The sequence below is a fragment of the Bos indicus genome, chromosome X (genome assembly GCF_029378745.1).
Source record: "Bos indicus isolate NIAB-ARS_2022 breed Sahiwal x Tharparkar chromosome X, NIAB-ARS_B.indTharparkar_mat_pri_1.0, whole genome shotgun sequence".
Lineage (NCBI taxonomy): Eukaryota > Metazoa > Chordata > Mammalia > Artiodactyla > Bovidae > Bos > Bos indicus.
This window is the reverse complement of record NC_091789.1, coordinates 12506570-12794927: the sequence shown is the minus strand read 5'-3', so window position 1 is coordinate 12794927 and position 288358 is coordinate 12506570. Positions and strand designations below refer to the sequence as shown.

The 288358-nt window shown below is 38.6% G+C and overlaps 1 long non-coding RNA gene across 1 annotated transcript; it reads left to right on the top strand.

The window, feature by feature from the left end:
* The first annotated feature begins 45149 nt into the window (after window positions 1–45149).
* Window positions 45150–287036, top strand: LOC139180899 (uncharacterized). The gene is made up of 5 exons (XR_011565099.1): window positions 45150–45257; window positions 61577–61644; window positions 61762–61873; window positions 200999–201097; window positions 284202–287036. It is a non-coding gene; the product is annotated as an uncharacterized lncRNA (long non-coding RNA).
* The last annotated feature ends 1322 nt before the right edge of the window (window positions 287037–288358 follow it).

Here is a 288358-nt window from a genome sequence, read left to right as displayed (position 1 = left end):
AGAAGTCTGTCCAACTCTCAAACCTTAGAGTTGTCCTGAGAAGTCTTGTGAGGGTAACCCCTCAGGGCTCTGCTTGATTATTTTAAAAAAATTAATTAATTTTATTATTAATTAATTAAAAAATAATGTATAGAACAGTCTTTTGGACTCTGTGGGAGAGGGAGAGGGTGAGATGATTTGGGAGAATGGCATTGAAATATGTATAATATCATATATGAAATGAGTCGCCAGTCCAGGTTCGATGCACGATACTGGATGCTTGGGGCTGGTGCACTGGGATGACCCAGAGGGATGGTATGGGGAGGGAGGAGGGAGGAGGGTTCAGGATGGGGAACACGTGTATGCCTGTGGCGGATTCATTTCTATATATGGCAGAACCAATCAATATTGTAAAGTTTAAAAATAAAATAAAATTTTATACATGAAAAACAAAACAAAACAAAAAAATTAATTAATTTTAATTGGAGGCTAATTACTTTACAATATTGTAATGTTTTTTTGCCAAACATTGACATGATAAGAGAGTGTGACAGCACCTTAAGACAGGACTCCTGAGTGCTCCAATCTCCCATTGCTTTGGATGAGTTCTAATTTGGCCTTAGGAGTTGTAGTATTCCTTTGGTTACCTCCTTCTAGTGGTTTATCTTAAATTTTATATAGAGGATGTAACAAGATTACCATCTACAAGTTTCTAGTAAATCCTAGGATTCTTTTATAAATTGACCTGAAAGTGAAAGTGAGAGTTGCTCAGTCGTGTCTGACTCTTTGTGGTCCCATGGACTATACAGTCCATGGAACTCTCCAGGCCAGAATACTGGAATGGGTAGCCTTTCCATTCTCCAGGGGATCTTCCCAACCCAGGGATCGAACCCAGGTCTCTGGCATTGCAGGCATATTCTTTACCAGCTGAGCCACAAGGGAAGCCCAAGAATACTGGAGTGAGTAGCCTATTCCTTCTCCAGGGGATCTTCCCAACCCAGGGATCGAACCCAGGTCTTCTGCATTGCAGGCAGATTCTTTACCAGTTGAGCCACAAGGGAAGCCTGGACATTGACTTAGGATTTCACAATTCTAGGAAAATATACAAATTCGACCATAACAAGGATCCAGGCTTAAACTGATATACATATTAATGACAGAGAGCCTTGCTACTGCAAAGTGCCTTATAAGTGAACTTTCAGGGTTAGCTCCTTGCCTTTGAATTATAGCTTTAAAATGGCTGAAAGAGGGGACATTATATAGAAGAGAGTAGCACTGAGAGGTCTTAGGAAGCCTTCAAAGTTCCTTGAACTGCTTTAAGTAGGTAGCTACCTGAACCTAGACAAAAAGGGATGAAAAGTACAAGAAGGTGTATCAGCACATTGGGTGCACCAAGAAAGGAGCCAGGGTCCTTTCTTAAAGGGATCAAGGTCAAGTGGGTGTCTGAGTTCAAGACAGATTATAGGTGAACAGTGAGTGAAAACAACCAGGGTTGGGGAAGAGATGAGCTGGACAGTTCCTGAGTAGGAGGCCAATGACATGGGAACCAGCTTAATGGAAGCTCTGAGAGAGATAAATCAAGGGGGCAGGGTCATAGCTTGGGAAAATACTTGGATATTAGGTGACCTTCAGGAGTTAGAACAGAGGAAAGCAGATGGTGGATGTTAGCCTAGCAGTTAGGAGCCAAGAATCAGAGAGTTTCAAACAAGTGAGTCAAGTAGAAGACATAGTTCACATCACCAGTGACATGAGACCAAGCCTTGAGTCAGCCTATGACCTTTGATATGTTTTCTACAAAGGGAGAACCTATTTTCTAAGTCTGAAAGTGAAAGTTGCTCAGTCGTGTCCAACTCTTTGCAACCCCATGGACTTAGTCCATGGAATTCTCCAGGCCAGAATACTGGAGTGGGTAGCCTTTCCCTTCTCCAGGGAATCTTCCCAACCTAGGAATCGAACCCAGGTCTCCCACATTGCAGGCATATTCTTTACCAGCTAAGCCACAAGGGAAGCCCAAGAATACTGGAGTGGGTAGCCTATCCCTTCTCCAGTGGATCTTCCTGACCCAGGAATTTAACTGGGGTCTCCTGCATTGCAGGTGGATTCTTTACCAACTGAGCTATGAGGGAAGCCAATAAGTCTAGGTGTTGACACAGGATAATTGAAAGCTGCTAACTGGAGTGAGGAATGAACAACTGGAATGACAGGTAGTTCTTTAGAGCTTGAGTTATCTATTTTGTCTCCCTCCCCAAAAGAAAAATGTCCCTTTGTCTAGTGTTTGGTACATAGTGGGTGTTTGTTTGCTATGCTAAGTCACTTCAGTCGTGTCCAACTCTGTGCGACCCCATAGACGGCAGCCCACCAGGCTCCCCTGTCCCTGGGATTCTCCAGGCAAGAACATTGGAGTGGGTTGCCATTTCCTTCTCCAATGCATGCAAGTGAAAAGTGAAAGTGAAGTCGCTCAGTCGGGTCCGACTCTTAGCGACCCCATGGATTGCAGCCTAACAGGCTCCTCCGTCCATGGGATTTTCCAAGCAAGAGTACTGGAGTGGGGTGCCATTGCCTTCTCCGAGGGTGTTTGTTTAATGTGGACTAAATAAATGGTCATTTTATGAATAACATAAAGATGTAAAAATAAATGCATCTGCTTTAATTACAAGAGTTATTTTATTTACAGGTGATTAAATTCATGAGGCCAGGTCCGTGTGTGCCCATTGTGTCCCTACTGACTTGCAGAGGGTCAGGCTCATTGTATGTCCTAGATGAATATTTGTTACATGGATAAATGTACATATGTATGAAGGTTCCAGTTGGATCTCATGGGCTGAGGTGAAACTTGGCAACTGTTTAAAAATATTGGACCATATCCTTGATCTTTTCTTGATGTTCTGCTAGTGTCATAGAGGGCAGGAAAACATAGGGTTCTCTAAGTTGGAAGTTTGGATATGGGAAGAGTGCCTATTTTATCTGGGCAGAGAAATAAGACTTTTCTCTGGGGCACAGTGCAGAGTTGTACTGTCTCTAAATCCAATTGCATATAGTAGCTTTGATGATGGCAGACAGGGTGCTGTGGTAGTGGCAGGTAGAGTCAAAGTATGATCCAGTTTATGAAAGTTTGATTTGCACAGAGTACTTTAAGAACATGACTATGGCGACCTCCATGGTGATCCAGTGACTGAGACTCTGTATTCCCAATGCAGGTGGCTCAGGTTCGATCCCTAGTCAGAGGACTACCTCCCACATGCCGCAAATAAGAAAGAGTTCCTGTGCTGCAATTAAAGATCTGATGCAACCAAATAGATAAATATTTTTAGAAAAGAATATGGCTATATTGTAAAACATTTCATACATTTGGATACAACATTATGGATAATGTTTCTAAGGAACTGAAGTCACTTTGTAATTTTGATTGGACCTTCATAATGTACCCTGCTGCTTAGAAGCTAAACTATGATGTGGGAGAACCTGGGGATAAGATTTCAACTTGGGCCTAAACTATTTTAAGATATGCATGTGCTTGCTTGTTCAAGATAGCAGGCAAACGTGGTATACTCATTTTTTTTTCCCTCAGCCCTTTGCAAGATAAGGGGAGCTGGGACAGGGGGAAAATCTCTGCAGTCAGCCAAGTTTTTCTTGGAAGCTTCAGCCTTCCTATTTTGCTCTCTTTGCCCCTTGGAGTACTCTTCTCCTTCAAGTTCTCAGTGCCCTGCTGCTTTCTACCTTCCTCCCTTAATTAAGCAGGAAATAATTTGATCATGTTACTTTCACTGCATTCCTGTGATGCTGATTTTCTTATGCCAGGTGCTCTTTGCAGTTCAGTTCAAATCAATGGCTACTGAGCATCTACTGCATTTGAGGTACCAACTGGGCTAGATGTGGCGGATATAAAGGCTAATGGGTCATGGCTCCATCCTCAAGAAATTAACAACTTGATATTGAAATAGAAGAGATGAAAAGCAGCTAACAGACAAGACTATAAAATGTGCTATAAACAAAAATCAAAGTATAACAAGCATATGTGAAAAGGGGGTTATTCTTAGCAGGTTTTTAATTGGAATTTGGAAGTTTATTGCTGAGCAAATAGGGATATTGGAGACAGGCATTATGAGCAAAAGGACTCGCAAGGGAAAAGTCCACTGAAAGCAAAGTGCAGGGCATGTTCCAAGAACAGTAAAGAGTTTTTTGAGGGTAGAATATAGAATACACAAAAGAGTGTTATTTGATATGATACCAAGACATTTGAGAATAGTTTCATAGATTTCTTTCTTTATGGAACAGTGAACCATCCGTTGTTTTTTAAGAGAGGAGCACTAATTTAGGAAGGTCAGTCTCATGGGAATATGAATTTCAGATTGAAGTCAGGGAGACTGTAGGATGAGAAACAGTTAAGCTACTGTAATTGTTTAGATGATATGTGATGATGCCCTGGACCAGTCTACTGGCAGAGACATGGAAAGATGGGAAGATGGAACAGATAAAAAGACAGAAGCAGGAAGATATACAAAATTTTAGTGACTAACTAGAATTGATACATAAGGGGGAGGGAGGATTTAAAGATGAGACCATTTTGTGAGTCCTGATCATCTGGGAGAAGAGTAATTTTATTAATCAAATTTGGAATCATTGGCACAGTTAGAGGAAGTAGGTAATGAAATCAGATTGTGAATGCTGAGATTAGTTGTTCCTTGTATTTTCAGATGGAGGTATTCAGGAGAGGGCTAAAAATGTATGTAGTGTGATTCTCAGGAGACAGTTCAGAGTGAAAAAAATTGGGGAGATATTGTCTGATATGAATAATTACTCTATAGGACTGGTGGCATCACACAAAAAAATGAAGGCTAGTGTGAGAAGAGAAGACTGAGGACATCTCCTTGAACTCCTGTATTCAGGAAATAGGATGAAGGAGAAGAGCTCCTGATGGATGTTAGAGCAACAGACTTTTGGACTCAGTGGGAAAAGGCAAGGGTGGGATGATCTGAGAGAACAGCACTGAAACGTGTATAGTACCATATGTTAAATAGATGACCAGAACAAGTTTGATGCATGAAGCAGGGCACCCAAAGCTGGTGCTCTGGGACAACCCAGAGGGATGGGGTGGGGAGGGAGGAGGGAGGGGGGTTCAGGATGGGGGACACATGTATACCTGTGGTTGATTCATGCTGATGTATGGCAAAAACCATCACAAAGTTTGAAAGTAATTATCCTCCAATTAAAATAAATAAATTAATTGAAAAATAAAAGCAATGGAAAAAAAGAGAATAATCAAACATAGGTAATAGTGAGATAAATATGTACTGACTGGCCCAGCTGTCCTTTGAGAAGAAGAGTTTTGTTGTATTTATTATTCTTTTGTATTCATAATAATTGCTGAGGAAATTCTTGCCAAATGAATGAATATTACAGAAGCCAATGTGGAAGACCACTTTTCATTGAGGATAAAAACTGACAAATGTGATCTGAAGTTGAATAGAATTGAACCCTGGGGATGGCACTGGTCATAGTGATAAAGAGATCATTTATTGGTAATTTGGTCAGAGCAGTATCTGGAGAGGTGAGGGTAGAAATCGGATTAGAGCAATTTGAGTAGTGAATTGGAATTGGATATAAAGAAGCAGGACTGAGTATAAACTATTTTTTTAACTAAGTTTTGGAGTGCAGAAAATGAGAGTTATGGGATACTTTTTTTTTTCCTGGAAAGGATTTTTCACAAGAGGTTTGATGCCTTTAATAAATATGCATTGATTGTCTATTTTCTAGACACTTTGGTGGATGCTGGAATGTTCCAATTAAAGGAAGATTTGAATAGGTTTGCAGGTCAAAGAGAAGGAATCGATGCAAAGAAAAAAGACTGAAAATGAAAGAGGCAGAAAGGCTGAACTCGCAGACCAAGGTATTAAAGGAAGTCAGAGAACTGAAAGGGACAGATTCATAGATTAGTCTCCAAAGAGGTGGACCCTTTTTCCTTTGAGACAAGAAGTAGGAATGAAAAGAAATAAAGGTAAAAGTATAAGGAACTTTTGTGATTGGATCACTGAGAGCTGAAAGAACTCATATGAAAATTTTTTTCCCTCACAAAAGTGGATAGAAGAGGTCATCTGTTCAAGTTTCAGGCTTGGGGGACTTGAGAAAAGTGGAATATCTTTGTATGCTTGTGTGCATGCTAAGTCGCTTCATTCATGTCCAACTCTTTGTGACCCCTATCGACTGTAGCATGTCAGGCTCCTTTGTCTGTGAGATTCTCCAGGCAAGAATACTGGAGTGGATTGTCTTGCCCTCCTCCAGGGGATCTTCCTGGTGCAGGGATTGAACCCATGTCTCCTGTGTCTCCTACATTGGCAGATGGGTTCTTTACCATTAGCATGACCTGGGAAGCCCCATCTTTGGTGTAGGTACCTTGAAAAATTCTCCAAGTAGGCTGAAGTGGTGAAAAGAAAAGCACTGTTCATAGGCCCTGAAAGTCCAGTGTTTGTTGGACAGCAAGTGTTCATGTGAAATACCCCATCAGGGTATTCATATAACTTTCCCCAGCAATGCTTAGCCCCTAGAAGTAGGAAGAGTAAATGAGTATTTGAATCAATTTTATAAACAATTTAATTTTGGGGTTTTGTTGAAACACAGGTGTGAAATACTAAGGAGTGAGCATTTTGAGGGTAAGAGAGAAACTGAATGAGTATATATTTGCAATTTATTGAGGATCTTCCAACTCGAATTCACTGTAATAGATGCTTTTCTTGCATGCTCTGGTTTGAATCCCATCATATATCTGGAAGATGAAGTGGTTATTATAGCATCCAGTTTACAGGTAATGAAATCATGGCTCAGAAAGTTTTTCTACAGTTTCACAGCTAGTTTGAAGGGGAGCTGAGATTCAAACCCTTTGTCTCCAAATTCCATAAATTCTAAGTCTTTAGCAGTAGAGTAAATATAATGTCTTCCTCACAGTTAAAGGGTGAGAGGGAGGTAAGGGATTAAGAATATTTGGGAGCCAGGGAAGCCTTCTTTCTCCTTTGTCCATGGATGAGTTAAACACCTCTCTCTTGTTCTCCCTGAAGGTAGTTTCTTTACGCATAGGTGCCCTGGTTAAAGAATGAACCAGTTCTTATAGTTGTCCTTTAGTTTCCATTTGCTATACTGATATGTTTTAGAATGCTTCAATTTTGAAGTTAGGGTGACCTAGATTTGAATCTTGCCACCGCATTCTATGACAAAACTAGACAGCATATTAAAGCAGAAACATCACTTTGCTGACAAAGGTCTGTGTAGTCAAAGCTATGGTTTTTCCAGTAGTCATGTATGGATGTGAGAGTTGGACCATAAAGAAGGCTGAGCACCAAAGAATTGATGATTTTGAACTGTGGTGCTGGGGAAGACTCCTGAGAATCTCTTAGACTGCAAGGAGATCAAACCAGTCAATCCTAAAGGAAATCAACCCTGAATATTCATTGGAAGGACTGATGTTGAAGCTGAAGCTCCAATACTTTGGCCACCTGATGCAAAAAGCCGACTCATTGGAAAAGACCTTGATGCTGGCAAAGGTTGAGGGAAGGAGGAGAAGGGAATGACAGAGGATGAGATGGTTGGATGGCATCACTGATTCAATGGACATGAGTTTGAGCAAACTCTAGGAGATAGTGAATGATAGGGAAGCCTAATGTGCTGCAGTCCATGGGGTCACAAAGAGTTGGACACAACTTAGCGACTGAACAACGATCACATACTAACTGTGAAACCCTGAGTGAGTTATATAACCTTTTGGGGCCTTAGTTTCCTCTTCCATGTAATGTATTCAAAAACTGCATCATTGAATTAAGCCAGATGGTATCTATCAATCCCCTAGCAGAGTGTTACATGAGCTCAGTCCACCTATCATCATACTGAACCATAATCAGTAATGTTATGTATTTTACAACTTTATTCACACTGGCCTTATCCTCTCCAATAGCTCTGCCCTATGAAATTAAAAGACACTTACTCCTTGGAAGAAAAGTAATGACCAACCTAGATAGCATATTGAAAAGCAGACACATTACTTTGCCAACAAAGGTCTGTCTAGTCAAGGCTATGGTTTTTCCAGTAGTCATGTATGGATGTGAGAGTTGGACTGTGAAGAAGGCTGAGCGCCGAAGAATTGATGCTTTTGAACTGTGGTGTTGGAGAAGACTCTTGAGAGTCCCTTGGACTGCAAGGAGATCCAACCAGTCCATTCTGAAGGAGATCAGCTCTGGGATTTCTTTGGAAAGAATGATGCTAAAGCTGAAACTCCAGTACTTTGGCCACCTTATGCGAAGAGTTGACTCATTGGAAAAGACTCTGATGCTGGGAGGGATTGGGGGCAGGAGGAGAAGGGGACGACAGAGGATGAGATGGCTGGATGGCATCACTGACTTGATGGACGTGAGTCTGAGTGAACTCCGGGAGTTGGTGATGGACAGGGAGACCTGGCGTGCTGTGATTCATGAGGTTGCAAAGAGTCGGACATGACTGAGCAACTGAACTGAACTGAACTGATGATTCTCAGATGTTGGGGAAAATTCCTCCCAGAACTGTGATCATCTTCATTTCCAATACCTGAGGCCTAGAAAACCATTCAAAATCTTGTGGTTCAGAGTATCAGGTGCCTAGGACATCCTGCATCCAGGTTATTTGACTGAGTCCCCTAAGGTTTGGGTCCAGGGCATGAGAGAAGCCAGGCACTTTGGCTGTTAGTGGGTGAAGGACAGAGAGAATTGGTTCTGAAGCAAAGTAGGGAGGACCAGTTGGCTTTAGGGTAAGCTCAGAAGATAAGGGCTCAAATCTGAGACCTGAGTTTCCATTAGTTTGTAAGTTTCCATTGAGTTTCCATTAGTAAGATGATGATTAAGTGTGGTCTGTATCAAATGTCCACAATGAGGCAAAAGAACTAAAATTACAAAGAAAATTGATGAAGGCATCACTCAATTCGTTCTCTCTTGATCTGGCTCTTCTGAATTTTCAGGTGTTATTCCTACTTCCCAGTTAATACTCCCACAATGATGAGCTGCTTGCCTCTTCCTCATATACATTCCACAAAGCTTTGCTGTCACTGTCTTTGCTTCTTAAGTCTGTTGACTCCCTTTCTCATCCTTTCATTTCTGCACTCCTACTTCTACATTAAGAATCGAGTATCACCTCCTCCAGAGACAATTGACCCGTCACCCCCAACACCAGGTTGGGCTTTCAAAGCACACTGTGCATATTTGTACAGCAGTACTTCTAAATCATCCCATCACTTTGTCTCCACCCTGTGGACTTTGAGCTCCTGGAGGGCCGGGATGGCATCTTATTTATCTTTGTTCTCATAACATTTAGTGTGGCATATAGCATAGAGTTAATATTCAGTGAATATATGTTTATAAAAAACGTATGTGTTTGCATGTAGCATAGTAACAATTATGTAGGTCATTTACTGTGCATTTAATGACATCTTTGTTGCAAGTTTTATTGGATTACAGCAGTGATCTCTCTATATGTTTGCTCAGTCTTCATAGTTTATTGCTGATGTAGCATGACTGTCTGTTCACAACTTAAACAAATTACTGGGAACACTGCTTACAAGGCACACATTTTTCTTTATAGTCCTTTGTTCTTTAACCTCTGGGGATTTCTGAATTGCTGTATACTATCACATTTGAAACAAAATCCCAAAGAATGCAGCATCCTGCAAAATAAGTTAAAAATACACACAATATTTCAATGGCCGTATTTAACTGTATAGGTAAGAGCCGATTTACCTGGCCTCCTATCACCAGGAATTTTCCATTTACTGTTCCCTTTCCCCTCTCACTATTCAGAGAGAACTCTGATGCTCATAACATGAACCCTGAGACCCTGTGGCTTCGTGAAGTGACTTCTGAACCATCAAAAGAAAGTTGAAGCCCTCTTCAGTGTTGTTTCCATAAAGAATATATTTTCTCTTCTCATGCTTTGAAAGTTGTCTCAGGCAGAATGGTAATTATCAAGTAGAATCTTAGATTAGCTATGTCCCTTGACCATACCAGAAAACAGAGTTCTGTAAACAGGTCTGATGATAGTAATTGGATTCTTGTATAGAATTTCAATAGCACTCCAGGTGTGATTTCTATGTTAAAAGTTAGGCAAGCGGATGCTGTTTCTTTTCTTTCAGGGAGAGTTATTCTAAGGATTAATTAACTGATACCTGAATCACACCTCTGGCCTTTCCGAGAAGGGTGCTAGATAAGTGTAATACCACCAAATGAAGCAGGCATTGCTTCTCCTAGTCTATAGAAAAAATCTTACAGTTTTCATCTAAGTGATGCAGATGCTTTTCCTCTTACAGTTAAGGTCAACCATCTCTTGTTTCAGTAGAATATAGAATTTTGAATTAGTGTCTTGCCAAGTTTGCTTTTTCTCAGCTCTGTGACTGACATTCTATTTTGTTGTATCCTAGAATGAAATGAGTGCTTCCTAATTAAATGATCATGCCTCCAGATTAACAGGTTAATGTCGTTTTTTGAAAGATTGATGATTTCCTTGTAGGCAGTATGCTTATAAATGGTAGCTATAACTTTAAATGTTATAGTATGTCCTTTGGCTCAGATGTCCAGATTCTTTTCCAGCCAGCTGAGTGCAAGGGATAACAGACACAAAGCTGCAGGTGCCCACCTCCAGGAGAACAGTTTTTAAAGATTCGTATATGGCCTAGCTGACACCCCACATGATACCTACTAAAATCTGTACAGCACAGATTAAGTCAAATACATTTTTCTTTCTTGGGAAATTGGGATCAGGACCAAAGATTCTAACTCATGTCTTTTGGACACTTGAACTGGGACATCATACATGGTTGAGGCTGGGGGTAGACTTCTTTTGGTTATGTCCACATGGAACAGAGAAAGTCAGGAAGAAGAGAATGAGAGAGTTTGTGTTCCCCTCTTAATTTATATGTTGATACCCTAACCTCCAATATTATGCAATTTATAAATAAAACCTTTGACAGCTAATTAGTTTTGGGTGGTTACAAGGGTGGATCCCTTTGATGGGATTAGTATCCTTACAAGATAACACCACCAGAGCTCTGTTTCTGTCTCCACTGTGTGTGGACACAATAAGGAAGACGTCTGGAGGTGAGAAAGAGAATCCTCTCTAGGAGCCATTTATGCCAGTTACTTAATCTTGGACCTCACCACCTTCAGAACTGTGAGACATAAGTGGTGCTTAAGCTGCCCAGTCTAATAGTAACCTGAGCTGACTGAGAGACGGAGAGAGAGATGGAGAGAGATGGAGAGAGATTGGGAGATTAAAAAGTGACAAGATACCATTTGTTTCTGAAGAATAAGAGGTAAAAGAAATCTTTGTTCTGATCAGCTATGTAGTTCCTGGTTCCAAACCTTCATGAAACCTACCTATGCTCCCTAACCTAGGGTTTTTGACATACTCCTGTATTCTTGCAATAAATTCCAACACCTTTTTTGGACTTGATAAGTTTGTCTTTTTGCTCTGGCTCCCATATGAACCCTAAATAAGATATCTACTTGTTATCATCCTATTTACATGGTAGAAACAAACAAACAAAAAAACAAGAGCAGAATCACTGAATATATATTTTTAAAATTTGATGGATATTTTATATTAGAAATCTACCCAGCTTTTATGAGGATAATATAAATAACTGACCTTTATGCATAGACCATTTTCTAGAAAATCTTAAAATACATGTTCAATTTCATTTTTTACCTTAACAATATTGAGAACCATACTGATTTTTTCACATTTCGGGGGATCAGTGCATCTTTAATGGGATAGTACATTATATGTATGTACACACACACACAAAGTTTTCCCATTTACATCCTTAGTGGCGATATTTAAAGGTCATGTTGCCTTTATGATTTTTAGCACACTATTGCTAGAGACTGCTGATCTTTAATTAAAAGGTCAGATATCTCATCTTCCTCCAGTGACTTATGATTATTTTCATTACCAATGAGCTGAATTTGTATTATTTAATAAATCTGGATTCAAATAATTATTTAATCTCTGGAGCTGTGGAAAGATTTATTAATTCTAAAGGCTAAATTGAATTCAAAATATCCCATTTTGTTCAAATACCCCTCCATTAAAGAGCGTTGTTAGAAATCTGCAAAGAATATTTTGATCAGCACCTTTTCTCTATCCCATTTGGACTCTTGAAAGCCATACCATCTTGTATTTCTTGGTTCTTTGAACCAAGGCCAAAGCATATTTGGCTTTGGTACCCAATTCATTCCCTTGAAGCAGAATTTCACTTCCCATTTCAAGAACCTAATACCTTCTGAATCCTCCTGGCTACTGTAGTTGTTGTCTCTCTCAAGCTTTTTCCTCCTTCCACGTGTCAATATTTAGTACTTGCTACCGCATATCTTCATGTAGAATTGTAGTGACTCAAGTTTAATTGTACAAGAGCTCTGTTGTATCTGCTATGATCCTGGGGGCAGATCAATAGTCATGATGGTGTCCATGACTACAAATGATTTGATAGACTCTCTACCATGGTGCAATTAAAATTAGAATTGGAACTCCTGTCCCAACATGTAATGACTTAATGAAAATTTTTGGATTTGTGGTATGAAGTGTTCCAAGGTAGGTTCCTATAGGATTTCCCACTTGACATGGTAGGAGGCTCTGAATCTCTTGAATCCTAGTGTGGACTCTGGGAGTTGTTGTCTTTATCAGTCACCAAGTCATGCCCGACTCTGTGATCCCATGGACTGCAGCACACCAGGCCTCCCTATCCCTCACCATCCCCTGGAGTTTGCTCAAGTTCATGTCCATTGAATTGGTGATGCCATCCAAGTATCTCATCCTGTCATCCTCTTCTCCTTCTGCCTTCAGACTTTCCTAGCATCAGGGTCTTTTTCAATGAATCAGCTGTTAAATAGCCTTTTTGTCTCTCTCTGGAGACAAAGATAGAAATGAACTCATCGATGTGCAGGAAGAAAAATAGAGATGGGTCAGCTGGAGATTCTCTTTTTCTCTGACATTCTAGTGAGGTCTTTGTTCTGCATTAATTAATTCATTCATTTGACAAATCTTTATTGAGCATCTACCCTACTTTATGAGGCCTAGGGCTAGCTGTTGTGTATAAAACAATAGGTAAAATGCTCACTTTGCTCTCAAGAATCATGCAACTAGGGAAGGAGCGAGAATGTACACACATTTTCATGTTAAACATGTCATGTTCTTATTGATGTAAATAGGGAAAACATAGAAGAGGGATACCTAAACCTATACCTGGGTATTCAAGGAAGGCTTCTAAACAAAGTTACCCCTAGGAGAAGCTCTAAAGCAGTGGTCCTCAACCTTTTTCAAACCAAGAACTGGTTTTGTGGAAGACAATTTTCCCATGGACCATGGTTGGGGGGATGGTTTCAGGATGATTCAAATGCATTACATTTAAGGTGCGCTGTATTTCTACTATTATTACATCAGCTCCACTTCAGATCATCAGGCATTAGATCCTGGAGGTTGGGACCCCTGCTCTAAAGGACAAGGAGGAGTTAGCCAGGTGTGTCTGAGAGAGAAAGAGGCAGAGAAGAAAGGTATATTGGAGTTAGTGGGAAGTGTGTGTTGGGGGAAGAAAATGTGCAAAGGCTTTGAACTCTTTCAGAGAATAGAAATTAATTTGGCAAGGTTGGAGCATAGGTAGGGAAAGGCGATACAATAAGCTGAAAAGAATTGCAGGGCCCAGAATGTGCAAGTCTTTTTTCCTCATACTGAAGGGTCTGAAATTATCCTGAGGACAATGGGAAACCTCTAAAAATTTTAAAGGAGGAATGTTGTATCATCATTTCATTTTCAAAAAGTCACTTTGGGTGTAGTAGACAGGATGCACTTGATTGGGGCCGACAGAAGAATGTTTTCATTGGCCAAGTGATGGCAGTGGGGGTGGAGAGAAGTGAATTGATTCATAATACATCAGAGCTGAAGTGAACTCTTGAAGACTATCTCTATCCAATGTCAACAAAAGTAAGTAGCACAGGGTAGGTATTCAGTTAATATTGTCTTAGTATGCAGGTCAGGAAGCAACAGTTAGAACTGGACATGGAACAACAGACTGGTTCCAAATAGGAAAAGGAGTACGTCAAGGCTGTATATTGTCACCCTGTTTATTTAACTTCTATGCAGTGTACATCATGAGAAACGCTGGGCTGGAAGAAACACAAGCTGGAATCAAGATTGCCGGGAGACATATCAATAACCTCAGATATGCAGATGACACCACCCTTATGGCAGAAAGTGAAGAGGAATTAAAAAGCCTCTTGATGAAAGTGAAAGTGGAGAGTGAAAAAGTTGGCTTAAGGCTCAACATTCAGAAAACGAAGATCATGGCATCCGGTCCCACCACTTCATGGGAAATAGGTGGGGAAACAGTGGAAACAGTGTCAGACTTTATTTTTCTGGGCTCCAAAATCACTGCAGATGGTGACTGCAGCCATGAAATTAAAAGACGCTTACTCCTTGGAAGGAAAGTTATGACCAACCTAGATAGCATATTGAAAAGCAGAGACATTACTTTGCCAACAAAGGTCCATCTAGTCAAGGCTATGGTTTTTCCTGTGGTCATGTATGGATGTGAGAGTTGGACTGTGAAGAAGGCTGAGCGCCGAAGAATTGATGCTTTTGAACTGTGGTGTTGGAGAAGAGTCTTGAGAGTCCCTTGGCCTGCAAGGAGATCCAACCAGTCCATTCTGAAGGAGATCAGCCCTGGGATTTCTTTGGAAGGAATGATGCTAAAGCTGAAACTCCAGTACTTTGGTCACCTCATGCGAAGAGTTGACTTATTGGAAAAGACTCTGATGCTGGGAGGGATTAGGGGCAGGAGGTAAAGGGAACAACAGAGGATGAGATGGCTGGATGGCATCACTGACTTGATGGACGTGAGTCTGAGTGAACTCCAGGAGTTGGTGATGGACAGGGAGGCCTGGCGTGCTGCGATTCATGGGGTCACAAAAAGAGTCGGACATGACTGAGCGACTGATCTGATCTGATCTGAGTGAATCAAGGTGACTAGGTGAGGCCTCTTGGTATATATAGTAGCTTATCTGGGAATAAGTATATAAAAAGAAGAGGAGAGGGTCTAGTCTCAGCCTGGGGTTCTGCTCATGCTCATAGGTGATAAAAACCAATGAAAAGCTGAAGAAGAACTGAAAAAGGAGTAGGATGAGCAATAAGGAGAAGAGAAAAGGGAGTTCAGGTTGAGGAATTAGAAATAGCAAGTATAGCTTTTTCTTCCAAGATGATTGGTAATTTGAAATATATGAGAAATCGGACCAAGGGATAGAATGGCCCAAGGAAGGGTTATTTTTAGTGAGTGAAGATATGCACACTTTTAAAATTCAAATATCAAAGGTAAGAAACAAGATGTCCATGTCCTAGTTTCTGGAACCTGTGAATGTGTTACCTTACTTGGTGAAAAGTACTGTCCATAGATGATTAAGTTGAGGAACTTGAGATGAAAATTATCCTGGATTATCTGGGTGTGCCCCATATAGTCATGTTGTTGTTCTATCGTTCAGTTGTGTCTGACTCTGTGACCCCATGGACTGCAGCACACCAGGCTTCACCGTCCTTCACTATCTCCTGGAGTTTGCTCAAATTCATGTCCATTGAATTGATTATGCCATCCAATCATCTCATCTTCTGTTGCCCCTTTCTCCTCCTGCCCTCAATATTTCCCAGCATCAGGGTCTTTTCCAGTAAATCAGTTCTTTGCATCAGGTGGCCAAAGTATTAGAGCTTCAGCAATACAGTCATAAGGTGCCTTAAAAGAGTGAGAGGAAGGAGATGTGATGAGGAAGGCAACATGTTAGGATCAGAAAAAGATGTGAAGATGCTACACTGTTGGCTTTGAAGATGGAAGAAGGGGTTTGGGAGAATGGAGGAATGAACTAAGGAAGGATTGTATTCTATGTACCATGCAAGTGGTCTCCAGAGCTGGAAAGGACAAGGAAATGGATTGTTTGTGCCCTGAGCCTTTAGATTGGAATACATCTCTGCCAGTGCTTTGATTTTCACCAAATGAGACCAGTGTTAGACTTCTGACCTCTAGAACAATAAGATAATAATTTTGTATTGTTTAAGCCACTAATTTTCTAGCAATTTGATGCAGCAGCAATAGGAAACTACTACAGGCCACGGTGGACATGTGTGCATTGAATCTAGGACTTCATGTCTTCATGAGACTGGAGAAAACACAGAGAGTGAATAATGCAGCAGCGAGATTCTCAGGTATAAAGGGCCATTGAGAGTTTATATGTGTCCAGACAGGCCCTTTCCAACATACTCAAGGTTGGACTGAATGAATCAGGTTAACTAATCAATTAACTCAGATCTAAATGTTAAAGGCAAGTATTATCCATCATTGGTTGTGATCATTTTAATGTGGATTGGCTTTCTGTAAAGTAAACGTAATATACAATGGTTAAAATATTACAAATCATTATATGACTCAGGATTATGTTTTAAAGTGTATGTAGATTTTCCACTACATTTTAAATTCCATGAGGGCAAGAAATACACATCTTTTTTCACTATTAACTTCCTTTGCCTAGTACAGTACTTGGCATGTCACAGGTGCTCAGTCAATATTTGGTATATGAGTGAATAAAAGAAAAGGCTTTACCATAGGGAGTTTCCAACATATTAAAGAACTTTTAATACATATTTGATTTTACACGGAGGTTTTCATGAAGATACATTTTGTGTAAAGAGGGCTTATGCCAGCCATGAGATTTATAATTGACTCAACATATTGGGTATTTTTGGACTTTCACTCTCCACTCTAGGAATAGGGTACACAGAAGTGAAGAAAACCAAATACCTGCTCTCATGTAACGTATAGAATTTTAGTAGACACAGTAACCAGATACACTATGGATTCACAAGTATTTCTGTACTTTCTACAAGGAGATGTCATTCTTTATCCAATATTAATGGGATGTAAGCTTTGACTAACCACCCCACCAAAAAAAATGAAAGGTTTAGAGCCACCCATATTCTTATTTTGTCCCCTTTTTGTTAGGTTATTTGATACAGCAGAGGAGGAAAACTAGCATCTGTTGAATGCATTCTGTATACCGAGCACTGTGCTCAGTTCTTGGTCTCATCTACCTACCTATGATGAATGTTCCATTTACCCTGTCAAGATAAATTTAAAAGCAGTTTACATAAGGTGTTTTCTAATATCTTCATTTTGCACATGAAGGAACAGTCTCAGAGATGTAGGAAAATTGTTAAAGAGCCCACAGCTAGTAAACGGTGGAGACGGCATTTGAACACTCATTTACTGGCAGAACCCATCATGCACAAACCATCACATCACTGTGTTGAACATGACCTCAACTTCTTTACCTCTGTATTGCAGTAAGCCACGGTAAAAGGCTCCTGAGTTGTCAATTTGTATTGGAGTTATAACGAGCTGCTGTAGAACATAATACTGTTGTGGAGGAAGGCCTTGATTCACTAAACCAAGTGATTTGAGGGAGTGGCCGATGGTGGAGATGTGAAGAAGGACCAGCACAATTGAGGGCAAGTCTTCCAATGTGCTAACTCGCGTGCAGCTCTGGACAGTGTTTCTTGAGGGTGTCTGAGGCATCCCGGTCTCTGAGCTCCCCTTCTGCTGTCTCAAAATTTACCTTTGCTTGTACTTGTGGACTCTCTGGTCTTCGCGATCTCATTAACTGTCTGGTCCAGGCTCCTGATGTGCTGCTGTGATTGTGGAAGTATTCCAGTCTTTGCCGGTCATGAGGAGGGGCTGGAACTCCAGTGTGGGAGGCAGCGCACTGCTTTTAATTAGCTGCAGCTGAATTCCCATCACCTGGATGCAGTTTTAGTGTACTGCCGCTCACATCATTTGAATAACGGGCTGCATTGACTGAGAGCTCCCATCCCCTTATGGGAGTCTGTCTAGTTTGAGCTCAGGAAGCTGATGTGATTAAGTGCGGGGGTTTTGATTAGGTGGACTTTGACAAGGCTTATTTGATTGTGTCAGGCTGGGGTTTCTTGAGGAATTGCCTCTGTCTCAAAATTGAACCACAATTTGACATGTCTGGGAACTTGGGATTTCTGGGCTGTGAGGCCAAAGGAATTAATTTTAATTGGCTAAAAGTAAAGACTGAGGAATTCAGAATACCTTGCACACCCCCATTATCTCACTCAACCATTTGTTTTCCTATCATGGACACTAATTTATATGACATCAGCAGGCTCTGCAGATCATTTTTATCTATGCACTAGACCTGAGAGTTACAAATGGACCAGCCAGAGGAGATTCTTATCCTTGCCCTACAGGATTCATACCTAGATGGTGTCTTACTCAAGCACACTTAATAGAGCCTCTAGGCAGGACATCTGGAACAAGGCAACGGAGCAGTAATGGAGGTCATGAGTGGGCTTTATATTTATACCATGTACAGCTAATTATTCATTTCACTAAATGCCATAACATGATGTCCTTTCCGGCTAGTGAAGGCCTGGGGGATTTGCCCTAAAGATCGAGTTCAGTAGTTCCTTAATTACTGCAAGGCTGTATCTTGTTGGCAATTTCAAAGGAATTCCCAGGCTACCTCCTCTATGAAAGCCGAGAGTGAGTCAACATTGTGGGGAATTGAGCTTCAGTATGTACGTATTTCTTGTGTTTGAGGGTTGCTGACCATGTAACCTATATTAGTATAGGAAATGCTGCATCACAGTTTGCCTGGGCAGGCCATCTCAGTATTTAACCTCTGGCATGGCACTTAGGATAGTCTGGAACAGAATGGGGCTCTCTGAGACTAGGGAAGTCGATCTCATGCTGTAAGCACCTCTCTGTTGAGCAACAGGTTGTTAACACCCACCTCAAAGTTCTTAGATGAACCCAACGTTTCATCGAACTCATTCCACAATGATCTCCCATTACTAGTAGTATCTTACTAATGACATAGAGCCCTGAAGCTGCTTTTAAAAAAGGACATGAAATCTGTTGAATGAGAGCTGTTTCTAAAGAGGAACAGATGTGCTAGCCAAACTCAATTCCTTGGATGCTTCTGTAGTAATTGTGTGCCAAATCCATATGCTTCCCCCCTCCTCTACTCCCAGCTTCTAAAAGGCAAATGCCTAAAGTAATACAAAAGCTTCAATAACCCACTCAACCTAGGAACCAGGTCAGCAAAGGACAGATTGTGAGGAAACGTGGTTCCTTGTGTGATGCGCTCCTAGTATTTCTAACTTCCTGAATGTTGGGAGAAATGGACAAGCAGACACACACGCTCTTCCATGCTTCCCTGGCTGCAGCATCTTCCTTATGAATTAAAATTAAGAAAGATTAATTAGCGTGTTGCTGTAGAGCATGTGGAAGATGGCTGCTCCCCCGATGCATGTAGAGAGGGTGCTACAGGCCTGTGATTCATTGCTCTGTCAGCAGCGTGAGATATACTCTATGAAAATGCCATATAAATGCAAATACAAATACAAACACCACCTTCCCCTGTTGGCTAGTGATAAGGTGCTCATCCAGATGAGACATTAAGATTTAAAAGCAGAAAAGTAATAGCTGGGAGGGGAGAGAAACACAATTACTCTTCAAACAAAGTTTCCTTTTTAAGAAAGTCATTAAAGTGTTTTGTTGCCCCACCCCCCCACCCCCAACCAGTGACCGTTGTTCTACAGCCTTAATGAGGAGACCATATTCAGAAATGATGCATTTGTGATTCAATTAGTAAGGGGACAAATTTGGAAATAGGACTGGGAGATGGGGGATTTATTGTGCCAAGGAGGGGTGTGTTTTTCCCAGGGGTGAGTGAGGAGCTCATTACCCAGAGGCTGAGTTATCTCTGATATGGGCCCTAGTCACTGACTTAATAATACCTTTGGATCTTTATATAATCCCTTATATTTTTTCAAGTGCTTATGTGAAAGTGTAAAAAAAAAAAAAAAAAAAAAAGGCAACCCAGTGAAGACCTAGCCATGTGCCTGGCACTTTCTTCTTAAGGAAAAAAAGGGTTTGCAGAGAGCCATTTTCTCAGTTGTGTTTCCCAATTGTATTGCAGCTTGATGGCTTACTGTTGATATATGGAGAGGTCCCTTAAGATAGATGTGAAAGGAGAGTGAATAATGGAATCATAGAATTTTAGGGCTGGAATGAGCCTTCGAGGATTCTATCATTGTTTCAGAACTGAAAATTTAGCCAGACCCTGTCAGTAGCAAAGCTTTTCAATCCCATTAGAATCCTTGTATAAGAGCCTGAAAAGAAGTCCCACTTGGGTTTCATCCAGTCTAGAATTACAGAAACTGGGATCCCAAAGCAAATGATATCTTGGGGGTAGACCTGCTTGTCCTTCCTGACATCATCCTCAAAAGTTGAGGGACCTCCAAACCAACCCACATTTCCCTTTATAACCCATTGGAGAGATGGCACTCACTGAATTATTGAAACTCTTCTTGAACTAGTTTATATTATCTGCCTGCCTCCTGTCTTGGAACTGAGTGTTCACTACAACTGTTGTTTATTGATCTCAAAGGTATTTTCCTAGAGTTTCACATTTGGACTGTGGCCAGGAAGCTTAGTTCTAAACTTCTGGATATATGTGAGTCTTTCAGACTCATGAACAAGAAAAAATACCAGCAATGTCATTCCAACTGTCTTTGTGCTGTCATTTTCCTCTGCCCAATACTTCCAGTGAATTCTAATTGTCTTTTGTATCTTAGCAGCCTTGGGCAATTTGGCATGCAGGACCTGCCACTAATTTAATTATCTTGTATCTATTGGAGGGCTCAGCAAACATACTATGGCCCATGGGTTGGGCACCTGTTTTTGTAAATAAAGTTTTATTGGAATGCAGTCATGCTCTTATTTATGTATTGGCTTTGGCTGCTTTCCCACTACAACAGTGTAATTGAAAATTGCAACGGTGATTGTGGCTCACAAAGCCAAAATATTTACTGTCTCATCCTTTCTAAATACTTCCCAGGTGGCTCAGTGGTAAATAACCTGCCCACCAATACAGGAGATGCAGGAGACCTGGGTTCGATCCTTGGGTCACAAAGATTCCCTGGAGAAAGTTATGGCAACCCACTCCAGCATTCTTGCCTGGGAAATCTCATAGACAGAGGAGCCTGGCCAGCTACAGTCCATAGGGTCGCAAAGAGTAGGACATTACTGAGCAACTAAACATGAATGCATGCACACAGTTCTTTCCAAAAAAATGGTTGATAACATCTGCTCTGTATCACTGGTTTTTATTTACAGACATTGAACACGATAATAGAAGCTTTCTCAAAATACAGATTGCTAGAACATACTTGTTAAATAAGAATATCTGTGGGTGGTTCTTGGGCTTGATATTTAGAAAAAATGCAGTCCAGATGATATTGATACATCTTGGTTAGTAAGCACTGTTCTCTGTGAATACCTTAGTCATGTAAACATTTTATTTATTTATTTGTTAGTTTGTTTTTGGCTGTGCTGGGCCTTCTTTGCTGTGCATGGACTCTCTAGTTGCGGCAAACAGGGGCTTTCTCTAATTGTGGTGCATGGGCTTCTGATTGTAGTGACTTTTCTTCTTGCAGCTCTTGGGCTCAGTAGTTGTGGCGCATAGGCTTAGTTGCTCAGCGACATGTGGGATCTTCCTATACCAGAGATCCAACCCATGTACCCTACATTGGTAGGTGGAGTCTTAACCACTGAACCACCAGGTAAGTCTCCACTTTGATCATTTTATTCATTTTTATTTCTAAGAAACGATGGACTGGAAGAAACACAAGCTGGAATCAAGATTGCTGGGAGAAATATCAATAACCTCAGATATGCAGATGACACCACCCTTATGACAGAAAGTGAAGAGGAACTCAAAAGCCTCTTGATGAAAGTGAAAGTGGAGAGTGAAAAAGTTGGCTTAAAGCTCAACATTCAGAAAACAAAGATCATGGCATCCGGTCCCATCACTTCATGGGAAATAGATGGGGAAACAGTGGAAACAGTGTCAGACTTTATTTTTTGGGGCTCCAAAATCACTGCAGATGGTGACTGCAGCCATGAAATTAAAAGACGCTTACTCCTTGGAAGGAAAGTTATGACCAACCTAGATAGCATATTGAAAAGCAGAGACATTACTTTGCCAACAAAGGTCCGTCTAGTCAAGGCTATGGTTTTTCCAGTGGTCATGTATGGATGTGAGAGTTGGACTGTGAAGAAAGCTGAGCGGTGAAGAATTGATGCTTTTGAACTGTGGTGTTGGAGAAGACTCTTGAGAGTCCCTTGGCCTGCAAGGAGATCCAACCAGTCCATTCTGAAGGAGATCAGCCCTGGGATTTCTTTGGAATGAATGATGCTAAAGCTGAAACTCCAGTCCTTTGGCCACCTCATGCGAAGAGTTGACTCATTGGAAAAGACTCTGATGCTGGGAGGGATTGGGGGCAGGAGGAGAAGGGGACGACAGAGGATGAGATGGCTGGATGGCATCACTGACTCGATGGACGTGAGTCTGAGTGAACTCCAGGAGTTGGTGATGGACAGGGAGACCTGGCGTGCTGCGATTCATGGGGTCACAAAGAGTTGGACATGACTGAGTGACTGATCTGATCTGATCTGGTGGGTACAATTTGAGTCACAGCAAAAATAGCAGCTCAGATTTAACTAATTCTTGCCAAATTGATGACACAGAGTTTCCATATCCCCTCCAGGGTCATGCCTAAGATATTGTTGGGAGTCGGAGGGTTTTTATCTATAGTCATGAGTGAATAAGTTTTCCATTCCTCATTGCCACCTATCACGTTATCACTAAATATGGATGCTGTATGTTTCTGTCTATAAAGCACTGCCCCCTCTGCCAGGTGTTGCCATGGCTGCCAAGTGGCACAGTCTTCTTTTACAACTGGTATACCAGAATACCCAAGGTATTAATGATGGTTTGTGTTTCATTGCCAAGTACAGACTGATCCTCCCTCACTCCTCTGTGCTCCATTATGTACAGACTTACCCTAGTCCTGATACCACAACATCTTACAGAGATCTTGTCAAAGCATTTCAGTTTTTACTTATTCTCCATAAGTCTCAAAAATGAACAAAATATGGACTTGGTCAAGAAACACACCTGATGTATTCAGATTAAGCTACTCTTTGCTTCTCTCTTAAGTTGGTTGTGTCTGGCTACTTCTTCACTTAGGACAAATTCTTTCCTAGAAGGTCACTCATGATGGGAAGCCATTTACTCCTCTAGCCTCTAACTTTTACTGTACAATCCCCAAAACACTTAGAAAAACTTTCAATTCTGTAATTAGCATGACATTGAAATCCGTAGAATGCTTACGTGTACATCTGTTCTTATTAGGAAGTAAGTCACATAGTCCTGAAGGAAAGTATTAGCTGGGTAGATACTCTCTTTGAATGAACAAATAAAAAATTGTATATTGAGAGATATTGCAAACGTTGAAAGTGTCTAGAGAATGCCATTTACGGTGTTTAAAGTGTTTAGGAAGTGTTTTAACTGAGGGTATGGGGATATTTAACCTCTAGAAGAGGAGGCAAAAAGGAGATACAATAGATATTTTCAGATATTTGAAAGGATGCTGTACAGAAGGATTTAGCTGCTTCTTTGCAACTGAATTGGGCAGAACTAGGACTGTTGAATGAAAACTAGAATTAGACAGAGTTAAATTAAATCTAAAAAAAGGACTGTGAGATTAGAACAGACTGTTATGAGAAGTAGGAAATTTACTTGTGCTGTATAAATCCTAGTTAAGCCTGGGTGGCCAACTGCCTGGGCTTTTGAATAGAGGACTCCACCAGATGGGAGGATTAGCTAGGTCAGTAGATTTCAAAGTGCTCTGAGAGCCCCTAAACTGTTCCAAATCAGTGCATCAGAAGTAGCTACCTAGGTGAGGGATGGGGAAGGTAGGACAAAAGATGGAAGTAAGACGATAAAACTGAGAAGGCAGAGTAATATTATACAGTTTTTCTTTACCACCATTGCAACCCCTGTGGGACCACTTGGCATATAATAGGCTCTAAGTAAATAGTCAATGAATAAATGAGCAAATAAATGAATATGAGGAAATAACTTGTTTCTAATAACAGTGACAAAGTGACCAAATACAAGAATACAGCATTGCCAGTAGTACATGTTTGTGTGTGTGTCTTTGTTGGAGGAGCAGTAAATCTATTATTGAAGATTCCTGGGGTAGAGGAAAGTGAATTTTTAGGTGAAATTGAGTTTAGAAGGAGATGAAAAACATAGGATGGCAGAGGGTAATATAAGAGGATGCAGAATAACAATGCAAGTTTCCTAAGGCAGGGTAATTTATCTGTCTTGTTTAGTCCTAAATTCTCAGTGCAGAGTAGAGTTCCTGGCATGCAGTCAGTGAAAACATCATTTGTTAAATGAGTCCATATATATATATATATGATGATGGAAATGAGTCATATACACAACAAATTTGGTTTATCTTAGAATAAACTTGAAAGGTATCAGTAGCTTTGAAAGTCATTGGTGCCAAACTTCCATCTTTGATTAATATTCTAGAATTTTCTTTTTCTGGATAAACATTCCTAGTGTCTCCAAACATTCTTCATGTTAGACTTTGCTTATACCACTTAGTAGCTGTGTGTCCTTGGGTAAGTTCATAACCACTCTGCGCTTCTGTTCCTTTTATCTGTGAAACAGAGATAGTGACAGTTATACCTCATCAAGTTGTTGTGAGGGTTCAATGAGATAATAATAGAGCCCCCACTTTTTTTTTCACAGAAGTCCAGCATAGTATAGTGGAAGCATTCAGACATTGGTTCAAGTATTGGCACCAGATCTTATTAGCTGTTTGAACTTGGATATGTTATTTAACATCTCTGAGCCTCAGAGAGTATTCTTGCTCAAAGGACTGTTGAGGAGACTAAATGAGATAAAATATATAAAGCATTAAGCACGTAGCATGCAAGCATAGTACATGATAAGTAGTTAATAAATGGTAGCTATTATGATTATGATTATATGGCTGTATCTCAAGGGCTTCTATTCTGATCTCCCTCTTCGGAACACATTCCTAGTTGGTGCCCAGCCTTCTGAAGGTCAGAAGTCAATAAAATACTACAAATGTCCTCTGATCAGAGGATAATTGGCCAGTCTCCCTATTCTTAGTTTATATATCACACGTTTAATACTGCAGGTTAGACAGCATTAGCTTTTTGGTAGCCCCTGATGAATGCTGGTTCATATTGAGCATACTTGAAGGAGCATCGAACATGATTCTAAACCATCTTCTCCCTACCTTCTCTTGTTTGTGCATCTGGTTTCTTGGACCACATTTATGACTTCTTTGGGTCATGGGTCCCATCTGTTTCTTTCTTAGCCATGGACTAGCTGTTTCTCTTTAGAGCACTCAGCTTCTCATTAGTATGGGTACAGTAGCTTGCATCTACCCCAGTAAGATGCCCAAAGGGTTGATAAATTTGAAAAGTCCTTGGAGATTTCTTACAGAATATGAAAAAAGAAAAACTTGTTACATGAAATAGTAATGTTTCTTCCAGAATGGTTAGCTCTATTTCATTGCTTTCTCTAAATAGACGCTGCTGCTGCTGCTGCTGCTAAGTCGCTTTAGTCATGTCCGACTCTGTGCGATCCCATAGACAGCAGCCCACCAGGCTCCCCCATCCCTGGGATTCTCCAGGCAAGAACACTGGAGTGGGTTGCCATTTCCTTCTCCAATGCATGAAAGTGAAAAGTGAAAGTGAAGTCGCTCAGGTGTGTCTGACCCTCAGCGACCCCATGGACTGCAGCCTTCCAGGCTCCTCTGTCCATGGGATTTTCCATGCAAGAGTACTGGAGTGGGTTGCCACTGCCTTCTCCGAAATAGACGCTGGAACAATTCAAATGTTTCTGAAGGACACTGTTTATTCAATGCTCCATTAGGCTTGCCTTGGGTGGTTGTATTGATGACACTTGATTTTGTGCCCTAAAAAAGTACATAAGAGGCCACAGAAGTTCATGACAAGGACAATGAAAAGTTGAGTTAATTGAAAATATTCTTTTTAAATAGTGTATTTTCAATTAAGAACTCAAGTTTTCATTGTCCTTGTCATGAACTTCTGTGGCCTCTTATTCTTTTTAAATAGTAGGCAATGAGAAATTTCTATCCTTATGTGTACATGTATTTGTGCAGTATTGTGAACAATAATAAACAATGTATCATAGCATTTAAGAGCATGGGCTCTGAAATCAAACTGCTTGGATTTGAAATCTATCTGTACCATATACTAGCTGTGTGACCTTATGAAGATTATTTAACCTCAATTTCCTTATCTATAAATTGGGGTGAAAGTAGTACTTTTCTCATGTGGCTGTGATGAGGAGTAAATGAATTTATGCACATATAGCACTCAGAATAGTGCCTGCTAGGTAGTAAATGCTATGTGTAAGCTATGATTCTTATTCTAGTATGGTTCTTCTCCTGGGTTTTCTATATCTGTTAATTGACAGAAGACCTCCAATCAACATCTCAAACCATTAGAAAATCCTCTTGGCTCTGCCTTCAAAATACACCCAGAATTTGAATAGGTCTCATTACCTCCACCTCTACTGAACTGGTCCAAATCACTATTATTGCTTTTCTTAGTTACTGCAGTAGCCTTCAAATAATTCTCTACTTTCACCCTTGCTCCCAGTTCCCACCAGTTCTTCTCAACCCAGCAAGCAGAGTGACTACTTAAACCTCAGTTGGTTATGACTTGCCAATGTTGAATACCCTCTAATAACCGTCATTTCAGAGCAAACCCTAAAAAATCCTTACATGGTCTTATGAGGTTCTTGATGCTCTAATCCCAGTGACCTTTCTGACCTGCTCTCTCAATCTCTCCTGTTAATCACTCCAGTCCTGTCATCCTGTCTTGTCATTAGCTACTTCTCAAGTATGTCAGGCATAATCCTCAGGGACTTTGCATTTGCTTTCTTCTCTGCCCGGAGACACTTTTCCCAGATATCCACTTGACTCTTGCCTCTTTCAGGTCTTAGCTCAAACTTCATTTTCCCACTGAAGCCTTTCATGAACCTATGTTTAAAATTGTGTCCTCTCGTAATCAGCATTCCATGCTTCCTGAATTTTCCTACCTCACACTGCATACCATCAGGCAAAATGTATGGTCTAATTTATTTGAATATAATTGTCTCTACTCTTTCCTGTTAACATATATGTTCGTTGAGGTCAGGTACCAAGTTCCATCCAGTGCTATGTAGATCTGAACTTGACCATGAATGTATACAATAAATGTTTAAGCTATCCTCTGGATGTTGTATGAAAACATTTCATAATGCTTAGAATAATTATATACTAAGTGCCTTAGGCCTCACTATACTTCCTAATGATCTTGACGTTTCCTTTTTATTTTCAGAAAGTGTTACCAGTCCCAGGAGATCTGTGTATCTCATCAGAATCTAGAGTGTGAGTGAATCTCTGCTAGGGAAGAAACAATAGTGTGGGTACCTTGGTGGGAAGAGCATCACAGAGCAGTAAGAAAACCTTATAGAAATCTTAAACTGTAAGAGGCCTTGAAGACCTTAGAGAACATATAATGCTTTATTTAACAGATGGGCAAATTAAGGTCTAAAAGCTTCCATGGTTTGTTAGCAGCCCATTGAGCTTTCAAATTGTCATCTAGATATCAAGTTCAGTGCCATTTTTGTTATGTGTGATCCTTATCTCTAGGTGGGAGCCACTGCACCATCTAGTGAAGGTACACTCAACAGGTAGAAACAAAAGAACGTGAGAACAACTCTAAAACTAAGTGTAGTGAGAGCAAAATAACTATAAAACTTTGATCCTGAAGGAAGAGCAAGAATGGTCAGAATTCATGTGGGTTTATCAGACACTTCTGGAAAGATGCATTTTTATGTTCTTTTGAGGCAGATAAAGGCTTGAACTGAAAGAAAAGCTTAAATTCTAGATGAAAAGAGGAATAAACTGCTTGGAATTATAAAGCAGAAATTAGCAAGTTATTTTTGTTTTATCTGTTTCTTTGTGGAGATCAAGGTTATGGCAAAAGATAACCTCAGCTGGAGGAAAATGGTCAGTTCTTCACAAAGTGTGGCTTGTTTCACTGAAAATAACTTACTCTTCATGCTCATCATTGACTGCTGTCCCATTGATGCTAAGAGATGTTGTCTGTTATGCAATCTTAAATGGCTGTGTAAAAATGAGGTTAGTGGTTTGTGGTTACAGAGAGAAGGAATGAATTGGATGGATTGTTTTATATTTGGGGTAGGTAAAGGCTGACCAAGTAGATGTTAGAAGGGGAATGGGCTTAGAAGTTTGGGAAGCAGGACCTAATTTTTGGAAGAGAAAGGAAAGAAAAGAATTTTGAGCACCGTTGTCTACCTCATCCACAGGTTTTTTTTTGTTTGTTTTTTTTTTTTTTAACACAGTTGTGACAAATCTATATGCCAGAGTTCTGCCACTTAGTAGATGTTTGACATTGAGCAAGCTGCTTATCCTCTCTAAACCTCTCTGAACCTTTGTCTTTAATACAAATCATAACTATGGCCATCTCTCAGGGAGACTGTGATGACTAAGTGAAGTTACATTAAAGCATTTAAAACACTACCTGGTTCATGCTGCTACTGCTACTGCTAAGTCGCTTCAGTCGTGTCCGACTCTGTGCGACGGCACTAAATGATATGTAGATATTATTCTGTATAACAAAGCTCCCTACTTGTATTATATTTCACCAAATAAATCATATGATTATATACATTCTTATTTGTTCCTCACATAAACCCGGTGATGCAGATGGCATTTTGGTGGTGGTTGTTATTGTCAATTTTATTTTTTGAAGGATTATTGCTTGCCATTTTCATCACTTAAAAGCTATTGCTAGCTTATATGTAGAAAGCATACTTTTTTTTCCTGTTGCTTTTTCTATGTTGAATCATTCTCTTTACTACACTGTTTCAAAATCCAGGGCCAATGTCTATTTCTATGGCCAGTTATTCCTTCTTCGTAGCAAACAGATGCAGGACATTTATTGAGAGGAGCTCTTTAAAGGGCACTATTATATTTCTGCTTTTAGAGATGGACTTTTCTGACCTTTTAAAGATAAGGCCTTTTATCCAGAGGGAAGATGATGTCTGTTTACATTGATGATTTCTCATCTGTGAGTGTCCAGTTGAATAATATAGAGGGCTGTTGAAGTGCCACACACACTGTCCAGGCTGGGCTTACAGCTCATGTAAGGGTGCCAGAGGTTTACATGTTGGCAAAGAGCCAATGACATATGTTCCCTGTGTCATATCCATCAGGACACCATGATTCCCACTCTGTGCAAACAGGATTCTGGGCAAGAGAAACGAAAGACACAGTGAGCACTGAGGTGAAGAAATACATCTCTGAACACTCTTAGAGCTCAATTACTCAGAGACTTGACTCCCCAAAATACTTTCTGTGTCATCTGAGACAGTTTAAGACAGTGTGCTTGAGAGAATCAAAGTGAAAAACCACACTCACACAGTCACAGACCAAAGGAAAAAAAAAAGTGAAAAACTAAGACAGATTGAGTTAGAGACAGATTGAGGAAAATATAGGCAGAGACGGGCCATGGAGGACTCCATTATTCTCTGCATTAATGTAGAAGTCTGCTTCGGCTGAAGTCCAGAGTGAGACAAACAGCCTGCCATGGGGACTGCTTATAAAACCAGGCCCACAATGTGTCCTGGACAATATCAGTGTCTGCTGAGAGTTACTGGGGCTACTTGGGACATATGAGGGAATCCATAACCTGGAAAGTCCATGATGAGAAATGGGAATAGAGGTTCCTAAATAGCTATGGAGTGTGCAACACCTCTGGAGTCACCAAAATGATCAGACTCCAGCAGCCAAGAGTCTTACTCTGCATCTCAAAAGCCAGAGGCCAAAGCCTGTCAGGTGAAATCATATCCATACCCTGAAAGAAACTGGCTTTCCTATGCAACAAAATGGAGTGATGGGGAGATAATTGAATGATTATGGTCAAAAGTTTCAGATGCACGTGTGTGTAGTCAAATGGGGTGAGGGGAAATGAGGCGTACAGAAAACATGGATAGAACTAATCTAAAAATATGAGAAACCTATAAGTAAGTTTATATCCTAGCAATAATTCAGAAAAATGACAAAATAGTAGACAGTCTAACATTGAGACCAACAAAACCAAAAAGATCTCAACCTACATATCTTTGTGGGCAGTTGTTCTTCTAACAGATGAGCAGTTTACTAGATCTGATAAATGCTTTAATTGTCTTGAAAGTGACTACCTTCAGTTAAGAGTGGGCCTAATATTCCCATGATGAAGGTGAAAGATGAGAATGAAAAAGCTGGCTTGAAACTCAGCATTCAGAAATGAAGGTCACGGCATCTGGTCCCATCATTTCATGGCAAATAGAAGGGAGAAAAGTATAAGCAGTGACAAATTTTATTTTCTTGGGCGCCAAAATCACCACGATGGTGATGGCAGCCATGAAATTTAAAGACGCTTGCTCTTTTGAAGGAAAGCTATAATAAACCTAGACAGCATATTAAAAAGCAGAGACATCACTTTTCTGACAAAGGTCCATATAGTCAAAGCTATGGTTTTTCCGGTAGTCATGTACAGATGTGAGAATTGGACCATAAGGAAGACTGAGTGCTGAAGAATTGATGCTTTTGAACTGTGGAGCTGGAGAAGACTCTTGAGAGTCCCTTGGACGGCAAGGAGTTCAAACCAGTCAATCCTAAAGGAAATCAACCCTGAACATTCATTGGAAGGACTGATGCTAAAGCTGAAGCTGGAGCCCCAACACTTTGACAACTTGATGTGAAGAGCTGACTCATTGGAAAAGACCCTGATGTTGGTAGAGACTGAAGGCACACCCATTTTGTGTCACATGTTAATCTGAACATGTATATATCTATTCTTTTAGATTCTTTTCTCATATGCCCCATTCCAGAGTATTGAGTAGAGTTCCCCGCCCTACACAGTAAGTCCTTATTAGTTATGTATTTTATATATGGTAATGTGTATATGTCAAATGGGCTTCCCAGGTGGCTCAGTGGTAAAGAATCTGCCTGCAATGCAGGAGATGTGGGTTCGATCCCTGGGTCGGGAAGGTCCCATGGAGAAGGAAATGGCAGCCTATACCAGTGTTCTTGCCTGGGAAAGCCCATGGACAGAGGAGCGTAGCGGGCTACAGTTCACGGGATTGCAAAAGAGTTGGACATGACCTAGCGACTAAACAACAACAAGTATGTCAATCCCAATCTTCCAATTGATCCCTCCTCCCTTACCTCCTGATAAGCAAAAGTTTGTTTTCTACATCTGTTAATTCTATTTCTATTTTGTTGATAAGTCCCTTTTGACCCTTGGTGAAGGTTTTGGTTTACCTTGTTTTCTAAATTCCACCTGAAGTTCTTGTCTAATTTGTTAGGAGTAAGAACAATTTGCCTTAGTCAACATATTTGATTTAGATTGGAGCATCTCTTAGAAATGAATGCCAGAGCAATTGCCCAGCTGGCTTTTCAGGCTCTATGGCTGACATGGAAAAGTTTTTTTAAGTTATACATCCCAGCAAGCCCCTTGCCTTTGAACAGTTTCTTTGTCAACATTTTCCCAGTTCTGCCTTAGGTTGCAGGGTGACAAGAGGTGAATGACAGTGGGAGATGGGATAGAGGATCCTACAAGCAGACAGAACTAGTTTCCTTGGTGGTATTTATCTCCCCAAGTGTGAAATTTGCATCCATTCAGATCACCAGTGACCTTCTCACAAACCCCACTCAAGTGAACTCAAAAATTACACAGATACAAGGAGATGGCCCAAACCTTTGTCCTGTCCTTGATAAGCTCTTGTTCCTCTTTCTTTTCCATGCTCTGTCTGTTATGCTTCCTTTTATCACATCCTGCATCCCTTCCCACTGTCTGTGTGTGCCTAGATCACACCATAAGACCTAAAGTCCACTTAACATTCTCCCAGTATCAAAGTACACTATTCTCACAGCATATATCCAAAGAATAATTGGTATGTCTGGGCAAGTATGCAAGCCCATGGCCTATTGTCCTATTTGTCTTTGATAATGGGATTAAGCCAGGCTATCTAGTTAATAAGTCAATTTATTTTAGGACAAGTCAGTTGCTCTGGACACATAGCCCTATAGCTTTGGGATTTTATTTTATTAAGACTTCTTTTCTTCGGGGCTTGCCTTTTCCATGGGGAAGCTCTTCATGAGAGTCAGAGGCTAGCACTGCAGGTACTTAACTTGAAGCAATGTGACATATGAATGTTTTGAGTCCTCCAAAAGATAAAACAGGAAACTCTAAGGAGGAGATTGCTTCTGTCTCTTTCTCTCATACTCTCTCTTTATACACACACACACACACACACACACACACACACACACACACACGCAAGGACATGTACCTATATGTGAAAGTGATAGTTGCTCAGTTGTGTCCAACTCTGTGTGACCCCATGAACAACTGCCAGGCTCTTCTCTGTCCATGAGATTCTCCAAGCAAGAATACTAGAGTGGGTTGCCATGCCCTTCTCCAGGGGATCTTCCTGACCCAGGGATCGAACTTGTGTCTGCTGCCTTGCAGGTGGATTCTTTACCATCTAAGCCACCTGAGAAGCCATATACGTACCTATATATACACACATGCATAAACAGATGTGTGTGTGTGTGTGTATGCACACATACATACACACATATGTGTACATATAGATACACACTTTTCCTTCATAATTTGCTTTAATATAATATAAAACTGAAAATGTACATATCCTTAGCCCATGTCATTCTACTTTGAGGAACTTATGCTAATGAAATTAAGCATGGGTATGTGGACAAAGATTCAAGTTGAAAGAATATTCATGTAAGCATTATTTAATTTTATTTAATTGAAAAATCCTAAATGTTCAGTAATATGGGGCACCATGTACAAATACATTGACATCATTAAAATGTTAAAATTTATTCCTGCATATTGTTTGGTGAAAAATACAGGTTACAGGTTATACACAGTATGTAGTATGAGTGTGTGTGTGTGTGTGTGTGTGTGTGTGTGTGTGTGTGTGTGTATGTATAATGATCCGACAGATATGCAGCATAATATTTGGGGTGATTTTATCTGGGCGTTGGGGCTCTTGGAGACTGAGTGATAAAAAGTAGGTCAATTGTTCTTATATAAGTTCCTTAGAATTTTCTATTATTAACATTCTGTTGCTTTATTTCATCTTTTTATAAATAATAGAAATAAAACCTTACTAATATCAATTCCTTATATTCTTCCCTCACCCCAGATCCTGAATGTTACAAAATAATAAATTCTTTACATATCTTTCTAATCACTGTGAATAGTGTTTTTCTTTTTTCTTCATTTTCTCATTTGTTACAATAAAAGAATATTGCTTTGGTTATGAGGGAAAGTTATTAAATTTTCTTCACTGATGCATTTACATTTTGATATAATTTGCAAGAGCATTGTATATAAATGATGTCTTCCTGGCATGAAATTACATGAAGTATAAACTGTATACATTAATCTATGTATATGTAAATATATCTTGCTAATTGACATTGTCACTTATAAACTCTGAGATCTTGGACAAGTTGCTTATTCTCTTTATCCTTCAGTTTCCTCATCTGAAATGGGGATAGCAGCAGTTTTTACCTCATTGGGTTATAGTATGGATTGAATGAGAAAATACATGGATTTAGGCTAGTGTCCAGAATATGAGGAATTTTCAATACAGTGTATACATTATTATTACCATCTTTACTAGTCTAAAAGGAATCTAATGGATTATATATATATGGCAGTTTTAAAGCATGGCCACAAATTCTTGGACCTTCTTCATATCACAGAAAACTGAGCTTCTCTCTCTTAATCTGGGTAGACTTCAGATTGCTTTAAACAACAGAATATGGTGAATATTATCCTACATGGGCTCTGAGGCTGGGTTTTAAAAGTCATCTAGTTCCACTAGTTTTTCTTGGAACACTGTGAGGCAAGTCTTAAGAACTTTGTAGAAAATTCAACTGTTGGAACACTCCTATGCTAGAGATACCACATAGGTGCAATATCAATGAGACATAATAAAATGGTCGTTGTTTTAAGTAACTTAATTTTAAACAGTGTGTTAGGCAGCAGTAGTAACTCGTAGAGATTTTACTATTAGTACTATGGTAACACTATAGCACTGAAAACCCCTTGTGTGTCTTTGCAGTCAGGCAGCAAATGGAAACCAGGAGGACATTGAGGAGACTGTTAGTGTGAACTGTGTTGTAGCTCCAGGAAGCTGTTAGTGATGGCTTAAAAGAAGCAAGGAAAATGCTCTTGGAAGCTAGAGGAAAGAAGATATTTTGTATGCTGTAGCAGAAAGTTTAATAAAACAGAAAATGTACCTGAACTGATGCTTCTGGATAAAGAGGTTTCCATACAGAATATCAAAGATATCAACTGGTTCCTTTTAGTTGCATCTCATACAGTATAAACAGAGGTGAACTAAAGAAAGAGCTCTTCAGTTCTCAAGAAAAATTTACAGGATATAGAGCCAGGACTTAGTAGATTCAACAATAAAACTATATCTCATCCCCCATCAATATGAGGAGAAGATCCTCAAACTAAGAAAGGACCTGAAGACGAAGATCAAATCTAAGGAATATGGGCTCCAGGGGGGAAAAATGAAGCTAAGGATGTGATCAGAAAACTATTTGTTAAGTCTTGAAAAAACTTGAGATGTGGCCTCATAAACTCTTTAAGACAGACAAGAGGCTTTCTAAGGATCCAGTTTCACAAAGAGTAAAACATATGAAGGCTTACTTTGAAGTAATATAGGACTTCCCTAGTAGCTCAGAAGGTAAAGAATCTTCCTGCAATGCAGGAGACCTAGGTTGGATCCTCAGGTCGGGAAGATCCCCTGGATGAAAGGCTACCCACCACAGTATTCTTGCCTGGAGAATTCCATGGACAAAGGAGCCTGGTGGGCTACAGTCCATGGGGTTGCAAAGAGTTGGACATGACTGAGTAGCTAACACTTTCACTTTCACTGAAATAATATGGGGATATGTCTTTAATGGAATGGGTCATAAATTAATGCATATAAAGTTTTTCAGTTTTTTAAAAAATAATTATGCCAGCTTGGACTGAAAGGGGCTGAGAAAATATAATATTAAAAGAGAGCCTTGGATACAAAACATTTATAAGGAAGGCTGAGGAAACTACTTAGTTGCCAACATAGATGACTTTAAAAAAAATTAATTTATTTATTTTAATTGGAGGCTAATTACTTTACAATATTGTAGTGGTTTTTGAATACATTGACATGAATCAGCCAGGAAGACCCAAGAGACTAGAGAATAGAGTCAAGATCCAGAGAGTAAAACTGGACCCTAATAAAGATACCGTATGGGAATTCTGGATTTCAGGATTGCCCTGAACTTAGACGTGCTGCTATGTGCTTCCTGTCTCTCTTTTAAATGGAAGTATCTATTCTAATTATGTTGTACCCATCTGTTGTATGTTGGATGGAATATAACTTGTTTCATTTTATAGGTTTTCACATTGAAAACCTGTCTAAGGAACTGAATCCAGGAAGCCTCATCTTCACCTGGACTTGATTAAGATCCTGGACAAAGTCCTGGACTTTAAACCTGAGCTTGATGCTCAGATTATATATTTGATATAATATATATTATATATTTGCAAATATATATATTATATATATTTGCATGTGTGAGAAATATAATTTTTAGTGAAAGAGTGCATTGTGGCTATTTTAAATAAATGGTTCCAACTTCTGTGACATTTCTTATATGGAGAGGAATAATGTGTACCTCTTCTCTTGAATCAGGTTGGCTTACAACTTTAAATATGTGCCTGTGATGCTAGACCTTAAGGGGCAATGTAGCTTTCTTCCTTTCTTTTTTTTTTTGAAGCAGGATACTCAGTCTGGGGGAAGGTTGCTGCCATGTAAGGAGTTCCACCACCCCTAGACCACATTGCTGAAGCTGCCATGTGTCAGTTGCTCTGGTTGTCAGTCTCAGCTAGGCTTAGCCTCTAGACTTTGACAAAATGCAAGATGAGTAAGTGAAGTCATCTTGGTTCTTCAAGACTACATAGTTCCAGCTGACTACCACTAAGTGATCCCAGTTGATCCACATGGAGCTACAAATAACTCAGCTTTGTCCTGATAGAATTTTTGACCTAAAGAATTCATGATGTATAATAAAATTCACACTATTTCATGCCAATAAGTTTTGGGATACTTGGTTATGCAGAAATAGTAACTTAAACATGTAGTTTTAGTGTTATCTGTAAAATAGAAAATATCTTCATATATAAGAGAAAGAAAAAGTGATATCCAGGATACCTCCATTGTTCACTTTAAAATGATTCCTCCTGTGGCTAACAGTCATTGACATTCTTGATGTCAACAATAGATATTCTTTGATATCTGTAGTGTTACATGGGAGCCAGAAGTCTTTACAGGAATAGACTGCCCATGACATACTTTTGGGCTGTAATATGGAATACCAAGAAATGTTTCTAACTTCAAGATATCTTCTAGCCACCCTCTGTTAGTGACTGAAACTCCTTTTATCTAAGTCATTGCTTCATATATAATATCCCCTGTCTAGGTGGACTGGAACAATGAGGAAACTGCTGCAGATGGGATGCGCTGTGCTGTACTTAGTTGCTCAGTCATGTCCGACTCTTTGCGACGCCATGGACTGTGGTCCGACAGTCTTCTCTGTCCATGGGGATTCTCCAGGCAAGAATACTGGAGTGGGTGGCCATGCCCTCCTCCAGGGGATCTTCCCAACCCAGGGATCAAACCCAGATTTCCCTCCTTGCAGGCGGATACTTTATTGTCTGAGCCACCAGGGAAGACCGCAGATGGGATGGGGACCTATTCTTAACTACTGGTAACCCATAGCAGATACCTTTTAGATACTTTCCTATTGGAAAGCAGAGAGAAAGGCTATGGAGAAGGAGGTGTAAAATAGGAAGGTTTATGAATGAGAGGAGAGAGAGGTCCCATACCTGTGATCTGTCCTTAGTCGCTCAGTTGTGTCCAACTCTTTGCAACCCTGTAGACTGTAGCCCGCGAGGCTCCTCTGTCTATGGGGATTCTCCAGGCAAGAATACTGGAGTGGGTTGCCATACCCTCCTCCAGGGGATCTTCCCAACCTTGGCATTGAACCCAGGTCTCTTGCATTGCAGGCAGATGCTTTACCACCTGAGTCACCAGGGAAGCCCCTATACTTGGGATGGAGAGAGAGTAATTGATAAAGACAGCTCTAGGTGGATTTCTACAGAGGTGAGTCATAACAGTTGGGAACAACCTGAGAATACTAGGTATCTGTGGATGAGTTTGCAAAAAGCAAGGTTAAGTTATTCATCCTTACATCTCAAGGACTAACCCTACACAGACTTCTTTTGTGGAAACTCTCAGTTGGTAAATGGAGTCTTTGTGTACGTGTGTGTGTATGTATGTATGTGCGTGTGCCTGTAAATAGATATTTATATAGAGAGGGGGGAGGTGAGGGAGAAAACATTTGAGTTTGGGTGCTTATTACCCTAATAATAGTATTTACTTACATCTGTATACTGCTTCCCAGTTTATGAAACATATTTACATGCTGGGAAAGAGCAAAATAATAATACAGTCCCTGACCCAGATAATCACGATGGTGTGATCACTCACCTAGAGCCAGACATCCTGGAATGTGAAGTCAAGTGGGCCTTAGAAAGCATTACTATGAACAAAGCTAATGGAGGTGATGGAATTCCAGTTAAGCTATTTCAAATCGTAAAAGATGATGTTGTGAAAGTGCTGCACTCAATATGTCAGCAAATTTGGAAAACTCAGCAGTGGCCACAGGACTGGAAAAGGTCAGTTTTCATTCCAATCCCAAAGAAAGGCAATGCCAAAGAATGCTCAAACTACCACACAATTGCACTCATCTCACACGCTAGTAAAGTAATGCTCAAAATTCTCCAAGCCAGGCTTCAGCAATATGTGAACCATGAACTTACAGGTGTTCAAGCTGGTTTTAGAAAAGGCAGAGGAACCAGAGATCAAATTGCCAACATCCGCTGGATCATCAAAAGAGCAAGAGAGTTCCAGAAAAACATCTTTTTCTGCTTTATTGACTATGCCAAAGCCTTTGACTGGGTGGATCACAATAAACTGTGGAAAATTCTGAAAGAGATGGGAATACCAGACCATCTGACCTGCCTCTTGAGAAACCTATATGCATGTCAGAAAGCAACAGTTAGAACTGGACATGGGACAACAGACTGGTTCCAAATAGGAAAAGGAGTACGTCAAGGCTGTATATTGTCACCCTGCTTATTTAACTTATATGCAGAGTACATTATGAGAAACGCTGGGCTGGAAGAAGCACAAGCTGGAATCAAGATTGCCGGGAGAAATATCAATAACCTCAGATATGCAGATGACACCACCCTTATGGTAGAAAGTGAAGAGGATCTGAAGAGCCTCTTGATGAAAGTGAAAGAGGAGAGTGAAAAAGTTGGCTTAAAGCTCAACATTCAGAAAACGAAGATCATGGCATCTGGTCCCATCACTTCATGGGAAATAGGTGGGGAAACAGTGGAAACAGTGTCAGACTTTATTTTTCTGGGCTCCAAAATCACTGCAGATGGTGACTGCAGCCATGAAATTAAAAGACACTTACTCCTTGTAAGGAAGGTTATGACCAACCTAGATAGCATATTCAAAAGCAGACACATTACTTTGCCAACAAAAGTCCATCTACTCAAGGCTATGGTTTTTCCAGTGGTCATGTATGGATGTGAGATTTGGACTATAAAGAAAGCTGAGTGCCGAAAAATTGATGCTTTTTAACTGTGATGTTGGAGAAGACTCTTGAGAGTCCTTGGACTGCAAGGAGATCCAACCAGTCCATCCTAAAGGAGATCAGTCCTGGGTGTTCATTGGGAGGACTGATGCTGAAGCTGAAACTCCAATACTTTGGCCACCTTATGAGAAGAGCTGACTCATTGGAAAAGACCCTGATGTTGGGAAAGATTGAGGGCAGGAGGAGAAGGGGAAAACAGAGGATCAGATGGTTGGGTGGCATCACTGACTCAATGGACATGGCTTTGGGTGGACTCTGGGAGTTGGTGATGGACTGGGAGGCCCAGTGTACTGTGGTTCATGGGGTCTCAAGGAGTCAGACACGAATGAGTGACTGAACTGAACTTACATTTTTACATGGGTGAACACACTTTTAAAAAGATGAAATAACTTGCCCCAAATCACCAACTTGGTTACAGTGGAAAAATTATTCTCAAATTCCATGACTCTTGACTACTTCTATGACACTGCTGTTAGGACTCAAAGTTGCATCTTCTTTGTATATGTCAATTTACATTGATATAGAGTGCATACACAGTGAAATACTCTGTGTGCAGGTACTGCTAATGCATTTTTTTTCTCCTTACTAATTGAAACTGAAATGCTCACAATACATCATCATAACAACCTGAAAACAATTGTCCAGATTGAATTTGGAGCCTGGAATGCACATCTTTAAGTATTGTATGGATCTTGGAAGACTTTCAATTATACCAGGAATTCAGTTTTAATTTTTGATGGAATTACATATGTCAGAAGACATAAGATTTAGGGTATAGATCAAATGCAGTTAAAATAAGGTAATTATGAAAAATAGAACTCCTCTGGTTTTAAGGCTGCCATGGTACATGCATACAGATAACATTGGTAAAGGCTTCAAAGCAAAATGAATTTCCAGGGATGAAACCATTGGATGACTCAGTCCAGCATCAGAACCCAGTTTTGGATCACATGGAGGGAGAAGCAATATGGAAGGGCAGCAGAATATATTGTTGTTTAGTCCCTCATTTGTGTCCAACTCTTTGTGATCCCATGGACTATATCCCACCAGACTCCTCTGTCCAGGGGACTTTCCAGGCAAGAATACTGGAGTGGGTAACAATTTCCTTCTCCAGGGGATCTTCCCAACCCAGGGATTGAACCTGCATCCCCTGCATTGGCAGGCAGATACTTTGCCACTGAGCTACCAGGGAAGCCCAGTGGGATATCTGCTGCCCTGTAATTCAAGAATCCTGATTTTTAAGTCCTTTATATTTTGACTGGCTATGTGGTTTGGACAAGAGATTCATTGAGTTTCAGTTGCCAGCAAAGTGGAGATTATTTTTTTACATGTCTGAAGGCAGGCAGCTAGAGCAGATGATCTCCTGAGATCTGTTCCCATTTTAAGGTCTTGCATTGTAATCTTTCCTCTTTGGTTTCCCTTTCCCTTCTATGGATCTTTCATTCATGAATTTATCTAAGCCCTTTGTAACTGACATATACTTTGAAGCTTCATGGCAATGGGTTCCCCTGAAGCTGTGATTCCACTTTCTGTAAAACCCACACTTTCAAGTACCATAAGAATGTGGAGTCAGATTAGTACTCCAGTTCTTGGTCCAATCTGCTAAGTTTTTTTGGTGACACAAAGTCTCAGGCTGATTTGAAACACCAGAAATACAAAAGAAGAGCTGTGGGTAAAGGGGGAAATAATTTAAGCCCCGTCTTCATTTCTTTCCTAAATCACTTGCATTTACAATCGATGAAGCATTTTCTTCATAAATTTAAAATTGACTCCTCCAATCCTTTGCTTAATAAAAATTCATTTCATTTCATTATTGTCAGACAGCTTACATTTCTTAGGGCTGTATATTTGCTTTAATTTTTAGTTACATTATAAATTTTTGCAATCATCAGAAAATAACCAGTAGTGGTATTATATAACATGAAAGTGTTAACCTAAGTCACAGTGGAGAAAGGTACTGTTTGAGTAAAGTATAGTCATAATCCAAGAAAATGGAAGTTGTTTGCAGCAAACATTAATTATAAGAACAATCATCTGAGCAACATCACCTATTTGAGGGACAGTCAATAACTCTGAATCTCATGCCAGTATTGTTTTACAACCCAAATTATATTTGTTTTGATTCAGAAGACAATGTGGGTTTTTTTTTTGCCACTTTGTTTATTTTTTAATTGAAGGATAATTGCTTTACAGAATTTTGTTGTTTTCTGTCAAACATCACAAGAATCAGCCATAGGTATAAACGAGTTATTACTTTTAATTACATTTTCTTTCATATTTTAGTAAGTCAGGACAATGAATAACTCTAATGGATCTTCCAGTATATTCCTATAGCTAGCATCAAGTCACCTCAAATCTTAGGTGGGGTTTTCAAACTGGAATTGTACTTCATAATTTATTTTATATGAAGCAACCATCAACCCATATTTATTCTTTCATTTATTCAGCAAATATTTTTAAACAATTTGCTTTGGAGCAGACACTGTGCCAAACACTGGGGATATCATGGTGATCAAGACAGATACTGTTCCTGTCCTCATGGGATTTAATGTCTATCAAGAAGACAGTCACAGAACAAGTAATTACAAGTGTTTGTAGTATTGCTAAGGGCAATTCAAGATGAGCTTTAAACCCATGCTCTGGCTACACATTACCAGTTGTGTGCTGAGTTGAGATTCCTTCTCACGACCTCACTTTCATGTTTCTAATTTCACTGTTCTAAAACACTGTCTCACACAATTGTTGTGATAATAGAATGAGATATTTGATAGAAAAGTATAATGTGAAGTGGCCCATACATGTTAGTGCTGCCAGTATTATTCTTTACATGCATCAGTCAGTAGGCATACTTAGGCCATTTAGATTCAGAATCCTCTCACTTGTTCCTTCATTCCTATCCCTGATCACCAATTGCCACCTTCCTTTATTCCTAATGCCTTCTACTCACTGCCCACACTGACCTTGGCCCCTCCTCAAAGGTCTCTTTGGCTAGATTAGATATGTGAGTTTCCAAGCATTAATAGTTCTATTCTTGTTAGGATACTCCATGAGTGGCTACCCCTAACACATTACTCATGTCTTTTCTTAATTCATTTATTCTGTTAGCATAGTAGGTAATGATAATTTTTCAAGGATATGGCATTGCCATTTTTTCCAGTAGTATACTTGACCCCAAGCCTAGTTTCTCTCAGCCTCTTAATGCTGGTTAAAGTTCTTTTAATACAGACTCTAAACTTAAAGAGCATTCATATTACCTTCATGGAAAATAGCAACTTACAGAAGACTGAACATTCTAATGGAAGTGGACCTGAAATAAGGTCAGGGTTATTTGAAAGCACAGTGAAAGGACTATTATGAGAATTTGCTTCTGTCTAAACGTATCACTGGGGCTTCCCTCTTGGCTCATATGGTAAAGAATCTGCCTACAATGCAGGAGAACCACGATTGATCCCTTGGTTTGATAGATACGCTGGAGAAGGGAATGGCTACTCACTCCAGTATTCTTGCCTGGAGAATCCCATGGTCAGAGGAGCCTGGTGGGCTACAATCCATGGGATTACAAAGAATTTGACATGACTGAAGTGACTTACACTTACACTTTCACTCTTCACTTTCAAACATATCACCATCATTTATTTTGCCAGTGTGTGATTCCCTGTTAGAACTAAAGCATTGAAATTACAAATTCATAAAAAAAAATATTTTTTAGAGGTGTGTTTGAGATAGGGTTTCATAGATAAGCAAAATAGATTGGTTTAATGAGAAAATGTTTTTCAAGGTGGAGTGATTTAGTGAAAATGGAAATCTAAGAAAGGTTAAGTAGGCAGTGTCATGTGGGATATTCTGAGGTTGGAGCAGTGCCAGAGAAGCACAATGTAATAATAATAATAATAATAATAATAATAATAAAAGCTTGACTGAGAGTTGGGAAATCTGACTTCTACCCCTGTCACTGATTGTGATTAGCTTTGACACCTTGTGCAATTATCCTCTTTGGTTTTCAGATTTCTAATTTGAAAAAAAAAAAAACAAACATATGGGGAAGTTGGGGTTGGATTAAAGAATCCCTTCTGAAATAAGTAAAACAAATATAAGGTATTAACATAATCTAATAACACTACAAAGACTAGATGCATAATGGTGGCAGTGGAAATGAGGCAGAAAGGACAAATTGGAGAAAGAACTATATTTTCGGTCTTATTGTTTAGATTCAATGACTATGTATAATACATGGGTTAGAGGGAGGACTCAAAGCTGTCTTCAAAGTGTCAGTTTCGAATGACTGGGTGAATTAGACTGACAATAACAGAGATGATGGAAGAGAGAAAGAATTATGTGAGTGTAGAGGATCAGCTGCCAATGAAATGGGAGGAGATTCAAGATTATATGATACTCTGTTGGGATGTTAACGTTTACAGAAGAAGGGAGAGGGCAACCATGCCCATATTATTGCAATCTGAAAAGAGGTTTGAAAAAAGTATTTGGTGTTTAGAAGATGAGTTCACCTAAGCGAAGATGAATGAGATAAAAAATAGGCAAATGTGTACATGTACATGTACCAAACACATTTCCTTCTCCATGATATGCCATATTATCTCTGAAGAAATGGAAAAAACTCAAAACACATGTCGGAGGCCTTTCATTGTGTACATACACTGGTTGGGAAAGAGTAGACTGTAAACTAAATATTCAGGAGTTGTTAACACATTTAAGGTTAAAAATTGTGAAGCAAAGTGGAGGGCCCTGTGATCCCCCAGTCTTATTTCTAGACACTTTTTAGTTCAAATGAGATCGTATTTCATGGTCAGTGAGAAAGTCTACTTTTTACTTCTCTTGATTTCTTGGTTTTTCTATACACACAGGCATCTAAGAATCTGTTTAGTAATTATCTACCTTTTCTCTCTTCCTTTCTCCCTGTCATGCTTAATTTCACAATCATTTTCCTGCAAATGAGGTTGGATAGAGCAGAGATGTGTTGTACATCATCTGTCATAACATATCGAAAGGAACTCACAATTGTGTACAGATTGTATAACACCTTTAGATGAATCTTATTTCCTTCCCTTGGATGGTGCTAATAGAATATGAAAGCAAAACATGATTCTATAAGATGATTATTATGGTATTGTATAAAGGCTTGGAGACACTCAAATGATTTGGAATTAAAAACAAATGTGTTCTCTGAGAAGTCCATATTATTGTCACAGAGATGAAAACCTATTTATTTTATCAGCTAGGGTCCCATGATATTTACCTTCTTGTCTCTTCTTCTTTATCCAGAGACTTCTCAAAATCTCTCCAAAAATAATTGCAGTGCAAGTGAATAAAGATATCTTATCTAGTGCAAATATTAGAAAAGGTTGGTTTTCCTCTCAGATAAAAATAGTCTTGTTATCTATTTACACTGTGTCTTGAGTGTTGGTAACATGTGTGAGAAGTGTAGCATACCCAGACTAGGAAACCATTGTTAAAGTCTTTTTGTGGAAGGGATGTCAGTTAATTTGTCTCTCACTCTGGGTACCAGAACCTTGACTGCAATTGTCAGGTGGGTGTGACCATCCCAGGTAACAAAATGTCACAGGTTTAACACATAACTTGAAGAGACAACTAAAAGTCTAGCTGAGCTAAACAAACACAATATGATGACAATTTTCAAAATGGTTAGGTATCTGTGATATAGTATTCTGTAAATGATAAGTTGTGCTCAGATATGAATATCTAATTTCCATGTACAAGGAATTTTTAAGGCTTTAGCCAATTGAAGGTACAGACATTTCTGTCTTCTTATCAGATCCACATTTCTTTAATTTTGGAGTTGTCCAAGTCCTTCTGATGCTTGTCAGAGTGCCTGGAGCTGTTTTTGCCCTGTGCTGCTCTGCCCTGGGGGCGTTCTATATCAAGGCTCTTTATTTTAGCCTCTGATGAAGCACTTGCTCCAAAATCATTTTCATTTCAGAGTACTTATCAGTTTTATTCCTAAAGAACCATGGAATCTCTCTGAAATGTCTCCCATGTATTGTATATTACATTGGGGATGATTTCTTATATGTTTATTTGGCCCTTTGGCTTTCTATTTCTCTACTATGAATATTTTGTGTTTTCTGGGAAGATGTCTCTGTCCATATTGTGAAGATGGAAAGTTCTAGATTCTTCACTTACTGTGTTGGAGAAACTAACTTCCAGACTGCATCTAAGTTGTAATGGTCGAAGCTTGGATGCCATAGCATTTTCTATTTAACACTATTAAACATTTCTCCCTCATTATGGCAATTTAGGATTTTATTGTTTTATATCCATTGTTAGGTACACTATGCTTGGTCTCAGTGAAACTTAAAATCAGGCACGACTTCTGCTTTCATGATCCAAAACTCCAAATGGACAAATTTTGAGCTGAAGGAAATAAGATACTGTAAGAGGTAAGAATTTTTCTATTTACATTTTTTTCAGTGTGGTGGCACTTGTAATTGAAAACGGAACCCTCTTGCACTGATGGTGGGAATGCAAACTGATACAGCCACTGTGTAGGACAGTATGGAGATTCCTTTCAAAACTAGGACTAAAACTACCATGCTGCTGCTGCTAAGTCGCTTCAGTCGTGTCTGACTCTGTGCGACCCTAGAGACTGAAGCCCACCAGGCTCCCCGGTCCTTGGGATTCTCCAGGCAAGAACACTGGAGTGGGTTGCCATTTTCTTCTCCAATGAATGAAAGTGAAAAGTGAAAGGGAAGTCGCTCAGTCATGTCCGACTCTTAGCGACCCCATGGACTACAGCCTACCAGGCTCCTCTGTCCATGGGATTTTCCAGGCAAGAGTACTGGAGTAGGGTGCCATTGCCTTCTCCGAAAACTACCATATTACCCAGCAATTCCACTACTGGGCATATACCCTGAGGAAACCATAATTGAAAAAGACATGTGTACCCCAATTACAACACAATTTACAATAGCTAGGACATGGAAGCAACCTAGATATCCATCAACAAATGAATGGATAAAATATTTGTAGTACATATACACAATGGAATATTAGTCAGCTATAAAAAGGAATGCATTTAAGTCGGTTCTAATGAGGTGGACAGACGTAGAGGTGGACAAACATAAAGCCTATTATACACAGTAAAGTAAGTCAGAAAGAGGAAGACACATATCATATTAATGCATATATATATACACACACACACACAAATATATATGGAAGCTAGAAATATGGTACTGATGAATCTATTTACAGAGCAGTAATGGAGGGAAGGTGACTTCCCTGATGGCTCAGATAGTAAAGTGTCTGCCTGCAATGCGGGAGACCCGGGTTTAATTCCTGGGCCAGAAGATCTCCTGGAGAAGGAAATGGCAACCCACTCTGGTATTCTTGCCTGGAAAATCCCATGGACGTAAGAGCCTGGTAGGTTACAGTCCATGGGGTTGCAAAGAGTCAGACATGACTGAGTGAATTCACTTTCACTTTCAATGGAGATTCAGACATAAGACAACAAGACTTTTGGACACAATGAGGGAGAGAGAAGGTGGGATGGTTTGAGAGAGTAGCACTGAAACATATATATCACCATATGTAAAGTAGATAGCCAGCAGGAATTTGCTGTATGACAGAGGGAGCCCAAAGCCAGTGCTCTGTGACAACCTAGAGGGGTAGGATGCAGAGGGAGGTAGGAGGGAGGTCTGAGAAGGAGGGGAGATATGTATGCCTATGACTAATTCATGTAGATGTATGGCAGAAGCCATCACAATAGTGCAAAGTAATTATCTTCCAGTTAAAAAGTAAAATTAAATTTAAAAATTTTTGCAAATTTCTTGTTTTAGTGCTATACTGCTGCTGCTGCTGCTGCTAAGTCACTTGTCAAAGGGTGAAGTCTAGCTTAAAGAATGGCTCCATCACTAGATGAAGATATTTGCATGGAAAATCACATGAAAACTTTAAACAACTAAAGTCCAATTAAGTACACTCCTTAATTAACTGGGATAAGTGATGCTTCAGGTTTAGGAGAAAATGATAGATAATTAGAAATAACTCCATGTCAAGCAACCAGTGAATGAATTATTTATTCATTCATTAACTTAGCAGTTAGTCAGTTCAGTTCAGTTGCTCAGTCGTGTTCAACTCTTTGTGACCCCATGGACTGCAGCATGCCAGGCTTCCCTGTCCATCACCAACTCCTGGACCTTGTTCAAACTCATGTCCATCGAGTAAGTGATGCCATCCAACCATCTCATCTTCTGTCGTCCCCTTCTCCTCCTGCCCTCAATCTTTCTCAGCATCAGGGTCTTTTCCAATGAGTTAGCTCTTTGCATCAGGTGGCCAAAGTATTGGAGTTTCAGCATCAGCATCAGTCCTTCCAATTAATATTCAGGACTGATTTCCTTTAGGATAGGCTGGTTTGATCTTGCAATCTAAGGGACTCTCAACATAGCAGTAGGCACTGGTTATACTGACAAAGGACATAGTCTTCCCATTCAAATTAGAAATAGGGAAAGGAATGATTGCAATGAAATGTTCTAAAATTCTCAGCACAGAATAGTATGGGATACATAGGACAGACAACTAAGGGGCTCTTGGGGAAGAAGTCCTGAGGTGGTGGGGTATGAAGTTCATTTTGAAGAATTAAGAGAAGTAGCTTCCCTGGTAGCTCAGCTGGTAAAGAATCCACCTGCAGTGCAGGAGACCTAGGTTTGATTCCTGGGTAGAGAAGTTCCCCTGGAGAAGGGATAGGCTACCCACTCTAGTATTCTTGGGCTTCCCTTGTGGCTCAGATGGTAAAGAATCTGCCTGCAGTGTGGGAGACCTGGGTTTGATCCCTGGATTGGGAAGATCCCCTGGAGGAGGGCATGGCACTCCAGTATTCTTGCTTGGAGAATCCTCGTGGACAGAGGAGCCTGGTGGGCTATAGTTCATGGGATCGCAAAGAGTCAGACATGACTCAGTGACAAAGCACAACAAAGGTAGGCCAAATGAAGTGGTAGAAAAAGGGCACAGGGCACTCTTGGGCAAAGGATAAAAATGAGAGAAGAAAGCATATATTAAAAACTTCCAGAAGTTCAGTATGACTGCAGCACACAGGAAGACACAGGCTGTGACAGAAGTGGAAGTTGGACCAGTAGGCAGAAGCAGATCATTAAGAATGATCTTAATCATCAGGTTAACACGTTTAAAATGTCTCCTGAAGACATGGGGAAGTTACTGAAGACTTTTCAGATACAAGGAGTCATGGCTGTATTTGCAGTTTAGAGATACTTCTGGTGCAATGTGGAGGCTGAATTTAAGACAAGAAGAAAGAAGAATAGTTGGGTATTGTATTAGACCAGGTGAGAAATGAGGAAGTAGTAATAGAATGAATGGGGGCAGATATCCAAAAAAAAAAAAAAAAAAAAACAAGAAAGATTTACAAGGTTGAGTGGGCAAGATTTGATGTACCAACTGAGATGTAGAAAATAAGATATCTAGAAGAGTAGGACATAATGATGCTGATAAAACCACTTTTGTACATGAAAAAAAATACCTGGAGATCAAAATTCTGTTTTCCAGGTGCTTGGACTTCTTTGGCCAATGGTGTAAAGTATGCCAATCCAAAGATCCTGTACCAGTCTCATTTAGTAAAGAGAGACACAAGTATCCTCACTAGACAAGATTGATTGAAGAAAAGCTCACATTAAGCTTCAGTTACACAGGAATTTAATTAGCTGGAACCCACCATTCCTTTCAAATCTCTCTTATTGAAGCTTTATTGTGTTTCTTAGATGATAAATCTATTCTGGAGTTGTCTGTTATATGATATCACTGTAACTTTGGCCCTTTCATTATTTTGAAAATGCATCATGTTTCCCTAATCACTGCCAAGGAGACTAGGGAGCAGTCCTCCACTCTACAGTTGATCAAGTTCTCTTTAGTCTGATATTTGCATTCTCTGATACCCTCAGAGTGGATCTGTTATTTTTTTCCTTGACTCTTCACTCATATTCATTATTGATTTTTCTTGAAGGATACCAAAGCAATTACTGCTTACCTCTTTCTTCATCCTCTATGAAAGGATCTCAAATGCCTTCTTAGGGCCCTCCAAAATCAAGAGTTATTTATGCCAATCACACAACTCAACATTTTTTTCTCAGCTTTTCATGAGAAAAGTTTAAAGTGCCTCCTGATTAAGGTACTTGAGAGAGTGATTGTTGCTCTGAATCAAGTTCTATACTTTGCTCTTCTTTCCTTAGAGCTTCCTTCACCTTCCATGAAGCAACATGGGGCACAGCCTCAAGTCAACAAAATGCTGAGGAATGGAGGTGTTCAGATTGCTGGTATTTCCTAGTTATTGTCTAAAAACTAGTGGAAACACCTTTGATTCTTTTGTTTTTACTGACAGTCTGTTTTAAAGTATCTAAATCTACATTGTTTTCCATTGTACCTGTGCTAGTGAATCAAACTGAATTGACTTTTGATGTTTCCTCTGATAAATGGTCTTTTTAGGACTGCTGCCATTATTCTGAACTTTATCGATCATTGTCAGTTAAAGATTAAAAGAACATGGCAGCATGGTCAAACAGAGGTGGATTTGACTTGTGATTCAGTCATTTACTAGCTGTGTGACCTTAGCTACATCATTTATTTTTTCTGAGTTCCTTCTTTTCCTCATCTGTAAAAGTCATACACATTCTGCTTTCTTCTTGGTCTTGGTGTGGGTTTCAAATCAGAAAAGTATATTTTTTTCCAGTTTCCACAAACTAACACAGGTAACTTGGTTGCCTGTATTATGAAATATGGGCATATAGCTTAGAAAATATGGGAGAAAAAAGTGGAAGATTGTTACTGTTATTCTCTCAAAGATCCAGTGAATATTGTCTGATGATTTGGCAGAATTTATATGTTAAAGAAAGATATCTACAGAAAGTTCATTTTTAACAATATAAATTTATTTATTTTAATTGGAGGCTAATTACTTTACAATATTGTATTGGTTTTGCCATACATCAGCATGAATCCATCATGGGTGTACACGGGTTCCCCATCCTGAACCCCCCTCCCACATTCCTCTCCGTACCATCCCTCTGGGTCATCCCAGTGCACCAGCCCCATGATACCATCCTGTATCCTGCATTGAACCTGGACTGGCGATTCGTTTCATATACGATATTATACATGTTTCAATGCCATTCTCCCAAATCATCCCACCTTCTCCCTCTCCCACAGAGTCCAAAAGACTATTCTATACACCTTTGTCTCTTTTGCTGTCTCGCATACAGGGTTATCGTTACCATCTTTCTAAATTCCATATATATGCGTTAGTATACTGTATTGGTGTTTTTCTTTCTGACTTACTTCACTCTGTATAAAAGCAGTTTCATCCACCTCATTAGAACTGATTCAAATGTATTCATTTTAATGGCTGAGTAATACTCCATTGTGTATATGTACCACAGCTTTCTTATCCATTCATCTGCTGATGGACATCTAGGTTGCTTCCATGTCCTGGCTATTATAAACAGTGCTGCGATGAACATTGGGGTACACGTGTCTCTTTCCCTTCTGGTTTCCTCAGTGTGTATGCCCAGCAGTGGGATTGCTGGGTCATAAGGCAGTTCTATTTCCAGTTTTTTAAGGAATCTCCACACTGTTCTCCATAGTGGCTGTACCATTTTGGATTCCCACCAACAGTGTAAGAGGGTTCCCTTTTCTCCACACCTTCTCCAGCATTTATTGCTTGTAGACTTTTGGATAGCAGCTATTCTGACTGGTGTGAAGTGGTACCTCATTGTGGTTTTGATTTGCATTTCTTTGATAATGAGTGATGTTGAGCATCTTTTTCATGTGTTTGTTAGCCATCTGTATGTCTTCTTTGGAGAAATGTCTGTTTAGTTCTTTGGCCCATTTTTTGATTGGGTCGTTTATTTTTCTGGCATTGAGCTGCAGGTGTTTCTTGTATATTTTTGAGATTAATTATTTGTCAGTTGCTTCATTTGCTATTATTTTCTCCCATTCTGAAGGCTGTCTTTTCACCTTGCTTAGAGTTTCCTTTGTTGTGCAGAAGCTTTTAATTTTAATTAGGACCCATTTGTTTATTTTTGCTTTTATTTCCACTATTCTGGGAGGTGGGTCATAGAGGATCCTGCTGTGATTTATGTCGGAGAGTGTTTTGCCTATGTTCTCCTCTAGAAGTTTTATAGTTTCCAGTCTTATGTTTAGATCTTTAATCTATTTTGAGTTTATTTTTGTGTATGGTGTTAGAAAGTGTTCTGGTTTCATTCTTTTACAAGTGGTTGACCATTCTTTCCAGCACCACTTGTTAAAGACATTGTCTTTTCTCCATTGTATATTCTTCCTTCCTTTGTCAAAGATAAGGTGTCCATATGTGTGTGGGTTTATCTCTGGCCTTTCTATTTTGTTCCATTGATCTATATTTCTGTCTTTGTGCCAGTACCATACTGTCTTGATGACTGTAGCTTTGTAGTAGAGCCTGAAGTCAGGCAGGGTGATTCCTGCAGTTCCATTCTTCTTTCTCAAGATTGCTTTGGCTATTCAAGGTTTTTTGTATTTCCATACAAATTGTGAAATTATTTGTTCTAGCTCTGTGAAAAATACCATTGGTAGCTTGATAGGGATTGCATTGAATCTATAGATTGCTTTGGGTAGTATACTCATTTTCACTATATTGATTCTTCCAATCCATGAACATAGTATATTTCTCCATCTATTAGTGTCCTCTTTGATTTCTTTCACCAGTGTTTTATAGTTTTCTATATATAGGTCTTTTGTTTCTTTAGGTAAATATATTCCTAAGTATTTTATTATTTTAGTTGCAATGGTGAATGGAATTGTTTCCTTAATTTCTCTTTCTATTTTTTTATTATTAGTGTATAGAAATGCAAGGGATTTATGTGTGTTGATTTTATATCCTGCAACTTTACTATATTCATTGATTAGCTCTAGTAATTTCCTGGTGGAGTCTTTAGGGTTTTCTATGTAGAGGATCATGTCATCTGCAAACAGTGAGAATTTTACTTCTTCTTTTCCAATTTGGATTCCTTTTATTTCTTTTTCTGCTCTAATTACTGTGGCCAAAACTTCCAAAACTATGTTGAATAGTAGTGGTAAAAGTGGCCACCCTTGTCTTGTTCCTGACTTTAGGGGAAATGCTGTCAATTTTTCACCATTGAGGATAATGTTTGCTGTGGGTTTGTCATATATAGCTTTTATTATGTTGAGGTATGTTCCTTCTGTTCCTGCTTTCTGGAAATGTTTTTATCATAAATGGATGTTGAATTTTGTCAAAGGCTTTCTCTGCATCTATTGAAATAATCATATGACTTTTATTTTTCCATTTGTTAATGTGGTGTATTACATTGATTGATTTGTGGATATTGAAGAATCCTTGCATCCATGAGATAAAGCCCACTTGGTCATGATATATGATCTTTTTAATGTGTTGTTGGATTCTGATTGCTAGAATTTTGTTAAGGATTTTTGCATCTATGTTCATCAATGATATTGGCCTGTAGTTTTCTTTTTTGGTGGCATCTTTGCCTGGTTTTGGTATTAGGGTGATGGTGGCCTCATAGAATGAGTTTGGAAGTTTACCTTCCTCTGCGATTGTCTGGAAAAGTTTGAGTAGGATAGGTGTTAGCTCTTCTCTAAATTTTTGGTAGAATGCAGCTGTCAAGCCATCTCGACCTGGGTTTTTGTTTGCTGGAAGATTTCTGATTAGTTTCAATTTCCGTGCTTGTGATGGGTCTGTTAAGATTTTCAATTTCTTTCTGGTCCAGTTTTGGAAAGTTGTACTTTTCTAAGAATTTGTCCATTTCTTCCAATTTGTCTATTTTATTGGCATATAGTTGCTGATAGTAGTCTCTTATGATCCTTTGCATTTCTGTGTTGTCTGTTGTGATCTCTCCATTTTCATTTCTAATTTTATTGATTTTATTTTTCTCCCTTTGTTTCTTGATGAGTCTGCCTAATGGTTTATCAATTTTATTTATCCTGTCAAAGAACCAGCTTTTGGCTTGTTGATTTTTTCTATGGTCTCTTTTTGTTTCTTTTGCGTTTATTTCTGCCCTTCTACTAACCCTGGGGTTCTTCATTTCTTCCTTCTAGTTGCTTTAGGTGTAGAGTTAGGTTATTTATTTGACTTTTTTCTTGTTTCTTGAGATATGCCTGTAGTGTTATGAACCTCCCCTTAGCACTGCTTTTAGAGTGTCCCATAGGTTTTGGGTTGTTGTGTTTTCATTTTCATTCATTTCTATGCATATTTTGATTTCTTTTTTGATTTCTTCTTTGATTTGTTGGTTATTCATCAGTGTGTTGTTCAGCCTCCATATGTTGGAATGTTTAATAGTTTTTCTCCTGTAATTGAGATCTAATCTTACTGCATTGTGGTCAGAAAAGATGCTTGGAATGATTTCAATTTTTTGAATTCACCAAGGCTATATTTATGGCCTAGGATGTGATCTATCCTGGAGAAGGTTCTGTGTGCACTTGAGAAAAAGGTGAAATTCATTGTTTTGGGGTGAAATGTCCTATAGATATCAATTAGGTCTAACTGGTCTATTGTATCATTTAAAGTTTGTGTTTCCTTGTTAATTTTCTGTTTAGTTCATCTATCCATAGGTGTGAGTGGGGTATTAAAGTCTCCCACTATTATTGTGTTAATGTTAATTTCCCCTTTCATACTTGTTAGTATTTGTCTTACATATTGTGGTGCTCCTATGTTGGGTGCATATATATTTATAATTGTTAATCTTCTTCTTGGATTGATCCTTTCATCATTATGTAGTGTCCTTCTTTGTCTCTTTTCACAGCCTTTGTTTTAAAGTCTATTTAATCTGATATGAGTATTGCTCCTCCTGCTTTCTTTTGGACTCTATTTCATGGAATATCTTTTTCCAGCCCTTCACTTTCAGTCTGTATGTGTCCCTTGTTTTGAGGTGGGTCTCTTGTAGACAACATATATAGGGGTCTTGTTTTTGTATCCATTCAGACAGTCTTTGTCTTTTGGTTGGGGCATTCAACCCATTTATGTTTAAGGTAATTATTGATAGGTATGATCCTGTTGTCATTTATTTTATTGTTTTGGGTTCAAGTTTATACACCCTTTTTGTTTTTCCTGTCTAGAGAAGATCCTTTAGCATTTGTTGGAGAGCTGGTTTGGTGGTGCTGAATTCTCTCAACTTTTGCTTGTCTGTAAAGCTTTTGATTACTCCTTTATATTTGAAGGAGATCCTTGCTGGGTACAGTAATCTGGGCTGTAGGTTATTTTCTTTCATCACTTTAAGTATGTCCTGCCATTCCCGCCTGGCCTGAAGAGTTTCTATTGAAAGATCAGCTGTTATCCTTATGGGAATCCCCTTGTGTGTTATTTGTTGCTTTTCCCTTGCTACTTTTAATATTTGTTCTTTGTGTTTGACCTTGTTAATTTGATTAATATGTGTCTTGGGATAGAGTGCCTGATGAACTATGGAATTAGGTTCGTGACATTGTACAGGAGACAGGGATCAAGACCATCCCCATGGAAAAGAAATGCAAAAAAGCAAAATGGCTGTTTGGGGAGGCCTTACAAATAGCTGTGAAAAGAAGAGAAGCAAAAAGCAAAGGAGACAAGGAAAGATATAAACATCTGAATGCAGAGTTCCAAAGAATAGCAAGAAGAGATAAGAAAGCCTTCTTAAGCGATCAATGCAAAGAAATAGAGGAAAACAACAGAATGGGAAAGACTAGAGATCTCTTCAAGAAAATTAGAGATACCAAAGGAATATTTCATGCAAAGATGGACTCGATAAAGGACAGAAATGGTATGGACCTAACAGAAGCAGAAGATATTAAGAAGAGGTGGCAAGAATACACAGAAGAACTGTACAAAAAAGATCTTCATGACCCAGATAATCATGATGGTGTGATCACTGACCTGGAGCCAGACATCCTGGAATGTGAAGTCAAGTGGGCCTTAGAAAGCATCACTATGAACAAAGCTAGTGCAGGTGATGGAATTCTAGTTGAGCTATTTCAAATCCTGAAAGATGATGCTGTGAAAGTGTTGCACTCAATATGCCAGAAAATTTAGAAAACTCAGCAGTGGCCACAGGGCTGGAAAAGGTCAGTTTTCATTCTAATCCCAAAGAAAGGCAATGCCAAAGAATGTTCAAACTACCACACAATTGCACTTATCTCACACGCTAGTAAAGTAATGGTCAAAATTCTCCAAGCCAGGCTTCAGCAATACGTGAACCGTGAACTTCCTGATGTTCAAGCTGGTTTTAGAAAAGGCAGAGGAAGCAGAGATCAAATTGCCAACATCTGCTGGATCATGGAAAAAGCAAGAGAGTTCCAGAAAAACATCTATTTCTGCTTTATTGACTATGCCAAAGCCTTTGACTGTGTGGATCACAATAAACTGTGGAAAATTCTGAAAGAGATGGGAATACCAGACCACCTGACCTGCCTTTTGAGAAATCTGTATGCAGGTTAGAACTGGACATGGAACAACAGACTGGTTCCAAATACGAAAAGGAGTACGTCAAGGCTGTATATTGTCACCCTACTTATTTAATTTCTATGCAGAGTATATTATGAGAAATGCTGGGCTGGAAGAAGCACAAGCTGGAATCAAGATTGCCGGGAGAAATATCAATAACCTCAGATATGCAGATGACACCACCCTTATGGCAGAAAGTGAAGAAGAACTAAGAAGCCTCTTGATGAAAGTGAAAGTGGAGAGTGAAAAAGTTGGCTAAAGGCTCAACATTCAGAAAATGAAGATCATGGCATCCGGTCCCATCACTTCATGGGAAATAGATGGGGAAACAGTGGAAACAGTCTCAGACTTCATTTTTTTGGGCTCCAAAACCACTGCAGATGGTGACTGCAGCCATGAAATTAAAAGACGCTTACTCCTTGGAAGGAAAGTTATAACCAACCTAGATAGCATATTGAAAAGCAGAGACGTTACTTTGCCAACAAAGGTCCGTCTAGTCAAGGCTATGGTTTTTCCTGTGGTCGTGTATGGATGTGAGAGTTGGACTGTGAAGAAAGCTGAGTGCCGAAGAATTGATGCCTTAGAACTGTGGTGTTGGAGAAGACTCTTGAGAGTCCCTTGGACTGCAAGGAGATCCAACCAGTCCATTCTGAAGGAGATCAGCCCTGGATTTTCTTTGGAAGGAATGGTGCTAAAGCTGAAACTCCAGTACTTTGGCTACCTCATGCGAAGAGTTGACTCATTGGAAAAGACTCTGATGCTGGGAGCGATTGGGGGCAGGAGGTAAAGGGGACGACAGAGGATGAGATGGCTGGATGGCATCACTGACTTGATTGACATGAGTCTGGGTGAACTCTGGGAGTTAGTGATGGACAGGGAGGCCTGGCGTGCTGTGATTCATGGGTTCGCAAAGAGTCGGACACAACTGAGTGACTGAATTGACTGACTGACTGATTGGGGTGTTTTGCCTTGGGTTTATCCTGTTTGGGACTCTCTGGGTTTCTTGGACTTGGGTGATTATTTCCTTTCCCGTTTTAGGGATGTTTTCAACTATTATCTCCTCAAGTATTTTCTCATGGTCTTTCTTTTTGTCTTCTTCTTCTGGGACTCCTATGATTCGAATGTTGGGGCGTTTAGCATTGTCTCAGAGGTCTCTGAGATTGTCCTCATTTCTTTTAATTCGTTTTTCTTTTTTCCTCTCTGATTCATTTATTTCTACCATTCCATTTTCTACTTCACTAATCCTATCTTCTGTCTCCGTTATTCTACTATTTGTTCCCTCCAAAGTGTTTTTGATATCGTTTATTGCATTATTTCTTAAATATTGAATCTTTTTTATTTCTTCTAGGTCCTTGTTAAACCTTTCTTGCATCTTCTCAATCCTTGTCTCCAGGCTATTTATCTGTGATTCCATTTTGTTTTCAATATTTTGGATCATTTTCACTATCATTTTTTGGATTTCTTTATCTATTATTTTATTGTTTTGGGAACAAAACAATAAACAAAATTCTTTATCTAATATTTTATTGTTTTGTATCTATCTCTTCCTATCTCTTCCTCTTTTGTTTGGTTTGGTGGGCATTTATCCTGTTCCTTTACTTGCTGGGTATTCCTCTGTCTCTTCATCTTGTTTATTTTGCTGTGTTTGGGGTGGGCTTTCTGTATTCTGGCAGTTTGTGGAGTTCTCTTTATTGTGGAGTTTCCTTGCTGTGGGTGGGGTTGTACCAGTGGCTTGTCAAGGTTTCCTGGTTAGGGAAGCTTGTGTTGGTGTTCTGGTGTGTGGAGCTGGATTTCTTCTCTCTGGAGTGCAGTGAAGTATCCCGTAATAAGTTATGAGATGTCAGTGGGTTTGGAGTGACTTTGGGCAGCCCGTATATTGAAGTTCAGGGCTATGTTCCTGTGTTGCTGGAGAATTTGCATGGTATGTCTTGTTCTGGAACTTGTTGACCCTTCGGTGGTGCTTGGTTTCAGTATAAGTATGGAGACGTTTGATGAGCTCCTGTCAATTAATGTTCCCTGGAGTCAGGAGTTCTCTTGTGTTCTCAGGATTTGGACTTAAGCCTCCTGCTTCTGGGTTTCAGTCTTATATTTACAGTAGCCTCAAGACTTCTCCATCTATACAGCACCGTTGATAAAACATCTCCTTTCAAAGACAATGGGCTGCTTTTCTGGGTGCCTGATGTCCTCTGCCGGCATTCAGAAGTTGTTTTGTGGAATTTACTCAGCGTTCAAATGTTTTTTTTGATGAATTTGTCGGGGAGAAAGTGGTCTCCCCGTCCTATTCCTCCGCCGTCTTAGCTAAAGTTTGTTTTTTGAAAACAGAAACATGAGTGCTAACATTTATTGGGCACTTAGTAAATGCCAAACACTGCTTGCTTTTGATCAAATGCTTTAGATGAATATATCATTTGCTGGTCACAAGAGTGATCTAGGTATTTTTATTAGGGCAGTTTTTACAGAAGAGTAGACTTGTGTCAGTTCACCCAGACACAAAACAGAAGAGAGAATTTAAATTTCAACCTGATCAAAGAAAGTATGAGTTTAGCCACAATGTGGTTGGACTTCATAATCTTGATATAGGTTTGTTTTATTTCAACTGTCAATTTATCCTACACCTACATTGCAGCATAACAGTCTAAGTTAATTGGGATACCAGTTTTTACTGTGTGGAGGGGAAGAGATAGACAAGTTCCAGCAGCTGTGCAATGTACTGTGAGTGATGGTTCCTAAATTTTAGAAATTACTTTTCCCCTGATTTCTGTGTCCACTGTAGGAGTAGATTTAACAAAGTCCAGAACAGATACTTGGAGAGAGAATACTTGAAACCACTTTTTCTCCTTGGACTTTAAAATCCTAGAAGGAAAGGCAAACATGCCTAGCAAATAGGCTGGCACATAGTTTGTATCCAGTGAATATTTGCTTTTTGTCTCTTATTTCTCAGCTGAGATTTCATCTACCCTGAACCTCCATTGACTGTGGATAGCTGTATAATTAAGCCACTGAGCAGAAACAAGCATAAAATGAGATTCAAATATAGTTTGTGTCTACCAAGCACTTCTTAAAGTTTCTGTATACAAGAGGATTTATATTTAATCCATTGTCAAGCATGACCGAGATACAAAAAAATATCTGGTTGCTGAATGTTTAGGAAATATAAGGTGTATTACATTGAAACTGAATATAGCTTAACTTATTTTACATAAAGTGACTTAGATTAAGATAACTGGATGGAATCTTGAGTGTTTAGGAAGATTCCCCCTACTCTTTGAGGCAACATGTGCCTAAACTGTACAAAATCTCTTTCTAATTACATGACAGTTAAAACAAATTGGAAAGGGATTATACCAGTCTTCTTATTAAAATAATTCCATATATTCCTGCCTTTACCATTAGGGTGCATGTGGGCTGAGTTATTTCAGTTGTTTCCAACTTTTTGTGACCCTGTGGACTGTAGCCCACCAGTCTCTGTCCATGGGATTCTTAAGGCAAGAATGCTGGAGTGGGTGGCCATGCCCTCCTCCAGGTGGTCTTCCTGACTTAGGGACCGAACTCACATCTCCTACATTGGCAGGCATGTTCTTTATTGCTAGCACCACTTGGGAAGCCCTTTTGATTTTTAAATGTAGTCACAAATCAGAATCACCTAGAACAGCACTTTTCAAACTTTTTGCATCTATGATCCCCTCAAATTATGAAAACTCCTAATTTTTTACCCATTACATAATTACCTAAATAACACAGTTTCATGAAAATTTCTTTTCTAAGTTCATCTCAGTTCAGTCACTCAGTAGTGTCCGACTCTTTGAGACCCCATGGAGTATAGCACACCAGGCCTCCCTGTCCATCACCAACTCTATCTCCTGGAATTTACTCAAGGTCATGTCCATTGAGTTGGTGATACCATCCAACCATCTCATCCTCTATTGTCCCCTTCTCCTCCTGCCTTCAATCTTTCTCAGCATCAGGGTCTTTGCAGATGAGTCAGTTCTTCACATCAGGTGGCTACAGTATTGGAGCTTCAGCTTCAGCATCAGACCTTCCAATGAATATTCAGGACTGATTTCCTCTAGGATGGACTGGTTGGATCTCCTTGCAGTCCAAGGGAGTCTCAACAGTCTTCTTCAACACCACAGCTCAAAAGCATCAGTTCTTTGGCACTCAGCTTTCTTTATAGTCCAACTCTCACATCCATACATGACTATTGGACAAACCATAGCTTTGACTAGATGGACCTTGGTTAGCAAAGTAATGTCTGCTTTTTAATATGCTGTCTAGGTTCTTTTCTAAAAAATAGTAAAATAATAGATTTCTTTTATATTTTTTGTAATTCTCTTTAATGTCTGATATAACAGAAGGCAATTGTGCAATCATATCTTTTTCTGCATTCTATCTGTTGCAATATGTTGTAGATGATTGTGGACATTTTTTCTTGATACTATCCCAAAATTCAATGCGTGGTAGTTTTTTTAAAGGTTTGTTACAACATTCCATTGTAAACCGTATTAATGAACTTTTCTTACTATGTTTTATCAACATCCATTAGTTCATTTTGCACTCTGAATAGGTACTCATCATGATTTTATAATATCATTTATTGGTTATTTATAAATTTTTAATTCAGGTTTATTTATTCTGTCCAAAAGGTCGCATTGATAGTTCTTTGTGTGTATTAATTTTCCATCTTCCATCTCCCATATCCATCCACTTCTTAAACTTTTGTTTTCTTTATTTTGAACCCACTTGGACTCTGTCTTTCTTTGCTAGGTTGTGAAAGTTAAAATTGGACAGACATACTGTCCTTTTCAGAGAAGGCAATGGCACCCCACTCCAGTACTCTAGCCTGGAAAATCCCATGGACGGAGGAGCCTGGTGGGCTGCAGTCCATGGGTTCGCTAAGAGTCGGATATGACTGAGCGACTGCACTTTCATTTTTTTTTTTTTTTCTTTTTTTTTTGCCCAAGGGAGCAGAAAAGTTTGACCCTTTCTCCCCGTTCTCAAATTCTGGTCTTCTGCACATGGAGACTGAGGGGTGGGGACGGAGAGGGAGAAAAGCTGGTACAACATCCCTCCAAAAGTCCCACAGGCTGTGTCTGGTGGTTTCCGGAATATGGGGGTGTTCAGAACCCTGTGTCCCAGCATTGGGGCTTTAACTGGAAATACAGGACAGCAGGGAAAGTCCCATTTGCCAGCCTGTGAGGACTCCCTCTGGTGGTCCAGGGGTTAAGAATCCACCTGCCAATGTGAGGGACAGAGGTTTGATCCCTGGTCCAGGAAGATTTCACATGCTGCTGGGCAACAAACCTCGTGTGCCACAACTACTGAGCCCTGGAGCTCTGCAACAGGAGAATCCACCGCGGTGAGAAGCCCATCACCACACCTAGAGAGCAGCCCACCCCGCCTCCACCACCGGAGAAAGCCCACACGCAGCAACAAAGCCCCAGCACAGTTGAAGAGAAACACGTGAACAAACAAAAACAAATTTTTATTTTTTATTTTTATTTTTTTTTTTTAAAGATTATTTTATTTATTTATTTTTTTTAATTTCAAATTTCAGGTATACACATGCTCCCTTTCCTGAACCCTCCTCCCTCCCCCCTCCCCATACCATCCCCCTGGGCTGTCCCAGCGCACCAGCCCCAAGCATCCAGCATCGTGCACTGAACCTGGCCTGGCATCTCGTTTCATACATGACATTTCACATGTTTCAATGTCATTCTCCCAAATCTTCCCACCCTCTCCCTCTCCCACAGAGTCCATAAGACTGTTCTATACATCAGTGTCTCTTTTGCTGTCTCGTATACAGGGTTATCGTTACCATCTTTCTAAAGTCCATATATATGCGTTAGTATACTGTATTTATATTTTTCCTTCTGGCTTACTTCACTCTGTGCACTTTCATTTTTAACTTTCATGCATTGGAGAAGGAAATGGCAACCCACTCCAGTGTTCCTGCCTGGAGAATCCCAGGGATAGGGGGGCCTGGTGGGCTGCCGTCTATGGGGTTGCACAGAGTCAGACACGACTGAAGTGACTTAGCAGCAGCAGCAGCTATCCTTTTAGGCTCTGGCCATGTTAAGAAGTCCCTGCTGTGTTTTCATATCTTAAAACAATCAAACTGTTCTTCCCCTTAGCTATTCCTTCTCACCTATAGCTTTCTAGATGTCTGTCTGCCTTTGGAATTCTGACCATGGCTGAGTTGCCTGGGGAAAGTCAAAGAATATAAATGAGTCTTGCCCTAGACTTTTGTAGTTGAACAGCCTGTGCTCTTTTCCTTAGGGATGAAACACTGAGGTATTCTGTCAAAGAGGAAAAGAGTAAGCATGAGTTGGAGAGAAAGGTTGAAAGTGAGTATGAGCATCCCTTATGTAACTGGCCTACTTCTGTTCCCTTTCCTAACAATGAAATATATAAAACTGGAATTCAGCCACTCCTTTGATCTGTCTTCATCTTTCTCTCTTCAGATATTATGAAATTGGCAGCCTGGCTTCAGAGCTTCTTTTGAACTTGAGAGATTTCAAGCCCCGGCTGAGTAATCCTTGATGCCCCATTGTCTTGTCTTGCTAAAATGTACAAGTAAGTTGCAGAGTGCAACCCTTTAGGCTTAAAATCTTCCCAGGTGAGATTAGACTGCATTGGTCTTGTTTGCGTTTTTGGTTTGGCCTATTCACCTCAACCTTTAAGCCATTTTTTTTTTTTTTATTTTGTGGGGCTAGGTTTTAGGACTGCTAATACAATTATGGATCACTATTAGTTTCCAAAACATTTGGGTCATGCTAAGCAAAATTTTCTATTCTAAATGCTCAAGCTGACAGTATGACACATCAGCCAAACAAGCTTTCAATTGTAAAGTTGCTTTGGTTTAAATCTTGCCTCAGGGTCATAATTTGTATGATGGTGGTGTTGGCATAATTTCACTGAAAATAACTTGGTGTATGATAAAATTCATTTTTAGAAAAAGCTGGCTTCATCATAGTTGAAAACATTACAGGGAATATAATTTTCATGTTCAAAGATTTTTAGGTAATGGGTGTGTGATGCTGAAACATTTAGTACTTTATTTTTGAAGTCTCACTTTTAAATCTAAATATTCTTGTCATATTTACTGACCCAAATCCATGCAGAGCTATTAATATATGTAGAGAGTTGTTTAAATTTTAAAGATCAAGCCATGGTGCATGCAAGAAATTTACAGCAAATAAAAGCTCCTGATTATACTTCTATTCCTAAAACTAATTATATATTTGTGCAACTAATACTTTCAGACTTTATCAGGCATTAGCAAATACATATGTTTGTGGAGTTTACCCTCTCTGATATGAAATTCATATCCATTTGTGACAGCAAACACTTTTTAAAATTAATTACTCCTATCAAGTCAGGATCTTTCTTACTTAAACTTAGCAGCAACAACAATAAAACAACATTTAGCAACAGAAGAATCAACCATAATACATGCATTTGCAATTTTTTATTCTATGCAGTAGAGTTTAAACTGAGTTGTATTTTTGTCCATGACATCCACTGATTTATATGTGACAGGATAATTAATTATGATATTAATTTCTATATTATTCTCACTGAGGGGGATATTTTTTTCTTCCCCATCCTTAAAAATAGTCAGAACTCTTTGGTTTTTGCCATGGTAGAAGTGACAGTAGAGGATGGTTAAATTTTAATTCACTGAAGCGGGTAGTTTTCAGAAATGCAGCAGGTGATTTCCTTCCAGACCCTTTAATTTTCAAAAACATAGTTTCCTGGAAAGATTGTTTATGAGGACAAGTTCCAAGATATGGAAGGAGGGGAACAAGGCCATCTGGAGAGTGGAGAGTTTGTGTACAGTTTTCCTAATTCTGATAGAGATCTTTAAGTTTTCCAGGAACTGAGGAAAAATAATTTACTGGCTCACAGGTCTCTAGATGAGTAATTACTACATAATGACTCTAGAAGCTTGACCATATGTATCATGGACTTGAGACCAATGGTGAGGCTACTTGTGAGTGAATCTTTGGTCAGTTAAGCAGACTATTTATTATAGGAGGCAATCTCAATCCATCACAGCCGAATGACTAAATTAACTTAGATGGTCTCCTTGACAGCAGAATTATGTTGCCTAAAATACAACTTAAATGATGATAACTATGATATAGTTATATAACTCTGAATTTCGAGTTACTGATTAAGCCTGGGATTCTGTTAGAATCCTATGAGGGTTGAGGGGCATACCCCCAAAATGACTAACATTAAGTTTAGTAGACCAATTTGACAGATTATATAATTTGGAAACATAATGAATTCCTTAAATCCAAATATTGTCGAATAAAGTCATATGTGTAACAAATACATTTATACAACCAGTAATCAATGAGTAGTATTTTTCTTATTAGTCTTCTGATTTTCCCAATTCACATTTAGCTCACTTTTTATTAAAGTATAACACTAGTTATAGTTACATGAAATCCTGCTACTGAAGAAAAAGTACTCCTGGCCCATTTGAAATAATTTGATTGAATTTTCACTTGTTTTTATTTTCTGACCACCTATTAGAATGACATAACTAAACAGGTTAAAGTACTTGTAAAAGATTGGTCAGTGTTGGGAGGATTGAATCTTGTACATAAAATACTGATTTTGATTCAGGTTATTTGGAGAATTGAATGACAGAAATCTGGACTTGAAAAAAAACAGAGGTATACATTATATCTCAGTGTTGTCTAAAGGTACACTTATTCAGAAATTCCCTGAGAGCATAAAGTGTGTTTTATGCTTGTCCTTTCCTCAGTGACTTACAGGATTTGTTACTATATATTATAAAAATTGTAGTGTGTGTAGATCGCAAACTGACCACCTGAAAAACCTATTTAAAATTAGTGGAAAATTGCCCAGTTTATGACATGGATATAGGAAACTTCAAGGAAAAGATCTCGCAGCTAATCTAGTTTATTATCATTTTTTGGCTGCTACTTGCCTTCCTTATAATAAACCCCAAATTGAAGGCTTTAAGCATCTGTATTTCTATCTCTATACCATGTAGTAAGTGGTAAACCAGGGACTATACATAAATACATGCATACACATATACAAACGCATCTCCAAATCAGAGAAAAGGTGGAGGAGGACCATGAGCCGTCATACTTCTTTGCCCATATTCGGTAACAAAAGACTCATTCAGGAAAACATCAAATACATTTTTTACCCTTTTCTGTCTCTCTTCTTCTGGGATGCTTATAACGTGAATGTAAGTGCCCTGGATGTTGTTTCAGTGGTCCTTGAACTCTCCTCGTTCATTCATTTTTTTGCTATTTTGATTGGGTGATTTTCATTATTCTATCTTTCATGTCATTTACACATTCTTTTATATCACCTAATCTTCTGTTCCTTCTAGTGTGCTTTTTATTTCAGTTATTGTGCTATTAAGTTCTGTTTTTTTTTTTTAATCTTTCTCTAGTTCTTGTTAAAATTCTCAGTGTGTCCACCTATTATTTCCCCAAGTTCTGTTAGCATTCTTATTACTAATGCTTTGAACACTTTATTTGGTCACTTATTTGTCTGTTTCATCAGTTATTTTATTCCTTTTGTTTTTGTCATTTCATTTGAAACAAATTCCTCTCTCTTATTTTGTTTTACATTCTATATCTCTTTGAAATTAGATGAAGCAGTTACCTATCTTTCTTGAAGGTTGTCCTTGTGAGAGAGTGCTCCTGTGCAGTTTGCTTGTCCCAGATCACTTTCGTCCATGAACTAGATGTGAAGTGAGCATTGATCATGTTTTCCCTGGGGTGTGTTAAGAGATATCACCTTGATCAGAAACGGGACTGGAGATGGAGAAACTAGGGGCCAGCAAGGTGTGAGCTAGGGCTTTGCCTCTGCTCAGTGACTGACATTGCCCTAGTAGAGACTGGGGTGAGTCTATGGTGCTGAAGCAGAACCTGTGAGGTACAAACTAGTTCCATTCTGTCCAAGGGTGTGCTGCCCCTCTCCAAGCACTTCTATCTTTGCCCATTGCTGAGTAAGAAGTGCCAGATTGGCACCCATTGCAGGCTAGGGCATATAATGGGGTGGTCCCTGCATGCCAGTCAGGCTTCCAGACTTCTCCTGATCTGCTAATTCAACAGGAACCAGTAATGGCAGTCCCTGCTGCTTTCAGATGCAGTGCCGTGTCTGAGCTTGTTCCATCCCCCACAATGCACACTTCCCTCATCACCAATGGCACCCAGCCTGGTATGGAGGTACACCAGAGCCAGAGTTACTAGAGTAGGTTTGCGTATTGTGATGGAGCTGCAGTGGTTGCTGTAAACAAGCCAGTGTTCCAGACTGTTTCAGTCAGCTTCCTCTGCCTTGTTTTGGATACAAGAAATAGGTGCATGCTCTTCACAAGTGGTTTCTCCCAGCACGCGTACTAGTTCCACTGTCTTTAAACCAGTCAAAGGAACTCATCTGCTCGTTGTCAGATCCCACAGCTGGGGTACCCAGTATGTGACTCCCCATGGTGGGTAGGTCTCTGAGACCATATAATCCCTCTCTTCTTTTTGTCTCCTCCCAAGGGTACACATCCCAACCCAATTACTTTTCTTCCCTTCTCTGTGTGGATCTTTCTTTATAGCTTTGGTTTTACAAAAATCCTTTTCCAACCTCCAATAGCTCAGCATTCTCCTACTTTGCCATCTTGTTCTCCTCCCTTATGGGGAGGTTGTATTTAGTCTTTTTAGGCATTGGAAAACCACCAGAGTTTCTTGAGGTGGAGAGATCGAAGCGGCACTTTAGGGAATAATCTTGTAATGGTTTACATAATAGATTGGAACATAAAAGTGATAGAAACATGGGGAGACTATTGAAAAGGTACTATTAAATTTAGTTTAAAAAATTTTTGACACTATCATTTACAATTTATAATACTGGATAGAAGTGCATGCCCATGTTACGCTGCTCAAATGTTTATCCCTCTTGATTTCAAGTTTTAAATATTTTTTTTCTCATACAACTACTTGAATTTGTGACTTGTGTGTCAAAACACTGTAACTGTTGAGAAACAAAGGAAAACATGCTATAATAATATAATTACTCATTTTTAAAGAGTACGTAATCTCAAATGTGCCTCATTAATAATAGAACAGAGAAAAAAATTCCCTTGTGGTCTAATCTAAATTTTAAAAAGCAACAATTTATTTCATAGAATAAATTAATTTAGTGCTATAGATAGACTGACTAAAGTTGATTTCAGATTGAAAAATGGATTTGATAGAATGACACTGCCAGATAGTAGGAATGAAATTTTGCATTTGGATTTAGGTTGTGTCAGATATGCTTAGAATTTGGCATTAGAAGGTCAGTGTTCTAAACCCAGTTTCATTGTTAATGTATTGTGTTGTTACTACATAGTAATCACAAGAGTAAGTTAAGATCTCAAAGGCATTGATTTTACCATTTAGAAAAAAATATTAAGGAGTAAACTGTAATATCCCAGATGACAGGGGTGATGATTCATTTGGCTTTTGCATGTTGTTTATTTGGGCCACTTGTATCCCCAATGCATACCTAGAAGGGGTACATAAATACTTTCTTGATGAATAAATAAAAATGAAAAATTAGCATAATTCAGTGCTGTACCCTCAAAACTTAGTATAGTGTATGGTACCTGACAGAAGAATGAATCAACTACAAATTTCTTTGAATAAAATCAGCAACTTAGTACATTTTAAACAAATGTGTATAAGATTATATCTCATTTATGGGAAATGGAACTTTATAATGAGGTTAATATATATAATACAAATGTATCATTTTTGGATATTTAGTAGCAATAGGATGCCATGCTAACTGGTCACCATACTTTAGGGGACACATATAAGAGCTCCTGAAATTTCGCTGGCTACCCAGCTGTTATAATTGTCCTCTGTGGCATGGTTTCTGAAGCCCTGTTGAGATCTATGTATTTGAACTTGTTGACAAGGGGCTTTTTAAATTCAGAGCTATGCAACTACAATGATTTCCAAGATCACTTGTATGAGTAAGAAATGGAGTGATAGTTGTCTCTAAGTACAAATCCCCTGAATTTTAGGTGCATTCTGGGGCATCATGTGTTTTATAGCAAATCAAAACCAAGGTATACTACATGAAAAAGGTCTATTAGGCAAAGTACCCACAACAGTCTATGCTAAGACACAAATATTCCAGGAAATTTATATCAATGATGATGATGATGATGGATTGAGGTAGGACTAAGAGGAGGAGCTACCATTTATAGAATGCCTGTGATGTGTTCAGTGCTCTTATATGTCTTGCATTTAATAGCTATAATGCCCTGTGAGGTGGTGGTAATTATTAAAATCAGTATTTTATAAATGAGGACACTTAAGTGCAAATATGTTTCACAAGTTGACCAAGGTCTTATAGATAGTAAGTGGACGTGCTGGGATGTAAAACCAGGCAGTCTGGCTTTACACTCTTAACCCTCTTCCAAACTGCTTCCCAAACAAGTGTTTTTCAGACATAATTTCCTTGAAATAATAAATGATTACCATTTTACATAGAATGCCAAAGTTTCTGGTTTTTCAAATTCTCTACCTCAGGGATCCAAAATCTACCTGAAATCTTTCTTTTATGTGTTTCTAAAGTAGCTATGCAATTATTTCATTTACCACCATTGCTTCCTTGAGGCCATTCCTGGAATCATTGCTTCTTATTTTGCTGTAAATGTTGTTAGGAAAGTATTCTCAAAGCTGAGGAAATTTTCAGTCTACTTGATCTGTTTAATCATTGTAGTTTTTACTTTAAGCCAGTGAAATAAAACCTTAAACAACCTGTTGTGTATCTGTTTGTATTAGACATTTTGTATGAAATTCATCATTAGTAGTTCATTAGAAATATTTTTACTTTCTAATATTATATAATAAAAAATGTGTTGCTTTTTAAAAGACTACTTTGATTATGTCTGGATGCAAATTATCTTCCAAAGAAGCACTTAATTAATTTTTGCAATGAAAAAATTAAAATACTTGATATATATTTGTGCCTTGCAGGCATATTTTGGCACATATATCTCCTTAAAAGAGGGAGAAATTTTCAAATTCTCTATAGTCCCCCACTTGGCAAAGTATAGTACATATAAACTTTTGCTTGTTTTTGCTTCTTAGGGAGCAGTGTTTTGCTTTGGATGAGAGCTTTAGTCAATGATGTTGCAGTGAGCTAGAAAGCAGGTAGACAGAGAGCTGGGATACTTCACAACACTATGGTGGTGTGTGCTAGCTCAGTCGTGTCCGACTTTTTGTGTCCCCATGGACTGTAGCCTGCCAGACTCCTCTGTCCATGAGATTCTCCGGGCAAGAATACTGGAGTGGTTTGCCATTTCCTCCTCCAGGGGAATCTTCCCAACCCGTGGATCAAACCCACATCTCCTGTATTAGTATTAGGTTTTGTGAGCCATATGACCTCTACTACAACTACTCAACTGTGACATTATAGCATGAAAGCAGTGATGGATCAGTTCAGATAAGTTCAGTTTAGTCCCTCAGTCGTGTCCGACTTTTTGCGGTGCCATGAATCACAGCACGCCAGGCCTCCCTGTCCATCACCAACTCCCGGAGTTCACTCAAACTCACATCCGTTGAGTCAGTGATGCCATCCAGCCATCTCATCCTCTGTCGTCCCCTTTACCCCTTGCCCCCAATCCCTCCCAGCATCAGGGTCTTCTCCAATGAGTCAACTCTTCGCATGAGGTAGCCAAAGTACTGGAGTTTCAACTTTAGCATCATTCCTTCCAAAGAACATCCAAGGCTGATCTCCTTTAGAATGGACTGATTGGATCTCTGTGCAGTCCAAGGGACTCTCAAGAGTCTTCTCCAACACCACAGTTCAAAAGCATCAATTCTTTGGCGCTCAGCTTTCTTCACAGTCCAACTCTCACATCTATACATGACCACTGGAAAAACCATAGCCTTGACTAGACAGACCTTTGTTGGCAAAGTAATGTCTCTGCTTTTCAATATGCTATCTAGGTTGGTCATAACTTTTCTTCCAAGGAGTAAGCATCTTTTAATTTCATGGCTGAAGTCACCATCTTCAGTGATTTTGGAGCCCAGAAAAATAAAGTCTGACACTGTTTCCACTGTTTCCCCATCTGTTTCCCATGAAGTGATGGGACCAGATGCCATGATCTTCGTTTTCTGAATGTTGAGCTTTAAGCCAACTTTTTCACTCTCCACTTTCACTTTCATCAAGAGGCTTTTGAGTTCCTCTTCACTTTCTGCCATAAGGGTGGTGTCATCTGCATACCTGAGGTTATTGATATTTCTCCTGGCAATCTTGATTCCAGCTTGTGCTTCTTCCAGCCCAGTGTTTCTCATGATGTACTCTGCATAGAAGTTAAATAAGCAGGGTGACAATATACAGCCTTGACGTACTCCTTTTCCTATTTGGAACCAGTCTGTTGTTCCATGTTCAGTTCTAACTGTTGCTTCCTGACCTGCATATAGGTTTCTCAAGAGGCAGGTCAGGTGGTCTGGTATTCCCATCTCTTTCAGAATTTTCCACAGTTTATTGTGATCCACACAGTCAAAGGCTTTGGCATAGTCAATAAAGCAGAAATAGATGTTTTTTTTTTTTTTTTTTTAACTCTCTTGCTTTTTCGATGATCCAGCAGATGTTGGCAATTTCATCTCTGGTTCCTCTGCAGTGATGGATAGTACATGTAATTTTTGCTTGTCGTGAAGTATCCAGTGTTTATTTTTACAAACATTTGATAATATAAAAAACATTCTTAGAGGGCAGACCATATGTAGATTGCAGGCCAAATTTGGCCCATGGGTTACAGTTTGGCATCCCCTGGGATATATTAGATGTACTTTTACTATAAGCTTTTCATCTCATCTCATCTCTGGTGCTTGTTATCCCTTCCCATAAAATGGCACCAAATCTTGTCTCAAAACTGAAGGTACAAATCATTGGATGACCAATATGTACTTTCTAAATAATCTAATCAAACCCTAATTTCAAGAGATGGCACTGGTAATAGACTTTTCATAATAGAAGCTGGTAAAATAAGGAGTGTGAGTTAGATAATTGGAGACTACACGGTTCTGGGTATCTTTTCCAGCACATACGTCCATCACAAGCCCAGCGACTGGAGTTCATGGATTACCCTATGAAGGATATTCTTTTGGAAAATACACTTTAGACAGCTAAAACTGTATTATTGCAGATCTTGGGTAAGCTTGCTCAGTCCATCCCCTTCTAAATTGTGATCTTGTGTGTGTGTGTGTGCAATCATGCACACTTGTGCACAAACACATGTGTGATGTGAAGAGATAAGTTTTGTCTGAATGGTGCATCAATTCTTTTTTTTAATTTATTTTTAATTTTAATTGAAAGATAATTGATTTACAATATTGTATTGGTTTCTGCCATACATAAGCATGAATCACCCTTAAGTATACATATATCCACTCCCTCTTGAACCTCCCTCCCACCTCCCACTCGATTGCACCCCTCTAGGTTGTCACAGAGCAGTGGTTTGAGCTCCCTGCATCATACAGCAAATTGCCACAGGATATCTATTTTACATATGGTAATCTGTAAGTGTTTCCATGATGCTACTCTCTCCATTTACCCCACCTTCTCCTTCCCTGCCCTGTATCCATAAGTCTGTTCTCTGTGTCTGTGTATCCATTGCTGTCCTGCAAATAGGTTCATCAGTGCCATCTTTCTAGATTCCATAGATATGCATTAAAATACAATATTTGTTTTTCTCTTTCTGACTTACTTCACTTTGTATAATCAGCTCTAGTTTTGCCCACCTCATTAGAACTGACTCAAATGTTTTCCTTTTTATAGCTGAGTAATATTACATCGTTTAATATATCACAAATTCTTTATTCATTCATCTGTTGATGGGCATCTATATCGCTTCCATGTCCTAGGTATTATATATAACACTGCAATGAACATTGGGTTACATGTGTCTTTTTCAATTATGATTTCCTCAGCTACAGAGGATGGGATGGTTGGATGTCATCACCGACTCAATGGACATGATTTGAACAAACTCTGGAAGATAGTAAAAGACAGGGAAACTTGGTATGTTGCAGCCCATGGGGTTGCAAAGAGTTGGACATGACTTAGTGACTGAACGACAACAGAATGTATGTCCAGTAGTGGGATCGCTGGGTCATATAGTAGTTTTGGGCTTCCCAGGTGGCACTAGTGGTACAGAACCCATCTGCCAATGCAGAAGACATAAGAGAACCAAGTTTGCTCCCTGGGTCAGGAAGATCCCCTGGAGGAGGGAATGGCAACCCACTCCAGTATTCTTGCCTGGAGAATTCCATGGACAGAGGAGCCTGGTGGGCTACAGTCCATGGGGTTGCAAAGAATCAGACAAGACTGAAGCGACTTAGCATGCATGGTAGTTTTATTCCTAGTTTGTTAAGGAATCTCTATACTGTTCTCCACAGTGGCTCTATCAATTTGCATTCCCACCAGTAGTGTAAGAGAGTTCCTCTTTCTCCACACCCTTTCCAGCATTTATTGTTTGTAGACTTTTTGATGATGGCCATTCTGAATGGAATGAAATGATACCTCATCGTAGTTTTGATTTGCATTTCGGGATTGGGGGCAGGAGGTAAAGGGGATGACAGAGAATGAGATGGCTGGATGGCATCACTGACTCGATGGATGTGAGTCTGAGTGAACTCTGGGAGTTGGTGATGGACAGGGAGGCCTGGCGTGCGGCGATTCATGGGATCGCAAAGAGTCGGACACGACTGAGTGACTGAACTGAACTGAATAATGAGTGATGTTAAGCATCTTTTCATGTGTTTACTAGCCATTTGTATGTCTTCTTTGGAGAAATATCTATTTAGGCCTTCTGCCCACTTTTTGATTGGATTATTTGTTTTTCTGGTATTGAGTTCCATGAGCTGATTGTATATTTTGGAGATTAATCCTTTGTCAGTTGTTTCATTTGCTATTATTTTCTCCCATTCTGAGGGTTGTCCTTTCACCTTGTTTATAGTTTTCTTTGCTGTGCAAAAGCTTTTAAGTTTAATTAGGTCCCATTTGTTCCTTTTTGTTTTTTACTTCCATTACTCTAGGAGGTGGGTCATAGAGGATCTTGCTGTGATTTATGTCATAAGAGTGTTCTGCCTATGTTTTCCTCTAAGAGTGTTATAATTTCTGGTCTTACATTTAGGTCTTAATCCATTTTGAGTTTCTCTTTGTATATGGTGTTAGGAAGTGTTCTAACTTCATTCTTTTACATGTAGCTGTCCAGTTTTCCCAGCACCACTTATTGAAGAGACTATTTTCTCCACTGTATATTATTGCCTCTTTTGTCAAAGGTAAGGTGCCCTTAGGTGCTTGGGCTTATGTCTGGGCTTTCTATCATGTTCTATTGGTCTGTATTTCTGTTTTTGTGCCAGTACCATACTGTCTTGATGACTGTAGCTTTGTAGAATAGTCTGAAGTCAGGACAGTTGATTCTTCCAGCTCCATTCTTCTTTCTCAAGATTGTTTTGTGTATTTGGGGTCTTTTGTGTTTCCATATAAATTATGAAATTTTTTCTTCTTGTTCTGTGGAAAATGCCATTGATAATTTGATAGGGATTGCACTGGATCTTTAGACTACTTCTGGCAATATAGTCATTTTCACAATATTGATTCTTCCAACCCAGGAACATAGAATATCTCTTCATCTGTTTGAGTCATCTTTTATTTCTTTCATCAGTGTCCTATAGTTTTCTATATACAGCTCTTTGCTCTCCTTAGGTAGTTTTATTCCTAGGTATTTTTTTCTTTTTGTTGCAATGGTAAATGGCACTGATTCCTTAATTTCTCTTTCTGATTTTTCATTTTTAGTGTATAGGAGTGCAAGTGATTTCTGTGTATTGATTTTGTATCCTGTGACTTTGCTAAATTCATTGATTAGCTCTATTAATTTTCTGATGGTATCTTTCTGGTTTTCTACATATAGTATCATGTCATCTGCAGTGAGAGTTTTACTTCTTCTTTTCAATCTAGATTGCTTTTATTTCTTTTTCTTCTCTGATTGCCATGCGTAGGACTTCCAAAACTACCTTAAATTATAGTGGCAAGAGTGGGCCAATAATTCTTATATTCAATCTTAATCTCTCTCTCATTTGATCCCTCTCTTCATCTTCTTTCATCCCTAATCCAACTGCCTTGTGAAGACTTGAAGACATCTCTTTAGGGCATGCAGATTCATGGAAGTGCTGAGTTCCCTAGTGGAAGATTGGTCTATATTTGTCAGCATGAGCTCTAAGGATTGGAACTATTCCCAGGGCACAGTAATAGTCAATTTTGTGATTATGTGGCACAGCTTCTGAGCATCTTATAGTTGGAAGAGGTCCTTTGGGAAAGAAATATCAAGCTGCATGGTAGAGTCAGAGTTCGGGGGAGCCTTTCTTCACTTTATATAGAGGAGTCACTGATTTTAATTGTTTCTCATTTTGTCCAGTACAGAACCTGAACCCTCTGGATTTGCTGATCATTATGTAGGATATTTCTCCTGGGTGACCCTGTATAGTCCCATGATGCTGAGCTATGTAATATAGCTATACATGTCATAAGATAGAAATTTGATATTTGATTTTTGGGGTAATTCATTATCAGAGAACAGTGGAACTAGAATTCTATAGTTCAGATCTTAAGTATGAGGTGTGTATTTATTTAACCTATGTATGCCCTTTTTCCACATCAATAAAATTGGTATAACAATACTGTTAATAAGATCATAATAACAGCACCTACCTTATAAGATTTTCATGAACTTTAAGTGAGTTAATATTTGTAAAGGTGTTAGAATAGTGCCAAACTTAAACTAAGACCTCTGTAAGTGTTGCCTTTTATTCTTTCTCTGACTATATAAGTTATGTCATGGCCTGATCAAAACGAAGCTCTGAGGTTTTTACCTGCTCAGAAGATAAAGTTGACAGACTAAATAGCACTGGCCTAGGAGCCACGATACCCTGGTTTGAGGCCTGGCTCTGTCATTTGTAACACGTATGGCTTTGGAAAAAGGAGCCCTGATATGATGGTTAGGAAAATGAGTTGACACCAGACCATACATAATGATGAATCTGATAAGCAAGTTTAGTAGAAGAGAAGGTCTAGAAGAAGAAGGAGGGGAGAGTATGAAAGCACCATTCTTAGCCCAAGATAAAGCAAAAGCATCGTCTTGGCATATAACACCAGTATCCTTTGGCATTAGAGACATCTGTCTTTACATATCAACTCCAGTAATTTTTGGCTGAGTGATATTTTGGATAAATCACTTATCCTTTCATCTTGGTAGAACAGATCATAAATAGTGTGTGGTCATAGAATTGTTGACAGAATAAGAGGAACTAATGCTTATAAAACAAATAGAACAAACAGTGCTTTCACATAATAAGGTTTCAATAAATCCTAACTATTATCATTATCATTATTATCACCTTTGGGGCTTAAATATAAGATTCCTGAGGCCCAAGTGAATTGACTTTCCCAAGGTCACAGAGGTAATTAATAACTAGAATACAGATCTGACATCTAAGTCACTGTTCTTTCTGTGACCGCAAACTTCCTTTTAACTTCCTGTATAAATGAAACTTGGTGATTTTTGTGTTATATGCAGAATATCCGGGAGAATCAGGGCCTGTTCTTTTCTCTTCTAAAAGAAAGTGAAAAAAAGTAAAGTCATTCAGTCATGTCCGACTCTTTACAACCCCATGGACTGTAGCCTACTAGGCTCCTTCATCCATGGATTTTCCAGGCAAGAGTACTGGAGTGGGTCACCATTTCTTTCTGTTTTGAAAGGGTGTTCTTCTTTTTTTTTTTTCTGGAGTGAGAAGTTCAGTCCTACTCTTTCATGCCTGTGGGACAGGGTGGGGGACTCCTCTGTTCCTCTGCCTCTGCTGCCTAATGACTTATCCATATATGTGAATTACCATTGGATCCATGCTCAGTAATCCTCATGAGACTTGATGCTACCTGAACCATCACTGAAGAACCCCTGGAAGATTGTTGCTCAATGGTTACATCCTTCCTCATGTACTTCTTCCTCTACCAATCTCCCCCAGACCAAATGTTTTAAGCTACAAAGAATAAAGTCAAAGTTTCTAAATAGACGTTTCTTGTGCCAAACAAGGGTAGATCTATCTAGGTTTTGGTCTCCGAAGAAGAGGATCTCTCTAGTCATCTTCCTTTCCATACCACATAGTCCCTTCTTTCTTGTCACTTAGATTTTTATTCTGCTCTTCTCCCTCACAAAACCCTGCCTTCTTCACAGGAGGACAGAATTTTATCTTATAGTTCTTTACTGTATTTTGCAAAAGTGAAACTTCCACATTTTGGCCAAATGATCAATGTGTTTCTCTTCTGCTTTAGAGTGTAGGAGGCACTGCTTCTAGTATAGTCGTATCTCTTAGATTCCAGTTCAGTTTTCTTAACATGGAGAACTGGGACTTATTTCCTCACTAGAGGCCCTGGGGATTAAGCATCAGAGATCATTTAATCTGTTGTACCTAAAAGTGATCTTTTTCTTAGCACAGGTTTTCCCTGGCTCTTAACAACAACAGTCTGCCATTATTAGGTCAAGAAGCATTTGCCTCTTTTCCAAGTCTGTCTTGAATTACAAGACCCACCTTCTCATCCTAAGTATTTGTTAAGATTAAGGTCACTCAAACTATAAGAATAAAATTTCCTCTCCCAATAAAAGATTTTGTTGTTCAGTCACTCAGTCATGTCTGACTCTTTGCAACCCCATGGACTGCAGAACGCCAGGCTTCCCTGTCCTTTACTGTCTCCCGCAGTTTGCTCAAACTCATGTCCATTGAGTTGGTGATGCCATCCAAGCATCTCATCCTCTGTCATCCCTCTCTCCTCCTGCCTTCAGTCTTTCCCAGGATCAGGGTCTTTCCCAATGAGTTGGCTCTTCACATCAGGTGGTCAAAGTATTGGAATTTCAGCTTCAGCATCAGTCCTTCCAATGAATATTCAGGGTTGATTTCCTTTAGGATTGACTGGTTTGATCTCCTTGTTGTCCAAGGGACTCTTTAGGTAGGCATTTCTGGAATATTTACAGATTGATGTCAAGAATATGTCCACTTAAATCATCCCAGACCATGTACTATGAGGCATTTTGATACAGTACTATATAAGTTTATTGAAAGATTATAGACTTAATCTGAATAATTTGTCTTTTTATGGCTAGTGGATTAATCAGACCAGGTCTACACTAGGAAAATGAAAATGATGAACTGAGTTAACCATCTGGACCATCCAAGTAAATACATTTCAATTACTTCCATTTCATGAACCTTTCAGGTGAAAACCTACTTGGGGTTGAAGTATTTGGATATATCTTCAGTTTAACATTTCTTTCTGACAATGGAGCCCTTAAGGCTTTGACCAGTGAGCATTGCTTCTCTCACAGGCATAATGGATAAAGTACTTATGGGGCTAGACACCAGTTTGCTTTATCAAGCTTCCTTGGAATGCCATGTTTGAATTTCTCATTGGTGAAATGCATTATTCTTTGGAAAATAAAAAAAAGAATTTCATAATGATGATGGATTCACAGAAAATGATATGGGGAAGTAAAACCATTCTGTTCTTTGGGTAGGACTGGAGGACACTGTTAGAGCCTTACTATCACTAGGCATGGATTGATTTGCTTCTTCTCTATTTTATTAGTTGCAATGAACTGACTAATGTATTAGAGGCAGAGCCTTTTGCAGGGCATATGATTAAACTGATCGGGTGTGCTTTGAGCTCTGTGTTCCTCTTTCCATTGCTTTACACTTCCTAGTCCCTTCCTTGACATCCAGCAGTATTTCACTTGGTTGCATTGTGACCCTTTTCACATCTGCCTCTGCAACTCCTCCTTGTAGCGCTTGCTTGTTCCTGAATGTACTTGAAGTAAGACTGTTGATGACCTGTAATCACCAATGTAACAAGTTTTCTGAAAACTACATTTACACTATCCGTCATTTCATGGGAGTGAGTCAAGTAGGCTTTCTAGTCATGATAGAGCTAGTAGGAGCAAAACTTGAGGTCTGGAGATCTTTCCAGTACCCAGTGAACTCATCGCACAGAGGTGACTGCCTAGCCTACCGATGAGTAAGAAGGAATGTAGACATAGGCTATGTTTACTGTATAGCGAAACAGAAGAAACCTAAAGCATCTGGTGAGATGTCTGGATATATATTTTACCTTTATATTTTACTATCCTTGGTTTTTTGAGTTTGACCTTATATTTGTACAACCACGTTTAAATCTGAACTAGAAGGAAGACCTTTGCCATTATAGTCTAGGCAGCAGCTCTTCTGAAACTTAAATGCACTTTGAATCACCAGAAGGAATCTTGTTAAAATGCAGATTTTGACTCATTATGGGATGGGGCCTGAAATTATACATTTCTAATGAGCTCCCAAGTGATGCAGATGCTGCTTGTTCTGTGGGCCAAACTGAACATCTTGGTGGTGGTTTAGTCACTCAATGGTGTCTGACTCTTTGCAGCCCATGGACTGTAGCCTGTCAGGCTTCTCTGTCCATGGAATTCTCCTGGCTAGAGTACTGAAGTGGGCTGCCATTTCATTCTCTATGGAATCTTCCCTACCCAGGGATTGAACTCAGGTCTCCTGCATTGCAGGAGGATTCTTTACTGACTGAGTCACTAGGGAAGCCTGTTGAACAGCTTAAGTTTTCTTTTTATAGGAGGTGTTCTCAACCTGCATTACCACGGAGTCTAAGAGTCTATGTAGATGCCTCAGGGACTAACTCAGAGGGCTGAATGGATAACCAAAGAGGTGAAAACTCTAGATAATACTTCTTTCATTAAAAAAAATATATATACTATCTTTTTATATGTTTAGTATAATGGAATCCTGCATAAAATTTGATTAGAAAGATAATAGAGTTTGGTTTCTAAGAATACAAACAAAGAGAAATAACATTAAAACACTGATCTCAAGTATTTCACAAGGTAAAGACCTTCATTGGGCCAATGTATAAGAATAAAATTTCCTCCTAAGATGAAACATCTAGGTAGGTATATTCCGGATATTTGAATACCAGAGTTAGTATTCCCTGATTAAGCTCCAAATTTCCATGTGGGCCTATGCAAATGAAAAAGTACATTTTGCAAAATGCAATGGCTAGTGGCTCAGTCGGTACAGAATCTGCCTGCAATGCAGGAGACCCGGGTTCAGTCCCTGGGTAGGGAAGATCCCCTGGAGAAGGAAATGGGAACACACGCCAGTATTCTTGCCTGGAGAACTCCATGGACAGAGAAGCCTGGCAGGCTACAGTCCGGGGAGTCACAAAGAGCGACTACCATTTCACTTGCATGGCTTTACTAGCCAATTTGATGTTGGAAGGAAAAGAAGATAGAATTAGCTGTCAGGAGATCTTCCTTTCAGCTATTGCTCTATACTAAATGTAGGTGGTCTAGAACTCAGTATCACCTCTGTATGTATGTCTTCTCTTTGGTAAAGGAAAGAAATGGGACTTCCCCAGTGGTCTAGGGGTTAAAACTCTGCCTTTCAATCCAGGGGGCACAGGTTCCATCCCTGTTTGGGAAAATAAGGTCCCACATGCCATGGAGTGCAGCCAATTTTTTTCTTTAAAAAATAGGAAGGAAATGATCTCTAGCCTAACAAAATTGTTGGAATATGGAATAATATGATAGGTAGACGGTTACAGGACAAGGTCAGGAGCAGGGAGAGCTGCTAGGATACTACTGCTCTAATCCAGGGGAGAAAGGATGATGACTTGGCTAGTGTGGTAGAGGAAGAGGTGATATGAGGTGATATTTTGTTATTTCCAAGACAAAGCTGGGAGGATTTGTCAGTGAACTAGATGTGGGGTGTCAGAAGTAGAGGTCATTTAATTGGTCAGGGTATTTTGACACCAAAAAGTAAAAAAAAAAAAAAAAAAAAAAAATCCCTATCAGGAAATTATGCACACAAAATTGAAGACTTTTGCTCACATCGATATAAAAAGCTGGATTTGTTTCTCAGGAAACAGGAAATATTCATTGTGGGCAGAGGCATAGAGATACTCCTTGGCTTACATGGTCTATTGCCAGACCCACATTGCTTTCTTTTTTTTTTTTTTCCCACATTGCTTTCTATTTTCCTGTTTCTCTTCCCGACCTGAAGCTGGCTTTCTAGAAAAAGAGCAAAACCTTTAATGAGGGAACCACTAGACCTCATGGAAATTTGATAAGTTATTACTCCAGAAAGATTTACTTCTTTGGTACATTTGGGGAAATAGTTAAAATAAACTAGACTGAGTTTTCTGAGAAATGCAATTGTGTCTTTCCTTCTCAGCTTTGTCAGTACTCTGCATCCAATTACCTACTCAGTGTATCTTTGAGGCTTTTGAATTCTGGTGACCAAAGTCCGTGAAGGCTGTTTCTCCTTTCAGGTGTACTTCATTTTGTGTAGCTATTTTGTTGCTAAGTGCTGGGTTATGGGGAAAGACTGTCTTTATCTTATTTATAAGTCAATTCTTATTTTCACCATCTTCCTGTATTTCAAAAAACATTTACTGAACTCCTGCTAAGTGATGAGTACTTTGCTAAAAGCTGAAGATTCAAAGAGAGGTAAGACACATGTTTGCCTGTAGGAAATATACAATCTAGTCTAGTGTATGACATAATAAATGGGCACCTATAATATGGTGGTAGATCCTTTTTAAAAGATATACATAGGGTAGTATGGTAACATAGAGGGATACCTAATCCAGACTGGAGGTTCAGAGATGGCTCCACTGAGGTAGGAACTTATAAACTAGGTTTTAATCGAGCAGTGGGAATTAGCCGGGTAAAGAAGGCATGGGAAGAGAAGATTATTGTTCCAGGCAAACAGTGCTCCATGTGCAATAGCATGATGGCATAAGAAATTGGCATGCTCACAGAACAATAAATAGTTGAGTGTGGCTGGGTAGGGTTAAGAATGCCTGTGTAGTGTAACAGAGTATGAGGCTTGAGAGGAAAGCAAAAGCTAGATAGTGAATGGCTTTATCTGTCAATTTTGGAATTTATCATTAATAGCTAGTATTTATTTCAGCTTACTATGAGTAGTGAGTTATTTGTATACTTATTTTATATGTATTTAATCCTCACAACCACACAACACAATAGTATTATAGCTATTTTACAGATGTAGAAACTGAAGCTCAGAGAAATTACATAACTGCCCAAGATCATTAAGTGACAGATCTGGGATTTAAATATAATTTATTCTAGAGCTCTTGCTTTTTACCTATACACTTCATTGTGTCCATTTAACCTGAAAGCCATGAAGAACCTATGATGGGTTAAAGATATTCATCAATTGTTTGATGCTTCCTCCCACTGAGAGGTCAAGTTTATGCCTTCTTCTCTTGAATCTCAACTAACTCTGTGACTGCCTTAAATATGATGGTGTGTCAGTTACCAAGCTTAGACCAGGAGAGTGGCAGCTTCCACTTGTGTCTTGGAACACTGTCTCTGGAAACCTTGAGCCACTATCCTTAAGGTCTGACTACTTTGAATTTGCTATGCCAAAGAGTCCACATATAGGTGCTTTGGTGAATGAATAGTGAAAGTGTTAGTTGCTCAGTCATTTCCGAATCTTCGTGACCCCATGGACTGTAGCCCATCAGGCTCCTCTGTCCATGGAATTTTCCAGGCAAGAATACTGAAGTGGGTAGCCATTCCCTTCTCCAGGGTCTCTTCCGGATCCCAGGGGATCAAACCCAGGTCTCCTGCATTGCAGGCAGATTCTTTACCATTTGAGCCACCAGGGAAGCTCCCCCAGGTGATTTCAACCTTCTAATTATTATACCAAGGCACCAAATGTATTAATGAAGCTACTTTATGATGTACAAAGTCTATCTGATGACCACCACTGAATGACCTTAGTTGACAACACTTATTTGGAGCAGAGGAATCCCCCAGCCTAGCCACATCTGAGTTTCTGATTCACACTATCATGAGATATGACATACTTGTTGTTGCTTTAAAGCCAGAAAATTTTGACATAATTTTGACATGGTTTTTCATGAAGCAATACATAGAGCTAAGCCATTGAAGGGTTTTAAGCAGGTCAGATAGAAGTTAAATTCACAAGGAAAGTCCTCTACTTGATGAAACACTGAAATAACTGTCCTATCTAAAATGCCTGGCATATAGTAGTCACTCAATGAATGAATGAACAAACCCAATATGTGTAGTGACAATTTATATATTTATACTTTGTGTGTGTGTGTGTTTATGATAAATGGAGTACCCTGTATAGGTTGCTGGGCTGACAAACTAATAATCATTGGCTTGAAAAGACCTAACTCTCCATCATTAGTTGGGGCTGGTCCCTTTTCTACTGATCTCATTGGCAGGAAATTTGACAAGAAGGATTCTTTTTTAAGCTGTTTTAGTCCCTGACCATCTCACTCTTTGGAGTTCAAATTACCCTCCCCCTTCCCTCCGGTCCTTGATGCATGTTTTTGTTGGACTGTTCTCGCTATTTGTTTCCAACTGCCCGTTAGAGCAGAGAGAATCACAGAATGGAGAAAAATGAAGTACTTCCCTGAGTGCACAAGTTATTTTCAACCAAGTGTCAGTTTTAGCAGGTGGAGTAAACTATAAAATGCAACTTCTGAGTATTTGGTGAATATTTAAGTCTCTGAAAGCCCATTGCAACTTACAAGAGCCATGAGGGCGTACCTGGTTGGATCACCCTCTCAATATTCCCCCCCCCCAAAAATCTCCTAATACAGATTTATAACCACTATCGGAATATACATTTTAAAATACCCTCATGTATATTTTTTTAAATTTTATTTTACTTTAAACTTTACATAATTGTATTAGTTTATTAATGAACCATTTAAATATAGTTTAAAATGTTAAGAGTCTGGTTTTACAATACAGAAAATTTTATTTAGAGTAGAATTCTAGAACTTCTACATTTTAGAGGGAACACAAAGGTTTGAGTGGTGTATTTAATGTCTGCTTGTATTGAAATCTTTCATGTTGAATTGTCTTTATACAATAACTTTCATTTCAGAAAGAGACTTCACCACTTTTTGCCCAAAGGACAGCTTTTTTCTCTCTATTCTGCCCCACTCCCTCCCTTCTTCCTTCCCTTTTCCCCTTTCTTCTTCTCCTCTCTGTCTCCATCAAGACAGATCAGTCTCAGAAGAACGAAGATTTATACCCTATATCAATCATTCACTTTTCACTAGCTCAAAGGCCCATCTTTGCTGGGAGAGCTTTCATCCTTTCCAGCAGCTGAAACAAAGCGAGTAATGTCACTCTACCTTCTGAGATGAAAGTAAAGCAATTTTATCTAAAGTGCCAAGAAGAAATGGGTACAAATGAACAGAAGCTTGACTTTTGCTTATAGTTATAGCCCAGGCAGTGAGGCAGATCCACATGCCCTCTGCCATAGAAAAGGAAGAGAATTTGTAGAGGGAAGAGCAGAGACATTTGAAAAGTTTATTGAAAATAAATTGCAGGATTAACCACATCTGAATCATTAGAGCAGCAGCTAGAATATTTCTGTCAAACCTGCTCTTTCGGTTACCTGATCCCTAACTGATTCAGTGGGATCCTTTGTGGAGAACAGAATAGACACTGGTTTAAGAGTAAGAGATTTTGGAGTAAGTCTGGCCTGGCTGTGCACTTGACTCAGAGGCACTAGACGGCATGTGACCCTGGACAACTCACTTTAGTATTCTGGGCTCCAGTTTCTAATCTATAAAATGAGGATAATAGTATAACTCACCTCATAATATTATCATGAGGAGTCACAGAAATGTTATCACTTGGTGGACTTCTATCTATCATCACAAAGTCATGACAGCTTAATTAATTCAAAATAGGTTCACTTTCACTCTTGGTGGCCTGGCGGTTGAGGTCTGCTACCCAGATGATCCATATTGGATTGCACCGTCATTTTTTCTTTTTAGCGACAGGGATGAGCTTTGCCTTGAGTTGATTGACCTGCAAATATTGAGGCACTCCAACATGAGAGGCACAATGCAGAGCTACATCAGGCTGATAAACAACTACAAATATTTTCACATTTATTTAGCAATCCTAGGTTTTGCCAAAGTTGAATTATACCCTATTTTCCCCACTGAAGTCCAAAATAGGAACATTGTTATAGCAGATCAACTGACCTCATTCATTTTTGTTTTAGTTTGTTTTTTCCTCTCACAGAGGCAATCCAATTTAGCTGCTTCAGAATACACTTATAAACATAATTGTCTAATTTAGTCACACTCAAAATTTTGCATTCCGTTGTACAGATGGAATTGAACAATTTTAGCAATTTTATATATAGTACAGGTTTCTGTATCTCTCATATATGCACATTTGTGTCTATATATGTGTGTTTTTGTTTATGGCGAAGTCGTGTACAACTCTTTTGTGACCCCATGGACTATAGCCGACCAGGCTCCTCTGTGCATGGGATTTCCCAGCAAGAATATTGAAGTGGGTTGCCATTTCTAGTCCAGGGAATCTTCCTGACTCAGGGATCGAACCCACATTTCCTGCATTGGCAGGTGGATTCTTTACCTCTGAGCCACCAGAGAAGCCCCCTATATATGAGTGTATATAATTTTTCCAAGCCATAATTACAAGGTTTTCACAGTCTTACCTTTGGAAGAAAACAAGAATTTCTAAGCAGTGTTAAGGTACTCTTATATGGCAATTGAAAAATATGATTTTAGAAACAAGATGTACAAATACATCTTCTAAGAGTCTCTATTACAGAAGTAGAAAATAAACTTATATATGCTACTTAAAAGAGAAAATTATTGCCCTAGAAATTTTTTAATCTTTCAGTGTATACATCTAATATTTACACCCGAGGCTAGTTTTCATTGTATCAGTCAATTTTGACCTTCAGTTCAGGCCTGAACTTTTCCATTCTTTTGATCTCACTTGAAAAATACCAAGAGAAAAGCAAGTCCTCAGGGAAGAGGAAGACAATGTATGTGCAAAGAGCTATCTCTTTGTAGAGCTAGTGCAAGGAGAAGTGTCTGTGTAACATATCACTACTGTTCAAGCCCATCAATTCAAAACAAGCATTTTGAAAACTTGCCAAGATGACTCAAATGATTCATATGACTGGATACATGGAGAAAGAAAAAAATTAGGTAACTTCAGACACCTGAGTGCTACAGCCTGCTTGTATTGATATAGCCTCAGTCCTTTGCTAACAGTTGGAATTAAGCTACATCTTTTTTTTAAAAAATTGCTTCTTTACTCACAGTTTTGCTGCTCCATCCAGAGGGCTTCTGAAGAGGGAAGAAAACAAGTCAGAATATTGTTGGGAAATTCACAAAATATTCCATTTGCTTAGGAATTAGATTTTATGACCCGTTTAATCTTTACAAAAATACGATCCTGAATTCCGAGATTATTCTGCTTTCCTTAAGATTTTCCAATATTCTTGCCTGGAAAATCCCATGGACAGAGGAGCCTGGCGGGCTACACCCCATGGGGTCACAAAGAGTTGAACATGACTGAGTGACTAACACATACTAGGATCTTTAATTTGACAAAAAACAAAGTATGAACTTTTGGCTTGACTAGTGTTGCCTTGACCAGTTGGGTTGCTTAATAGATTTAGGCTCTGGAAAATGATGTTATGCAGTCACGAGTTTGTAAAGGATTAATTGCTCTGAATTCCATAATGACAAACCGTTCAATTTTTCACTGGGTGAGTAAAGAGTATGAAACTAGGGTAGCTATGTAGGGTATCCCACTTTTCTTTGGAGATAGTGCATTTCAAGTCAGGATAAAATAAAATCATAAATAGACTGGGAAAAACTGGTCATGGCTCTCTGAGATGTCACAGACAAGTAAAGAGGGCCGTGTACATCAGTAAATGTTGATGGATATGTTTAAGCAGAACAATAATGAGCCACTGCTGGTGAAGCTGAAGTTGCCCAGGAGACATCTTGCATAGACTTGGTTGGTAATTTCCTACAAAGAAATGTATGCATGTGTGTGTGTGTGTTTTTGTGTGTGTGTGTGTATCTTGCTCCCATCTATATTTGAAGCTGTTTGGAATGTTATATCAAGCAATAAACCCTTATGTTTTCTTAGAATATCTTTATTTTCTCTTGCATTACATTGCCACCTACGAGGCCAAACAGGAAAACTATGTTTTTCAGAATAAACTCCACCAAAATTAATTAACTTAGTCTTACCTCTCCGTAACTGTGTTTCCAATTTTATATAGGTACTAACAAAAAGAAGTCTTAGTTCGTATTCCAGAATATCTTAGAGAATAATTAAAATATTGCCAGACTATAATCTCCTTAAGAGCATAAACCAAGTCTTACTCATATCTTTGTCTTCAGTGCCTAAACAGTGGACTGAAGCAAAATAGGTGCTTACTAAATGGATGTTGCATAAATGAATAAATTGAGAGAGAAGACGTAGGTATGTCCTAATATGAACACACAAGAAAAAAAGATAAGGAATGTGAACCTATTTATTAAGTTTAAAGATCATTGTAGCAACATATGACTCTAAATTTCATTATTGATACATTCCTAGAATTTATCAGACTGAGTTACTGAATTCATCTGGTATTCTCATTGAACAATAACAGAAAAAATCAGCTTCTGCTGATTTTTGTTTTCTTAGTAAAGCAGTATGAAGTGATCAGATGTGCCTGGAAAAAAATCATTTCCTTTCTCTTCTCTCATTTTCTTCTCTTCTTTCAGCGTATGATCAAGAAGGGACACAGGAACATGAAAAGAGCTCACAGACCCTGATTTATTGAGAGAGCATGCCTGGAGTTCATTTGGTTTCCTCCGATCTCATAAAACCAACTCTGTTTCCATTGTACTTCTGGCAAAGAATAGTATTTGGGGACTTGGCTTTTTGTTCTTTCCTGGCCTCTTCCCAACACCTTTCTAAAAAACTCAACCTCACAGCAAGACATAGGCTTAGCCAGCACCGAGTACCTGATCCCTCATGACAACTTCAAAAGTCATTGGCTGGGCCAGCGTGTTTAGCTTACCCACTTACTGGTAATCTGTACTATCTTCTGGGATCACTCATTTTGAATTTAAGGCATCCAAGAAGAAACTGAACAAATTCATACAAAATCAAGTGTAGGAGAAAAATCCTTCCTGGGTGCTCCTTTCCTCTCTACCATGGCTTCAACAGCTCTCTCTCAAGGTTTCTACCCAGACCAAAGATGCAGCTCCTTTGTTTCCAGGCAGGCTTAAAAGATTCTGACCCTAGACAAGAGCTTGGCTACCACTATAAACAAACAGGCTTAATATTTCCCATCATCATTGTGATCACCCAAAGCACTAGTTTACTGCCTTTTCATCCACAGCAATAAAAAAGGTGAGGAAAAAGCCACGGTCATAGGGTTTGGTCTTCTATGGGCCAAATTGCTTTTTCTTTTAATTCTTAGCTGCAATCTAAGCTCTTTCCAAATTCCTTACGTTTGGAGACATATGTCACATTGTGAGACATAATATGTCTCACAATTATATGATGCTAAGATCAAGAGTCTTAGGCTTATCCTCACTATGTAGCCTATCCTCACTAAGACAGAAAGAACACATCTCTATAAATGAAGAATGGCACACCTTTACCTCCAAAAGAGCTTCCAAAGAAAGGAGATAGACAGTACCTGCCTATCTCCTTTGTACCTGCTTTGTACCAAGCTCTGTCCTAGATTCTTTTGCCTCTTACTTCCTCCCCCCAAACCTATATTTTACATATTATCTCTATTTTACAAGAAAACTGGGGGTTAGAGAGATTATAAGGAGTTATAAGCAAGTAAGGTCATTCTACAAGTTACTGAGGAAGTCAGAAGAAAGTTACAAAATTTGAGTAAGAGTGGATCCTTATCATTTTTAACTAAAGAATTATAAATAGTCAAGAAAAATAGTAGCTATGCTTGGTGCGTGATACAAAAGAGAGGACACTTCTCATCCTGTGTCTTTATTTTACAGATACACACATAAACCTATTTTAATGGAAACTAGGAGGTTCAATTCAGACAAACTGATTACCATCACTCAAAAAATATACCAGCACCTACTATGCACACCACAGATAAGAGAAAGGTATGGTTCCTGCCCTGGCAGGAATAATCTATTTCCTGATGATGCGGGAGGATGAATTAAAATACAAATAACTGTGGGAGGCCAAATGAGTGGTCCCCTTCATGGATGACAACCTTGTCATGGCAAAGGGGCTTGCATAATTTAGTGACGCTATGAGCCATGCTATGCAGGGCCACCTAAGACAGACAAGTCATATTGGAGAGTTCTGATAAGACATGGTCCACTGGAGGAGGGAATGGCAAACTACCCCAGTATTCTTGCCTCAAGAACCCCATGTACAATATGATAAGGCAGATAGCTATAACACTGGAAGATGAGCACCCCAGGTCAGAAGGTGTCAAATATTGTACTGGGGAAGAGCAGAGAAATAGCTTAGAGAATAATGAAGAGGCTGGGCCAAAGTGAAAACCATGACACTAAGTTGTGGATGTGTCTGGTGGTGAAAGTGAAGTCCAGTGCTGTAAAGAACAATATTACATAGGAACCTGGAATGTTAAGTCCATGAATCAAGGTAAATTGGATGTGGTCAAGCAGGAGATGGCAAGAGTGAACATTAATATCTTAGGAATCAGTGAACTAAAATGGAAGGGAATAAGCAGATTTAATTCAAGTGACCATTATCTCTACTATTGTGGGCAAGAATCCCTTAGAAGAAATAGAGTAGCTGTCATAGTCCATAAAAGAGTCTGAAATGCAGTCCTTGGGTACAATGTCAAAAATGACTGAATGGCTTGGTTCATTTCCAAGGCAAACCATTCAACATCACAGTAATCCAAGTCTATGCCCCAGCAACTAATGCTGAAGAAACTAAAGCTGAACGGTTCTATGAAGACCTTCTAGAACTAACATAAAAAAAGATGTCCTTTTTATCATAGGGGACTGGAATGCAAAAGTAGGATGTCAAGAGATACCTGAAATAACAGGCAAGTTTAGCCTTAGAGTACAAAATGAAACAAGGCAAAAGCTAACAGAGTTTTGTCAAGAGAACACACTGGTCATAGCAAACACCTTCCAACTCTACACATGGACATCACCAGATGGTCAATACCAAAATCAGATTGATTGCATTCTTTGCATGTATTCAAACCATGTCCTTTAGTATGATAAGATGTTCAACAGCTGTCTCTGATCATTCCTTTTTATGTTAATGCTTATGTACACATGTACATATGTATGGCGGGCTTCCCTGGTGGCTCAGTGGTAAAGAATCTGCCTGCAATGGGGGAGACCAGGTTCAGTCCCTGGGTTGGGAAGAGCCTCTGGAGAAGGGAATGGCTACCCACTCCAGTACTGTGGCCTGGAGAATTCCATGGCCTGAAGAATTCCATACAGTCCACTATATATAGTCCAATGGGGTGGCAAAGAGCCAGACATGACTGAGTGACTTTCACTATGTACATTTATTGTTCAAAGTGATGTGTGTGTTTCTTGGTGTTCTTTTACTGGTTTTATTTGACCATGCTTTTTCATTTCATTGAGATTTTAAAGTACTTGGGTTTAAAGGGAACATTTTCTACTTTTCCTGAGTGCCTTGGTAAAATTAAAGGAGGAAGAGAGAGGGAGGGAGGAATTGCTAAATCACAATGTGCCAACCAAAGCAGGAGTGGGCATGGGGGAGAGGCGGTGTTAAAAGGCACATTTACTTGAAGCTGTGAGGTAATTTTAACACATCTGCCTCGCTTTTTATCTGGGACTGAGTTCAACTAAACTGATTTGCCTTCTTTCTGGAGATGATTACCAGGTATGGGCTCAAGGCTCTTAATATCCATTAGGAAGTATAAAATAGAGCAGAGAGCAAATCATCTCTGTCTAGGGTTAAAGTTCAAATCTGCTTATTAATGTTGATGTTTTGACCCCTTTAACTTTCTGGACTCTGCATTTTGTCTGGTTACCTAGCCATTTATGACCTGCTTGCTCCTCTCCATCTTAGCCAAACCCCCTGAAGATAACACATTCCTTGCCTCCCTAGATCTATGGGTCTCCCACTTGCTTGATGGAAAATACAGTGCTGGTATCTCCTGACCAGCTACATCTTTTTATCACCTGTACCTCAAATATCAGAAACTGATATGGTCTATTGCACATGTGGAGTTTTATCCATGTAAAGGCAGATTAAATACCAGTTTGGGAATTACCAATGTAGATTGGGGGTGGTAACCTGATAATAATATTTACTTGATAAAATTGATAAGACTATTAAAAGAGTAGGGCTTCCATGGTGATGATACCTTTAGCTTAGGCACCAAGATAATAGCTATACTTTGTCTTTGAGATCCTGGAATAGTCCCCAAGATGACAGGGATAGGTTACACGTATGGTGAATGGTGCTGCCGGATTCATTGTCTCTGAAGGAGATTTAATTCTGGAACCAATGACAGTGTCAGTCACTCAGAGCTTTGTGTAGTAGAAATTTTATTAAAGTGATAGTGACTGAAAAAGCTTCTGACATAGACGTCAGAAGGGGGTAGAAAGATCACCCACCTTACTAGTTTAAGCAGAGCATTATATATGTTTCTGCTAGCTGCTGAGAATAGAATGCCTCAAGGCTATGAAAATTTTGCCCAGACCCTTTCCCATAGGATACATCCTGGGATGACATCAGCATGAGATAAGCAAGAAGGAATGAGTTAACCCAGAGCTCAAGGCTGTGGAAGTTTTACCCAAACCTTCTCCCATAGCATACATTCTGGAGTCAAATAAGGCATGTCCTTGAACAAGATATACTGCTGCCTACAAGGCCTATGTGTCTAAGAAATGTGAAAACAAAAGAATGTTCACCTCCTCCTTAAAGGGGCCTTAGGCTTGGACTCTGTATCAACCTGCCTAAGTTAACTCTCTCTTTGCTCAGTGGTAAAGAATCTGCCTGCCAATGCAAGAGACCTGGCTTTGATCTCTGATCCAAGGAGATCCCATATGCCACAGAGCAACTTGGCCTGTGTCCCACAAGTATTGAAACTGTGCTCTAGACTCTAGAAGCCCCAACTAGTGAGCCCACGTGTCACAGGCCGTATAGCCCATGCTCTGCAACAAGAGAAGCCACCACAATGAGAAGCCCGCCCACAGCAACTTAGAGTAGCCCCTACTTGCAGTAACTAGAGTAAAGCCTGTGTAGCAATGAAGACCCAGCAGAGCCAAACGTAAATAAATAAAATTAATATTTTAAAAAAGAGTAACTCTATACACGGGGTTTGTGACATGACAATAAACAGGATAAATTTTATTTTATTTTATTTTTTGTATTTTTTCCAATTCCTTTATCTGTTCTTGCCTAAGATTAGAAACATTGTAAAGTAGGCTGATAGTGACACACACACACACACACACACACACACACACACTTACTTACTACTTTGAAAATCCATTCCCTTCCCCACATTTGTATAACTAAAAGCTGCTGTAATGATCAGAGATGAAAGGTCAGTACACTGATCTTTAAACATCAGTGGAGATATAGACAGACCGTTTGATAAATTGCCTCTTATATCATTTAGGTTGTGTGCTTATTGGCTAATACTGTAGTTAGTTTTCACAAAGGTAGCATCAAAAGCATAATGACTGACTGTATGGTAGTTCATAGTTTTCTCTTTTCATCAATTATTCAGTGAAATCTCATCTTAGTAATATGGGACAAATGAATGGAGTGCTTTTGAAACAGATGAGCCTACAACATGACAAATCCTGTAGATCAGAGCTGATGTTCCAAGAAGCCGTTTTAGAAATTCAGTGGTGATTTTTCATATTGAAAATTGGGCAAAGAGGTAGCACAATGGCTGGCCAAAATAGAGCTTTCCATCTGTAACTTATGACTATTGTCATTTAAATGGTCTATATATTACACTAACCTGTTACAGGCCCATGGCATCTAATGCAAAGAAGATGTCATGCAAATAATTTACAGCCTATTGTATGGGTGATGAAGTGTCTTGTGTGTACACTCTTTCCAACTTGTAGATTGAATCAGAGGCTCTCAGAGCCAAGGCTTCCATTCACACAGTTACTGATACGGGCCAAGATTTTTCAGTTAGTTGGGTGAATTTCATATTCCCATCAGAACAGTGATTAAGATGATATTTAGGTCCATTTGATCCATTTGGAATAGTCTTAGCTTTGTGACTGTATTTATTAATCTTGCTAACCCCCTTTTCCCCTGTCTTAAATGTTCAAAGAAAAAATTCTTTTGGTTGATGTGATTTTAGCAAAATATTAAGGCAGAAATCCTTTCAAGATTCTGTCTATGCAAAACAAACAAACAAACAAGATGTGACTTGCCCAAGTGCCCTCCTTCCTGTCAAGTTCAGGGTATATTTCTGATCGAAATATGCAGGGACAGCTTTACAGTAGAGCAGAATGGTCATTCCCCTGGGTCATCCCTCACACCATCTCAACTTCCTTTTACACCCCAGAGTTCTACTGTTCACAAATTTTTCAAAACCACCTTTAATTTTTTATAATTCTAATGGGCACCGTATGTTCATTCCCTTTTATATAAACTTGGAAAAAACATCTAGATATTTTGGGGCCTTAACAAGTAGTTTTATTTTACAAGGAAGACCTATAGGCAGCTCCTTCTGGAACTTTTGGATTCAATTCATGTAGAAATCTGCCAATTAGCTGTGATTTTGATCAGTGTGGACAGCTTAACCAGATAGTTCATCAAAATCCAGGTTACCCTTTGCAGTTACTGAGTAAAAGTGTATTGAGGAATGATTGTGAAGCATATAGCCTAGGGCTTAGTGCATCCTAGGGACAGAAATAAAAGAGATGGAGAGAAAAAGAATGCATGTGGGGTGCTCATTTTTATTGGGGCAGATATTTGTGCACTCAGGCAATATCACCAGAGAGTTAAGGGTAATCAAGTGTAACAGTCAGACAGAGCAACAATGAATACAACTTATGAAGCTACGGTGGAGAATCAGATAGGTGGAAAATAATTCTCATAAGCTATTAACATGGAGATTCCTATAGAAGGCCCTGCCTGGAATCTGTGCTCTGGCATCTGCTGCCCTTATTTACATACATGACTAGGTGTTTATTTTAGAACCCAACTGAATTGTGACCATGGCAGGAAAAAGCCTCTGTTCAAATATATTTCTAAATTCTCATATTAATGTTCTTTCCTATACTGCATCTCAGTGTATCTATAAAAGATATACCTGTTTCCCCACAGTGAGATAGTATAATCCTCATAGCTAATATCAAACTAAGTATCTTTTTATGAAAATGCATTTTTAAGAGTAAATTCCACTTTAGAGTCTACTGTCTCTTTCAGCAGTGACATGGCTTCTGTTGAGATATAGAAATACTATCTCTTCTTTGACTACATATGATGATTTTCTGGTTATATATGTCAAAATGAGATGAAGCAGGTTCTATAGACTTAATTTGGGTTACAACAATCGAATGAGAGAGAAAGGTAAATGTGCAAAAGATAGGCTTTCTCTTGACCAGTGGTGCATGTTGGACTTAGGAAACTATATGAAGGGACTTTTCTTCAGTCCAGGGTGTGATTAGCAAATTGGAGGTTTGGGGCAATGATAATAATATATTTAAATAAGATCATTCTTTACATTTATTCTTTTTTTAAAATTTTATTTTATTTTTAAACTTTACATAATTGTATTAGTTTTGCCAAATATCAAAATGAATCCGCCACAGGTATACACGTGTTCCCCATCCTGAACCCTCCTCCCTAAAGTCTAGTTGATTTATAATATTATGGTAGTTTCAGGTGTCCAGGTTAGTGATTCAGTACTTTTGCAGATTACACTCCATTATAGGTTATTATAAGATCATGGCTCTAATTCCCTGTGCTATACAATATATCCTTGTTGTTTACCTATTTTATACATAGTAGATTGTATCTGTTAATCCTATAAACTTAATTTGTCCCTGTATCCTTTTCATTCTCCTTTGGTAACCACAACTTTGTATTTTGTATCTTTGAGTCTATTTCTCTTTTGCTTGTATATTCATTTGTATTATGTTTTAAGATTCCATATATAAGTGACATCATGCAGTATTCAACTTTCTTTTACTAAGCATAATAATCTCTAGGTTCATCCATACTGCTGCAAACAACAGGATTTCATTCTTTTCTATGGCTGAGAAATATTCCATTGTGTATGTCTGTGTTTGTGTCTATTACAATGTGTGTATGTATGTACAGATACCACACCATAATCCAGTCATCTGTTGATGGACGCTTGGTTTGCTTCCATGTTTTGGCTCTTGTAAATAGTGCTGCTGTGAACATTGTTCTGAACATATCTTTTTGTAGTTGTGTTTTCATTTCTTTCAGATATATATAGTTCAGTTCAGTTCAGATGCTTAGTCATGTCCGACTCTCTGTGACCCCATGAACTGCAGCACGCCAGGCCTCCCTGTCCATCACCAACTCCCGGAGTCCACCCAAACCCATTGAGTCGGTAATGCCATCCATCCATCTCATCCTCTGTCGTCCCCTTCTCCTCCTGCCCTCAATCTTTCCCAGCATCACAGTCTTTTCAAATGAGTCAGCTCTTTGCATCAGGTGGCCAAAGTATTGGAGTTTCAGCTTCAACATCAGACCTACCAATGAACACCCAGGACTGATCTCCTTTAGGATGGACTGGTTGGATCTCCTTGCAGTCTAAGGGACTCTCAAGAGTCTTCTCCAATGCCACAGTTTAAAAGCATCAATTCTTCGGCGCTCAGCTTTCTTCACAGTCCAACTCTCACATCCATACATGACCACTGGAAAAACCATAGCCTTGACTAGACGGACCTTTGTTGGCAAAGTAATGCCTCTGCTTTTTAATATGCTGTCTAGGTTGGTCATAACTTTCCTTCCAAGGAGTAAGCATCTTTTAATTTCATGGCTGCAGTCACCATCTGCAGTGATTTTCTGTATTGCAAAGGCTGAATCTTGCAGTACTCATATTTTTAGTTTTCTAAGGAAGCTTTATACTGTTTTCCATAGTGGCTGCACCAAATAATATGTCTATTGACAGTATACAAGTTTTCTTTTTTTTTTCCATTTTTTAAAATTTTATTTTATTTAACTTTACAATATTGTATTGGTTTTGCCATATATCAAAATGAATCCGCCACAGGTATACCTGTGTTCCCCATCCTAAACCCTCCTCCCTCCTCCCTCCCCATACCCTCCTTCTGGGTCGTCCCAGTGCACCAGCCCCAAGCATTCAGTATCGTGCATTGAACCTGGACTGGCAACTCATTTCATATATGATATTATACTTGTTTCAGTGCTATTCTCCCAAATCATCCCACCCTCTCCCTCTCCCACAGAGTCCAAAAGACTGTTCTATACATCTGTGTCTCTTTTGCTGTCTCGCATACAAGGTTATGGTTACCACCTTTCTAAATTCCATATATATGTGTTAGTATACTGTATTGGTGTTTTTCTTTCTGGCTTACTTCACTCTGTATATCCTCTCCAACTTTTTGTTATTTGTAGACTTTTTGATGATTACCATTCTGATAGGTGTGAGGTAATACCTTATTATGATTTTGATTTGTATTTCTCTAATAATTAGTGCTATAAACATCTTTTCATGTGCCCTTTGGCCACCTATGTGTCTGTTTTGGAAATATATCTATTTAGGTCTTCTGCCCATTTTTTGATTGAGTTTTTTTTTTTTTATTGAGATGTATGAAGTGGATGTGTGTATTAGATATTAATCCCTTGTTGGTTTCATTATTTGAAACATTTTCTGCCTATCCATAGGTTATCTTTTAATTTTTCTGATGGTCTCCTTTGCTGTGCTAAAGCTTTTTAGTTTAATTCAGTCCCATATGTTTATTTTTCCATTTATCTATTTTGCCTAATTCTTTTAGATGGTAAGTTAAATTGTTTGAGGCTTTTTCTATTTTTTGAAGAAGACCTGTATTGCTACAAACTACCCTCTTAGAATTGTTTTTGCTGCATTCCATAGATTTTGGAAAGTTATGTTTCCATTTTTATTTGTCTCAAAGTATATTCTGATTTCCTCTTTGGTTTCTTCATTGACTCCTTTGTTTTTTAGTAGCATGTTGTTTAATCCCTATGTCTTCGTTCCACTGTTGTGGTGGGAAACATACTTGATATAATTTCTACCCTCTTAATATTTGTTTAGGCCTATTTTGTGAATTAGTATGTGGTCCATTCTAGAGGATGTTACATGGGTCCTTGAAAATAATGTGTCATTTGTTGTTTTGATATGAAATTTCATGTAAAAATCTATGAAGTCCAGTTGTTCTATTGTGCAATTTAAAATTACAGGTGCATTATTGAGTTCATATCAATATGATTTGTTCAGTGATATCTGCAGATTGTCAAAGTCTCCTAGTGTTAAGGTATTACTGTCAATTTTTCCTTTTATGTTGTAGTATTTGCTTTATGCATTTAGGTGCTCCTGTATTGGGTTTGTATATATTAAGTGTAATATTCTCTTCTTTTATTGAACCCTTTATCATTATATAATGCCCTTCTTTGTCTTTTGTTGCGGTTTTTCTTTTAAAGTCTATTTGCCAGACATGAGTATTGCTACCCTGCTTTCTTGTCACATTCATTTGTACAGAATATCTTTTTCCTTATCCTCATATTCAGTCTGTTTGTATCTTTAGTTTTGTTGTGAGTCTCTTGCAAGTAGTATAGTAAAGAAACGTGTTTTCTGATCTAATCAGCTACCCTATTTCTTTTGACTGGAGCATTTATTCCATTGATATTTAAAGCAATTATTGATAGATATGTATTTATTGTCATTTATTACCTGTTTTCCAATTGTTTTGTTTTAGTTTTCTGTTCATTTCTTCCTTTTGTTTCTCCCACAGTGTTTGATGATTTTTTTTTTTTTTTTAGTAGTATGCTTGGTTTTCTTTCTTTCTTTTTTTTTTTTTGTATCTTTAGCTTTTGATTTGTGGTTACTATGGATTTCATATATCTTGACCTGTAAGTACATTAAATTGATTTTAACTGGTAGTCATTTAATTTCAAAGACATTCTAATAAACTTAGATTGTTTATTCCTCTCCCACAGGGTTTTTTTTGTTGTTGTTGTTATATTTTATATCTTTGTGCCTATCCCTTTACTTTTTTAATAGTTATAATTGCTTTTATATATATGTATTTTTGTCTTTTAATCTTCATACTAGCCTGGTTAAGTGACCTTTAATCTTTACTATATATCTGTCTTTTCTATTGGGATTTTTCCTTCCCTACAGATTTTTACTTATTTTCCATTTAGATAAGACCCTTCAACATTACTTTTAGAATAGGTTTAATATTGCTGAATTTTTTGGTTTTTACTTGTCTGAGAAGTTCTTATTTCTCCTTCTATTCTAAGTGATAATCATGCTGGGTAGAGTATCCTAGGTAGAAGGATTGTTGCTCTTAGCCCTTTGAATAGATCATGCCAATTCATTCTGACCCACAGAGTTTCTGCTGAGAAATCAGCTGATAGCCTTATTGGGGTTCCCTTGCATATGACTTTTTGTTTTAACTTTCTGCTTTTAGAATTCTTTCTTTGCATTTAACTCTTGATAGTCTAATTATGATGGAGAAGGCAATGGCAACCCACTCCAGTACTCTTGCCTGGAAAATCCTGTGGATGGAGGAGCCTGGTAGGCTGCAGTCCATGGGGTCGCTAACAGTCGGACACGACTGAGCGACTTCCCTTTCACTTTTCACTTTCATGCATTGGAGAAGGAAATGGCAACCCACTCCGGTGTTCTTGCCTGGAGAATCCCAGGGATGGGGGAGCCTGGTGGGCTTCCATCTATGGGGTCACACAGAGTCGGACACGACTGAAGCGACTTAGCAGCAGCAGCAGCAGCAGTCTAATTATGATATATCTTGGTGTGGGTCTTTTCTGGTTCATAGTTTTTGGGACCCTCTGTAATTCTTAAAGCTGGATATGTTTCCCTGTTTAGATTTGGGAAGTTTTCAGCCATAATTAAATACATTTTTTATACTCTTCGCTTTTTTTTTCTCCTTCTGGAACTGTATAGTGCAAATGTTGGCATGTTTGATGTTATCTCTGAAATTTCTTTATGTTGCACTTTTTAATTTACATTTGTCTTTCTATCTGCTTTTCTGATTAGATGATTTTCATTATTCTAACTTCCAGTTCACTTATGTAATCTTCTGTGTCATTTAGTCTGCTGTTCATTGCTTCTAGAGTGTGTTTTACCTCAGATAGTAAAATATCTTTTTTGATTGGGTCTTCTTTATATTTTCTAGTTCCTTATTAAAATGATTTGTGTTTATGTTGTTTATCTTCCCTAATTCTATTAATTAAGGAACTTAAAGTGCTGCACTCAATATGTCAGCAAATATGGAAAACTAAGCAGTGGCCACAGGACTGGAGAAAGTCAATTTTCATTCGAATCCCAAAGAAGGGCAATGCCAACGAATGTTAAAACTACTGCACAATTGCACTCATTTGACATGTTACCAAAGTAATGCTCAAAATTCTCCAAGCCAGGCTTTAACAGTACGTGAGCTGAGAACTTCCAGATGTTCAAGCTGGATTTAGAAAAGGCAGAGGAACCAGAGATCAAATTGCCAACATCTGTTGGGTCATCAAAAAAGCAAAAGAATTTCAGAAAAACATCTACTTCTGTTTCATTGACTACACCAAACACTTTGACTGTGTGGATCACAACAATGTGGAAAATTCTTCAAGAGATGGGAATACCAGACCACCTTACCTGCCTCCTGCAAAACCTGTATGCAGGTCAAGAAGCAACAGTTAGAACCAGACATGGAACACTGGACTAGTTCCAAATTGGGAAAGGAGTACATCAAGGCTGCATGTCATCAGCCTGCTTATTTAACTTATGTGCAGAGTACATCTTGAGAAATGCTGGTCTGGATAAAGCACAAGCTGGAATTAAGATTGCTGGGAGAAATATCAATAACCTCAGATATGCAGATGACACCACCCTTATGGCAGAAAATGAAGAGGAACTGAAAAGCCTCTTGATGAAAGTGAAAGAGAAAAGTGGAAATTCTGGCTTAAAACTCAACATTCAAAAAATGAAGATCATGCATTCAGTCCCATTACTTCATGGCAAATAGATAGTGAAACAATGGAAGCAGTGACAGACTTTATTTTCTTGGTCTCCAAAATCACTGCAGATGGTGGCTGCAGCCACGAAAATTCAAAGACACTTACTCCTTGGAAGAAAAACAATGACAAACCTAGACAGCATATTAAAAAGGAGAGACATTACTTTGCCTACAAAAGTCTGTATAGTCAAAGCTGTGGTTTTTCCATTATTTATTTATGGACGTGAGAGTTGGACCATAAAGAAGGCTGAACATGAAATAATAGATGCTTTTGAGCTGTGAAGTTGGAGAAGACTCCTGAGTGTCCCTTGGATAGCAAGGAAATCAAACCAGTCAATCCTAAAGGAAATCAACTCTGAGTATTTCATTGGAAAGACTGATGCTGAAGTGAAAGCAACAATAATTTGGCTACCTGATGCAAAGAGCCAGCTCTTTAGAAAAGACCCTGATGCTGGGAAAGATTGAATGCAGGAGAAGAAGGGAACAGAGGATCAGATAGTTGGATGGCATCATTGACTCAATGGACATGAATTTGAGCAAGCTCTGGGAGATGGTGAAAGACAGGGAAGCCTGGCATGCTGCAGTCCATGGGGTCACAAAGAGTCAGACAGGACTGCGCGACTGAACATCACAACAATTCTGTTAACTTTTATTAATAATGTTTTGAATTGTTTGTCTGGTATAATATTTATTTCTGTTTCAGTATTTATTTTTTAGGGCTTTCTCTGTTTCTTTCAGTTGAGAGCAGTTCTTATGCCTTTCCATTTTGCTTAACTTTCTCTGTCTCTGTCAATTTAGGTGAAATAGTTACCTATTTTTGTCTTGAAGGTATAATTTTATGTGTGAGTATCTCTATGTTGACTGCATGTACCCAGTATCTTTGGTGGGAGGGCTGGATTTGATGTGAACACTGTGACATCTATCCTCAGGATATGCTGTTAGGTATCACCTTGGTAGGGATTGTGTTTGCAATGGAAGAATAGAGCCTAGGCAGGATATGAGGTGGGACTTCCTCTCTACTCAGCGGCCATTTCTGCTCTGTCAGAGGGTGGAGTCTGTTACCATGTTGCTTGAGTGGAAACCCTGAGGGTTAGGCTTCAGCTAGGTCTGTTCCCTTTAAGTGTATGTTTTTCCTTCTCCCCTCACTGGGTCCTTTTCACCAGAGAAGTGGAGGGATGAGAAAAGTGGGACTTGGGCACTTAGAGTTCTAATGCTTTACTTGTATAAACATGGTGGCTCTGCTGAGATGCATCCTGTCATCGCATCTTTTCCTCTGTCATGTCTGCTCTAGATCTCGTCCTAGCCTGGGATATTGAGAGAGCATGGCTGGAGTGTTCACAGGACTTCAGCTGGGGCATGCAGCTAGGTGACTGCAAGAATTCCAGCCACTTCGCTGCCCTCAGAAATGTTGACTATTTTTGCACAGCTGCTTGAGTAGGCACCAACAGTGGTTTGTACCACACTACCTGGGCTTTGCCTTGGACCCAAGGTCACCCCTGAGTACCTAAATCAAGTCTTTCCAAAGTCCTGGCCACCCTAGATCTAGTGCCAGTCTGGAATATGGAGTGAGTTGGGTCAGGGTTTTCATTGCTTCAGATTGGGGAGAACGCTGAGCTGGCAGCTTCTAAGGCCAACCTCTTTCTGCCCTGCCTAGGGGCAAGCCAGTACCTGTATACTCCTCATGAGTAGATTCTAGGCTTTTGCAGCTTTTCATTCACTGCAATTCTCCAAGCCACCAAGGGGGCTTATCTGGGATGCCTGGTCTGTGGCTCAACCTGTACATTCCCCAAAGTTAGTGTCTACCTTGGTGATCTCTCTTTTCCTCTGACTCCCCTCACAGGGGTACAGGTCCCAGCCTGATCCTTTTCTCCCATCCTGCCCAATCACATGTGGATTTTTCTCACAGTCTGGTTGTAGAGGAGTCCTTTTCCCAGTTACCACTTAGTTTCCTGTGAACATTGTTCCATATGTAGATGTATTTTTTATGAGTTCACTGGAGGAGGTGAGCTCCATGTCCTCTTACTCAACCATACTCCCTCCAAAATTCTTTCAGCAATGTCATGATTTCCTGAAAATTATAATCTGAAAGTTTTTTTCTTGTTATTAGCCTGTAGCCTGCTCTTTACTCAGGGAAAAGAAAAACAAAATGTGTTTGCACTAGCTAAATATATTGTCTGAAACTGTTATGTCTAATATAGTTTATGTCACATATGGTACTCAGCCCAGTTCCAACACTATTTATATCATAAATAATATTAATTATAGGTATATAATTCATTGTTGTCTCATAGGATGAATAATAGACTGGAATTTAGGGGAACTACCTGTGCTGGTCTCAGTTGTGCCTCCAAGTGGCTGTGTGAATGTATATTTATCACTTAACCTTCCTAGAGATATGTTTTCTCACCTCTCAAATGGAAATATTTATCCAGATGAGTCATTTTCTAGGTACTTTGTTTATATATTTTTGTTTGTGTGTACATTTTCTCAGCGTAAATGTTGCCTCAAATAAAATCTTGTGTAGAACTCCCATATATAGAATAGATTAAAATAGAACTATTCTACTTGAAGCTACCTCAGTTTCATCAAACCATTCTGAACCATGTATCAGCTCTTAGAATAATTGTAACATTGTTTAAAATTCACTAGTTAGGATGTAAGATCATTCTGAATTTCCATGATTCTTATAGTTAAGCAATGTTGAGGCAATAGATCCAAATGAATCAATGAAGGTGAACCTTATCTTTATTCACAAGAATGGGAGAAACCATTGACTTATTTTGCAGTGCCTAACATAGGGAAGATTCATCCAAAGTATTTATTGTGGTAGACACAGCGTCAGATGTGGTGCATTAATTGTTGCAGCCTTATTTTCAAAAATTATCAGAGCTCTGTGTTTAATCAGCTACATGCTGTGCTAAAAATGAATTTGTCCCATTAAATTAAAAAAAAAAGAAGGGGCATCAAGAAATAAAGTATCACAGAGGAAGGCATCTGGAAAGGTCACTAAATTACTGGTGTAGGTGTAAGTGTATAATATGTGGTGGTGAAAATGTTTGAAGTTTTTACCGCAGTGAGTTTGTGGTGACCACATTACTTATAAGTGGCAGCAGCAGACATAAGTTATGCTGGTCTTCCCAAGGAAGTGGCAATAAAAATTTTATAGCACCCCATACCATCATCACATATTTTCCTTAAACCACTTATTTTCTTTGGATTTTGTCTTTTTTAATCCATCTCCATTTCTTCTTTCTGTATTTTGTTACTTAATGTAGAAATATGGCCTGTCTGGAATGGGTTGGGTCAAGAGCGTTTGAAAAGGACAGAGTGGAATCAGTTTTTGTTCCAGTTTGAAATTAATTCATTGGTGTGGGAAGCCCATAGTTTGTCAGCTGGTGGTTGTAATCAAGTATAAATTAGAAAAGATAAATGATAAACCATAATTTATAAGAACAAATGGGAAAGGCTTTTGGAACACTGGAATGGGGATAAAGCTATTAAATGGGGTTAATTGTTTTCACTAGGTCTGCTAGGTCAATGTGCTCGCTATAGTTGGTGAATGTACACTGTCCACTTCTCTGACTTAAAAAGATATTTGCTTTTGTTTTTTATATGGAATTTTTATTGGAATATAAGATTCACTGAAGCAGGTATCATGTATGTGACTCACTATTGTATCCATACTGCCCAAATGACCACCTGGCATGTAATATTTTCTCAGTAGTATTTTGAATGAATGGATGGATGAATGTAATCCTTATATATGACAAAGAAATGTACAGTTTTAGCTTTTATCAATGAGATTCTTGCTTTAATTCTTACAAAATACCTTCTCTCCGCCATAAAAACTTACAAGTCATTAACTCAAGATACATACAGAAGGACAACTTGGTTTGGGATGACCATGAAATGTATCAGAATGGAGCATTATGATACCTGGCAAGCAGACATGTCCATATGGCTAGATTAGGTACTTGAAGATAAACCCAGTTTTCCATGATGAAATGAAATTTAGCTGAGTATCCTGATAGGATGATAAACAGTAGTGAGTTGCACTCTAGGAAGACCATTAGTATTAAAGGGGGTAATCTAGATTGGGAAAAGAAAGAAAAAAGTAACATTAACAACAGAAATGGAGAGCAAATAGTTTCTGTCCTAGAGTCATTACTAATTCATTAATTTTCAATTAAGTATTTATGAGTACTACTGTTTATACAGAATTATTTGTCTTCAGTAAAGACAGTGTCCCAAATTCTCTGGACATTTAATTTTTACCAGATTGAACTTTTGTATCTTTAGCTTTATCTGAATTTCTGATCCTAACCCATCACACTCTCTGATGTTAAAGTTTAGTGCAATTTTTCTAACTTCTTTAAATCTTTTAAACTTTCATTCATCTGTTCAGTAAGTCAACAAAGAATTATTTAATCATGTAGTGTATATTACTGGGCACTCACACTATGTGATCAAAAAGATAAAGCTCCAACTATACTAGAACTTATAGGCCATTCTTTCCTATTCCCCTTACCCAGGCATGAAACACTGTTAAGACTTTTTTATGGAAAAGTGCTTCTCTATGACTTTTCAACCATGCATTTGCAGCCACCCAGCATCAGTTGGCTTCCATCTTTTCAGTATTCATTTTCATTGTTAACATAAGCTAAGTCAACAGGGAAAGAAGGATATGATGTTAATTCTATGAGTCAACTAGGTTCATCAAGGGGTGGCCAGATACTCAATCAAATATTATTCTAGATATTTCTATGAGTGTATTTTAACATGAGATTAACTTTTGAATTGTGAAAGTGAGTAAAGCAGGTTGTCTTCATCCCATCAGTCAAAGGCTTGAATAGAACAAAAAGGCTTACCTTCCTCTAAGTAAGTGAGAATTCTTCCAGCTTGATGGACTTCAAACTGGAATATTGTCTTCTTCCTGCCCTTGAATCAAAACTGAAACATCAGTGCTTCCTGGGTTTGGAGCCTGCTGACCTTTAGACTAGAATTGTTCCATTGGCTTTCCTGGTTTGCAGGCCTACAGAGTAAGACTGGGACTAAACCATCATCTCTTACTGGGTTGCCAGGAATTTACTTGTAGACCTCAGGATTTTCCCAGCTTCCACAATCACGTGAACCAATTCCTTACAATAAATGTCTTTATATACAGATCCTACTGCTTCTGTTTCTTCAGAGAATCCTGACTAAGACAAGGGACTCCTGGGGAGAAATACTACAAGTCCTCTCCCATAATCATACTTCTCAAGTCCAGTTTTCCTAAGGTAGCTTTGTTTAATGGTTTTTGCAAAATATAAGAACATAAAGTCAATACTCTTGCTTTCCTAATTATACCCATTATCAGATTTTATTCACTTTTTTATGAAATTAAGATAATGATTTTACCCAACTAATCTAATTGCTTACTTGAACTAAGCACACCTCTCTTCAAATGCAAAATTTCTACCAAATTTTGGACCTCTGAATTAACCATTTTGAGACATTAAATGTATGGGTAATTTCAGATACTGAAGCAATTCAGTGAGGGAGATTCTTTTTGACCCCAATATCTTGCCAATAGACCATACGAGTGGGACATTCACTGTTGACCACTAATGCACTAACCAATTTTGCATAGATATTGAACATGCCTCTAAATTATTGCACAAAGTAATATCACACATGTATATTTGTGTTTAAGACTATCTGCAGTTAAGACCATGAAATTTCAGCATTAGTAAAGTTCTGTCTCTCTTTCCTTTCTTCCTTCCTTTTTCCTCCCTCTCTCCTTCCTTCCTTCCTTTCTTTTGGTCTAGATAGTGACCAACTCATTTTTCATGCTATACTTTAGGCAGGAAGTGACAGGACTATCACACAGTGAAATCTTTAAAGGATCACTTTTACAGTGTCTATTACAGTATATTTAAATGAGTTGATGAAAATGTGACTAATATCTAATGTGACTATTTAAAGCATGGTAAGATTGTCATATCTCCTTCCTGTCTCTTCTGCCCCCACCTGTCTACTTCCAAAGAAAGTATCTTTCCCTGGATCATGATGATTTAGGTAAAAATGATTATTATAAGAATGCATTAAACTGGCCACAAAAGTGATAATACCAGTTCTTCCAGGCTATTGCACATCCTATTTCTGCTTTTAATGATTAATATTTTTTCAAACCTTTATATAATTAATATTACTCAGTAGGTATGGAAATGTTCACAGCACATTCATTCAAAAGAATGAAAATTTTTAATGGCTAAAATATAAAACTTTAAACAAATGAGTTTTTCAGATGATACTGTTTTGTACATCAAAGTAGATAATTTGAAACTGTGCACATTCAAATTTTGACTACAGATATCATCTTTAGTGGGTGCTTCACTAGCTACAGGGGTCTGGGAAAAATCATATTATTAATCAATATGCTTTAAGGACCTGAGAGCTTTCAGAGTTGGGTCAACCCAAGAGAAATGCTAAGAAGTAGATACTTTATTCTAATTATACCTGGTACAGGCTGAAAGTAAACCCATTTTGACAGGTATATCATTGTCAAATTGGTAGACCTCAGATTTCTTACTAATTTGATGCTATTACCAAACACTGCCTCACTGAATTCATGAAAAATGAGATAAAGGATAAAGGCAGAGAAAAGTAGGGCTTTGTGATCTCTACTTGCTATAAAGATTGCTATATTAAAAGAAAAAGAGGGTAAATGGAAACCAAACATGAGTTTGGTAAATAATGTAAATTGACTTTAACTTCATCTTTTTCCCTTATGGTCTTGATATCACATTATAATCCATGTTTCTTTCATGGTTGTTGGTTGCCCAGTCATGTACAACTTTTCATGATCCCATGGACTGCAGCACGCCAGGCCTCCTTGTCCCTCACCATCTCCTGGAGTTTGCCCAAGTCCATGTTTCTGACAGCTAATATATTGTCTACATTGTTCAGGACTAGTTCAAGATATGGACAGATAGGAGATGTAGACATACAATATCAATGATTCCAGCTGGAAGTGTACCAGAGAGGAGGGAGCTAAAATTGACTGGCTCAATTCAGTGGGAGGAAGGAGAGGAAGGGAGTGCTCCTTCACTGGGATTAAGCATGAATTCTGTGACATATTCTTCTTGGCTGGAATTAGAGCCACTCTAATAATGTTTGCTAGACAAAACATGTTATTAATGAGTGGATAGAAGCTCACAATCATTTGTTGTATTTGTTCAATCTCTAAGTTGTGTCTAACTCTTTGCAACCCAATGGACTGCAGTACACCAGGCCTCCCTATCCATCAGTATCTCTCGGAGTTTGCTCAAGTTCATGTCCATTGAATTGGTAATGCTATCCAACCATCTCATCCTCTGTCACCCCCTTCTCCTCCTGCCTTCAATCTTTCCCAGCATCAGGGTCTTTTCTAATGAGCCAGCTCTTTGCATCAGGTGGCCAAAGTATTGGAGCTTCAACTTCAGCATCAGTCCTTCCAATGAATATTCAGGATTGATTTCTTTTAGGATTGACTGGTTTGATCTCCTTGCAGTCCTTGGGACTTGCAAGAGCCTTCTCCAGCACCACAGTCATGGTTAAGCTCTAACATGGAGTAATTGAGATATCCTAAAAAGTGGGTGGATCATACTATCCAGGAAACACAAAGTATTAATAGTTGATAATCACAGATTTCCCAAGGCAAGAAGGCAGCACGAAATCTGGCAGCAAGGACACTGCAGTCCCAAAATTTAGGACTTCAAGCAAGACTTTCCTTTTCTAAAGACAGGAAAATATAAGGCAAGGGCCAGTGCTTAGGTTGCAAAAACTACTAAGGTGGAGATAAAGTTGCTAGGAGCAAGGCAGGAATGTAGCGGGGATGGGGTTCTTGTGGCTAAGTGGCCTCAGTCAAGGGGAGTGTATAACATAAAAAAAGAGAAAGAAAGAGGATGCTTTGCATATGTTTCATGTTTATTACCAGTTTTCAGTTACTTAGTTAAATAACTTTTGAAAAATGGGGTTTAAATTATGTATCAATTCCCTCAACGGGTGGTATAAGCCACATTTTTTAAAGTAGCATTTGACATCAGGGAGAATCCAATGAACAAGGTAGTCCTGGGTTAACTTAAATAGTGGCTGCTCAGCAGCTTTTTGTTTTCCTCACTTTGTACCATATTTTGTCTGCTATCTAAATATATAAACACTGAATCCCAAAGAGTTTTAGCCTTTTGAGGGCTGCCTTAGACTGGGTTCTTCAGAAAGCAGCCTGATGTGAATTCTTTATTAGGGGGTACAATCTCACAGAGAAGGGATAAGTGAAAAGGTGAGGCAAGGAAGTAGGAAGAACCAGTGCAGGAATAGAACTGGTCACCACTTGATGTCAAGAGCTTGCTTGAGTCCATAGGACTGTCATCTGAAAATCTATATAAACAACTACTTCTCTTGACAGTAGATCCAGGGACTTAAAGGGGAATATAGCCCCCAGCACCCATTTCTGGTCAAAGTTAAGTGCATGGGGCCTTAATTTTCCCCCTACACTTCACAGTGGTTCTAAAAATGTCCCTGGTTTCTTATACCATGGCCAAAATCGTGATACCTCAGAAAAACAGGATAGGTGCTATCAGGTTTGCCCATATGAAGTAGATCAGACCCCACCTGGAACAGCTTGTCCTAATGGAGGTGGTGGTGGTTTAGTTGCTAATGCTCAGTCATATCTGACTCTTTTGGGACCCCATGGACCAGGCTCCTCTGTCCATGGCATTTCCCAGGCAAGACTACTGGAGTGGACAGCCATGCCCTTCTCCAGGGGATCTTCCTGACCCAAGGATTGAACCCACATCTTCTGCATTGACGGATGGATTTTTTACAACTGAGTCACCAGGGAAACACATCCTGGTGGTAGCTGGGGCTTTACCAAATGGCCAAACTTAGGAAATATCTGATATGTTAGTACAGAACTATTCTATTTTTCAGTTTCACTTTACTGAATTATTTCCCCATGCACTGAAGTTCAGTTACCTAATAAGTATATCTGTAGTACTGGTTAGGATTTTTTTGGTGTAGTTACAAATAATGTAAACATTGAGAGAGAGAAGATGAAGAGCTGACATGTCGGTAGTAATGTGTAGGATTCTCTTTCTCTACAGTTTCTCTTTAACTTAGTCTCTATCTCCCTTGCCTTGTCATGACTCTCCCCTTCCCTCTTTTCTCCTATTCTCCCTTAATGATCAGTCATAGCAGCTTCTCTCATTGTTTCATTCCCAATTTTCTGAATGGATATTTACAATATTTTGATAAATTCATTTTTTCTATTAATTTTCATTGTATTTCTATAGTTATTTATTCTCTTTTTGAATTGATCTTCAAAGGATAGTGACTGTTTTGGCACTAAGCCAGTCTCTAAAGGAGTTAATCTGTTAACTAACACGTACACAGTTTAAAGAAGTTTCCTAAGAATGATTTTGTGAAGGTAAAAAATCATAAAGGTAGAAAATTTGTGGGCATGAAAGTGCTAATTTTTTAGGACAATTCTTCTATGAAGTGTGAAAACTTTTGATAGTGATTTGGAGTTTTACTTTATAGCTTATTTTGTATTTGCCTTATTTGACATCCAGATTTCTGCCTATTTAATTTCCACAGGGCTCTCTTTAGTTTTTTCTTTTTCCACTGCTTTGTTTCTTTTTACTTGTTCTCTCTCATTTCTCTTCTCTCAATGTCCACTTACATCTCCTTATTTATTTTCTCTTTCTCTTGACCTCTTCTAGTTATTTTCATCATCTTATTTCCCACTTTTCCTCTCCCAGTTACTCTGTTCCCACCTTTCAAAAAATTTACTTACTGCTTTTTTGATTTAGTATCTCTGGATTACTCAAGAGAGCTTAGGTTAGGATGAAATACATGTGTAATTTTCTGTACACAAGTTTGAATAAAAGCAAAAGAAAAAATTAAATTGGAATGGGATTGAATAACTTACATATATCATACAAAATTGCTGTCACTTGATATTTACAAAACAAATGACCACAATATTTCTGCCCTTCTGAGTTTTGTAAACCTTCATGTAAACTTGGAGACTGAGAGTGGTTTAGCTTCCTTGTTCCTAATAATAATTTTCCATAGCCCTGTGTATGTGTGTGCACACACACATGCATGCATATTTGTGCATAGTAGATTTATTTTGTGACTGACTGAATGTAGTTCCATCACAAATGGATCACATACAGATTTGATAGCTTATTGCCAACTGGAACAAGATTCCCTTGTGATATTGCTTAGAGTCAAATATGAGTGGCTAAACACACAGGTATGTTAAATCTTGCTACTTACTTTCCAAAGTTAGAAAATAGATTGGTTTTCAGGTGATTTTGCCTTGGCCTATTTCAACCATTTCCATTGAGGAAAGAATTGTAGAAAGCCTTCTTTGTTCTATTATATGATTGGGTTGATGAAAGGAAATGTTCAGATTACATTTTGAAATGTTCAAAATGCCAGATGATTGATTTTTAAGAAACATTTTAATTGAAACACAGCATATAAACAGAAAAGTACAGAAAACATAAGTATAGAGCTCCATGAGTTTTCCAAAAGTAACAAGCACTCAGATTAAGAAGCAAGATATTTCTAGCACCCTAAAAGACCACTCATGCCCCAGCCAACTTCTTTCCCTCCACCCCAAGATAACCACGAGCTTGACTTTTTAAATTCTATTGTCATAGATAAGTTGTGCTTATTTTTGAACTTTATATAAATGCAGCAATGCAATATATACTGTTTTTTTCAATGTTGTATGTGAGAGCCATCCACATTATAGTAGATGGCAACACTTTTTTATGTTATGTAGGAACCTAATTGTATAATTGCTAAGCACCCCACTCCAGTACTCTTGCCTGGAAAATCCCATGGATGGAGGAGCCTGGTAGGCTGTAGTCCATGGGGTTGCTAAGAGTCGGACACGACTGAGCGACTTCACTTTCACTTTTCACTTTCATGCATTGGAGAAGGAAATGGCAACCCACTCCAGTGTTCTTGCCTGGAGAATCCCAGGGACGGGGGAGCCTGGTGGCTGCCGTCTATGGGGTCGCACAGAGTCGGACACGACTGAAGTGACTTAGCAGCAGAGAATGCCTACATTCAACTTTCACAAATATTGCCAAAAATACTCCAAAGTGCTTGTGCCAATTTATATTCCCACAAGCAATATATGAGAGTTTCTAGTCACTCTATATTCTTCCCAACATTTTGTATTTGAAATATTTTTTTAAATTACTTTTTAAAATTGATAATATATATATAACATAATTTGCCATTTAAAAATGTAAATTTACAACTCAGTGGCATTATAGTCACACTGTTTTGCAACCATCAGTATATCCATATCCAGAATATTCTCATCATCCCAAACTGAAACTCTGTACCTATCAAACTATAACTCCACAGTCTTCTCTTCTACCAGCTCCCATTAACTGCTATCCTTTTTCTGTCTGTATAAATGTGACTATTCTAGATACTTCAGATAAATGGAATTGTATATTTGTTCCTTTGAATCTGGCTTAATTCACTTAGCATAATGATTTAATAAATGTTCATCCATATGGTAGTTTGTATCAGAATTTCATTCCTTTATAAGGGTTCATTCCTTTTTAATATTCAATCATTGCATGTACCACATTTTGTTTATCCATTCATTTATCAATTGATCCTTGGGTTATTGCTATCTTTTGGGTATTGTGAATCATGCAGCTCTAAAAATGGGTGTACAAATATGTGTTTAAATCCCTGCTTTCAATTCTTTTGGGTGTAGACCTAGAAGCAGGATTGTTGGGTCATATGGTAATTCTGTTTTTAATTATTTGAGATACCCCTGTAGCAGTTTTTTAGTTCCATTCATTTTGGTATATGTATATAATGGTACTTCTTTATAAGTTTAATTTGCCTTTCTTTCCTAACTAATAAATTTGAGGATTTTCATCTGTTTATTAGCCATTTGTATATTCACTTTTCTATTGGGTTGTCCACATTTTTCATACTGCTTTATAGGATTTTTTATATATTTTGAATATAAGTCTATAATACAATAAAAGAACTACAAATCTCTTCACACATGATGGTTGAATTTTCACCATCTTAATGATGGTTTTAATTAACAAATATTTTTAATGTTAATATAGTCCAGATTATCAATATTTCTTTTATGCCTGGCTGGTTCTTTATGCTTTCTTTTTAAAATTTTGATATTGAAATATAGTTTATTTACAATGTTGCATTGTAGTTTCTGTAGTACTTGAGGTGTTGTAGACTGGACTGATCTGTTTCATTCTTCTTTCAGAGGAATTCTTTTGATCTGTTGATTGGGAGTGATTCCTCTGCTTCATTTTACTTAGATTTCTCTGACTCTATGAGTTGAGGAGAAACAGTAATGTACTGTTCTCTTGGAGGACTGCTTTTATGCAGGAACGTGCCTGTTTAGCCTGTGAGAGTCCAATATTTTTGGTGTGAGGGCTATTTTTAGTACAGATGTCTGCCATGTCTTTCCTCAGTGTGTGCTGGCCTTTATTCCCTTGACAGGGGTGTAATTGCTATTGTCTTGACCACAGTTTGAACCAGATATTGAAGGGGTCCTCCTCTTTGCTCTGTGCTTGTCAACAGTCTTGCCAATAATGGGGTCTGCACCCTGGTTATTGGAGTAGAAACCCCCAGATCTGTCTCTGAGCTTTGGCATGATAAAGGTGAGACTGATGTGCTCACCCTGGCAGAGGAGCCACTGAATATTCCTCTGCTGTATTTCTCCACTGAAAAACATGCTATGTGCTGTTTCCTGTCACCCAGTGTGCAAGTTCACAAAGCACACTCTTGTTGGCACTGCCCTCAGCCCCACCTCAACCGTGGAAACGCAGGCAGTTGGCTAGTGTTTCCCTCAGGTGCTTTACTCACAAAGTCACCAGCACAGATCAGTTGTTGCAGATCCACTGAAGTGAAGCACTGGGACCACTGTAGTCACACGCCTGGACCCATGTGGGAATTCCAGCATCAGCTCAGACCCAGATCCTGCCTGCCTCCCTGCGCTCATGCAGCAAATCCTGTAGCTGCTAACTCTAGACCTGCCCCAGCCACTGCATTTACAAAGCTGCCTGAGGTGGGGTGAATCTTTGGATCTCACAGCCACTTAGACAGTCCTTAGACTTCAGCTCAGCTTCCGAAATTGCCAAATCCTATGGCCACTGGGGATTGGCTCAGGTTTCAACCCGTCTCCAAGTGTAAGCAACCTGAAGGGGCTTGTGAACTCCCAGAGCTTTGTTGAGGTGGAGTTGAACCGACTATGAACCCACCTAGAATGATGTTGCTTAGGCAGGGCAGTGTCTCTCCCTTTACTCACCGAGGCTTCTGTGGAGGACCCAGGATCTGTTCTGTGTACAACATTAGCCGCAGCTCAGCTCACACTCCAGTCCTTTCAGGCCATTGATGCACAGCCAACCATGCTCCTCTCCCGTGGCCTGCCTGCCAAAGTCCAGGTTTCAGCATCTAGCCCCTGGGATTACCAGCCAATGTGTTTTGGGCTGAGGAGTGTAGGGAGGTGGCCAGGACGATCTGTACTGGTCTCTGTCTGTTCTCCCTGCTGTAATCTATCTGCTGCACTCTCCTCTGAGTTTCTGAAGCTCCCTTTCTGTCCTGGCTGATCTCCCAGCTAGTCAAGGGTGTTCCCAGAGTGAGTAAACCTTTCCTCTTTTTTTGTTTTGTTTTAATAATCAATGGATCAGTTTATTGTTATAGGTAACTTACTCACAGGGTGAGATCAGGGGGCCCATGAACCAGAAGCATTCACAGCTGCCCCCGACACAGCTGAAGGACGATTGGGACAATTTCACAGTTAACCTAGGGTCTGGGGGGTACATGCTTGGAAACAGGAAGTGCATTTCTAAGTCAAGATTTATGAATGGGCAGCTAGTCTTATGGGCACTGGGAATACCTCAGTGAAGGTCTTCATTATTATTTAAAGACTAATTGAGCCTAGAGGTAAACCTTTCCTCTTTCACAGCTCCCTCCCAGGGGGCTCAGGTCCTATCTTTCCCTCTTCCTTTTTTTTTTTTTTTTAAACCTTTTGTCCTACTTGGTTACATGGTGATCTTTCTTGCCACTTTGGTTGTATGAGATCTTTCCCCAACATTCAGTATATTTTCTATAAGAATTGTTCTGTTTATAAATGTAATTTTGATTTATCTGTGGGAAGAGGCGAGCTTCCTGTCCTTCTATTCTGTTATTTTGATCTCTTCTTCCTATGCCTTGTGTTTAGAATATATTATTTGATACTTAAACTCATGTAGATACTGTTCTATGCTATACTTTAAAGGCTTTGTCATTTTACTTTTCAGATTTATATGCAGAATATATCTAAAATTTATTTTTTACAGTATGAGATTAAAGTCAATATTTCCTGTTTTCATGCATATGACCAATGGGCCTTTTCTACTTGTCAGGAAAGACTGTCATTTATCCAGCTTAACATGGTTCATCTTGCCTTTGATATAAATCAAATTCCTTTATATGGATCTGTTTCTGGGACTATTACTGTGATCTTTCTTTTTGTCTGCCGTAATAGAAAACCCCTTGTCATAAATATGGTAGTTATGTAGGTCTTAATATAAGTCTTCAGATTTTGTTTATCTTTTAAAGATTGTCTCAGTTATTCTTGATCATTTGCATCTATATGAAACTGTTAGAATCAACTTGCCAGTTTCTACAACTAAAACCCAGTTAGCTTTGATTTGGATTGCATTAAAATTATAGCTTTATATATACAGAATTTTCATATTTACAATATTAAAGTTCTAGTCTATGATATGGTATATTCTTTCTTTTACTTAGGATTCTTTGATATGTCTCAATATCTTACACATCATTACTGTTTTATATGCGCTTGTTTTATTAGTCATTGAGAAAGATTAAAATTTTACTCTCTGTGGATTTGTCTAATCTATCATTTTTGTTGTTCTGTACATTTTTCCTTTATATAAAGAATTAAGTAGTAAAATTTGGGGACTGTTACATCTTTTTATGCATAGAGCCCTTTATCATGATAAAATATCTATATTTTCAACATTGCTTTTGGCATGGCCTACAAATTATCTGAAAAATTATCTGTTTTGGTATTCAGAAAATTTCATTTACTTTTATTTCAAAAAGATATTTTGACTAGCTGTAGAGCCCTAGATTTGAAGTTTCATTGCATTATCTTGTCTTTTACTTCATTTCCTTTGGGAAGCCAAAGAATATTCAATGGAGAAAGGGTAGCCCTTTCAATAAATGGTGTTGCGAGAACTGGAAAGTCACATCAACAAGAGTGAAACTAAACCACTCTTACACCATACACAGAAATCAAATACAAATGGATTTTAGACTTGACTATAATACCTAAAACCATAAAAGTCCTAGAAGAAAACATAGATAGGAAACTTTTTGGCATCTATCTTAGCAATATCTTTCTGGATATGTCTCCTGAGATAAGGGATACAAAATAACAAAATTAAATGGACTATATCAAACTCAAAAACTTCTTCACAGTAAAGGAAATAATCAATAAAGCAACTGTCCAAATGGAAGAAGATATTTGAAATCATATATCTGCTGCTGCTGCTTCTAAGTTGCTTCAGTTATGTCCGACTCTGTGCGACCCCATAGACGGCAGCCCACCAGGCTCCTCTGTCCCTGGGATTCTGCAGGCAAGAATACTGGAGTGGGTTGCCATTTCCTTCTCCAATGCATGAAAATGAAAAGTCAAAGTGAAGTCGCTCAGTCGTGTCCAACTCTTCGCGACCTCATGGACTGTAGCCTATCAGGCTCCTCCATCCATGGGATTCTCCAGGCAAGAGTACTGGAGTGGGGTGCCATTTCCTTCTCCATCATCTAATAAGGAGTTAATATCTAAAAATACAAAGAAGTCATACAATACCAAAAAAAAAAAAAAAAAAAAAGAAAACCTGATTTAAAAACTGGCAGAGAGCTGAATAGATATTTTCCAAAGAAGACAGATAGATGGCCAAAAGGCACATGAAAAGATACTCAGCATCAATAATTATTAGTGAAATGGAAATCAAAACCATAATCACAATTTATCTCATACCCGTCAGAATGGCCAGAATGGCTATTATCAAAAAGAACACAAATAACACGTGTTGGTGAAGATGTGGAAAAAAGAGAACTCTTGTAAGTTGTTGGTGGGAATGTAAATTAGTATAGTCACTACTGTAAACATATTGAGATACCTCAAAAAATAAAGAATGGAACTATCATATGATGTAACTGTTCCACTTCTGAGTATTTATCTGAAGAATACCAAAATGAAATAGATACATACACCCTTGTATGAATTTCAGGATTATTTATAACAGCCAAGATATAGAAGCAACCTAAGTGCCTGATGAATGGATGGATAGATAAGATGTTGTATGCACAAACACAGATAGACAAGACAGAGAGAAGTACAAACACACACACAGGAACAATTCTCAGCTATGAAAAATAAAATTTTGCCACTTTTGACAACATATATGGACCTTCATAGTATTATGATAAATGAAATGTTAGATGGAGAAAGACAAATACTGTGTAATTTCACTCACACGTGATATATAAAAATAAAGACCACGCCAAATACTGAGTGTAATGTGGTTACCGCAGGGATAGAAGTGTATAAGGAAAACAAAATGGGTAAAGGGAGTCAACTCTATGATGATGAATAGAAACTAAATTTTTATTGTGTAGCATACTTTAGTGTATATAGAAGTAGAAATATAATACTCAACATATCAAACATATGTTTTAAGCAAATGTTACCTCAATAAATTAATCATTTGGCTATATTTGTGTGGGTCTATATCTAGATTCTATTCTATTCCAATCATCAGTATGCATATTCCTTGCCAGGTCCATACTATCTTGATTATTACAGTGTACTTTTTAAAAATATTTTATTATCAGAGTGAGTCCTCCAACTGTATTTTTCTTTTTCAAAACATCCATTGTTATTCTTATACCTTTGTTTTTCTAAATAAATTTTCAAGTCAGTTTTTCTCCATCTACAAAAATCTTGGAAGGATTTTCATTAAAAATGCATTAAGTACACAGGCCAATTTGTGGAAATTTGACATCTTGACTATATGGGCCATGTTTTCTTACATCTTGACATATCTAGTAGTTTTATTTACTGTGGTAGTGAATATTCTAAATGTTACATTGTTAAAAAAAATAAATATTACATTGTTGAATGTCTGAATCTTTTCATCCTCTCTGAATGATGTTGGATTTTGTTTTCAGAAAAGAGAAATAAGTTGCAAATGAATTTGATGCCCCAAAGCCTCTTTTTAATATTTTCCAAGGGAATTCTAAGTTAAGCTTTACTCCATGGAAGAGTTCAACTGTACTACAACGGAGTGATTTCTCTGAAACTTCCAGTGAATGTCACTAGTATCAACAATGTCTCTCTGTTCTGGCTGGTTGGAACTTTTTAATCACTTCTATGAACTCTAGATACTACTTAGTTTACATCTGTCTAGTGATTTTGTGTGCAGCCATATAAGGTTTTATGTTATGCATTTGAAAGTGATAGCTATATAAATATCTGGAGCTTTTATTCTGCATAGCTCTTGCTTTTCCAAAATTCTGCCTTAAAATTTCCAGCCTCTTCAGTATCTCTGAACTCTAAACTCGTCAACTCAACAAGGCCACTGAGGATTCTTTGGATTCTCTGTATCTATACCTTCATTGTGGAAATTGCCTCCAGGTTGAAAGCTGGAGCTCACATGGGGCTCACCTTTTTAGTTTCCCTTCACTCAAGGATCCCAGTTCAATGCTAATTCATTGTCCAATGTGTGGATATACTTGGTAAAGTTTTCTAATTATTTATGGTGGGAAAACTACAGTATAGCCAGAACAGATGTCACATAATAGTTTGCTGCTTAAAATTGTCATTAATTGGGATAATTGCCAGCAATTCTCTTTGTGAATTTTCATTAGATTAACTACAAAGTTCAGTTCAGTTCAGTTCAGTCGCTCAGTTGTGTCCGACTCTTTACGACCCCATGAATCACAGCACACCAGGCCTCCCTGTCCATCACCAACTCCCGGAGTTCACTCAGACTCACGTCCATCGAGTTGGTGATGCCATCCAGCCATCTCATCCTCTGTCGTCCCCTTGTCCTCCTGCCCCCAATCCCTCCCAAAGGTAATGCTAGTAATATTAATTTGATCAATGAAAATAAAATTTCCTAATTATAACTATAGGCAACTTATCCCTTTGGGCTAATCTAGCACAGTTGCACCATTTTTGCTGTGTTCATATACAGTGTACAGTGACACATCCTTCCATACCTTGTATATTCTCACTTAATTTGTCCAAGTCTTCTCAGTTCAAATAAGAAGACTTCCGTAATTGTGTCTCAAACTTGAATATTTCCATCATCCCGAAAGTTAATTCAACAGCAGGACTCTTCCAGGGACTTCCTTGGTGGTCCAGTGGTTAAGACTTCATCTTTCAATGTAAGTGGGTCAGGTTCGATCACTGGTCTGGGAGCTAAACTCCCACATTACCTGGGCCCAAAAAACAAAAACATATGAAACAGAAGCAATATTGTAACAAATTCAATAAAGACTTTAAAAATGGTTCACATAAAAAAATCTTAAAAAAGTGAGACTCTCCATGCTTAATTCATGTGGTACCATTCATATAGACTCCACTCATTGTAGAGGTCTTTGGCATAAGACAAGCTGGTATGAACACTTTAAATGTTTAAGTGTCATGCAAGACAATGAGAAATTGAAGAACTATTCCAGTTTAAAGCAGACCAAAGAGACATGACAACTAAACCTAATCCATGATTTTAGTTTGGATACTTGATTTAAAAAAATTGAAATGAAGGAAAATATTGGCAATATTTGAGTATAGGGCTTATATTAAAATGACAGTGAAATTACAGAAATTAAAATATTAAGTGAAATTTTCTAAGTTTGATAATTTTTACTTTTTTGTATAAAAGAATATCCTTTTTCTTGGGGGATATATGCTGTAGTGGAAGAGTAAATACATGTGTGTGCATGTGCAGACCAATGAGATAAAATGTTAATATCTGGTGAATCTAGGAAAACATTGGTAGAAATAAATTTATCATTAAAATTTTTATATCTTAAAACTTGTTTTAAATATAAAAATGCTGAAAGCAAACCAAATAAAACCAAAACATAACACTCTTCTTGCAAAAGAAAATAGATCTATATGTCAGATTTGCTCTAGTATCTGATCAGTCCATAGAACATTTTTTATATTTTTGGATCCTCATAGTATCCACTATCTTTATAACACAAGCTTGATTAGAGTATGTTTTGTCTTGTTTTCCAATGTGTGCATCTTATTTTTCACAATCGGATAGGCTACTATAGGATATGTTCTAGTCTCTGTCTGATTTATATATTCCCTTTGCAGTAAGGAAGGTTTTGAGCACAAAGAATTTAGTGAATAATTCTTGAATTTGGTAAGTTTGCATGAATTTTATAGCTTGGCCAAATGATAACTTTGTCTGTTGCAGTCTGGGAGTATCTGTTATCATTTGTACTGAAGTTTTACTTCCTAAGTAATTAAGACAGTCATTTATTCCTTCTCCTTTTTAAATGCTTCTAAGATTTGGAGAAACTCAAAGGGAGTTTTGCCAGGATGAAGAAGTATTCTAGAGCACATGAAGAGGTCACTATTTTTTTTTTTTTTTAATATAAAGTAGGTCATTCTCTCTGTACTTTCATCCCTAGGCCCAGTTAGAGATTCAAAAGTGGAACCTTACTGAGTTGTTCTAACTGAAAGAGCATGAACAAAGCACTAAATATTAGTGAAGCTCAAAAAATTTCAATAGAGGAACCTCTTTTATTTTTAACTGTCAAAGGACCTAGTAACATTTAACTAATGTTTTATTTTTATGGAATGTCTACCAAGAATATTGGAGGGGCATTCAGAAGGGTTTCTTGTATTGGGCTAGTTCAGAGCTGTAATCGATCTTAAAAATTCAGAGTAGCCATGTTTGTTACCAGTATAGTACATACATTTCATCATCAAAGCCATACGCATTGGATCTGTCCTGGTAATTCAGACAAGTGTAAATAGTAATGGGACAAGTTAGCCTAAACTAAGGATGTGATTTCATTTTGACTAGGTCACTATGTGTCCTGGGCTGTTTTGTATCCACTCATCCAAATAAGAGTAACAATTAATTATCCATGATGAATAGCCAGCTCTGCTAGCTTCTTGGAAAGAAATTATATATATTATATATAATGTATATATTTGACAAATTGATTTGTTTATATTTAAAATGGCAACTCACTCCAGTATTCTTGCCTGGAGAATCCCATGGACAGAGGAGCCCAGTGGGCTACAGTCCACGGGGTCGCAGAGTCAGACACGACTGAGCAACTTTGCTCACTCACTCACTCAGGATATATAATGTATTGCTTTGGTATATGTATATATTGTAAAATAATTACCACAATCAAACTAATTAACATACCCATCATGTCTCATAGTTACCATATTTTTATGAACAGTCACCTTATCAAAAAGTAATCATCCCCTCAAAATTTATTTTAAATTGATTTGTAGCAGCAAACAAATATAAATACTGATATGGCACAAAAATTATTTATCTGTGTAGAATCTTGTTAGGAAAAGACATATTGCTTTATGAATATAGAACTTAAGCAAAGGGAGTTGTTAAGAGCTCTCACTTGCAATGAAAATATTCTCATATTTGTCTTCTATATGAATATTTTGCTTCAAGAGGTGAGAATTTTTCTACAGCTATGTTACTTAAAGTATAGACCATGAATAATGTTACTTATTTTCAGAATTTAGAATGCTAGAAAGAGCTTTGGTTCCACTGTAAACAAAAAATAAAGTTAGACTAGTTACTAAATCATAAATTTTCTTGAATCTATTAGAGAATATAGGTTGAAGAACAACCAAACAGCCTGAAATCTAAGGAAATAAAGGATCTTCCAAGGGGAGATAAGATGCAAATACTGGATCACATCTGGAAGAGCACTGGATTAAAGAGAGGCTAGGTGCCATATAAATAAATTTTATTTTATTTTTTTAATTTTATTTTATTTTTAAACTTTACATAATTGTATTAGTTTTGCCAAATATCAAAATGAATCCATCACAGGTATACATGTGCTCCCTTTCCTGAACCCTCCTCCCTCCTCCCTCCCCATATATATAAATTTTAAAACCAGGTAATATGTTAAAGAGAATTCTAAGGACTGATATGGATGACAAGGTGAAAATATAGAACCCCGGGGATCCTGGACAAAAATACAGTTTGCATACACCTGTAACCTTTATTCCATGAGTGCTCATTGTGAACTAGAGTTGGTAATATGAAAAAGCCTCTGTCAGTGGTATTGGGGGAAAAAATAAGGATTTATAGAAAATACTCGATAAATCCAAAGGAGAGATAAATAGAAAACGGCAAACAAAGAACTGAAGGAAGAGATAGTAGATCATAATCCAACAATATAAGTAATTATATCAAATGTAGATGGTCTAAGCATAAAAATTAAAAGGCAGAGATTGTTATTTAGCTTATAAGATATCCACCTCATGTATAAAGATATAAAATGTTATAAAGTAAAAGGGTAGAAAAAGACACACCATGTAAATAGAAAAGTTCAAATTTGATAGACATTTTTGGCTGAAAATCAGCAAAATATAGAATAAAGGGACAATAAGACCAGGAGCTGACTGTGGCTCAGATCATGAACTCATTATTGCCAAATTCAGACTTAAATTGAAGAAAGTAGGGAAAACCACTACACCATTCAGGCATGACCTAAATCAAATCCATTATGATTATACAGTGGAAGTGACAAATAGATTCAAGGGATTAGATCTGATAGACAGAGTGCCTAAAGAACTATGGATGGAGATTTGTGACATTGTACAGGAAGCAGTGATCAAGACCATGCCCAAGAAAAAGAAATGCAAAAAGGCAAAATGGCTGTCTGAGGAGGCCTTACAAATAGCTGAGAAAAGAAGAGAAGTGAAAGGCAAAGGAGAAAAGGAAAGATATACTTATTTGAATGCAGAGTTCCAAAGAATAGCAAGGAGAGATAAGAAAGCCTCCTTCAGTGATCATTGCAAAGAAATAGAGGAAAACAATAGAATGGGAAAGACGAGAAATCACTTCAAGAAAATTAGAGATACCAAGGGAATATTTTATGCAGAGATGGACACAATAAAGGACAGAAATGGTATGGACCTACCAGAAGCAGAAGATATTAAGAGGAGGTGACAAGAATGCACAGAAGACCTGTACAAAAAAGATCTTCATGACCCAGATAATCATGAAGGTGTGATCACTCACCTAGAGCCAGACATCCTGGAATGTGAAGTCAAGTGGGCCTTAGGAAGCATCACTACAAACAAAGCTAGTGGAGGTGATGGAATTCCAGCTGAGCTATTCCAAATCCTGAAAGATGATGCTGTGAAAGTGATGCACTCAATATGCCAGCAAATTTGAAAAACTCAGCAGTGGCCACAGGACTGGAAAAGGTCAGTTTTCATTCCAGTCCCAAAGAAAGGCAATGCCAAAGAATGCTCGAACTAGCACACAATTGCACTCATCTCACACGCTAGTAAAGTAATGCTCAAAATTCTCCAAGCCAGGCTTCAACAGTATGTGAACCATGAATTTCCAGATATTCAAGCTGGATTTAGAAAAGGCAGAGGAACCAGAGACCAAATTGCCAACATCCACTGGATCATCGAAAGAGCAAGAAAGTTCCAGAAAAACATCTGCTTTACTGACAACACCAAAGCTTTTGACTGTGTGGATCACAACAAACTGTGGGAAATTCTTAAAAAGATGGAAATACCAGACCACCTGGCCTGCCTCCTAAGAAATTTGTATGTAGGTCAAGAAGCAACAGTTAGAACTGGACATGGAACAACAAACTGGTTCCAAATCAGGAAAGAAATATGTCAAGGCTGTATATTGTCATCCTGCTTATTTAACTTATATGCAGAGTATATCATGAGAAATGCTGGGCTGGAAGAAGCTCAAGCTAGAATCAAGATTGCCGGCAGAAATATCAATAACCTCAGGTATGCAAATGACACCACCCTTATGGCAGAAAGTGAAGAAGAACTAAAGAGCCTCTTGATGAAAGTGAGAGAGGAGAGTGAAAAAGTTGGCTTAAAGCTCAACATTCAGAAAACTAAGATCGTGGCATCCAGCCCCATCACTTCATGGCAAATACTGGGGAAATAATGGAAACAGAGAGAGACTTTATTTTGCAGGGCTCCAAAATCACTGCAGATGGTGACTGCAGCCATGAAATTAAAAGATGCTTGCTTCTTGGATAAAAGCTATGACCAACCTAGACAGCATATTAAAAAGCAGAAACATTACTTTGCCAACAAAATTCCATCTAATCAAAGCTATGTTTTTTCCAGTAGTGATGTATGGATGTGAGAGTTGGACTATAAAGAAAGCTGAACACCAAATAATTGATGCTTTTGAACTGTGGTATTGGAGGAGACTCTTGACAGTCCTTTGGACTGCAAGGAGATTCAACCAGTCAACCCTAAAGGAAATCAGTCCTGAATATTCATTGGAAGGACTGATTCTGAGGCTGAAACTCCAATACTTTGGCCACCTGATGTGAAGAAGTGAGTCATTGGAAAAGACCCTGATGCTGGGAAAGATTGAAGGCAGGAGGAGAAGGGAATGACAGAGCATGAGATGGTTGGATGGCATCATTGACTCAATTTATATGAGTTTAATAAACTTTGGGTGTTGGTGATGGACAGGGAAGCCTGGCATTCGGAAGCAGTCCATGGAGTTGCAAAGAGTCGGACATGACTGAGCGATTGAACTGAACTGAACTCTCAACCAAGTTGTTTTTTAGAGAAAAACTGACAAAGCAGCAATGGCATATAGTTCTTTTCTAGTGCACATGAATCATTAACCAATGTAGGTCATATTCTGGCTTATAAAACATATCTAAATAAATGTTGTTCAGTTGTGAAGTCATGTACAACTCTTTTTGACCCCACGGACTGCAGCATACCAGGCTTTCCTGTCCTTCACTATCTCCTGGAGTTTGCTCAAATTCATGTCCACTGAGTTGGTGATTCTAATGATCTCATCCTCTGTCATCCCCTTCTCCTCCTGCCTTCAATCTTTCCCAGTATCAGGGTCTTTTCAGTGAATCAGATCTTTGCATCAGGTGGCCAAAATATTGGAGCTTCAGCTTCAGCCCTTCCAATGAATATTCAGGGTTGTTTTCCTTTAGAATTGAGTGGTTTCATCTCCTTGCTGTCTAAAGGACTTTCAGGAGTCTTCTCTGCACCACAATTTGAAAACATCAGTTCTTCATCACTCAGCCTTCTTTATGGTCCAACTCTCACATCTGTACATGACTACTGGAAAAACCACAGCTTTGACTATAGGGACCTTTGTCAGCAAAATGATGTCTCAGCTTTTTGATATGCAGTCTAGGTTTGTCATAGCTTTCCTTCCAAGGAGCAATTGTCTTTCAATTTCATGGCTGCTGTCACCATCCATAGTGATTTTGGGGCCCAGAAAAGTAAAACCTGTTACTGCTTCTACTTTTTCTCCATCTATTTGCCATGAAGTTATGGGACTGAATATCATGATCTTAGTTTTTTGAATATTGAGTTTTAAACCCGTGTCTTTACTCTCCTCTTTCACCTTCATCAAGAGTCTCTTTAGTTCCTCTTTACTTTCTTCCTTTAGAGTGGTATCATTTATATATCTGAGGTTGTTGATGTTTCTCCCTGCCATCTTGATTCCAGCTTGTGATTCATCCAACCTGGCATTTTGAATAATGTACTCTGCCTGTAAGTTAAAGAATCAGGGTGACAATGTACAGCTTTGATGCATTCCTTTCCCAATTTTGAGCCAGTCCATTTCTCCATTTAAGGTTTGAGCTATTGCTTCTTGATCCACATACAAGTTTCTCAGGAGACAGGTAAGATGTTCTGATATTCCCATCTCTTTAAGAATTTTCCAAAGTTTGTTGTGACCCACACAGTCAAAGGCATTAGTGTAGTCAATGAAGCAGAAGTAGATGTTTTTCTGGAATTCCCTTGCTTTTTCTATGATCCTACAAATGTTGGCAATTTGATCTCTGGTTCCTCTGGCAAATAAATCCAGTTTGTACATCTGAAAGGTCTTGGTTCATGTACTGCTGAAGCTTAGCTTGAAAGATTTTGAGAATAACCTTACTAGAATGTGAAATGAGCACAGTTTTCCAGTAGTGTGAACATTCTTAACGCTGGCCTCCTTTGGGGTTGGAATTAAAACTGACCTTTTCCAGTCTTGTGGCCACTGCTGAGTTTTCCAAATTTACTGGCATATTGAGAGCAGCATTATAACAGCATTAACTTTCAGGATTTCAAATAGCTCAGTTTGAATTCTATCATCTCCAGTAGCTTTGTTTGTAGTAATGCTTCCTGAGGCCCACTTGACTTCACACTCTAGGATGTCTGGCTCTAGGTTTGTGACCACTCCATCATGGTTATCCAGGTCATTAAGACTTTTTGGTACAGTTTTTCTATGTATTCTTGCCACTTCTTAATCTCTGCCTCTATTAGCTCCTTACCATTTCTGTCCTTAGTCGTGCCCATCCTTGCATGAAATGTTCCCTTGATATCTCCAATTTTCTTCAAGATACATTTAAAAATAAAGAAGACTGGAACTGGAGGAATCAACCTGCCTGACTTCAGGCTATACTACAAAGCTACAGTCATCAAGACAGTTTGGTACTGGCACAAAAACAGAAATACAGATCAGTGGAACAAAATAGAAAGCCCAGAGATAAATCCACACACCTATGGACACCTTATTTTTGACAAAGGAGGCAAGAATATACAATGGAGAAAAGACACTCTCTTTAACAAGTGGTGCTGGAAAGACTGGTCAACCACTTGTAAAAGAATGAAACTAGAACATTTTCTAACACCATACACAAAAATAAACTCAAAGTGGATTAAAGATCCAAAGGTGAAACCAGAAACTATAAAACTCCTAGAGGAAAACAGGCAAAACACTCTCCGACATAAATCATATCAGGATCCTCTATGACCCAACTCCCAGAGTAATGGAAATAAAAGCAAAAATAAACAAATGGAACCTGATTAAACTTAAAAGCATTTACACAACAAAGGAAACTATAAGCAAGGTGACAATACAGCCTTCAGAATGGGAGAAAATAACAGCAAATGAAGCAACTGACAAAGAATTAACCTCAAAAATATACGAGCAGCTCCTGCAGCCCAATTCCAGAAAAATAAATGACCAATCAAAAAATGGGACAGAGAACTAAACAGACATTTCTTCAAAGAAGACATACAGATGGCTAACAAACACATGAAAAGATGCTCAACATCTCTCACTGTCAGAGAAATGCAAATCAAAACCGGAATGAGGTACCATCTCAAGCTGGTCAGAATGACTGCTATCCAAAAGTCTACAAGCAATAAATGCTGGAGAGGGCGTGGACAAAAGGGAACCCTCTTACACTGTTTGTGGTAATTCAAGCTAGTACAGCCACTCTGGAGAACAGTGTGGAGATTCCTTAAAAAACTGAAAATAGAACTTCCATATGACCCAGCAATCCCACTGCTGGGCATATATACCGAGGAAACCAGAATTGAAAGAAACTCATGTACCCCTATGTTCATCACAGCACTGTTTATAATAGCCAGGACATGGAAGCAACCTAGATGTCCATCAGCAGATGAATGGATAAGAAAGCTGTGGTACATATACACAATGGAGTATTACTCAGCCATTAAAAAGTATACATTTGAATCAGTTTAATGAGGTGGATGGAACTGGAGCCTATTATACAGAGCGAAGTAAGCAAGAAAGAAAAACACCAATATAGTATGCTAACACATATATATGGGATTTAGAAAGATGATACAGTCCATCCTAAAGGAGATCAGTCCTGGGTGTTCATTGGAAGGACTGATGCTGAAGCTGAAACTCCAACACTTTGGCCACCTCATGAGAAGAGTTGACTTATTGGAAAAGACCCTGATGCTGGGAGGGATTGAGGACAGGAAGAGAAGGGGACGACAGAGGATGAGATGGCTGGATGGCATCACTGATTTGTTGGACATAAGTCTGGGTGAACTCTGGGAGTTGGTGATGGACAGGGAGGCCTGGTGTGCTGCGATTCATGGGGTCGCAAAAAGTCGGACACGACTGAGCAACTGAACTGAACTGAACTGAACTGAACCATTACCTATCCTACCCGAAAGTAAAAGAGAAAGAAAGACTATGGTATCTATATAAGGAGATATATATTTAATTTACTTAATTTTAGTAGTGAATTTGTAATGAACATGAAGTGTAGATATCTCTTGGAGATCCTCATTTCATTTCCTTTGAATATATACCCATAGGTAGGACTGGTGAATCATATGGTAGGTGGATCATATGGTAGTAAATTAACTACCATAAATTTACTACCATAAAATTACCATAAATTACCATAAATTTACTACCATAAAATTACTATCTTTCTTTTTTCTTAATATAGGCATTTTATTGCTATGATCCTTCCTCTGTATACTGCTTTTGCTGCATCCTATAAATTTTGTTATGTTATATTTCCATTTTTGCTTCAAGATAATTTTTGCTTTTCCTTTTGATTGCATATTTGACACGTTTGTTTCAGGACTGTTTTTTAATTTCAAAATGTCTTTGGATTATTCAGTATTCCTTATGTTAGTGATTTCTAGTTTCATACCCTTGTGTTTGGAAAAGTTATATGGTATGATTTAAATGTTTTAAAATTTTCAGACATTTGTTTCATGACCTATGTATTGATCCATCCTGGAGAATGTCCCATATAAACCTAAGAATAATGTATATTATAAGGCTCTTGGGTGGAATGTGCCATATATATCTGTTAGGTTTATTTGGTGTAAAGTATAATTTAAATCTAATGTTTCCTGATTTTCCTTCTTGATAATCTATCCATTTTTATAAGTGGGCTATTGAAGTCCAGTACTAGTATCATATTGTCTGTTTCTCACTTCAGACATGTTAATATTTGCTTACTACATTTATGTGCTCCAGTGCTGGGTGCATATAATAAAATTGTTATATCCTCTTGAGGAATTGATCCTTTTGTCATTATACAGATGATCCTTGAGTAATGTAGGTTTTAATTGAATTCTTCCATTTACATGTGGATATTTTTCAGTAGTAAATACTGGATACTATACAATCTGCAGTTGGTTGAATCCCTAGGTGTAGAAGAACCATGGATATAGAGGGAGGACAGTAGGTTTTGTATAGTCTAACTCCCAGATTGTTTGACAGTCAACTCTATAATGACCTCCTTTGTTTCTTGTTAGCATTTTTGATTTAATGTCTATTGTGCCTGGTGTAAGTGTGGGTACCTCTGCTCTGTTTTGGTTTTCATTTGTTTACAACATCTTTTCTCTGTGTCCTTGCTGTTTCCTATAGACAGCAGCTTATAAAGTATAAGGTAGTTAGGTTTTGTTTTTTTATCCATTCAGATACTCAGTGAGTTTTGATCAGATAACTTATCCAATAAATTTAAGGTAATTATTGATAGGCAAGGACTTACTATTGCCATCTTTAATAATAATAATAATAATATAATTGTTGTTACTAGTAATAAATATTATTACTAATAATAATTATTGTTAAGTCCCTGGGATTCTCCAGGTAAGAACACTGGAGTGGGTTGCCATTTCCTTCTCCAGTGCATGAAAGGAAAAGTGAAAGTGAAGTTGCTCAGTCATGTCTGACGCTTAGCGACCCCATGGACTGCAGCCTACCAAGCTCCTTCATCCATGGGATTTTCCAGGCAAGAGTACTGGAGTGGGATGCCATTGCCTTCTCCAAATATAATATTATATTATATATAATTATTATTAATAATAATAATTCTTTGGTGAATGTTTTGTAATTCCTTTTATCCTTTCTTCATCTCATATTGTCTTCCTTTATGAACTGATGATTTTACATTGTGGTATATCCTTTGATTCTCTGCTTTTTATTTTGTATATTCTACTATAGGTGTTTGTTTTGAGGTTACCCTGTGACTTATGTGAAATATCTTATAAGATGTTTGTATAACATTTATTCATGTATTTGTTATATAATATTTTGTTTTATAGTCATATAAGTTTGTTAATGTTTTCTGCACCTTCTTGGAACTTCTCATTTTGTTCTTGTAGTATTTTCCTGATATCATTAAATTGTTCATCTGCATTCTTTTGTATCTCTCTAAGTACCTCTAGAACAATTATTTTGAATTCGTTGTCTAGAGGTTTCTGTATTTTCATTTATTTGGGGTCAATAACTAAAAGTTTATTGTATTTCTTTGCTGCATTCATATTTTCCTGGTTCTTTATGATCTCTGTAGCCTTATGTAGGTGACTGAGCATTTTAAAGAAACCACCAACTCTTCCAGACATTATGAAGTGACTTTCGAAAGGAGAAACCTTCATGTATGAATGGGGACATGCTTGACCGTGTGTCTAGTGATGGAGGGCATTGAATACGGATGGTGTATTTTGACTCCAGGTCCAGGGAGCATGGATACTTGTTGGTTTATGCCACTGTGTTCCACTCCATCTGTAGCTGTGTGGTCCTTGGCAAGCACTACAGAGGGTTCACAGAGACTCAAACAGCAGCATAGTTCTTCAGCCGTGACTTCAGGTCCAGTTGCTAAGGCCTAAGGCAGGCAATTGAATGATGTGCCCGTGCTTGATGGTGGGGGCCAGCTGCTGGTGCCTGCGTAGAGCCAGTGACAGTTGCAAACACAGATGCAGTGGTGGGATCTCGGGAAAGCAACAAGGGTCAGGGCCAAGTGCAGATACGGGCAGATATAGAGGCCTGAATATTCACCATGCAGTACCAGTTGTTTTTCTGATTCTCACTATGGGCACATGGTAGAAGACACCAGTGTTGGAAGTCAGATTCAGGGAATACAGGTGCCCAATTGGAACGGCTAGCAGTAGGTGAACCCAGTGGTGTAGGCTGGAGACAGGGTATAGGGCTGGATTTGGGCCCACATATGGCCGTCTGCATGCTCTCCTGTGACTGCATGGTCTCTTCATGGGCACACAATTGGTAGTGGAAGCTGGTGATAGGGAGTCAGAACAGGAATGTTCAGGGGCATAGATGGAGGGGCTAGCAACAGATGAGCTCAGTGGTGCAAGTCAGTGACAGAAGACAGGTTCAGATCCAGACCCACAGTTAGCTGTGGGAGGCCTGGCCCTCAGTGCCCTCCATGGCTGTGGGGTACCCTTACTGGTGCTCACACAGCACTGGAAGCCTGTGATGGGGGTTGGGCTTGCTGCGAGCAGGGGGACATCGTGGGAGTAGTTGAAGATGAGCCAGTGATGCAGGCCAGTGACTGGGAATGTGGCCAAATCTGGGCCCACAAGCTGCCTGGGCACCTTGGCTATGGACACCCACTTTTGGAGCTGTAAGGTCTTTTCAGGAGTGCACACATGGCAGTAGAGGCCGGTGACCAGTGTCAGGCCTGCAGCATGGACATGCCCAGGGGTGGAGCTACCTCCAGGTGTGTGCATGATGGTGGGGGTCAGCTGTGGAGTTCTAGGCTGACATGTTGAGTTCACACAGCCTGAGATGCCTGGGCTGTTGGGGTGGTGCAGAGGTAGGGAGCAGTGAGGGACCCAAGCACCTGGTATCAGCAAACATGAAAACATGTGGAGCCAAACCTAGTGAAATCTGCAGAGGTCTGTGGTGGCTGTGTGGACTACTGGTGAAAACTGCAGGTGAAATTGTCTCCAGGGCAGGTCACTGGTTACCATGTTTGCTCCCACTGTGTAGCAATCATAGCCCCTGCTTTTCTTCCTTGTTGCTAAATGTCTCTTACATCTCAGCTTTGTCATCTCTGGGTGGAATGAACCAAAGCAAGTCCGTCTTATACTGCCCTATGAGGCTGGGGAAGCTGGTCTTTTACCCCATTCTGCTTTTATGATGAGAGAAACTCTATCATGCTGAGGAAGTCCCCCTTAGAGCTGATCAATGCTGGTTTTGGAGATGGAATGATTCAGGCAACATGGAACTGTTTCCTGTATCCATTTTGTGAGATTATTCTCAGATTTTTGGTTGTTCTCTGTTGCTCAAAGTCCTTATGTGGACTCAAGAGCTCTCCTAGAACTATTTTTGTTCTTGGATAACTATCTAACTGTTGGTCTTTGTGGGAGGACAGAGTCTGGGGTCTCTGACTCTTTTATTAATCTCACTCTTTTCTCAGGTTACTGAAAGGATTCCTTGTTGAGTTCTTTGTTGAGTCTTTGTTGAGCAAAATATCTTATCAACAGAGCAGTGACAAGAGGAACATTAACTTGGATCTAGCCCAGCTATGAAATCAAGAAATTGCTGTGTCTATTTATATGAGACATGAACAATTAGAGAAGTGACTACAGCACCGCAAATGGTCATGTCAAGTCGTCTTCTAGGCTAGGAACCTTCACTTCTTATCAGTGTAATGAAGTTGTTTTCTCTTTCTTCTTCAGCAAAATATTTTTCAATGAAAGTGGTTAAGGGATGAGGTATATCTGTATCTGTTAGGAAATCTGGGGGAGAGCATGCTGAAGTGTTTTGAAAATAATGTATCTTCAACTCAGGCACAGATGCCTCATTTCTGTTGGGTCTAATAGGGGGTCTCTACTGTACCCTTTGGAGAAGGCAATGACAACCCACTCCAGTACTCTTGCCTGGAAAATCCCATGGATGGAGGAACCTGGTAGGCTGCAGCCCATGGGGTCGCTAAGTCGGACACAATTGAGCGACTTCACTTTCACTTTTCGCTTTCATGCATTGGAGAAGGAAATGGCACTTTTCCACTCCAGTGTTCTTGCCTGGAGGATCCCAGGGATGGGGGAGCCTGGTGGGCTGCTGTCTGTGGGGTCACACAGAGTCAGACATGACTGAAGTGACTTAGCAACACTGTACCCTTAGGACAACCTTCTCCCATGGTTCATTGAAAGAATTTGACAACCTGCCAGCTGTGTTTCTGGTTCCCCAAGTCTTCCTTTCTCTGCCCATCAGAACAGTTTTTCAGGCAAGTAAGCATTCCACATTAAATTGTGAGCTCCATTCTGAGCAAATGCCGTGTTGATTAATCTTGGGTTTTTTTCCTCCACAAACCCAGTATAGTATCTGACTCAGAACAGTTCCTCCATAAATAATATTTAAGGAAAATCAAACCCATCTAAGTTTCATGCTATTACTTGAGGATTCTGTGGTCCTTAGGAGAAAAGAACTATTGATAAGTTAATCAGGTGAAAGGGTATGTACACTAGCTGACATGTTACCTCTTAATCTACCTACAGTGTACAAATGTCCAAAAAAGGCTCTCACCAAGTGAATATGATTGTTGGAAATATCATACTGGCATATGAGAGCAAATAAAGTGAATTTTCCATGAAAACTGGATCAACTTGCAAACTTTAGATGTACAGACAGATTTGTACGTAGGCTGCCTATAAAGCCTAGTCTAGTCTATATGAAAGAATGGTCTGTGAAACTTTAAAATATACAGAGTGACTCATAAACAGTAGAAAACTTCATAGATTCATTTCTTAGGTACTAGATTATATATTAACATGTAGTATGTACCAAATTACAGAGCTATACTGACATTTGGCTCCTTCCCATGTGGCTCATTAGTAAAGAATTCACCTGCAATGCAGGAGATGCAGGTTTGATCTGCCAAGAAGATTCCCTGGAGAAGGAAATGGCTACACACTCCAGTATTCTTGCCTGGGAAATTCCATGGACAGAGGAGCCTGGTGGGCTACAGTCCATATGGTCACAAAGAGTCATACACAAGTGAGCAAGTTAGAACACACGCATATAAATCATAACAATATTTACTGCTGCTCCAAAGAAGTGGGGTAAAACATGTGCCCCTGTAAAGCACATTAGCACCAAGTGGGCCAGTGTGTCAAAGTATCCATCAGTCACTTTGGTGCTATCTTCAGCAAACCCCCAGAAAACCTAGGGGCTAACTAGGCATCTCTTCACCATTGGTTTGGCACATTTTCTATAAACTGCTGAAGATGAAATTAGGTCCCTTACACCTGATGAAGATCCTGATGGAGGGCTGCTGGTGCTGCTGCTACGTCGCTTCAGTCATGTCCAACTCTGTACAACCCCATAGATGGCAGCCCACCAAGCTCCCCGGTCTCTAGGATTCTCCAGGCAAGAACACTGGAGTGGGTTGCCATTTCATTTTCCAAATGCATGAAAGTGAAAAGTGAAAGTGAAGTCGCTCAGTCATGTCCGACTCTTCACGACCCCATGGACTGCAGCCCACCAGGCTCCTCCGTCCATGGGATTTTCCAGGCAAGAGTACTGGAGTGGGGTGTCATTGCCTTCTCCGCTGATGGAGGGATAACAGACAAAATGATACCTAATGCAGTTTCGGTCATATAGAAAGGAATTTTGCATGTTACCTCATATTCACTGAAGAGGTTACATTTTATTGAAATGAAAAAGTGAACCACTATAATTTCCCACTTATGAGACAATGGAAACCAATGTGACACATGTAGAAATGCTGTCAAAAGTTAACATCATTTGTTCATTTCTTGCACATGGGAATTTAGTCTTTTATTTATTTATTTTTGTATGGACTTTGACAATAATCCCATATCAAATGGAGAGTGACTTTTCTCCTGAAACTTCACTTCCAGAAGTACGAGTCTCTGTTATTTCCTTAACAAGTTTGGAAATCACCTAATAAACATCTAACATGACATTGCATGTATGCTCAGTTGCTCAGTAGTGTCCGACTCTTTTGTGATTCCATGGACTGTGGCCCACCAGACTCCTCTGTCCACAGAATTTTCCAGGCAGGAATACTGGAGTGGGTTGCCATTTCCTTCTCCAGGGAATATTCCTGACCCAGGGGTTGAACCTGAGTCTCTTTCATCTTCTGCTTTGGCAGGAAGATTCTTTACCACTGAGCCACCCAGGAAGCCCTTACCATGACATTTAGACTGGATATAATGTTTAAGGGCTTCCCCGGTGGCTCAGAGAGTAAAGAATCTGCTTGCAATGTGGGAGACCTGGGTTCAGTCCCTGGGTTGAGAAGATCCCATGGAGGAGGGCATGGCAACCCACTCCAGTATTCTTGCCTAGGAAATCCCATGGACAGCGGAGCCTGTCGGGCTACCATCCATGGGGTCGCAAAGAGTTGGACATGACTGAGTGACAAAGAACACACCTAATGTTTAAACTTTGACCTACCTTGAAACCATTGACCACCCACATCTTCAGTTATCACACTGTAAATCTTTTCTCTTACAGAAGTGATGCATTCAGAACTTTGTGGTTTGTACCACTTCTTTCTTAAAGGCTTGAGGAAAGCAAAGAACACAATCTGGCTGCTGTTCCTACCATGACAGTCTGGGATAAATTACTATAGGACTGAATGTGGGTGTATGGAATAAAGAATAAGTATTGAGCTTTGGTAAGATTATAAAAATAATTGTGATAGTTTTTTTATAAATTAGTTTGGCTATATTTATGCTCATATATAACACAATTACTAAGTAATTAATTTTGAAAACTGTTTAATTATTTTCTGAATCATCCATATATGTGCCTGGGGAACAATCCTTCTTATATATTAAGACGGGCTTTGTGCTAGCCATCTACATATTTAAAATGCTCCAAGAAAATGTAACTTTGAAATCAGGATGGAAAACCCCTCGGAAAGTCATTACTGTTTGCCCTTATTCTTTTATCCAATCTAGATGGATAATACCAACCTTTATGATGCTTTGCTACCAAACTTTATGGCCCTCTGCAACCCCCACCCCAAATTAGCACATATACACACATGAGTGTGTACATGCCCACACACGTGTACATACAGGTAAATATGCATCTTGAAACTGAGTATTCAGAGCTGCCAGAGACTAAATTATGCCTCTTCCCAACAGTTTTCTGAAGATCTTTATAACACCATTCTGGTGATATTTACTTAATTACACATCATAATTTCATAACTGTACATTGTAATTATATGATTCCATGTGTTTACACTCAACAGACAATTAGATATAATCACCCTTAGCACATAAATGCATGATGGCAAAAAGTTACTTTGTGGAAACCAGGAGTCTACATAGAAAGTGAAGTGGATTTAAGGCTATTCTGACATTTTCTGTCAGGCAATGATCATGATGTGCAACGAGCAAGTTACCTTGCATGAAGGTGGAGAAAGCTTTGGAAAAGTATTCTAACTGGAGAAAATGGAAGGAAAAAAAAATCAGGGAAAGCTTTTCTGGTTAGATTTGGAGGATCAGTTAATACTGAATTTAACTGAGTTAAATACTGAAAATGACTGATAATAGATTTCAGTTAATACTCAAATTAATATTTTAGAATTTTTATCTTTTTGACCATGTCAGTACCTGTTTGGTTATTGATGAATGGCAGTTTCATTATATGTAGATAGCCCATTTGAGGCACCCAGACTTCTATCTTTTCTGCATATGCATTTATACACTCATTCATCCTTTGTTTGCAGTATGTATGTTGAGTACCTGTCACATACTGAGATATCAGTTAAACACTGGTCCATGTCCTCATTCTTCAGGCAGCACTATTGCCTCTGGTGTGTAGTGCTTTGACCTTCTTCTGCAGTGTGAAATATTCATCCTCTTCCCATCAAAACTTCCCTGTGGTATGTCTTTCTTTTATGGCTGGATTGTTATTTAGCTGGTAGTGAGTTGTCAGGGTCTCAGAAGTAAAACAAAACAAAACAACATATACTCAAGTATTATGGAGTTAAGTGATCATTTTAGTGCCCTGTCTGGAGCTCATCAATAGAGTGATTCCAAGTGCTGTGTCTACTCAGACCTAAAGCTACAAGCCAAGGAGGCAGTGCATATCATCCTGAAGCAGAACACTGTCTTAAAGTCTGTCTCCACCACTTCCATTGGACTGTGTGTTCCTTAAGGAAATAGGTACCATCTGAATAATAATCAGTGTATGGGCCTTTTGTGGGACAAGTCATCTGGGTATGATTGCTAAGCCTCTGAAGGAAGAGGGTTCATAATAAGCAGGGTTATTCCTGCCTGTATTTCTTCTCTGTAATAACCAGAAGTGAACAATTTTCCACATGAGTACTCATCATACATTCTACCAATTCTAACATTCTTTATATCAAATATCTATAGTTCTTATTCTATTTTGCTTACCAGCTACCAATTATCATCACTATTCTAAAGGCGCTTGATTTAAATAGCTGTTAACTACTCAATTGGAAACAAATACTAGCCATTTCACAGTAAGCAAATGCCTAACCCCCAAGATAATCTATAATTTAAAGAAATTTTGCGGTAAAATATTTTCTAAAAGTAAAATTACAGAATTGTAGAATCTTGGAATACAAAGGAATTTAGAGGTCATTTGGTCTAGACTTCTAGTTTCCACTGAATACAGAAATCTACACTATTACATATTTAGAAGGTAGGCATTTTCAGCTCAGTTCAATTGCTCAGCTCTGTCTGACCCTTTGATACCCCATGGACTGCAGCACGCCAGCCCTCCCTGTCCATCACCAACTCCTGGAGCCTACTCAAACTCATCTCCATTGTGTTGGTGATGCCAGCCAACCATCTCATCCTCTGTCATCCCTTTCTCCTCCTGCCTTCAGTCTTTCCCAGCATCAGGGTCTTTTCCAATGAGTCGGTTCTTTGCATCAGATGGCCAAAGTATTGGAGCTTCAGCTTCAGTATCAGTCCTTCCCGTGAACATTCAGCACTGATTTCCTTTAGGATGGACTGGTTTGATCTTCTTTCTGTCCAAGGGACTCTCAAGAGTCTTCTCCAAAACCACAGTTCAAAAACATCAATTCTTTGGTGCTCAACTTTCTTTATAGTCCAACTCTCACATCCATACATGACTACTGGAAAAACCATAGCCTTGACTAGATAGAAATTTGTTGGTGAAGTAATGTCTCTGCTTTTTAATATGCTGTCTAGATTGGTCATAGCTTTTCTTCCAAGGAGAAAGCATCTTTTAAATTCCTGGCTGCAGCCACCATATGCAGTGATTTTGGAGCATCTCCCCACCAAAAAAAAAGTCTCTCATTGTTTCCATTGTTTCTCCATCTATTTGCCATGAAGTAATGGGACCAGATGCTATGATCTTAGTTTTCTGAATGGTGGGTTTTAAGCCAGCTTTTTCACTCTCCTCTTTCACTTTCATCAAGAGCCTCTTTAGTTCTTCTTTACTTTCTGCCATAAGGGTGGTATCATCTGCATATCTGAGGTTATTTATATTTCTCCTGGCAATCTTGATTCCAGCTTGTGCTTCATCCAGCCCAGCTTTTCTCATGAGGTACTCTGCATATAAGTTAAGTAAGCAGGGTGACAATAAACAGCCTTAACATACTCCTTTCCCAATTTGGAACCAGTCTGTTGTTCAATGTCCAGTTCCAACTGTTGCTTCTTGACCTGCATACAGATTTATCAGGAGGCAGGTCAGATGGTCTGGTATTCCCATCTCTTGAAGAATTTTCCACAGTTTATTGTGATCCACACAGTTAAAGGCTTTGGCATAGTCAATAAAGCAAAAGTAGATTTTTTCTGGAACTCTCTTGCTTTTTCAGTCATCCAACGGATGTTGGCATTGTGATATCTGGTTCCTCTGCCTTTTCTAAATCCAGCTTGAACATCTGGAAGTTCACGGTTCACATGCTGTTGAAGCCTGGCTTGGAGAATTTTGAGCATTACTTTGCTATTGTGTGAGATGAGTGCAATTGTGCATTTGTTTGAACATTCTTTAGCATTGTCTTCTTTTAGGATTAGAATGAAAACTAACCTTTTCCAGTCCTTTGGCCACTACTGAGTTTTCCAGATTTGCTGGCATATTGAGTGCATCACTTTCACAGCATCATCTTTTAGGAGTTGAAATAGCTCAGCTGAAATTCCATCACCTCCATTAACTTTGTTCGTAGCGATGCTTCCTAAGGACCACTTGACTTCACATTCCAGGATGTCTGGTTCTAGAAGAGTGATTACCCCATCGTGGTTATCTGGTTCATGAAGATCTTTTTTGTATAGTTCTTCTGTGTATTCTTGCCACCACTTTAATATCTTCTGCTTCTGGTAGGTCCATACCATTTCTGTTCTTTATTGTGCCCATCTTTGCATGAAATGTTCCCTTGGTATCTCTAATTTTATTGAAGAGATCTCTAGTCTTTCCCATTCTATTTTTCCCCTCTATTTCTTTGCACTGATTGCTGAGGAAGTCTTTCTTATCTCTCCTTGCTATTCTTTGGAACTCTGCATTTAAATGGGTATGTCTTTCCTTTTCTCCTTTGCTTTTTGCTTCTCTTCTTTTCTCAGCTATTTATAAGGCCTCCTCAGACAACCATTTTGCCTTTTTGCATTTCTTTTTCTTGTTCATGGTCTTGATCCCTGCTTCCTGTATAATGTCACGAGTCTCCATCCATAGTTCTTCAGGCACTCTGTCTATCCAATCTAATTCCTTGAATCTATTTCTCATTTCCACTGTATAATAATAGGGTATTTGATTTAGGTCATACCTGAATGATCTAGTGGTTTTCTGTACTTTCTTCAATTTAAGTCTGAATTTGGCAATAAGGAGTTCATGATCTGAGCCACAGTCAGCTCCCTGTCTTGTTTTTGCTGACTGTATAGAGCATTTAGTCTGGTTTATCATTTCAAGAAAGGCACTCAGTATTATACAAGGCAATCTCCTTTGTATTGACCTCCTTACATTGAATTGAACCATACCTCCTCTTAACTTTTCATTGCTTCTAATTGTGCTCTGGGAGCTACACAGAATAAGTCTATATCTTGTTTCACATGACAGCTCTTCAGATAGGTAACTTCCATCATTTCTCAACTTCTGCTTCCATTTCTTTGTTTTTGCCATCTAGATATTGTCAGGCTTTCAAATATTCTTTATATGTTATAGTTTTAAAACTACTTAGCCCCATATATCTTGAAAATGAGAGATACCTTTTTCTGGGTTGACTTGACCAGGTCATAGAGGGGAGAGCCTTTAAAATTGTTCCCCTCTATGGGAAGATCTTTTTCTTCCTAAGTACAGAACTATTGTTTTTAAATTATTTGATTTATCATTACAGTCTATTGACATGTCTTTGAATCAAGATTTTGTTACATTAACTATCTCTTTTTACTTTAATTTATAAACATGTTCATGTTTGAGCTTTCTCAGATTCTCGAAGTTAATGAGAGAGTGAGTAAGATCTATAAGAGGAACCTGTTCATCCAAGTTGCCATTGATTTATTCTTCAGAATGCATATTCTGCCAATGGTCATCCAGCTTCATGAGTATCTACTTAACTGAGTCCAGTCAGCATCATTCCGTGCAGTTGCCAGAGTTATTACATTCTTTTCTGAAATAGATGTGAATTGTAATTGTAACATTCAGCAAATCTGCCAGCCAAGTAACACTATGGAAAAAAGAAACAAACATGAATTTTAGAGAATACATATTGGCTGATTTCATAAATGCCCCCAAAGTCACCTGCTTATTAACCCATTCTTGAATTTTTCTGGAAATAAGTATTTCTATCAATTTTTCTCCTAGAATCCAACAATTTATTGCTTTTGAAAATTAAGATATTTATTCATGTTTAGTCTTCAGATTCCTTTCTCATTGCTGGTCATCTGTCAAAGACCAATAGAAGTAGTTTAGCAATTGTAAATAAACATTCTCTCCTTCACAACTGAATTAAACAGAGTCTTCCTTATATCAACCTAGTGTTGCTCATTATAGTATTTAGATGCTATTTAGGATTTAATCCCTTTTTGAGAATACTTTCTGAACCCTTCCAACATGAGCATATTCATATGAGATTCACTTATTAGATATGCCTCTTTTTGTATTTTAATTTATTTTTTTAATTGGAGGAGTCTCACTGTTTGTAGATGACATGATACTATATGTATAAACTCCCAAAGATGCCACCAGAGAATTACTAGAGCTAATCAATGAATATAGTAATGTCATGGGATATAAAATTAAAACACAAAAATTGCTTGCATTCCTATATACTAACAATGAAAAATCAGAAAGAGAAGTTATAGAAACAGTCCCATTTATCCTTGCAACAAAAATAATAAAATACCTGGAAATACCTACCTTAAGAAACAAAAGACCTATGTGCAGAAAGCTATAAGACACTGATTAAAGAAATCAAAGATACACAAACATGTTGAGAGATATATTGGGTTCTTGGACTAGAAGAATCAATACTGTGAAAATGGCTATATTACTCAAAGCAAACTACAGATTCAGAGCAATCCCTATCTAACTACCAATTGTATTTTTCACAGAAGTAGAGCAAAAGATTTCATAATATTTTTCAAAGCAATCTTGCAAAAGAAAAACAAAGCTGGAAAAATCAACCTTCCTGACTTCAGACTATACTACAAAGCAGCAGTCCTGAAAATGCTATGGTATGAGCACAAAAACAGAAATATAGACTGATAGAACAAGATAGAAAGCCCAGAGGTAAACCTGTGCACCTATGAGCAGCTTATCTTTGACAAAGGGGGCAAAAATATACAATAGAGAAAAGGCAGTCTCTTCAACAAGTGGTGCTGGGAAAAGTGAACAGTTACACGTAAAAGAATTAAATTAGAACACTTCCTAATACCATGTGAGTATGAGGTGCATGCTCAGTCATATCCAACTATTTGTGACTCCATGGACTGTAGCCCACCAGGCTCTTCTTTCCATGGAATTTTCTAGGCAAGAATACTGGAGTGGATTACCATTTTCTTCTCCACGGGATCTTCCTGACCCAGGGATCAAACTGGCATCTCTTGGATTTCTTGCATGGGCAGGCAGGTTCTTTACCAGTTGAGCCACGATACAAAATGTTAAACTCAAAATGGATTAAAGACCTACATGTAAGACCAGAAACTAGTTATGCTTCTTTAGATGGATTTACAATGACTCCAGAAGCATGGAACTCCTGGGAAGCATATTCATTTAACCTACTCACCATAGATTAAATGAAACATATTCATTTAACCTACAGCTGTAGGTTACATCTGACTAAAACTATGTTAGAGTTGTCCTAGCACCTTTTCAGTTCTTCACCTTTTCTACACTTACCATACACCAAGAATTTCTACATCTTTGCAATCCTTATGTACCTTTCTTACTGTACTGTACAGATAAGACAAACAGATAAACTTTTCATTGCCTTCTTTATTACTAGCCGGAGTTTCCCTTCTCCTTCTCATCCTCTTCTCCTTCTCGTCCTGCTAGTAGCCCAGGGTTCTCATGCTGATTCCTAAAATCCAAAAATCTCCTTGTGGTGTCTCACTAGGCCTTGACAGGGTTCCATACTTTAGGCATTCTCTTAGCCTAATTTTCTCACAGACAAAATAGTCTCCTGGGTTTTTACTCTCTACCATGTAGTAGATAAATTAATTTCTACAATTAAGTTAGCTAAATAGGTTGTCACCCATCTCAGGTAAAATAATGTCAACCTGGAGGAAATGCGCTTGACTCAAGAGGCTGTTAAATATTGCTTCGGATGGTATTAATTGCAGACATCAAGGCATATTGGGGTAGGGGAGTGGCAGAAATTATATTTTAGAACAAATCAACCTTCTAGTGGTGTTCCCGAGAATGGAACACTATATAGATACATTTACTTTGCCATGATACTTTGCAGGTAAAAGTGAGGTTGAGGTGTGTTCTGTTGACTTATGCCATGCTTGTGATAAATTGGAGAATGGGGAAAATACGACAGAAAATGTTTTGGACTCAACCGATTGAATTTCAAACACCAGTCTCCTCTGGACTTTTAACTGCAGTCTATGGTCTATTTCCTGGGTTACGATATCGGGCTGTAATGTTCTCATCATGGCTCTTTCTTCTCTAGAGGTAGTAAATAGTCTTGTGTCACCTTCTCAAGCCTCAGTTAGGCATGAAGGCTGGAAAAATACTCTTCTCAGTCCTGATGGGGTAAGAAAGAGTTAATTAGAGCAGAATGACTTTTTGTCTTCCCTGGCTTCAGCTTAAGTACATCTGCATTTCTCTTTTTCTGTATCACCTTTTCTCAATTCTGAATTTTCAGTGAGAGAAAAAGCAGCTGATGGCTGCTTCTTGGATGATAGGTTTCATGGCCACATTAGAAGCAATCCTGAGAAATCTGGGTGCTGGGATTTGTGACATATAATTGACAAGAATAGCCTATTTAATCAGAACACCTCCCACTTCATGATTATTAAAGAAAATCTTGATTTAAAAAGATACAACCATATGGAAAAGTACATTAAATTATTCTCTGCCTGAAAAATACATGCATCACACACACACACACACACACACACACACACACACACACACACACAAACTCCACAAGCACACACGTAGGACCTTACTTCCTACATTTCTCCCTATTTTGTCAATTTTGCCATCATAGAATCTAAAGTTGGAGTCAGAAGGAGAGAGCAAAGGTGCACAGTTGACTTGATATGATAATCTGTGGCCTTCTCATTCTGTCTTCCTTTTTCTGTAGTTCTCCATAGCTCTATTGACATCTCTGGTACACTTCAGCAATGCAAGGGTCACATTGCATGTACAAGAAACTAGATTTAGAGAATTTAATGCTTAGGGACACTGGGAAATTGATAGAAGACAGGTAGTTAAAGCACTTAAAATAGGGTCTTCATATTCATAGCTTAATACCAGAAGCTTCAAAGAAGACAGACTGTTTCATATAGAAAGAATTGGATTTAAATCTAGCTTCCTGGCTCTTCCTCATTTAAACCTCTCTGAGCCTCTATTTTATCTGTAAATTGTAGGATTACTGTGCATATTAAAGGAGATAATATATAGAAAGGAGCCTATTGAAATTTTGGATACAAAATAAAGATTAAAGTTTTTTCCCCAAGGAAATAGAGGAGGAAGTGATGGAGGGAGAATAAACCAATATTTATTGAAATTCTACATACTCAGTTGGAAATAAGGGCTCAGGTAGCATAAATAGTGTAGTGTTTTTTTTTTTTTTTTTTGGAATTCTTACCTATACTGGATGATAAACTCACCTATGGCATTCAATAAATTAAGGAAGGAATAAATATTTGCAAAATGATTTCTTGCTGACTATATAAGTGTGAGAGCACCATAATGTTACTATTGTGATTTTTAAACGTTTTCAGCATCAGTCATTATGGAAGGGATTTTGTTTATAACCTGCTCCCAAACAAATTTAGTACCTTGATTTTTGTGACTATATGATTCAACCAAGCTTTCTAAACTCAAATATCCTTAAAAAATTAACTTTATAACTATAATTCCATTAGTATTTTTGTCTTAGTTCTGTGTTTTACTTAGATTTTCATCATCAGTGTTTTTACCACAATGTCTACATTTCTGAAATAATTAATCTTATCTATCTTTATTTAACCAGATTTTATCATCAGGTAATTTTTTCATGGATAACTAGACTTGCTGTAGTCTCTGATGTTCTTGCTTGCTACAGATATTCTTGAGCCTTTGTTCTGAAGGACATCTTGCCTAGATTGTATTTGGATCACTCATTACTTCAAACAGAACTTGGTAGATATTGTTTTACTATCTGTGGAGAATTCTGATATCAGCCAATTCTTTCCTCTTATACATAGTCTGTTTAATGCCTATGCATGTTATTTCTTTTATTAACATTGAAACTCAATGATTTAATCAGATTGTTCATTGATTTGCGTCTATCAATTTCTGTATCAATATATTTTGGGGAACATGTGTTATCTTCTTCTACAGAGTCAGTTCTTTTTTCAGAGAAATATTCTTGTAAAGCTTCATATGTATATTATGAATATGTATGCAATATATTATTATACACACACATAAACACATTTGGATCCCTGATTGGATTGTCTTTGCCTGATGTACACATATATGCACACACCTCAAATCTTATCTCTAATTGTTTTTATTATCTTTTTCTACTGGATTCCCTGTGATTACTTGAGGTACTTTCTTTTTTTCAGTAATTCATCTGTTTTGTGAGTATTAAATGTTTATTAGTTCTATAATGGTATTGTTTTGATCATTGGTTTGGTTTGTTATCTCAGTTGTCATTTCAATGTGGTGTCTTAATTTTCTCATCTCTGGGACATTATCTCAGTTCAGTTGCTCAGTCGTGTCCAACTCTTTGCGACCCCATGGACTGCAGCACGCCAGGCTTCCCTGTCCATCAGCAACTCCTGGAGCTTACTCAAACTCATGTCCATCGAGTCAGTTATGCCATTCAACTATCTCATCCTCTGTCATCATCTTCTCTTCCTGCCTTCAATCTTTCCCAGCATCAGAGTCTTTTCCAATGAGTCAGTCTTTCACATCGGTGGCCAAAGTATTGCAGTTTCGACATCAGTCCTTCTAACGAATATTCAGGACTGATTTCCCTTAGGTTTGATCTTCTTGCTGTCCAAGGGACTCTCAAGAGTCTTCTCCAACACCACAGTTCAAAAACATCAGTTCTTTGGTGGTCAGCTTTCTTTGGGGTCCAACTCTCACATTCATACATGACTACTGGAAAAACCATAGCTTTAACTAGACCGACCTTTGTCAATAAATTAATGTCTTCTGCTTTTCAATATGCTGTCTAGGTTTCTCATAGCTTTTCTTCCAAGGAGTGTGTTTTAATTTCATGGCTGCAGTCGCCATCTACAGTGATTTTAGAGCCCAAGAAGGTAAAGTCTGTCACTGTTTCCATTGTTTCCCCATCTATTTGCCATGAAGTGATGGGATTGGATGCTATGACCTTAGATTTCTGAATGTTGAGTTTTAAGCCAACTTTTTCACTCTCCTCTTTCACTTTCATCAAGAGGCTCTTTAGTTCCTCTTTGCTTTCTGCCATAAAGGTGGTGTCATCTGCATATCTGAGGTTATTGATATTTCTCCCTGCAATCTTGATTCCAGTTTGTTCTCTGGGACATTATTCCACTGAAATTGCATTTTTATTAAATTCTTTCATTGCATGAAGTACACAAAAGGTAAGGTATTTTCTTCCCTTCATTTGAAGATGTCTGTTTTTTCACATTGGATTATTCACTCCTTTTTCCATGTGTTAAATTGGGTTCTTCAGAAACAGCCCCTGAGAGGGAAGATTCCTAGGTAAGTAATTTTTTAAAGTAGAAAGTACTGTCAGGGGAAATTCCAGGAGAAGCAAGAATAGGACAGTGAGAAGCCATGCATTGATGTGTCTTAGGCAAAGACTTAGAGAAGGTAGATTCAGCTTATGTAGAGAGATTCTAGAATGTAAATTACAGCTCAAAGTTCCCTCAAACCAACTCAAGAACAGCTTTCATACTCTTTTCACCTATCAGCCATTGACTAATCCCAGATTGATTGAGGTAGAGGGAGAGAGATCAATACATTCTTGAGAGCTTCCATTTCTGCTGGAATATAGGCAAAGTAGAATCTAATGGAGAAGGAAATGGCAACCCACTCCAGTGTTCTTGCCTGGAGAATCCCAGGGACGGGGGAGCCTGGTGGGCTGCCGTCTCTGGGGTCGCACAGAGTCGGACACAACTAAGGTGACTTAGTAGCAGCAGCAGCAGCAGAATCTAATAGCCTGAAGGGCAGACCTCTGTAAAAGAGCCTTTGATGAAAGTTTTTAGAAACAAATTCACCTCAAAGAAAAGGACACACAAAAAAACATGTAAGAAAGGATTTGAGGTGGTCTAGATGGAGAAGGAAATGGCAGCCCACTCCAGTGTTCTTGCCTGGAGAATCCCAGGGATGGCGGAGCCTGGTGGGCTGCTGTCCATCGGGTCGCACAGAGTTGGACACGACTGAAGCGGCTTAGCAGCAGCAGCTGCAGCAGCAGCAGGAGGAGCAGGAAGACTGTCTGCTACACTTGCTATATTATTCTCATTTATTATTTTTAATGAGTTTGTGACCATGCAGTTCCTTTCATATTGCCTATTGGTCATTCTTACCATGTGTGAACTCTATTCAGGTGTTTCATTTTAGATGAAATGTCCTTTACTTAATATTATATTTGAATCCTATTGTTCTTTATATCCCAAGTATATTTTGAGAAATGTGGCAAAGAATGTTGGAGTAGGTGGAAGGAAGAGCTTCACTGCTCACAGATATAACTTTGTTTGGATGGCATGGATTCTGCTGTTTCTTCAACAGTTGTTTAAGAGGTCATATATCTGGACTCAGCCCACCAACTTGGAGAATATATTGTATTCCTCTATGGGAATATGCTAGAAATTTTAGATGAGTTCTATAATTTGTTATGGAACCCTGAAAAATGTCACTGTTTTCTTGCCTTTGGTTAATTCTTGATGATTCTAAGTATGGACTCCTACTCTTAAAGATCTTACAGTTTTTCCCTGGGATTTGTCAGTTTACTTTTGTCCAGATATGAAGTTTGTTCATACTCTGAATCTGTTGATCTGCGGCCTTTCCTCAGAACGAAATTTGTAAGAACACAAAGAACCCCACTATAATATTTTGTTTCTTTCTTTGGCTATCACTTTTCAAAGTTAATATTATAATAAGTTTTTATTATTTAATTAATATGGATGATGCTCTGGAATTTCTTTTGCTCATTTATTTGTTCATTTAAGGAGAGAGGTTCTGTGATCTAGAGATTTATTCTATTACAAGTGAGATATTTACTGTCTTTTCAATCAGAAGTTTTCCTATTTGTTTTAGTAAAGTAGAATAAAATCCTTCCTATGAAATTTCCTTCATATGTTTGCATCTTTACCTCTAGCTTATGGATGTTGAAAATCACCCAATGGTCTTTGCATCAGTCAGCTTTTGAACTGTATAATACTTGGGGTTATAAAAAATCTGATTAGGCAACAGTTTCTTAAAGAGTCTGGTCTCTAATCAGAGGAAGTAATTTTCAAACATCCTATAATTATAATGAAGCTTAATTTTTGTCATAGACTTTCTGTGTTTTTTTTTTTCCCCAAGAAAGCAAAAGAGAATAGTCATTAGTCCTTTACACTCTTGCTCTGAATAGTTCATAATGATTCAGGTTCATTTCTTAATGAACCAAGGCCAGCCTCAGCTCTGCCTTGGTTCAAATATCATTTAAACTGAATGAGTGTTGCATTCATGGTGTCTACTATCATCTCTCTAGATAATGTCTAGGCTGCTAAATATGCTATCTAGATTATTTGGGTAATAGCAGAGAGAATGTGGAACTTCTGTGTGGAACTCCACATAGAAGTGGAGTATGAAGTATTTTCACTGTGACAAACGATCACAGTCTACATAATCATCTTTAAACACTCTTTGAATTGGATGGGTAATTCTGCATTGCCTATTCCTACAGTATTAGCAGGCATCATGTGGTTAGCAATGGTTCCCAAGATGATATATCCGAGTTAGTATCTGTCCTCAGTACAGTACTCCTCTGATGTCTACTTTCACTCTAAGAGGAGGCCTCATCATGGTAACAATTCGAAGAAGATCTTGTTCTTTTGGACTGCTGTGAAAGCAAGGCAGCTAACTAAAATTTGTGGCTGTTTGAGATCTTGAAAGAGGAAAGAAAATACTAGATTTTACCTGTATCATTTGATTGCAGTACTCATGAAACAATTTTGCAAGGTAATTCTTTTGTTCTTACTTACTGCTACTTGGCCTCCATTCTAAAGAACAATAAGGGCTGGGAGATACTAGATCACCTCAAAGAAAAAACAGATAAAGAGTCTTTAAAGATTTCTGCTTTAATATTTTCTCTGACAAAATATATTAAAAAATACTTGGTGGAGTATATCTTTCTCACTGAGGTCAAATTCTGTGTAGATCATTAGTAGCTGAATAGTTTTTGGATATGTGTTGGTATTTTCTGTTTGTTTCTAGTGGACAGATATGAATGATTCGTTTCAGTCAGCTTACCCATTCTCAGAAAACTAGATTTGTCATTCTGCTGTTGGGGTCATCGAGTCACCCAGTCATCAGCTGCTGCTTGCCTATCTGCTTTGACAGGGAAGGAAATTGAGGGTGTTAGTAGAGGTTATTTCGGGTCACTCAGTGGGTGTATCGAAAAGAAACCACAAGAAGTGCTTTGGCGGATTTGAATTTAGAAGACAATAACACCAAGGAGAAAAACAGTAAATTTTGTGCATCAAGCACTTTTTTACAAAAAGGATTTCATTGTATTATTTCATCTGTATTTGTATAAACACGTATTTTTTTTTTGCCTTTCCCATTAGTCATAGCATAAAATATGAAGTAATCAAATGATCAAATGGGCATTTATAGTTTTCCAAACTATATGACTGTTCTTAGTTATCAGGATGAATGTGTATATATGTGTGCATATATGTGTATTTATGCTGAGCCATATAAAATTACCTCCATTGCAGGTCAAGAAGAGTCAAATATTGGCAATTCTATGTGATTTAATCCAAAATACTGTAGATGATTAAAACATTCACAGTTTTGGATATTATGCATGAGTAATCCAAAAAGTGTTTGCTTTTAGTGATTTTTAAAATCTTATTAAGGCAAAATTTAAATGGCACGCACCACAGGGCACGTGAGAAAGTCCTCAACTAATGAATTGTATAGTCACCAGTGTTAATTATCTTTCATGAAAAATTGTTTTAAGTGATAAAACCCCATATCATCCAGCTGTTGCTTGAGATGTATAGAAAAGGGTGACGTAAATGATGGTTCTCAGTCAAACAGTAGATTTTGTTGGTAAAGAATAAAGCAGCAGAATCTATGATAGTTCAGTATATGACATGAATAGTTTGCTCTATGTGCTCTCTGTGGAACTAAGAAGATTTCACTTTTAAAATTGTTTCTGCCAATACTACAAGTGCAAAAATGTCCATCAAGAGAGAGAAAAAAATTATTGAATGCTTAAAAAAATTGGCTTAGTTTTGGTGTTTGTTTGGCTATTGAGCACATTCCCTCCTCTTGCATATAACAGTGTGTTTGACCCTTGAACAACAAGATTTTGAACTCCACAGATTCACTTTTATGTTGATTTCTTTTCGGTAGTGAATACTGTAGCGCTACACCATAGTTGGATGCAGAACCACCAATATGGAGGATCCATGTGTATGGAAGGCCAACACAAGTGATGCATAGAAGTTTGACTGTGCCGAGGGTCAGCGCCCCTAACCCTCACATATGTTCAAGGGCCCGTTGTATTCTGAATTTCTTCTAACATTTATCTTTTCTTTAGCTCTGCCATCTTCTCAACCACATGATTTACATGCAATTGATTCTACATCTAGCTTCAGATGGGTCCAGATTAGCCTAAACCAATCAGTGTACAGCATTCACTTAATAAATGAGTCTTGTGTAGACACATGATGTGATCCAGTGCAGCCATAACAAACCTCAGGAGGTTTCTTGAGAATTTGGGTCAATGATTTTCTCTTCTCTACATGGTTTATTGGGCTTCCCTGGTGGCTCAACGGGTAAAGAATCTGCGTGCAATGTGGGAGACCTGGTTTCAGTCCCTGGGTTGAGAAGATCTTCTGGAGAAAGGAACGGCTACCTATTCCAGTATCCTGGCCTGGAGAATTCCATGGACTGTGTAAGTCTATGGGGTTGCAAAGAATTGGACATGACTGAGCAACTTTCATTTTCACTTTCACTTTCTTGAGGTTTATTACTCTGAGAATGCATGGTTTGGAATTACTATAGCTGTTTTGATACTATGAGGAGAGATAGCCTGAGGCCAAAGTGTGAAGGCTGAGGAAGATAGAAAGAGATGTGAATGACAATAGAGCTGGAACTCGGATAATGTCTTGAATTTCTGGATCAACTTCTATCTGAAGTCAGGCATACTTTTGATATTTCTGTTCTCTGAGTCAATTAATATCCTATTTTGTTGAAACACTTCTGTTCAGGTTTATTTCTCACTAAAAATATAAGCATCCTAACCATATACATGGTTAATTTGAGGTTTGAGTATATGCATAAGAAACATGTGATTCTCAATATAAATATGATTTGAGAGAAAGTGAAGGAATTATTCAAAGGTGTTTATGATGCTACTGTTAAAGGAAACACCAGTGTCTGCTTGAACAGATCTGCACCAGGAGTAAAATTTGGATAAATAATTAAAATGTGTGTTCCATTAAGCAATTCCCCTGAGTATAAAACTACACACTCATATGAAAAATTAAAGTATGCAAGTTTAAGGCAGAAAACAGCAGTCACCTATAATTCCACCACCCAGAGGAAAATATTATCATTATTTTAGCATATTTGTTTTTACTCTTCTTTCTACCCTTTTTTATGTAGTAGAGATCATCTTGTATATACAATTTTTATCCTGCTTGTTTTCATTCAACACCAAATAATAAGCATTTTCCCACATAATTAACAACTTTTCATAAAAAACATGTTTTTCTTCCCAAGAAAATTACACTTATTGGGGGATGTAATACAAATACATAAGAAACAATGAATAGTCTAGTAAAAATATGTAATGCAATCAATTAGGAACTATGACTATGCTGAAACTAATATAATTGCATTATTTAAATTATCACATAAAATACCAATTTAAAATAGAATTTTCTGATTTTAAAAAGTTTAGAAAATCAGAGAATTTGTCAGACAGAGTGAAGGTGGAATCTATAGTGGAAGGTGACTCAGATGGTAAAGAATCTGCCTACAATACAGGAGACACAGGTTTGATCTCTGGGTCAGGAAGACATCCCCGCCCCCTAAGAGAAGGGAATGGCAACCCACTCCACTATTCTTGCCTGGAGAACCCCATGGTTAGAGTTGGGCTACAGTCCATGGGGTCACAAAGATTCGGGCACAACTGAGCAACTAACACACACAAACTATAATTTGCCCTCTTCTCTGGTGGCTTAGATGGTAAAGAATCTGCCTGTATGCAGAAGACCCAGGTTTGATCCCTGGGTTGGGAAGATCATCTGGAGAAGGAAAAGGCTACCCACTCCAGTATTGTTGCCTGGGAAATCCCATGGACAGAGGGGCTTGGAGGGTTACAGTCCATGGAGTCGCAAAGAGCTACTAACACTTTCACATTCAGAATATAATTTAGGAGCAAGGAATAGATTAGACAATCTAGACCAAGAGAATTGCATTTCATATGTGTTCTGATTCAGCTGAGGCATGATCTATATATAAAGAACAAAGGCTAGGATGAAGACTTAGTAAGGGTGGTCAGAAATAAGAGTAGATGTATTAAGTGATTTGATTTGGGAGGATCTTGTAAATCAGAAAAAAAAGTGTTTCTGTTTCCATAGAGCAATGAGGTATATGTAAACATCTGGATTAATCTAGGACTTACTGGTTTAAGAAGTATAAAGAGAACTATGTCATCTTATGTAACATGTTTTAACAAAGAATTGTGAACAAAGAAGAAACCAAATGATATGAGTCAGACCCCTCCAAAAAGATACAGTGTAAAACATGATGTTGCTTTTGCTAGGGGATTTGAGATCAAGTACTCTGGCTTAATTATGGCACTTTCTGTATTCATTTGCTGACACTATTTTTTTGTTCTTCAAAGGTTCATCTAGTCAAGGCTATGGTTTTTCCTGTGGTCATGTATGGATGTGAGAGTTGGACTGTGAAGAAGGCTGAGCGCCGAAGAATTGATGCTTTTAAACTGTGGTGTTGGAGAAGACTCTTGAGACTCCCTTGGACTGCAAGGAGATCCAACCAGTCCATTCTGAAGGAGATCAGCCCTGGATTTCTTTGGAAGGAATGATGCTAAAGCTGAACTCCAGTACTTTGGTCACCTCATGCGAAGAGTTGATTCATTGGAAAAGACCCTGATGCTGGGAGGGATTGGGGGCAGGAGGAGAAGGGGATGACAGAGGATGAGATGGCTGGATGGCATCACTGACTCGATGGACGTGAGTCTGAGTGAACTCCAGGAGTTGGTGATGGACAGGCAGGCCTGGCGTGCTGTGATTCATGGGGTCGCAAAGAGTCGGACAAGACTGAGTGACTGATCTGATCTGATCTGATAGATATCATTGTTGTTATCTGTATTTAAAGAAAAAGCATTTGTTTATTTGGCTGTGGCGATACATAGGATCTTTAGTTGTGACATGCACACACTTAGTTGAGGCATATGGGATCTAGTTCCTTGATGAGGGATCGAACTCTTATTTCCTTACATTGGGAACATGGAGTTTTAGCCACTGGACCACCAGAGAAGTCTGCACTGTTTTCATCTTTATTTTATAAAATGAGAAATTACGACAGAGAAACTGCAAGTATAGTAATTCAGTTCAAAGTAGCTTAAGGTAGTTTAATATAAATATGGATATGGTTATGAAGGTGAATATATTTCAAGTTCAGTTCAGTTGCTCAGTTGTGTCTGACTCTTTGTGACCCCATGGACTGCAGCACACTAGGCCTTCCTGTCCATCACCAACTCCTGGAGCTTACTCAAACTCATGTCCATAGAGTCATGATACCATCCAACCATCTCATCCTCTGTCGTCCCCTTCTCCTTCTGCCTTCAGTCTTTCCCAATATCAGAGTCTTTTCCAATGAGTCAGTTCTTCAATTAGGTGCCCAAAGTATTGGAGCTTCAGCTTCAGCATCAGTCCTTCCAGTGAATATTTAAGACTGATTTCCTTTCGGATGGACTGGTTGGATCTCCTTGCAGTCCAAGGGACTCTCAAGGGTTTTCTCCAACACCACAGTTCAAAAACATCAATTCTTCGGCACTCAGCTTTCTTTATGGTACAACTCTCACATCCATACATGACTACTGGAAAAACCATAGCTTTAACTAGATGGACCTTTGTCCGCAAAGTAATGTTTCTGCTTTTTAACATGGTGTCTAGGTTGGTCATAGCTTTTTTTTCCAAGGAGCAAGTGCCTTTTAATTTCATGGCTTCAGTCACCATCTGCAGTGATTTTGGAGCCCAGAAAAATAAAGTCAGCCATTGTTTCCACTGTTTCCCCATCTATTTGCCATGAAGTGATGGGACTGGATGCCATGATCTTAGTTTTCTGAATGTTGAATTTTAAGCCAACTTTTTCACTCTCCTCTTTCACTTCCATCAAGAGACTCTTTAGTCCTTCGCTTTCTGCCATAAAGTTGGTGTCATCTGCATATCTGAGGTTATTGATATTTCTCCTGGCAATCTTGATTCCAGCTTGTGCTTCATCCAGACCTGCATTTCACATGATGTACTCTGCATATAATTTAAATAAGCAGGGGGACTATATGCATCCTTGATGTACTCCTTTCCCAATTTGGAACCAGTCCATTGTTCCATGTCCAGTTCTAACTGTTGCTTCTTGACCTACAAGATATCAGGTTCCAAATATATTTGGAACCCAATTACTAACCTTTGCAACCAAATTATAGTTCATATTGTTTGGGTTCCAAACAAGTCTTTTTCTGGCTAGTCTTATCTTCTTACCACACTTTACTTCATTGCTAGTGTTAATGTTAGGCTCCTGGGTCTTTATCCATGGTAGCCAAGGCTTGAATCTTTTTATATCATTGCTTCTATGTTTGTGAATCATAAATATTCATTCATTGAGCAATGGTCATATAGTCCACATATTTATTCTAAGGATTTACATATGATAGTACAATTTAGCCTTTGTACCTGTCCTTTGAGCCTTTGCCTATTAGCCTAAGACTGTGTTCTGTGCGTTTTTTGTACATGAAACAGAGTTCAACTTAGTGTATAATCCTTAGTTCACAATATTTCGCCTTAAAAATCACATTGATTTTGCTTCATTCATTGCCTTTTATAAAATGCTGTGTGTCTTAGGTGTTTGATGATAGATTAAATTTTGTAGCTTTTGAGATAACCTGTTTATTTTGCTCTGTGGATATTTGTAAGAGAAAAAGTTATTCTAATAATCAAAATTTGTTTTTTTTTTTCAGGATATGTCTAAGCACAGGTCTCTTTTAATTGCCTATTTAAAAAACCCAGACAAGGTTCTTCGATCATGCTTTTGCTTCTGATATCTTCCTCAGTAACCTCCATAATTCTTGACTTGGATGTCTATTTTCTGTATTTATCAGTTTTGTCATGTTTTCATACTTGCCTGTAACATTTTACTGATCATATGTTTTCTGGGAATTTGTCTCTGGATATGGACAGCAAGATAGTAATGGTGTGATAATGGAGAGGTAAAGTTGTATGTATGAACTAGGTGGTCAGCCCTTGCTTTGCTGAATTGTGGGACAGAATGTGAGGGAAAGATGAAATGTGTTTGCTCCTTAATTTTAAGTGAGAGATTGATTTCCAGTGGGATGGGATAGATCGGCTTTTATTTTCATTTCCTGTGCTGTTCAAGAATCCTGGATGACTATATATGCTGATCTTCCTCATCACTTTTGATTCAGATTTGCAAGTTCAGTTTAGTTCTTAGTTAATACTACCAAATAGTAGAGTTTATTTTAGTAGCCAAATTTATTTTCATAGCTTTATAAATGACCATTGCCATGTCATTGTGGAATCATGAAGTGTCTAACATTTTAATTTGCTACATTTTAAAAGGAAAATTATATAATGTAAGTTCACAAATTTTAAATATATGAGAGTCTGTACGTGTGTGTGTGTGTGTGTGTGTGTGTGTGTGTATAAAATCTGGGGTCTATCAGGGCTTTCCTATCCACTATACATGTGTCCATTTAAATCTGTGTATTTAACATACTTATGTGCAATATTAGTACTTATTGAATGATGCTTGTATGCTCTGTAAAGGTTTTTAAATTTATTTTAATTTAAGGATAATTGCTTACAATATTGTGTTGGTTTCTGCCATATACCAACTGCACTGTAAATTTTATAAGATTAAGTCACTCAATCCTCATTAAAACTCCATGAGAAAGATGCCATAATTGTCCCCACTTTACAGATAAGAAAATCAAGGCACATGGATATTAAATGATTTGTCTAAGGTCACACCACAAGGATGTGTTATAACCTGGATAGAATCCCAGATGATCTGGTTCCAGAGCCCTTGTAGTAAAGCACTATGTAATTAAATCTCCCCATGTGTATATAATATATATTTGTCATCTATCTACATATTGATTGAGCGATTTATTGGTGTGTTTACTTGTGTGTGTGTGTGTGTTCATAGTGAATCTGAATTGAATATCAAAGACAGCCTCCATTTCAGGATCACATAGTTTAATAGATTCGATCCGTGTTTCTAGTTGCTGAACCTGCTGCTTACCAAACGTCTGTTTTCCTTTAATCTTGTATCTATGCTTTTGGATTTAACTTCTGACTCATTGCTGCTTGTTCTTCCACTGGTCCCAAGCATGAAGACACATTTGGATCTTGAAGTGAGAATGTGTTTGAATTTCTGACTAATGGTACTTGGGTTGCCCTTGACTTCCCTATATGGATTGATTTCCAAATTGTGAACCTACTTTATATTTTATATTCATCCTGAAAATCATTATATGCCAGATTGTAGAAAAAACACTTGCCTTATTCTTGTGTGTAGTTGCCATTCCCTCATCTGATCTAGTGGGTCAGCTGACACTGGCCTCTGCTTCAATTTCTTAAGGCTGAATACTAACACTGACCAGGGATGTTTGCTGCAGGGATTAAATGTAAGAATGTATGTAGAGCATGTAACATAGTAACTGGTATGCTGTGTGCTTGCATGCTGTCACTTCAATTGTGCCTGACTCTGTGACCCTATGGACTGTAGCCCACCATGCTCCTTCTGTTCATGGGATTCTCCAGGCAAGAATATTGGACTGAGTTGCCATGCCCTCCTCTAGGGTATCTTCCCGACCAAAGGATCTAACCTGTGTCTCACCTTTCCTGCATTGGCACACAGGTTCTTTACCACTAGTGCCACCTGGGAAGCCCAACTGGCACCTAAGAAGGACTAAACTAATGAAAATATTTGGACAGTAACTGTTAAGGGTTGACTTTTATCCCTCTAAAGGATGCTGAAGCTCTAACTCTCAGAATCTATAGATGCAGCCTTAGAAATAGGATCTTTGCAGATGATCAAGTTAAGATGACATCATTAGAGTGACCTTAATCCAATGTAAGTGTGTTTGATATAAAAAAAAATTTGGAAACAGAAATGGATTTGCACACAGGGAGAATGCCATTGTGACCAAAAAGAAACATTGAGATAATGTGTCAACAAGCCTCAGTTCAGTTCAGTCACTCAGTCGTGTCCGACTCCTTGCAACCCCATGAATCGCAGCACTCCAGGACTCCCTGTCCATCACCAACTCCCGGAGTTGGCTCAGACTCACGTCCATCGAGTCAGTGATGCCATCCAGCCATCTCATCCTCTGTCGTCCCCTTCTCCTCCTGCCCCCAATCCCTCCCAGCATCAGAGTCTTTTCCAATGAGTCAACTCTTCACATGAGGTGGCCAAAGTACTGGAGTTTCAGCTTTAGCATCATTCCTTCCAAAGAAATCCCAGGGCTGATCTCCCTCAGAATGGACTGGTTGGATCTCCTTGCAGTCCAAGGGACTCTCAAGAGTCTTCTCCAACACCACAATTCAAAAGCATCAATTCTTCGGCGCTCAGTTTTCTTCACAGTCCAACTCTCACATCCATACATGACCACTGGTAAAACCATAGCCTTGACTAGACAGACCTTTGTTGGCAAAGTAATGTCTCTGCTTTTCAATATGCTATCTAGGTTGGTCATAACTTTTCTTCCAAGGAGTAAGCATCTTTTAATTTCATGGCTGCAGTCACCATCTGCAGTGATTTTGGAGCCCAGAAAAATAAAGTCTGCCACTGTTTCCACTGTTTCCCCATCTATTTCCCATGAAGTGATGGGACCGGATGCCATGATCTTCGTCTTCTGAATGTTGAGCTTTAAGCCAACTTTTTCACTCTCCACTTTCACATTCAACAAGCCTAGAAACACCAAATATTGCTATCAATCCACCAGAAGCTGAGAGGAAGGTATGGAACAGATACTTCTTTCCATCTCTCAGAAGGAAAGATCTTGGCTGACTCTTTGATCTCAGAGTTCTAGCCTCCAGAACTGGAAGATTAAAAATTTCTGTTGCTTAAATCACCCTATTTGTGATATTCTGTCATGGCAGCTCAGCAAATTAATAGTTAGCTAAACTTCTCATTTTCATGTTTGGCTCTGACATATACACATAAAGAGAGAGGCTCAAGATCACTGCAGAGATCTATGACTAAAACTCAATGGAATACATCATAAATCATGATGATGAAAATTGAGTGATTTCGTATGTTCCTTATATGTGGAAATGAGTAGACAAAAAGCCTTACTCAGGCCTATTGCCTTCTGCCACTTTTGTAAAAAGAAAGTTTGAGTAATTGGGAAAGAATTGAAATGGGACAGTTCCCCAATCTGAAGTCACTTTTCCAGACACTGACCACTGAATGGTACCATCAAAGGGCCTCTTTGTCGGTCAGGTCTGCAAGAGTGGTTGGGATGCTTACATGAGAAAAATGTCCTCAACTACTTTTGTGTCTGTCAAACTGGTTCACGCTTTCTCATGCTTTCTTCTCATTTTTTCCTTTCCTTGCTTCTTCACCTCATGAGTAGGAAGGAAACCTTCATCAAATCTTTCAGGCTGTGTGATCCAGCTACACCCAAAGAGCTGAACTATTGGCTAGATCTGCCTTTCCTAGAATGTAGGGTCAGGGAACCTCACTTTAGTTCACTGAATGACATACTTTGGGTTTGATTTTATGATAGCTTCTACATTTTCCAACTCATGTCCTTTTTTAGCTATTTATTGAATTTAATGTTGCTTTTGCTTTATGTTTTTGTTTTCTGGCTGCGAGGCATGTGTGATCCCAGCTCCTCAACTAGGGATCGAATATGTACCCTCTGCATTGGAAGGCAATGTTTTAACCACTGGACAACCAGGGAAGTCCCCAACCCATGTTGTTGACCTTTGATTTGACTTGAATTTGACCATTGACTCAACCTCTCTACGAACTCTGGCTTTGCAAGGATTATACTGAATGTCAGTCTTATCCTTTACAGTGTCTCCAGTGCAATTATTTTAAGCCTGACAATGAGTTTCCTATATGAGAACCTCCCATAGACACCCACTGCATAAACGCTAAAGCCTAAACACCTTCAAATAATGGTATACAAGAGTCTTTATAGTCTAGACTCTGCCTGTCTTTCTAGTTGTGGATCTTGTCTTGCATTCTAAAATGTACTTTCTCCCTAGGACAAATAATGGGTAACACTTGAATTTCCTTAGAGTTAACCACTCAATACATGTTGGTTGAATTCATTAAAAAGTAAAAGGTATTGGGCTGTGGCATGAGGTGGGAGAAGTGCTGGGCTCCAGGCATTGCCTTGTGTCTAAGTAGGACATGCCAGTAAGACATCAGAAGCACTTTGAGTGCTATGGCATGGTGGCAGGGTGCTAACAAGAGGGATGTAGGGAATCTGCAGAGAAGCATTGCTTATTTTAAAGCTCTGCATTGCTAGGAAAGCTTCTCTAGCACCTGTGAAATGCTGTCCATGTCTGAGATGGAGACTGACTAGAGCACATTGTTTTTGAAGATTTATTATTTGAATCCTACCATGTCAGTGAACAAATGGACATTTGGCTAATCTATACCCAACCTTCCTTTGGCACATCCAGACCTGAAACATTACAGTGTCTTGCTAAGGTCTCAAACAATAGGATTTGTGCATCTGCAAAGTCAGAATCAAAGAATAATCCATACTTGGTTATCCCGAGTGAACTAAAACACAGTAATTCATTTTCATTATAGATTGGGCATCCTGAGGAGAGGAACTGATCCATTACTGAAATCTGCTGTGTGTTCTCCATTAAGTTTGCTGAAGCAAGGGGTCAGTCTGACACTTCACTATGAGAGAGCCAGGGGGAGGGGGCTCATCCCCAGGAGTGTGAGGTTGGCCGAGGTAGTTTGCACTGTATTTCTGGCACCTGAAAGTGCACTTCAGCTCAATGGCTTCTCTCAAAACCTTCTGTGGTCATGGGAAATGCATGGGACGATGACTGAAGAAGCTGCATAAAAGCTGAACAGATGTGGAAATCTCATCTTTGTAGAAGACAGCCACCAAGATTTACGTCCATGTTTGGTCTTCCTTGTAGAATGGATCTCTGGGAGCTAAAACAGGTTCCATTGTGTTAAAAAAAAATGGTTGTCCTCTGCTACTTTCCTTGTTTTTAAATATTTGGAAAGATATTTTAGCAAAGTTATTGCAAGTTAATGCAAGAGTTTAGACTCCATTTATTTTCAGGAGGCAATCCTCGTCAGGACTTCTTAAATCTAGAGTTTTTTATTGTAGTCTATCTACTCAACCTTCATGAACTCACATTGTGCTGCAACATTGCACACATTGTGGCTGTGCTGAGTCTTTGTTGCTGTGTGAGCTTTTTCTTTAGTTGCGGAGAGCAGGGGCTACTCTAGAGTTGTAGTGCAAAGGCTTCTCATGGTGCTGGCTTCCCTTGTTGACCAGCATGGACTCCAGGCTGTGGGCTTCAGTAGTTAAAGTGCATGGGCTTAGTTCTACATGCTGTGTGGCATGTAGAATCTTCCTGGACCAGGGATCAAACCCATAACCCCTGCATTTTCACATGGATCCTTTACCACTGAGACACCAGGGAAGCCCGCCATTGATCTTCTGCTGAGTGGGCACATTTGTGATTGCATATGTGTGATATGCACACATATGTATGTCTTTGATCTCCATTTAAAGTGCAGGCTTCTAACATGCAGAGCATTTGACTGTTTTCCTTTCTTTTGAAGTCCCCCTGGGCTTTTGGTCTTTATAACATGAAGCTTTGTATGTAACTCCCTTTTCCCACAAGACTGTGTTAGAAAGTTAAGGCAGAAAAATTCTTGAAATTAATCACAAGAAGAAACTGGAATGAAAGAAAGAGGGCAATAATGAGTCCTGAGTTTTCATTCTGGTTGTACCACCTTCTGTCAAAATGACTACATAGAAGTCTGTTTCTGTCTCTGCATCTCAAGTTCCTAGGAAGAAAATCAGAGGATTAGACCACACAATCTCTGAGGCCCCCTCTGGCTCAATCTTCTTGAATCTGTCATAGCTATTCTTTGTTACAGGGTTTATGGAATTGAGCATAAAGAAGTCTGATATAATCAATATCAGACTTTTACCTTTGAATAACTTAGTTCAGCTACTACTATATTTAAAATATAATTCTGGATCCATTACATGCATTATTATGTTTAATCCTCAAAACAAATATATGAGTCTTGACACTATTCTTTTCTCCATTTTCAGCAGGGGGTTTGTTTGCTTGCCCACTGTTACATGGCTAGAAAATTCTAGAGATGGAACACAAATCCATGTCTATCTGATTCCAAAGCCCATGTTTTTAACAGCTATATTATACCACCTAGTGTACTAAACTTCACCTGGTTGAGAATATGGGATAGACTCAGAAATACAAACATGCATACACTTACATGTATATCTTAATAGATAAAAAAAAAAAAAAATAGCAAGAGGGCAAGGGTGAACTGGATGAACTATGTTTATCTGTGAGTGAACTTTAACCAGTTTACCCATTGTTGACCTGGGTTGGCACAGCTCTGAAATTAAGTTAGTGAAAGTGAGAGTCGCTCAGTCATGTCCAACTGTTTGTGACCCCATGGACTGTAGCCTGCCAGACTCCTCTGTCCATGGAATTCTCCAGACAAGAACAGTGGAGTGGGTGGCCATTCCCTTCTCCAGGGGATCCTCCTGACTCAGGGATGGAACCAGCATCTCTTACACCTCCTGCATTGCAGGCAGATTCTTTACCATCTGAGTCACCAGGGAAATCCCAGTCTGAAATTAAAGCTGTCCCTAAATTTGAAAGTAACAGGAAAAGGACACTGAGCATAAGCATGAAAAATAAAGAGATTCAACCAAGGGCACAAGGGCAGCACTGCTGGAAACCCTGCATCTGTCTAAGAAAAATAGATAGAAGTAGCAGGCAGAAGCATGAGGAAAGTCAGAAGAGAAGGAGAAAAGGGACAGTGGAAAGGAATGTAGCACAATTTCCTCCTGATCCCTGTCCAGATTGACTCTGTGTGTTCCTTCTTTACTTGTGTTTTCAAGCTATAAGCTCCAATTTCTTCTGCTTTAACTTGTGTTTTCAAGCTATAAGCTCCAATTTCTTCTGCTTTAACCTAAATAAATTTTTCAGATCTTCTTAATTAGCTAGTGATTAGACACAAATAGTATATGAAAAATTATAATTTCTCATGTATCTATGGGACTAAAATGGAAGTAGTTTATAAAGGAGAAAAGCCTGATTGTTTCCAATTTAACATTGTCCTTTGAGGTTGGGGGAGGAATTGTCAAACAGTTGGTCAAAGTGAGCACCCATCCTTAGTACCAATGACATATACTACTATAAACTCACTCTCTCACCCTCCTCAACTCCTTGTTGGTACAATAGACTTTTTATTAGGCTATTCACATTTTTTCTTGAGAGAGAGAGAAAGAGGAGAGAGAGAATCCCAGTAGCCTGTATGGTTTGGGAAGCAAAAGGGGCTGGGGCCTGGGACGTGGTACATAAGGAAGGAAATTGCATGGTTGATTTGAACTATGCTTTCAGGCAAGCATTTAGTGAAGTTGAATTGTACTTAGTTGAAGGAGCTCCTAGTGAAAAAGCAATGACCTAGGTAAGATCTAATGTTTTGTCTTTGCTCTGGGTACTGTGAGGGAGGTGCTTAGGGACATGGTAAGTGGATTTGGAAGGCATTCTCTTAGTAGATTAGAATGAGAATGGGATCAAAGCCTGTTCTGTGTAGAAGTCTCTACCAGGAGGCTGTTTTTCTGGCCAGTTGGAGTGCAGCCATTGTATGAAACTTAGCCATTAAGTCCTCACTTCATATGGCTTCAGGTCTTCAGTGTCCTATATTATTCGGCAACTCTCTCAACGAAGCACAGAACATTTTCTGAGGTCATTTGTCTCACTTGGAAGGGCCAGTTGAACTGAGCTGTTAAGAGGATAAAGTAAGGCAGGCAGAAGCTTTCACAAAAGAAAAGAAAGAGCAAAGAGCCTTAGCAAATGCTCCCTGGTTCCCCACAGTGCAGGCCAGAAAGAGGGCAGAAATCATTCTGAAAAATTAATGGCATCCAAATGAAGAGTCTTTTTGAGAACCCCAAAGTGAGGGATAGAAAATTATTTGCAGTAGGTAGAAGTCTTATTTATTATTTTCCACACCTTCTCTTGTGAATAATGTTACCTCTCAACTGCTTCCATGTGTGTTGTTCACTTTATGGATTAGCTGCTGCCAATTTAGAATGCCCCAAATCCAGCATTTTGAGTCTCATAACCCCATGATTCTCATTAGCAAATGTACTAATTTTATTAATAATCCAAACAAAATCCCAGAAGGTAAAGCTGCAGCAAAGAAAACAAATGTCTGTACAAGCATCATACATCCCAAAGCCAGATATGAATGAGTTTATATAATTTACTCTTGTAGAATTTTTGTGATTCTCCTCCAATACCATGAAAAATCAAGGGTTGTTTGGCATGCAAGATGAGCATATTAAGATGAAGAAGAAAGTATTGTACTGCATTGCAAATAGCTGAAGCTTTGACTAATGTGATGCTTTTTGATGCAAACAAGGTATGCTGTCAGATTACCCCTGAAGAGCACTGAAGGATTCCCAATCATTACAACTGTATGCTAGGAGGCTCTTTATTTTCCCTCTTGGACACAAACAATAAAATAAGACTTTCTAGGTATCTTTAGGGGGAAAAATGTAGTTTTGACCTTGTGCTCCTGTGAGAGATCTGAGAAACATGTTCGGGAAAGCACAGTTTTATATTATATTCAAGTTATGAAAGTGATTGTACAGCAGTGAGCCTCTGGGTGCCACCTAGTTGAAGCATAAGGGCAGAATTTTATCTGAATTTTGTTTCTTCCACTGGAAGCTGGGGGGAGACCGGCAGTGTTTCTTTCTCTACTCCATTAGTGAAGCCTGCTCCTAGGATGACCCCAGGATCAGCTAGAGAACCCTGATGTTCTAAAATCATCTCTTTCCAGGAAATCCCAGAAGAAACGGAGAGTCTCTTTCCAGTTCAGGCCAGAGTTAAACCCAGGGATCACAGGCACCACCTGCCAATGTGAAGTGGGATTCATACGTACTGGCTTTTGCCCAGATTTAGAACTGGACTTGGGGGCAATATCAAATTATCCCGTGATATGCCTTTTTGGGGCCTCATGTTTCTTCCTTTTTTTAGATCATTTCCTTGGTACTCACAAGAATTCAGAGAAAGAACAATGAACATCAACATTTTGGTTTTGCCTAACACTTTTCAACTCATTTCACTCTGTACTTCTTTCTTATTTCACATTTGTCAAGAACCTACCATGTGCAGGGTATCATGCTTTCACCTATATTGCCTGATTTAATCATCATGTCAATTTTGTACTGTGGATCTGAATAACCTCATCTTACAGATGAATTTCTGACACTTGAACATCTGAATAACTTGCCTAAAGCTTGTAAATTATGGAATCTGGATTTATATCTACACCTGCTTGATTCTAAAATCAGTGCCAGTTCCATCACATGCCTTGCTGAATTCTGTAGCAGACATGAGTCAAAAGAGCACGGAGAGACATAACCTAACATATATATGATGTTTCTTTTCTCTGTCTTACCCTGCTCACCTCCTTTGCCCTGCCCTTTTCATGCATCAGCTTGTCAAGAGCTAGGTTCACTAATCTCTCCACCAGTGTTATTGTCCCTGACCCACTTCTCAGATGTGATATAGGAAGTCCTTAAGCCAGTAATCGGAAATGTGAGAGCATGGATGAAAGATTTTCATCCCATTCCAGCACTGACATATTGGCAGTAACTTCTTAGAACACTTTCGAGAAGATTTATGAAATGGATGCTGTGATCAATTACTGAAGGCTATAATTGCCATGGGAGGACAGAACTCATCTGCTATATATTTGCTACCCCTCTCTTCAGCAATCCCAAACTCCATTCCTGGTAAGAGGAGAAAGTGTATATCTATGTCAGTAATATGTACTTATACCCTTTCACAGGCTTCCTCCTAGTTTTGACAAGTGGGTCCTCAGGCAGCTGTTTTTTGTTGTTGTTCAGTCACCCAGTCATGTCCTACTCTTTGCAATCCCATGGACTGCAGCACTCCAGTCTTCCCTGTCCTTCACTGTCTCCCAGAGTTTGCTCAAACTCATGTCCATTGAGTCAGTGATACCATCCAACCATCTCATCCTCTGCCCCCTCTTTCTCCCTTTGCCTTCAATCTTTCCCAGCATCCAGGTTTTTCCCAATAAGTCAGCTGTTCACATCAGCTAGCAAAAATATTGGAACTTCATCTTCAGCATCAGTCCTTCTAATGAATGTTTAAGGTTGATTTCCTTTAGAATTGACTGGTTTGGTCTCCTTGCTGTTCAAGGGATTCTCAAGAGTCTTCTCCAGCCCCACAGTTCGAAAACGTTAATTCTTTGGCACTCATTATTCTTTATGTCCAACTCTCACATTCGTACATTACTGGGAAAAAATGTAGCTTTGACTATGCAAATCTTTGTTGGCAAAGTGATGTCTCTTCTTTTTAGTATGCCGTCTAGGTTTGTCATAGCTTTTCTTCCAAGGAGCAATCATCTTATAATTTTGTAGTTGCAATCATCATCCACCGTGATTTTGGAACCCAAGAAAATAAAATCTGGCACTGTTTTCACTTTTTCCTCTTCTATTTGCCATGAAATAATGGGACCGGATGCCATTATCTTGGTTTTTTGAATGTTGAGTTTTAAACCAACTTTTCATTCTCCTCTTTGACCCTCATCCAGAGGTTCTTGATAGTCTGCCTAAAAGTTAAACAGGGTGACAGTTTACAGCAAATTCCTTTCCCAACGTGGAATCAGTTCATTGTTCCATGTTCAGTTCTAACTTTTGCTTCTTTTTATTTTTTAAACTATGCGAAATCTAATTTTATTTTATTTTTAAACTTTACAATATTGTATTGGTTCTTAACCTGCATACAGGTTTGTCAGGAGGCAGATAAGGTGGTCTGGTATTCCCATCTCTTTACGAATTTTCCACAGTTTGTTGTGATCCGCACAGACAAAGGCTTTAGCATAGTCAATGAAGCAGATATTTTTCTGGAACTTCCTTAATTTTTCTCTGCTCCAACAAATGTTGATAATTTACTCTTTGGTTCCCCTGCCTTTTCTAAATCCAGCTTGCACTTCTGGAATTTCTCAGTTCACATAATGTTGAAGCCTAGCTTGAAGGATTTTGAGCATTACCTTGCTAGAATGTGAAATGAGTGGAATTGTGAAGTACTTTGAACATTTTTTGGCATTGCCTTTCTTTGTGATTGAAATGAAAACTGACCTTTTCCAGTCCTGTGGCCATTGCTTAGTTTTCCAAATGTATTGGCATATTGAGTGCAGCACTTTCAAAACATCATTTTTAAGATTTTAAATGGTTGAGCTGGAATTCCATCAGCTCCACTAGCTTTGTTTGTAGTAACGCTTCCCAAGGCCCATTTGACTTCACATTCTAAGATGTCTGGCTTGACCACACTGTCAGAGTTATCTGGGTCATTATGACCTTTCTTATATATTTCTTCTGTGTATTCTTGCATTGTAGTTCCCTGAGTTTATTACCCTGCTTCTCTCATCATTTACCCTTACTACACACCCCTCTTCTAATATGGCAATTTCTTTATTCAGTTTCCAAAGACTGGTTTATCCTTGAGTTAGTTTTCATGGCTTCTTGTTCCTTTACCCTAATGTGATTTGATTAAAAACATGTAAAATATCATGTAGGAAACGAGTTGCCAGTCCAGGTTCGATGCACGATGCTGAATGCTTGGGGCTGGTGCACTGGGACGGCCCAGAGGGATGGTATGGGGAGGGAGGAGGGAGGAGGGAAGAGGGTTTGGGATGGGGAACACATGTATACCTGTGGCGGATTCATTTTGATATTTGGCAAAACTAATACAATTATGTAAAGTTTAAAAATAAAATAAAGTTAGAAAAAAAAAAGTAAAAAAAAAAAAAAACAAAACTTTGAACATGAAAACTGCCCATATAGAAGCTGCAACTCTAACCTATACCTGTTTGCTCACCATCAAGAGAAAAGACCACCTCCTGGAAATTTTGCTCTTTTTTGTATACCACATGCTAACAGTTCTCTTCTTCTGTTTCATAATTATAAATCCCTTACATGTAAAGTAACAAGCCTTGATCCACAGTCTAAACTTCCACTGTCATCCTGGCCTCCTTCACATCCCTGTCTTATCCTAATGGCCAGGTACAGTGCCAGATCCTATCCTTTGAGGATCCAATTCCTGCTGGATTTTGATTTGTGAACATTTCTGCAACACAGGGATTTCAATCCCTGGTATGTCAGAATATACTGTTTAAATAACTAAGATTCACTAGCCATGTTTCTCTTGGTCTGTATAGCATTGGCATAAAATTGGGCTCAACCTCTAATATCCTAATATCAGTGAATGAAGTGAAAGTCACTCAGTAGTGTCTGACTCTTTGTGACCCCATGGACTCCATGGAATTTTCCAAACCAGAATACTGGAATGGGTAGCCTTTCCCTTCTCCAGGGCATCTTCCCAATCATGGGATCGAACCCAGGTCTCCCACATTGCAGGCCAATTCTTTATGAGCTGAGCCACAAGGGAAGCCCAAGAATACTGGAATGGGCAGCCTATCCCTTCTCCAGCAGATCTTCCTGACCCAGAAATTGAACTGGGGTCTCCTGCATTGCAGGAAGGTTCTTTACCAACTGAGCTATCAGGGAAGCCCTTATGTCAGTGAGGGCATGCTAAAATCAGGTTCCAGACCTGATCCTGGGTATTTAAACAAAATAATTTAAAAAAATCAAAATAATACATTTACATGATGTTGAAAAGTCTGTTGAAATTTAAATATGTGTTGCCAAAATAGTAACCCTTCCTACTTTCTCTTTTTCACTCTTTCAAATGGGGATTAGACGTATTGCACAGGGCTGCTTAATCAAGGTTTTAGCATAGTATTTGGTCAATTTAATAACTATTAACAGGCATTTATCTATCTATCATCATAAATATTAAGCTATGCACCCTAGCAAAGACTGGAGTATAAAACAATTTGTTGACATGTTTAGCTGAGATCTGTAAGAATTTCATTTTTCCCAGTCAATAAATAGGAATTATAAACCTTAAAGCACTGAGAAATCAACTAGCATTATTTCTTTAACCAAGTGGAGAAAAAAATTGATTAAACAAAGCTTTTCCACTTGCTCATCTTTCCCTATGTGTCTTGAAGAACCCTATGGGCAAATATAAATTTGTCAAGTATAAGGCAAAGATTTGACTGCTGGAGAGTTTACCTAGCAAAGGATCATTCTGAATATAAAGTAAGAGAAACTTCCCTTTCACTTTGTGATTAATATTCTTCTTGCTGAATAGACACCAAATGCTTAGGAGACTGTGGAAATCATCTGCTTTTGCAATTTGATCATGCCTCCAGATTATCAGGTGATAAATTTGTTATAAGGAATGATAAAAACTTTAATTCTTCCCACCCACATAAATACGTAAAACCAATTTCCCTGTTCAGGTTCCTGAGAAATAAACATGTCAACATGGAAAGGCTATTTATCATGGCTGTCATAATTAGGTTCAATTGGGGAAGTCAGTTCTCTTTCGCAAATGACAAACTTCAAGTTCCAATTCACCAGCACCATTTTGCAGGACACATCTAATAGCCTCCAGTCATTTATCACTATTCCCAAATGCCAGGAACATCAGAGGCAGGGCAGGTGTTCCTCATTCCAGTTCACTGACCTAAAATTATTATCATTGTTTTATCAGTATGAAGATACTGCCAAGCTTCTGATAGAAGCACATTTTCAACAGAGGGTTTTTTTTTTTTTTTTCCCTCTTTTTTTTTTTTTAAAGTTTAGGAAGTATAGTTCATAAAAATTATTCAAGGTAGTATTCTCCCTCTTGACTTTTGACTTTACAAGTGGGCACTCAGCTGCTAGCTTTAGCCAGGGCATATATATGTGTGAAGTAGACATTAGCAGACAAGGAGATCAAAGAAACCCTGACTATCTCCCTTTCTACTTCCTGCCAGCATAAAGAAAGAGAACAATGTCTGGCTGGAGCAATTGCCTGCCAAAACCAGTGGGCTAACAGGTTTTGTGCACTTTCTGGACTTATAGACTCAAGATAGAACTGAAAGTTCTGCTTCAAATATCATAATGATCATACTAAATATATCACCTCTTCAATTAGTGGAAAGAATCTGGGATTATGTGTGTGGTGGGAGAGGGTTTGATTGATAAAGGGATTCTATTTAATGAGATCCCCTCAAAAATTGACAAATCCTATTTGATTCACCTCTCAGGACTGAAAATCTTACTAAAATGATGTCCGTTTCCTTCATAAGTGTAGATAAGTGACCTTTGTGTATTAGATGAAACAACTCAGGGAAAGAACAGTGGAGTTGGCATCCACCAGCCTACCATGAACAAACTTGGTGTCCTTAGGCTAGTGGCTCAATTTTTCTGGACTGTGGTTTCTTCTTTTGTAAAATAGGCATAAATACTATTGCCTTTATGAAAAACCAAGAAAGACAGTTGATATGTGGTAAGTAATGTAAGTTTCATATGAAAGAGAAAGCAAAGCTCAGAACCAGTGAGTGACATTCAGAAATGGTGAGTGACAGCCAGGTTTACACAGCTCATCCATATTAAAGTGAGGCTGTGAATTGAGACACTGTCAGCTCCCACACCAACGTTCATTCTCCTATGATGCACTGAACACCTATTTGCTAAGCATTGGAATCCAAACAGCTTTAATAGTTCAAGTGGGCAAAAGGATGCCATGTCCTTTGTAATGCCACCTTTTTATCACATCACTTAATTCATTGTATTGTAGTTGCCTTTTGGCATGTTTGTCTCATTAGACTATGGGTTCCTCAAAGATAGGGACCATGTCTTGATATTTCTATCCCCAGAACATTGTCCAGTGTTCAGAGACACAGTCAGCATTCAGTTAATGCCTGTTGTAGGAAAAGGAGGGCTTCACAAGTGGCTAAGTGGTAAAGAATCCACCTGCCAGTGCATGAGACATAAGAAATGCAGTTTCAATCCCTGGGTTGCGAAGATCCAGAGGTGATTCAGAGAAGAAGATTCAGAGGTGAAAGAGGGCATGGCAACCCACTCTGATATTCTTTTTTTTTTAATTAATTTATTTATTTTAATTGGAGGCTAATTACTTTACAATATTGTAGTGGTTTTTCCATACATTGACATGAATCAGCCACAGGGGTATGTGTTCCCCATCCTGAACCCCCCTCCCACCTTTCTCTCCATCCCATCCCTCTGGTTCATCTCAGTGCATCAGCCCAGAGCACCCTGTCTCATGCATCAAACCTAGACTGGCGATTCATTTCACATATAATAGACATGTTTCAATGCCATTCTCCCAAATCTTCCCACTTTCGCCTCTCCCACAGAGTCCAAAAGACTGTTCTATACATCTGTGTCTCTTTTGCTATCTCGCATATAGGATTATCATTACCATTTTTCTAAATTCCATATATATGCGTTAGTATACTGTATTGGTGTTTTTCCTTCTGGCTTACTTCACTCTGTATAATAGGCTCCAGTTTCATCCACCTCATTAGAATGGATTCAAATGTATTCTTTTTAATGGCTGAGTAATATTCCATTGTATATGTACGATATCCATTCATCTGCCAGTGGACATCAAGGTTGCTTCCATGTCCTGGCTATTGTAAACAGTGCTGCAGTGAACATTGGGGTACACGTGTCTCTTTCAATTCTGGTTTCCTCGGTGTGTATGCCCAGCAGTGGGATTGCTGGGTCCTATGGCAGTTCTAATTCCAGTTTTTTAAGGAATCTCCACAATTTTCTCCAGAGTGGCTGTACTAGTTTGCATTCCCACCAACAGTGTAAGAGGGTTCCCTTTTCTCCACACCCTCTCCATCATTTATTGTTTGTAGACTTTTGGATAGCAGCCATTCTGACTGGCATGAGATGGTACCTCATTGTGGTATTTGCATTTCTCTGACAATGAGTGATGTTGAGCATTTTTCATGTGCTTGTTAGCCATGTGTATGTCTTCTTTGGAGAAATGTCTCTTTAGTTCTTTGGTCCATTTTTTGATTGTGTCGTTTATTTTTCTGGAATTGAGCTGCAGGAGCTGCTTGTATATTTTTGAGATGAATTCTTTGTCAGTTGCTTCATTTGCTATCATTTTCTTCCATTCTGAAGGCTGTCTTTTCACCTTGCTTATAGTTTGCTTCATTGTGCAAAAGCTTTTAAGTTTAATTAGGTCTTATTTGTTTATTTTTCCTTTCATTTCCATTACTCTGAGAGGTGGGTCATAAAGTATCCTGCTGTGATTTATGTCAGAGAGTGTTTTGCCTGTGTTTTCCTCTAGGAGTTTTACAGTTTCTGGTCTTACGTTTAGATCTTTAATCCATTTTGAGTTTATGTTTGTTATCGTGTTAGAAAGTGTTCTAGTTTCATTCTTTTACAAATGGTTGACCAGTTTTCCCATCACCACTTGTTAAAGAGATTGTCTATTCTCCATTGTATATTCTTTCCCTCTTTGTCAAAAATAAGGTGTCCATAGGTGCATGGTTTTACTCTGGGCTTTCTATTTTGTTCCATTGATCTAAATTTCTGTCCTTGTGCCAGTACCATACTGTCCTGATGACTGTATCTTTGTAGTATAGCCTTAAGTCCGGCAGGTTGAGTCCTCTAGTTCCATTCTTCTTTCTCAAGATTGCATTGACTATTCGAGGTTTCTTGTAATTCCATACAAATTGTGAAATTATTTGTTCTACTTCTCTGAAAAATACCATTGGTAGCTTGACAGGGATTACATGGAATCTATAGATTGCTCTGTGTAGTATACTCATACTGGTTTGATGGTGTTGAATTCTCTCAGCTTTTGCTTGGCTGTAAAGCTTTTGGTTTCTCCTTCATATTTGAATGAGATCCTTGGTGGGTACAGTAATCTGGGTTGTAAGTTTTTCTCTTTTATCACTTGAAGTTTGTCCTGCCATCACCTTCTGGCCTGAAGAGTTTCTATCGAAAGATCAGCTGTTATCCTTTTGAGAATCTCCTTGTACATTATTTGTTGTTTTTCCCTTGCTGCTTTTAATATTTGTTCTTTGTGTTTGATCTTCATTAATTTGATTAATATGTGTCTTAGGGTGTTTTGCCTTGCATTTTTCCTGTTTGGGATTCTCTGGGTTTCTTGGACTTGGGTGGCTATTTCTTTCCCCATTTTAGGTAAGTTTTCAACCATTATCTCCTCAAGTATTTTCTCATGGCCTTTCTTTTTTTTTCTTCTTCTTGGCCTCCTATGATTTGAATTTTGGGGTGCTTGACATTGTCCCAGAGATCTCTGAGGTTGTCTTCATCTCTTTTAAGTCTTTTTTCTTTTTTCCTCTCTGCTTCATTTATTTCCAATATTCTATCTTCCTCCTCACTTATCCTATCTTCTGCCTCAGTTATTCTACTGTTGGTTCCCTCCAGAGTGTTTTTTATCTCATTTTTTGCATTATTAATTATTGATTGACTCTTTTTTATTTCTTCTAGGTCCTTGTTAAACATTTCGTATATCTTCTCAATCCTTGTCTCCAGACTATTTATCTGTAACTTCATTTTGTTTTCAAGATTTTGGATCATTTTTACTATCATTATTCTGAATTCTTTTTCAGGTAGACTCCCTATCTCCTCTTTTGTTTGATTTGGTGGGCATTTATCATGTTCCTTTACCTGCTGAATATTTCTCTGACTTTTCATCTCACTTAGATTGCTGTGTTTGGGGTGGCCTTTCTGTATTCTGGCAGTTTGTGGTTCCTGTTTATTGTGGAGGTTTCTCGGTGTATGTGGTGTTGGATGAGTGACTTGTCAAGGTTTCATAGTTAGGGAAGCTTGTGTCGGTGTTCTGGTGGGTGGAGCTGGATCTTTTCTCTCTGGAGTGCAATGAAGTACCCAGTATTGAGTTTTGAGGTACGTGTGGGTTTGATGTGACTTTTGGCCACCTGTATTTTAATGTTTAGGCTTATGTTCCTGCATTGTTGGAGAATTAACTTAGTATGTCTTGCTCTGGAAGTTCTTGGCTCTTGGGTAGAGCTTGGTTTCAGTGTAGGTATGGAGCCTTTTGGATGAGCTGTTGTCGATTAATGTTCCCTGGAGTCAGGAGTTTTATGGAGTTCTCTAGTTTTGTATTTAAGCCTCCTGACTCTGGTTTTCAGTCTTATTCTTGCAGTAGCCTGAAGACTTCTCCATCCATACCGCACCAATGATAAAACATCTAGGTTAATAAAGAAAAGCCTCTCCACAGTGAAGGACACCCAGAGAGGTTCAGAGTTACATGGAGAAGAGAAGCAGGAGGAGGGAGATAGAAGTGACCAGGAGAAGAGGGGCAATCAAAAGGGGAGACAGCAATCTAGCCAGTAATCAATTACCTGTGTGCTCTCCACAGTCTGGAACACCCAGAGAGGTTCACAGATTTACACAGAGAAGAGAAGAGGGAGGAAGGAGATAGACGTGACCAGGAGGAGAAGAGGGGGAATCAAAAGGAGAGAGACAGATCTAGCCAGTAATCAGTTCCCTAAGTGTTCTCCACAGCCCGGAATACCCAAATATATTCACAGAGTTGGGTAGAGAAGAGAAGGGGGGAGGGAGGATACAGAGGTGACCTGGGGAAGAAAAAGGAGAGTCAAAAGGGGGAGAGGGCAATCAAGCCAGTAATCACACTCCTAAATAAAAATGGGTACTGAAGATTGGATTCTCAAAGGTACAAAATTGATAACAAATACCAAAAAGCAAACATTAAAAATCTAGAGTACAGTTTAGATTCTCAAAAATGCAATATTAAGGAAACAAAATCACAAAAATTATTATATATATATATATATATATATAATTTGCTTTAAAAATAGGGTCTTTTTTTGCAAGGTAATAGTTTATAAAAATGAACATTAAAGGAGTAATAAATAACTTAAAAATTTAAAAAAAAGATTAAAATTAAAAAAAAAATGGTAATAGTAAAATATATCTAGGAATTTCTCTGGAGCTGTTGAGGGCAGTGTGGGGTCAGTCCAGTTTCAGTTAGTTCCTTATTCCAGCTTATACTTCTTCTCAAGTTCTATAGGCCCCTTCCAGTGTAGTCAGTGCTACCTACAGGGTTTTAATCTGTTGCATCTCTCACTTCCAAAGCAGTTCCCTCTGTTTATTTTGGCTTCCTTCTGTTTGCAATTCTCTTTAGTGTCTAATTTCTGCCCTGACACAAGGGGACAAAAGTGGTCACTTTTTTCGGCTCACTTGTTCAGTCGTGCTGTGGGGAGGGAGGAACACTGCAAACAAATATCACTGGCCTGTGTGGAGAGTGCTTGCGGTGTCTGGGCCACACTATGTTTGCCCCTGCTCATGGTGTGTGTGCTTTGCTGGTCTACACTGCTCAGACTCCAGGTTACTCTGCAAGGGAACTGCCTAAAGTGGTCCCTGTGTTGTGTTAATTTCCCAGGTCTGAGCCATTCAGGTTCTCAGGTACTCCCCAAAGGCAAAGACTCAGTTGGGCCTGAGTTTGTGCCCTTCCCAGGTCTGAACATCTCAGGCGACCAGGTGCTTGGTAAGCACACTCTCCCCAGGTGGGCGGTACGTCTTATCACCTCCCTGGTCCTAGCCGCTCGGTTTCCTGGGTGCACAGTGGGAGCACTGTCTCAGATGTGCTGTGTGTCTCCTCTGAGGAGCTGATCTCTGGCTGTGGCCCTCCTGGTGAATGACAACTGTCCAGGATCCCAGGAAGACTTGGTTAGCAACTGGGAGCCTGCTTGTAGTTTGGTAGAGGATTCCATCTCTGGGGCTGAGATTGCACCTCACCTTCTGGCTCTAGCTGTTGCCTGCCTGCCTCTCTGCTGCTAGCGGGGGATGGGCCAGTCCACAGCCGGCTAGCTCTCCTCTGGTATTCGCTCAGTCCTTTGTTCTGTGAGCAGGCCTGGCAGTGCCTTCGGTTAGAACTTTTTACGGGAAAGTTCTCTCTCTCTCTCTTTTTTTTCCCTCTCTCTCTCTGGCTATCCCACAGTTTGGGTTTCTATCTCATGTTAGCTTTCTCAGATTGTCCTCAGGGCATTCAGGCTGGGTCCTTACCCTAAGCAATGCAGCCTGTGCCTCCCTGTTCAGCCCCCACTCGCTGCTGGCAGGCTCACTGCTGGCAGACTTGAGCATCTGGGCGACTTCTCCGCTGGTAGTTGCAGTTAGGCAAGTAATCTGTGGGTTTTTTTTCTTTTTTTTTCTCCTGGTTATGTTGCCCTCTGAGATTCCAAAACTCTGCACAGACCCGCTGGTGAGAGGGTTTCTTCCCCAGGATGGGTCTCCATCCCTAACTCTTTTGTCTCTCTTTTTATCTTTTATATTTTGTCCTACCTCCTTTCAAAGACAATGGGCTGCCTTTCTGGGGGCCTGGTGTCCTCTTCCAGCATTCAGAAGTTGTTTTGTGGAATTTGCTCAGCATTGAAATGATCTATCAAAGAATTTGTTAGGCAGAAAGTGGTCTCCCCATCCTATTCATCTGCCATCTTAGGACAGCCCCCCCCCCCCCCCCCCCACTCTAATGTTCTTACCTGGAGAATCCCATGGGCAGAGGAGTTTGGCAGGCTATAGTCCTTAGGCTTGCAAAGAGTTGACCATGACTTAGCTCACATGCACATAGGAAAAGGAGGAAGAAGAAACAGAGTGAGGTATAGGTGATCCAGAATGCACTTCTGACTCTTCCCTTGCTGTTACTTCTTTAGGACGACACCTGCAAATCATTCTAATTCTCTGAACTTTCTTGAGGTTTGAGTTCTGGGTTAGTGGGAATTTACAATGATGCCTAACTAATCTGAACTTCTTGAATGCTTTAGTGATAAAGCAGTCAGCCCAGCCAACTCTTGGGCCATATATCAGCTAATCAATAGCAATGTTCAGGCTATACCAAGATTTTCTAACACCTGTCAAGGCTGACTAATCAGGGATTATTCAAAAATCACATGGAAGAGAAAAACCTTTCTTTTCTTTTGGAGACTTGCTATGAGAAAAGACCTTGAGTAGGAATTGGACAGTTCAATTCTCAAATGATCTAATCATTACTAGGGAGACTATATAAAATGAAGAAGCAGGAAAGAAGAAGGTAAAACCAAGGGACTTAATCATACTTGTCATTGTTCCCTTAGGAACCCTGCTCAATATTCTGTAATGATCTAAATAGGAAAAGAATTTGAAAAAAAGAATAGATACAGTTATATGTGTAATTGAATCATTTTGCTGTACACCTGAAACACAGCATTGTTAATCAACTATTCTCCAATATAAAATAAAAAAAGTTTTAAAAATAAAAATATATTAGATTCCTGACTTTCTGGTTTCTCTCATGGAGTTACAGGAGGCGAGGAGTAGGGAGGGGAGAAGAGATGGTTAGGAATTTAGGATTAGATAGAAGGAAGATAGAAAATGGTGGTGTGTGGTGCCCACACTTTTTGTAACAGTTGAAAAAATGTTTCCCAGCTGCATTCTCTTTTCAAAAACATTGGCTCACAGGATTAATGCATTTGAAACACTGTGCACAGCTCCCCATCCCTCAGATAGAGGCAGACTTAGAATTTCTGCCTTAGCCCTTACTATAACACCTACTGGTATACCACCTGCTGTTTTTAGACTCCTAGAGCTCAGTAGATTTGACAGTGTGAGGGTAAAGTGAAAGGCACTTGGTCGTGTCCGATTCTTTGTGATCCCATGGAAGATACAGTTCATGGAATTCTCCAGGCCAGAATACTGGAGTGGGTAGCCTTTCCCTTCTCTAGGAGATCTTCCCAATCCAGGGATCAAGCCCAGGTCTCCCACATTGCAGGCAGATTCTTTCCTAACTGAGCCAAAAGGGAAGCCTAAGAATACTGGAATGGGTAGCCTATCCCTTCTCCAGCATGATCTTCCCAACCCAGGAATCAAACCAGGGTCTCCTGCATTGCAGGCAGATTCTTTACCAACTGATCTATGAGGTGAGGGTAAAGAGTCTGCATTGTTTCCATCAACACTATTTACCCTTTCTTTACCAGTTCAACTGTTTCACATTCTATTAGGCTCAAGCTTGGCACCAAACATCAGAGGACAAATGATCTTGAAAATGTTGCTGCCCTTTTTAAAAACACAAATAATAAAATCTGTTAAAATATTGTTAGAGGTGAGAATATATGTCCTTACTTCTGATTCACACTTATTTTTGTTTTGTTTAAGGATATGGTTTTAAAAATAATATTAGGGAATTTTTTTTGGAAGAAGGTAGATAAGAGTCTTTGATGATGCCTAGCCACAGTTTGTCATGCAGTAGAGAAGGGGAAAGTATGATGAGATTTGAGTAGCTATTTTAAGATTTATTCTTGATACTTAGAAGACTATTTTTTTTCTCCTCATAATTCAGGGAATATTATGGGTAAGCACAACTTTTTTCCAAAATGACAAATTAAGTGCTCATCCCCATGGGATAGAGTAAAATGTTAATGAAATGACTCAAGTTGCACATTCTTTCAGAATTCCATCAAATTTGCCACAAGTAGGTGTGTGTGTTTCAAACAACAAGTTCTACAGTTTGGTGAAAAGTATGATTGTGCTCAAGCTTCAACACTTAAATCATGCTTTTAATGCATCTATCATTTCAGTTCAGTTCAGTCACTCAGTCGTGTCCGACTCTTTGCGATCCCATGAATCGCAGCACGCCAGGCCTCCCTATCCATCACCAACTCCCGGAGTTCACTCAGACTCACGTCCACCGACTCAGTGATGCCATCCAGCCATCTCTTCCTCTGTCGTCCCCTTCTTCTTCTTCCCCCAATCCCTCCCAGCATCAGAGTCTTTTCCAATGAGTCAACCCTTCACATGAGGTGGCCAAAGTACTGGAGTTTCAGCTTTAGCATCATTCCTTCCAAAGAAATCCCAGGGCTGATCTCCTTCAGAATGGACTGGTTGGATCTCCTTGCAGTCCAAGGGACTCTCAAGAGTCTTCTCCAACACCACAGTTCAAAAGCATCAATTCTTCAGCTCTCAGCTTTCTTACAGTCCAACTCTCACATCCATACATGACCACAGGAAAAACCATAGCCTTGACTAGACGGACCTTTGTTGGCAAAGTAACGTCTCTGCTTTTGAATATGCTATCTAGGTTGGTCATAACTTTCCTTCCAAGGAGTAAGCGTCTTTAATTACAACTATAAAGATGGCTATATTATTTTTATATTTCATTTGATTAATGTGGAGTATCACATTGATTGATTGGCAGATGTTGAATCATTCTTGCATCCCTCGAATAAATCCCACTTGATCATGTTTTATAATCCTTTTAATGTTGTTGCATTAGTTTTGCTCATATTTTATTGAGGATGCTTGCATCTATGATCATCAGGGATACTGACCTGTCATTTTCTTTCATTGTGGTACCCTTGAATGGTTTTGGTATCAGGGTAATTTTGGCCTCCCTCATAAAATGAATTCAGAAGTACTACTTCCTCTTATATTTTTTGGAAGAGTTTGGGAAGAATTAGCATCAATCCTTCATTATATGTTTGATAGAATTTACTGTTAAAGCCATCTGTTCCTGAACTTTTCTTTGTTGGGAAGGTTTTATTATATTCCTGATTCAGTCTCCTTACTAGTAATTGGCCTATTCAGATTTTCTGTTTCTTCAAGATTTAGTCTTGCTACGTTGTATGTTTCTAAGAATTCATCCATTTCTTCTAGGTTGTCAAATTTGTTGGTGTATACTTGTTCATCATAGTCTAGTATGAAACTTTTTGTTTCTGCAATATGTTGTCATGTCACAAATCTATTTTAATGTACACAGTGCCAGACTGTTATAAGGGCACACGTTTTTGGTTCTGCATCCTCATAGGTTAGACCAGTCTAAAAACAGTTTAATGTTCCTTTAGAAAAAAAAAAAAAAGCTAAGACCCAGAGCCGATGGTTACAATATATCATATGGAATATTTTGAAAGAGCATTATATTTTATGGAGTTAGAAATACTGAATTCAAGTCTCAGGTCTTATCCTAACAAGTTATGTGATTTTGGGAAAGATAGTATACTTTATGGAGCCTTGATTGATTTGCAATCAAATTCAGACATATAAACTTTTCTGAGTTGTATTGTAAAATATATATCACTCTAGCACTGATACTCTGTGTCTCCATTCTTATTAGTGTGGAAAATGAAAAGCATGCTAGAGCTGAATTTAAAGATAAGACATTAATTTTCAGTTGGTCTATATTATGGTTTTGAAAAGATATGATGACAGTAGAAGACTCTCTTCTACTAAAGCCAATCAGTCAACTTTTCCAGATGGGAATTATAAGAAAGAAACACAGTAAGGAAATATCTAAAACTCTGAAAAGGCATAAGGTCAAACAATGGATGGACACATACCAACACACCTTTGAAGTGCAGTAGCTCAAATGTTTAATTAATATGATTGATCTGGAGGAGGCAAAAAACAATGAATAAAGCTAATAAAATTTGTTCCATTGAAAAAACTTTTAATCATCTAGAAAAACATCTTTGATACTGTTAGTTGAAAAAAATCAGTGTATAAAACAATGTATATAAAAATAGTTTATAATAGTTTAAATAGCTTAATGGTTAAATAGTTTAAATCAGTGTATAAAACAATGTGTATAAAAAGTGTATAAAATAATAGTTGTATTTTATATAAACATATTTAAGTATACACAGGCTTCCCTGGTGGCTCAGATGGTAAAGAATCTGCCTGCAATACAGGAGACCTGGGTTAGATCCCTGGATTGGGAAAATCTCCTGGAGAAAGGAATGGCTACCCACTCCAGTATTCTTCACTGGAGAATCCCATGGACAGAAGAGCCTAGTGGGCTACACTCCGTGGGGTGGCCAAGAGTCAAACATAACTGAGTGAGTAACATATTCACTTTCACATGTTTGAGAAAAAAAAGACCAAGTATATACTGTTTGTATTAAATACTAAGCTCCCATCAGTACAATTCATAAGCCTCTTATGCTTATCCATCAGAGGGCAGACAGAATGAAAACAACAGAGAAAATGAACCGAACTCATCACATGGACCACAGCCTTGTCTAACTCAATGAAATTATGAGCCATACTAAATAGGGCCACCCAAGATCGATAGGTCATAGTGGTGAGTTCTAACAAAATGTGGTTCACTGGAAAGGGGAATGGCAAACCACTTCAGCATTCTTGCCTTGAGAACCCCATGAACAGTATGAAAAGGCAAAAAGATATGAAACTGAAAGATGAACTTCCCAGGTTGGTAAGTGCCCAATATGCTACTGGAGAAGAGTGGAGAAATAGCTCCAAAAGAATGAAGAAACAGAGCCAAAGCAAAAACAATGCCCAGTTATGGATGTGACTGGTGATGGAAGTAAAGTCTGATGCTGTAAAGAACAATATTGCATAGGAACCTGGAATTTTAGGTCCATGAATCAAGGTAAACTGGAAGTGGTCAAACAGGAGATGGCAAGAGTGAACATTATCATTTTAGGAATCAGTGAACTAAAATGGAATGGAATGAGTGAATTTAATTCAGATGACCATTATATCTACTACTGTGGGCAAGAAACCCTTAGAAGAAATGGAGTAGTCCTCATAGTCAAAAAAAGAGTCCAAAATGCAGTACTTGGGTGCAACCTCAAAAAATGACAGAATGATCTCTGTTCATTTTCAAGGCAACTCTTTCAATATCACAGTAACCCAAGTCTGTGCCACAACCACTAATGCTGAAGAAGCTGAAGTTGAATAGTTCTATGAAGACCTACAAGACCTTCTAAAACTAACACCAAAAAAAGATGTCCTTTTCATCATAGGAGACTGGAATGCAAAAGCAGGAAGTCAAGAGATACCCAGAGTAACAGGCAAATTTGGCCTTGGAACACAGAATGAAGCAAGGCAAAGGCAAATAGAGTTTTGCCAAGAGAACACACTGGTCATAGCAAACACCCTCTTCCAACAACACAAGAGAAGACTCTACACATGGACATCACCAGATGGTCAATACCGAAATTAGATTGATTATATTCTTTGCAGCCAAAGATGGAGAAGCTCTGTACAGTCAGCAAACATATGAACAGGAGCTGACTGTGGCTCAGATCATGAACTCCTTATTGGCAAAATCAGACTTAAATTGAAGGAAGTGAGAAAACCGACTAGACAATTCAGGTATGACCTAAATCAAATCCTTTATGATTATACAGTGGAAGTGACTAATAGAATCAAGAGATTAGATCTGATAGACAGAATACCTGAAGAACTATGGACAGAGGTTAGTGACATTGTACAGGAGGCAGTGATAAAGACCATCCCCAATAAAAAGAAATGCAAAAAGGCAAAATGGTTTTCTGAGGAGGCCTTACAAATAGCTGAGAAAAGAAGAGTACCAAAAGGCAAAGGAGAAAAGGAAAAATATACCCATCTAAATGCAGAGTTCCAAGCAATAGCAAGGAGAGATAAGAAAGTCTTCCTCAGTGATCAATGCAAAGAAATAGAGGAAAATAATAGAAGGGGAAAGACTAGATATCTCTTCAAGAAAATTAGATATACCAAGGGAACATTCATGCAAAGATGGGCTAATAAAGGACAGAAATGGTATGGAACTATCAGAAGCAGAAAGTATTAAGAAGACTTGGCAAGAATACACAGAAGAATTATTTTAAAAAAAAGATCTTAATGACCCAGCTATCCACAATGGTGTGGTCACTCACCTAGAACCAGACATCCTGGAATGCAAAGTCAAGTGGGCCTTAGGAAGCCTCACTACAAACAAAGCTAGTAGAGGTGATGGAATTCCAGTTGAGCTATTTCAAATCCTAAAAGATGATGCTGTGAAAGTGCTGTACTCAGTACGCCAGCAAATCTGGAAAACTCAGCAGTGGCCAGGACTGGAAAAGGTCAGTATTCATTCCAATCCCAAAGAAAGGCAATGCCAAAGAATCAAACTACCATACAATTGCACTCATCTCCCATGCTAGCAAAGTACTGATCAAAATTCTTCAAGTAAGGTTTCAACAGCACGTGAACCAAGAATTTCCAGATGTACAACCTGGATTTAGAAAAGGCAGCAGAACCAGAGATCAAATTGTTAACATTCGTTGGATCATCGAAAAAGCGAGAGAGTTCCAGAAAAACATCTACTTTGTTGACTACACCAAAGCCTTTGACTGTGTGGATCACAGTAAACTGTGGAAAATTCTTAAAGAGATGGGGTTACCAGACCACCTTACATGCCTCTTGAGAAATCTGTATGCAGGTCAAGAAGCAACAGTTAGAACTGTACATGGAAAAACAAACTGGTTCCAAATAGGGAAAGGAGTACGTCAAGGCTGTCTATTGTCACTCTGCTTATTTAACTTACATACAGAGTACCTCATGTGAAATGCCAGGCTGGATGAAGCACAAGCTGGAGTCAAGATTGCCGGGAGAAGAATCGATAACCTCAGATATGCAGATGACACCACCCTCATGGCAGAAAGCAAAGAAGAACTAAAGAGTTTCTTTTATATGTGTGTATGTGTATGTGTGTGTGTGTGTGTGTGTGTGTGTGTGTATAATTTTAAAATAAATTTATTTATTTTAATTGGAGGCTAATTACTTTACAAGAGTTTCTTAAGGAAAGTGAAAGAGGAGAGGGAAAATGTTGGCTTAAAAATCAATATTCAAGAAACTAAGATCATGGCCTCTGGTCCCATCACTTCATGGCAAACGGATGGGGATACAATGGAAACAGTGACAGACTTTATTTTCCTAGACTCCAAAATCACTGCAGATGGTGACTGCAGCCAGGAAATTAAAATACACTTGGTCCTTGGAAGAAAAGCTGTGACAAACCTAGATAGCATAGTAAAAAGCAGAGACATTACTCTGCCGACAAAGGTCTGTCAAAGCTATGGTTTTTCCAGTAGTGATGCATGGATGTTAGAGTTGGACCATAAAGAGAGATGCTGCTACTGCTGCTAAGTCACTTCAGTCGTGTCCGACTCTGTGTGACCCCATAGACGGCAGCCCACCAGGCTCCCCCGTCCCTGGGATTCTCCAGGCAAGAACACTGGAGTGGGTTGCCATTTCCTTCTCCAATGCATGAAAGTGGAAAGTGAAAGTGAAGTCGCTCAGTCGTGTCCGACTCTTAGCGACCCCATGGACTGCAGCCTACCAGGCTCCTCCGTCCATGGGACTTTCCAGGCAAGAGTACTGGAGTGGGGTGCCATTGCCTTCTCCAAAGAGAGATGAGCACTAAAGAAATGATGCTTTTGAACTTTGGTGTTAGAGAAGACTCTTGAGAGTCCCTTGGACTGAAAGGAGATCAAACCAGTCTATCCTAAAGGAAATCAGTCTTGAATATTCATTGGAAGGACTGATGCTGAAGCTGAAACTCCAATACTTTGGCCACCTGATGCGAATAACTGACTCATTTGAAAAGATCTTAATGCTGGGAAGGATTGAAGGTGGGAGGAGAAGTGGATGACAGAGGATGAGATGGTTCGATGGCATCACTGACTCAATGGACATGAGTTTGAGGAAGCTCTGGAAGTTGGTGATGGCCAGGGAAGTCTGTTGGGCTGCAGTCCATCAGGTGGCAAAGAGTGGGACATGACTGAGCGACTGAACTGAAGATGATTATATTAGTGTCATTTTCTTTTTTAGCTTTTTTATAATATATTAAGTTTTCTACACTGAGCCCAAATTGAAAGTTTATTCCTATAAACCTGTGTATGCTATGTAGAAGAAGAAGAAAGAGGAGGGGAGAAGATGCTGAACTTTTCTTCAGCTTTTGTATTTGATATGATGAATTTCACGAGCCAATTGATCCTTGAAATTCCTATTTGAATCTCTTGCAGTGGGATAAATCACCCTCTTCAGGCATCCACTGCTTCCAGGCAAGTAGGTTGTTTGGGATATAATAACTATAACCTCATTAGTATCTAATCACAGAAAATGCAGTCCTGAACAATTGAGACACAGATGAAGTGCAAGTAAACATCTGTGGTGATGATGGTGGGTTCACTTGTCACCAAAGGAGGGTGTTGTTAGTGGTACAGGTGTTTGCTGAAGTTTGCCAAAGTTAGAGCTTCACAGAGCAAGCTGGATTTTTACCTTCTGTTCATATTTCATTGTGATGTTTGTCTGTGTTTATGGGTGTTAAAACAAATGAAATTTTCTCCCATGGATGTTCCATCATATAATCACATTTCATTTTTCATTCTTACAGATTGCATTCATTTTTCAGTCAGTCAGATGGAGATGGAGAAATCATGCCACTCAGATGGAATCACACTTATCACAATAGATAACATATGGAATTGTGTTGGTGGTTAACTTCTTTTCTTGTACGTTGCTTAGGGTTTGGGATTGTAGTGAAGGTAGGGAGAGCAAGCGTATAAGACAAGCATAATTTTCTTGTCTCCAGACTTTGGCAGTGCTGCCATATGATGTGGGAGCCTTTATGTACATTTCTTTCATTCTATTATAGTCAAGATAGTGTGACAGTGATGATACATGAAACATTTGTATTTCCATGTATTTTCAGTTAAAACTTTTCTTCAAGGTATGTTTTCCCTTTTCTTGTGCTAAATAATTATCTTTTTCCTGGGGTAGAATACTCTGTACTAGTGAAATAAGAAGCATAAAATCTCTTCAGCATCTTCTTATTAAATAATTAGTGCCAAACTTCAATCTTCAGCAGTAGTGGAAGCAAGCAGCCATCTGGGGAAAACCTAGATTTGTTTGGCTTCAAAATGCATCATGTGAGGTTTTTTCCCCTTGTCTCCAATATATTTATCTTCCTTAAAATACCTAACTGTGTAGATAACAAATTGACTTTATGTTGTATGATTATGTAAAAATTGTTGGTGGGGGATGATAATTGAGGCACAATATACTACAATGGTGTAGACAACAGGTTTGGGGTGAGATCTAGCTTTTAATCTTGGTTTTGCCACTCATAAACTCTTGCCTTTGGGGAAGTTATGACTTCCTGAGCCTCAGTTTTCTATTTTGTAAGGAAAAGTGAGACTAATTCTGGTACAAACCACTTGGGTGTGTTTGAGGAATAAAGGATGTAATAAAGGGAAAATTCTTAGCATTGTGAATGGTCCTCTGTATGTAATCACAAATAGTAATTGTGGCATCAAGCACTGAGATGGACAAACAGGAATATACAAAACTGCAGCAGATATTAGATAAATAATTTAGATAAGTAAAACCCATGCATTTGCTGAAGCTTGAGTCAACTCAAAGTCTTTAACAGAATTGTCAAATGTGAACTTGGAGTACTGAAGACACTTTGCTCATGTTTTCAGATTTCTTAACTGCAGTTGTAAGGCAACTGTTGTAGGAACTTAACAAGGACCTTTTATGTAGATAATTAAGTATTCTTCTATAGTATTAATTTTAATGGTTATAGACTATTTCATCATATTGAAGCACATATATTTATCTGTTTAAGCAAAATCTTGAGCAGTTTGAATGTTTGTAGACTTTTACTATGGCAGAGACTCATAGGTGTACACTGATCTCTATTCTCCTGTTTTTTGTTGCAAGTGTGAAAATGTTAGTTGCTCAGTCATGTCCAACTCTTTGCAACCCCATGGACAGGGGAGTCTGGCAGGGGTTCCCTCCAGGCTTCCTTGTCCATGGAATCTCCATGCCTGAATACTGGAGTGGGGAGCCATTCCCTTTTTGTAGGGATCTTCCCTACCCAGAGATCAAACCTGCATCTCCTGCACTGCAGGCAGATTCTTTACCATCTGAATCACCAAAGTTGAACTCAAACATTTAGCTGGATCTATGGATGCCCATAGAGGGATTTGAGGGATTCCCTGGTGGCTCAGATGGTAAAGCATCTGCCCGCAATGCGGGAGACCCGGGTTCGATCCCCAGGTTGGGGTGATCCCCTGGAGAAGGAAATGGCAACCCACTCCAGTATTCTTGCCTAGAAAATCCCATGGATGGAGGAGCCTGGTGGGCTACAGTCCATGGTGTCGCAAAATGTCAGACACAACTAAGCAACTTCATGGATGCACAACTTAAACCAACATTTCCTGCACTCCTTTGCAACTTTGGGCATGTAATTATAGTGTGGCTAATGCTGTATGAGTAGTGGTGCTATGTTCTACTTCTGAGATCTGTCCCTAAAAATGAATTAATGTCCTATGCTTCCCTGGCTCTTTGCTAGAAGATGATGAGAACTGAAGCAGTAGCCCTAGATCCAGAGATCAAAGCTACAAGATTAGAAGTGCTGCTTAATTAGCTTATATTCTTCTGAAATGCTTCCATAAGAAAAACACAAATGTCTCAAATGTCTATTTTATTCATGCTATTTATGTGGGGGGTCTTTGTTTTGAAAGTTACATCCTAAATTGCTATATAGGCAATGCTATGACCATCACATTGTGTTTGTGAACTTCTGATCATTTCTGTAAGATAAGTTCCTAGCAGTAAAAATTCTTACTTAAATAGCATAGATATTTCAGGCCTTTGTTCCATATTTCAAAGTAACTCTTCAGCCATGTATGAGCATACCAAATTTCCTGTGCCCGTACGGGCTCTTGGTATTGTTATTTTTGGTTTTATCTTCATCAATTGATATGTTATTTAAATTTTCATTTACTTGACTAAATGTGAGGTTGAATATTTTTCTTCTGCTCACTGTTTGTATTCTTGAACCATTGGGAACACATGTACACCCGTGGCGAATTCATGTTGATGTATGGCAAAACCAATACAATATTGTAAAGTAATTAGCCTCTAATTAAAATAAATAAATTTTAAAAAAGAAAGTTAAAAAAAGAAAAAACTGGCATACTTCTATGTCATTTAAAGACATTTTTAAACATAATTTAAAGATATCAAGAATTCATTTTAGGATTATCTTGAAAATTCTTCCTCCATTTGTCATTTTTTCCTATAAAGTTTGTTTAGGATACATTAAGTGTTAACATCAACTAAAAATCTACCAGATTTTCTTTGTTTTCTTTATAATTATACTCATTGTAGTCATGACCCAAAGGTTAAGATCAATAATTATTTGCAATACTTTCCTAGTATGACTTAATTTTAATGTCTAAATTTTTAATGCATATGAAATCATTTTTTTATATATGATCTAATTTTATTTTTATTATTGTTTCTACAGATGGGTGGCCAGTTTTTCCAATAATAATATATCAGTTCACCTCAGTCACTCAGTCATGTCTGACTCTTTGCAAACCCATGGACTGCAGCATGCCAGGCCTCTCTGTCCATCACCAACTCCAGAGTTTACCAAAACTCATGTCCATTGAGTCGGTGATGCCATCTAACCATTTCATCCTCTGTTGTCCCCTTCTCCCACCTTCTATCTTTTCCAGCATCAGGGTCTTTTCCAGTGATTCAGCTCTTCGCATCAGGTGGCCAAAGTATTGGAGTTTCAGCTTCAGCATCAGTCCTTCCAATGAACACTTAGGACTGATTTCCTTTAGGATGGACTGGTTGGATCTCCTTGCAGTCCAAGGGACTCTCAAGAGTCTTCTCCAATGCCACAATTCAAAAGCATCAATTCTTCGGCACTCAGCTTTCTTTATAGTCCAACTCTCACATCCATACATGACTACTGGGAAAACCATAGCCTTGACTAGATGGACCATTGTTGCAAAGTAATGGCTCTGTTTTTAATATGCTGTCTAAGTTGGCCATAACTTTCATTCCAAGGAGTAAGCGTCTTTTAATTTCATGGCTACATTCACCATCTGCAGTGATTCTGGAGCCCCCCAAAATAAAGTCGGCCACTGGTTCCACTGTTTCCCCAACTATTTCCCATGAAGTCATGGGACCAGATGCCATGATCTTCGTTTTCTGAATGTTGAGCTTTAAGCCAACTTTTTCACTCTCCTCTCTCATTTTCATCAAGAGGCTCTTTAGTTCTTCTTCATTTTCGCCTTAAAGGTGGTGTCATCTGCATATCTGAGGTTATTGATATTTCTCCCGGCAATCTTGATTCCAGCTTGTGCTTCCTCCAGCCCAGTGTTTCTCATGATGTACTCTGCATATAAGTTAAATAAGCAGGGTGAAAATAAACAGCCTTGACGTACTCTTTTTCCTATTTGGAACCAGTCTGTTGTTCCATGTCCAGTTCTAACTGTTGCTTCCTGACCTGCATACAGATTTCTCAAGAGGCAGGTCAGATGGTCTGGTATTCCCATCTCTTTCAGAATTTTCCACAGTTTATTGTGATCCACACAGTCAAAGGATTTGGCTTAGTCAGTAAAGCAGAAATAAATGTTTTTCTGGAACTCTCTTGATTTTTCAAAGGTCCAGTGGATGTTGGCAATTTATCTCTGGTTCCTCTGCCTTTTCTCAAACCAGCTTGAATATCTGGAAGTTCACAGTTAATGTATTGCTGAAGCCTGGCTTAGAGATTTTTGAGCATTACTTTATTAATGTGTGAAATGAGTGCAAGTATTCGGTAGTGTGAGCATTCTTTGGCATTGCCTTTCTTTGGGATTGGAATGAAAACTGACTTTTTCCAGTCCTATGGCCACTGCTGAGTTTCCCAAATTTGCTGGCATATTGAGTGCAGCACTTTTACAGCATCATGTTTCACGATTTGAAATAGCTCAACTGGAATTCCATCACCTCCACTAGCTTTGTTCGTAGTGATGCTTCCTAAGGCCCACTTGACTTCATGTTCCAGGATGTCTGGCTCTAGGTGAGTGATCACACCATCGTGATTATCTGGGTTGTGAAGATAATTTTTGTACAGTTCTTCCGTGTATATCACTGCTACTCAATTATAACCAGTATCTTCCCTCCAAGATAAATTTGTGTATATAGATTTGTTTATATGTCACGGTAACTGCGATGTGCTAGTGACATAGAACACAGATACCAAGGATGCTAAATATCTTGTAATATGTGGCATAATGCCACATAAAGAAGAAATATCTCACCTAAAATATTAAACAAATGTCTCATTGAGAAATGCAGATGTGTTCTTGTTTTGCTGATTATAATTGTCACCTTTTTCATAGAAGAAATTTCTTAAGATTTTATATATATGTTAAGAGATGGGAAGAATACACTGTACAAAAAAGATCTTCACGACCCAGATAATCACGATGGTGTGATCACTGGCCTAGAGCCAGACATCCTGGAATGTGAAGTCAAGTGGGCCTTAGAAAGCATCACTACAAACAAAGCTAGTGGAGGTGATGGAATTCCAGTTGAGCTATTTCAAATCCTGAAAGATGATGCTGTGAAAGTGCTGCACTCAATATGCCAGCAAATTTTGAAAACACAGCAGTGGCCACAGGACTGGAAAAGGTCAGTTTTCATTCCAATCCCAAAGAAAGGCAATGCCAAAGAATGCTCAAACTACCGCACAATTGCACTCATCTCACACGCTAGTAAAGTAATGGTCAAAATTCTCCAAGCCACAATTCAGCAATACGTGAACCGTGAACTTCCTGATGTTCCAGCTGGTTTTAGAAAAGGCAGAGGAAGCAGAGATCAAATTGCCAACATCCAATGGATCATGGAAAAAGGAAGAGAGTTCCAGAAAAACATCTATTTCTGATTTATTGACTAATCCAAAGCCTTTGACCGTGTGGATCACAATAAACTGTGGGAAATTCTGAAAGAGATGGGAATACCAGACCACCTGATCTGCCTCTTGAGAAATTTGTGTGCAGGTCAGGAAACAACAGTTAGAACTGGACATGGAACAACAGACTGGTTACAAATAGGAGAAGGAGCATTTCAAGGCTGTATATTGTCACCCTGTTTATTTAATTTATATGCAGAGTACATCATGAGATATGCTGGACTGGAAGAAACACAAGCTGGAATCAAGATTTCTGGGAGAAATATCAATAACCTCAGATATGCAGATGACACCACCCTTATGGCAGAAAGTGAAGAGGTACTCAAAAGCCTTTTGATGAAAGTGAAAGTGGAGAGTGAAAAAGTTGGCTTAAAGCTCAACATTCAGAAAACGAAGATCATGGCATCTGGTCCCATCACTTCATGGGAAATAGATGGGGAAACAGTGGAAACAGTGGCTGACTTTATTTTTCTGGGCTCCAAAATCACTACAGATGGTTATTGCAGCCATGAAATTAAAAGACGCTTACTCCTTGGAAGGAAAGTTATGACCAACCTAGATAGCATATTCAAAAGCAGAGACATTACTTTGCCAACAAAGGTTCGTCTAGTCAAGGCTATGGTTTTTCCTGTGGTCATGTAAGGATGTGAGAGTTGGACTGTGAAGAAGGCTGAGCGCTGAAGAATTGATGCTTTTGAACTGTGGTGTTGGAGAAGACTCTTGAGAGCCCCTTGGACTGCAAGGAGATCCAACCGGTCCATTCTGAAGGAGATCAGCCCTGGGATTTCTTTGGAAGGAATGATGCTAAAGCTGAAACTCCAGTACTTTGGCCACCTCATGCGAAGTGCTGACTCATTGGAAAAGACTCTGATGCTGGGAGGGATTGGGGGCAGGAGGAGAAGGGGACAACAGAGGAAGAGATGGCTGGATGGCATCACTGACTCGATGGACGTGAGTCTGAGTGAACTCCGGGAGTTGGTGATGGACAGGGAGGCCTTGAGTGCTGCGATTCATGGGGTCGCAAAGAGTCGGACACGACTGAGCGACTGATCTGATGTGATCTGATGCGAAGAGCTGACTCATTGGAAAAGACTCTGATGCTGGGAGGGATTGAGGGCAGGAGGAGAAGGGTACGCCAGAGGATGAGATTGCTGGATGGTATCACTGACTCGATGGACTTGAGTCTGAGTGAACTCCGGGAGTTTGTGATAGACAGGGAGGCCTTGAGTGCTGCGATTCATGGGGTCACAAAGAGTCGGACATGACTAAGTGTCTGAACTGAACTGATAGATATATACTATGTGTTTTGTTCCATCTACCACCACTTAGCTTTTTTGTTTGCTAAAGAATTTATGTGTTTTTATTTTTTAATTTAAGAAAATTGATTTATGATGTTGAGTTGGTTTCAGTTGTACAATAATGAAAATCAGTCATAATTATAAGTAGCATCTTACTTCATCCTCCCTCCCCTCCACCATCCTATCCCTCTAGGTCATCACAAAGTGACAGGCTATACTAGTGGATTTTAAATGATTTTAGTTCTGTCATTTAAAATTTTTACTTCATTACATTATTCTCCCTTTGCCTATCTCAGGACTATCTTTTTCAAGTATTCCTTCAAATGAATAATTTTGTCAAATTCCATCTTTTCATTGATATTATTTTATGAAATTTTGTTCTAAATGTGTTCTCCAAAGTATTAATATTAGGTTTTATTTTATTTTTATGACTTATGTAAAAGTCAATATATCTTAATAAGAGATTATCTTCCTGTTATATTTGACTTCTCTCCTTTAACTTTGAGTTTTTACTTCTTCCTTTTTTTCTCACTTGATAATCCAATCTTTTTCTTGGTTGCTTTACATTTAAGGATTTAAGTTTATATAATTCTTTTTTTGTTGTGATAGCATAATGGAGCAAAATAAAAATGGATAGATGAACCAATAATTCACAGATGAAACACAATATTACATGACTAGCATATATGCTATAATATAGTCCTAAAGATTATGGATGTTAGAAATTAGGTATTTTGGTCTTTATGTTTGGTGAAGATTAAAAAATATAAATAGTATATCATTCACAATTAGTTGGAGTGTATAATCTTTGAAAGATGGTTCAACAGTATCTATGAATACAAATGTGCATAACTTTTACATTGCATATGTTTATAATCTAATTTTTTTCTGTAACATTTTACCCAGGTACTCTTTGGCTAAGGGGAAGCTTAACAAAAGTTATGTTTAAGTAGAAACAAATCACAGATAAAATAGTTTATTTTTGCATCTTAAAAAATAGGACTTTGTAAAAACCTTGCTGGGGTTCTTCCTTCCATGGTCTTGAGAGGGATCTAAGTAGATGAGGGGATTGGGGACCTAAAGCCCAAATTTTATGGGCTTTATTGGAAATCTGCTTCTGATCATAAAAAAATTTAACATTTCATAGCTTTGTCTTTTAAAATTTTTATTCATTTATGTCTGTGCTGACTCTTCATTGTTGTGCACAGACTTTCTCTAGTTGTGAAGAGCAGAGGCTACTCTCTAGTTGTGCTATGCAGGTTTCTCATTGTGGTAAGTTTTCTTGCTGTGGAGCACAGGCTCTAGGGCACATGGGTTTCAATAGTTGCAGCTTACAGGCTCTAGAGCATGGGCTCAGTGGTTGTGGCACAGGGGCTTAGTTGCTCCATGGCATGTGAGATATTTCCGGACCAGGGATTGAACTAGTGTCCCCTGCATTGTAAGGTGGATTATTAACCACTGAACCACTAGGGAAGCCCTCATAGCTTTCTTAACCATTACTTATTCTCTACATTTCCTCAGTTCTTTAATTATTATTTACTTTATAGCATTCCCCCAATTCTCAAATTCATTATTTTATCTAACATATTTATTTATGGTAGTTATTCCTTTATGTAGAAAAATTAGAGTATATGATTTCTCATCCTTGAATATCTTAATATCTATATTTCTCCTGCCCTCATAGGTGTATAATAGCTTGGCTGGGTATAGAATTTTGTTGCTATTTTAGTTTTTCTCAAACTGCATAGGTATTATTCAATTGTTTCCTAGCTTTCAATGTTATGGAAGATGTGACAAATACAAGTTATGTTTGGTTTTCTTTTTAGGTAAGCTGTTTTTGATTTGCTTGTTTTCTTAGTTTGTTGCTATGGATATTAATAGGAGTTTTCCTCTTTCCTTGACAGTAAAATGCTATCAATAGATACAGATTTACTCTGTAAGTCTGTATTTTCTATACAGTTCTTTTTTTTCTTTTTTTTCTCCTAAATCTGCTATACCTTTTTGTATAGCACACACACACATATACCATGTGTGTGTGTGTGTGTGTGTGTGTGTGTATATATATATATATATATATATATATATATATATATATGAAGTATGTGTTGATATGTATATGAACATATTAGGTTGGTTATTAAAATGTAGTAAAATTACTTGATTTAGCTTTAGGGCTTTGAATCAAGCAAACCTTTCTTTGTGTCCCATCTCTGCTCTTTACTAGTTATGTGACTTTGGTAAAGTTATGCAAATTTATTATGCTTCCATTTTTTTGAACAGTAAAGTAATACTACTACTACTAATATCTAGGGCTTCCCAGGGGGCTCAGTGGTAAAGAATCCACCTGTTAAGCAGGAGATGCAGGAGATCCAAGTTGGATCCCTGGGTAGGAAGGATCACCTGGAGAAGGAAATGGCAACCCATTCCAGTATTCTTGCCTGGAAATCTCATGGACAGAGGAGCCTGGTATGCTTGCAAGGAGTTGGCCATGACTTAGTGACTAAACAGCAGCAGGGCAATAATAATATCTAGTTCACAGAACTGAGAGGAGTAAATGAGCTATAACATGTTATGTATTTAGAATAGCTTCTGGCATATAACAAGCACCCAGTAAAATTAGCTACTTTTAATTATTTTCCTTCATCATAGTTTTATGTTAAGTGAATATGTTTTTCATCTCCATAAAATCTTCTCTGATTTTATTTTGTTGCCTTTTCATCACTCTCTGCCATTTAAAATATATTTACAAATACAATATGCTATATATTCTCATTGGAAATAGACAATTATGTGTTACAGATTTTTCTGTCATTTTCTCATGCTTTTATTTGTTTGTTTCTGGTTTATTTACTTTGAAGTGACTCAATTTCATAGATCATTACAATTCTAAAGGAAAATTACTCGGGAAAAAAATTGATCAACTAGTGGCAGACATCCTATTGCTACTTCATTCAATTTTAGTCTCTCCATTTATTAGAACCCACTCAAAGGTCTTCACCTACACTTATTCTCTGGTGATGGAATAAATGAATACACTTTGACAGGTATATCTGAGAACTCCTTGTAACAAATAGTTCTCCTTGGCTAATTGCCTGTTTCTATATGACAGTTGATATCAGGAAATGATAGAAATTTTCCAGTATTAAGTGGCAGCATGTCTTCATTGAACCTGAAGTTTGGTCACGAACTGTTATCATACCGATTATGTTTCGTTTGACCAGTACAATATTTTTTATTCTCTTTAGACACTGCATACACTATTTCTCTACAATCCTAACTACTCTCAGTTGATTTTACAATAAGGCTACTTCATTTATTTCTACAACTTGCTCTCTAAACATTTAAGATTGTGATTTCTAAGCTGATATAAAGTTTGTGCAAGTTAACCTTAGTGTGAAGATCAAGATTAGCAAGAGGGCATAAAGTCATGTCTAAACCTGCCAACTGGAATAATAATGGATCAGTGTATTTGCAAACTATTTGCCTAGTCTGTGCCAGAATTTGAGGTAAGTTCTAAGGATAGAGCAGTAAACAAAATATACATGGTCATTGGACCTCTTGGCACTTACAGTGCAGTGGAAGAAACAGAATGAGCAAGTTACTCACCTAAGTGAAAAATTGTAATGGTGATTTGTGACTGAAATAAAGTAGAAAATGGAAATATTTTCTATATCTCAATCTGTTTCTGTTTTGTATACATATATTCATTGTTTTTCTTGCATTCCACATATAAGTGATATTATATAGTATTTTTTTCTGTCTGAATTAATTTCACTAAGCACAATATTCTCTAGGTCCAACCACATTGCTGCAAATGGTAAAATTTTATTCTTTTTTTATGGTTGTACATCCATGCGTGCTCAGTTGCTCAGTCGTATTTGACTTTTTGTAATGCCATAGCCCACCAGGCTCTTATGCTCATGGAATTTTCCAGGCAAGAATACTGGACTATATTGCCATTTCCTTCTCCACTTTATGGCTGAGTACTATTCAATTTTGTGTGTGTGTGTCCGTGTATACTATACATAGTATACATGCACACATATTGTTTTCATTTTTATTTTATTTTTTTATTTTCTTTTAAATTTTATTTTATTTAACTTTACAATATTGTATTGGTTTTGCCATATATCAAAATGAATCTGCCACAGGTATACATGTGTGTTTTTATTTTTAAATCGCTAAGTCATGTCTGGCTCTTTGTGACTGCAGATCGCCAGTCTTCCCTGTCCTTCTCCATCTCCCGGAGTTTGCTCAACTTCGTGTCCATTAAGTCGTTGATGGCATCCAACCATCTCATCCTTTGTCACTCCCTTCTCCTCCTGCCCTCAGTCTTTCTCAGCATCAGGGTTGGCTCTTCGCAGGTGGCCAAAGTATTGGAGCTTCAGCTTCAGCATCAGTCCTTCCAATGAATATTCAGGGTTGATTTCCTTTAGGATTGACTGGTTTGATCTCTTTGCAGTCCAAGGGACTCTCAAGAGTCTTCTCCAGCACCATGGTTTGAAAGCATCAATTCTATGGTGCCCAGCCTTCTTTATGGTCCTACTGGAAAAACCATAGCTTTGACTAGACAGACCTTTGTTGGAAAAGCATATCTCTGCTTTTTAATACACTGTCTAGGTTGGTCATAGCTTTTCTGCCAAGGAGCAAGTCTTTTAATTTCATGGCTGCAGTCACCCATCTGAAGTAATTTTGGAGCCCAAGAAAATAAAGTGTGTCACTGTTTCCGTTGTTTCCCCATCTGTTTGCCATGAAGTGATGGGACCAGATGCCATGATCTTAGTTTTTTGAATGGTGAGTTTTAAGCCAACTTTTTCACTCTCCTCTTTTACCTTCATATGCATACATATACACATACACATCTTCTTTATCCATTTGCCTGTTGGTGGAAACTTGAGTTGCTTCCATATCTTGATTATTATAAATAATGCTACTATGAACTTTAGGTTGCATGTATCTTTTCAAACTAGTGTTTTCATTTTTTTTCAGAGTAATCACAAATGGAATTGCTACATCTTTTGGTAGTTTTATTTTTAGGTTTTCAAGGAAGCTCCATCTTGTTTTCCATAGTAGTTGTACCAATTTATATTCCCACCAACAGTGTACAAGGGTTCCCTTTTCTCCACCTCTTCCTAAAACTACTTTTCTTTTTAAAATTTATGGTCAACTGGCTCATTTACAAATAAATTGCTATTTGTACATGGCCAGTGACAATATCTCACTGACTTACAAACCTGATGACAGCCCAATTAACCCTTTCTGGTAAGCTCTCAATCAGCTGGCTCAACCCAAAGTTTCTCAACCATGAATTTATTGAAGCAGCTTAAAAATTGCTCTTTATTTTTCTATATGTCTAGTCCAAACAGTATATGGGAAACTGTGGCTTCCAGCCCCATTGGGCTGAGTTAAAAGTTAAGACTGCAGAGTGTTACCTAATTCTGGTGGTGACCTAGCTGATATTCATTCCAGTAGTAATCTCATCTGAATTTTATATCTGTCAGGAGGAGACTGAGTTCCTGATAGGAATTTTTCTGAATTCCTACAGGCATTCCCATGGTACCAGCTCATGGTGACCTCTCATAAGCCTCTGCATACAGACAGAATTTTAGATCAGACTGAAAATGAGAGCAGGTGACCTTGACCAATGTCTCTTCCCAGCATAAAAATCTGTAATGTAAACTTTCATTGATCAGATATTTGATACCACAGCTACTCAACTTTTCAGCACTTGGAGCATGAAAACTTAATAATAATAATAATATTACCTACTGGGTGCCCACTATGTGCCAACACAACAGAGATTGTTTTCTTGGATCTTCATAGCAGCCATTTATAGTGGAACTTTGATTGAATCCCCTTTTTATGGATGGAAAGATGGTAAACTAGAGTGAATTTCCCACAGTCTGTGTTAATAACTGATGGGGTTGGGATTTTCCATTCAGTTCTCAATGGCTTTAGAATGTGAGGTTTTAGCAACAATACCACTATCCCCAGAATATGAGTTTTTACATTGTCCTGTGATTATGAAGCCTTTTGAGTCATCAAAGAAAGATTTCTGTTTTTTTGCAGCTTAGCAATGTATATTCTATGTATAATATCATTTTTCAGAGTTATAAAAATAAATAATTTATATTTATATTGCAATGTGATAAGGGCCATACTGTAAGTTTGGAGAAATTTCAGAGCACTGACTGGTAGTAATATAGCAGTTGGTCATGATAATGCCACATAATACTGAGCAAAGAACAGTAAGAAGGGAATTCTATCCAGGGAAAATATTATGAACAAAACATCAGGAAAATGTATCCAAATAGATGGTATGTCTCAGGAAAAGGACACATTATTTACTGTAGCTAAACAGAGTATGCATGGAAAGTTGAAATAATGGAAGGAGGAAGATAAATTGTGAAGGATCTTCAATGTTTTATGTTATTAACAATGGTATGTGTTTGTGTATCTAACATACATGTATATAATGTAATATATATGTTTGTGATTCATTTGTGCATTCATTCATTCATCCAATGAACATTTAACAAGTAATTACTCTGTGCCAGGCCCTATGCTAAATCATAGTGATTCAGAGATGTAAGACATGGCTCCTTTCCACACAGATTTTTCTCACAGCCTAATCTCTGGTGGCTCAGACAGTAAAGAATCCCCCTGCAGTGCAGGAGACCTGGGTTTGATCGTTGGCCTGGGAAGATCCCATGGAGGAGGGCATGCCAACTCATTCCAGTGTTCTTGCCTGGAGAATCCCATGGACAGAGGAGCCTGGCAGGCTACAGTCCATGGGGTCGCACGAGTCGGATGAGACTGAGCACAGAAATCACATGTAGTCCATGATTCATTTTAGCAACTTATAGGGTATTTTCATGCACAGATTTTTCCTTCTCAGCAAACATGCATACTCAACAATGTATACACACCACCCATATGTTTCAAGATGTGTTTCAAAGCCCATGCTGAATGTCTGAACATTCTGAGAACCTATTATAAGCATTCAGTACTTATTTGTTCAAATTTATTCTTCAGAATGGTCCCTGAACCTCTCAATATTCTTTCAAGAATGCTTTTACCTCTTTGTCCCTTGGAGGGAGATCACGCTAAGTGCATTTTAATGTGTGCTAAAAAAAGGGCAGCACAGCTGAAGCCTGATTGAAAATCTGATCTTTTCCCTAATGTCACAAGGACATCCTGAGACAATGACTGAGAAGCTATGCACCAGTACTCAGCTGGATCCCTGATACTTACATTGGCAGATGCTTTATCAACAGAGATATTGATTGAGTGAATTAAGTAACCAATTTCCATTTTCAAGCCTCCAATTCCACTTTAGCACCCAGAGATATTAACCAGTATTCTTGTAGGTGAAACCTGATTGTGTTAAGGAGGGTGCCTAGACAATTGGAAGGACCCAGGATAGGAAATTAGAGTTCTGAATTTTTGTTCTCAAGTCTAGCCTACTGGGTCACCTTGAATAACTTACATCATGACTGAATCTTAACTTTTAAAAATCAAATCTTACTTGCTGTAATTCTGAAGAAGAATTTTGGATTACCGACTTGCTATATATAACTCTTGCAGGCTAAGTATATGCAAGGAATTGCTGTAGATGCAAAATTTTCCAAGTTGTTCTAATGAAACATTGGATTGGTCTTGAAATATACTACTTTTCATTTGTATAGGTAGCAGACTAAAAAGCAAAGTTGAAACACAAGTGCTCTTGTTTCCAGAATGTGTCTAGCAGATTGATTGAGCCCAGTAGAGTAGGAAGGCAGGAAGAGACAAAGTCTTATGTACAAAGTCACTGTAAGACACAGGATAATATTAATATTGTATAATAGCTCTTCTAGGTATAATTTTGCTACTTTAAATACTTTAAAGCTATATAGGTGCTATTTATCCTAAACAATGATTTAAACAACAAAATTATATCTAGAATTATGTTGAGTCAAATTGCGAATACACAGTTTTATTCTAGAATTTTCTCTGTCCCTCTCAGTTTCTATACACACACACACACACACACACACACACACACACATACACACACACACACACATATATATATATATATATATATATATATGTATATATAGGTAGAGAGAGAGAGCCATATTTTATGCTAATAGTATAACTATATAACATTTTAAAATTCCCATATAAGTCAATTCATTTTAGCTAGTATTATTCTCTTTATTTCATAGCTGGAACAGTTGAAGATCAGATTGATTGTTCAGTTCAGTGCAGTTCAGTTCAGTCACTCAGTCGTATCTGACTCTTTGCGACCCCATGAATTGCAGCACACGAGGCCTCCCTGTCCATCACCAACTCCCAGAGTTCACCCAAACTCATGTCCATAGAGTCGGTGACGCCATCCAGCCATCTCATCCTCTGTTTTCCCCTTCTCCTCCTACCCCCAATCCCTCCCAGCATCAGGGTCTTTTCCAATGAGTCAACTCTTCACATGAGGTGGCCAAAGTATTGGAGTTTCAGCTTCAACATCAGTCCTTCCAAAGAACACCCAGGACTGATCTCCTCTAAAAAGGACTGATTGGATTTCCTTGCCGTCCAAGAGACTCGCAAGAGTCTTCTCCAACACCATAGTTCAAAAGCATCAATTCTTCGGCGCTCAGCTTTCTTCACAATCCAACTCTCACATCCATACATGACCACTGGAAAAACCATAGCCTTGACTAGATGGACCTTTGTTGGCAAAGTAATGTCTCTGCTTTTCAATATGCTATCTAGGTTGGTCATAACTTTCCTTCCAAGGAGTAAGCGTCTTTTAATTTCACGGATGCAATCACTATCTGCAGTGAATTTGGAGCCCCCCAAAATAAAGTCTGACTGTTACCACTGTTTCTCCATCTTTTTCCCATGAAGTGATGGGACCAGATGCCATGATCTTAGTTTTCTGAATGTTGAAATTTAAGCCAACTTTTTCACTCTCCTCTTTCACTTTTATCAAGAGGCTTTTTAGTTCCTCTTCATTTTCTGCCATAAGGGTGGTGTCATCTGCATATCTGAGGTTATTGATATTTCTCCCAGCAATCTTGATTCCAGCTTGTGCTTCTTCCAGCCCAGCGTTTCTCATGATGTACTCTGCATAGAAGTTAAATAAATAGGGTGACAATATACAGCCTTGAAATGCTCCTTCTCCTATTTGGAACCAGTCTGTTGTTCCATGTCCAGTTCTAATTGTTGCTTCCTGACCTGCATACAGGTTTCTCAAGAGGCAGATCAGGTGGTCTGGTATTCCCATCTCTTTCAGAATTTCCCACAGTTTATTGTGATCCACATGGTCAAAGGCTTTGGCATAGTCAATAAAGCAGAAATAGATGTTTTTCTGGAACTCTCTTCCTTTTTCGATGATCCAGCAGATGATGGCAATTTGATCTCTGGTTCTTCTGCCTTTTCTAAAACCAGCTTGAACATCTGAAAGTTCATGGTTCACGTATTGCTGAATTGTGGCTTGGAGAATTTTGACCATTGCTTTAGTAGCGTGTGAGATGAGTGCAATTGTGCGGTAGTTTGAGCATTCTTTGGCATTGCCTTTCTTTGGGATTGGAATGAAAACCGACCTTTTCCAGTCCTGTGGCCACTGCTGAGTTTTCCAAATTTGCTGGCATACTGAGTGCAGCACTTTCACAGCATCATGTTTCAGGATTTGAAAAAGCTCAACTGGAATTCCATCACCTCCACTAGCTTTGTTCGTAGTGATGCTTTCTAAGGCCCACTTGACTTCACATTCCAGGCTGTCTGGCTCTAGGTTAGTGATCACATCATTGTGATTATCTGGGTCATGAAGATCTTTTTTGTACAATTCTTCTGTGTATTCTTGCCACCCCTTCTTAGATTGATTGTTACTTGCTAATATTTCCTAGCTAGGACTAAGCTCTGGCATTCTGCATCCACTGATAGTGATCTCTCTGCCACTGGATGCTGCATAAACTAAATTGTGGTACAACTAAATGAAGCTATGACACCTACGAGATTTGAAAGATTAATTTGGGCCAGAGGCCTCAAAGAAAATAGATTTCATTACTGAGGTGGGATCCTTAAGTATGGTATTTATTTATAATAGAAAACACTAAAAACACGCTGATACTTTACCTTATTTTTAACCTTGTGAAGCCATAGTTTGTGAAAATAAATAAATTCTGGTATTTTATTAGCATCCTGTTTTATAGACTTTATTTTGTAGGGGTTTGTCCCATAAGAAAACAAGGACAAATACCTTTGGGGAAAATTGTACATGATATATCCTTTTCTTGGAGGCTCATAGTGTGTATTAAAATGTTTTGAGATAAAATGTTTTGAGAAATTTTGGAAAAATGAAATTTGTTCAAGTTTGTTAAATTTGGCTTTTCTTTCTTTTTAAGTCTAACACCAATTAAACCTCTGCTGTATGTGTTAGTTGCTTAGTTGTGTCCAACTTTTTGTGACCTTATGGACTGTAGCCCACCAGGCTCCTTTTCCATGGAATTCTCCAGGCAAGAATACTGGAATAGGTTGCCATTTCCTTCTTCAAAACACTTCCTGGAGCACTCATATTTATGTGAAGTGCAATTTGGAAAATGGAAAATAATTGTCCCATTTCTCCTATTAATCACATCAATCCTGTTTCTTCCATAATTACACTTCAAGAAGAAACTAAAAGAATCCAAGATAAATTGATGCTGAATATGGGTGTACTCATAGTATCATTAGAGTGGAAACTATGGAGACCATGATCTGTTTTTCCTAAAGAGCCTTACACATTATAGTTGCTCGGTATATTCTAATGTTTCTGTCCAATTGACATGTAAACTGGTTCTGAATGTTTTTTATTGATGAGAACAATAAAGTATTCTATATTTTAAATAAAAACAAGTATATATTCAGAGACATTAGACATTTCTCTAAAAGCTGAGGGCTGGAACAGTGGTTTTTATATATTTCCTTTAATTTCATTTACAGGGATAATTGTTATGGCATCTCTCTAGTGCTCTTATTCAACTTTTTAGCTACTGCATGTAAGGTCATGATTTATTTGTTTGCTTTATGGATATAACTCTATTTGTCTAATTGAGTTAGGTTAAATGTTGCTTATACTGATGTGCCTATCAAAATAAAGTTACATACTCAGGTGTTTTATGGCAAGGCAGCTCTTGAAATATGATGTCGTCGTTGATGTCCAACATCTTGAGAAAGCGGCTTCTATTTCAGGTCAGATGCAGGAACTGAGAAGGATAATCTGTTAAAGTTTTCTCTTTTCATTTAATCAACGTGTCCAAGGGTATTTCTAGATGTTGCACTGGGCGATTTTTCCCATCGTATAGAGGAATTCTGCAAGATAAGAAATTAATAAGCCTAAGCAAGGTGCTGTTGAACAGTGCACTAGACTTCTGTGGCCCATGTACTGATGTTACAAGAAACAATGAAAAGAATTGGTGCTAAGACCCTCCAACCCTAGCCATGGTAGGATTCGAGAGTTCAATGTTTAACTCTCCAGTTTCATTGCTTATCTCTCACTATTACACCAGCTTTCTATTGGACAAATATATTAAGCATATTTCAGATTTCTGAGTGGATTACTGTCTCTTCCCTTTGGTCCATTTCACTTGCTATTTCCTCTGACTGGAACATTCTCCCTTGATCCTACTCCCACTCTAATTTGATAAAGCCTACACATGCTTCAGTTCTTCTCTCCAGATGTTATTTTATGGGGAAAGTGTTCTTAATTCCTGCCTCTCTCATTTAGGTTATGTGTTGGATGTCCCTCCTGTGTGATCTCAGAGCATCCTGCATTTTTCTCATCTCTATACTCTCCTTAGAAGGAAAACTTTGACAAACTTAGCATATTAAAATGCAGAGACATTACTTTGCCAACAAAAATCCGTATAGTCAAAGCTACAATTTTTCCAGTAGTCATGTCTGGATGTGACAGTAGGACCATAAAAAATCTGAGCACCAAGAATTGATGCTTTTAACTGTGGTGTTGGAGAAGACTCTTGAGAGTCCCTTGGACAATAAGGAGATCAAACTAGTCAATCCTAAAGGAAATCATTCCTGAATATTCATTGGAAGCAATGAATATTCCTTCAATGCTGAAGCTGGAGCTCCAAAACTTTGACCACCTGATGCGAGGAACTGACTCATTGGAAATGACCCTGCTGCTGGGAAAGATTGAAGGTGGAAGGAGAAGGGGATGACAGAGGATAAGATGGTTGGATGGCATCGCCGACTCCATGGACAAGAGTTTGAGCAAGCTCTGGAAGTTGGTGATGGACAGGGAAGTCTGGCGAGCTGCAGTCCATGGGGTTGAAAAGAGTCAGACATGTCTGAGCAACTGAACTGAACTGATACCCACATTACTGTAAAGTCTGCAAAGTGTCTTTTCTCTTACTAAAATTTGAGCTCTCTTTGGATAAGGACTATGTCTTTCTTGTTTATCATTTTATTTATATTAATAACAGTGCTTAGCAGGTAGGAGGTTCTCAATAAATACTTGCTGAATGAATAAATATGATAATTTATTATTTTCTTGCATTTTTAAAATTGTGGTTTCTGCTCTGTTTTTTATTCTAGGTTTTCAGTTTGAATGGAGAAGAGCAGAGAAGAGAATGACTCTCAGAATTATGGCAGGTTGGAAATCCTGAGCAGAAGTTAGTCTGACAAGGATGAATTGTGAGTAGATTCCATTGTGTCTCAAACTAAAAGACCAAGAACACTTCTAATTTGCTTTTGATAGTATCCTTACAGATTAAATCTTCTCTCTGTGATTCCATTGTTTCACTCAAAATTGTGGCAGTTGTTCAACTTCAGTTCCATGAAGGTAACAAAAACATCTCTTCGTTGTTCTTTCAAGAGATGAAAAGAGTCATTTGAAAATGGCCAGCAGTTTTACATAGTGTGAATGAAAATATTTAAAATATGATTTACTAACATTATATAATATCTGCACCAAAATCACTGCATATGGTGATTGCAGCCATGAAATTAAAACATGCTTACTCCTTGAAAGGAAAGTTATGACTGACCTAGACAGCACATTAAAAAGCAGAGATATTACTTTGCCAACAAAGGTCCATCTAGTCAAGGCTATGGTTTTTCCAGTGGTCATGTATGAATGTGAGAGTTGGACTGTGAAGAAAGCCAAGCACCAAAGAATTGACGCTTCTGAACTGTGGTGTTGGAGAAGACTCTTGAGAGTCCCTTGGACTGCAAGGAGATCCAACCAGTCCATCCTAAAGGAGACCAGTCCTAGGTGTTCATTGGAAGGACTGATGCTGAGGCTGAAACTCCAATACTTTGGCCACCTCATGCTAAGAGTTGACTCATTGGAAAAGACTCTGATGCTGGGAGGGATTGAGGGCAGGAGGAGAAGGAGATGACAGAGGATGAGATGGCTGGATGGCATCACTGACTCGATGGACGTGAGTCTGAGTGAACTCCTGGAATTGGTGATGGACAGTGAGGCCTGGCGTGCTGCGATTCATGGGGCTGCAAAGAGTCAGACACGACTGAGAGACTGAACTGAACATTATATATTAGTATTTTAGATGGATTTTTCAGATACATGCACTGAGAAGCCTGATCTTCCTATATGAAGGTGTTATTTATTTGAAATGTTGGATATGCTGATTGAAAAGAAATACGATTACCTTTTCCTTTGCTGTTAGCCCCAGTATCTGTCTCTGGCTGTTTGAGATCTAACCCTAACTCTTGAACAGAAATAATGAAAAAGAGGAATCAAGTAGGCTAGGCAAGTGACAAGGTACCAGGAATGAATCAGAGGCAAAATCTTTGTTTGATTATGTGACTGAATTAAAGAGTCAGCCTCTGCTTTCTTTTCACTCATAATACTAAATTTTCCTAGATTTGCTAGTTTGGCTAAAATAATGCCTAATTCCATTATATTTTGATGTCAAAAATGATAGCATCTCTGTGGTTTTTAACATTTCTGCCAAAACCGCAATGCCTCTTGCTGAAGAAGGAAATAGTACAGTTCTCTGGGAGATTTTGTTTCAGTAATCTCATGGTTTGGCTATGAAAGGAAGGAAAGAAAACTTTAGATGATTGACAGATTAGGTTTTTCTACAATTGTGAAAATATGCTGACATAGTTTTTTTCTCCTGAATTTCAAATTTGGGGCTCAAGTAGGATGAAATAGGCTGACGTCTGATTGTTTATTGAGTGAACTGGAGAAAATATAATGATTTATCAGTCAGTCAGTCATTAAGCAAGAGCTATGAAGCTCCTATGCCATATGTGGCTCTGTGTTGCTGCTGCTGCTGCTGCTAAGTTGCTTCAGTCCTGTCCGACTCTGTGCGACCCCATAGATGGCAGCCCACCAGGCTCCACCTTCCCTGGGATTCTCCAGGCAAGAACACTGGAGTGGGTTGCCATTTCCTTCTCCAAAGGCATGAAAAATAGAGCTATATTGCCTGACCTAAGAAAACATTATGATCCTGTTGGGAAAAGAGGCAAGCCTCACAGTCAAAATCTTGAAACAATTTTTTCCAATTGTGAGTGCTAGGGATGTGGTACAAAATGCATTGCTATTTAAGCTCAAGGAAAACAGAGACCAGTCTGGGATGAAACCACCAGGAAAATCAAGGAAAGATTCCCCAAGTGATGGGGTGTCCTAGCTGAGACTTGATAGACTGTACTATACTTTCATTTGTTAGAGCGTGAATGGACACTTTACATTTCCTTAAGAAATGCATATTCAATTAAATCTTTTAAATTACTAGAAGGAAAAGTGATGAACAGAGAGGAGGGGAAGACAAATAATATTCTTTGAGATAGAGGTGACCAGCTGTATAAAGGGACTGGCATGTCATTTTGCATGTCATTTTTTTTTGTTTGAATGCTAATTATGGCAATAACCTATATTATAATATACACTCATCTATCCATATTCTCCATTGTGTGCCCATTAGATTTAGAGCTGTAGCTTAGAATAATAGCAGACACTTATATATTGCATATATATGCATACATACACATGTATAACACTTGCTATATGTCAAGAACTGTTCTAACCATTCTGCAACTATTACTTTCAGCCTTATAACTCTATAAGGCTTTACAGGTGAAAAATCAAGGCACAGAGAGGTAAAGCAACTTGTTCAAGGTCATATAACTAGTATGTAGCAGAACCAAGATTTGAACCCAGACATCTTGTTTCCAGTTTTTAAACACTATTCATTGCACCTTGGGTTACACTTGTTTATTTGTGGAAACTCCATTGACTGCTTGGTGTATCTATTAATATAAATGGTTAGACTTGTGTCCTTGGTTCCTCTCTCTTTGGCTTCCCTTGACCTCTAGTTTATTTTCACTATATATCAGCAGTCCCCAATATTTTGGCACCAGAGACTGGCTTCATGGAAGACAGTTTTCCTTTTTTAAAAATTATTTTTAGGAGGAGAATTGTTTAATAATATTGTATTGCTTTCTGCTGTACAACAGCATGAATCAGAAATATGTATACATATATCCCCTCCCTCTTGCATCTCCCTTTCACCCCAACCCCCATCTCATGTCTCTAGGTCATCACAGAGCACTGAGCTGAGTTTCCTCTGCTATGAAACTGCTTCACACTAGCTATTTTACACATCTGTTGTTCTAGTTGTTGTTCAGGCATTGTAGTGTCTGATCTGTTGCTACCCCCATGGACTGCAGCATGCCAGGCTCCCCTGTCCTTCACTATGTCCTGGAGGTTGCTCAGATTCATGTCCATTGAGTTAGTGATGCCATCCAGCCATCTCATACTCTGCCGCCCCCTTCTCCTTTTCCCTTCAATCTTTCCCAGCATCAGGGTCTTTTATACATGGAAGTGTATATATATATCAATGCTACTCTCCCATTTTGTCCCACCCTCTCCTTCCCTCACTGTATCCACAAATTCATTCTCTATGTCTTCACCTCTATTCCTGCCCTGCAAATAGATTCATCAGTACCATTTTTTCTAGGTTCCATATAATAAAATATTTGTTTTTATGAATTACTTCACTCTGTTTAACAGGCTCTAGTTTAATCCACCTCACTATAATGGACTTTAATTCATTCCTTTTTGTGGCTGAATTATATTCCACTGTGTATATGTACCACAGCTTCTTTATCCATTCATCTGTCAGTGGACATCTAGGTTGCTTCCATGTCCTGATATTGCAAATAGTGCTGCTATGAAAACTAGAGTACATGTGTCTTTGAATTATGGTTTTCTCAGGGTGTATGACCAGTAGTGGGATTGCTGGGTCATATGGTAATTGTATTCCTAGTTTCTTAAGGAATTTCCATACTGCTCTCCATAATGGCTGTATCAATTTACATTCCCACCAACAGTGAAAGAGGGTTCCTTTTTCTCCACACCCTCTCCAGTACTTATTGTTTATAGATTTTTTGATGACGCCTATTCTAACTGCACTCATCTCACATGCTAGTAAAGTAATGCTCAAAATTCTCCAAGCCAGGCTTCAGCAATATGTGAACCGTGAACTTCCAGATGTCCAAGCTGGTTTTAGAAAAGACAGAAGAACCAGAGATCAAATTGCCATCAGCTGGATCATGGAAAAAGCAAGAGAGTTCCAGAAAAAACATCTATTTCTGCTTTATTGACTATGCCAAAGCCTTTGACTGTGTGGATCACAATAAACTGTGGAAAATTCTGAAAGAGATGGGAATACCAGACCACCTGACCTACCTCTTGAGAAACCTGTATGCAGGTCAGAAGCAACAATTAGAACTGGACATGGAACAACAGACTTGTTCCAAATAGGAGAAAGAGCATTTCAAGGCTTTATATTGTCACCCTGCTTATTTAACTTCTATGCAGAGTACATCATGAGAAACGCTGGGCTGGAAGAAGCACAAGCTGGAATCAAGATTGCTGGGAGAAATATCAATAACCTCAGATATGCAGATGACACCACTCTTATGGCAGAAAGTGAAGAGGAACTAAAAAGCCTCTTGATGAAAGTGAAAGAGGAGAGTGAAAAAGTTGGCTTAAAGCTCAGCATTCAGAAGATGAAGATCATGGCATCTGGTCCCATCACTTCATGGGAAATAGATGGGGAAACAGTGGAAACAGTGTCAGACTTTATTTTTGGGGGCTCCAAATTCACTGCAGATAGTGACTGCAGCCATGAAATTAAAAGACGCTTACTCCTTGGAAGGAAAGTTATGACCAACCTAGATAGCATATTGAAAAGCAGAGACATTACTTTGCCAACAAAGGTCCATCTAGTCAAGGCTATGGTTTTTTCTGTGGTCATGTATGGATGTGAGAGTTGGACTGTGAAGAAAGCTGAGAGCCGAAGAATTGATGCTTTTGAACTGTGGTGTTGGAGAAGACTCTTGAGAGCCCCTTGGACTGCAAGGAGATCCAACCAGTCCATTCTGAAGGAGATCAGCCCTGGGATTTCTTTGGAAGGAATGATGCTAAAGCTGAAACTCCAGTACTTTGGCCACCTCATGCGAAGAGTTGACTCATTGGAAAAAACTCTGATACTGGGAGGGATTGGGGTCAGGAGGAGAAGGGGATGACAGAGGAAGAGATGGCTGGATGGCATCACTGACTCGATGGACGTGAGTCTGAGTGAACTCTGGGAGTTGGCGATGGACAGGGAGGCCTGGCGTGCTGCGATTCATGGGGTCTCAAAGGGTCGGACACGACTGAGTGTTGAACTGAACTGATTCTAACTGGTATAAGGTGATGCCTCATTGTAGTTTTGATTTGCATTTCTCTAACAGTGATCGATGTTCAGCATCTTTTCATATTTTTGTTGGCCATCTGTATGTCTTCTTTGGAGAAATATCCATGTAGATCTTTCACCCATTGTTTGATTAGGTTGTTTTTCTGATATTGAGCTGTGTGAGTTGCTTGTATATTTTGGAGATTAATTCTTTTTCATTTGCTTCATTTGCAATTATTTTCTCCCATTCTGAGGCTTATCTTTTCATTTTGTTTATGGTTTCCTTTGCTATACAAAAGCTTTTCAGATGAGGGGGATGGTTCACGCGGTAATGAGAGTAATGGGGAGCCTCAGATGAAGCTTTACTTGCTTGTCTGCTGCTCACCTCCTGCTATGTGGCCCAGTTACTAACAGATGCAAGCCAGAACTGGTCCATGGCCTGGGGGTTGGAGACCTCTGCTATATATTATATAAATTCTGAGGAAATCCAGTGGGAATGTTGATCCCAGGGTCAGGAAGGGAGTTATATGTTCATGACAATAGAACTTTTTCACTATCTATGATATTAAATATTGAATACTCGGCTCACTTTTTAAATTAGGCTCTTATGTACCAATAAGTTCAGGACTATAGTCATCTACCAGATAGATATATGCCAGTAAGGTATAACTCACACACAATGATTTGTGCATGACAGGATTCTATAGCTCCTGTCCAAGGTAGCCCTCCTACAGTGAGCACACATTCTGAGGAGGTAAAAAGTAATTTTATACCAACCTCTATCTTCTCATTCATTTGCTCATCCTTATCATTGAGTTTTTCCAGTAAGGTTTATATTTACATGTAATAAGACTTTCTTAATTGTTTGCCCTCCAAAATTCAAACCAACTACTACAAAAGTACTTGGTAGATAAGACTTGGTAGTACCAAATAGTACAGCTATGCCTCATAAGTTTTTAAGTTGGGTCACCTTCGACTTCTTCAGTTTTTGAGAACCTACACTCAAAGCATAAACATTTCTGCCAACTAACTTCTCAAATAGTTTTCTGAATTTACACGTGGAAGGAAGAGCCAAGAACACTGACTAAAAGCTTTCCTACCCTCCATACTGTGTGAGGTCTTTGCTCTTTCACCTTCCCCACTGGCTCAGATGAATGCCAGCATTCATTCCTCCCTCACTACTGAGCCTCCTCAATACCACTGAGGCCCACGCCCTGGCTCCAAACTGAGATCAGATCTCAAAGTGGATTGGAAGTGGCAAGTAGTTTCACCTTCACTGAAATGCTGAGATTCTACATCAAAATATTATTTTGTTTATTTTACTTTTGTTTGAGAAGGCAGAGGAAGGGAATTCTACTCTGCCTGTCACAGTGATTGACAGAAATGAATTGTGAAAGACAGCAACTGTGTTTATGAGCCAGGGAGGTGAAAACTAGACAAGACCTGCATCATATATTTTTAACAACTCAATAAATTTCTTTCACCCATTCCCCAAATCTTCACATTCCAGCCAGAAAAAAAAAATGATATAAAGTTTCAGCTAGAAATGAGTTTTTGTTTGTGAAGGTTGGAAAGGTATAAGACCATGAAACATATTTTTTAATGAAATTATAGTACACTCCAGAATCTCACTCAAACCTAGTCTCTGGGGCCATGCTATTCTTATAGGAAAGAAAAACCAAGCAAGATCTTTGTGCTGCTTCAGCAAGTAAATTCTTCTGGATGAGTCTGAAACAGTCTCTTTTTTTTTTTTTTTTTTAATTTTATTTTATTTTTAAACTTTACATAATTGTATTAGTTTTGCCAAATATCAAAATGAATCCGCCACAGGCATACATGTGTTCCCCATCCTGAACCCTCCTCCCTCCTCCCTCCCCACACCATCCCTCTGGGTCGTCCCAGTGCTCCAGCCCCAAGCATCCAGTATCCCGCATCGAACCTGGACTGGCAACTCGTTTCTTGCATGATATTCTACATGTTTCAATGTCACTCTCCCAAATCTTCCCACCCTCTCCCTCTCCCACAGAGTCCATAAGACTGTTCTATACATCAGTGTCTCTTTTGCTGTCTCGTACACCAGGTTATTGTTACCATCTTTCTAAATTCCATATATATGCGTTAGTATACTGTATTTCTGTTTTTCCTTCTGGCTTACTTCACTCTGTATAATAGGCTCCAGTTTCATCCACCTCATTAGAACTGATTCAAATGTATTCTTTTTAATGGCTGAGTAATACTCCATTGTGTATATGTACCACTGCTTTCTTATCCATTCATCTGCTGATGGACATCTAGGTTGCTTCCATGTCCTGGCTATTATAAACAGTGCTGCGATGAACATTGGGGTACACGTGTCTCTTTCCCTTCTGGTTTCCTCAGTGTGTATGCCCAGCAGTGGGATTGCTGGATCATAAGGCAGTTCTATTTCCAGTTTTTTAAGGAATCTCCACACTGTTCTCCATAGTGGCTGTACTAGTTTGCATTCCCACCAACAGTGTAAGAGGGTTCCCTTTTCTCCACACCCTCTCCAGCACTTATTATTTGTAGACTTTTGGATCGCAGCCATTCTGACTGGTGTGAAATGGTATCTCATAGTGGTTTTGATTTGCATTTCTCTGATAATGAGTGATGTTGAGCATCTTCTAACTCTACACCTAAAGCAACTAGAAAAGGAAGAAATGAAGAACCCCAGGGTTAGTAGAAGGAAAGAAATCTTAAAAATTAGAGCAGAAATAAACGCAAAAGAAACAAAAGAGACCATAGCAAAAATCAACAAAACCAAAAGCTGGTTCTTTGAAAGGATAAATAAAATTGACAAACCATTAGCCAGACTCATCAAGAAACAAAGGGAGAAAAATCAAATCAACAAAATTAGAAACGAAAATGGAGAGATCACAACAGACAACACAGAAATACAAAGGATCATAAGAGACTACTATCAACAATTATATGCCAACAAAATGGACAACGTGGAAGAAATGGACAAATTCTTAGAAAAGTACAACTTTCCAAAACTAGACCAGGAAGAAATAGAAAATCTTAACAGACCCATCACAAGCATGGAAATTGAAACTGTAATCAAAAATCTTCCAGCAAACAAAAGCCCTGGTCCAGATGGCTTCACAGCTGAATTCTACCAAAAATTTAGAGAAGAGCTGACACCTATCCTGCTCAAACTCTTCCAAAAAATTGCAGAGGAAGGTAAACTTCCAAACTCATTCTATGAGGCCACCATCACCCTAATACCAAAACCTGACAAAGATCCCACAAAAAAAGAAAACTACAGGCCAATATCACTGATGAACATAGATGCAAAAATCCTTAACAAAATTCTAGCAATCAGAATCCAACAACACATTAAAAAGATCATACACCATGATCAAGTGGGCTTTATCCCAGGGATGCAAGGATTCTTCAATATCCGCAAATCAATCAATGTAATACACCACATTAACAAATTGAAAAATAAAAACCATATGATTATCTCAATAGATGCAGAGAAAGCCTTTGACAAAATTCAACATCCATTTATGATAAAAACTCTCCAGAAAGCAGGAATAGAAGGAACATACCTCAACATAATAAAAGCTATATATGACAAACCCACAGCAAACATTATCCTCAATGGTGAAAAATTGAAAGCATTTCCTCTAAAGTCAGGAACAAGACAAGGGTGCCCACTTTCACCATTACTATTCAACATAGTTTTGGAAGTTTTAGCCACAGCAATCAGAGCAGAAAAAGAAATAAAAGGAATCCAAATTGGAAAAGAAGAAGTAAAACTCTCACTATTTGCAGATGACATGATCCTCTACATAGAAAACCCTAAAGATTCCACCAGAAAATTACTAGAAATAATCAATGACTATAGTAAAGTTGCAGGATATAAAATCAACACACAGAAATCCCTTGCATTCCTATACACTAATAATGAGAAAACAGAGAGAGAAATTAAGGAAACAATTCCATTCACCATTGCAACGGAAAGAATAAAATACTTAGGAATATATCTACCTAAAGAAACTAAAGACCTATATATAAAAAACTATAAAACACTGGTGAAAGAAATCAAAGAGGACACTAATAGATGGAGAAATATACCATGTTCATGGATTGGAAGAATCAATATAGTGAAAATGAGTATACTACCCAAAGCAATTTATAGATTCAACGCAATCCCTATCAAGTTACCAACAGTATTCTTCACAGAGCTGGAACAAATAATTTCACAATTTGTATGGAAAAACAAAAAACCTCGAATAGCCAAAGCGATCTTGAGAAAGAAGAATGGAACTGGAGGAATCAACCTACCTGACTTCAGGCTCTACTACAAAGCCACAGTTATCAAGACAGTATGGTACTGGCATAAAGACAGATATATAGATCAATGGAATAAAATAGAAAGCCCAGAGATAAATCCACGCACATATGGACACCTTATCTTTGACAAAGGAGGCAAGAATATACAATGGATTAAAGACAATCTCTTTAACAAGTGGTGCTGGGAAATCTGGTCAACCACGTGTAAAAGAATGAAACTAGACCACTTTCTAACACCATACACAAAAATAAACTCAAAATGGATTAAAGATCTAAATGTAAGACCAGAAACTATAAAACTCCTAGAGGAGAACATAGGCAAAACACTCTCTGACATACATCACAGCAGGATCCTCTATGACCCACCTCCCAGAATATTGGAAATAAAAGCAAAAATAAACAAATGGGACCTAATTAACCTTAAAAGCTTCTGCACATCAAAGGAAACTATTAGCAAGGTGAAAAGACAGCCTTCAGAATGGGAGAAAATAATAGCAAATGAAGCAACTGACAAACAACTAATCTTAAAAATATACAAGCAACTCCTACAGCTCAACTCCAGAAAAATAAATGACCCAATTAAAAAATGGGCCAAAGAACTAAATAGACATTTCTCCAAAGAAGACATACAGATGGCTAACAAACACATGAAACAGTCTCTTTTTATGTGAAGTTCTATATTGTACTCCCATTGCATTAGAAGAATGTCTGACTTACTTCACTGTCCTAAACCCTTGACATTCAGAGTGGAATCTGGAAAAAGCTGGTTATAGTAGACACATTTTGTGGAAGAAGTTTGACAAACTTGGAGTCAATCTATAGAATTTTGTCAGGATATACAAATGTCTCTTTTCTTGGAAATACTGAAGAAAGAATTTGTTTTAATTTTTTTTTTAAGAATTTGTTTTAGAAAATTAAAATCCATTTTTCATTTTAATTATGTATTCCTCCATCTTAAGAGCTTCTGCTGTCCCTTATTGAAGTGATATAATTGAAAACACACAGACTCTGAAGCAAAACAGACAGATTTGAAACATGGCTGTGAAAATTGGTGGGTTTGAGATAAGTCTTGAAAAAAACAATAACAGCTCTGACTCTTTCTCCTCTTCAAATAGTAAATAATATTATTCATCCTGTGGGATTGTTCAGAAATTGATATATAAATATGTAAATGAGATATAGATCTGTATCAGTATAATAAATACTGAAATCCCTACTACATACATTTCTTCAGGTGATGTTTTTGTTTATCTTCAAATGTGAATGACGGGTCTTAAAATCTAACAAATGTGTTGTCAGTCTCTTCTTCCCTGTTGTCTTCTGTTCCTTAATTTTCACTGGGGTAAATTTATTTTGACAGGTGCTCTGACATGTGCTGATGAATTTGAAAAAATGGTCACAAGGAACTCTTTTCCCAAGCAGGTTGGCTAATTAATTATTAGTTATAAAATTAATAGCTCTCAAAAGGAGAACGGGACCCCATGACTATAGTGTAGAACTGTACTGGATGCTAGACTGTAGTCATAACCATCTATTAATACATGATTCAATTTAAAAACAGTTGCTGAAAGGCCCACCTGACACTACCAGTCTTCACCATAATAGCCCCCTGCTACCTGCTCTTTTCACCTACCATGCTCTTGTTTAGGAGGTGAAGTACATAAGAGAGTAGTAAGCTTCCCTAACTTCACAAAGAGGTGAAGAATATTGTAATATCTGTCATGAACATATTGCATGATACCAAGTATATAAATTGTGACACATATGCTATGGTGTCCTTTCTTCCATAATAGTATAGGAATTGCAAAACAGCCATGAATTTGAAAAAATGAAAAGGAATAACTGAACAGTTTTGAATATCTTTGCTGACAATACAGTTTGTTTTTGTGCCTAACTCCATCTCAACCCTCACATACTTATTTTCATTTAAATTTTTCATATATTTATTCAGCATATGTTACTTGACAACTTTGAGGCAGTCTGAATTTTATTGTAATGTGAATGAAAAGCTATTAGAGAATTTTAAGTCAGAGAATAATGTCAAATTTACATTGTTTTCATTTTTATTTCATATTGGAATATAGTTAATTCATAATGTGTTTCAGAGGTATAGCAAAGTGATTCAGATATAGATATATATAGATCAATTCTTTGTCAGATTCTTTTCCCATTTAAGTTATTACAGAATATTGAGTAGAGTTTCCTGTGATATATAGTAGGTCAATGTTTATCTATTTTATATATAGGAGTTTGTATCTGTTAATTCCAAACTCCTAATTCATCCCTCTCACTTCCCCCTTTTGGTAACCATGTCTGTGGATCTATTTCTGTTTTGTATATAAGTCCATTTGTATATATATATTTTTAGATTTCACATATAAATGATATCATATGATACGTGTCTTTCTCTGTCTGACTTACTTCACTTAACACGATAATCTCTAGGTCCATCCATGTTGCTGCAAATGACATTATTCTGTCCTCTTTTATGGTTGAAAAATATTCCATTGTATATGCGTACCACACCTTCTTTGTCCACTCATCTGTCGTTGGACATTTAGGTTGCTTCTTATGTGAATATAGTATTCTATGAACAATAGGATTTATGTATGTTATACATAAAATGTAAATCAGTTCAGTTCAGTTCAGTCACTAAGTCATGTCTGACTCTTTGCCACCCCATGAATTGCAGCACGCCAGGCCTCCCTGTCCATCACCAACTCCTGGAGTTCACTCAAACTCACGTCCATCGAGTCGGTGATGCCATCCAGCCATCTCATCCTCTGTTTTCCCCTTCTCCTCCTGCCCCCAATCCCTCCCAGCATCAGAGTCTTTTCCAATGAGTCAACTCTTCGCATGAGGTGGCCAAAGTAATGGAGTTTCAGCTTTAGCATCATTCCTACCAAAGAACACCCAGGACTGATCTCCCTCAGAATGGACTGGTTGGATCTCCTTGCAGTTCAAGGGACTCTTAAGAGTCTTCTCCAACACCACAGTTCAAAAGCATCAATTCTTCAGCGCTCAGCTTTCTTCACAGTCCAGATCTGCAATAAATATTAGGGTGTATCTATCTTTTAAAAGTAGAGTTTCCTCCAGATATATACCCAGATGTAGGACTGCAGGATCATATGGTAGCTCTATTTTTAGTTTTTTAAGGAACCTTCATCCTGCTCTCCATAGAGGCTGTACTAACTTATATTCCCATCAACAGAGCAGGAAGGTTCCCTTCTCTCCATACCCTCTCCAGGACTTGTTATTTGTAGACTTTTTGATGATGGCCATTCTGACTGGTTTGAGATGATACCTCATTGTCATTTTAATTTGCATTTCTCTAATAACTAGTGATGTTGAACATCCTTTCATGTGCCTCTTGGCCTATATGTTTTTTTGATTTGGTCTCAGTTAACAAAATTGAATACCAAATACCCTGAGAGTGTAAAGTCAAGATGAGACTAGCAGTAAGTAAACTTGAATAGACTTGAATTTATCCAGGGTCACAGAACTTGTAAGTAGGATAGCTGGCATTTTGAGTCCAGACAGCTTTGCTTCAGAACTTCGCTTGCACAGTTAGCCACCTTGCTACTTTGCTTGCACAATTAGCCACCTTGCTACATTACTTCTCTTGGTTAATGGCTACATAGCATTTCTTTGTTACTAATATTCCATAATTTACTTGACATCTTGAATATTATTCATCATATATTTCCAATTTGTACTATTACACTGTAGAAGGAAATGGCAACCCAATCCAGTATTCTTGCATGGAGAATTCCATGGACAGAGGAGCCTGGGGGGCTATGGTCCATGGGGTCACAAAGAGTCTGACACAATCAAGTGACTGAAACTACTACTACTGCTTTATACCTAACTCTACAATATACATCTTTACAGAAACATCTTTATTCATGCCTTTTATTATTTCATTCCCATGTGTATTCCATAGCCTTACTAGATCAAAACCTATTTCAACTCTTGACTGTGGTAGAGCTATTTTAAGTATAGTGATATTTTAATACTACTTCTTTGGTAAATAATGATAATAGCTATGATTACTGAGCACTTACAATGTGGTAAAAATTGTGCTGATTTCTTTGTATTGTTCAATAATTATCTCAGTTAATCACCACAATGATATTATGAAATATGTACTGTCATTAGCCAGCATTTTAGATAAGGAAATTGAAGTTCACGGATTTTAGGTTATCTGTCCAAGGTAATATAGTATATAAAAATTCCAAAAGAGTTCAGTCTCATTCCAGGCTTGTTTGTATGGAGTAGGCATATGCAGCAGATTGAAGGGGGAATAGATGTTAGAAGGCTATTGCTTTATTGACTATGCCAAAGCCTTTGACTCTGTGGATCACAATAAACTGTGGAAAATTATGAAAGAGATGGGAATACCAGACCACCTTACCTGCCTCTTGAGAAACCTGTATGCAGGTCAGGAAGCAACAGTTAGAACTGGACACGGAACAACAGACTGGTTCCAAATAGGAAAAGGAGTACGTCAAGGCTGTATATTGTCACCCTGCTTATTTAACTTATATGCAGAGTACATCATGAGAAATGCTGGGCTGGATGAAGCACAAGCTGGAATCAAGATTGCCAGGAGAAATATCAATCACCTCAGATATGCAGATGACACCACCCTTATGGCAGAAAGTGAAAAAGAACTAAAGAGCCTCTTGATGAAAGTGAAAGAGGAGAGTAAAAAAGTTGCCTTAAAGCTCAACATTCAGAAAACTAAGATCATGGCATCTGGTCTATCACTTCATGGGAAATAGATGGGTAAAAAGTGGAAACAGTGGCTGACTTTATTTTTTGGGGCTCCAAAACCACTGCAGATGGTGATTGCAGCCATGAAATTAAAAGATGCTTATTCCTTGGAAGGAAAGTTATGACCAACCTAGACAACATATTAAAAAGCAGAGATATTACTTTGTCAATAAAGGTCCATCCAGTAAAGGTTATGGTTTTTCCAGTGGTCATGTATGGATGTGAGAGTTGGAGTATAAAGAAAGCTGAAGGCCAAAGAATTGATGGTTTTGAACTTTGGTGTTGGAGAAGACTCTTGAGAGTCCCTTGGACTGCAGGGAGATCCAATCAGTCCATCCTAAAGGAGATCAGTCCTGGGTGTTCATTGGAAGGACTGATGTTGAAGCTGAAACTCCAATACTTTGGCCACCTGATGTGAAGAGCTGACTCACTGGAAAAGACCCTGATGCTGGGAGGGATTGAGGGCAGGAGGAGAATGGGATGACAGAGGATGAGACGGTTGGATGGCATCACTGACTCAAGGTGATGGACAGGGAAGCCTGGCGTGCTGCAGTTCTTGGGTCACAGTCAGACACGACTGAGCAACTGAACTGACTGACAGTAACTTAGGAGTAGATTAGAAAAATGTTTTCAAAATGTGGTCCCCAGCCTATAGCATCAACACCATTTGAGATTTTAAAAAAATATTTATGTATTTATTTGACTGAGTCAAGTCTTAGTTTTGACACGTGGGCTCCACTCTTTAGTTGTGACATGGCAAGTGGGATCTTAGTTCCTTAACAAGAATTCAAACCTACATCCCCTGCATTGTAAGGTAGATTCTTATTCACTGGACTGCAAAGGAAGTCCCTGGGATTTCTTAAACATATAGATTATTGGGCCTCATCCCAGATCTATAGAATCAAAAACTCTTTTGGAGAGGGCCTAGTTACTTGTGTTTTAACCATCCCATCAGGGGATTCTGAAGCCTGCTGAAATTTGAGAACCAGTGGACTAAAGTGGTAGTAGAGGAAAATAAGAGGGAAGGGGATAAAATAATATGACTTGGAGAGGATAATAGGGAGTTTTAGAATTGAATATAGTCCCCATGTTTGGAGTATTGCTGAGAGAAACAATAGTGGTGATATAGAAGGAAAAAGAGAAAGAATCATTTTCATGTTTTTTTTTTTTCCCTCCATCCATTTGAAGTTAGATAATTTTTGACAGGTACATTCTGGATACTCAAAAATAACAGTGAGTGCTAAGTTATTTTCATTACTGCCTCCACAACTATCCTAATAGTTAAAGCAAAGCATCAAAATGTTTGCTTTCTGCACTGAGGTAAGTGGGAGGGGGTGGTGGCAGTGGGATGTGTGTAGTTCAATTAAACATTAAAGGAAAAAAAGATGCAAGGCTCCTGTGAAAATGAAAGGACTATAGAAGTTAATTTTAAACACATGCACATGTGGCTGGTATGGTAGCATGAGTCAAGGAGATGAGTATATTAATAAAAGCAGTATTATAGCAAATGGAGGTAATAAAGCACTGCAGTATTAACTGAACTACATCAGAAGCCCTACTGTTCTTAGATGCTCTCTTTTCAACCTCATTGGAAATTAAAAACTAATCCCTTGTGAGGAAAACCTGTTCTACCTGAAACAGTATCAAAAGCCTTCATCTCAGTCAGATTAATTGCACTAGTACCTGTCATGGTTGAAGAAAACACCAGGAGTGAATGATAAACAAACCCATCTCATGAGCAAAGTTTTTGAGGAATTGCCTCTGATCTAATAAGATCTAAACTAATAAGGCCAACCTATTTGGATAATACATGGCAGTTTTCAAAGCATTTCAATATATACCTGTTAACTGAGACTTGAAAATTTGGTAAGTGAGACAAAGAAGGTGTCATTGTTCCCTTTTTATGGTAGAGCGATAGAAACTTGCAGAGGTCTCCCATAACAAAGGTAACATTTTAGGTCATGTCATTTAAAGAAAAAGCATTATTTATTCATTATTATTTATAAAACAATAAATTTATAAAATAATAAATTAATTCATAAAATAAGTTAGAAAAAATATAAAATAATTTATAAAATAATAAATTTATTATTTTATTATTTATTATTTATAAAAACATGTGACTTTTATTATTTTAAAATAATAATATTTTATTATAAATTATTTTAATTGGAGGATAATTGCTTTAAATGTTGTATTGGTTTTCGCCATGCAACAACATGAGTCAGCCATAAGTATAGTTAGATCCCCTCCCTCTTGAACCTCCATCCCACCCTCCACCCCATCCCACCCTTCTATGTCATCACAGAGCACTGAGTTGAACTCCCTATGTTATGCAGCAACTTCCCACTAGTCATGTTCTCATTCTTGACCAGATTTGTTCTGAGTAAATTTTCTTCCTCTTGGATAAGTTCTATTTAAAGAGGTCCCTCATTCTCCCATTTAATATGTTTCTGATATCCCACTAATTGTCAGATGAGACTAGATATGTGTGAATTGCAGCAGAACACAGGTTTGAGATCAAACTGGGTTCCCCAACCCTGGGCTATTTTTTCTCCAATTAAAATTATATTATGAATATTATCCCATGTCATTAAACTATTCTTCTAAAATATAATTGTTTTCAATTTTGTACTAGTACTAATGTTTACTGGAATATCCTTATGCACAGATACTTGTGGATCTGTTTTATTTCCTCAGAACAGAATCCTAGCTGTGGAATTACTGTGTCCAAGAGTTATGATCATTTGCAAAGACGTTGTTACATATTGTCACAATATCCCCAAGAAAGAGTTTACTTATTTCTATTTCAGTCAATGGTAGTTATTAGCACACCTTTGCCTGAAGCTTACCAGTACTGCGAGTTTGAAAGGTGAACCTGATATCTTTTTTGTGTGTGTGAGTTGTGCTTTTTGATGACTAGTAGATAAAAAAAAATTATATTTATGAATACATTGGCCATTTGCTTTTCTTGTCCCGTGAAGTCTCTATGTCCTCTTTGGTTCATGAATTTGCAAACTTTTGTTGTAAAGGGCCAGATAGTTAACATTTTTTGGCCACACTCTACCACATGTGGGATCTTAGTTCCCCAACCAGGGATCTAACCTGTTCCCCTTGCATGGGAAGCTTGGGGTCTTAACCACTGGACCACCAGAGAAGTCCCCCAGGTAGTTAACATTTTTATTTTTTGTGGCCTTATGGTCTCTGAGTCTTTGTCACAACTATTCAACTCTGCCATTATAGTACAGAAGTAGCCATTATACAACATATAATTGAATAGGCATGACTGAGTTCTAATACAAAAATTGGCAGTGGGCCAGATTTGCCCACTCATGGGCCATTATTTTAGTTCATTGTGCTACTGGAGGTATTTATCACTTTCTTATTGATTTTTAAAAGTTCTACACATATTAAAGACCATTAGCCCTGTCAACTGAAAGAAATGCACCATGTGATAGCTGAGGGTTGTTTTATTTGGGGTAAAATAAGGACTACAGCCCAGGAGACAGCATCTCAGATAGCTCTGAGGAACTGCTCTGAAGATGTAGCAGGGAAGCTCAGCATGATATATTATTTTAGGGAAAAGGGATACATACAATCAAGCATACATTTTGGCAGAGGCTTGCTGCTAGTCTCATGAAGGTTAGTACTAGTCATGAGGAACAGATGTCTCTGTTAACAATTTTAGTGCCTTTCTAGATATGAGAAGATACAAAATCTTCTCCAGAGAATATCTATCTGACTGTTCTGCCAGTTTTTCCCAGAACACAGAGTGCTTCATTCCTGATCTCTACCCTGAATTTCAGGATGTGCTGAAAGTCATTGACTGCAGGGTTAGTGACTTAATTCTTGCAGAGACAGATGATAAGTACCAATTTTTAGTTGGCAGCCCTTTGTAATAGATTTTGGAAATGCCTCCCTGCTTGTTCTAATATTTCATGTATTTCAGTATACTATAATTTTCCTTTTTTGCCTTTGCTTTTATTATTAGCAAGACTTTCCCCACCAAAAAATTCAGATAATGAATTACTTATGTTTTCTTCTAGTCCTTTTATGGTTTTAATATTTATGATTCACTTTTAAGTCTATCTGGAAATAATTTTAATGTGAGGCTTGTTGCAGAGAACTGATTTCATATTTTCCAACAAATAGTCAACCAATGGTGTCAGCACCTTTTATTGAATAAACCTTCTTTGCTCAGTGGGGCTTCTTTTAAAGTTAAGTCTCTACTAAGCTGGATGTGTCTCTATTGATCTTAAAGGTGCTATTATTTGAATCTAGCATCTGAAAAAATAATGGCTCTAGAATTCTCTTTACTGTAGGTGGCCTCTCAAGCTCCCTTTGTCCTTCCTTTAATCCAGTTTGAGATGTATGGAGAGTTCTGTCATGACTATAGCTATTGCTATAATTGTAGCTGCTGATGTCCTTAAATTTTTCTTACATCTCTGTCTCTTTGCATTTGTGTAGTCTCCTATTGCTCAGTGGAGAAATGCTTTCTTATAAAATCAGAGAAACAGAGAGTCTTCTTCCTGTTGTACTTTAGCCTTGGTTCACTCTTCTCATTGGCAATAGGCTTAGTTTCCTTATGTTGTGATGGAACTACTTGTCTGCACTTACAGTATAACCCTTTCTTATATTTTTCTTTTTTTCTGTGCATAAACACTATCTTTTTTATGATTTTAGGCTTGCTGGACTCCCAAGGAACCCTACTCTGGACTAATAATTGGATTAATTGACCTTTCTTTTTCTAATTCCCCTGACCTTAATGACATACTCCCAATATAGTAGTATATTCACCTTGACCATTTCACCTCTGTGGTCTTTTTCTGACCATCTAATCAGAGTGGCACCTTGTTGTCTCCGTAGACCTTCTCATTACAGTTTTCACTCTGTTCTCTGCTCTCAACCTGTTAATAATAGAAGTATACTAAGGTTTAGATGCCCCAGGTGGCACAGTGGTAAAGAATCCACCTCCCAATGCAGGAGATGCAAGAGATGCGGGTTCAGTTCCTGGGTCAGGAAGATCCCCTGGAGAAGGAAATGGCAACCCACACCAGTATTTTTGCCTGGAAAATCCCCATGGACAGAGGAGCCTGGTGGGCTACAGTCCATGGGGCCACAAAGAGTAACTGAGGTACTGAGCATGTACTCAAGGGGCTGGATGTCCTTTTTCCTTCTTTGAGAAAAGGAATGGTTTCCACATAGAATACCACTAGGAAGATAAACCCTACAACCTTGGGAAATAATAGTTTTTTGAACTCCCTTCCTATTTTCAGGCTCAAAATACAACTTTACAACTTCTGAGAAAGACTCAAAATGGTTGTGTCTAAAATAAACAACATGTGGCCTCTATTCAAATATCTGCTTTCCTAACAAATTCATATTCAAATCTTTGATTTCCTGCTGATTCCACATTATGTATATATAAAGGGCTTCCCTGGTGGCTCAAATGGTAAAGAATCTGTCTGAAGTACAGGAGACCTGGGTTCAATCCCTAGGTTGGGAAGATCCCCTGGAGGAGGGCATGGAAACCCACTTCAGTATTCTTGCCTGGAGAATCCCCATGGACAGAGGAGCCTAGCGGGCTACAATCCATGGAGTAGCAGAGTCGGACATGACTGAGTGACTAAGCATACACACACACACACACACACACACACACACACACACAGCTGACCCTTGGATAACATGTTTTTGAACTGAGTGTATCCATTTGTATGAAGGTTTTTTAAAATATGTATACTATTATGTTTATGATCTGTGGTTGATTGAATTTGCAAACAGAGAATCTGTGAATGTAGAAGGCTGACTATGGGACCTCAGTATTCATGGATTTTGGTAACTGCCCAGATCCTGGAACTTAAGGCTACTGAGGAACAACTCTAGTTTGCATGGTGAAAGCAGGATGATATATAAAGATTCATGCATACAATATGGAGTTCATCAAAACTCTGTGGTTAACCCAAAGCTCTATCAAGTATGAGGTTTATTTTTAGTGAGAACTATGTAAACTTTTTGTACTAGAAGATCAATAAATACATTTACTAAACTTTACAGTTGAAAAAACTATATCATTAGTGTCCAACAGTGACAGTTTGGAATTTAAAAAGTGGATTACTCAAAATTTTTCAAAAAGCACTTACCTCTGTGTAATTATAGTGTTTTGTATGTTGAATGCAACTTTGCTTCATGCTGTTCCAAGTACCTTGCAAACATTTACTTGTAATTGTGGCAGCGCCCTTGTAAGTTCCCTTAAGTATGATAAACTCACTATACACTACAAAGAAACCAAGACCTGGAGGTAAAATGATTTGTCCTAGGATGTGTAGCCTGTTAATGAATAAGTGTGACCCTCTAAGTCTGACCAACCTCTTTATGCCTAACCTCACATATCTGGAGGTGACTTTTATATGTGGCAAATTCTTTACTGTTATAACCTAGAGGCTTCAAGTGAAGAAAATACATCTACCTCTTGCAGGAAGCATCCTTTTCTGTCCCTTGGCTCTGATCACAGTATCCCTTCATTTTCTTTCTGTGCTTATAAATACAGCTTATGTTATATGGACTTGCCTCATTTAAGAGTATATAAAGTGACCAAAACTTGAGGGGTCTCTTTGCTAAAATTCTATTGAAAGCTTCTTGACACTGGAAATAATATGATCTTTATTTTATCCATCTCTCTTAGTACTTAGTTCAGGCTTCAGGATTACACACAGTAGGGGCTGGATACTGAATCATTCCAAGGAATATAGACTTAATTGAGGAGTGGTGCTCATGATAAAGAATCCATCTGCCAATGCAGGAGACCTAAGAGACATGAGTTCCATCCCTGAATCAGAAAGATACCCTGGAGGAGGGCATTGGCAACCCACTCCAATATTCTTGCCTGGAGAATCCAATGGACAGACGAGCCTGGTGGACTGCAGACCATAATGTAACAAAAACTGAGAAACAACTGAAGCGACTGAGCCTGCTTGCCTGGGCAAAATTTTAATTAGCAAAATTAAAGCTTGTCACTTCCCTTTCCTTCTTTCTGTGCTCCTCAGTCTTGTTATTCTTCTCTATGGCTACTTCCTCTTCACTCACCCTATAGGAGGAGGAGGTATTGTGATGAGGGAGGGCCTTTGTTGGGAGCTCAATGGCTCCACAACACTGCAGTGACCTTTGTCTAAATTAGCCATATATATACAATGCTTATGTTTTTAGATCTTCGAGTCTGTAATTTTCCATTTCCCACTTAAAATTTCCCTGGTAATTAATACTGAATATCTGATTCCAGGAACCATGCCTCAGGAGAGTGTTCCTGCATGCAATGTGCATTAGTTATTAGGAACTGCCTGGCACTCATTTATAAAGCTTATTACAGGCCTCTTTTTTTCCATCACTTACAGAATGTTCATAATAATTGCACGAGTTCAGGCAGACTGTGTCTCTCCATGAAGCTATATACTTTCAGAGACAGAAATCTTTATCTTTATTACATGGCAGCTCACATGCTCACATCCATCACTTATTGGAGTGTAGCTTATTTGCAGCCTGGTGGGAGTTATATAATCTGCCACTAAAATTTCAACAAGGAAATGAGAGGGAATTAAGAGAGAGGTGTACTGCTCATCTTCCCACAAATTCTATTTTGTTAATAGAAATGAAATCTCAAATCATTGACAAAGTCTCCTGCCTGTTCAAAGTACCACTGTTAATCTAAGTCATTAATAATCTCATTCCCTCTATCTCTGTCTCTCTGTCCCTCCCTCTCTGTCCCTCCCTCTCTCTCTCTCACCCATACACACCACACTCATACACACATGAAATGGATTGCGATCAATGTATAGTGAACATTAGAAATACCCCTAAAGTCAAGCCAGTGGGGTCTATTTGGGTGGGATTTGGTCATTCTGATCATAACAGACACTAATTTTATATCATGTTGGAAAATGTCCATGAGGTGGGATATGTGGAATACCACTAGACTGTGTCCATCTGAGGCAGGATTTCTAAAGTGAAAGTATTAGTTGCTCAGTCACATCTGACTCTGTGACCCCGTGGACTGTAGCCCACCAGGCTCCTCTGTCCATGGGATTCTCCAGGCATGAATACTGGAGTGAGCAGCCATTCCCTTAGTATACTGAACTCAGTCCATTAGATGCCAGTAGAGCCACTCAACTCCCCAGCTGTAACAAATACACATATTCTGGAGCACAAAATTACCCCCAGTTGAGAACCCCTGGTCTAAGGCTATCTCCTTTCTCCTGTTTCCTCCCCATTACAATTACCAAAGATATCATTTTGAAAAATTCATCTGAGATCTAAGTTTCTAAATAGCCACATTTTAAAGGCACAGGCATTTCTTAGGAAACGAATAAGACACACACCAATGATTCTCAACTTTGTCTGCATACACACTAGGATCACTTGGAGATATTTACAATATACTATTATCTGGGTGACCTTACTGTTCCCAGAGATTCTGATGTTTTGGGTGTGATCTGGATATTGGGATATTTAAAAATTCTTCCTATGATTTAAATCTACTACAAAGTTGGAGAATCAGTGGTTCTGGAGATTTCCTTTAAAGAAATGGTCATTAAAAATCTGACCATGTTAGATGCTTAACAATATTCAAATCAGGAGAAACTGGTTTATTTGCTGGACTGTGGATATATCCTGGAAGGAAAATGATAGATATGAACTGAGTAACAGCTAATGTTGATAACAGATCAAGTAGAGACTACTTGGTTCCACACTATATATTCTGGAAAGTACTCGTACTCCTTGCCTGTCTCTCCCACTTGACATAGATAAACACATAAAAATGCTATTTTAAGATAGGAAGAGTATTTTTAGATCAAATTTATTGATGGAGAGACCAATTTTCCATTAACATGAAGGCAGTCTTGAAGGGAAATAAAGTAGCCAAAAGAAAAGCCACTCTAGAGCAGGCCATGCCATAGAACAGAAAGTGGCTGATTTTGTTTAGTCCCAGAGACAGACAATAGAGGTCTGCCTTAGTCTCTGACACCTATGCCTGATTTTATGCAGATGAGTGACAGCTGGAAAAGTCATCTCTATCCTCATCTGGCTGCCTCCTTGTGTCACCCAGCAACCAGGAACTGCAGCAGAATTGGGCTCTCAGGGATGTCTGGCTCAGCACCTGATAGGTTGAAAATAGAGGGCACTGTCATTCACTTAAAGGAATCAATGATGAACAGTAGACAAAACAACTTTATTTTACCACTAACAGTCATGCTATGTCCATGCCATGGGCTTCCCTGGTGACTCAGCTGTGAAGAGTCTACCTGCAATGCAGGAGATGCAGGTTTGATCCCTGGGTTGGGAAGACACCCTGGAGAAGGGCATGGCAACCCACTCCAGTATTCTTGCCTGGGAAATCACATGGACAGAGCAGTCTGGTGGGCTACAGTCCATAGGTTCACAGAGTCAGACAGGACTAAAATGACTGAGCATGCACATGCATGTCAGGCCATAGTCAATCATTTCTGCCACAAACAGATAGGTAAGGTAGCTACAAAGTGTCTCCAGCTTCTCTCAACAACCCATTATGTGTGAATCTGTCAGTGCTTGAATTTTCCAAATTCATCCTTAATCATTAATTTATGTTTTCAGTCATTTTAATTTTGGGGAAAAACAATGTAATAATCTTAATATTTTTCATTTGTACTAAAAGTGTATACTAAAATCAGCAAATCCAAAGGTTAAAAAGGAACCTAATTCAGTTCAGTTCAGTTCAGTCACTCAGTCATGTCCAACTCTTTGTGACCCCATGAATCACAGCATGCCAGGCCTCTCTGTCCATCACCAACTCCAAGAGTTCACCCAAACTCATGTGCATCGAGTCAGTGATACCATCCAGCCATCTCATCCTCTGTCAACCCCTTCTCCTCCTGTCCTCAATCCCTCCCAGCATCAGGGTTTTTTCCAATAAGTCAATGCTTCGCATGAGGTGGCCAAAGTACTGGAGTTTCAGCCTGAGCTTCAGTCCTTCCAATGAACACCTAGGACCGGTCTCCTTTAGGATGGACTGGTTGGATCTCCTTGCAGTCCAAGGGACTCTCAAGAGTCTTCTCCAACACCACAGTTCAAAAGCATCAATTCTTCAGCACTCAGCTTTCTTCACAGTCCAACTCGCACATCCATACATGACCACTGGAAAAACCATAGCCTTGACTAGATGGACCTTTGCTGGCAAAGTAATATCTCTGCTTTTTAATATGGTATCTAGGTCACTCCTAATTTTCCTTCTAAGGAGTAAGCATCTTTTAATTTCACGGCTGCAGTCACCATGTGCAGTGATTTTGGAGCCCCCCCAAAAATAAAGTCAGCCACTGTTTTCACTGTTTCCCCATCTATTTCCCATGAAGTGATGGGACCAGATGCCATGATCTTCGTTTTCTGAATGTTGAGCTTTAAGCCAACTTCTTCACTCCCCACTTTCACTTTCATCAAGAGGCTTTTTAGTTCCTCTTCACTTTCTGCCATAAGGGTGTTGTCATCTGCATATCTGAGGTTATTGATATTTCTCCCAGCAATCCTGATTCCAGCTTGTGCTTCTTCCAGCCCAGCGTTTCTCATGATGTACTCTGCATATAAGTTAAATAAGCAGGGTGACGATATATAGCCTTGAAATGCTCCTTTTCCTATTTGGAACCAGATTGTTGTTCCATGTCCAGTTCTAACTGTTGCCTCCTGACCTGCATGTAGGTTTCTCAAGAGGCAGGTCAGGTGGTCTGGTATTCCCATCTCTTTCAGAATTTTCCACAGTTTATTATGATCCGCACAAAGTCTTTGGCATAGTCAATAAAGCAGAAATAGATGTTTTTTCTGGAACTCTCTTGCTTTTTCAATGATCCAGCGGATGTTGGCAATTTGATCTCTGGTTCCTCTGCCTTTTCTAAAACCAGCTTGACCATATGGAAGTTCACGGTTCACGTACTGCTGAAGCCTGGCTTGGAGAATTTTGAGCATTGCTTTACTAGCGTGTGAGATGACTGCAATTGTGCGGTAGTTTGAGCATTCTTTGGCATTACCTTATTTTGGGATTGGAATGAAAACTGACCTTTTCCAGTCCTGTGGCCACTGCTGAATTTTCCAAATTTGCTGACATATTGACTGCAGCACTTTCACAGCATCATCTTTTAGGATTTGAAATAGCTCAACTGGAATTCCATCGCCTCCACTAGCTTTGTTCATAGTGATGCTTTCTAAGGCCCACTTGACTTCACATTCCAGGATGTCTGGCTCTAGGTGATCACACCATAATGATTATCTGGGTCGTGAAGCTCTTTTTTGTACAGTTCTTCTGTGTATTCTTGCCACCTCTTTTTAATATCTTCTGCTTCTGTTAGGTCCATAACATTTCTGTCCTTTACCGAGCCCATCTTTACATGAAATGTTCCCTTGGTATCTCTGATTTTCTTGAAGAGATCTCTAGTCTTTCCCATTCTACTGTTTTCCTCTATTTCTTTGCATTGGTTGCTGAGGAAGGTTTTCTTATCCTTCCTTGCTATTCTTTGGAACTCTTGTGTTCAAATGGGTAATCTTTACTTTTCTCCTTTGCTTTTTGCTTCTCCCCTTTTACAGCTATTTGTAAGGCCTCCTCAGAAAGCCATTTTGGTTTTTTGCATTTCCTTTCCATGGGGATGGTTTGATCCCTGTCTCCTGTACAATGTCCCGAATCTCTGTCTGTAGTTCATCAGGCACTCTATCTATCAGATCTAGTCCCTTAAATCTTTTTCTCACTTCCACTGTATAATCATAAGGGATTTGGTTTAGGTCATACCTGAATGATCTAGTGATTTTCCCTACTTTCTTCAATTCAAGTCTGAATTTAGCAATGAGTTCATGATCTGAGCCACAGTCAGCTCCTGGTCTTGTTTTTGCTGACTGTATAGAGCTTCTCCATCTTTGGCTGCAAAGAATATAATCAATCTGATTTCGATGTTGACCATCTGGTGAGGTCCATGTGTAAAGTCTTCTCTTGTGTTGTTGGAAGAGGGTGTTTGCTATGACCAGTGTGTTCTATTGGCAAAACTCTATTAGCCTTTGCCCTGCTTCATTCCATATTCCAAGGCCAAATTTGCCTGTTACTCCAGGTGTTTCTTGATTTCCTACTTTTGCATTCCAGTCCCCTATAATGAAAAGGACATCTTTTTTGGGTGTTAGTTCTAAAAGGTCTTATAGTTCTTCATAGAACCATTCAACTTCACCTTCTTCAGCGTTACTGGTTGGGGCATAGGCTTGGATCACTGTGATATTGAATGGTTTGCCTTGGAATTGAACATGGATCATTCTGTCATTTTTGAGATTGCATCCAAGTACTGCATTTCAGACTCTTTTGTGACCATGAGGGCTACTCCATTTCTTCTAAGGGATTCCTGCCCACAGTAGTATGTATAATGGTTATCTGAGTTAAATTCACCCATTCCAGTCCATTTTGATTCCTAGAATGTCGATGTTCACTCTTGCCATCTCCTGTTTGACCACTTCCAATTTGCCTTGATTCATGGACCTAATATTCCAGGTTCCTATGCAATATTGCTCTTTATAGCATTGGACCTTGCTACTATCACCAGTCACATCCACTAATGGGTATTGTTTTTGCTTTGGCTCCATCCCTTCATTCTTTCTGGAGTTATTTCTCCACTGATCTCCAGTAGCATATCGGGCACCTACTGGCCTGGGGAGTTCCTTTTTCAGTATCCTATAATTTTGCCTTTTCATACTGTTCATGGGATTCTCAAGGCAAGAATACTGAAGTGGTTTGCCATTCCCTTCTCCAGTGGACCACTTTCTGTCAGACCTCTCCACCATGACCCATCCGTCTTGGGTGGCCCCATATGGCATGGCTTAGTTTCATTGAATTTGTGATCAGATTGGCTAGTTTTCTGTGATTATGGCTTCAGTGTTTCTGCCCTCTGATGCCCTCTCTCAATACCTACCATCTCACTTGGGTTTCTCTTACCTTGGACATGGGGTATCTCTTACCTTGGACATGGGGTATCTCTTCATGGCTGCTCCAGCAAAGTGCAGCCGCTGCTCCTTACCTTGGACAAGGTCACCCCTCCTGACCTTGAACATGGAGTAGCTCTTCTCTGCCCTCCTGTGCCCGTGCAGCTGCTGCTCCTTGAACGTGCGGTAGCTCCTCGCGGCCATTGCCCCTGACGTCGGGCATGGGGTAGTTCCTCTCGGCTGCCGCCCCTGACCTCAGACCTGGGATAGCTCCTCTTGGCTGTTCCTGAGCCGTTGCAGCCTGGTGCTCTCAGTCGCCACCCCTGACCTTGGGCGTGGGGTAGCTCCTCTGGGCCGAACTTAATTAGAGGTTACTAAAGCCAGTGATTCTCAAATTTTAATGTGCATACGAATCACTTGAGTAGTAGTTAAATGATGTCAGTCAGGGGATTAACAGCATCAGCTTGACTTGGGAACTTGTTAGAACTGCAAAATCAAGGGCCCTCGTCCCCAAACTATTGCATGGGAATTGGCATTTATAACAAGATCCTTATGCAATCATGTAGCTGGACCAACTTCTTTGAAGATTCAGTGTAGGGTGGGGAATCTCTCTAGGATTTATATTATAGTCTGCTGAATAATTGTGTATTCGCATTCTCTAGGCTTGCTTGTTTTAGTTCACTTCTCCAAACTATCACTGAGTATCTGCTGTGTTCCAAGCACTGAGGCTATAGTAGTTAACAAAGCATTCTCTGACCTTTAACCTTTGTCTTTCTCCTCCATGCTCATAATTACTAGAGTTCCCCTTTTTGAACCTCTTCCAAATGCTGTGACTTGGGGTGACCAAGGCCCATCCAACACCTGGTTTTAAATGAGAGCAAGAGAAATCCCAAGTTGGATTACAGAAATATTTTCTTCACTGGGTCTTTATTACTTCTAAATTTGCTCTTTCCAATCATTTATCCACACAGCAGGGTTATGATGTTTTGAACAATCCTCACCTTTCCTTCATTAAATTCTGTGATCTAACTATGACTTTCTTGAAAGCATCCAGCTCTATTATACCTTAGTGACTTCATTTATGCTTTTCCCATACTGTGGAATAGTCTCCTCCTGTTCAGATCAGATCAGATCAGTCGCTCGTCGTGTCCAACTCTTTGCGACCCCATGAATCGCAGCACACCAGGCCTCCCTGTCCATCACCAACTCCCGGAGTTCACTGAGACTCATGTCCAATGTGTCAGTGATGCCATCCAGCCATCTCATCCTCTGTGGTCTCCTTCTCCTCCTGCCCCCAATCCCTCCCAGCATCAGAGTCTTTTCCAATGAGTCAAATCTTCACATGAGGTGGCCAAAGTACTGGAGTTTCAGCTTTAGCATCATTCCTTCCAAAGAAATCCCAGGGCTGATCTCCTTCAGAATGGACTGGTTGGATCTCCTTGCAGTCCAAGGGAAATGTCCACTAATTTTTTGAAACACTCTCTTAAGTGGAACTTCTTCAGAGAAGCTGTACTTGAGCACTTCCTCTCAATCCAAATCAACAATTTTTGTTATCATCTTTCATTCTACTCCTTTATATTTCCTTAGTAACACAACATAAAATTGTGAATATTAATTTACAATCGTATGTTTATTTGGGGGATTATTTTTTAAGGGTCTCTTCTACCATAATCTAAGCTCCATGGGCCTAGAAACTATGTCTGGTTCTTCACCATGGATGCTTAAGACATAGAATAACATTGCACATGCTCAGTAAATATTTGTTGAATGCAATGTGTATTTTCCCTCACCAGCCTGTCTAATATTATTTCCCCAGGTGACTGTTTAATTCATTGTCATGTTTTATTTTCTTTGTAACAATTATTGTTAGCTGAAACTCTCTTGTTAAATAACACATTTATTTATGTTTTATTGTCTGCCTCCTCCAACTAAACTATCAATTCTATGACTGAAGACCCTGAAGCATACTGCCTGGGTTTAAATCTCAGGTTTACTACTTACTGCATTTACACCTGTAAGAAACTCACTCATTTAAGCTAGCCCCATGCCTCATTGTTACAATTGTAGTAATAATTGTCCCTATTTCATAAGCCTGCTATGAGGATTAATTGAAAGATAATATATAAACCACCTATCAGGCTGCCCGTTGTGATGATGGTAGTTATTATCAGTATTATTCACATCTGATTTTTTGGCAAATTGATCAGTACCATTAACATGGTAAGTGTTCCATAAATATATATTGAATATATTAAGGAAAATGTTATACCTTATTAGACATAAAAATGATATTTTATTTGGCTTTTGAGGAACAGTGCCATTTTACCAAGTTTCATAGAAGTTATTTATCTGCCATAGCATCCTATAAAATTCCCCATTATGATTATGAGTAGAAGGGAAGTAAGTTAGCCTTTGCTGCTGGTATTTCTGATATTGGATTAAAGAGTGACACCTCTTAAGTATCTAGATCCAATTCCAGTCCCTTAATCAGTGTGACTAGATATTCTGCTCTTAGAATAGCTATTCAATTAAATTCTTCAGTACACACCCATTCCCAGCCTCACTTGGCCTATGGTGAATATAATTTTTGAATTGATTTTAGTGCTACTGTGAAGATAACTTCTGTCTGAGCAAGAAATGTATTCTAAGGGTAGAATTGGATGCTAATGTAAATTCTTCCACCCCTCCCCTTTTCTACAAATGTTAGGATATTCAGACAAGTTGGAGCAGGGAGATTCAAGCACTTAATTCATCCCTCTCTCCACATATATGAAATAGAGAAGCTTAGTGATTTATCATACTCTGTATTTTATTGTACTGTCATTTTTTTGTATATTTAAGTTTGGTTAATACAATCTTGACAGCAGGGTGGAATGTAATTTAGATTTTAATATTTTTAACTACAGCAATGGCAATGTATTATTTCTGCATATGGAAAGATTCCAGTTCTCTGATTGACTGATATAGCAGAGGGGACAAATATATATCCTCATGTTACTTTTGAAAAATGGAAGTGAAAGATCATCTCTCCATGTCACCAGTGTCATGACATAATAGATGCTTTGAATTATTCACTTGGTGCCAAAGATCCCATCAAGTTTTAAAATATATGTTTAGATATTTAAAATAGGACTATAGCACAGGAAATATAGTCAATATTTTATAATAATTTAAATGGAATATAATCTATAGAAATATTGAATCACTGTGTTATACACGTGAAAATAGGACATTTTTATAAATCAACTATACTTCAGTGAAAAGGGGAGTTAATTTTCAAAATTGGTCTTTTAACATTTAGAATGCTATTATTTTAAAAAGAGTCACACAATAATGCTTATGTAGGTTAAATTATGGGGCTTCCTAGGTAGTGCAGTGGTAAAGAATCCACCTGTCAGTGCAGGCAATGCAAGAGATGCATGTTTGATCCTTGGATCAGCAAGATCCCCTGGAGAAGGAAATGGAAACCCACTCCAGTATTCTTGCCTGAAAATTTCCATGGACAGAGGAGTCTTGTGAGCAACAGTCCATGCAGTCAAAAAGCATCAGACATGAGCTACTGAGCACACACTCAGATTAAGTTATGCCTGTCCAAAGGTAAAATTCTGAATGCAAATAACTCATAAGGCAGATTTTCATACTGTTTCTAGAAGCCAGCCTGATAAAGAGGCTCTACTATAATGATTTTCCACTGTGGAGATGAAAATTTCAGTAGCATCAACTAGAGTTAAGTAAAAATGAGAGAACCAGAGTCTGTTTGACCTGAAAGCAAATATATGTGAGTTCTAGTCCAAGATTTAGGAAAATAGTTGGTCTACTTCCAGGCCTATGAAGCAGATATTTAGTTATCCAGTCCTCATCACAGGAATGTGCCCTCCGTTCATACATGATTTGAGTTAAAGAGGATGTCCTTTTTTTCACTCTGCATAAGTAAGCAGTATTTTAATCAGGTTGGAGTAATTACTGTGGATCAATGAACTAGGTCCTTCTTGGTCTTAACATTGTCTCCACAACTGTGCCAGATGTGTGATAGTTATGCAATATGTTGATATTGAACAAATAAACATATTTCTGTTATTTTAAAAATCATTAAAACAACAGAGTTATTAGTTGGAACTCAGATCTTTTTTCATGCATTACTTGGAAGGCTGAAACTCTCCCTAGGGGTTAAGATGTCTTTGGGACAAAGTTTGAAAATCACAGGTGCCTGTCACTGTGAAAACTGAGATGAAACAATTAACCACTGCTAGTCTTCTTCTGTTATTCTGAATCCTATACCATATTCTTGCTTCTACTGTTTTTTATTTATTTATTTTTGCCTCCCTTGTCCTGCCCTATTTACTTATATTCTATCTGCAGTCTACAATTGAGGGAATATTAATGAAGGAGACAAGATAAGGCAAAATGTAGAAGAAGTGTGGAAATTATAGTGAATTGAGTTTCATACTCTGAGAAAGTGAAATGTGATGAGACTTCATGAAAAGAAAAATAGTGCAATTCCCTTTTATTTTCTGGCATCTCTTTCCAAGAAGGAATTTCACTGATAGAATATTTTCTGGAATACAGAAAATCAGATTAGGTAAAGAAAAAAAAAAAAGCAGCACTTCTGTTTGAAGAGGGGGAAAAGTATACTGAGGAGCCAGCACTAGACTATGGCACACACAGCTTCCCATCTACCTGAAATAGCATTTTAGATAACTAGGAAACGAGAATTTGAATGCATTTTGGAACTTATTTTCTGAATGTGGATATGCTTCTACTATCCAGACTGTCAGGATAGCCAGAGGCTAGCGTCTGACACCATTAGACTATGGCATTTCCTCGACAATCTGAATTGAAGCATGTAGCTCTACTTAGGAAAACAATCTGACATGACAGCTTCCCATGATATAGTTTAAACCCAGGTAACTGGATACACTATTTATTTAGGGCACAATTTTAGTAGGAGATTTCCCCATCAGATCAGCCTGAAGCAAAATTGAGAATAAAGGTATTTTTTTTTCTATGTAATCAACTTTTTTCAATCCAAGGTACATCACTGACCTGGGTCCACAGAATCTGGCTTGCAACTCCAATTCTGACTACTCTCTCCTTGAGACAATCCTTCAGGGTGCTCCACCAAAATTCCATGCCAAACATGTGCCACCTAGGCAGGATGGTGTGTTATGAACCCTAAATATAGAAAAGGACAGTCAAAAAGTTCAAAGAAAAAATGGAGCTAACTCCATTCCTTGTAACCCAAGAAAGAAACTTAATAGAAGAAACACTCAAAGGTATAATTATTAACATAAGAAATTATTCAAATGAAGAAAAGGACAAATAACTGATCATTGTTATATGACTGTTATATAAGAGTAGTAGCAGAAAGACTGATTCAGAGTGAATGTGGGCTTATAAGGGCTAAGATTCATAAAAGAGCTTTGAAAGTTATATTTCCAATAAGAGAGGAGCAAGGAGGGTCTGATGTTTGAAGTTGACAGAAAAAAAAAGTAGGAATGACTCCTTTGTTCCTTCTGTGTTTCTGTCTTCTCTAACTCTGAGAGTGGACCTCATACCAGGATGAGTAGTAGGCACAGGTTAAGAGATAATTAAATTTCCAGTAAATTTAAAGAAAGGACCTGAGTACTTTAAATAATTCCATTAAAATATAATAAAGAATTCACCCATTATATTGTTCATCTTTTACTAATTGTCTTTGATTAATTTTTTGAAGATAGAGGTGTAAGACATACAAACAGAACCTTAAGGTTCAAAATCAAATGAAGATAAATTCTGCATATTAAAGATGAGTAGTTTGATATGAAATCTGGGTAAAATCATATGCTAAATAAGTAAAAGGGTGATTGATGAGTTTGTACCAAAATATTCAATCACCTTTATGATGAAATGGATAAATATATCATGTTCTAGGACAGGAAGATACCAAACTGTAAACCTGTCAGATTCCCAACATTTATAGATTCAGGGATATCCCAGTCAAAATACTTAAGGGTTTTCAGGAACCTGACAGAAAGATTCTAAAACATATATGTAATCTTTCTGTAAGAACGCAAAGCCAAGAATAATCAAGACATTCTTAAAGAAGAAAAATGTAGAAGGGACTTGTACCATAAAATATCGAGACATTATAAAATATATTCATAAAATCAAGGTGGTATTTTCTCTGATAGATAAACCAGTGGAACAGAATAGATATGATTTGAGACAAAGGTGACACTGCAAATCAGTGGATAAATGAATGAGCTTTGTTATCTAAGTGGTGGGGAAATATGAAAACCAATCCAAACCTCTAGGATCACAGTGTACTCACAAATATGAAAGACAAATCTAAAGATATTTTGAAGATAAGACAGGAGAATAATTTGAAACCCTTATTATGTGAACTTCTTAAGACACAAAAAGCTCAGTCCATAAAAGGAAAGCAAAGATAAATTTAAGCACAATAAAACAAGGAGAACTTTTTATCAAAATAAAGCGTAGATGTTTAAAAAAAATAGAATCTGGGGAAATAAGTTTGCAATAGATAGAATTGAAAAGTGAGTGCTCTCTCAGAATGGATAATGAATTCCAAAAAATTTTAGGAAAAAGTATATATAAGAAAGTTGTTAAGAGAGTAAATACTGTGAATTCTCATCAGAAGGATAAAAATTTTTTCTTTATTTTAATTTTTCATATCTGTATGAGATGATCAATGTTAACTGGACCTACTGTGGTAATCATCTCACAGTATATGTAAATCAAACCGTCATGCTTATGCCTTAAACTTACACGTGATATAGGTCAACTATTTCACAAAAGTGTTAAAAATAAAGAAAGAAAAAGACAAGTCCTTCTTGAGTAAAATGCATAGGCATTTCAGAGAAGGAAGCACACATGACCCATAAACATATGAAAAGATTGTCAACTTCTTTGATCATAATAAAGCTTCAAATTAAACCTGAGATATCATTTCACATCCTCAATATTGGCAACAATTTAAAAGGCAGTCAATTGTAAGTGTTCGCCAGGATAAGGACGATGGGAGCGCTCATGCACTGCTGTAGGGTAAAATGGTAGAGCAAATTTGGAAAACAGTTTTTCATTTCCTGGTAAATACAGCTGAGACATTTCTTGTTGTTCAGAGAGCAAGTGTTCTCCCACAGTCCCCAAATACCTTTCTGTTACATGGTACCATGAAATTAGTTTTGAATAACAGGATGTGAGCAGAAGTGACATGTCACTTCTGGATGGAGGCATTTAAAAATAGGTATAAGTTTTTCCTATTGCTCTTCCCCTGCTTCAGTGACCAGGAAACTGTGTGTTGCAGTGGTGATACCATAAAATGGAAGCAATTTTGTTCATTGATTCTACAAATGGAGAAAGGTTTTTGACTTGCAGAGTTCTGACTGTGTGAGTAAAAGATAAACATTGGAGCCACTGAAATTTTGATCTGTCTTTATTATAACAGAATCTAGCCTATCCTAACTATCCTGTACCCTGTGACTCAGAAATTTCACTGTTATATAGACACTCCTGTATAAGAATAACAACATTGCCCATAGTAGCAGGGAACAGAAAAATAAATATCTATGAAGAGTTATGTGAGAAAGTAGACAGAAGTAAAAATAAAGGAATCATTATATATATATGAAAATGTATGAATATGAAATGCACAGTGTTTAGAAAACAAAGCAAGATTCAGAATAATACAAAAGTATGACTCCATTTTTAGAAATTCAATAAGATGCAAAACAATGTATTATTTAAGGACATATATGCAGGTGGTAGACTCTAAAAAAGAATGTAATTAACACAAATATCAGAATATTGGTTACTCTTGCAGTTTAAAGAATAAAAGTGGGAGTAATAATATCCATAATAATGATAGCCATTAATACTATGTGCCAGGTAATAATCTAGACACTTTTTATGTATTAAATTTGTGCAAGTCTCTCAGTTGTTTCCAACTCTTTGTGACCCCATGGACTACACAGTCCATGGAATTCTCCAGGCCAGAATACTGGAGTGGGTAGCCATTCCCTTCTCCAGAGTATCTTCTGAACCCAGGGATCAAACCCAGGTCTCCCACATTGCAGGTAGATTCTTTACCACCTGAGCCACAAGGGAAGCCCAAGAATACTGGAGTGGGTAGCCTATCCCTTCTCCAAGGGATCTTCCCAACCCAGGAATCAAACAGGGGTCTCCTGCATTGCAGGCGGATTCTTTACCAACTGAGCTGTCAGGGAAAAAAACCTATGTGGCAAGTTCCCTTTTTATCCCCATTTTATATGTTGGAAAAAGAAGCACAGGGCAGATGTGCAATATTCCTGAGTTCATGAAGATAGCCAAGTAGTAGACCTTGAAAATTGAACTGACAGGTAGATATAATTCTGCATTCATAACTATTCCTAACTGCTAAAATAGAAAGTGACACATGGTGACCTTCTAAAGTATTGATAATATTTTATTTCCCAACCTGGGTAATAGATATATAAACTTTTATTTTATCATTCTTAATTATACTGTACAAAGTTATTTTATGTAGTATTTTGTGCTTGTGGTATTTTAACATCTATGAAAAAATAATAGAAGAGAGTAACAACATTTAATTCCTCAAAGAATTAGGAACCAACAATGCTTTGGGTTTCCTTTTTAGAGAAACCACAGAAAACGAAGGAAGCCTGGATTGGAGCTATTAACACAAAAGATATAAGAAACCTTTGGGAAGGCCAAAGGTGGTTGTCAAGAACTCTGTGTGTGCATTTGTGTGTGTGTAAATTATTTCAGCTTGGTTTATGGATAAGCTAGGTAAAATAGTGGAGGAATTGTTTCAGTGAGAGCTTTTGTATCCTCTCATTTCTTCTCTGGCTTCCCAGGTGGCTTAGTGGTAAAGGAAAAAAAAAAGTCTGTTGCCAATGCAGGAGATGTAAGAGATGCGGGTTTGATCCCTGGGTTGGGAAGATTCCCTGGAGATGGGCATGGCAACCCACTCCAGTATCCTTGCCTGGAGAATTCCATGGACAGAGGAGCCTGGAGGACTGCAGTCCATGGGATTGTGAAGAGTTGGGCACCACTGAGTGACTGAGCACACACACTCTCACATTTCTTCTCTACATTACCTTAGGATGATCACTGCCTATCTATCACTAAAGAAGTTGACAATGACAGCCCAGTTTCTTCTGGTGCCGGTGGATGAATGTCAGGGCACTGTGAAGACCTATTGGTGTTTAAGAAGCTGCTATGGACAAGTGTAGACTGACCAACTAGTCTAGCGCATTCATTCATTCCCCCTATTCCCCACCATGGATTATGGAGAGTTCATGGATCATAGACTAAGGAAACTGCCTCTTTTAGCACTGCTTATTCCCCAAACCAGAGTGGTTGTGTAGTGAAGTGACTGACATGAATAAATCCATTTAATAGTGGTTCTTTGGTGTATAGAGCAGGCACTATCTCTTGGGATGTATCCCCTACCAGGTATGATATAAACTGACTTAGAATGTGGCCCATCCCCAACACATAAAACCAGACAAGGTAGATTATATCTCTATGGGACCAAGAATGCAAAGACCAAAATAACATGACACCTGAAGAGTAAAAGAACCATAACAGGAGTACAAATAAGTGAACAAAACATATCACACAAAGAAGAAATTTTGGAACAAAGAAATCAAGAGCATAACATAATAATAAATATCCTCAAAGCAGTAAAGGATATTATTAATATTATGAAACAGAAATATGAAGATCATTAAACATGTATGTGGAATCAAAATATTAATAATTAAAGAACACAGAAATAAAGGAAAATATAATAGTGTGAAAGGAAAATGGGGAAAAAATGGAGAAAAAGTTCTACTCTAATGGTATTTACAATAAATATAATTATGCTAAACTTATAAACTCACCAATCTAAAGACAATTTTTTCAATTGATTTTTAAAAGCCAATAACATATTATCTATAAGAGACACACACAAAATAGTAAAGTTTAAAATACAATTATGGAAAAGATACACCAAGCAAAAAACAGCAGAAATAAACTATACAAAGAAAGAGTTAGTCACTCAGTCATGTCCAACTCTTTGCGACCCCATGGACTGTAGCCCACCAGACTCCTCTGTCCATGGAATTCTCTAGACAAGAATACTGGAGTGGGTTGCCATTTCCTTAGGTAGTGTATTAATCAAGGTTCTCCAGAGAAAAACAACCAGTGTGTGCATGTGTGTTTGTGTGTGTGAGGAAGAGGGATCAGGGAAAGAGAGAGAGAGATAAAGAAAGAGAAAACAGAACTAAAATTAAAACCTCATCTTATGGTTCTTTGACATATTTCCCAAGGATGAGATTAATTTGGAGCCATGAGCCATCGTCGCAAACAGGACCTGTTCCTTGGGTTATAGTGATTCGATTCAGTAAAGCAGAATGTTTTCCAACTACAATTAACTATTTGTTGTCAGGGCATTTTAGACTCTTTGTCTGCATTTCCTGGGCCTCATTCACTAGAAATCAAGGAGTCATCTTTCTTTGCTTGGCATGATCTAGTCATTATTTCTACTAGAACTTGCTTTGAGAAACAGTTATTTTAAATTGTTTTCTTCAAGGCAGTGTCTTATACCTTATCATATCTTATTGTCTTTAGACCTTGACTTCCTCCCTAGAGGGCAAGGATAGTGAGCCAAGCAGATGTTTTCTTATCAAGAATTCATAGCAGACCATAACAGACCTATTTATCCCATATTAGCATATCTCGTTAACTGTCTCAAGGACACAGACTGAATTGTTTTTGAAAAGGGGTCTCAAAAACCTCATCTTTTGGAGAAGAAATATTCCCAAGCAACTGCTTTCTTAACTCTCCTTTCTCTGTGGAAAATGAATGAAAATAAAATCTGAGTTGTCGCTGTCCATTTGAGCACTTTGCTTGGTCTGAATTCCTGCAATGATCACTAATATGAGGACCCATGTAAGCCTGGGCCCAGGTAGGGAGGCTGATTAGAGCAGGGAGTGACACTGTCTTATTCTGTGTGTAGATTTAATATTTAGCAAGTACCTATCAGTAGTGCCCATGCTAAGTGCTTTATGTATATTTTCTTATTAATCACAGCAGCCTCTGAGATACATACTGCTATAATCTTGACTTCATTTTTCATATGAGAAATCTGAAGCATAAAATGATCCAAAACAGTATCCACTTGTGATAGCTGGTAAGCCTCAGACATAGGAGTACAGATCAGTCCTGTGTGACTTGGAGCCCTCCCTTTTCCATTAAAACATGCTGTATGATTTAGCAAGAAACTAACTCACTCCTAGGCACATGGTGAGTACTGAATAAATGACCCTCAGGTAATGAGTATAACTGAGACTGAATGCATTGCTGCTGGGGAAGAATACTGAGACAGCAAAGTTCTATTATCCTGTATCTGAATTCATGACATGTCACCCACGCCTGTCTTAGGGTGCCAAATGGCAGGTGGTATTGTTTTAAATTAAGGAAAATTTAAATAAATTTTAGTTTTGATCTTTTAATGAGAATTTTATGACACTCTAGAGAACATACCCAGATTCTTGAGTATTTTCCATCTTCCTAAAATAATGCTTTATTTTCTTTTACATTTCTCTTGTTACTTACCCCCTTTGGCTTACCAGATTAAATCTAAACCTCTTGGTCCTGTATTTAAGGTGGTCTGTAATATGGAAGCGCCATCTCATCTGCTCGGGAACTTTGGTGTTCTTTTACAACTATTGCCTTACTGCCGCCTCTATAAATGCACACTAACACAATGCACGCACACACAACCCACTTTCCTCCTAGTCTTATGCCATTAACTTTATTGGGAATGTCGTTCTCTTTCATCTAGAATTCTACTTGCAGGTATCAATTTTTTTGTAACCACAATACTTGGAATATGATAAAATCCATGTTTATTTATTTATATTGTTGAAGTAAAATTAAATCCAATTTGAGCAACCATTCATCAACTGGTGAAAAGTTCAAAGCCAGTCATTTGGGAGTTTTATGGGAGTGTTTTTTCCCTTCCTATGATTGAAGTAGAGTTTAAAGAGCTTTGGAGTATCCCCAAGAGTCATTATTGCCTGCTGCTTCCTGTAGTCACCTGATGGTGCTTTAATTCTGGTTCTCCACTGTCTAGCCTCTGCCCTGGCCCCCTAAAGTATTAGGTTGGCCAAAATATCTCATGGAAAAACCTGAACAAAGTTTTTGGTCAACCCAATATTGGCTCAATCAGTAAAGAAATCGCCTGCAATGCAGGAGACCTGGGTTTGATCCCTGGGTCAGGAAGATCCTCTGGAGAAGGGAATGAAGACCCACTCCAGTATTCTTGCCTGGAGAATTCCATGGACAGAGGAGCCTGGTGGGCTACAGTCCATGGGGTTACAAAGAGTCACACAGGACTGAGCTACTAACACTTTCACTTTCAATATTTCTTAATTTCCAGGCTTCATGCCTTGTTCAACCTTGTTCTCCAAGCCTTGAAGGCTAGGAGCTCTGATGGTAATTTGACTCAGTTCTACTGAACTTAGTCAACAAGAAATCATCAAGACTCACAATTTATAGTCATATGGTGCTTTTTGCAGGTTCTCATTCTATCATTCTCATTCAATTTAGTGTCTCATTCAGTTCACTGTAAGGCCTAGATCGCCTCTAATTTTGGCACTCATTATACCAGTCTCTAGTGATCTATGTGCATAAGGAGATCAACCTGTTTCCCTTCAACCTTTGAGCCACCAAACAACTGTTCTTTCTGTGGTATCAATAAATCACAAAATTGACCACAAATTGTTTTCTTTTTAAAATAAAAAGATATTTTTGCTGCGTCAAATCTTAGTTGTGGCATGTGGACTCTTTGTTGCAGCTGAGGACTCTCTAGTTGTGGCACATGAGCTCAGTAGCCCTGTTGCATGTTGGGATCCTAGTTCCTTGACCAGGGATTGAACCTGTGTCTCCTCCATTGGAAGGCAGATTCTTAACCACTGGACCACCAGGCAAGTCCCTGGCCACTAGTTATTTTCATCCTTCTAACTGTGCCCCTGGCACAGTAACTTTGAGGTTGTTTTCATTACGAGATTAAGTCATTTTCTCTGCTGCTTAAATCTGGGCTTGGTCATGTGAACTGGATCAGCTAATGTGATATTAGCCAATGTGACACAAACAAGAAGCCTGAAAAGTACTTGAACTTCGGTGCTTGCTCTTTCTTGCTGTTCTTGGCACCAAGTACTTTACCATATAAAGAAGTTCAAATGAACCTTCTAGAGAATTAAGAGGCCACATGGAGGGGAAGTAAGGTATTATAGCCAAAAGGCTATAGACTTCCAGAGAAGAGAGTGAGGTTCTTCTGATGAATGCATCTTCCTCCTGATGTGCAGCTGGAAACTTAAGTGAGGACCATCAAGACTGGCTGAGCCAACTTAGCACAAAGGAGGTACCTAGCAAAAAGTCGAACTGTATAACAGCTATTGTTTTTATTCTCTATATTATTTTCCAGGATTGCTTTAACAAAGTACCACAGATTGAGTTACTTAAACAGCAAAAATTTATTTTGTCACAGTTCTTGAGACTAGAAGTCTCAAGACTAGAAGTGATCAAAGTGTCAGTAGCATTGTTTCTTCTGAGGCTCACCCCTTGGGTTATAGATGTCTGCCTTCTTCACATGTCTTCACATGGTTTTCCTTCTATACCTGTGGGTTCTAATCTCCTCTTCTTATAAGGACACCATTCATATTGGATTAGAGTACATCCTAAAGACCTCATTTTAACTTAATTGCCTTTTTAAAGATCTTATCTCCAAGTACAGTCATATGCTGAAGTACTAGCCATTAGGACTTCAGCATATGATTTTATATTTTTGGCAGGTTGAGGGCAGAAGTTAGCCCAGGACAGTCAATAACTTGTCGTTCTCTCTATGGGACTTCCTCACTCAAGCAAGATTATCTATAGGATGTCAATCTGTCACTTAATCTAAGCTGTAAAATCTCATTTATTCCTCCTCTGAAACTAAAGAGTCCCTAGATCTCTAAGACTCTTTTCTTTATTCCGTGGTGGTAAAGAAATTTGCTCATTAGACTATAAAGTTAATAAATTATAACACAAAATACTAACCCTTCAGTGCCCTGTGCCATGGAATGTTCCTTAACTATCCCAACTCTGATATCCCAACTCTCTTCTCTTCTCTTCTCTGAATTTCCATAGTACCGCCACATGCCTACCACGCCACCTGGTACTTGACATATACTGTCACACATTGTGATCTTAGTTCACGGTGTGATTTCTCATCAAGTAGACAGTGAATTCAGTGAGTAGAGCTCTATCAAATAAATTTATGCTTCTGATATAAAAGCTGGCCACAACTGACACTCTGGACCCTCAGAGCTCAGCAGTGTTATATCTTTCAGTCTAAGATTCTAATGGCACCTCTTTTTGTCTTAATTTGTGTATGGTCTGAACTTCCTATTTTCCTTGGTGAAATAAGAAGACACTGTATTTCACTTGTTTTGTCATCATAGAAATGACCCTGAGTTTTTAGTCCTTACAGTGGGCTTCAGAAAGGAGATAACCTAGAATACTAACAATGCTTAGTGTTAGTGCTATGTATTTTGAATTTCACAAATATTATTCAAGCAGCAAAAATAGCTCCTGTAAATATATTTAATTATTTAAATTCAGATGATTAAATTGCCATATTGCATATTATATCTAAAGCTAAACTTGGAACATCTATTTTTCCCTCCCATTTAAGGTGCATAAGAAAATATAAGGCAATCTTCAACCTCAGAGGCTTTATGGCAGTTATTTCTTGCACACCAGAGAGGTTCCAATAAACATGCAAGATAGAAAATGATGTTTTTTATATCCTAGTTAGAAAGAAAACAGGTGCTATTATAGCTATTGACTGCAAGAAGCAATATCACTAAGCTAATTGAAACCGGAAATCTTGAGTATCTAGCAAGCTGCTACAAATAGGTCTGCTCTGAGCTACAGACAGTTCTGACACATGCAAAGGGACTTGTCTCTAAAGAACCTGGAAATGCAGTGGATGACTTCCTATCCTACTAAATGGTGCCCCTGACTCGAGCCATTCAGGCTATCTGTACCTTACTTCCTCTGGCCTCTATGTCTACCATGACCTGAAAATGGCCCTTTCCTTTTTTTTCCAACAATCTCTTTCCATAACTATTTCAATAGCTAGTATAGAAATTACCTTCTTGAATAAATGTGTGCTGTGCTTAGTTGCTCAGTCATGTCCAACTCTTTGTGACCCTATGGACTGTAGCCTGACAGGCTCCTCTGTCCATGGGGATTCTCCATGCACAAATACTGTAGTGGGTTGCCATGCCCTCCTCCAGGGGATCTTCCCAACCCAGGGATCGAACCCAGGTATCCTGTATGGCAGATGGATTCTTTACCTTCTGAGCCACCAGAGAGTATTTGCCATTATACTGTGTGCTAAATCCTATTCTAAATATTTCAGTATATTAGCTCACTTAATCCTTAAAAGACACTTACTCCTTGGAAGAAAAGTTATGACCAACCTAGATAGCATATTCAAAAGCAGAGACATTACTTTGCCAACAAAGGTCTGTCTAGTCAAGGCTATGGTTTTTCGAGTGGTCTGTGAAGAAAGCTGAGTGCCGAAGAATTGATGCTTTTGAACTGTGGTGTTGGAGAAGACTCTTGAGAGTCCCTTGGACTGCAAGGAGATCCAACCAGTCCATTCTGAAGGAGATCAGCCCTGGGATTTCTTTGGAAGGAATGATGCTAAAGCTAAAACTCCAGTACTTTAGCCACCTCATGCTAAGAGTTGACACTGGAAACGACTCTGATGCTGGGAGGGATTGGGGGCAGGAGGAGAATGGGACGACAGAGGAAGAGATGGCTGGATGGCATCACTGACTCGATGGACGTGAGTCTGAGTGAACTCCGGGAGTTGGTGATGGACAGGGAGGCCCGGCGTGCTGCAATTCATGGGGTCGCAAAGAGTAGGACATGACTGAGCACCTGAACTGAACTGAATCCTTTCAATAATCTGATGACTATTATTATTCTTAGTTTTTGTGTAGAAGGTAACCAGTCACATGGAGGCTAAGCAAACCCAGGACATTTATCCATAGACCTCTTGTTGTTAAGCAGGATATCATTATGCAACCTATGATGAATTTATTCTGTACTCTATTTATGCTTATGTATACATTTTTAGATATTTTTAATGTGTACTGTATTACAGGAACTGTTATTTACTCATAAATGTTTTATAAATGTTATATCAATTAGCCATCAAACCTCTCTGCAATAAGGATACAGGAACTGGAAACTTGCGTATTTATACTTTGCACAGTTTTATGAAGATTTTTAGAGGTAAAATTATCAAAACCCTTTAAATTGCTCATAAAGAAAAATATACATGGTTTTGTGTGTGTATGATAATTCTTATGCATGCTAAATTTGAGAATCCCTGAGCTGAAACCACTGCACAGTTGCACTCATTTCACATGCTAGTAAAGTAGTGCTCAAAATTCTCCAAGCCAGGCTTCAGCAATACGTGACCATGAACTTCCAGATGTTCAAGCTAGTTTTAGAAAAGGCAGAGGAACCAGAGATCAAATTGCCAACATCTGCTGGATCATTGAAAAAGCAAGAGAGTTCCAGAAAAAACATCTATTTCTGCTTTATTGACTATGCCAAAGCCTTTGACTGTGTGGATCACAATAAACTGTGCAAAATTCTTCAAGAGACTGGAATATCAGACCACCTGACCTGCCTCTTGAGAAACCTGTATGCAGGTCAGGAGGCAACTGTTAGAACTGAACATGGAACAACAGACTGGTTCCAAATAGGAAAAGGAGTACATCAAGGCTGTATACTGTCACCCTGCTTATTTAACTTCTATGCAGAGTACATCATGAGAAATGCAGGGCTGGAAGAAGCACAAGCTGGAATCAAGATTGCTGGGAGAAATATCAATAACCTCAGATATGCAGATGACACCACCCTTATGGCAGAAAGTGAAGAGGAACTCAAAAGCCTCTTGATGAAAGTGAAAGAGGAGAGTGAAAAAGTTGGCTTAAAGCTCAACATTCAGAAAACGAAGATCATGGCATCTGGTCCCATCACTTCATGGGAAATAGATGGGGAAACAGTGGAAATAGTATCAGACTATATTTTTTGGGGCTCCAAAATCACTGCACATGGTGACTGCAGCCATGAAATTAAAAGATGCTTACTCCTTGGAAGGAAAGTTATGACCAACCTAGATAGCATATTCAAAAGCAGAGACATTACTTTGCCAACAAAGGTCTGTCTAGTCAAGGCTATGGTTTTTCCTGTGGTCATGTATGGATGTGAGAGTTGGACTGTGAAGAAAGCTGAGCGCCGACGAATTGATGCTTTTGAACTGTGGTGTTGGAGAAGACTCTTGAGAGTCCCTTGGACTGCAAGGAGATCCAACCAGTCCATTCTGAAGGAGATCAGCCCTGGGATTTCTTTGGAAACAATGATGCTAAAGCTGAAACTCCAGTACTTTGACTACCTCATGTGAAGAGTTGACTCATTGGAAAAAACTCTGATGCTGGGAGGGACTGGGGGCAGGAGGAGAAGGGGACGACAGAGGATGAGATGGCTAGATGGCATCACCGACTTGATGGGCATGAGTTTGAGTGAACTCCGGGAGTTGGGGATGGACAGGGAGGCCTGGCGTGCTGTGCTTCATGGGGTCGCAAAGAGTCGGACATGACTGAGTGACTGAACTGACTGACTGAGCTATACTAAGGGAAGTAACAAAAACAATAGGAAACATTATGTGCTGACGCCAAAAAGTTCAAGGCATATTGTCTTGGAAATTGCTACCGAGTCCCTAGAAAAGGATGGAGGGTGAGTAGAGAATTCTCAAGTGTGGCTGATATTTTACTTTATACTAGCTGAATATTAGTTCTTCATAAGTTTAATATGTGTTATCAAATTTGTTTCACATGAGGATTATATAAAATAATATAATTGTACCTCAGGGTAATTGATGTATTAAGTTATAAAATTTAGCTGCTAAGTCAAATGCACACATATAATGTAACTGTACTCTAATTTTATTATCCTTATTTTATATATGAGAAAATTGAAATTCCAAGTTATTAGGTAACTTGCCCAAAATCACCCAACTTTGAAGCGATGAGAGTTGGTTCCAGTCTGATTCCAAAGCACATTCTGTTGCCACTATAATGGGTTGCACTTAGCATGGTGTGTGCCATGGCAGTTAAGAGGTCTGGCACTGAATCTAGATTGCCTGCATTGAAGTCTAGTGTATCACTTACTTGAGTGTGAGAAAATCTCTATGCTTCAGTTTCCTTGCCTATAATATACGGATGGTGGAGATAATCATAATATTACACCTACTTTATAATGTGAGAATGAAACGAAAATGAAAGTTTACATAAAACACTTTGAAATGCATGGCATGTGGTAAGTGCTCAATACCTTCTGTTATTAATTATCTAGTTTGTGTCCACAAGACCAATTTCAATGGCATGAAGCAGGGGAGAAACGTAGGAAATCTACCCTGATTTCACTTTTATGAACTTTTGCGTCCTGTGTCAACCATGAAACAATGACAGGAAGACAGAGCTTTGATTCCAGTGCTCTGGTATCGAATAATGACCAAACTTGCTATGTTCCTAGTTAAAGAGACCTGATAGAAATGTCTACTTCCATAATGGCCTCCCTAAATCTGTGAATACAGATGCACTTGTTATATAAATAGCATACCTAAACATATCAGGCTAGGAAGCAGATGGAGACTGTACATAATTGTGCTAACATTTATGTTGTCAATGTACTCTCCTGAGCCATCATTACAAGAATCTTTGGGATCTCATCCCCCGCTCTTTGGAAGGCTGTAATTCCCATCAACAGTGGCACAAATTACATATTTGCATCAGGAGATGCATAAACTTCAAACAACCTGTCAGAATGAATATGCCTGGGCTGTAGTTTGATAAACAAATGTATTACAAGGAACTCAAGCAAACCCCCTCCTCCCACTTCCTTGTGGAATGATCAAAACAGTTGTAAATTTTAAACAATGTAGATCATCAAATCATGCATCACTGCGCCTGATTTTTTCCCTGGGGTTGCTGATGTAGGCATGGTGCCAGGGGAGCCTGAGGCCTTGTGGAGGCTAGTTAGTGATAAAATTATGAAGGGAAGGGTTTGGATTCTATCTGAAAGAAGTGGAGAATACAGCAGCAGTGACCACAGGGGTATTGAGAATAAGTTTCTGTTTGAGTGCTCAGTTGCTCAGTCGTCTCCAACTCTTTGCGACCCCATGGACCATAGCCCACCAGGCTTCTCTGTGCATGGAATTTCCCAGGCAAGAATACTGGACTGGTTTGCCATTTAAAGGGCTGGTAAATGTTACTCTAGAGCAACATTTCCTTAACAAGAGATGGACATCAGAATTACTTCAGGAGATGTTATCAAACACAATCACCAAATTTTAAAAATTTATTTATTTCTTTTAACTGGAGGATAATTACAATATTGTAGTCATTTTTGCCATACATTGACATGAATCAGCCATGGGTGTACATGTGTTTCACATCCTGAACTTCCCTCCCACCTCCCTCCCCATTCCATCCCTCAGGGTCAACCCAGTGCACCAGCCCTGAGCACCCAGTCTCATGCATCAAACCTGGATTGGCGATCTGTTTCACATATGATAACATACGTGTTTCAATGTTATTCTCTCAAATCATCCCACCCTCGCCTTCTCCCACAGAGTCCAAAAGGCTGTTCTCTACATCTGTGACTCTTTTGTTGTCTCACATGTAGGGTTATTGTTACCATCTTTCTAAATTCCATATATATGCATTAGTATAGTGTATTGGTGTTTTTCTTTCTAATTTACTTCACTCTGTATAATAGGTTCCAGTTTCATCCACCTCAGAACTGATTCAAATGTATTCTTTTTAATGGCTGAGTAATATTCCATTGTGTATATGTACCACAGCTTTCTTATCCATTCATCTGGTGATGGACATCTAGGTTGCTTCCATGTCCTAGCTATTATAAACAGTGCTGCAATGGACATTGGGGTACACATATCTCTTTCAATTCTGGTTTCCTCTGTGTGTATGCCCAGCAGTGGGATTGCTAGGTTATATGGCAGTTCTATTTCCAGTTTTTTAAGGAATCACCACACTGTTCTCCATAATAGTTGTACTAGTTTACATACCCGCCAACAGTGTAAGAGGGTTCCCTTTTCTCCACACCCTCTCCAGCATTTATTGTTTGTAGACTTTTTGATAGCAGCCATTCTGGCCAGTGTGAGACAGTACCTCATTCTGATTTTGATTTGCATTTCTCTGACAATAAGTGATGTTGAGCATCTTTTTATGTGTTTGTTAGCCATCTGTATGTCTTCTTTGGAGAAATCTCTGTTTAGTTCTTTGCCCCATTTTTTGATTGGGTCGTTTGTTTTTCTGGAATTGAGCTGCAGGAGCTGCTTGTATATTTTTGAGATTAATTCTTTGTAAGTTGCTTCATTTGCTATTATTTTCTCATATTCTGAAGACTGTCTTTTCACTTTCTTTATAGTTAACTTCGTTGTGCAAAAGTTTTTAAGTTTAATTAGGTCCCATTTGTTTATTTTTGCTTTTATTTCCAATATTCTGGGAGGTGGGTCATAGAGGACCCTGCTGTGATTTATGTCAGAAAGTGTTTTGCCTATCCTTTCCTCTAGGAGTTTTATAATTTCTGATCTTAGGTTTAGATCTTTAATCCATTTTGAGTTTATGTTTGTGTATGCTGTTAGAAAGTGTTCTAGTTTCATTCTTTTACAAGTGGTTGACCAATTTTCCCAGCACGACTTGTTAAAGAGATTGTCTTTTCTCCATTGTACATACTTGCGTCCTCTGTGAAAAATAAGCTGCCCATAGGTGCATGGATTTATCTCTGGGCTTTCTATTTTGTTCCATTGATCTATATTTCTGTCTTTGTGCCAGAACCATACTATCTTAATGACGGTAGCTTTGTAGTATAGTCTGAAGTCAGGCAGCTTGATTCCTCCAGTTCCATTCTTCTTTCTCAAGATTGCTTTGGCGATTCAAGGTTTTTTGTATTTCCATACAAACTGTGAAATTATTTGTTCTACTTCTCTGAAAAATACCATTGGTAGCTTGATAGGCATTGCATTGAATTTATAGATTGCTTTGGGTTGTATACTCATTTTAACTATATTGATTCTTCCCATCCATGAACATGGTATATTTCTCCATCTATTTGTTTCCTCTTTGATTTCTTTCATCAGTGTTTTACAGTATTCTATATATAGGTCTTTTGTTTCTTTAGGTAGATATATTCCTAAGTATTTTATTCTTTTCATTGCAATGATGAATGGATTTGTTTCCTTAATTTCTCTTTCTGTTTTCTCATTATTAGTGTGTAGGAATACAAGGGATTTCTGTGTGTTAATTTTATATCCTGAAACTTTACTATATTCATTGATTAGCTCTAATAACTTTCTGGTGGAGTCTTTAGGGTTTTCTATGCAGAGGATCATGTCATCTGCAAACAGTAAGAGTTTTACTTCTTTTCCAATCTGAATTCCTTTTATTTCTTTTTTTTCTCTGATTGCTATGGCTAAATCTTCCAAAACTACGTTGAATAGTAGTGGTGAGAGTGGGCACCATTGTCTTGTTCCTGACTTTAGGGCAAATGCTTTCAATTTTTCATCATTGAAGACAATTTTTGCTGTGGGTTTGTCATATATAGCTTTTATTATGTTGAGGTATGTTCTTTCTAGTTCTGCTTTCTGGAGGGTTTTTATCATAATTGGATGTTGAATTTTGTCAAAGGCTTTCTCTGCATCTATTGAGATAATCATATGATTTTTATCTTTCAGTTTGTTAATGTGGTGTATCACATTGATTGATTTGTGAATATTAAAGAATCCTTGCATCCCTGGAATATAGCCCACTTAGTCATGATGTTTGATCTTTTTAATATGTTATTGGATTCTGTTTGCTAGAATTTTGTTAAGAATTTTTGTAGCTATATTCATCAGTTATATTTGCCTGTAGTTTTCTTTTTTTGTGGCGTCTATGTCAGGTTTTGGTGTTAGGGTGATGGTACCCTCATAGAATCAGTTTGGAAGTTTACATTCCTCTGCAATTTTCTGGAAGAGTTTGAGTAGGCTAGGTGTTAGCTCTTCTCTAAATTTTTGGTAGAATTCAGCTGTGAAGCAGTCTGGTCTTGGGCTTTTGTTTGCTAGAAGATATCTGATTACAGTTTCAATTCCCATGATTGTGATGGATCTGTTAAGATTTTCTATTTCTTCCTGGTTCAGTTTTGCAAAGTTATACTTTTCTAAGAATTTGTCCATTTCTTCCAAGTTGTCCATTTTATTGGCATATAATTGCTGATAGTAGTCTCTTAGGATCCTTTGTATTTCTATGTTGTCTGTTGTGATTTCTCCATTTTCATTTCTAATTTTGTTGATTTGATTCTTCTCCCTTTGTTTCTTGATGAGTCTAGCTAATGGTTTGTCTATTTTATTTGTTCTCTCAAAGAACCAGCTTTTGGCTTTGTTGATTTATGCTATGGTCTCCTTTGCTTTTCTTCACTTATTTCTGCCCTAGTTTTTATGATTTCTTTCCTTATACTAACCCTGGGGTTCTTAATTTATTCCTTTTCTAGTTGCTTTAGGTGTAGAGTTATGTTATTTATTTGACTTTTCTTGTTTCTTGAGGTAAGCTTGTATTGCTCTGAACCTTCCCCTTAGCACTGCTTTTACCGAATCCCATAGGATTTTTGTTGTTGTGTTTCTTTTTCATTTGTTTCTATGCATATTTTGATTTCTTTTTTGATTTATTCTGTGATTTGTTGGTCATTGAGAAGTGTGTTGTTTAGCCTTCATATGTTGGTATTTTTAAAAGTTTGTTTTTCCTGTCACTGTAGTTGACATCAAATCTTACTGCATTGTGATCAGAAAAGATGCTTGGAATGATTTCAATTTTTTTTTCAGGCCCGGTCCTTACCCTAAGCAATGCTACTCGCACCTCCCTATTCAGCCCCACTTGCTGGTGGCGGACGCGAGTGTCTGGGCTACTTCTCTGCTGGGAGTTGCCATTAGGCATGTAATCTGTTGGTTTTATTTATTTTTCCTCCCGGTTTTGTTGCCCTCTGAGATTCCAAAACTCCCCACAGACCTGCTGGTGAGAGGGTTTTCTGGTGTTTGGAAACTTCTCCTCTTTCTCGACTTGTTCCCTGGGATGGGTCTCCATCCCCAACTCTTTTGTCTCTCTTTTTATCTTTTATATTTTATCCTACCTCCTTTTTTTTTTTAATTTTATTTTATTTTTAAACTTTACAATATTGTGTTAGTTTTGCCAAATATCGAAATGAATCTGCCACAGGTATACCTGTGTTCCCCATCCTGAACTCTCTTCCCTCCTCCCTCCCCGTACCCTCCCTGTGGGTCGTCCCAGTGCACCAGCCCCAAGCATCCAGTATCGTGCATCGAACCTGGACTGGTGACTCGTTTCATACATGATATTATACATGTTTCAATGCCATTCTCCCAAATCTCCCCACCCTCTCCCTCTCCCACAGAGTCCATAAGACTGATCTATACATCAGTGTCTCTTTTGCTGTCTTGTATACAGGGTTATTGTTACTATCTTTCTAAATTCCATATATATGCGTTAGTATATTGTATTGGTGTTTTTCTTTCTGGCTTACTTCACTCTGGATAATAGGCTCCAGTTTCATTCACCTCATTAGAACTGATTCAAATGTATTCTTTTTAATGGCTGAGTAATACTCCATTGTGTATATGTACCACTGCTTTCTTATCCATTCATCTGCTGATGGACATCTAGGTTGCTTCCATGTCCTGGCTATTATAAACAGTGCTGCGATGAACATTGGGGTACACGTGTCTCTTTCCCTTCTGGTTTCCTCAATGTGTATGCCCAGCAGTGGGATTGCTGGATCATAAGGCAGTTCTATTTCCAGTTTTTTAAGGAATCTCCACACTGTTCTCCATAGTGGCTGTACTAGTTTGCATTCCCACCAGCAGCTTCTGCACAACAACGGAAACTATTAGCAAGGTGAAAAGGCAGCTATCCTACCTCCTTTTGAAGACAATGGGCTGCCTTTCTGGGTGCCTGGTCTCCTCTGCCAGCATTCAGAACTTGTTTTGTGGAATTTGCTCAGCGTTCAAATGATCTTTCAATGAATTTGTAGGTCAGAAAGTGGTCTCCCCATCCTATTCCTCCACCATCTTCTGGTTCCCTTCCCACAATCACCAAATTTTATCTGAGACTGACTGAATAAGAATGTCTAGGGTGAGAATAACTTTATTTTAAAAATTGACAGCTCATCAGATGGTCCTTCTCTGTACCCTAGATTAACAACCACTGTTTAATGAACTTCAGGATCCATCAGGATTACAAAGGGGCAGAAAATATAGAAATCAAGTCCTTTACTCAGCCTCAGTTTCTGATTTAATAGATCTCATTGTAGTCACAGGAGTCTGCACAGTCAGGTTGAAGTTAGCCTGTGAGTTTTGAGGAAGTCATGGATTAGAGCATGATGACAGTGAAGTTTTTGATCCTTTGAAAAGTGTGGTATATTTCAGAGTTAAATGGCAAGACATTCAGTAAATATCTGTCTTATATGACACTGAGCTAGACTTTTCTGTACTTGGGAGTGGGGATGGAAATGAAGCATAAAACACGACTCTTGTATAAGAGAATTTTTCTGTATTCCTGAGGAGATATATTTTGTCTGCAGAGATCAAGACACACTATCCTTTTCATAGAGCTAGATTTTGGGTTTTAGGAGGTTGGTGAACCTGGTGGATCAAGAGTTAGAAGCTCAATATGAACCTTTCCACAGCTCCATTAGCTAATTCTCCACATGCCAAAAACTTCTCTATGGGTCTTCTCAATATCCAGCTGGCACCCTGGGCTGTAGACACCATCAAAATTCTGGAAGTAGATAGTTTACTTTGAGAGGGTTGACTTTTCAAGTTAGACTTCCTCATTTCTTTCCCTCCTCTCCCTGTCATTCCTTTCACTCTAGTAAAGATACTGCCTCTTACCTCCCCCACAAAGAGGTGTAAATTGCACTCCCTGGGATGCTTCAATGAGATTATCAGTCCAAGAAAGAACACCTTTTCACTCCAGAAGTGTAATTGCACTTTGTATGGGGGAATGAACAAATATAATGTCTATGCCATTTTCAGTTGTGGCCTGAGGCTAAGGCATTTTAGCCCTTTGGGGTAATTTTGTCTTGTCACATTGGTTTCCACTCTGCATTTTGCATCTTTTACCGGTATTCGTGGCCATCCATTTTGTGCTACAAAGGCAACCATTACTGTCAGGAACCAATGTGTTTTTGTGAAATCAAGTGGAAGATTGGTTGTTTTATTCTAAGTCACAGCTCTCCAGTGACAAGCTACCTTGTTGGCTTTTTTTTTTTTTTTTCCTTGCTCGAAGCTTGAGTCAGTTTTCATAGATCTTTATTCTCCTGCCCTGAATTCTATCTTGACTTACAGACTCTTAAATATATTACACTTTATATCAATATCCTAAAGAGGAAAAGATATTTTCTGTAGGCAAATGCTTGCTTTGTCTTTTTTCAACATTTTGACTTCCATATTCTCATTGGATTACCACAATGCTTCTCAGATATAGGTCAAGTAGAGGCAGCTACTCCTAGTCTACAGATAAGGAAATTGCAGAACCGTGTTTAAGTGATATTTTCCTGGTCACACACTTCAGTACTAAAATATACTAAAGATGAGAATCCAGGTCATCTCACTTCTGGTTCACATCTTTTCGTACGATTTTAAGATGAATTAGCATTTCTATAATGGCTTCCCAGTTGGCACCAGTGGTAAAGAAACTACCTGCAAATGTAGAAGACATAAGAGATTCAGGTTCAATCTGGGTCAGGAAAATCCCCTGGAAGAGGGCATGACAACTTGCTGCAGTATTTTTGCCCAGAGGATCCCCTGGACAAAGGAGCCTGCTAGGCTACAGTCCATAGGGTCACAAAAAATCAGATACAACTGAAGTGACTTAACAATTCTGGAAATGTATAAGGTTAAATGGTAGAGACCTAGCCTATATCATTCTTCACATCTTTATGAATGAAACTCTTGAGTTATTATTTGCCAGCATATATTCAGCTATAAAATTATAATTCCTAGTGTGTAAGAGATGGTTCATTTAAAATCTACTTTTTCTGTTCCTAAGCACACAGCTGGACTCGTGTCCTAGCCTCCTGTGCTATTAGTTTTCATTATGTTGGCTGAGTGGTTGCCAGGGGAGTGTGAATAGAGAGGAATGCCTGCCAATTCTGGGTCTAGGCTTTTAATTAAATGTATCTCCATCCACATTCTTTATCCCTTTTCACATTCCAGATGTAATATAGGTGATGAGGCTTTGCTGCTAAGTTGCTTCAGTCGTGTCTGACTCTGTGCGACCCCATAGAGGGCAGCCCACCAGGCTCCCCCATCCGTGAGATTCTCCAGGCAAGAACACCGGAGAGGGTTGCCATTTCCTTCTCCAATGCATGAAAGTGAAAAGTGAAAGTGAAGTCGCTCAGTCATGTCTGACTCTAGCGACCCCATGGACTGCAGCCTACCAGGCTCCTCTGTCCATGGGATTTTCTAGGCAAAAGTACTGGAGTGAGGTGCCATTTTAGGGAATGACAAAGCCACAGGATGGAAGGAGCCTGGATTCTAGAATCTCCATGTGGAAGAGAGCTGCTGGCAACATCTGCTTTAGTTAGGTGGTGAGCATATACTTCTATTGAGGTTAGAGTCATTCCTTTTGGATCTGTTTAATGCAATAGCTTGATCTATTCAGACATTTTTGTAGATTGATTCAGCTGTATGACAAAGTTCAGAAAAGTGATATGGACATAAAATTTATTGGGGGAAATTTCTGTGATGGTTCATGAAACAAGGGTCAAATAGGTAGGTAATGTATCACTCCTCCAATTAAAAAAAAATGCTCCCCACCCCTTTGAATGTGGATATAATGTCTGGACCTTCAACAGTCATATTAGAACATTAAGTGGATTCAAAGATAATGCATGAAGATTGGTGAACCAGTTATATGGAAGGATTCTCTGTCATTGATTGCCCCCATGGTACCACCACGGGCTTCCCAGGTGGTTCAGTGGTAAAGAATACACCTGCCAGAGCAGGAGACGCATGAGACAAGGGTTTCATCCCTGGGTCAGAAAAATTCCCTGGAGGAGGAAATAGCAACCTGCCTCAGTATTCTTGCCTGGAAAATTCCATGGACAGAGGAGCCTGGCAGGCTACAGTCCATGAGGTCTTAGAGAGTCAGACACGACTGAGCACATACGCACCTTGACACCACCATACTAGCTTTAGATTGTTGATTGGACTTTTTATGTGAAAAAAATAACCCTTGATACTTTAATTAGTGTTGTTTCAGGTTTTCTGTAGAGGCAAATAAACCTAATGTAGATAAAAATGCAGACCACACATTTCCTGTCATAGAATTGAATGACCCTGTAGGTTCAAACCTAATGCTCTCCACCAAACATCCAGTATTAACTAGCTAGAAAATCTGAAATCCCCTACCACAGGGCTCAGCCCTTTTGTACAAATCTCTGGTTCTCTAAGTGTGGTTCTTTGACACCATCTATGAGCTTGTTAGAAATGTAGACTTGGGGGCTTCACTCTGAGTCACTTAGTTAGAATTACTGAAAATGGAATCCAAGAAACTCTTTTGTCAAGTTCTCTAGGTGATTCTTATGCAATGTAGAATGGGAGTGAGGCATTTTTGATAAAGCACATGTTGGTACTCAATTATATTTGAGTTGCATAATCATTAACAAATTTACATGGATTTACTGATTCTCAATACAGTTCAATTCAGTTCAGTTGCTCAGTCATGTCTGGCTCTTTGCGACCCCATGAACCGCAGCACGCCAGGCCTCCCAGTCCATCACCAGTTCCCGGAGTTTACCCAAACTCATGTCCATTGAGTTGGTGAGGCCATCCAACCATCTCATCCTCTGTCATCCCCTTTTCCTCCTGCCCTCAATCTTTACTAGCATCAGGGTCTTATCAAATGAGTCAGCTCTTCGCATCAGGTGGCCAAAGTATTGGAGTTTCAGCTTCAACATCAATCCTTCCAATGAACACCCAGGACTGATCTCCTTTAGGATGGACTGGTTGGATCTCTTTGCAGTCCAAGGGACTCTCAAGAGTGTTCTCCAACACCACAGTTCAAAAGCATCAATTATTCTGTGCTGAGCTTTCTTTATAGTCCAACTCTCACATCCATACATGACTACTGGAAAAACCATAGCCTTGACTAGATGGACCTTACAGGCTGCATATTAAAATCACCTGAGGTGGGACTTCCCTGGTGGTCCAGTGGTTAAGACTTTGCCTTCCAATTCAGGGGTTGCAGATTTGACTCCTGGTCAAAGAGCTAGGATTCCACATGCCTCTTATCCCAAAAACCAAAGCATAAAAGAAACAAAATTGTAGCAAATTCAAAAACTATTTAAAAAATGTTCCACTCCCCTAAAATGGATGCATTTATACATATAAAAAAATCACCTGAGAAGCATTTAAAAACGACCTCCACCTCGGCCAAGATTATCATGTAAGCTGATGATAGAATTATGGGTTAAATGTCCTAGCTAGAGCCAGTGGTCAACCAGGAAGCAGAAAGAAGAGATAAGACTCAAAGTGAAATGAAGGTACTTGTCTGAGCTAGGTTGTAGGATTTTTGTGTGAGGAAATGATCGTGAAAGGCCTTTGCAAACTGTTTTATTTCCCAAATATATTTATGTTCTCAACTTTATCCAGAAGCTAGAAAAATACTACTACTATCATAAATAATTATAATATTAGTGATTATAATAATAATAATAATACCATATAACGCTTTATGAACTTATTATACTATAGGACTAGAAGATTTGCTGACATTTTAGGGATTATTAGATCCTCTGCTTTTACCCAAATTAGTATAGGGACATTGTAGGAAGCAGTGACTATTGTTTTTAGACACTGTTGAAAATGAAACCTTCAGCTTTCTAAAATGTTGTCTTCACTCTGTAAGGAAAATGGCTTACATGGTTATTTACCTGTTGAAGACATATCAGTCTGTTAATGATTATATTTCCCTTCCAGTAAACAGTACTAAATATTAAGTTAGAATCCAAAGCAGATAGTTTTCTGTTTGGGGATTGTGGATTGGGGGCAGGAGGAGAAGGGGACGACAGAGGATGAGATGACTGGATGGCATCACCGACTCAATGGATGTGAGTTTGAGTGGACTCTGGGAGATGGTGATGGACAGGGAGGCCTGGCGTGCTGCGATTCATGGGGTCAAAAAGAGTTAGACATGACTGAGCGACTGAACTGAACTGAACTGATAATACATATATAATTAATCATCTCTAGATAAAGTTTGATTAGATTTTATATACATGCATGCATACCTTTTGAATTCATGAGCCCTTTGTTTACCTGGTGTCATTATTAGTCACATAAAATCCTTGTTAATTATGAGTTGCTCATCTTTTCTGGATTTCCTACAAAAACTCAGATCAATGGTAAGGGATTTTGAAACATGCTTCCTATTATTGAAAACAAGGAAAGTAAGAAAGATAAACAAACAAAACCAGGAACAGTGCCAGTGGAAATTTAGAACCAATAAGATGAAATCCAACTGATAAAACAGAGAAATTTGTGTTGATAGTAATAAGATAAAGATGCTTCAATTCATTAAAAATATTTCTGGTTTCTTTATTTAGTGAAAATGTGAAAGTGTTAGTTGCTCAGTCCAACTCCTTGCAACCCATCGGACTGTAGCTCGCCAGGCTCCTCTGTCCATGGTATTCTCCAGGCAAGAATACTGGAGTGGATTGCCATTCCCTTCCCCAGGGCATCTTCCTGACCAGGGATCTTCCTGACCCAGGGAAGGAACCTGGGTCTCCTGCATTGCAGGCAGATTTTTCACCATCTGAGCCACCAGGGAAGCCCTCCCAAATATGCTTAAGTGTTTACATTCCCTTTTGGACAGTAAAGCTGGGGGAAGGAGAAGGGACAAAAATACAAAAGAACAAGTATATGAGGGAGAGTGACTTTCTCACACTCTGTGAAGAAATATCATGTGAAAACCTTTAAGTTTTCTTACAATTGAAAATGCGTTGTGTTCTGAAGAAATAGAATTGTTGAGGCCCCTTCAAGATAATCTCAGGCAAGAAGTAGTTTTGAAAATTCTAGGAGGAATAGCATTTATAAAATGCACTTAGCTTCATCCTTTCAGAGTTAATTAGCTATTCATTAGAAAAGAGGGAAGAAACAGAGTTGAGAGGAGTGGGAAGCTAGAGGGAGAATAGAAGCTAATAGCCAAGCTGGTAATTTAGTCACCCAGGTAACCATAGCACTTCTGAAGAAAAAGTAGTTGTCAGGGACTGTGATTGTTAAAGAAGAGTGGGGAGTATGGTGGGGTAGCCTAATCTTTTTTGTATTACATATGTATTTATTTATTGTTTATGATGCAGGGGATGAATTCTCCAAGAAAAAGGGTATAGAAAAAATTGCAAATTGATGCCTTATACTTATCTGTTGGAACTATTTAGCGAAAGATGAACAGTAACTAATGAAGAAATATCATGTCAACAATGGCTCAATTGGAGTCACGCTGCACTGAATGATACCCAGCTTTGTGTGGGTGCAAAGCTAGAGAGGAAAGCACAGGATGGCCTTTCATCAGCAGGGCAATGTCAGTGCTGGATATAACTGAAGTGAAGGAGAAATGTGTCAAAGTGACAGGGTTCCCTGTTCTTGCAGTCCTGTCATTGTAAAGAATGGCCTCTGACCCTGGGAAGTGACTCAAAATCAACCCATAACTGATTTCATTCAGTGGAGAGCTATTTAGTCATGCCAGTTAGGACTAGGTTTGGCTATGGGTATTCCAGATGTATGTGGCTTAAATAAAATAGAATTATTTCTATGTGTAGAAATCTGAAGGTCTAGGGTTCATATATCAACTCCATCTTCATGAAAGGCTTGTACTCATTCTATCTTTTCTTCTGGTTTCCTCAATGTGGATTTTGTGTCACATGATCCAAGATGGCTGTCTAACTCAATAGGGTAAGAAAGATAAACCCACTACCTTTAAGGACACTTCTTACAAGTTGCACTTGACACTTGCTTTTGCATCCTTGTAGCAAGAAAATGCTCACATAGCCTCATCTAACTTAAAGCAAAACTGAAAATTATAATCATCATTTCATACCACCACATTTCCAGCTAAAAATCAATAGTTAAATAATTAAGGAACAGGAGTAAAATAAAAATTCAAGAAACTAGGAGGAGCCACTGTCTCCAGCACTAATACACAGGTTTGAGAGAGTTTTTTTTTTTTTAATTTTATAATACAAAATATAAAATAGAAATAAGAATATTCTTCATTGTTTCTTTGTTGGATTGACTAATAGCTTATTTAACACCTAAAAGGAATAAAGCAACTTTTAATCCACAGGGGTGGAAAAACAAAAAATGAAAAAAAACTACAAGGCAGAATGTGATAAGCATTGTCAGAAAAATAAAAGCGAGGTTGTGTGCATTCCAAAGGAGACAGGTATTAATTCTCTTTAGAGCATTAGGGAAGGAAACAACTCAGACTATGGGGGCACAGGCCATAGTACTAGGGGCCAAATGTGGCCCATCACTTTCTTTTTAAAATAAGGTTTTATAAACAGAGCCATACTCATTCATTTAGGGATTGTCTGTGGTAACTTTCATGCTACGACAGCAGAATTGAATAGTTATGACAGAGACCATATGGCCCACAAAGCCTGAGATCTCATATCTTGCCTTTTAGAAAAAGACATTTGAGACTGGCTTGAAAAAAATTCTAACAAGGGCATTATAAGTAGGAGATAGTCTGAGTAAAGGCAGTGATGTGAGAAAAGTCTAGATGTTTGTTCATGGAAAGGAAAACAGAATAAAATGTGTAATATACAATGAATGGTGTTCCAGAAAACAATAATTGTATAAAATCTGGGGTTACTTTTTTGAAAGATTAATAGAATAACCAGGATTAGTCTCCTCAGCTAATCTGCCAGGGCCCCAAGTGAACAATTCGAATTTGTCCAGATCCTGGCTATAGTTTGGCAACACCTGATGGGTGACTGTCAAGGTTCTTCCAGGACAGGAGTCATGGTAAGAGTATCTCAATACTTGGCACATATTTCACTCGACAGATACAAGAATGGATAACACTTATTCTATGGAAAATGACCCAAGTCTCTCTCTGCTTCCCAAATGGGGTTATTTACTTATTCTCCCACCAGGTTCATGGTCTCCATCACCTTTTGCCTCTTACCTCCCAGGCCCAAAGTAAGAACTTTAACCTCAGTGCATTTGCAGCTGGACTTTCACAGAAGATGGGAAAGAGTGGTCAATCAAGTTAGACCCAAGTTTGCTTTATTATAGGGCATATTATGACAGAGTTTTACATTTATTCAGTTTGGTTGGAGCATAAAGTCCTTTAGAGAATAGGTAGCAAAGTAAAAATGCATTGTGGAAAGTGTTTCATGACAGGCTAAGGAGCTTGGACTTCATTCAGTAAGTAGTAAGAGACTATCAGATAAGTGAAAAATGAAAGTGAAAGTCACTCAGTTGTATCTGACTCTTTGCAACTCCATGGACTATACAGTCCATGGAATTCTGCAGGTCAGAGGACTGGAGTGGGTAGCCTTTCCCTTCTCCAGGGGATTTTTCCAACCCAGGGATCAAATCCAGGTCTCTGCATGGCAGGCGAATACTTTACCAAATAAGCCACAGGGAAGCCCAAGAATACTGGAATGGGTAGCCTAGCCCTTCTCTGTAAATTTAGAAAAAAATATTTTTGGAGTATAGTTGATTTGCAATGTTGTATTAGTTTCAGGTGTACAGCAAAGTGAATCAGTTATATATATATATATATATATATATATATATATATATATATATACACATATATCCATTCTTTCTAACATTCTTTTCCCTTATAGGTCATTCAGTTAAGTTCAGTCACTCAGTCGTGTTCGACTCTTTGCCACCCCATGAAGTGCAGCACGCCAGGCCTCCCAGTCCATCACCAACTCCCGGAGTTCACTCAGACTCATGTCCATCGAGTTGGTGATGCCATCCAGCCATCTCATCCTCTGTCGTCCCCTTCTCCTCCTGCCCCCAATCCCTCCCAGCATCAGAGTCTTTTCCAATGAGTCAACTTTTCACATGAGGTGGCCAAAGTACTGGAGTTTCAGCTTTAGCATATTTCCTTCCAAAGAAATCCCAGGGCTGATCTCCTTCAGAATGGACTGGTTGGATCTCCTTGCAGTCCAAGGGACTCTCAAGAGTCTTCTCCAACACCACAGTTCAAAAGCATCAATTCTTCGGTGCTCAGCCTTCTTCACAGTCCAACTCTCACATCCATACATGACCACTGGAAAAAACCATAGCCTTGACTAGACGGACCTTTGTTGCCAAAGTAATGTCTCTGCTTTTGAATATGCTATCTAGGTTGGTCATAACTTGCCTTCTAAGGAGTAAGCGTCTTTTAATTTCATGGCTGCAGTTACCATCTGCAGTGATTTTGGAGCCCCCCAAAATAAAGTCTGACACTGTTTCCACTGTTTCCCCATTTATCTCCCATGAAGTGATGGGACCAGATGCCATGATCTTTGTCTTCTGAATGTTGAGCTTTAAGCCAACTTTTTCACTCTCCTCTTTCACTTTCTTCAAGAGGCTTTTTAGTTCCTCTTCACTTTCTGCAATAAGGGTGGTGTCATCTGCATATCTGAGGTTATTGATATTTCTCCCTGAAATCTTGATTCCAGCTTGTGCTTCTTCCAGCCCAGCATTTCTCATGATGTACTATGCATATAAGCTAAATAAGCAGGGTGACAATATACAGCCTTGACGTACTCCTTTTCCTATTTGGAACCAATCTGTTGTTCCATGTCCAGTTCTAACTGTTGTCTCCTGACCTGCATACAGGTTTCTCAAGAGGCAGGTCAGGTGGTCTGGTATTCCCATCTCTTTCAGAATTTTCAACAGTTTATTGTGATTCACACAGTCAAAGGCTTTGGCATAGTCAATAAAACAGAAATAGACGTTTTTCTGGAACTCTCTTGCTTTTTCCATGATCCAGCAGATGTTGGCAATTTGATCTCTGTTTCCTCTGCCTTTTCTAAAACCAGCTTGAACTTCTGTAAGTTCTCGGTTCATGTATTGCTGAATCCTGGCTTGGAGAATTTTGAGCATTACTTTACTAGCATGTGAGATGTATGCAATTGTGTGGTAGTTTGAGCATTCTTTGGCTTTGCGTTTCTTTGGGATTGGAATGAAAACTGACCTTTTCCAGCCCTGTGGCCACTGCTGAGTTTTCCAAATTTGCTGGCATATTGAGTGCAGCACTTTCACAGCATCATCTTTCAGGATTTGAAATAGCTCAACTGGAATTCCATCACCTCCACTAGCTTTGTTCATAGTGATGCTTTCTAAGGCCCACTTGACTTCACATTCCAGGATGTCTGGCTCTAGGTCAGTGATCACACCATTGTGATTATCTGGGTCATGAAGATCTTTTTTGTACAGTTCTTCTGTGTATTCTTGACACCTCTTCTTAATATCTTCTGCTTCTGTTAGGTCCATACCACTTCTGTCCTTTGTCAAGCCCATCTTTGCATGAAATGTTCCCTTGGTATCTCTAATTTTCTTGAAGAGATCTCTAGTCTTTCCCATTCTGTTGTTTTCCTCTATTTCTTTGCATTGATCGCTGAGGAAGGCTTTCTTACCTCTTCTTGCTATTCTTTGGAAGTCTACATTCAGATGCTTATATCTTTCCTTTTCTCCTTGGCTTTTTGCTTCTCTTCTTTTCACAGCTATTTGTAAGGCCTCCCCAGACAGCCACTTTGCTTTTTTGCATTTCTTTTCCATGGGGATGGTCTTGATCCCTGTCTCCTGTACAATGTCACAAACCTCCATCCATAGATCATCAGGCACTCTATATATCAGATCTAGTCCCTTAAATCTATTTCTCACTTCCACTGTATAATCATAAGGGATTTGATTTAGGTCATATCTGAATTGTCTAGTGGTTTTCCCTACTTTCTTCAATTTAAGTCTGAATTTGGCAATAAGGAGTTCATGATCTGAGCCACAGTCAGCTCCTGGTCTTGTTTTTGCTGACTGTATAAAGCTTCTCCATCTTTGGCTTCAAAGAGTATAATCAATCTGATTTCGGTATTGACCATCTGGTGATGTGCATGTGTAGAGTCTTCTCTTGTGTTCTTGGAAGAGGCTGTTTGCTATGACCAGTGCGTTCTCTTGGCCAAACTCTATTTGCCTTTGCCTTGCTTCATTCTGTGTTCCAAGGCCAAATTTGCCTGTTACTCCAGGTGTTTCTTGACTTCCTACTTTTGCATTCCAGTCCCCTATAATGAAAAGGACATCTTTTTTGGGTGTTAGTTCTAAAAGATCTTGTAGGTCTTCATAGAACCATTCAACTTCAGCTTCTTCAGCATTACTGGTTGGGACATAGGGTTGGATTACTGTGATATTGAATGGTTTACGTTGGAAATGAACAGAGATCATTCTGTCATTTTTGAGATTACATCCAAGTACTGCATTTTGGAATCTTTTGTTGACCATAATGACTACTCCATTTCTTCTAAGGGATTCCTGCCCACAGCAGTAGATATAATGGTCATCTGAGTTAAATTCACCCATTCCAGTCCATTTTAGTTCACTGATTCCTACAATGTAGATGTTCAGTCTTGCCATCTCCTGTTTGACCACTTCCAATTTGCCTTGATTCATGGACCTGACATTCCAGGTTCCTATGCAATATTGTTCTTTACAGCATTGGACCTTGCTTCTATCACCAGTCATATCCACAACTGGGTATTGTTTTTGCTTTGGCTCCATCCCTTCATTCTTTCTGGAGTTATTTCTCCACTGATCTCCAGTAGCATATTGGGCACCTACTGACCTGGGGAGTTCCTCTTTCAGTATCCTATCATTTTGCCTTTTTATACTGTTCATGGGGTTCTCAAGGCAACAATACTGAAGTGGTTTGCCATTCCCTTCTCCAGTGGACCACATTCTGTCAGACCTCTCCACCATGACGCGCCTGTCTTGGTTGGCCTTACAGGGCATGACTTAGTTTCATTGAGTTAGACAAGGCTGTGGTCCTAGTGTGGTTAGATTGATTAGTTTTCTTTGATTATGGTTTCAGTGTGTCAGCCCTCTGATGCCCTCTTGTAACACCTATGGTCTTACTTGGGTATCTCTTACCTTGAACAAGGGGTATATCTTCACGGCTGCTCCAGCAAAGCGCAGCCACTGCTCCTTACCTTGGACGAGGAGTATCTCCTCACCACTGCCCCAGAGTCTTATAAAATTTTTTTTTTTAACTAGAGGATAACTTACTCTCTCATAGACAAAAATAATGAAAGCTATGGCTTTCTTCATGGAGAAGGCAATGGCACCTCACTCCAGTACTCTTGCCTGGAGAATCCCACAGACAGAGGAGCCTGGTGGGCTGCAGTTCATGGGGTCGCTGGGAGTCAGACACGACTGAGCGACTTCACTTTCACTTTTCACTTTCATGCATTGGAGAAGGAAATGGCAACCCACTCCAGTGTTCTTGCCTGGAGAATCCCAGGGACGGGGGAGCCTGGTGGGCTGCGGTCTATGGGGTCGCACAGAGTCGGACACGACTGAGGTGACTTAGCAGCAGGAGCATGGCTTTCTTCAATTATGATCTCTTTTTTTTTTTTTTTAATGATGAAAGTTATATTCAGATATAGAAGTTTGAGCTAGATGACAATTCTTGGGATAATAACCACCTTGTAAATGAGAATGACAAGAATATCAGCCTGTGTTCTATGCTTTCAAACCTATTTCCATGACAAGAAGCATCTAGGGGCTACAGATACATTTGTCAAAGTTGATGAAGGAAATGAGAGAGGGGGACCCCCAGTCCGATACCCTGTCTTTCACGTTTGAATCCTCAGCACCTAGCAGCCTTCTTGGTATATCCTGTTAATAATACAAAAACACACAGAAGGAGTCAATGATTGGTTTGACTCTGATTCATCCTACCTTATTTGTTTTCCTCATCATAAAAGAAGGGTATAGTACTTCTGATTAATGAAGCTGCTTGTTTTGCTGGATATTAATTATTAAATCTAGAAAGCATTCTGTGTATAATTTGCACTGCATGACTTTTTAAATCATTGGTGACAAGGCATCTCCTGAATATGATTATATGTATGTTAATTTTTAAGATCCCTTTCTTACGTTCACCTTCTGCTCTCTTCTCTGATTAACTGTTTTTTAGTTAATACCACACTAGATGCACTAAAGTACATTTGACAAGTCCTTATTCCTAAGTGAGCCTGGTGGAAATTTGTGAAATTCAGCTTTCTTCCCTTACCTGTGTATTTAAAGGCACAAAGTAAACTTTCTCAGCATCAATGAGAGTTACTGTTGAGATTTGAAAGAGGCCTGTGGCCAATTGTCTGCCCAAAGTATGTGATTTTTATCACTCAGAATTCAGCAAGTAAATAGCCCTGCTTCTTCTAGCTTTCTAATGCCTCTCCAGGGCAACATGAAATCTTTTCTAGACTCTACTTTTTAAAGTACCCCTGAAAGGCAAAGCAGGATACTTAGACTAGCTTTAGATTTCTAATTCCATTAGTACTTTAGTAGCAAACCTGAATCTTTGTAAAACTGCAGAAGGGTGAGCTTCCACTCCAGGACCCTTGAATTGCCCTGTGTAACAGTTTTCTCCAACAGCTTTCAGTTCCCCATACCCTCATTATGATGCTGGATTGTCTGGAGAACTTAGAAGTGGTTTTGACTCTAGAGAACCTTGATCAATAAAGTAACCATTGTGTGGTCCTGAGATAAACACCAGTACAATTTCAGGAACAGTGTCCTTGACATCATTGAATATTGAACCAGCATTGGCCACTGGTACTAGTCACAGCATATCCCCAGATCTTTTGTTTGGTGGGGGAAAACCCTATTTTTTAAGCACGTGAGCTAAGTTTCTTTTACTTACATATGATAGTGGTGCCAAGTGACACAAGCTTAAAGCTAACAGTGTAGAACAAAAAATGTTGTAGGTGCTATCTTAGAATGATCTAAGACATGAAAAGGAGGTAGAAAGGAAGAGTTCGCCATTTTTACCTATGGACTTCTGTTCTCATCTTGGTGAAAATAGCAGTCATATGGCCTAACAGCCATAGCATAAAAAAGGAAAAAAACAAAAACAACAACAATAAAATCACAGATCCTAGCATATTGGGAACTAGGGTTGAATCCCAATTATGCCACTTACTGATGTGTAATCCTGTATCAATGTCAAAATGATTTTAGAGCTTTTAAATAGTGCATAGCCCTGCTGGTGGCTTGGGGGTACACATTACATTTAGTCTTTTCAAGGCAGAATGCCCATATTCTGATTCTGGAATCCTAATTACATTCCATATTGCAATTTACTTCTTCTCTTCAGGACTGTGTGCCAGTTTCTAGTCTGAGATTCATTTCTCCCTCATTTTGACATCTGCTGTCAGTCACAGAAAGGAAATACCAAGTTATTTCTTGGGACCAAATGGCATAGGTTTCTGTGGTTTGGGATAATTTATAAAATTTCTAATAAACTCCAGAGTTTATTTGAGCTTGGCATTCCATGAAGACCAAGCAAAGGTGTTTAAACAGAGTGCAACTGGGGAATGAAAGACATGAATCAAACATACTTAAAAATGAACAAATGGAAAATGAAAGCTGATTTCTGATTTTGTCCTGTACAGTTACTGTCACTAATCTTTAGCTACTTTCTATATGCTTTGTTCATATGACTCCCACATCCCTTGCAGTTATAAATATTTCACAAGATATTCAAAACCAGTCCACAGCCAAGTAATAAGAAATATTAGATGACACATTAGGAAGTTGCGTGGAGATTTTGAACACAAATTCTATACCAAAGCTTGCTTCACATCTTATGGTCACTCTAAAGAAATAACATTCACAGAGAACTGTGAGTCAGAAATTATCATGGACACCTTAATTAATAGCCTGTTCTCATTGAAAAAGGACAAGAACAGCAGCTCCAGTTTTCTCCAGGCTTTCTGCATTCTCTCTACTATCTTAACCATCAGGAAGCTTTTATTGCAAATGTTAAAATGCACCAAGCTTCATGCATTATACAGACTTTATCCTCTGTTGGGTAGCACATCTTTTGTTCTTAGTCACAGGACTGCTTCTTGGTAAAATGTTAAAGTTGCCAAGTTAGATGAACTCTCAATTTTTCTTTCTGTTTCCCTTTGACTCATCCCTCTCTAATGATACTCAGAGTTCACATTGATGTCTCCACTGTAGAATCTGCCTTTTACTTCTCTTATCCTCAGTCCAACTCCACTATATTCATCAAAACCCCCTTCACTGAAGGCTTGCCTCTGATTTACTGAGTGATAGCTTCCTGTGAAACTAAAAGAGGTCCAGATGTCAATGACTGACAAGGCTTTGTGTGTTTACCTTCCTACATAGCATATGTGCATTTGAGCTGGGGCTTTCACAGGTTTAACTTGAGGTAATGATTACTGTGAAAATTTTAAATTTCCAAGTACTAAGAGAAGTGGAATGGTGAGAGGTTTTTAATCAAGGATGCTTTACTGGCATTCTTCAAATCACGCCATTTAGACATTGCCTAATTTACCTACCTATAAGACTGACGCAGTTCAGTACAATCCCATGAAGTAATCAAGAAGCTAAAAAGTTAAGGAGAAAGTCTTCTTAAGAGCTTACCTTCTATAACACTGTTCAATAGTACTGATTACTGTGGTTATTTTCATGATTTTCTCTTTTTATCCACAAAATAGAAGTTTGCAAGATTTTTCTGTTGGACATTACCATTGGCCAATTATATTTGGAAATCTTAATTTATTTAAATAAAAATTGTTGAGTTATGCAGCCATGAATGGCTAAGTAAATTGAAATATAATTCTCTACAAATTTCTCTCTCTTGAAGTTCCTGGTGCTTACTTGTTAATTCAAAAAAGCATTGATTACCTATTATACAGAGTGAAGTAAGCCAGAAGGAAAAACACCAATACAGTATACTAACGCATATATATGGAATTTAGAAAGATGGTAACAATAACCCTGTGTACGAGACAGCAAAAGAGACACTGATGTATAGAACAGTCTTATGGACTCTGTGGGAGAGGGAGAGGGTGGGAAGATTTGGGAGAATGGCATTGAAACATGTAAAATATCATGTATGAAACGAGTTGCCAGTCCAGGTTCGATGCACGATACTGGATGCTTGGGGCTAGTGCACTGGGACGACCCAGAGGGATGGTATGGGGAGGGAGGAGGGAGGAGGGTTCAGGATGGGGAACACAGGTATACCTGTGGTGGATTCATTTTGATGTTTGGCAAAACTAATACAATTATGTAAAGTTTAAAAAAAAAGCATTGATTAAGCACCTCATGGTTGTGCTGGCAACTATGTGAAATATAAGTACAAAGAGATGACTCATGGTTGGGGGTCTTGCAGAGTTCACAGTCTAAAGATGGACATCATGTGGTAGTAAACATATAGTGAAACAGACATGTGTTACTTCTCTTATAGAAGGTGCATAAGGCATTGCTATGGTAGCCCCGAGGCAGTAAGCTGAGCTTCTGGCAGCTGGTCTTACCAAAAAAAGGAAACACAAAGAGCTGTGAAAGGGCAAGAGGTTAGAAGCACTATAGCAGAAAGAACACAACTGAAATGAGACAGACTTATATTATACAACCTCTTTGGGTCCTTAGTCTACTCATCTATATAACGGAAATAATAAATCCTACATGGCAGGTTTTTTAAAATAAAGATTACAAGTGATGATAAAAGGAGTTACTGATTTCGAATTTTTATTCCTTTTAAAATATCCCTCAAAGACAAAGCAAGTCCTGAATTTGGTTAAATCTTCTGGGGAGTTACTGTAGCTCTAGTGTTTGGCTACCATTTTTCTCATAAGATTATACTTATAATGAAGAACTGGCTGTCTGATACTCTTAATCCAGGGGAGACAGGAGAAAATGAAAGGGAAAGAAATGGGTGAAAATACCTGAGGTGAATGAACAGTGATTGTTAACTTGCCCTAAAAGAGGGGCAAATATCTTAAATTTTATCTTCTTCCATAAGAATAAAATGTGTCACAGAGTCAGTAATTGTTTTAAAACTCTAAAGCTTAAAATTTTTGTGATCAGAGGTTTGAGAGACAACCCTTTTTCATTGAGGACTCCATTCTTTATGATGTATAACATTTATAAAGACTCCACCTTAATTTAAGAATGATGGAAAAATACTGAGTGGGTATGTATTGCTGTATGAGAGGGCTATAAATTGGAAAGTTATTTCTATTATATATAATATATAGATAACTAATTTGTTAATAAAAGATCTTAGTAAAAAATGCTAATTTGTATTCAGGAAGTGAGATAGTTCCTTATGGAACTTATCAGAAATACTAAGAACCACATGCCAAGGCAGGGTCTTAGAATATTGAGAAGCTGGATAAGTTATCTCCAGAGTCAAATAGGAAAGTAAGGGCCTTTAGCTGAACAGAGAGAGTGATATTTGGGAAATACTCCAGATCCTGCCTAGATGTTTATCTAATTAAGTACCTGCAAATTTTCAGGACACTACTTAGATGGAGTAGCTTTAAGGACTGCTCTTCCTTTCTACCTGCCTCCATATCGTGAGAGATGCTTGGCCCTTTGCTGGCCTCTGCTAATGACACCTTTTATCACCAATAGTAACTGAGGCATTAATTCAGTTCAGTTCAGTTCAGTCTTTGAATTGTACCTGACTCTTTGCGACCCTATGACTGCAGCACTCCAGGCTTCTCTGTCCACCAGCAAATCCTGGAGCTTACTCAAACTCATGTCCATTGAGTCAGTGATGCCATCCAACCATCTCATCCTCTTTCATCCCCTTTTCCTCTCACCTTCAATCTTTCCCAGGATCAGGGTCTTTTCCAATGAGTCAGCTCTTCACATCAAGTGGCCAAATAATTGAGTTTCAGCTTCATTATCAGTCCCTCCAATGAATACCCAGGACTGGTTTCCTTTAGGATTGGCTAGTTGGGTCTCCTTGCAGTCCAAGAGACTCTCAAGAGTCTTCTGCAACACCACAGTACAAAAGCATCAATTCTTCAGTGCTCAGCTTTATTTATAGTCCAAATCTCACATCCACACATGACTACTGGAAAAACCATAGCTTTCACTAGATGGATCTATTTTGGCAAAGTAATGTCTCTGCTTTTTAATATGCTATCTAGGTTGGTCATAGCTTTTCTTCCAAGGAGCAAGTGTCTTTTAATTTCAGGGCTGCAGTCACCATCTACAATGATCCTGGAGCCCTGCAAAATAAAGTCTGATGCTGTTTCCACTGTTTCCCCATCTATTTGCCATGAAGTGATGGGACCAGATGCCATGATCTTCATCTTCTGAATGTTGAGCTTTAAGCCAACTTTTTCACTCTCGTCTTTCACTTTCATCAAGAGGCTCCTTAGTTCCTCTTCGCTTTCTTCCATAAGGGTGGTGTCATCCGAATATCTGAGGTTATTGATTTTTCTCCCGGCAGTCTTGATTCTAGCTTGTGCTTCATCCAGTCTGATATTTCGAATGATGTACTCTGCATTACAGTTAAATAAGCAGGGTGACAATATACAGTCTTGGTGTACTCCTTTCCCAATTTTGAAACAGTCTGTTGTTCCACGTCCAGTTCTAACTGTTGCTTCATGACCTGCATGTAGGTTTCTCAGGAGACAGGTCAGGTGATCTGGTATTCCAATCTCTTCAAGAATTTTCCACAGTTTGTTGTGATCCACACAGTCAAAGTCTTTGGCAGAGTCAATAATGAAGAAGTAGATGTTTTTCTCTAACTCTCTTGCTTTTTTGATGATCCAATGGACGTTGACAATTTGATCTCTGGTTCCTCTGCCTTTTCTAAATCCAGCTCATACATCTGGAAGTTCTCAGTTAATGTCTTGTTGAAGCCTGGCTTGGAGGATTTGGAGCATTACTTTATTAGCATGTGAGATGAGTGCAATTGTGCGGTAGTTTGAGCATTCTTTGGCATTGCCTTTCTTTGGGAATGGAATGAAAACTGACCTTTTCCAGTCCTGTGGCCACTGCTGAGTTTTCCAAATTTGCTGGCATATTGAGTGAAGCACTTTTACAGCATCATATTTTAGGATTTGAAATAGCTCAACTGGAATTCCATCACCTCCACTAGCTTTGTTAGTAGTGATGATTCCTAAGGCCCACTTGACTTCACATTCCAGGATGTCTGGCTCTAGGTGAGTGATCACACCATCGTGATTATCTGGGTCATAAAAATCTTTTTTGTATACTTATTCTGTGTATTCTTGCCACCTCCTGTTAATATCTTCTGCTTCTGTTGGTCCATACCATTTCTGTCCTTTATTGTGTCCATCATTGCATGAAATGTTCCCTTGGTATCTCTATTTTTCTTGAAGAGATCTCTAGTCTTTCCCATTCTGTTGTTTTCCTCTATTTCTTTCCATTGATCACTCAGGAAGGCTTTGTTATATTTCCTTGCTGTTCTTTGGAACTCTCCATTCAGATGGGTATAGCTTTCCTTTTCTCCTTTGCCTTTTGCTTCTCTTCTTTTCTCAACTATTTGTAAGGCTTTCTCAGACAACCATTTTGTCTTTTTGCATTTCTTTTTTGGGGGGAAGGTCTTGATCCCTGCCTCCTGTACAATGTCACGAATCTCTGTCCATAGTTCATCAGGCACTCTATCTATCAGATCTAGTGCCTTAAATCTATTTCTCACTTTCACTATGTAATCATAAAGGATTTGATTTAGGTCATACCTGAATGGTCTAGTGGCTTTTCTCACTTTTTTCAATTTAAGTCTGAATTTGACAATAAGGAGTTCATGACTTGAACCACATCATCTCCCGGTCTTGTTTTTCCTGACTGTGTAGAGCTTCTGCATCTCTGGCTGCAAAAAATATAATCAATCTGGTTTTGGTATTGACCATCTGGTGATGTCCATGTGTAGAGTCTTCTCTTGTGTTGTTGGAAGAGGCTGTTTGCTATGACCAGTGCATTCTGTTGGCAAAACTCTGTCAGCCTTTAACCTGGTTCCTTTTGTACTCCAAGGCCAGATTTGCCTGTTACTCCAGGTATCTCTTGACACCCTACTTTTGCATTCCAGTCACCTTTAATGAAAAAAGCATCATTTGGGGATATTAGTTCTAGAAGGTCTTGCAGGTCTTCATAGAACCATTCAACCTCAGTTTCAGCATTGCTGGTTGGGGCATAGATGTGGGTTACTGTGATACTGAATGGTTTGCCTTGGAAACAAACAGAGATCATTCTGTCATTTTTGAGATTGCATCCAAGTACTGCATTTTGGACTCTTGTTGACTATAATGGCTACTCCATTTCTTCTAAGGGATTCTTTCCCAACAGTTGTAGATATAATGGTCATCTGAGCCATTAGAAAGTTGATCAAATAATCATATGGGTCTCCCTTTCCTCTCTGTCTGTGATTCCTCTGGGTTAGATAGATGGGAAAGAGGAAGGAATCTTAAAGCTCTTGTTTAGTCAAGTCACAGACTTCCACTTTTGTTGGTAATTTATTACCATTACAAGCTTTAGGGTGAAATAGTCTGCCATAAACTATAGCTAAGAAACCTTTAGATTTTTGAAATTTAACTGCAGTGCAGTACCAAATCAAGTCACATATATGTACTCTGTTGGTGATAGTAGTAGTGGTCAGGAGAAGGGACAATAAAGGGAAGAACCTGGCAAGGAGATGAGCTACCACTATAATGGATGCTATAGCCTTTTAAAAAGCACTGTACTTAATGTGAACACAATGAAGACTATACTTACCACTGACCTGCAGGGTGAATGAGGAAGAGGCATAGTGGCTTTTGGGCATTGTTAGTAAAACAAATTGTCTGAATTTACAGTTCAGAATTTACTCACTGATAATATAGAGACCTCTCAAATTGCCAAATCTCTTTGTTGCCAAAGACAACAAAACAGTGACAAAAGCCAGAACCCCAAATCTTTCGTACAATGAATATATATCTGTGCCTACCACAAGAATGAAAACTCAAACTGAGCCTACTGAAAGTGGAGCCAGAGAGCTATCTTTGAGAAAATATTTGTGGTCATATACCTCCAGAGATACTGAAAGGTTTCTGACAACATAACTCTAAATTCAGTTACAGGGCAGTGATTTTACACTTGAAAGGTTGAAGGGACCCCAAGGTTCACTAGCCCAAACCCCATTCACATTGAATCCTGAGATCATGCTCTAAACAATTAAGAATTCCTTTTCCTTTATCGAAGGGGTAGCATTCCACTTTTTAACATAGTCTGCTATTCCTGTGACAAGTGAATGCCACGATTTTTATAACTCATGTTAAAGTTCCTCAACATAGTATGATATTATGTATATATTACTCAGCTTAAACATCAATTGTGGGGACACTTTGTTGTTCAAATTAAAATCTGCAATGATCAAATTAGGACTGGGCCAATCCAGATTCCCCAGGTGGCTCAGGAGTAAAAAAAATCTACCTGCTGATACAGGAGATGTGGGTTCGATCCCTGTGCCAGGAAGATCCCCTGGAGAAGGAAGTGGCAACCCACTCCAGTATTCTTGCCTGGGAAATCCCATGGACAGAAGAGCCTGGAGGACTACAGTTCATGGGGGTAGCAAAGAGTCAGACATGACTTAGTGACTAAACAACAACAATCCATATTCCAGACATTGTCAACTAGCTTCTCTCTGAAAGGCTAGCCTGCAGAGCCAGATTTTCCACATGCTTCTGTTATTCTATTTCTATCAACACCTGAGGCTTTTGCTAATTATCATCTGGAGTGTCTGAAGTAGGCTTTTTTTGATGAAATTCATTACTTGTTAATTAGTGATGGATTGTTAGAAATGGGCTCTTGCTGGAGAAATGAAAGGTTCTCAAGATACAATTATGAGTATTGGCTTGACTGTTTTAGAGTTCCTATATTTGATGAAAGTGTTTTAGAATCCAGTGAGGCATTACTGTAAAGTTGGTCTGAAGCAGTTTGAACAGCTGCTGTCTAGGTTCTAGAGGATTTTTAGTTGCCTGATAGTGACTATACACAAAAAATGATGCCTCTATAATAGTTCTATCTGCCTTGAGTTCTATTTCATGCAAAGTAGTGGTAGGAACACCTAAAATGGCAGACGAGTAAGTCTTGCAGAGCTTACAGAACAGATTTATAATCAGTTTTTGCCTACTTACTAAGGAGTTTTTAATTCATGTATGTGCAGCAGAATTTTGTCTTCTACTTGCTTTCATTGTAACTTGGAAGTGAGGTTTGGGGAAAGTAGCTAAACCTCACTAATCTCAACTTCTGTAGTGACAGCCCTGATCTGCAGAAAAGAACCTAAGAGTTGAGCATGATCAAATTGGCTTAGGTCACTTTGCAACAAAAACTTTCTCTATAGCTGAGCTGAGTAATAATTCTGTGAACCAAAAAGCTTACACAGAAAGGAGAGATGAGTCCCAGGTAGGTGTTTTATTTCTGACCCTGGTTTCTTTTTTGATATTTGTTGAGTTAATGCCTTTAGGACTGACGTGTCAGAGAAAGATCAAAGCTCAGATTCTTACAGGAAGTAGAAAAAAAATTGCCTTGCCTTTTGTATCCTTAATTAAAGCCTTTGAGAAAGATGAGTGTAAGCATTAGAAAGAAGTTTTTTTGTTTGTTTGTTTGTTTTTGTCCAGGAATGTGCTAAAGAGCACAAATTTTTTAGTGCTGTGTTCTCTCTCTCTCTGATTTAAAACAGGAAAAGAGTATTTATTTATTTATTATTATTTTTTATTTATTTTTTAAATTTAATATATTCCTTACAAATTTAAGAACCCATCCTGAACCCTCCTCCCTCCTCCCTCCCCATACCATCCCTCTGGGTCGTCCCAGTGCACCAGCCCCAAGCATCCAGCATCGTGCATTGAACCTGGACTGGCATCTCGTTTCATACATGACATTTCACATGTTTCAATGCCATTCTCCCAAATCTTCCCACCCTCTCCCTCTCCCACAGAGTCCATAAGCCTGTTCTATACATCAGTGTCTCTTTTGCTGTCTCGTATACAGGGTTATCGTTACCATCTTTCTAAATTCCATATATATGCGTTAGTATACTGTACTGGTGTTTTTCCTTCTGGCTTACTTCACTCTGTATAATAGGCTCCAGTTTCATCCACCTCATTAGAACTGATTCAAATGTATTCTTTTTAATGGCTGAGTAATACTCCATTGTGTATATGTACCACTGCTTTCTTATCCATTCATCTGCTGATGGACATCTAGGTTGCTTCCATGTCCTGGCTATTATAAACAGTGCTGCGATGAACATTGGGGTACACGTGTCTCTTTCCCTTCTGGTTTCCTCAGTGTGTATGCCCAGCAGTGGGATTGCTGGATCATAAGGCAGTTCTATTTCCAGTTTTTTAAGGAATCTCCACACTGTTCTCCATAGTGGCTGTACTAGTTTGCATTCCCACCAACAGTGTAAGAGGGTTCCCTTTTCTCCACACCCTCTCCAGCATTTATTATTTGTAGACTTTTGGATCGCAGCCATTCTGACTGGTGTGAAATGGTATCTCATAGTGGTTTTGATTTGCATTTCTCTGATAATGAGTGATGTTGAGCATCTTTTCATGTGTTTGTTAGCCATCTGTATGTCTTCTTTGGAGAAATGTCTATTTAGATCTTTGGCCCATTTTTTGATTGGGTCATTTATTTTTCTGGAGTTGAGCTGTAGGAGTTGCTTGTATATTTTTGAGATTAGTTGTTTGTCGGTTGCTTCATTTGCTATTATTTTCTCCCATTCTGAAGGCTGTCTTTTCACCTTGCTAATAGTTTCCTTTGATGTGCAGAAGCTTTTAAGTTTAATTAGGTCCCATTTGTTTATTTTTGCTTTTATTTCCAATATTCTGGGAGGTGAGTCATAGAGGATCCTGCTGTGATGTATGTCAGAGAGTGTTTTGCCTATGTTCTCCTCTAGGAGTTTTATAGTTTCTGGTCTTACGTTGAGATCTTTAATCCATTTTGAGTTTATTTTTGTATATGGTGTTAGAAAGTGTTCTAGTTTCATTCTTTTACAAGTGGTTGACCAGATTTCCCAGCACCACTTGTTAAAGAGATTGTCTTTAATCCATTGTATATTCTTGCCTCCTTTGTCAAAGATAAGGTGTCCATATGTGCGTGGATTTATCTCTGGGCTTTCTATTTTGTTCCATTGATCTATATTTCTGTCTTTGTGCCAGTACCATACTGTCTTGATAACTGTGGCTTTGTAGTAGAGCCTGAAGTCAGGTAGGTTGATTCCTCCAGTTCCATTTTTCTTTCTCAAGATCGCTTTGGCTATTCGAGGTTTTTTGTATTTCCATACAAATTGTGAAATTATTTGTTCTAGCTCTGTGAAGAATACTGTTGGTAGCTTGATAGGGATTGCATTGAATCTATAAATTGCTTTGGGTAGTATACTCATTTTCACTATATTGATTCTTCCAATCCATGAACATGGTATATTTCTCCATCTATTAGTGTCCTCTTTGATTTCTTTCACCAGTGTTTTATAGTTTTCTATATATAGGTCTTTAGTTTCTTTAGGTAGATATATTCCGAAGTATTTTATTCTTTTCGTTGCAATGGTGAATGGAATTGTTTCCTTAATTTCTCTTTCTGTTTTCTCATTATTAGTGTATAGGAATGCAAGGGATTTCTGTGTGTTGATTTTATATCCTGCAACTTTACTATAATCATTGATTAGTTCTAGTAATTTTCTGGTGGAGTCTTTAGGGTTTTCTATGTAGAGGATCATGTCATCTGCAAATAGTGAGAGTTTTACTTCTTCTTTTCCAATTTGGATTCCTTTTATTTCTTTTTCTGCTCTGATTGCTGTGGCCAAAACTTCCAAAACTATGTTGAATAGTAATGGTGAAAGTGGGCACCCTTGTCTTGTTCCTGACTTTAGAGGAAATGCTTTCAATTTTTCACCATTGAGGATAATGTTTGCTGTGGGTTTGTCATATATAGCTTTTATTATGTTGAGATATGTTCCTTCTATTCCTGCTTTCTGGAGAGTTTTTATCATAAATGGGTGTTGAATTTTGTCAAAGGCTTTCTCTGCATCTATTGAGATAATCATATGGTTTTTGTTTTTCAATTTGTTAATGTGGTGTATTACATTGATTGATTTGCGGATATTGAAGAATCCTTGCATCCCTGGGATAAAGCCCACTTGGTCATGGTGTATGATCTTTTTAATGTGTTGTTGGATTCTGATTGCTAGAATTTTGTTTAGGATTTTTGCATCTATATTCATCAGTGATATTGGCCTGTAGTTTTCTTTTTTTGTGGGATCTTTGTCAGGTTTTGGTATTAGGGTGATGGTGGCCTCATAGAATGAGTTTGGAAGTTTACCTTCCTCTGCAATTTTCTGGAAGAGTTTGAGCAGGATAGGTGTTAGCTCTTCTCTAAATTTTTGGTAGAATTCAGCTGTGAAGCCGTCTGGACCTGGGCTTTTGTTTGCTGGAAGATTTTTGATTACAGTTTCAATTTCCGTGCTTGTGATGGGTCTGTTAAGGTTTTCTATTTCTTCCTGGTCGAGTTTTGGAAAGTTGTACTTTTCTAAGAATTTGTCCATTTCTTCCTCATTGTCCATTTTATTGGCATATAATTGTTGATAATAGTCTCTTATGATCCTTTGTATTTCTGCGTTGTCTGTTGTGATCTCTCCATTTTCGTTTCTAATTTTATTGATTTGATTTTTCTCCCTTTGTTTCTTGATGAGTCTGGCTAATGGTTTGTCAATTTTATTTATCCTTTCAAAGAACCAGCTTTTGGCTTTGTTGATTTTTGCTATGGTCTCTTTTGTTTCTTTTGCATTTATTTCTGCTCTAATTTTTAAGATTTCTTTCCTTCTACTAACCCTGGGGTTCTTCATTTCTTCCTTTTCTAGTTGCTTTAGGTGTAGAGTTAGGTTATTTATTTGACTTTTTTCTTGTTTCTTGAGGTGTGCCTGTATTTATTAAAAAGTTAGAATACAGTGGTCTTCCTTGTTTTTTAGGAGAAAAGTGAAGTATGTCAAGGAGCGAGTGTGGGTGAGGATTGAAGGGAAGGCCCAACAAGTGAGAATTGTACTGTTCACTGACCTCATGCAATGCCATTACTGGGCTTGTGAAGTACAGGAAAATGTTTTATTAAGAAGAAGATGGCACTCTCATTTGATTCTATCCTTTTGGAATTCCTTAGAGTTCAGATTGGAAAACAACTATTATCAATAAGAAAGGGGAAACTTCCCTGGTGGCTAAGACTCCATGCTCCAAATGCAGGGGGCCTGGGTTCATTCCCTGGTCAGGGAACTAGATCCCACATGCAGCAACTAAGACCTGGTGCAGCCAAATAAATAAATAAATAAAAGCAAATAAATAAGAAAGATACATGGGGATTGTTAGACTCAGTTAATTGTGATGTATTCCAGACCAATGCTTCAGAGATAAACTGAAGAGAGGCAAGTGGCCAGAGAATTTTAACAAAAACCATGTATAACATAAATAACCTGGTTGATTTAATCAAAAGTAAGAAGTGAAACACACTCTCCAGGCTTGCTCATATCTGTCTCTAAATAATTACAAACTCTCCCCTTCAAGTCCAGATTTGGATTCAACTCCTCTCTGAGTATCACCAGATTAGCACTGACCTCTTGCTGCTCTGCTCTTTTATCCTCCACTGCCTCTTGGCAACCCCATGGGCTACACAGTCCATGGACTTCTCCAGGCCAGAATACTGAGTGGGTAGCCTTTCCCTTCTCAAGGGAATTTTCCCAGCCCAGGGATGGAACCCAGGTCTCCCACATTGCAGGCAGATTCTTTACCAGCTGAGCCACCAGGGAAGCCCCCTCCACTGCCACCATTTTCAATTCTTTGTAGTCTAGTCTCTTCAGTCCTTGTATCATGTTTACATTTCCTTTCAGCTGTATTAGTTTGCATTTGTTAGTTTTCCATAGACTTTGTGAATATTGTTAGTTTTTCACCCCTTATTAGGCGGTGAACTTTCAGCTCTCAGTACGATGGTCTTTCTATTTTATTATCTTAGAATCTATACTGATTACTCTCTGATTTTATTACTTTGGAGCAGACTCTCAGATTATTAAGATTTCAGAGTAACCTGGGATAAATTATTTTACTATGAGAGTAGTTAGGAACAAAACTGAGATTAGAGTGGTCATTGATTTGAGTTGTAGCTTTCTAATCTCCAAGTGGCTTTTTTGTTCCCCTATCCCAGGCCATGTCAAAAAACCCCAAAACACTCATGAAGGAGAGTAGAAATAGAGATGGAGGTGGAGAGAGAGAAGGAGAAAGAGAGAGAAATAAATTAATTGGTGCTGGTTTGCTTGGCACTGGTGGTGTCCTATGTGGAACATTTCTGAACAACTCTTGGCCCTCTTTGCAGAAAAGTAAAGACTAAGTATAGTTCTTATAGAATGATAGTTCATGGAACTCTTCCATTTTGGAATAGCTTGTTCAAAGGTATTATCTATGTGCAAAGCCATGAAATAGGACTTCCACTATTTCTCCCAGTTGGGAATCTCTAAAGGAGGATCCTATCTTCCCTATCTCCCCTTTAAAACCTCACAGTCCATATCCTGTGATGTCTGGGTCTCCGTCTTTCACAGATGCTGGCTTTCATTTTACAGTTCAAATAACTTTCCTCTGGGTACTATGTCCATCCACCCACCAACTTATATTTCAACTTCTTAACATTGATAAATCTAATGTCCTTGTTTCATATGTTAATTTTTCAGAAACTCCTATGTCCTTACTTCAAGAGTATCCCATTTTATAATTTTCATACACAGTAATCCTCATTCATAAACAATATTTTTGTAGTGTTAATAAATCCAAGATAGGGTCATCTTATGGTACCATGGGTGGTAGATGGTGGAGCATCTTTTTTTCTCTCATTTTATTCTTGATGACAAAAGAGCTACTTGCCCTGCTCATAGTGTGTAATGATTAATTGTAGAAGAAAAAGACTCCTATGTATTCTTTATTAAGCTGACTTTGAGTTCTATTCTTCCAACATTGCTTCCAATGATGACACAAGGGAAATGGCAATAGACTTTATTAGAAAGTCCTTCTCATTTCATTGTGAGACTTAAGTTGATTACACTATTAGGTCACAGGTAAGAATCATGGTATAAACAAAATAGTTAATTGTCTGGAAATAAACTTTACAGCCAGGCTATTTATTAGGAAGATTTCTGATACTATTTGCATGATCCCTGCAGAAGGAAAAAATATACCAAAGCAAAAGAAATCCTATTTTATACTTGCAAAGCCATGCTGGTCAGATGCAAAACAACTGAATATTTGAGGGCATAATTTATTAGAATTGTAAATATATCAATATTATATTTATAGTCTTAATGCCATTGATGCATACTTATTGCACATCTGTTTTACGCTTGCTTTAACTGCATGTACATTATTATTTTATAGTTTCTACACAGCTAATGGTCTGTGTTTGCAGCATATCAATGCATTTGCTTTTTACATTTTAGAATTGCATTGTGCCACAATATCTTACCAGATAAGCAGTTAAAATTCATTAACTTGGATCCCAGTATTTGCAATCATTTATTCAAAGATTGTGTTAACTTCTGTTTACAATTGGGACAATAAAAGGGTTTTCTAGGCTAATGAATATAGTAACAAAGATTAGAAAGTGACTATTTGTACTGCTTAGTAAAATGTTTCTTTATAAAAAATTTGAAATACTTATTTTCGATCAAAATTTGTATACTTTTCATGTAAAACCTTTCTGTAAGTACTTGATCTGCCTTAAATGGCCATTAGATTAGGGACAGACTCCTGGCCCAAAGTGGATCTATCAGATAATGAGTACTTTTTCTGGGCATTTAGAGTTGAGGCACTGACAGAATAGGACAGTTAAAGAAAGGGTTCTTAAAGAAAATGACCATATAAAATTTTGGCCAGAGTTAACTCGAGAACAGGTCTAAGCTATATTGAGGCTGAAAGTATAGAGGATCACAGATCCATGAATACAAAGAAAAAGTAAATCTGCAAAGAAAAATAAGAGAATTAAGTACATACACAGATAGAAATGGAGAATAGTGAATACATAACCCACAAGAGATAGGAAAATTAGCTTCAGTTTCTGACTTTCCAGTTTCAGTTCCACTTGAACAAATAGTGTTTGGGGTTCAATCCTTGAATATTTATAAGATTATTTGTTATATCCATACAATAACCCTCTTTTGGGGTTTCCCTGGTGGCTCAGTGGTAAAGAATCTGCCCGCCAATACAGGAGATGTGAGTTCATTCCTTGGGTTGGGAAGATCCCCTGGAGAAGGAAAGGGCAATCCACTCCAGTATCCTTGCCTGGGAAATACCATGGACAGAGGAGGCTGGTGGGCTACAGTCTACTGGGTCACAAAAACAGCTGGACACAACTTAGTGACTAAACAGCAACAACAAAACCTATGTTGACTTATTCTACTGTGATTGTAATTCTAATCTTTGAGTAAGATTGTATAATTAATTACCAACTAATTTTAATTTTATGTTATATACTAGTAATACACTAAGTGCTATGGGAAAATCAAAATTAAGAATAAAATTCAAGACATGGTCCTTTTAAATAGAATCTTAGAGATTGGTAAAACAAACAAACAAAACTAACACATAAAAAGAGTGAATGATACTTGCCAACATTTTATTTTAGATACCTCAAATGAAATTACATATCACAGATAAATTTATAGTTATACTATATACATGATTTTGTCATCATAACCTATGTGTGCTTATAGTTGTTGTGCTATGAATAGAAATAATTTATGCAAAAACATGTACAGGATGATATATTGGGTACAGATTTTTGTGGATGTGTGTTACTGGAAGAATTAACTCATTTCTATTCATGGACAATTTAATCACTGGGATCAGTGCTTGAGGGAAGAAATTATACATTCTTTTTTCAACTTTAGCACCCCTACTTCATATAGACATCAATAAATTAAAATTGATTAATGATTCAAGCAGGATATATTATGAATAGGAAAACCTGAATTCAACCCCATATTGTTGTGAAGAATATTTTCATTTAGAGTCTTTTCTAAACTAATTCTATAACTTATTTTTTGTTTATTATCTGTGGCCACTGAAGTCTCTACATAGTTACTTATTGGTCAGCTAATAATTGGACTGAGATTTCCTTTAAAGCTTAAGACCAGTAAATCTCCCATTCTTTGGCATGCATCTCTGTGTATGTTGGAACATACTTTTAACTGTTAGCCAGGCAGTTTATAACTCTGCCTTAGCCTTCATTTCCTGATTATAGAGAGTCTCAAGTTCAGAAGTAAAAGTGTAAAACCTTCTTAAGACTTTGTGGATGTGTACACTGTCCCACACATATGCACAACCATAGGCATGTGTATAGCTCTCTAGGTACCCAGGAATATATCTGAGTTTAAAGAAAACCCTATGCACATCTCATTCTCTAACTTTTTCTTTTAACTTTTGGATTAGCTTAGTGTTTGTTCTATCTCTTATTTACTACATCAGGTATCCAAGATATTCAATAATTGCCTCTGATGATTTTTTCCAAGAAACTCCCTCAGGAAAAATAGTTTTTACACTGGGCAAACTCCAAATCTGGTCAAATACAGACTGATTTGTGACTAGTATCTTCTAGGGGACCATCCTCTAAATCAAATAATGACAGTTATCTAGAAATTTACCTTTGAAGGAGAATCTAGCTTTTGTTGTCCCTCTAGTTGTTACCAGACTCCTGCTTTTCACCATGATATGCCTGTTTTCAGTGCTACCATGGAGATTCTAAGGGGATTATAAGAATAAGCCAATTTAAAACACTACAAAGCTTGTTGTTCTAACTGAGATCCAGTCATTTTTCTTGATTAAAACCTCCCCAGATTGCTGCAAGCCTTCAGTTAATTTTGAGTACTGGAATGCTGATTCTGTTATATATTGTTGTTGTTTAGTTGCTGCTGCTGCTGCTAAGTTACTTCAGTCATGTCCAACTCTCTGCGACCCCATAGACAGCAGCCCACCAGGCTCCACTGCCCCTGGGATTCTCCAGGCCAGAACACTGGAGTGGGTTGCCATTTCCTTCTCCAATGCATGAAACTGAAAAGTGAAAGTGAAGTCGTTCAGTTGTGTCTGACTCTAGCGACCCCATGGACTGCAGTCTACCAGGCTCCTCTGTCCATGGGATTTTCCAGGCAAGAGTACTGGAGTGGGGTGCCATTGCCTTCTCTGGTTGTTTAGTTGCTAAGTTGTTTCAATTCTTTTGTGATTCCATGGACTATAACCTGCCAGGCTCCTCTGTTCATGGAATTCTCCAGGCAAGAATGCTGGAGTGGGTTGTCATGTCTTTCTGCAGAGGACCTTTCCAACCCAGGGATCAAACCCACATCTCTCATGTCTCCTGCATTGGCAGGCAGATTCTTTACCACTGAGTCACCAGGGAAGCCCAGGGGAAATGGGTGAAGGTGGTCGAACTTTCAGTTATTAAGGTGAATATTTGTTGTTGTTGTTTTTAGTTGCTAAATCCTGTCTGACTCTTTTGTGATCCCATGGACTGTTGTCTGCCAGGCTCCTCTGTCCATGAAATTTTCCAGGCAAGAATGCTACAGTGGGTTGCCATTTCCTTCTCCAGGGAATCTTCTTGAGCCAGGGATTGAACCCATGTTTCCTGCATTGGCAGGCAGATTCTTTACCACTGAGCCACCAAGGAAGCCCTATGATACACACACACAAACACACACAAATATATATATGTATATATATATATACCATGAACGTATGTATTTATGTATGTAAATTTATTCTTCCAGATGTTCAAGCTGGTTTTAGAAAAGGCAGAGGAACAAGAGATCAAATTGCCAACATCATCTGGATCATGGAAAAAGCAAGAGAGTTCCAGAAAAACATCTATTTCTGCTTTATTGACTATGCCAAAGCCTTTGACTATGTGGATCACAATAAACTGTGGAAAATTCTGAAAGAGATGGAAACATCAGACCACCTGACCTGCCTCTTGAGAAACCAATATTCAGGTCAGGAAGCAACAGTTAGAACTGGACATGGAACAACAGACTGGTTCCAAATAGGAAAAGGAGTATGTCAAGGCTGTATACTGTCACCCTGCTTATTTAACTTATATGCAGAGTACATCATGAGAAACGCTGGACTAGAAGAAGCACAAGCTGGAATCAAGATTGCCGGGAAAAATATCAATAACCTCAGATATGCAGATGACACCACCCTTATGGCAGAAAGTGAAGAGGAACTAAAAAGCCTCTTGATGAAAATGAAACAGGAGAGTGAAAAAGTTGACTTAAAGCTCAACATTCAGAAAACGAAGATCATGGCATCTGGTCCCATCACTTCATGGGAAATAGATGGGGAAACAGTGGAAACAGTGTCAAACTTTATTTTGGGGGGCTCCAAAATCACTGCAGATGGTGACTGCAGCCATGAAATTAAAAGACGCTTACTCCTTGGAAGGAAAGTTATGACCAACCTAGAGAGCATATTGAAAAGCAAAGACTACTTTGCCAACAAAGGTCCGTCTAGTCAAGGTTATGGTTTTTCCAGTGGTCATGTATGGATGTGAGAGTTGGACTGTGAAGAAAGCTGAGTGCCGAAGAATTGATTCCTTTGAACTGTGGTGTTGGAGAAGACTCTTGAGAGTCCTTTGGACTACAAGGAGATCCAAACAGTCCATTCTAAAGGGGATCAGTCCTGGGTGTTCTTTGGAAGGAATGATGCTAAAGCTGAAACTCCAGTACTTTGGCTACCTCATGCCTAGAGTTGACTCATTGGAAAAGACTCTGATGCTGGGAGGGATTGAGGGCAGGAGTAAAAGTGGACGACAGAGGATGAGATGGCTGGATGGCATCACCGACTTGATGGATGCAAGTTTGAGTGAACTCCGGGAGTTGGTGATGGACAGGGAGGCCTGCTGCTGCTACTGCTAAATCGCTTCAGTTGTATCCGACTCTGTGCGACCCCAGAGATGGCAGCCCACCAGGCTCCCCCGTCCCTGGGATTCTCCAGGCAAGAACACTGGAGTGGGTTGCCATTTCCTTCTCCAATGCATGAAAGTGAAAAGTGAAAGTAAAGTTGCTCAGTTGTGTCCGACTCTTAGTGACCCCATGGACTGCAGCCCACCAGGCTCCTCCATCCATGGGATTTTCCAGGCAAGAATACTGGAGTGGGGTGCCATTGCCTTCTCTGCAGCGAGGCCTGGCATGCTGCAATTCATGGGGTCGCAAAGAGTCGGGCATGACTGAGCAACTGAACTGAACTGAAATTTATTCTTATTCACAGGCAACTATTAACATGTTGATACTTATTCTCCTTGTTGCATAAAAATATATTATGAAAACTTTCCCTTATCATTAAATATCTTTTTAAATTATGGGAATTTAAGTTTTCATAGTATTCTCTTCCTAGTTCCAAGGTTTCCTAAGCCTCAGTTTTCCATGAGTACTAATGAGTCTAATGATTTACCTAAACCACTGTCACTTAGATTTTACTGGCTCTTTTCCTTATGCGTACATTCATACTAAGTCACTACAGTCATGTCATTTTCCTTATAAACCTAATGTAAAACTTCAAATATACACAATATCTTTCCTACTTATGTATTAATTGTTTGCTCTGTGTCTTTGAATAAGATTTTAAATGAACCATTGCCTACAAATGTATATGATTAGAATTAATTCATAATAAGGGTTTTCTGTACAACCTGGTCAAGTGTATGAATATATTTTATGCTTTTGTTATAGCCTGCCTAACTGCCTCTTAGACTTTATTTTTAAAAGCTTTTTTGCCTTGAGATTTTCTAAATTCTGATACAAAAACCTCTTCCATGCATTTAAAATCTTTCTTGCATTAATGTAAGTAAACTATCTTTCTGAATTTTATGCTATGTTTCTTGAAAAATCAAAATTTACTGGAACAAATACCCCTATACACTATTTAGTCAAGTACAAATAATTTCTCACTTTTTACATTATAATTAGTCTCTTCAGTTTACTGTATAGTTTCAAAAATTTTATTCCATTTTTAATGATGATTTTATATTCTGTTTAAAGTTACTTTAAATTCATGAGTAAAGATAACCCCTTATGGTATTACAGCTATTGGAGGAAAGTCATTCAAGTCTCTGAAAGTATAGAGATGGCTATTTACTACTACTTGATGATTGCATCTTCTCTGGGTGTAAGCTCCCAGGAAAAGCTTTTAGTCCCATTTTAATCTTCAATTTTCAAGGCAATGTTCATTCAATTTATGCTGCTGCACATTCAAAAAGTCAATTTATCAAAAATCTCTGATCTTAGGCAATAATTATCCCTACGCTCCCCAGAGTTACATGTCTTTCATTTGGCTGCTTGTTTAAACTGGCAAGTCTGTGTTTCTCTTTCTTGGATCTTCTTGTTTTATTTTATAAGTGTAAAATTTCAGGAGATTAAAGAATCAGTATGCATAGTAATACCAATGATAAGTACAACATTTGAAGGGAAGATATAGAGGATATGGCTGCAAGACTGAACTTAACCAGATTGAATTATTGTTTGTTTCAATATAGTTGAGAGGAAATGACTAGTGTGTCACTGCATAGTTCATTGGTTGGAACATTATAATAAATGCTACCATTGTTAGCAATGTTTTTTATTCATTCTCTTTAAGATTTTATTTCTTTGTGTGACTACAAATTGTCCTGATATTTGGAGTTTCAAAGACATGGCATATTCTCTGTCCTTAAGATGTATACCTTTTCATTAATCTACAGGTACAAATAAATGAGTCTAATGGGTGATGGTGTAAATTAAAACATCAACTTTGTTAATATAGTTAATAACTTAAGTATTATGCACACTTAGTTACCTGCATTTCCCCAAATCTCTATAGCCTCTGGAAAGAAGAAGCAATGATAATCAAATTTTACTTTCTCTTGCTTTCTTTTATGTCAGCCACTTATATGGGTTTATGAGTTAGGAAATACATTTTTTTTCTTTTTTGGCTGTGCTGGGTCTTCATTGCTTTGGTGCAGGATTTCTCTAGTTGCAGCGAGTGGGGGTTGTTCTTTGTTGTGATTCATGGGCTTCCCATTGTGGTAATTTCTCTTGCTGTGGAGTTCTAGGGTGCATGGGCTTCAGTAGTTGTGGCATGCAGGCTCTAGAGCACAGGCTAAGTAGTTGTGGTATACTGGCTTAGTTGCTCCACACCATGTGGGATCTTCCCCGTCCAGGGATCGCACCCATGTCCCCTGTATTGGCAGGAGGATTCTTTACCACTGAGCTATCAGAGAAGTCCAGAAAACATACTTTCAGGTGCTATTGTTGCTTCAGTGGACTCCCCAAGTTAGGTTATTAATGTTCTAGCAAAATTGAGGCTCTGAAGCTACCACACAGTATGCTGTAGAAAATTTCTTTCCTTTTTATATGTTGTATTCCACTTTGCAACAGAATAATAAGCTGATGAACATCACAGAGTTTTAAAGGCAGAAGATGTATTCTTTGTTCTCCAAGACCAGTAGGAGGCAGCAGTGCATATGTACAATTATGTATGTAATAAACTCAAATGTCCTCTCAAGTAGATTATTACAAGATTTAGACCAGAGCAGGGGCCAACAAAGGTCCGTCTACTCAAGGCTATGGTTTTTCCAGTGGTCATGTATGAATGTGAGAGTTGGGCTGTGAAGAAAGCTGAGCACCAAAGAATTGATGCTTTTGAACTGTGGTGTTGGAGAAGACTCTTGAGAGTCCCTTGGACTGCAAAGAGATACAACCAGTCCATTCTGAAGGAGATCAGCCCTGGGATTTCTTTGGAAGGAATGATGCTAAAGCTGAAACTCCAGTACTTTGGCCACCTCATGCGAAGAGTTGACTCATTGGAAAAGACCCTGATGCTGGGAGGGATTGGGGGCAGGAGGAGAAGGGGATGACAGAGGATGAGATGGCTGGATGGCATCACCAACTCG